The 208,660-nt window shown below is 47.6% G+C and overlaps 1 protein-coding gene across 11 annotated transcripts; it reads left to right on the forward strand.

The window, feature by feature from the left end:
• Positions 1-3,865: 3,865 nt before the first annotated feature.
• Positions 3,866-199,495, forward strand: PPP1R12B (protein phosphatase 1 regulatory subunit 12B). Of its 11 annotated transcripts, XM_068541907.1 has the most exons (25): positions 3,866-4,252; positions 53,571-53,701; positions 58,564-58,682; positions 64,732-64,891; positions 66,061-66,205; positions 67,581-67,655; positions 69,387-69,466; positions 70,135-70,328; positions 74,960-75,072; positions 78,011-78,211; positions 79,194-79,276; positions 80,261-80,386; positions 86,122-86,304; positions 109,770-109,860; positions 119,004-119,207; positions 121,984-122,173; positions 122,260-122,372; positions 123,369-123,410; positions 181,115-181,131; positions 184,890-185,019; positions 185,884-185,988; positions 187,304-187,406; positions 189,146-189,196; positions 189,836-189,886; positions 197,817-199,495. In XM_068541907.1, the coding sequence occupies exons 1-25, from the start codon at positions 3,962-3,964 to the stop codon at positions 198,251-198,253; spliced, it is 3,435 nt and encodes a 1,144-aa protein (XP_068398008.1). In that variant the 5' UTR covers positions 3,866-3,961; the 3' UTR covers positions 198,254-199,495. The 11 variants fall into 11 exon arrangements, with proteins under 11 accessions (XP_068398008.1, XP_068398009.1, XP_068398010.1 ...); XM_068541908.1 differs by lacking the exon at positions 187,304-187,406 and having other exon boundaries at positions 189,143-189,196; positions 197,817-197,990; XM_068541909.1 differs by lacking the exon at positions 187,304-187,406 and having other exon boundaries at positions 197,817-197,990.
• The last annotated feature ends 9,165 nt before the right edge of the window (positions 199,496-208,660 follow it).

Below are 208,660 nucleotides of genomic sequence, written 5' to 3' on the forward strand. Positions count from 1 at the left end.
GTCCGCGGCGCTCCCGGGGCCTCACGTCGGTTGTGGCAGTGAGCCACGCGGGGAGCTGCGAATCACACGGGAATCCTGTTACTGTCCAGTTAGCTGTCGGGTTCGCACCTACTGTTAGCATTTACTCATTGTGGGGAAGTGTTTTCTGTCTTAATTCTGGAGTTGGCTGCTTATTTTAGTACTGATATTTTCTATTTTAATCTCTTCAATGTCTTCTCTTATTTTCCACCCCAACTGTAACTGTGTCACAATTACAGTTCTGTCTTCCGAGCTGAAATTGATTACTTTCTTGGGTGGTTTTCGGAGAATCGAGTCTTTAAAATGTCTCTTATTAAAACCAGGCACTATGTTGAGTCTGGTGGAAAGGAGAGATAGTATGATAAAACAAGCAAAGACCTGTAGTTTTGGAAGCCAAACCGAAAGAATTGGATAAAAGAAAAAAGAAAAACAGAAAGAACTCCGTGGGCTAAATGTACAGTCTCTGTTTGTCCACCAGAGGGAGGTATGTTAACTGGTGGGAACAGAGGCCACGCTGAAAGGTTTTCATAAACTGTACCGGTGTCATTGCTTTAAAAAATGGAGTATTCTAATTTGTAGTTCATGTTTTAAGTGTATGGGAAATTATTATTTAATAAAAGTTTCCTCACTTTATACAACAGTGTATGTGCATCACAGCTGGTGCACTTAGTACATTTAAAAGTTCAAAAATTGTGGTGATGGTTTTGTAATGTGTAAAAATACCAAATCACTGTGTTGTGCACCAGGAACTGACATAGTTTATAGGTTAATTATACTTCAACAAACAAAAAAATCTTATAGAAAAAGAGAACAGATTTGTGGTTTACCGCAGGCAGGGGAATTGGATGGAGGTGGTCACAAGGTACAAATTCCAGTTATAAGATAAATAAGTACTAGGGATATAATGTCCAATGTGATAAATATAATTAACACTGCTGTATGTTATATATGACGGTTAAGAGAGTAAATCCTAGGAGTTCTCATCACAAAATATAGCTTTTTCTTTTTCTTTTCTTTTGTTATCTATATGAGATGATGGCTATTCACCAAGCTTACCGTGGTCATCATCTCATGATGTATGTAAGTCAGATCATCATGCCGCACACCTTAAACTTATACAGTGCTGTATGTCAATTATATCTCAGTAAAACTGGAAGAAAAAAGTACAAAAATTATGTTTTACCTATACACAGGATTATTTGTCAGGATTTATTCACTTGTATATAAAATATTTTTTTCTTTAGAATATTTAGGAAATCTAAACTCTCATGTTTGTTTAATGGTAGTAAACAATTGTATAAGTTTATTGTTTAAGTTTACTCTCAGAGAGCCCTGCTTGGGAGAAGACGTTTCAGAAAAAAACTTAGATGATTTTAATTTTGAAAAGCTTTTCAAATCATTATACACAGATTGATTTGTTTTTTTTTTTTTTTTTGGTGGCATAACGTTTTTTTGGCTGAGCTAGTTAAATTAATTAGATTATAATAATTATCACTGCATTCCGTAATCACATAGCTGGAAGATTCATCTCCTTCCAGGTAGGTTTGCACTTAAATTATGTAAGGAACTTAACTACTTATATTTTTCTTTAAAATCTCCAAAGAGGGTATCATTTTCTTACTACCTCAGGAAAAAAGCAAGTAAAATAGATACAGTAAGGAAGTACTACCTGGAACTTCCTAGTATTGAGACTGAATTCTTCCTATTGAAATTTAAGTTCATACCTCTTGGGAAAGTATGGATTTAACTTGGACTTGGCCAATTTTAGCTTATTTTTACAACTGGAACCAGATGTTTCTTCTTTCCTGATTCTGAATGCGAAAAGAATACAGCCAGAAGAAATATAACATTATCGAGCCATGAAAATTTTACCCTAGTTTAAAAATCCTTATTAGAAAACCAGTATGTAAAATATATGGTCCAATTATACATACTTTTTTTGAGCCGATATTGTGTACCAGGATCGTAATATTAAAATGGTGCACGTGGATTGCTGTCAGAGATCTGTTTCCTGAGATTTCAGCGATTTGCTGAAAACTTGCCCTTCTCTTACTTTTTTGTTTCCTTGCCAGACTAGCAGAGTTCAGCTAATAATGGTTTCTTGAAGAGGGTTAGGTTCCTAGCTGAGTATTATTTCCTATCTTGTTTAATATCAATATTTCTTTTATTCTATAGGGACGGTTCTATTTGAGAGCTTGTGAGCAATTTTAATTATTAGCAAGAGGCTGAGTTGGAATAAGAAGAGGTTCCATGCTGACAAGTTATAAAGTAAACCTCATACAGAATTTTTAATTCCAATAGATGATGAGGCATGAGAAGTTCTATGGTGACTAAATTAATGCAAGGAAAATATGGCTATATAAAGTATACAGTATTACATCTTTTATTTTTATGCATATTGTTCTTCACAGTTCTCAAAGATGTATGACTTAATTAGTATTTATAAAGAATTCAAGGATACCTAATTAAAGCATATATGGATAGACGTAGTATTATTAGACATAATAATTTACATTTATATGTCCCTTTTCATTTGATTCTTGGCTTGTCTCAGCGGAAATTGAGGCACATGATAGAACATAGTAAAGTTTCCCTTTACAACGACCTAATCATTTTTGCAACATTTTTTTAAATGAAAAACTTCAACCATACAGGAAAGTTCAAAGAACCTAATAATTGTATATGTTCTCTTTCATAATGGAAAACACAGTTATGTTTTCTCCAGGGCTAAAGCCCTGGGGAGTTAAAGTTACTAAATCAACCTGACAGGTTTTAATAATCAAGTTCACTGTGAATATGAAAATGGCCTGCGTGCTGCCTTAGGAATTTAGGACGCTCATGGTATTTTTTTTTAACTGAACTATAGTTGACTTACAATATTGTGTTTGCACCATAGTATTTTTTTGTAGCTTTGGGAAAAAAATCATGGAAGACGGGACATATGTCCCACATATGCCTCCCAAGAACTTAAGATCCATGAAAAGAGTAGAAGAGGAGAGAGAAGGGAAATCAATATTTATTGTGAACTGGTATACGCACAGAGATAGTACTAGATATCCTTGCATGTATTATCTTATCCGCTCCACACGACCACCCTGTGAGATTTTTTTTTTTTTTTTTAATTTTTTGGCCGCGCCGGGTCTTGTGGGATCTTAGTTCCCGAGCAGGGATTGAACCGGCGCACCCGGCCGTGAAAGCGCCGAGTCCTAACCTCTGGACCTCCAGGGAATTCCCTAAGGTATTATTATTCCCATCTTACAAATCAGGCTCGGAGAAGTCAAGTAACATGTTGGGAGGAGAACTGAACTTGAATGCGCTTCCCACTGTACCTGCGAGCATCATTCCCAGGACCTCTTCAGGGCCATGTGTTAATGCGTTCTAAATTACAACTTTAATAAAGCTCTGGATTTACAACCAGGACACTGTTCTGAGAGTTTCGGGTACTTTCCGTCCAGTTTTTCCGCAATAGAAAGTAGGGATAATTGCCGACCCCTTTTCCACTTCAAAAGACTGACGTGATAATTAGGGAGCCAAGATTAGCTGGAAGTCAGAGCAAGAATAAACTACGACTCCCAACAAGCCCGCGGAGGTGACTCGGGCGGAGGACAGCTCCCGCTTCGGGGCAGAGGTGACCCCGCGCGTCCGTGGCCAAGCAGGGACCCCCCCCCCCCCACCCGGGCCGCGCCTCTTTCCCGATGCATCCAGGGACTTGTAGTTCCCGTCGGGCGCCGGTGCGCCCGGGGGATGGGGAGCGCGCGGATCTTCTACTACAGGTCCCGTGATGCCTCCGGGGCGCCGCCGCGCCTGCGTGCTGAGGCCACGGGGGAGTGCGGGCGGTGCGGGCAGCGGAGCAGTAAAGATGGCTGCGCGCGGGTCTCCGCCCTCCGCTCCCGGCTGAGGCGCCTGGCGGCGGCTGCGGCGGCGGCCCGCAGCAGCGGCGGCGATGGCGGAGATGGAGCACCTGGGCGGGAAGCGGGCCGAGTCGGCGCGGGCACGGCGGGCCGAGCAGCTGCGGCGCTGGCGGGGCTCGCTGACAGAGCAGGAGCCCGCCGACCGGCCGGGCGCGGGGCTGCCGCCGCAGGCTCAGCGCGGGGGCCCGCGGGTCCGCTTCGAGGACGGCGCCGTGTTCCTGGCCGCCTGCTCTAGCGCGGACACCGACGAGGTGAGGCGGCTTCTGGCCCGGGGCGCCGACGTGGACACGGCCAACGTGGACGGCCTGACCGCCCTGCACCAGGTGAGCGCGCGGGGCCGGTGGCTGAGCCGCCTCCCGCCCCCCCCTGCGGCAGGGGTCCCCGCCGCTCGGCAGTGTCCGCATCCCGCCGCCCCCGGTCGGCGCGGTGTCCCCCGGTGCGCGCCCGCGCCGCCTGCCCGGTGCCCTCTCGGAAGCCGGCTTTCCGTTCTCCCGGGAGCGAGTCCGGGGTCGGGCCGGGGCTGGCGGGTCTGGGTCCGTTCCGCGTCCTCTGGTTTGCGATGGTTCGAAGGCAGCTTCCGTGTCCCGCGGGCCCAGCTCGCGAGTCCCCGACCTCACGCTCTCCCCGCCAGCGTTACCCCCGCCGGCGGAGAACCAACCTGCGGAATCATCTGGTTTGCTTGATGCTCGTGGAATAGCCTTTCTTTCTTTCTTTTCCCCTAAAGCCCCCTGTGGAAATGACACGCCCCGGATCGGGCTGTAATCTGTGGACTGTGGGTAACTTGACAGTTAGTTCTGTGCTTGGTGCGAACACCTTCACTTTCCCCCTCTTATGCAACCATGTTGTGTGTGGCTGTCATGACTAACTCCACCCTCCCTCTCCACGTGGAACTCCATCAGTTATTTCGGTGAGCCGGGAGCTGGACACCCACTCTTAATCTCTCTTGTTTTCCTTCTTCTGCTGTCTGTGCGAAGTGGATGTGTTGGCATGAGAATCCACTTCTAAATAATAATTCAAGTTCGCGTCATGCCACTTCCCTGAACATACTAGCCAGTACCTTAAAAGTCGTCCTCACCACGTTTGCAGTCCTTTTTTTTTTTCAGATAAAAGAACCTTCTTTTCACTCTGTTATATGCATTTCTTCATGCTCTTAACAGTGCCCCAGCTAAGGTAGCAACCAACATTTGTGTAGTCCTTTGCTGTTTAAAAAATTATTTTATATGTCTTACTGCATGTAATCTCAGCAGTGATCCTTTGAAGTAGGTGTGGCAGGTAGTGTTATAATAACCGTTTTACAGTTGAGGAATCTGAAGCTTAGAAAATTGTTGCTTGTGCGAGATTAGAGGCGGCTAGAAGTTGCCCTTAGGCATGGATTTTTCAGATTTAAGCTCCAGAGCTGTATATCTCACCTAATAAAGAGCTGAATATAAATAAGATGGACACAAAGAGTGTAACCGAAAGTGGGGTCCGGCCGCTCGCCGCTCAGAAGCCAATAAAGAGGCAAGTTTGGTGGAAAGGAAAGTTTGCTTTACTTTGGATGCCAGCAAGTGGAGGGGGGCGGGGCGGAGGGTGGACGCCTGCCTAAAGGCCGACTCCCCCCACCGACAGTCAGTGGGCAAGAGCTTTTACAGGCAGAGGGAGGGGGCTACATGCAGAGACAGCACAGTCAGCTCTGATGGTCATCTTGAAATTTGTCATTGGTGGTCTCATCAGCATCATCTTGATTGTTTTAAGTACAGTTAGGCTTCAGTTCCAGGGTTGGTTTGTTCCCATTTCTTGAGGCCGATTCTCAGAATTGTGGCAGCTTAGGTCATGGCTACAGCCTGGTCATCATGTAGTTAACTTCTTCCAGCTGGCCGGGGTTTCAGTATCTACAAAGTAAACAGCTCACAGGATATGGCTCAGAATATTATCTATAGCCCTTGAGGAGGGACTGAAGGTCCTTGACCATGCTTAAGGACTAAACTATTATTATTTGGTCTCCTTTGACTGTTTTCCTTTGTTTCTGCATTTTGTCACTTCTCTGATTAAACTTATTCTTTGACTAAAGTTATTCCACAGACAAAAGGCAGGCTGAGGACATGGGGGGCATAGACCATAGGGTCCTTCTGTGTTTCAGGAGGGCCACGTGCATTATTTTAAATTTCTGAGCTCTTTGAGAGGATGAATTTTTACTTTTCAGATGTATTTGGGATGTAGATTCTGAAAGAAAACACTTGAAGGAATCCTAGAGGCTAGAGGAGTAGAAACCTGTTTCTAGTCCACGTGTTCTTTATTGAAGCACAGTTTTCTGAGTATAACTCAGTAGCCCTGTTTCTTTTAAGGTGACTCTGCTAGCTGAGTCTGGCCCTTACCACACACATTTTAACAATGCCCTGAGAAAAGCACCTACTTTGAGGTTACTCCTGGTAGGTCTCCTTCCCACATCAGGAAGGCAGTTTTCTGACCCCTTTTCCTGAGACTGGTCCCCTTGGTGTCTTTCTTTCTCTCTTAATTACCACCCTAGATTGTGAAGTGCAACTTCTCTCAGTTAATATTCTTTCACGTTCCGTAATCTCCTGAAATAGGAGAGGAAGGAGATGACAGCTGTGGAATTTTTTGAAACACCTGCCAGTGCACTATGGCATTCCTCCCTATTTACAGGGCTGGTGGTGAGTTGAGTTGACCAGGTATACTCAATACTAGAAAATTCAGCTAAAGATTAGGCTGCTTGAAGATGTGAGGTCAAACAAACCGTATGTTGAGAGACCGTCCCTTTGTTTGAATCAAGACAGGGGCGTTTATTGGCTCAGGAATCCTTTTACAAGTCAGTTTCTGCAGAGTTACAGTATGTTTCTCCCATGTCTGAAGAACTCTGAAGATACATACAAGATTATTTTCAAAATGTGAGGCTGGAGCCACCAGAGGCTGAACAGCCATCGAGTGAATGACTGCTTGTCCCGTGAAGCGGAGAGTGGTACACTTCCCTGAATTACTTAGTTAAAATACCCACCTGCTGTACAAGTGTGATGTGAACTATCAGGATGACTGCTTCCAATCTCTCTTGTTCTGGCCGCAGCCTCTTGACCAGCTGTGCACTATTACCTGAGCACATTGGAAGAAACTCCCAGAAGATGTTGGGGGGATGAGTTTTCTTCTCCCACAAGGTTATAGTAGATGTTTTGCACTTCAGGTTGTGGTGCCTTGATGCTACTTTTGACTTAGAGACCTTTCTTTCTTGGCAGCCTTTGCTTCTGCCACGAGGTGCTTGAGTCAAAGATAAGCTCCAGGGGGCCTATTAATAATGCTTGAAATAGATTGGGATAAGAAGTATCTCAAAGATTAGAACTACTCTGATGAAAGCCTTGGAAACTGATGCAGTCTAACCAAACTTGGGCAAATAAATTAAGATTTGGTGTGTATGTAGAGCTGTCAATGAAAAGGGCGTTAATCTGATTATATAACCTTGGAAGCACATGTTTGCTCACAGAGGAATACCCGTTTCATTTATGTGTATATATTACAGGGCATGAAGTGTGGGCTAATAATTCTGTGTGGGCTGGTACTTTTTAAATTTTCTTTTTATTTGTTTATTTATTTTGTAAGGTCGATTATTAGCACCTATCTTGTATCCTTAGCATTAAGATCTTGGGTACTGTAGGTCCAGATACAGGCTCTTAGAACTGTATCTACCAAATTATCAGGTTACTGAGGGGGCAAGTGCTTGCTTTTGGAAAGGAGGTTTTCTGGGATTTGTTAAAATGGATGCCTGCTCTTCCTTCAGAGTGTATTATATTGACACTTATGTTTACGCGGGTCTGGGGAGGACACCAGTGTCAGTACACGTGGATCTTAACACTAGGCCAGGCTGATCAGTCTTCATTTGGAGGGATACCTAGGAGACTAGAATGATACTGTGCTTGACTTAGAATTCAGGTTGGTTTTGTAACAGTCTCAGAGTCCACGTTTGGACCCTCAGGGTCACCCCAGACTGGAATTCAACTCCTAGTAGCCTCTGTCATTCTAGAGCTGTCTCAATCTGACCCTGTATCCTCAGGGAAATGAAAGTTATCTATTTCCCTGGAAGAGAGGTGGAGGTAGGGATAGATGAGGGAAGGAAGAAAGGCAGAGCAGTTTATATTCAGAGTGAGACAGAAGAACACTAAGATGATTACATGTTCAGTTCAATTTCAAATAGTATGTATGTGTGCCAACTTATAAAATAAAACTTGTATTCTTTTTTTAATTGGGGTGTAATTGACATTTAACATTATATTAGTTTCAGGTGCACAACATTTGCTTCAATATTTGTGTGCACTGTGGAATGATCACTGTAATAAATCTAGTCACCATGCAAAGTTAGTTTTTTTCCCTTGTGATGAGAACTTTTAAGATACACTTTCTTGGCGACTTTCAAATATGCACTACAATATTATTGACTGTGATCACCTTGCTGTACATTACATCCCCATGATTTATTTATTTATTTAACTTTTTATTTTGTATTGGAGCATAGTTGATTAACAGTGTTGTGATAGTTTCAGGTGTACAGCAGAGTGATTCAGTTATACATATACATGTATCCACTCCCTTTTCAAATTCTTTTCCCATTTAGCTTGTCACATAACATTGAGCAGAGTTCCCTGTGCTATTCAGTAAGTCCCTGTTGGTTATCCATTTTAAGTATAGCAGTGTGTACATGTCAATCCCAAACTCCCTAACTATCCCTTCCCCCCACCCTTCCTCCCTGGTAACCATAAGTTCATTCTTTAAGTCTGTGAGTCTGTTTCCGATGACTTGTTTATTTTATAACTAGAATAAAACTTGTATTCTTAACCTTTTCTCTTTTATTCCAAGTTCATTATTTATTCGTCTTATAGTTCCATGTGTGAAGGGACTTATCCTGTATATTGGTGAATTTTGCTTAGTGTTGGGGAGCAAGGTAATCTGGGATTAAGAAAATCCTGTTGGAGTCTTTCTTACTGTGGATCTAGAACAGTCATCCTGAGTCATTTTGGTAGTTTACCTCTTCACATTGGTTAATAGGAGGCATCAGAACATGTTGGCCACCTGGCCACTTGCCTTATGAGTATTTGTCTCAAGTTGCTGTGCCATAATGGAACTCAAAGCCAGATTTGGAAATTAGGCTTATTTTTATGGTGGTTATTTTTGGGGGGGGATGGGTTGGGGGAGTACAGATGCAAGTGACTTTTTTTTTTTTTAATTAATTTTATTTTATTTTATTTATTTTTGGCTGTGCTGGGTCTTCGTTGCTGCGCGCGGGCTTTCTCTAGTTGCAGCGAGCGGGGGCTACTCTTCGTTGCGGTGCGCCGGCTTGTCATTACGGTGGCTTCTCTTGTTGCGGAGCACGGGCTCTAGGTACGCAGGCTTCAGTGGTTGTGGCTCGCGGGCTCTAGAGTGCAGGCTCGGTAGTTGTGGCGCACAGGCTCTAGAGCACAGGCTCAGTAGTTGTGGCGCACGGGCTTAGTTGCTCCGCAGCACGTGGGATCTTCCTGGACCAGGGCTTGAACCCGTGTCCCCTGCATTGGCAGGCGGATTCCTAACCACTGCACCACCAGGGAAGCCCTGCAAGTGACTTTTATTTGTTCCCTGGCCAAATTTTTGTTCCCCGTTCTTAAAGTCCTGTAGAGTAGCTATATACTATCATTTGGGCTTTGGAATCTTCTCTGTATTTTCCAAGAGCCAAGCTGTAGTCGTGTGTAGATGACGCACAGTTCTGCTAAAGGTAGAGGGCTGGACAGGTCTTACTGGTAAATTAATTATTAAGTCCTTGCTTACTTTTATTTTTACATATTTTTAAATTAAAGTATACTTTACATACAGTAAAACTCACCTTTTAAAAATGTAGAGTTCTGTGCGTTCTGACAAGTGCACACAGTTGTTTGACCACCACAGTCATGATATGAACATGTTCGTCACCCCCAAGGTTTCCTTGTGCTCCTGGTAGCCAGCTCCCCCTCCCACCCCCAGCCCTTGGCAGCCCTTCCTCAGTTCCCTGTTCCTGTAACCACGATGCCATGTAGACGGATCGTACAGTATGGAGCCTTTTGAATCTGGCTGCTTTCGTTTGCTGTCATGTGTTGAGGTTCCTCCATGTTGTTGTGTGTGTCTGTAGCACATTGGTCTTTATTGCTGAGGGATGTTCCACGTATGGCTGTACCACAGTTTGTTTATCTGTTCGCCAGTTGAAGGACATTTAGGTTATTTACAGTTTTTGGCAATAATGAGTAAAGCCACCATAAACATTTACATACACATTTTTGTGTGAACATAATTTTTCATTTCTCTTGGTTATATTCCTAGGAGTGGGGCAACTGAGTCACGTGGTAATGAATCTTTAACTTTAAAAGAAACTGCCAAGCTGTTTTCCAAAATGGCCCCACCATTTTGCTTCCAAACAGCAGTGTCTGAGTTCTAGTTGCTTCCCGTCCTTACCAGTACTCTGTGTTATTTTTTTTAAGCCATATTAATAGTCACGTAGTGGTGACTCATTTCCAATGACAGTTATAATACTAGTAGTAATCGTAGTGGCAGCAGCAGTAGGTGGTAAAAGTACTGATCATAGCTCCCACTGTTTATGATGGTATTTACTCTGAGCCAGGGACTGTTCTGTGTTCTTCTGATATGTTAACTCGTGAGTAATACTCAGAAGAACTCACGAGATATGTACTTTATCGTTGTCTGGATTTTACAGAGATGGGGAAACTGAGACACTGCCCAGGGTCACACAGGTAATGAATGGCAGAGCTGGAATTTATTTAAGCTCAGGTCCCCAGTGGACACCTGAAACCGTGTGCAGTGTGGAACCCTGTATGTATGTACCCCGGGTGGGTTGGAGTGCTGACCCTGCAGGAGAAAGTCTGTGTGTGACTTTACAGCCGGTCCTGCATTGCCAGGGCTCCACATCTGTGGATCCAACCACCTGGGTATCGTCTAGTGCTGTAGTACATGTTTATTGAAAATATCTGCCTATAAGTGGACCTGCACAGTTCAAACCCCTGCTGTTCAAGGGTCCATGGTACTGTTATTTCCTTACTGACGGGTGGGCAGTGTACGCAGACTGGGTGTTCTGGACAGAACAGACTGGGGCGGAGCGGGTGGACGGGAGAGTTCATCAGCTGTTCTGAACGGCGGTCAATTTAAAACTTAGGAATTGCTTATTTCTGGAATTTTCCATTTGTTATTTTCCGATGACAGGTAACTGAGGAAAGTGAAACCAGGGGTAAGGGGGGGAACTACTGTATATGTCTGCCGATAGGCACAGTTTCTGCCGTCAAGGAACCCAGTCTGGTTTGGAGATAGATAAATAAAAAAAAATTCCTTTTAGAGGGGTACGTTCTATGATTCACTCCTAAGTGGAGGGACAGAGGAAGGCAGTTCAGGGTGAGAGGTAGGAATGGGTGTGGTGTGTAGGCATGGACGTGTCGGGAGGGGTGGGGATGGGGGCATGCAGTCCTTAGTAGAGAACGGTGGGTTTGAGCAGGAGAGGTAACCCAACCAAAGCAGGGTTTTAGGAATAGGAAGCTGCAACTGGATTTCAGAATGGATGGAGGGACAGAGATGAAAGAACCAGCTGAGAGAATAGAGGAGAGAAGAGAAAAGTGTAATACAGTTCTAGCCTGAGTCTGAGAGACTTGTGTTATTCAGACAGGAATAGGATTCAGTCCAGCATTGGACTGAGCTGCTCTGAAGACATCCACATAGAAATATCCTGTCGACATCTGTGTGATTCAAGGCCAGTCATCACCTCCCATCTAGGCTCCGGTTCTCTCACATTTAAAATGAGAGACTTGGATATTAGAGTAAAGGTGAGAGTTGAAGTGATGAGTGTGAAGAGGATGGGATAAAATGTGAAAGAGGGGAGCAAAAAGCACAATTCGGTGGCAGCAGAGGAGGCAGAAGTTCCGGTTGGAGCTGTAGGGTAGGTGGTAGGCTGAGTGATGCCCCTCAGAGCTGCCCCAGTCCTAATCCTCAGGACCTGTGGGTGTTACCTTACCTGGTAACAGGGGCTTTGCAGATGTGACTAAGTTTAGGGTCTTGCGCTGGGAAGATTTGCCTGGATTATCCAGGTGAGCCCAATGTAGTCTTAAGGGTCTTTGTGAAAGGGAGGCAGAACAGTCGGTAGTAGGAGATGTGATGGCAGAAATGAGACTGGAGCCGTGGAGGAAGGGGCCAAGAGCCAAGGCGGGCGGGCAGCCTCTCGCAGCTGAAAAGGGCACGGGATCAGAATCTTCCCTCAGAGCCTCCAGAAGGAGCTAGCCCCGCCAGAAACTTGATTTTGGCCGGTGAGACTGAGTTTAGACTTCTGACCTCCGGATCTGTGAGACGGTAAATATGTGTACTTTTAAGCCACTGAGTTTATTATCATTTGTTGCAGCAGCAAGAGGAAACTAATGCAGAGGAGCACCAAGAAAGCAAGTGATACTGAGGAGTTTCAGGAATGAATGGTCAATAATGTAAAAGGAAATGGAGGAAGAGGCCTGAAAAACACTTAGATTTGGTCATTTATAATTTTTGTAAGAGCAGTTTCAGTGGGAAGGTGTTTTGAGGACTATTCATGGAGATTATATCACATTTTTACTATTAAGGATAACTTAAGTTAGTCTTTCTGTTGACTTTTGGAAGGGGAAGAAAAAAAAGATCTACCATCAGTGTGATTACAACTGTAAATTAGGGCCCAAAATGTATGAGAAGACTCCTAAAAGGCTGGTTTCTGGTTAGTTCAAGAGGTTTCATTACTTATGAGTTAAGAATATTTTAGGATATTAAACCTGGCAGGAAGGTTGCATTCCTGTTACTGAAGGGCTGACTAGCTAGTTTAGGTTATTTTATTTCCCAGTTCTGCTTCGGCCCATTTCCCACTCATTAGCACTGTCGCTGGAAGGCAGCCTTAGCGGAGCCGTGACAGGGAGGTTAGTGCCAGCAAACTGTTTCATCTGCTGTTTATTCTTTCACATTCATTTACTGAATGAATAGATGTGCCCGGACTCTGTGCTTCTTGTTACATAGCAATTGATACATCTTAGAATCTAAATAGAATTTGGGGAATGCCCTCCAGAATAGCTGGTTACTATTATCATTTATAATAGGAAATTGGCAATGTAGTGATTTCCTTTCTTCCTTCCTTTCTCTTTCTTTCTCTCTCTCTCTCTCTTTCATTTTTGGCTGCATTGGGTCTTCATTGCTGCCCACGGGCTTTCTCTAGTTGGGGTGAGCGAGGGGTACTCTTCGTTGTGGTGTGCGGGCTTCTCATTTCAGTGACTTCTCTTGTTGCGGAGCATGGGCTGTAGGCACGGGCTTCAGTAGTTGTGGCACGTGGGCTCAGTAGTTGTGGCGCACGGGGCGTAGTTGCTCGGCTGCATGTGGGATCTTCCCGGACCAGGGCTCGAACCTGTGTCCCCTGAATTGGCAGGTGGATTCTCAACCACTGCGCCACCAGGGAAGTCCCATGTAGTGATTTTCTATTTTAGCATTCTGGCTTTTGGAGGTTGGAGTGGAATATTACATTCATCAGTATTTGCAACTGTTTTCATCTATACTTAAGGATGAAAATCATCCTATTTTCCTAAAGATGGTGGAAGAGGGAAGTTTGAGATCTTTAATTAATCTTTAGTGGTTCAATAAATCCAGGTAAACGATCTTGACCCAGAGTTTTATGTAAGGCAAGGAATTGAAAGCTCATTTGGGTTACTAATCGAAGGTCGCTCAAATTGTTGACTTTTTTTTTTTGGCTTTGAATTTATTTCTTCTTCTGCTTTTGAAGTATAATTTAAAAAATGTTTCTTAGATTTTAGATTGTAACCAGTTTGAGTAAATTTGGGGGGCTTGAAGTTTTATCAGGCACGCAGAGTTTGTATTTGTTTCATAAGTCAAGTTAATTGGAAAACTGAAGCCTTAGTTTTCAATATTGAAAATTGATCTGTATGTAGTTTCTGATGCAATGTTGTACTACATTGTACTTACGGAATGAGTTTATGTAAGAATTTATAAAAGATTTTGTTCTTAGTATACTTAAACATCATAATACTGTGGCGATCTGTTGGAATCATGTTCTAATGCAATTTTCGGAAAATATTTTACAGTGTCACGCTCTGAACATCCATGATATATCTGGCTTTTACATATGAATTTTTGGTCTAGTGACCCACTTTCTTTTTGTTTTTAAATTTTTAAATTATGGAATATTTCAAGATAAAAAAATAGAATAGTATAATGAATTCTCAAAAGTTGTCAACTCATGCCCAGTCTTGTTTCATTTTTAGATCCTTTGCTCCCCATCCCCAATATACTGGATTATTTTACAGCCAGTCCTAATTATCACATAATTTTATTTGTAAATATTTAATATGTATTTGTAAGAGATAGGAATTTAAATAAAAACAATTACAATTCATTAACACACCTGAAAATTGAACACTCATTCCCTAAAACCATAAGGTATTCAGTAGTGTTTAAATTTCCCTGGTGGTTCAGGTTCATGAATTTTTTTTTTTTTTTTTTTTACTGTTTGTTTATTCAAATAAGGTCTGCATTGGTTCATAGGTACCTTAAGACTCTCTTAATCTATAGTTTCCCCCTCGTTTTTTTCCTCTGCATTTTATTTGTTGAAAAACTGAATTGTTTGTACTGTAGAGTTTCCCACAATCTTGATTCTGCTGACTGCTTATAATGTTAACATGTTCCTTTGTCTCCTGTATTTTCTATAAACTGATGATCAGATCCAGAGATTTGATCTGATTCAGATTTGAATTTTTTGGCAAGAGTACATCATAGGTGGTGGTATATACTTCTATCAGGAGGTACCTAATACCAAGTTGTTATCTCTTTGTGGTTTAGTGGCCGTTGGTGGCCTAAACAGAATTCTGAAGTTTCAAGCCAGTCTTGACTAGACCTGAATTCAATTAGTCAATACATTCTTCTGATCATCATCACATCTCCCTGTGTTGACCTTCTACTTGGGATACCAAAGATCGGTTCAAAGCATGTTAAGTTGTGAACCTTGTGAATAAAGTGGCTCATACAGGTCAGTGTAGTGTATTGACTGTTGCACGGCTTGACGTGGGGCTCGGCAAATTTAGATCAGGGCCTTCGTGTGTAAAGATTTGTCAGTGACGATGACCGTGGGGTAAACTTCATCACCTTTTCAAATCTGTTTCATTAACTCTTAGCTGAAGTTCCCCCTATTTTGAAATATTGTTCAAAGTTCTAGTTCAGTACTGTGGTTTCTTGCCCCCCAAGGTCACCACCAGCCCTTGAGCTTCATCATAAAAGAAAACTTCGAAGGAAGGGATCCAAAGAAAACTAAAAATTAGAGTAAATTGGCTGTACGGGGAGAAGGGAGACTTTCTTCCCAGGGCCCTGCCTTATAAGGGGGGAGGCAGGAAGAGAGGAGTGTCCATGCTGGGTGTATCGGTCAGCTGTGGGCAGATGATGTGCTCATCTTTGAAAATGGAAGTGACATTTGGAACATTCAAATGGAGACTGGGTTGGTCGGCAAGGAGAGGTCTGCCCTTCTAGTTGAATGGGAATTTCACAGCAGGGTGTATTGTTTTACAAACTATGTTTTATTTATATGGGGCATTTCATGGGAAGCAGGTTTACTTTCTTTCTGCTTCTCTGCAGCATTTTTGCTAGGTGTCTTTTTTTAGTTAGTTATTTTTATTCTTTCATTCATTCATTTTAAAAGTCGGCTGGCCTAGCTATGAGATGTGGCTTTAAAGTGCCAAACACATTATGTTTGGGTCCTTTGGATGCAGCTTCACAGTTTTGTGATCATGACTCTTGTATTGAGGCATGTTTAGATTGTCCCCTTTTGATGGTAAATAGCATGAAAAATGAGGTCAGAAGAATGACTCACCTCACTGTAAATCACTAGGGGCGATGGAAATGGTTCTGAAGGGTCACCAAGCTGCTTTCCATCTGCTGAGAGCCTTCTTCCCTGCTGGAGAGCTCCTGCAGCACGGGGGCCAGGTGAAAAGGCCCATCCGTTCGCATCTCCCGACTGCCGCGCTGGGCTCTGGGCACTGGACTGGCGTCAGGAGAGTCTTCCTGCTGGGAAGTGCTCTCAGTGCTCAGTGGGTATTTATGGCAGGCACGGACTCATGGTCATGGTTGGCACCAGTTGTCAGGTGCAAGGAGACGCTGTGTGCCTTGCTTAAGCTCTTTCTTTGCTAAAGCCCGTCCATGACGGGATCACCAAGGCTCAAGGGTTTTGAATGGGAAATAACTTTGAAGCATAAGTCAGTATCTACATTATTGTTAAGAAGGCTATTACTGTATCTTCTTTTTCTTTTTTTTTTTTAAATATCAAAAGAATAGAAATTTCCTGTTCTGTCTCCATAACGCACTTCTGTGGTTTGGATCTTTAAAAATTTAAATGATCCTTTATTAAGTTTTTTTGGGTTTTTTTTTTGCCAGGTATTTATTGAGTACTTCTTAGATGCTAGATCCTATAGTAGCTGCTGGGATACAAAGATGGCATAGTCCCTGCCCTCAGGGATTGGGAAACTCACAGGTTTAAAGACATAGTCTAGTCCATATTGCTCCTGTTTAGCATTGAATCCGTTTCCTATTACCCTGTTCATAGTAAAAGTGGAGAAAGAGTATTGATCATTATCTACAATTTGCCTTTGTACATCTTTAGATAATCAGCCTTCTCTAATCCAGTCTTCTTTATTCTGATCTAATACCCATCCCTTTAATTTAAGATCAGTTTCCAAATCATTAATCATTTTGCTGTCTCTTCTGTGGATTTCCTAGCTCTGCAGCTCCCTTTGGCCTCACTGGCTCAGGGGTAAGAGTCAGTAATGGCTTCAGCTCTGGGGGCTACCACTAGGGGAAAAGACTTGTTAGAGGGGCACTTGAATGCAGAGTTGCAGGACTGGCCATATATATTGTTTTGTTATAGGATTATCAAGTTTTAGGACACCATAGCAGAAAGAACCTTAGAGGACAACATCTGATCCACCTCTTGTCATTTTTACAAATGAGCAATCTGAGGCCTAGAGAAGGAAGCTAAAAGAATACCATAAGCATGGAACAGAAATAAAATATAATGAAATGTTTTATTTATAAGACAAATCAAGTTTCTGCTTGATATTCTTTTCTGTCTCTGAAAATGTGGTTGTTTGCAAGATAACTTCAAGAAAAAGCAGAATATTCTCTAACTTCCTTTTGAACTTTTGAAGAAGGATGATACCATATGGTTGTATTTCTCTTTAAAAAACTTCAATATAATAGAAACATCATGGGATAATTATTCACATTTCAAGAAAATGAATCTAAGAGTTCTTTTAAGTATTGGTTTCCCATTTGATTTATTCATCTGTATATTTACTGCTAAGCAACATAACATTAAAACGAAATTATATGAAAGAAAAAACAATTCATTAGTACAAATACCACCTTAACACATTAACTGTTTTTATTTTTATTCTTTCCCAGGTCACGTTAATTTTTACAAATATTTTAACTTGATAGAACTCACGGTGTGTCATAACTATAATAAGTGCTCTTTACTGAGTGTACACTGTTGAACTGCATTTTGCTGTTTTTATTATCTTTGCCTCAACAGTTCCACCAAGTAGATGGTATTATTCCATTTAATATTGAGGAAGTAGAATCAGAGAAGACAATTTGCCCTAACCTAGATACCATAGGTCATGCCGGTGTTGGAACCTAGATCTGTCTGACTCAGAAGCTTCTGGTTTTCTACCTAGGATACACTGCTTTTCTGAAGTCCTGGTTCCCCTCTCCATCTAGACCTTCTGTTTACTTTCAAAAGACCTCTTAGGTACATACTATTTTGTAGGGGGAGGTTTCTTTTTGCATTCTTTCGCTGCTTTGATTCTTACATAATTCTGCCTTTGCTCAATGTGAGATAATGCCAAAAACATTGCTTCCAGGCCTCATTCATATCGTGGCATACACAGAAAATGACAATATTTGTATAGCACCCTTGGTAAAGTGGAGATTTGGGAGTCTGGTATAAAAATTCATTAAATTTCTTAATATAGGGGCTTCCCTGGTGGCGCAGTGGTTGAGAATCTGCCTGCCAATGCAGGGGACACGGGTTCGAGCCCTGGTCCGGGAAGATCCCACATGCCGCGGAGCGACTAGGCCCGTGTGTCACAACTACTGGGCCTGCGCTCTAGAGCCCGCAAGCCACAACTACTGAAAGCCGCGTGTCTAGAGCCCGTGCTCCGCAACAAGAGAAGCCACTGCAATGAGAAGCCCGCGCACCGCAATGAAGAGTAGCCCCCACTCGCTGCAACTAGAGAAAGCCCGCGTGCAGCAACGAAGACCCAACGCAGCCAAAAAAAAAAAAAAAAAAAGTGCCTCTTCCCCCCAGAAAAGTGCCAGTTATCAACTGTAGTTTAGCTGAGCCACTGAGGCTGCCGTGATTTAACATTTCCAGGAAGATCTGTTTTTCTCCTGAGCTTTGTAAGGGCCATCCACCTGCATTCTCATTGTCTGTCCTTGGATGGCTCACAGGTACGTCAAACCCAGCATACTTCACAGGTTCCTGTGTTTCCTCTCTCAGTAAATGGCACCTCCCTCTACCCAGCTGTTACGCGAAATCTGGGTAACATCTGTGGCTCCTTATTTTTCTTGATTCGTTTGTTCACAGTTACTGTGTGTTAGGTGCTTATTAGGCCTGAGGGTGTGCAGGGAACAAAACAGACATGGTCCTCTCATGAGCTTCCAGCCACCAGATCCTGCGGATTCATCTCCTAAATGTCTCTCGAGTCTGTCTGCTTTCATTTGGTCTCTTTTTCATTACTTTAGTCCAAGCCTTTATCTCTCACCTGGGTAATAGAAATAGTTTGCTGAGTGGTTTCCCTGCTTCTCCTCTTGTTTCCTCTATTTCCTATACTTCAGCCAAGAGTTGCTGAACATTCCATACTTCCCTTAAAACCCTTAAGTGGTTGTCATTGCCCTGTTCTCTAGTCTCCTTCTCACCATTCCCAACTTTGGATTCTGTGCTTCAGCTACATTGATTGTCTTTCATTCCCTCAGTTATGGTGTGTTCTCTTGTCTCCCCTTTCCCAACCTTATTGTCTCTCCTCTTTGCCTGCCCATCTTTCAGGTCTCAGGTTCAACATCATTGCTTCTAATCGCCCCCACCACCCCATGGCTTACCCGTACTCTGTTTTCCCATGTTAGGTGCTTCTCCTATGCTTTCCCTTGGTATCTTATAGCTTACCTGTCATGGCACTTGACATATGGTCTTATAGTTTCTCATTTAATTGTCTGTCTTCCCCTAACCAGACTGTAAGCTCTGAGAAGCCAGGGACTGTGCCTGAGTTATTCACCATTATGTTAGCTACATCCACCATAATATCTATTCAGTTTTAGACATTGGGAATAACTATTTATTCAGTGAATGAATTCATGAGAAGAAGCTGGTGGTGGCAAGGGAGGAGCAGTGAGTTGTTCCAGAGACTAATTTAATGAGAATAATCAGAATTGGAATTTGGGTTCCTATTTATAACTTTCTTTGCTGCAAAGTATATGATTTTCTTTCTTAATAATTGATTCTTGTTTTAGATTTTTTTTGTTTTGTTAAACTTTGCTTGGTTAGGTCTTAGAGATAATTAGGAATTGTATATCATGTTCTTATGACTTTTAAAGACCAGCAGAACAAGGAGGAGAGCATAAAGCAGGATTTTAGATGCTAAAAATATTGCAGAATTTAGAGCCTTGACCTACAAGCAGTATGTCAACATGAGAAGTACAGCTGTAGGAGTGTCTCTGATATAGAAAGTTTTTGCAAAGTTCAGACGATTTGCTGTAGTAGAAGTACTTCAGCTTTTATATCAACTTGAAGCAAACTCTAAATTGAATGAATTGATACAAATATGAGAGTTGTAATAAGAATAAAACAGATTTTTTTTTAGTACAGTTTGGGGATTGGAATGTAAATTCAGTCTTGTACGTAAAGATAAAAGACTTGCATCCTTTTAGAAATTATATGTGAATTAAGTAAAATTAGTCTTTATTTGATATAAAAATTACCCTGGAAGTTGTTGTATGTAGTAAAGTAATATGGAAAGAATCATTAAAGTGTTTTCAATATAACATAAACATCAAACACTAAAATAGGGTGATGGACCAAACCAGAACCCATCAAGGGCGATGTGTCTGCTCTCTTCCTGAGCGCTGGGCGCTGCTGGCCAGGAGCAGCAGGGCCGCTCTGTGCCCCGCGCGTGCCGCAGGTCCAGTGGGGAGAGCAAAAGAGACACCCTCCCCGCTCAAGAACTTGTGCGCCTTCGGGTGAGATGAGACGTTATTACGTGAGAGAATAAGGACTAGCTGTGTAAGACGGGGCAACTGGGATGAATAGATAATTAGTGTGGGTGTTCTGAGGAAACGGGTTGCTTTCAGTTGGAAAGGGCACAGTTTCTGGCAGTTTGGGCATCTCATAACTGCTTCTTGAATAAAGAGACTGAATATTTTGGAGCAGAAGAGTAATGTGAGAAGGATAGTATTTTAAATGATTAATTTGGTAAGATTATATTGGATTGAGGAGGGAGAAGCAAAAATTAAGATGCACAGTAGCTTATTAGAATAGCTTCTACAGCAATGGTGAAAAGGGGTTAAGAGAACAGTAAGGTATGAGTAGGCATGTAGGCAAAACACAGGATGTCGAGAATTACTGGATGTAGAAAGCAGGAGAAGCCAAAGTCAGAGACAATTTTAAGATTTGGAGAATAAACTGAAATTCAACAAATATTTATTAAGCATCCATTGTGTGCCAGATACTGAACTAGGTGCTGGGGAAAAATGGTGAGAAAGTCCTCTTTGGTGCAGCTTTTTCTCTACACTGTGCTGTGACAGACATGGGGAAGGCACGAGGAAGCTGATGTGGGGCAGAAGCAGAGCTTAGCTTCAGGCATTTACAGCTTGAGGTAGGATTGTGAGATGCCAGACCACTAAGGTGCATTGAACAGTTGGAATTCGGAGAAGAGTTTAGGGGCTGAGGTGTATTTTGAAGTCGGAATCTGCTGGACTGGTGGGAAGTCCACTGTCATTACAACCATCCTTTCATAAGTGACTCCAACTTCCTTTAGTGTGTGCTGTTCACAGCACTTATGCTGCCTCCTCCCAGTCCTGCTTTCCTAAGATTCTCAGAGCGCAAGATGAAGTTTATCCCATTTCCTCTTGGCTACATTACAGACATATGGATGTTGTATTGAAGAAGCAGCAGAGTAGTCAAGAGCAGGGCTCTGGGGCCAGACCGTGCGGATTTCAGTCCTGGTCCTGCCACTTTCGAGCTTAGGCAAGTCCCTTAAAGCCTTTGTGCCTGTTTCACCATAGGTAGAATGAGGATAATGAGCCTTTCAAACTCATAGAGCTATTATGAGGAATAATTGAGTTAATGTATGTGAAGTGCTCAGAACACTGCCTGCCACCAAGAGTGCTTATATATGTATTGGTTAAATGAAGTGAAATGCCCTCCTCTGGGCCTTCATTACCACCCGCCAGTGTTTTCATCATCCCCAGGGACTCCGCGTCTCATTTTCATGCTCCAGCCACATCTTCACTTTCTTTCCTAATAAGGATGGTGACCTAATCATCATTTACTCGGCAACAACAACAAAAAAGACATGTTCAGTGCTCCTGTCTGTCCCTCCAGACCCTCTCTGTTGTCATTCCTCCTTCCAGCCTCCTTTTAGAGGCTGATACCGCCCTCCCTGCCTCATCTGGAATGTTACTCAGTCCACCATCTCTTATCACGTGCCCCATGCTTCTCTCCCTTCCTTTCTCCTTCCTTTCTTTAAAACACCTCAAGTTGTCTCCATTCTTAAAATAAAAATGGCCTCCAAAAGAACTTTCTCTCTTTTTCAAGCCACTGATTCATATTTTTTTCCTTTGTCGTCAAATTCTCTTTAAGAAGTGGTGTATAACTGCTCTTCTAGTTTAATTCCTGCCATTCTACTGAAACTGCTTTCTTAAAGGTTACCACAGACTTCCTAAATGCCTCACCTTATCATTCTTCTTAGTTTTTTTCCTTTTGGACCATTTTATAATATTTTGTCCACATGATTCCTTTTATCAGTGAAAACTCTTGTCCTTTGGCTTCTGAAGCATTGCTTTCCCAGCCCTTCTCTAACCTCCTGAATCAGCCTCCTGCACTTCCTTTACTCTAACCCTCCACTGCCCACTCTCTTCCCAGATGTCCATTCTCAGCCCACTTTTCCGTCCATCATTTCTCCATTTGTAACCTTACCCACTCCCAGGGCCTCATCCGTAGCTTATGCATGAATGGTGTCCAGGTCTGTCCAACCCTGACCTCTGTATAGTTGATCTTTTTTCTGGACTCCAGATATATATTTCTAACTGTCCACTAGACATCATGATCTAGATGTGTTACTCAGGTTTATCTCAGTCTTGGTATTTCCAGAGCAAAACTGTTTTCATGCCAGTCACAAACTTGTTCCTCCTGTCTTGTCCTTGGGGGAGGAAATTATCATCTAAGACATCGGTTCCCAGTTGTCTGTCCCACGTTGCTGCCTGGCTGACCGCATGAGAATCATCAGGGGCACGTGTTGAAGACAGAAACTCCTGAGCCCAACCCTCCAAAGCCCTTCACTCGGTAGGTCTGGGGTAGGACCCAGGGACCCTTTATTCTGTGCTTATCCACATTGGGAGTCACTGATGGAAACCGGGATTTGCTCTCTCTCCGCCTTCCCCTGTGATCTGCTGAATCATCAGGACTTGCCAGTTCTGTCTTTTAAATGTCTCCGTTCACACTGTCGGGACCCTGTTCGGGCTGTCCTCTCTCCTGTGAACTGTAGGCACATGTTTTCTGAGTGCTTGTGGAATAAATGAGTGCATCATTACTGTAGTCTGCTGTAGGTCTGCCCTTTTCTAATTTTGCACATTTACAGTCCATTTTAGTAGTACCTTCAGACTTATCTTTAAAATACCAATCTAATAATGCAACTTTTATTTAAAACATTATCAGTGGTTGCTAAATCTAACTATATACCATAGTATTCATTAAAATACGGATGCCTGGGCCCTACCTTTGGAAATTCCAATTCAGTAGCTCTGGGGCACAGCCCAGTAATCTATATTTTTACCATGCATCCCAGGCAATTCTGATGCAGCTTTGTTTTGAAACCCTTGGAACGCAGGTAAAAAGGCTAACAACGTGGCATCTAAACTGTTTCCAACCTGTCTCACCAGTTTCTCTCCCTCTGCTCCCCAGCCACGCTCACAGACCTGCAAGGTTATCCCTCACCGTTGCCCGCCCACTCCTCCTGAACTTTTGCTCGTGCTTTTCTCTCTGCCTAGTTGCCCCCTCTGCCCTTCTACACCTGTAAAACCCTCTTAATCCTTCAGGGCTCTGCTCAGATGTCACTTCCTCTGTGACGTCAACCCTGTCAGAATTTATCCTTCCTTCTTGCTCTCATAGCATCTTGCTCTTGATGCTGGTTTAGCAGCCTCATGTGACAGTGTCTCCCACAGATTCATCCTTGCCTTGTCTCGTGCTAGGCCACGAGCCCCTGCCCACAGAGCATGTCTCAACCATCCTTTCTCCTTAGTGCCCAGCACACTGCTTGAAAAAAATGAATCAGTGCCTGGGAAGGTTCTGGAAAAAGATGGGCTCTCTCGGTGTCGGGGAGAGCAGAAGACCCGGGGCTACCCTTGGGGAATTTGCATATTGAGGAAAGGAAGAGGAAGAGCTGTCAGAGGGGAAGCCGGGAGCCAGTTGGTACATTGCGGAAGCTAAAGAAGGAGAGAGGTGTTGTTCAGTCGTTCATTCATCTAGGCATTTACTTAGATATATGTTTATTGAGCTTTTATTGCTTGTCGGGCACGGTTCTTGGTAACAAGGAACATCACGTGCTGCAGAGAACTTGGATGTGCATTTGCATTTAAAATAGAAAAACAGAAAAGTCAAAATCCTAAAAAACTTGATTTTCTGATGTGATTTTTGTTCTGTTTTGTTTTGTTTTGCTGTGCTGTGCGGCTTGCAGGATCTCTTAGTTCCCTGACCAGGGATCAAACCGGCCCCGGCAGTGAAAGCACCAAGTCCTAACCACTGGACTGCCAGGGAATTCCCTCTGATGAGGTTTAGAATTGAGTCTTCTTCCTATTATGTTCTGGTCAGTTATCTCCATCTCTCTGAGGAGATAAGACTAGTATGTAAGCATCACTATCCCCCCAAGTCCTTGGTCACTACAGGGCCTCAGGTCTGTATTTTTCCTTATTCCCTGAGGATGTAAAGCCCAGCTAGCTGTAGGTTAGATAAAGTTAGACCCCAGTTTTCTAAACTGAATTTTCAAAAAGGTTGTAGGACCTTCTCAGCTATTTGGAATAGATTGTTAAGCTGACCTGAAGGCAGAGAGACTCTGCAGTCTTAGAAATCATAATGTTTTTCTGATGGGATACTTGGGGAAGCAACTAAATCATGTGAGAAAAGTTTAGCTGGAGTGAGAACATCTTACCTACTTTCTCTGAACACATTCACCAGAGGGAATTGTCCCATTCCTTTCCTGTGGGGTCTCACTCACGAAGAGCAGGGTGATGGAATGCCACCTCCCTCCCAGACCCCCTGGGGGTCGTGTGCTTGGAAGCCTGACCACATCTTGATTGGAAGCCTTGACTGGATGTTGCATTTTCATGACTACTGTTGTTGGCCAAAGATGAGGAGGCCCATGTCTACCCTATCCTGCTTTTAATAGTTTCTGGTAGTGCCTTCAGAACATTCCTATTTTGCATCTGTTTAGCCCCATCTTAACACAATTTAATTAGGCATGAATGCCAACGATAACTTATTGCCTGGATTGTGGCTTTCTCAGATCTTATTTGTTACTGCTAAAATAAAAGATGTTTCGGGACTTCCCTGGTGGTCCAGCAGTTAAGAATCCATCTTTCAACGCAGGGGACGTGGGTTCAATCCCTGGTTGGGGAACTAAGATCCCACGTGCCTCAGGGCAACTAAGCCTGCATGCCACAGTGAGAGATCCCTCGTGCCCCACAACTAAGACCCGACACAGCCCCCCCCCAAAAAAGATAAATAAATAAAAATATAAGATGTTTCATTTTTTTAAAATAAATTTATTTATTTTTTATTTATTTATTTTTGGCTGCATTGGGTCTTCGTTGCTGCACACGGGGCTTTCTCTAGTTGCGGCAAGCGGGGGCTACTCTTCGTTGCAGTGCGCAAGCCTCTCATCGCGGTGGCCTCTCTTGTTGCAGAGCACGGGCTCTAGGCGCACGGACTTCAGTAGTTGTGGCTCTCGGGCTCAATAGTTGTGGCTCGCGGGCTCTAGAGCACAGGCTCAGTAGTTGTGGTGCATGGGCTTAGTTGCTCCGCGGCATGTGGGATCTTCCCAGAGCAGGGATCGAACCTGTGTCCCCTGCATTGGCAGGCGGATTCTTAACCACTGCGCCACCAGGGAAGTCCCAAGATGTTTCATTTTTAATTAATCAATTAATTTATTTATTTATTGGCTGCATGGCTTGCCGGATCTTAGTTCCCTGACCAGGGATTGAACCTGGGCCACCGCAGTGCAAGCGCCACGTCTTTACTACTGGAATGCCAGGGAATTCCCAAGATGCTTCGCTTTAAACAATGGGAAAAAAAATTAGCTTAGGACTTGACTCTAAGTCAGCATCCAAATGCATAAATTTAATTATTGTAAATTCTGCTCAACTACCAAACAATCAAGATTTGGAGACACAGAGCCTTTGAGCTTTGCAGGCTGGTCTGCCAAGTCGTTTGCAGAGTCACAGTGTGGCAGGTGGAAGGCTCAGGTGGGGGCGAAGTAGTTTCATTATTTACCTAGTGTTTCCAGCCTAGGGCTGCTGTGGCCCCAGTGGAGAGATGTATCAAGCGGTTTTGATGTGACCTGTAAATAAGGAGGAAAATGTGTTTCAAATAATTTCTATGAACATTATGGAATTTTGGATTACTGTACTTGTTTCTATCCACCTATAGAGTGGATACACCCACTTCTTCCCCTGACAGCAGAGCTCTGAAGCTTTATGCTCTCAAACCCTCCCTGTCCCTTGGTTCTGTCCTTCCTGGTCTTCTTTTCGTGGTGTCAGTAGAGGCATTCCCTCTGCTTTGCTGTAGCCTGCGTGGTTACTGACTTATTCCAAGATTTCTCCTGTCCTGATTATTTCTCTGAACTTGAGTGCATCCCTTTTAAGACCTCTTACTTCTCCAAAGAAATGATTATGTGTATTCCTTTTGAATATGAATTCTTCATATTTGAGTCACATTTGCTCTGTTCTAACACTTGAAGGCCTGAGGTCTGAAGTATCTATTATGTAGTCTTTGAAAGTCACTGTTTCATTTTTATCAGGGTCTCACATGGTCACTTAGGGTAATTGGATTGCACTGATAGCATTAGAATTTGTAAAGCAATTAGTTGCTTTACTAATGACTAGCCCTGTTCTTTATCTTATTCATAGATGCTATCTTTTATTGATGTATACATAGATTGTTTCTTTCTTTCTTTTTTTTTTTTTTTTTGAAGACCTATCCAGCATTTTTTTTGGCTGCGCCATGTGACTTGTACCATATTAGTTCCCTAACCAGGGGCTGAACCCAGGCCCACGACGGTGAAAGCGCTAAGTCCTAACCGCTGGACCGCCAGGGAACTCCCCATAAATTGTTTCTTAATAACATTCCTCTTATTCAGATTTTACCAATTTACATATATACGTACATGCATGCATTTCAGGTTATTAAAATCCCAAGGGGCCCTGAAGATATTTGCACTTATTCAGTGTAAAACAGTAATTGTTTCTTCTCTGAACTTCATTGGAGCAGAAGTCAGTACTGATAACCCATCTTATTCTTACAGAAAAGGGGGAAAATGCACCTTTTGGTTAAACCTAATTCAGGTTATCTGAGTCCAGTATTGTGTGTTAATGAGTGCTGGGGTGGCTTTGATGATCTTTATTTTGGTTGCGTGAGAGTGTGTGTGCCTCCCGTACCTCAGCCAAGACTCAGGGGGCAGTGCTTTCTGGCCAGGTTGCTGCTTATCTGGGCTTTCAGTGATGACTTGTGAATTTCCATTAGTGTTTTTCCTGAGCTAATGGAAAAACTTCATCTAGCTTAGCAGCGTATCCTTCTCTGTGCTTTTGGACCAGCTTCAAGACTCCTTCCAAGTAGGATAGTCAGTATTGCATTGTCCATGCTTCCTGGGAATAGCCTAAGAAAGGGAAATCTAATCATTCCAACCCTTCCTTTGTGGTATCTGTGAATAAGTAGCATATTAAAATTATTAGAATTTCACCTTTCTTCTTTCTCCTCACCCTCTCGTGGACAGTGAGTAGCTTAAAGGCCAGAATTATTAGGGTAGCAGCAAAATATGTATTTGTAGCGCTGATTCAGTTTGTTATACAGCAGAAATTAACACACCATTGTAAAGCAATTATACTCCAATAAAAAAGAATTATACTAGTCTCAAAACAAAAAAACAAAGGACTTGAGGAATCTGTAAACCAACAACTATGGGACTGAAAAATGTCTGGATAAAGGAGTCTCATGCAGAGCTCAGAGAGATGTAGGCAGATTATTTCTCAGTATCTAATGTCAGATCCCAAGAATTTTTTTTAAAATTTTTATTTTGAAATAATTGTAGATTCGTAGGAAGTTATACAGAGAGGTCCTGTATATCCTTCACCCAATTTTTTCCCACTGGTAACATCTTACATAACTATTTTCCATTATCAAAACCATGGAATGGACATGGTACAATTCATAGACCTTATTCAGATTTCACCAGTTTTATGTACACTGAGTGTGTGTGTGTGTGTGTATGTGTATAGTTACGTGCAATTTCATCACATGTGTAGATTTGTGTAAACACCAACACAATTAAGATACAGCAGGAATTATATTTTTAAATTTCCAAGCTGTGTTAAGCTTATTCTGTTAATTTAGGTGATGTGACTTTTTTTAAACAGTCCAATTTCCAACTTGGAATGACTCGAAAAACAAAGCATATTATGTTGGGGAAAATGAATTTCTTCGAGAACTTTAAAAAGGTTGATTGTGAAATGTGTACTTAAAATCCAAGAATATTTTATGTTATTTAATAGTGATATCAATAAAGTTTAAATCTTATTGATAACCTGAATTTTTTTTAGACTGATTTCCTTATGTAGAGATAGTTATACAACAAAATGAAATTCGTCATATTTTAAAAAACAAAATGAAATTGGTCATATTTTAAAAAGTATGTGGGATAACAGATTCTGTTAGGGTTTGGATAGGAGGAAACCCTGTTGCTTTTTAAGATTCTTTCTCATTAAACTGAGAAGTCTTAGGAGATATCATCTATGTTCAATTGTTTCCTGAGCTTTAACTTTGGTTGTGTATTTGCTAGCAGTATAAAGCATGCAGAAGGGCCAGATGTAATAGCCAGACTTTTCCTCTCATTGACTTACTATTTTTAATAAACCCTTTCAAACATTAGAGAAAATAATGTAACAGATACCCATGTAGCCACCAACCAGCTTAAGAAAGAAACTATAAACAATATAGTTAAATATGTCTTTATGTTTTTACCTCATATAAATGTATCCCCAAATAATTTATAATATTGTTTTACATATTTTTAAAGTTATATAAATGGCATCATATTCTACATATCCTTTTGCTATGTGCTTTTACAGTTTTGATATTACATTTGTAAGATTTGTCTGTGTTGATTCTCGTAGCACTAGTTCATTCATCTTCACATTGATAGTCACATGGTAGCCCAGCATATGATTATGCTAAAATGTATTTACTTTTCTTGTTGATGGACATGTAAGTTGTTTTCAAAATAATGTTTGTGTGTTTTTTGTTTTGTTTTGCTATTAAACATAATGTTGAAATGCAAATCAGAACCACAGAGATAGGGACTTCCGTGGCGGTCCAGTGGTTAAGACTTCGCCTTCCAATGCAGGGGGTGTGGGTTGGATCCCTGGTCGGGGACATAAGACCCCACGTGCCTCATGGCCAAAAAAACCAAAACATAAAACAGAAGCAATATTGTAACAAATTCAACAAAGACTTTAAAAATGGTCCACATCAAAAAAAAAAAAAAAAAACCCTACAGAGATATTACTTCACACCCACTTGGATGGTTTTAATAAAAAAGGTGGCCAATAACAAATATTGGTGAGGTTAGGAAGAAACTGAAGCCTCATGCTTTGCTGGTGGGATTGTAAAATGGTACAGCCACTTTGAAAAAAAGTCTGGTAGTTCCTCAAAGTGTTAAACATAGAGTTACAATATGACCCAGCAGTTCTGCTCCTAGGCATATATCCAAGGTAATTGAAAACACATGTCCAAATAAAAACTTGTACATGAATGTTCATAGCAGCATTATTCATAATAGCCAAAAAGTGAACCAAGTCAAATGTCCATCACTGATGAATGGATACACAAAGTATGGTGTATTTATACAATGGAGTATTATTTGGCCGTAAAGAGTAATGAAATCCTGATATGTGGTACATGTGGATGAATCACGAAAACATTATGTTAAGAAGTAGGAAACCAGATGCAAAAGGCCATGTATTGATTCCATTTGTATGAACTGTCCAGAATAGGCAAATCCACAGAGACAGAAAGTAGATTAGTATTTGCCAGGGGCTGGAGAGAGAGAGGAATGGTAAGTGACTGCTGAGGATGTGGGGTTTCTTGTTGGGGTGATGAAATGTTGAGAAATAGATGGGAATGTTGCACAGCTCTGTGAATATACTAAAAAGCACTGAATTGTAAGCTTTAAACAGGTGGATTTTATGGTCTGTGAATTAAATCTCAATGAAGTTGTTGTAAAAACGCAGTTTAAAAACTCATAATGCTATGTGAACTTTCTTGTACAAGGTTCTGTGTGTAAATGTGTTCAGGTTTTTCTGGGATTTATGTGAAAGATCAAATGTTTGTGCACCTTCGCTGGATAGCACTGTTCCAGGTTATTGGCTGCACCAATTTACACTGCTCCCAACTGCCTTTGAAAGTCTCTGTGGCTCCACGTTCTCATCTGCACCAGCTACTGTCAGGTTCTCTATATCACTGACTTCTCAGGCCAAGACTGACACGGTTCCCAGATCGATTACTTGGTGTTCTCAGACAATGTCAACAACGCTGCATAGAATTCTTAGTGACTAGTTGTAAAATATCAAAGCCCAGGTAGCATATTGCCTGATGTTTGGGGCTTGTGCGTGACTAACTTCACATAAGCTTTATGGAAGTCAAGAGGGGATTGGACACGTCTGTTGCAGAAAACCTTCCTAGCTTCGCACCAGACAACTGGGTCTCAACAATTCATGTTTGCGCGGCTCCGTTTGCATCTCATCTCAACCCTGTACATCTTCTCCCGCGGCCGTGCTCCCTCAGCAGGTATTTCATGCAGTAGCAGCTCTTCGTTCCCTGTGGCTTCTTCTTAGTGGAAGAAGTTTTATATGTTGTACTAGGTGTTTTTGTTTTTTAATTCTGACTGAACATCTGGGGAAAAACCCCCTTGGATCCTTTAAATGTATTTTCTATTTCAGTCATAATAATTGCCACTTTTTCCTCTGGTTAGTATTATGATGGTTTAAATGATTATTCCAAGAGCTGCTTTTTTTTTTTTTTTTTTTTTTTTTAGTAAGGAGAGACTATTCAAAACGATTTTTGCAAGGGAGGAAGGGACTGTAGTAATAGGGGGAGGGGGATTTTTGCAATAGGGAGAACTCTGTGGCTATGAGAGCTGTGAGTGTCTTAAGACCTGTTATTTACAGTATTATTCATGACTGATTTCAGAAATGTACCTGTAAATCTGAATACTTTAATGGGTTCCTGTGTATTTAGCATGTTCCATTGACTCTCTTTGTTGGCAAACTTAAGGCACTGAATAATTAAGAATTGGCTTAAGTGCTATTATATCAAACACCTTGACACTTTTTTTGTTTTTGTTTGTTTTTTAAGGGCGATATATTTGTCTTACTGCCATTTGCTTTTTATAATATACTGGTCTTCAAGAGGGCCATTTTCACAAGAACATTTCTAGGCATATCTTTGCCTAAGGCCTTTTCCAAACTGCAATTAGAAGAATAGAATTACACAACTTTTCATGGCATCCTTTTTTTTTTTTTAAATGAAAAGGCATGAAGAAGCGCAATAGGAGTCCAGGGAGAAGGATGTTTTAGGAGACATTCAAGGCCAGTTCAAACAGTCTGTTGACTGAGAAAGTGGAGCTGATGATGTCTGTGTTTGCACGCAGTTGTCAGTTTTCTGTCAGAAGCTTTTTGGTGCTTTTGCTCTGGTCTTTCCACTGCCCTCTTGGCTAACCGGGAAAAATGACTTTGCTCTTGGCCTTTACCATAGCCTTTGAAAACAAATACTTTAAATTCCTTTAAGACCTTGAATTGCCATTCAGCCTTAAGAACTGTCAACCATGTCAGTGTGGCATATTAACAAGTAAAATTAGCTGGTGCTCTGGGAAGTAGGGTGGGCTAGTACTATTTATGTAGGCTGTCTCATTGAGCTTTTTAAAAATGTTCAGAGCAAGAAAGGTGAAACTTGGTCTCAAAAAGATAAAGGGTTTCTTTCTGCTTAATTCTTAATTAAATAAAGACTTTGGCATGTCGTAATCAAAATTTCCATGAAAATTTGGCAAGATAATTCTGAAGTTTATCTGAAAGAGTCAATCAGAATGTCTTCAGAAATAGCCAGGAAAATTCCCCAAAGCCCAGTGAGGTGGGTCTTGCCCTACCAGATGCCAAAACATAGTACGTATAGTAAAGTAATTAAAATCCTATAGTACTGATACAGGAATAGATAAATATTATAGATCAGTGAAAGAAGTAGAGATTCCAGAAACAGACTTAAGTACAAATGGGAATTTAATTTTGATAAGGGTGGCATTTCAAATTAATAGGACAAAAATGGACTGATTTATCAATGGTGTTGGGACAGTTGGTTCTTTACTTGGGGGGAAAAATTAGAGCCCCTAATTCTCACCATCCACAAAAATAAATTCCAAAGAATCAAAGAACTGTGTGTGTGTGTGTGTGTGTGCACGCGCGCGCACGTGCATGCATGGCGCGCGTATATATAAAATTGTTTTTAAGAAGGAAATACAGGTGAATATTTTTATAACTAGGAAAGAAGGGGTGGGAGGGAAAGGGCTTCCTGAGCAAAATGAAACTCAGAACTTCCGTATGACAAAAGACATCATAAAAAAAGTTGAAAGACAGATGACAGATTAGGAAAAAGGTTTATGATCAAAGGATTAATATCAAGAGAAATGAATTCTTCATACAAGCAATTTTTTTATTTTTTAACTTTTATTTGTTTATTTAATTAAATTGATGTATAGTTGATTAACAGTGTTGTGTTAATTTCTGCTGTATAGCAAAGTGATTCAGTTATACATATATGTATATATTCTTTTCTTTTCCATTATGGTTTATCATAGTATATTTAATATCGTTAGTTCCCTGTGGTATGCAGTAGTACCTTGTTGTTTATCCATTCTGTATATAATAGCTTACATTTGCTAACCCCAATCTCCCATTCCATCCCTCCCCCAACTCCCTCCCCCTTGGCAACCACAAGTCTGTTCTCTGTGTCTGTGAGTCTGTTTCTGTTTCGTAGATAGGTTCATTTGTGTCATATTTCAGACTCCACATATTAGTGATACCATATGGTATTTGTCTTTCTCTTTCTGACTTACTTCACTTAGTATGATAATCTCTAGGTCCATTCATGTTGCTACAAATGGCATCATTTTGTTCTTTTTTATGGCTGAGTAATATTCCATTGTATATATGTACCACATCTTCTTTATCCATTCATCTGTTGATGGACATTTAGATTGTTTCCATGTCTTGGCTATTGTGAATAGTCCTGCTATGAACATGGCGATGCATGTATCTTTTTGAATTTGAGTTCATACAAGCAATTTTTAAGAATTTAACTATCCAAAAGAAAAATGAAGAAAGGCTGCAAATGGGCAACTATTTGTATGGTTAACAAATATATGACATAATATCCATATGGAATTACCAGGGACCCAGAATAGCCAGAACAATCTTGAAAAGAAAGTAGGAGGACTCACACTTTCTGATTTCAAAATTTACTACAAAGCAATGGTAATCAAGACAGTGTGATATGGGCACAAAGGTAGACATATAGGTCAGTGGAATAGAATTGAGAGTTCAGAAAGAAACCCATCCATCTATGATCAACTGATTTTTTTAAAAAATTAATTTATTTTTAGCTGCGTTAGGTCTTCGTTGCTGTGCACGGGCTTTCTCTAGTTGCGGGGAGCAGGGGCTACTCTTCACTGCAGTGTGCGGGCTTCTCATTGCAGTGGCTTCTCTTGTTGCGGAGCCCGGGCTCTAGGCACACGGGCTTCAGTAGTTGTGGCACGTAGGCTCAGTAGTCTACATATTGTATGATTCCATTCATATGAAAGCCCAGAATAGGAAAATCTATGGAGATAGAAAGTAGATTAGTGGTTACTTAGGGCTGAAGGGAAGGAAGCTCCGAGGTAGAGGGGTGACAACTAAAGGCTATGGACTTTCTTTTTGAGGTGACAGAAATTTTCTACAGTTGACCGTGGTGATGGATTCACTTATCTGTGACTATACTTAAAAAAACAAAATGCTGAAAAGTAAGCATACCATTGACTTGTGTACTTTAAGTGGGTGTGTTGTATGGTATGTGAATTGTGTCTCTGTAAAGCTGTTGAAAAAAAACGAGAAACTGCCCACTTTCATTATCAATCAGAAAAATGCAAATTGAAGCATTATTTTTGTTCAAAGCTTTAATAGGAATTTAAAAATTGGTTCTGTCAAATGTGGGTTCTGGTATGGAGTTGAGACACTGGGCACTCTTAAACACTGTCTTGTGAACGTTAAAGCCTCTTCAGAAGGCAGTTTGGCAGAACTTATAAAAATATATGCAAATTATTTGGCCCCCAAGTTTTCTTTCCTTACACTGGCACATGTGCTGAAAGATGTTTGTACAGAAATGTTCTTTGATTTGTTGTTTTAGTGAGAAAAAATTAGAACAAAACTAAATTTATATAAATAGGGGAATGGTTAAATAAATTATATATTCATAGCATGACAATCTTTTGCATTTGTGAACAAAAGAGGTAGACCTGCATAGACCTGTATTAACATGGAAGGTCTATAAAAATATTGTGAAAGAAAAGTGCACAGAAATACATATAATATGTCCCTATTTATGCTTTAAAAAATCCTAAAAGAGAAAAATCTGTCCGTATAGAAGTATATAACTGTTTAGACAACATTTTAGAAAGATATACACCAAACTGTAGATAGTTTTCATTTTTTCTTATTCTTACAATAAAAATATACTCTTATGTTACTGGATTACTTTAAAAAAAATGAGTTGGAAGAAAAAGGCTGTAGTATAAGCTGGTAGTGGACAGACCCTTGGGCTGGGAGTTAGGAACCCTGCTGACATACACTTAAGCCCCATCAAGTGGTTTTATTCTCATATCTCACCTAACTCAGGGTCAGGGAGGAGGATTGGTACCCATGTTCCTCCCCATTATCACTTCCTGAGCGTTACTTTCAGTACCTCTTATAACAATAAAATACTTTCTGCTCCTTTGATTTGCATGCCATTGAGCTGTGCCATCTTCTTACCCCTCATTCATCAAAGACAACTCATAACTTCCATCTAGTTACTAGCAGACCATCGGACACTCTGGCCTCTTATTTTCTTAACTTACTCGTTTTGGGTGACTTATCCCTCTGCATTGCTCTGTCACCCACTTCCAGTCACCCCCAACACGGTTCTCACCTAGACTGCTCTTCCTCTAAGCACCTGGCGTTTTTGTTTTTTTTTTTTTTAATTTTTATTTATTTATTTATTTATTTATTTTTGGCTGTGTTGGGTCTTCGTTTCTGTGCGAGGGCTTTCTCTAGTTGTGGCAAGCGGGGGCCACTCTTCATCGCGGTGCGCGGGCCTCTCACTATCGCGGCCTCTCCTGTTGCGGAGCACAGGCTCCAGACGCGCAGGCTCAGTAGTTGTGGCTCACGTGCCTAGTTGCTCCACGGCATGTAGGATCTTCCCAGACCAGGGCTCGAACCCGTGTCCCCTGCATTGGCAGGCAGATTCTCAACCACTGCGCCACCAGGGAAGCCCGCGCCTGGCTTTTTGACCATCACGGTAGTTGCTGACTCAGTCACTCCCATTATAACCTAGTTCTTATTGGGACTCTCAGTTCCTCCCCCATCTCTCCTCACATCACCTTCCCTTCTTATCTTGCTTAGATTCTGTGTGCACTCTGTAATGCTTTCCCTGAATCCTAAACTCCTTTATCTCTGAAATGTTTGAATTTATCTGGTAATGTCCTAACTCTGGATGAACCCAAGCCTCTGATTTCTCTTTGGTTCCACCGAAGCGGTGGAAAAATCACAAAATAATACAGATTTTTACCACTTTACATTTATGGTCACCAAGTTCAAACAGGTCCTTACCATGGTCTGGAAATGCTGTTACGTTTTCTCTGGTCAGCTCACCACCCCTTCCCTGAAAAGATCATTTCACACCTCTCTGCTTTCCTGCCCTTCTCACCACCGCGCTGCGTCCTCTCTCTTCCACAGCTGATGCCGCCTCCTACTGCTCTGCCTCCCAGCACAGAATCTCCCACCTGGCTTTTGTCTCCAGCACTGCCCCAAATAGAGCTCTTTAAAGAGCTTTGACGCGGGGCTGTGGGGGTGCTGGACTGAGAGCTGGTTCAGCGAGGAGGCTCAGGGGCAGGCTGATGGGGTTTGAATGCTGTCGTCTTAGTTTTTAGCCTGTGACCTTGGGCAAGTTGTTTAACCTTTAAGAAATGAGAATAATAATAATATCCTTCTTAAAAGCTTTCTAGGAGGATTAAATGAATTAACGTATGGGACAGTGCTTAACCCATAGTACTAAAAAGTTAACTGGTTAATATTGTTTGATATTACTATTTATTAGAATAATTACTATTCTGTTCATTATATAAAATATAATTATATAAACATCGAATCATTATATTAAATATTTAATTACTAGTACATTTTATAATATATTGACTAAATATATTAATTAAATAGATTAATATTTAATATGATAAACACCAGTATTATGATTACTCCCGCCACCACTTCCATTACTGTTATGGTTATTACTGCTGTTTCACAGATAAGATAGAAAACAGAGAAATTAGATGAGAATTGCCTTACCTTTTCACCTCCAAACCACTCTGCCTTTGTCTACAGCATTCTCTGTTCCTTCCCTCCTGTTGCAGTGGCAAAGGTGTTTCTTCCATCTAATTCTTCCATCTTTGTTTTAGAACCTTTCTCCACAACCAAACACTATTCAGTCTTTCTTCAACCTTTTCCTTTTATTTGGACCCTTCCAAATGACATTAACCGTGCTGGCCTCTTCCATTGTACAGTAACACCCCCCCAGCCTCTCCCCAGCCTCTAGTTGTCACCCTGTCTCTTCCCTCCCTTTCTTAGCTGTATTTTCCAAGGCTTAGCCGTGCTTTCCTTTCCACTCACTCTTCATTCCATTCCTGTCTCACGTCTGCCTCGTTACTGCGTCGAAGCACTTCGTGCTGAGGGCACCTGGGGCCTGTGGGTGGGCCTGATGCTGAGTTTCTGTTCTTTGTTTCACTCGATGCTCAGCAGCATCAGCCACTCTCTCCTTCCTTCTTGAAACCGTTTGATTCTGTGGCTTCCGTGATCCGTGTTTCTCTCTTTTCTTCTCTGGTTGCACCTTCCTTGCTTGCGTGTCCTTTTCTACATGGTTTTGTTTTGTTTTTTTTAATTAATTAATTAATTAATTAATTAATTAATTAATTAATTTATGGCTGTGTTGGGTCTTCGTTTCTGTGCGAGGGCTTTCTCCAGTCGTGGCAAGCGGGGGCCACTCTTCATCGCGGTGCACAGGCCTCTTACCATCGCGGCCTCTCTTGTTGGGGAGCACAGGCTCCAGACGCGCAGGCTCAGTAGTTGTGGCTCACGGGCCCAATTGCTCCGCGGCATGTGGGATCTTCCCAGACCAGGGCTCGAACCCGTGTCTTCTGCATTAGCAGGCAGATTCTCAACCACTGCGCCACCAGGGAAGCCCTCTACATGGTTTTTAAAGGCTAGAATGTCTCACCCAGCATGTCAGGATGGCCGAGTGGTCTAAGGCACCAGACTCAAGGTGTGCACCCTGGAATGTCTCAAAGCTTGGAGCTAGGTCTTCTTTTCACTCCATTCTCTTCCCGTCTCTTGTCCACATGCCCAGCTTCAAATAGTCCTCAAAAAATATTGGCTGCTGTCACCATTGTTAACATTATTTGCCAACCTTTCCCTTCCTTAGAGGACTGTTGAGAAGACCCATGGGAATATATTTAAATATTGAATATTTTGGTAAAATGAATGGCATTATATTATAATTTACTTATATCTTATTATTCCACTGAAATTAATCTGGCTCTAAAACACAGTAAAACCCAATCCTATTGATCAACTTTATTACAGTAATATATTATTGGAATAAAAAAGTTGTTGATTGATGTGTCTAGAATTACCTTGTTAAGAATTAGCAATCATCAGAGTGTCCAGATTGAGCAATGTTCAGACACTATACATGAAGCCGTTTCCAGGCACTGAAGAAAATGATATTGATAATAATAGTAATAACAATGACAATGACAAGAATTCAGCATAGTCCTAACAGAAATATCTTCTATATGTTGTTTTCTGTTCCTTAAATTCAGCAGATTTTCATAGGATATGATCTCATGGCCTAAAAGAAGGAAAGAGACCTCTGGAGAAACTGACAATTCTGAGTCGGTACATCACACCCACACCCACACCTACATATACATATACACGCATACACACACAGAGACACCCCCCTACATACACATTACACACACACACAGACCTAGACACAGAGACGCACATACACACACACACACCACATTCACACATACATACAAACACAGACACACACATACACACACCAGAAAAAGCAAAAACACTAAAACCAAGGACAAATTGTAATGTCATTTCCACAGCAACAAGCTGGGATTTTAGAAATGTGACGTTAACTTAGAAAATGAAAGGCTCCTACTCCGTGTGACATCATGTTAGTGTCACCTGGTATACGGTGATCTGGGTCTTCACTGGACTCTCTTCATAGTTGTTACAACATTTGACTGATTTTGATGACATTAAATTGGCTTTCAGGAAATGTTCATCATTTAGTTACTTTGAAGTCCCTCCCCCACCAACCTGTTCTTCCAAAACAGTTTTGACTTCTTTAAGAGACGGTGTGCCAGGCGCACTGGGCAGCCCAGCATTCCCGGGGACAAGGGTGCTTCCGTCAGAGGGAGTGTTGTGTCTGGTGCAGCACATAGCTTGCCTGGCAGAGGTCTGGGCAGAGGGGCAGATTCCCCAGGCCTGCTGGGCGTGGCGTGGTGGTGCTTGGGTTTCCCTTAGGATGCTGACTAGCTCAGAAAGCATCCCTCTCTCAGTGGCCTTGGTGACGCCTTTTGATCACTATTTCCTTACGAGTTTAAGAGTAGGATCAGAAAAGGGTTCCCCGTTTCCTTCTTGCTCTTTGCCATGTGCAATGCTACGCTGGTACCGTTTCAGAGTTCGTTGTTCAACCCACTCTCTCCCCTGGTACCAAACACAGATCACTTTGTGTAGACTGAGGTGGGAGATGAACTTCTGAATTACCTAAAGCTGGTATTGTGATCGTCACCGCGTGGACGCTGACACTTCTGCTCCCGGCTAGCGGTGCCAGGACACACTGTGTGCTCACCGGACGTGCCTGGGGGTGAAGGTTAACATGACTGACTGTATTAAAGTAGGATATTAGAAGTTGTTTTCGTATTTGGTTCAAGTCACACATTTGTCCTATAACCAGCAGATTTCTATCCTAGTTACACTTGATGTGTTAAGTTACATTCTAAATAGTTACTGGTACCATTAAGCAAATGTGTATTGAATGCTTTCTGTGTGTAGAGTGCTATTCTAAGGCCTGGGGATATACTTAGTAAGTCACAGTCTCCTTGGAAGGAGTTTAGCCTGGTGGGGAAGTTGACAGTCAGCGATAAGTACAATAAGATGCAAGGCGCTTGGAGACGTGGGTGTTGGTAACTGAGTCTGCTAGGATGGGAGGTACAGCAAGGCGGGCTTCATAGAGGAGGTGATGTGTGGACTAGGTCACTGAGACCACGTAGAAGCTCTAAGCAGGGAAGACATTCCAGGCAGAGGAAATGCGTGTGCAGATTTGTGTGGAAATGTGGCATGTTTGGAGACTTGTCATGGTAACGGCATATAATAGCTGGTAGCAACATGCGTGAGCGGGTACATTGACCAGTCCCGTTCCAACCTCTGTACACATATGAAGTCAGGCAGTCCTCATAACAACACTGTGAGAAAAATACTAGTGTTATTCATCTTTTAAAGATGAGCTAGCCCAGGCAGAGAGAAGGAACTTACCTAGGGCCTTAGAGCCATTAAATTTCACAGCTGGCATTTGAACTCAAGCTTTCTGGCCAATGCTCTAAATTGGGTGTCAGCAAACTAGAGCCCACAGGCCAGATCCAGCCCACTTCCTGGATTTGTACATCCTACAAGCTGAAAATGGATTTTGCATTTTTAATTGGTTGAAAAAAGAAGAAGAAGAAGAATATTTTGTGGTGTGAAATTTATATGGAATCTAAATTTCAGTATCCATAAAATTTTTGTGGAGCACAGCTACCCTCATTGGTATTGTCCATGGCTGTTTTCACACTGCAGGCAGAGTTGAGTGTTTGTGGAAGACTATGTGGCCTGCAAAGCCTAAAATACTTACTCTCGGGCTCTTTACAGAGAAAGTTTGCCATCCCCTGCTCTAAATCAATGGAGCCTCATAGTATATTTTGTTTTATAAAATCACACAAAGACCGTGTGTTAACAGCAGTACTTGGATTTATGTACTAACCTTTTTAAACACCTACTTTCGTATTTGTTATCTCTCATGTCCTCCCATCAACCCTGCGGTCAGAGGAGGGTCCAGTTTGGTGCTCGCTCTCTTACAGCTAGGAAACTTCACTGTGGAGAGATCGGGCTGGGCTCTGGCATTTGTGTTGGATCTTCTGCTTGTGTCGTACCTTGTGCTGCCCCCACTTCTGTTCTGAAATGTGCCCTCCACCTCTGTCCTGGATGTGCCCGTGCTCACGCCTGGGCTCGGCCCGTCCACGAATGAGTTGATGGAGACCTGTTGAAAGAGCCCACACTGCCCTTCACCTTCAACACGTCTGCAGCAGCGGCTGACCTGCCCGACCTTGGCGAGGGCTGCCTAATCCTGGGTGCACTGCCCGCCAAGTGCTTCAGGAGTCTGGGGTTTGATTACAGATAAGTAAGCACTTGCCATCAAAGGAGACAGGGACATTTCTCATTTTTATTTCCATAAAGGGACGCCATTGCATAGCTGGGCTATGTCTTCGACTTAAGTAAATTTTTAATCCTTTTTTCAGGTTTTCACTTGTGCATTATTCTACCTTTGGAACATGAGGTTTCTTTTTGCTATTCCTGATCTTTTCCTGGGCTTAGTAATGCCTTCTCTTAACCAGTAAATAACAGAAGCTCTCCTTGTTACCTTCGCAATACCACTAAGCTAGTCAGAGAGGATGGAGTCTAACTCTTCCGTGTGTGGCCTCAAGGGATGTTTGTGTTATTTATTGATTTGTACTATTCACTTCACTGCCTTACCTCCAGGACACAGCAGTCTGAGAGTTGGACTATAGGCCATGTTTCTTAAATTATTTAGATTGATGCTTTCAGGAAAAAAAAAGTTATTTAGATTTCTAAAGTCTTAACTGCTATTACCTTCTCTTGGAGCCCCAATAGTGAATTTATATTATCAGCAAAATTGATTATCCTTAAAAAACTAGAAATAGAGTTGCCATATGATCCAGCAGTCCCACTCCTGGGCATATATCTGGAGAAAACTCTTAATTCAAAAAGTTACATGTACGCCAATGTTCATAGCAGCAGTGTTTACAATAGCCAAGACATGGAAACAACCTAAATGTCCATCAACAAAGTGTGGTGTACACACACACACACACACACACACACACACGGGAATATTACTCAGCCATAAAAAAGAATGAAATAATGCCATTTGCAGCAACATGGATGGACCTAAAGATGATCATACTAAGTAAGCCAAAGACAAATGTATGATACCACTTATATGTGGAATCTAAAACAATGATACAGATGAACTTATTTACAAAACAGAAATAGACTCATAGACATAGAAAACAAACTTACGGTTACCAAAGGGGAGGGGGGAGGGATAAATTAGGAGTTTGGGATTAACATACACACACTAATATATATAATATAGATAAACAACAAGGTCCTACTGTATACCACAGGGAACTATATTCAATATCCTGTAATAAACCATAATGGAAAAGAATTTGAAAAATAATATATATATAAATATATATATGTATAACTGAGTCACTTGGCTGTAAACCAGGGAACTAACACAACAGTGTAAATCAGCTATACTTCAATTTATTTATGCATTTATTTATTTAGGCCCCGTTGTGCAGCTTGTGGAATCTCAGTTCCCCAACCAGGGATTGAACCTGGGTCACGACAGTGAAAGCACTAAGTGCTAACCACTAGAGCACCAGGGAACTCCCTACTGTACTTCAATTTGAAAAAATGCAATACTTCTAATAAACAAAACAACAACAACAAAAATTGATTATACCCAGATTTGGTCTGTTAAGGCCCAGCAGAAATAAGATGCTGCCTTAAGAAAGGTCAACTATGATTCTGCTCATAACCAGCATTTCCTTGGCCACAGGCAGTGCAGAGGTCAGAGCAAGTTGGAAAGCATTCCTCTGTGTCAGGGGCCAGATGCCTCAGGGATGCAGCTCAGACACCTACAGCGGTGGGCAGCACGAGTGCAGACGTTTGTCCAGCCCCAGTGAGTGAAGCACATAAGGTGTGTGCTTTCCCCGTGTGCAGAACCTACTTCAAAAGAAAATGAGGCTGTGCGCACGCATTGAGCGCTAGTTAATGATATGCAAGGAGAAGGGTTTCGGGGAGTTGTTACGAAGGTCTGAGTCGGTGAGGGGTGGGTGTGTGATACAGCAAGTCTAGCGCAGGGCTCGTGGTGGACTACAGGCCGGGGGGAAGTTGAAGTTCTTTGAACTTCTCTGTATGTTTGAATGTTTTCATGATACAGTATCTGGGGAAAGTGGCTAGGGCATGTAGCGGGCAGGGTAGAACCCAGTGGGGATGGTGGGGCGTCAGGAGCTCACGCTCTGCCCGGAGGCAGCAACTGCTGCTTGGCTCCAAACGCTCGTCACTTTGTGGGAATCTGGCCCCAGCATGGCCAGGTGTTCTTGTTTTTTAAAAGCCTCAAATTGGAATTTTTAATGTGAAAAATCTTTTTGTACAATGCCACATGGGCCCAACAAAATGCTTTTAATTTACCAACTCCTTTCCTATCCCAGAGATTTAAACTTCAGAGAAAAAATTGGAGGTGTTCTCTTGAGTTGTAGAGCCACCGCTGTTGTCACTAACACGTGACTTTAGAGAGATTTCAGCTGCAGCTGAGACCTGATCCGTAACCTCAGCTCCCCAGCTCTGTGGGCTGCTGTTCAGTAATGCTTTGCCAGGGCCGGGCCGCAGCACTCCTGACACTGACCCAGCCGGGGCTTAGCTGCGGGGCCGGGGAAGCTGCGAGGTCAGGCTGCTTGGCCTTGGTTTTCTTGGGCTCACTTGGGGGTGGTGTCAGAGGGGAAGGGCAGCAGGCAGTACCCGTTGCACATGGAAGTCACTGAGGCCTTGAGAGAAATCAGCGCTGCCTGGGAATCAGGCACAGAAAGACTTCTAAGACTTGCTTAGAATCCCTGTTTTGGCTCAGTGGTGCCACAGTCCACGCAGGGTCCTAAGCTCCTAAAAGCCTGTGTACCCCTTTTCACCTTTGGCGCTCTGACCAGCCACCCTGTGCCTTCCGCCTCGGGAGCGCTCCTCAAACCCATCCCTCCTCTGTCTCCACCGACAGGACGTTCCCGCAGGACCTCATCCTCTCTGGCCTCGGTTGTGGTTCCCAAGAGGCGTCTCCGTCGGGAGTTTCTCCTGCCGGCAGGTCAGGCCTCATGTTCCCACTGCAGTTCTCACTCTTGGACAGTTTTGATGGTCTCACCCCCTGGCTTCAAAACCTCAGGCCCTCCCTGGTGCCTTCAGGATAAGGTTAAAGTCTATAATTATAGGGGGATACGGGGCCTTCATTGCTGCCAATCTACCCTACCAGCCTCTCCTCCTTCCATGTCCCATTAGCCTGCAGGGTCAAGTTCAAACTCTTCAGTCTGGCAGATGGAAACCCTGTTCAGATTTTCATGTATGCCCTGCGCCCCACCCCCCCCCCCCCCGAGTACAAACATGCCAAACTTCTCACCATTCCAAAAAACTGTTTTTTTTCCTCTCCTCTGGACCTTTGTATGTCTGTTCCCTTTCTTCTGATTCTCTTTATCCCTGCATTTTCAGCTGGCGACGCCTCCTTTATGACGCGGCTGAATAATATCCATTTTGGGAGGTGCTCCCTGTCACCCCCAGACAAAGTTAGTGACGTCTTACTCTGAGCTCTAACACTGTACATGTCTCTTATTTTACATTAGAGTATGATTCCTCTTGCATGTATCATTTAAATGACTTTTTCTACCACTAAATGGTAAAGTCTTACTCATTTTTGATTCCTGCCTCTCTTCCTAAGGACTATGTCTGGCCTAGTATAGGCCTCAGTAAATGTTTGTTACATGAATAAATAAGAAGTGCTTCACACTCAAGGGACACATCACTAAGATGAAGTCTTAACCTGTTCTTTGGTTATGTGTCAGTGTCAGGTCTGCAACTTAAATCTGTCTTCTCAGATTTTCTGCCTGTGCTAGCAGTAGACGTGATGGGCCTCTACAGCAGTGACTCTGCTGTGTTTGTAAAGCCCGGGCTGCAGCCCCGGAGCCCCCTTGTGAGCTGTTCTTCCAGTCCTGGCTCACTGTCTCCCTGTCTCCCTGTCTTCCTCTCCTCTAGTCCCGCCTCTCATTTACTTCCTTCTCTTTCTTACTAACAGAACCCGACTTCTGTGGTCTGTTGGCACCTATTGGAACTTACGTAGAGTTTATACTATATTTGTGTTTATTTTAAATGAAGTATATAATTTTTGCCCTTTCTTGTGCTCTTAGAGACTAAACAAAAATAATAATATACTGATAATAGTCACAGTAGCAGCTAACACTTCCATAGCATCAAACTATATACTGGGCGCTAAGTGCTTTTGTGTACCTTAGCTCATCTGTGACCCATGACGTAGGTACTGTGATTGGTACGATAATTTTGCAGATGAGGGAACGGAAGCATGCAGAGATCACTTGTTTCAAGAACACGGAACTACTCATTGGTCGTCCCAGTGTTTGACCAGGCGGTCTTAATTCCATAGTCCGCACTGCAGACTACCGCACCGCAGACTACCGCACCGTACCCGGTAGGGTTGCGTGATCGCGTTCCCTGCTGCCTCTGCAGTGTAGGACTCTGCCCATGGGAAGACATGACAGTAAGTGATACGGACTAATATATTAGTAGCTTTGCCTATGCAAAACTCTGGATGAAAATTCTGGGAAAATAATAACTTCTTGTTTAATGTCTTCTTTTAGGAATAAAATTTGCTGTACTGATTTATACTTTGAGAGTCTGACCTTCCTGTAATTTCTTTGTGGCTTTTACTCCTTATCCAGCTCAGGTCCCAGAATTGCCTGCCTGCCTTTTTTGAGGCTTACTTGACAGCGTGGAACATTGCCCGTGCCCTTGCTTTCAGACCATACTCTTGTGGCTTGTGAAACACTTGTTTATGGGCACAGAGTGATCTGGAGTTAAATAGAAAAATCCCTCTCCATGGGACAGCAGTTTACATGCCAACTGGCAGCAGGGTGGACCTTGGGCTGCGGTTAGGACAGGTAGCCAAGCTATGAGGGAGGTTTCTAATCTAGACTCATGCTAATAAACAATGGTAACCCAGGCACTTTAAATGGGATCTTTGTGTTTTGCATTTAGTCTAGTCAGGAGTGACCAACTCACATCAACCAGTTGGCCACATTCCTCATATGAAATTATTGCAGAGCTAGACTAATGTCAGTTTACCCTGTATATGCTAAAGCAACGTCATTTTTAGGAAGATAGTGTCAGGTATTAAAAATGTTCCGTCACACACACACACACACACACACACACACACACAAAAGGGGCTTCCTTGTCAGTCCAGTGGTTAAGACTCCCCACACCCAATGCAGGGGGCACAGGTTCGATCCCTGGTTGGGGAGCTAAGATCCCGCATGCCACACAGCGCAGCCAGAAAAAAAAAAAAGTTCCATGGGCCAAGTGGTATCTTGAGCGTGGCCCATGAATGCTGTTTTGGGTGCCTCTAAATTGGTAGGTAGAAAACTTAGGTGGTTCCACAACTGAGTATGTGACCTTAAATAATTCATGTAACTTTTCTGGGCTAGTTTCTGCATCTGTAGAATGCGAAGTCATAATGCTGACTGCTTCAGCTGCCACATTCCTTCCTTCCTTCTACAGCTTTGTTATAGTCTACTTTTCCCAAGGAACCTCTTTTGATCTAGTCTGTTAAGGTGAATCATTTCATGACTTGGTATGCCTCAGCCTTTATGTGCACAATCTGTAAGAAGATAATCTCTCCAAGGGCTTTCTTATTGCTATACATGTGTCAGGCTGATTTAGCCATATAAACTCTTTTGATCTGAGAGAAACTCATTCTTGGGATTTACCACAATTATTAGGCCTCATTTATGGTTCCTCAATATTAGGATTATCAATGAGTGACAGGTAGAAGTTTGGAGACTGGAACTATAAAACTTCTGTTTGAGAATAATCATGGGCTTTGAGAAGATGCAGCTTTCATTTTCTGGGCCCTTTCTTCATCTTCTTTCTTCTTCTTGACTTTTCAAAAACCTGCCTTGATGACAAAAGTTAGGTCAGCTGTATATAGCCTTTATAGTACAGAAGGTGCCAAGGTGATACCTGTAAGACAACTTAATGGGCTTTTCTTCATTTAAATGCATGGGGAAGGTTGAGGGAAACATTATTTGAAGGGTTAGGGCTTGTGGCACTTTGAGGATGTCGTATTAGAACCCAGAATGAACATGTTTTTGAAATCTAAATACTGTCAACCCTTAGACAGTATAATACTTGTTCTTAACTGAAGGAAGGTGTTCTCTGGTCCCAAATTATGAACACTTACAGTCTGGGGATAATATGCCAGTTTATTGAGAACAAGAATCTTAGTGTGACACTCCATGGAAAATTCTTTCCTTCTGCTGTCTATGTTGGCTCTCTCTCCTGAAAGGCCTCAGATCTGTGTCCAGAGCCTGCCTGACCACTGAGTACATAATCAAATATAGTTCTCACCATCTGGGAGCCAAACTGTCCGTGCCAGTGGGGCTGTGAGTCTTTCACACAGAGCTGACAGTGGCTGGGTCACCTGTCTGTTGGAGCAGACTGCTGTTAATGGTTCTCACTTCAGTAGTGGTTACACTGTATCACGGTCGGAATGGAAGGTTTGACTCAAGCACTGGGTCAGGCGGTATGAACTACAGTAAGGTAAAGCCTTCTCGTGCTGATCTGCTGATGGTTGAGATTTCCAAATGTACTGACTTCTTTATCACCTTGAATCTGTTCGTCTGAATTCTTGTCACACGGCACGGCTGCCCTGCTGGAGCAAGGGGGCTTTGAGCTCAGACACGCTGGGTCCACAGCGGACTCACCATGAACGAGTGAGTCCGCTCACTCGCTGCCCCCCGAGCTTCAGCTCCAGTCCTCGGCCAGAGCACCTGCAGCAGCGTGCCTCACGCAAGCACTTGGTCCGCTCTTCCAGGGCAATTGCTCTTTGGGCTGAAAATTGATTGAAAAACCTTCTAAAACCTTCTGTTAAATGCAGCTGTATCTTAAGAAGCAGTATAATTAAGTTTTTGACCAGTTTTCATCTGGCAAAGAAGGGTGACCCGCTGCTGTGACTTTTGTTAGTACCAAGGGGTGAGGACGTGGCAGGCTCTCTAGGTTCTGACTTCCTATTCCGCGCCAGTTGTATTAGTTTCCTGCGGCTTCTGTAACAGATCACCAGGAACTTCGTGGCTTAAAACAACAGAAATCTGTTGTCTCACAGCTCTGGAGGCCAGAAGTCTGAAATCAAGGTGTTGATGGGACCACACTGCCTCTGGAGGCTCCAGGGCAGAAACCTGTTCTTTGCCTCTCCCAGCTCCTGGTGACGGTTGGCGTTCCTTGTGGCCGCATCACTCCAGTCTCTGTCCCCGTGGTCACACTGCCACTTCCTCTTCTGCCTTTGTCAGATCTCCCCCTGCCTGCCTGCCTGCCTGCCTGCCTACCTACCTCTTAGTTGGACACTTGTCATTGGATTTAGGGTCTCACCTCAAGACCTTAACCTCATTACACCTGCAAAGACCCCTTTTCCAAGTCAGGTCACACTCTCCAGTTCCAAGGATTAGGACATGGACGTATCTTTTTGGGGCCACTGTTCAACACACTGCATCAAAGGAACGGAGATCTGTGAACAGAACAAAACGTATGGGAGGCATCAACATACAGCGTCCTCAGTCTGGCCCCAGCCGGTACTTGGATATGCTGTATGATTTTGGTGGGATTAGTCTGGAGAGAAGTCTTTGGTGAATCCAGATAACCGAGAATCAACTGAATGTATAGAAAATGTGACTTTCTGTGCATTTGGGCATTCGTTCTTTTTATTCAACAAACATCTTTTGGTGGCCTCCTAGGTGCCCAGTGCTGTTCTAGGTATTTGGGATATATCAGTGAACAAATAGCCAAAGATTCCTGCCCTTGTGGGATTTACATTCTAGCTTTGCTAGCAATGACTTGAGAATTTCATATAGGTGATTCAGGGTGTTTGGCTGATAAATATTTTTGTGAACGAAATTAAGCTCTTTGCTGTTATCTCCAAGCATTTAGGGTTTTCAACATAAAGTTGAAATTATATAATTCTGGGAATTAGATAAATTTTGAGTTATATACACTATATGTAAATTATTATTATTGAATTATACAGGTTTGGGAGTATAACGGACAAAATAGTTAAAAGTATGGAATGGGAATGTATTACAAGCATCATCATCTCCCAGCACTTTTGTCAGCATGATTTGTTGAAATCAAGGCAAGCGTGGGCTGAAAAATCCAAACAAGTAGGCGTCCCGCTGCCCCAAGACCAGCGTCAGCATGTCCCCTGTGCTGGGGTGGATGGGACTTTGTTGGGGAGATGCCGTTCTGAGCCCGGACAGGTAGTCTGAGCAGTGTCCTGAGACACGGCAGCAAGGTCAGCGCTTGGACCAGTGGCGCTGGGTGGCGGTGACAGTTGCAGGCTATTTTGGGAACGGAGGAGGCTTTGTTTTGTAAGGCCGCCTCTGCTCTCCCAGATTAACTCTGGCACTGGTCAACCATCAGCCTTTGCTGTAGAGAGAGCAATACTAGGTACAGTAGAGGGACTGTGGTACTCTTTCCCATTTTACTGGTAAAATCAAGGATTTTTCCTTGAAGATAGCTTCTCATTGCCAGGGAAATGTGACATGCTGATTTTAGGAAGCTTTAAATTATTACCTGGCAATTTTTCTGATAGCTTTCTGGACTAATAATTAAATAATATCTCCTTTTCTCAAGGAGCTTAGAACAAGTTGTTACTTTAGTAATATTCTGCGTGTCTTTAGGGAAGGAAAACAGAAAGAAATGGACACAAGCCACAGCAGAAAGAATAGGGTTAAATGCAAAGAAGAATTTTCCCACTGATGTCAAAAGTAACATGAGAACGCTGTTTAGCCTTCTTTGCCTGTTCAAGAGAAGAAAAGAGCCGCGTGTGGGGAAGGCTCGCGCAGCCCTGTGTGGAGGCGTGCTGTTGGGGGCCGCGGCCCCGGACGCGGCTTTCGTAGCTGGCGAGTCTGCCTATCCTGCCCGCTTAGTCCCCGTGAGTCAGCAGCACAGCTGCAGACGGACTGGGCAGAGGGCGTCTAAATTTAGTCATCATTTAGTTGAGAAGGTTTTCAGGGACTGTTTGTCTCTCCCCCATGACTTTAGTCATATTCTTTCTTCTGGAGGGAAAAAAAAAACAACCAAAAACAAAGAACAGAGAACGGTCACTCCAAGATATGTCATGAGAGTGACTGTCCTACAAATTTGTTGACTGGTCTGCCCGATGACGATCCTCTTTAGTTAACTGTGGACGTACTGTTTGAGTCCTATGGCTCCTGACCTTAGGAACCCGCAGGATCCTGGGCCCTGGAGGGAATTTCCTGAAGTCAGATTAACAAACAGGCTCCCAAACCTTGCTTGTTCAAAGACATTTGCAGCCAAGCTGCCTTCCTCCCAAAGGGCGCTGGAGCTGGAGGGCAGTGGTAGGTGAGGAGTAAGTACGACTTCAGCTTTTTCCTGGGGAAGTTGTTGCTGCTTGTTAAAACCATGGCTTGAAAACAGCAGTGCCCCTCGCCCTGCCAAGGGCTCATCTCCTTACACCCTCACTAAGGCCTGCGGGGTGGGCGGCATTCCCGTGCTCCAGGTGAGCCGCTGGCGCTCAGGTTGTATTCTCGCTCAGGACTCCGCGCACTGGCAGGGCTGGGGCACGAGCCCAGGTCCGCCTGGCTCCAAAGCTGACGCTTCTCGCAATACACTGTCCTGCACTCTGTGGAGGGGGTTGGGAATCACCTCACAGTTGTCCTGCTTTATTTTCTCTGAAATGATTCTTTGGAGATTGATGCTTTGTCAGATTACATTGCAGATTAGGCCAGCTTTTTGTTGTCATTGTCTCGGACATCCTCACAGTGTCATTCTTATAAAATACTGTATCAGGGATTCAAGAGTCATAGACAGAAATTATGAAACTGAAAAGGAAGAGAACTAAAGTTATGATGGGTGAAGGAGATTAAGAAAAGGAAGGGAGATAAGTAAGAGGGGAGGAAAAAGAAAAGACAGGTTTTCTCCTGTTTGATACCTGGGCTAGCTGGGGTTATTTCAGCCTCTGGAATTTGGATGCCATCATCTGCAAAGGGTGAAGAATCATCTTGAAAACACTGGCTTCCAAAATTCTGCCGAGTATTGGTGTGGCCATTGGCTAAGTGTTCAGGCTGTTCTTTCAGAGCCAAATACATTTTGCAGCCAAGCAAGGAGCAGTTGACCCAGCTGCTTAACACAGGTCAAGATGGCACATTTGACCTTCCTGACACAGGAGTTTATGACTACATGGGCAGAGAGTGTCCTTAACCTCTAAAACACTTTCTTCTCTTGGACTTTAGCACCTTCTTGAAGAGTGCCCTCGGACTTCCCTGGTGGTGCAGTGGTTAAGAATCCACCTGGCAATGCAGGGGAAACGGGTTCAATCCCTGGTCCGGGAAGATCCCACATGCCGCGGAGCAACTAAGCCTGTGCACCACAACTACTGAGCCTGCGCTCTAGAGCCCGCGAGCCACGACTACTGAAGCCCGGGCACCTAGAGCCCGTGCTCCGCAACAAGAGAAGCCACCGCGATGAGAAGCCCACACACCACAACGAAGAGTAGCCCCCGCTCGACGCGACTAGAGAAAGTCCACGCACAGCAGCAAAGACCCAACACAACCAAAAATAAATTAATTAAAAAAATAATTTTTTTTAAGTGCCCTCTTCCATCCTCGCAGTTAAAGTATTAATAGTTTTTAGTGAGGTACTCTGCAAGGGGTTGGTTAACTCTTGCCCTGTGGGATTATAGACTGGCAGACATACAGTATATGAGAGATTTAGTGATAATCATAATTATGAAATAGTTTATAATGTTATGAATAGTTATGAAATATTTTACATGGTAAAGAAGTATAAATGGGGAAAGCTTGTAGAAGTTGATCAACCCAAGAAAACATCATAGAAGAAATGTAATTTTTGGAGCTGCTTGTTGAAAAAGAGACTGTCGTGAATACTGGCTATAAAAGTCGTCTGGCCTCAAAAGATCAGGTTGGAGGAATATATTACATGACATCAATCAAATCTAGGTTGAGATGTTTAGCTAATCTCACTAATTGTAAAAAGAGTATCAAATGGTTTGGGGGAAATGAATAAAGATGTCTTTTTGTAACCAAGGTTGCCTAATTAAATATCCTCTAGATTGAATCAACCGCTTTTCATCCATCCTTTGTTTCTAAGTGGGATTGACACGCTGTTTATCTGGAGGGGTTTCCTGAAGTCCTCTTGGTAGGATAGGTGCTTCTTAAGTGTAGTAGTTACCCTCTGAATTCTGGCTTGAATTCTTCCCACAGTAATCTTTTGCTGTTTAAACTGTTGCTCATTATCACCATAAAATATCCCTTGGTATATTTCACTGAAGACATCAATTCTCAAACTGTTTGATCTAAGGAATCCTGTACACTCTAAAAACTTATTCAGGACCCCAAAGAGCTTTCGTTCATAAGTATTATTATATATTACTGAAAAATCTTGAAAATATTATTATTATTAATTCATTTAAAATAGCAATAACCCATTATATGTTCATATAAATCACATATTTTAATTGAAAAGAGCTATATACTTTCAAAAACAAAAGCAAAGTAAGATAAGTCCATTGACATGGTGGCATGAGAAGAGTGGCATTGTTTTACATTTTTACAAATCTCTTAGTGTCTGCATTCAGTCTTGTGATACATTGTTTTGATTAAAGTATATAAAGAACATCTGGCTTCACATGGATGTCTATTTGGAAAAGGGAGGAGTATTTTAATAGTCTGTCCAGACAATTATGGGTATTCTTCTTGGCACTGTACTAAAACGCCACTAAGTATATAGTAGTTTCTTAAATATTAGTTGCAGTGTGGAATCTGAAACCATGTCAATGGACTTTTCTTACTCTGAGATATTAAAATCCAGTGGTCTAACTTGTATTTTGAATGAATCTTCTACCCATGTATGATTTTCTCACACCATGCATCTGATTATGTGGAAAATATGGGTTCATTGAATTATGCACATCTTCCAGATGTTAATACGCTTCAGTCTATAATATCAAAAACCCACATTTGTTGATAATCCCATTCACCGCATCAGAAAACTGAGTATTAGGAAGCTGTCAAGCTCATGGTAGTGGGTATGTTTCCCAAAATTCTGATTTTAATTGGATGGTCAAATTTTATCATTGGCAACAAATATTAGGTTTTTTTCTTTGAAGTGACAGGCTCACCTTGTTCGTGTTCAAGTCTTAATCATTGTAATTTACCTGTCGGTTGCTCTTGAGGAAAAGCAGCATCTGTGGAAAAGCTGCTCGTCCACCTCGCAACTCAAACAGATGCACAGGAGGTTTTTGCTGAGAGATGGCGCTGTGCTTTGTCACGTGGAGAAGGGCTTTATGTGTGCCTGCTGTTTTGTCACACAGAATATTAAGAACACTTACAGTTTAATAAAATTAATAATGTTTACTGCTCCATCAAGGTCATTCTTGAGTGAAACTGGCCTTTTTTGGGTTTTGTTTTGCTTGAGATCATGTGGCCAGGAAGAGTACAGTCAGCACCCGCACCCTCTGGTGCCTCCCTGGACTTGTGCAAAGGCTCCAGGAGTTCTCCCCACCATGGCTTTGCATTGTTAGTGCAAATGTCAACACAGCAGAAAAGGCAAATCATGTATTAATATCGTTATAAAAATCATTTTGATCCAGATAGTTGTTTCTCAGCTAAAGCTTTAACCTTTTTTTTTTTGTTGTTTGAAAAGGAGGGGGTTAAGAGACAAGTTTTAGAAAGAGGAATCTCATTTGTTTCCGGTCCTGAATTGTCTCAGCTGTTTTGGATCCGCCTAAGCCTTGATGATGATCACTTTTATCGGTGTGGGCTTTTTGCCTCCTTTTACTCTGTAGATAGCCCAGATGGCCTTTAGGTCTTGGCAGGCCTCATTGCTGTTTGTGACTGTTCCTTTTAGGCTTCTGGTAGGCCTGAAGCCTTTATTCAGAAAGCTTCTCTGCCTTCTCCTAATTGTTGCTGTGAGTTGGGCAGCTAAGGATGCCTAACCAACCACAACTGCAAACATACTTTGCCATATTGTCTGCAGCTATTCAGAAGATACATGAAAAGAAAATACATTTCTTCTGTTTGAAGGATCACTGCACCCTTTCTCTCCAAAGTGGGGATAGTTTAGCAACCCTAGAAGATAAACTGCAACTTCCCACTGAGAAAGTTGCATTTGATCCGATGTGACTATTTTCCTCTAAAATTCCTGGGCAAATTAGTGGTTCCTACCATTCCCTCTTTTCTTTATAATGATGAAAGAGCTCACCCACTTATAGTACTTTAGAAGTCGCTTTCCTCGTTTGACCCTAACAGCACTATAAATAAGATTAAATATCATTATACCTGTTTCACAGCTGAGATACTGAGGCATGGAAAGAATTCAGGGATTTGCATAAGATCACAAAGCTGAGAAGTCACACTCTGGACACTTGCATCAGGATGCAGGAAATGGAAATCAGTATTTCATCAGCGCTGCTGCATTGTCCGTGCCCAGAGCAGTGTCTGGCACGGTGTAGCACTCAGTAAGTGCTTGTTGAGTAAATGGATGGACTTTTCTTTCCAGGCTTGTATTGATGAAAATTTGGACATGGTGAAGTTTCTGGTGGAGAACGGAGCCAGTGTAAACCAGCAGGACAACGAGGGCTGGACACCCCTCCACGCAGCAGCGTCCTGTGGCTACCTCAACATAGCAGAGTGAGTCTCTGTACGGGTGGGGTGCTTGTAGGGGGTAGCCTTTGGTTCTCGTCCACTCTTAAGAATTTGAATTTCATAAATAGTAGTAATTTCTCTTTACTACAAACTATAAAAGCAGGTAATTGAATATGTTTTACATAGCTGCTAAATCTATATTTCTTTTAGTTGAAATTTTGTGTTTGCTTCTATTTTCAGGTAATTCATATTTGTTGGGATATGCAGAGGTGGCTTCTGTCTGTTGCACTGTCTGGGTTGACTTTTTGAGCGACTATAGCTGGACACATGTGGGCAGGCCTGGAGAATTTTTCTGGACGTTTTTGTAAACCTGTTTTATTGTTTTTTTTTTTAAAAAAGCAGTGCTTCATATAAATGAAGGTGGAGAATGCCTGGCTGCTGGTCACAGAATTCACGTAGGTAATAGCAGAAGAGTGAGAGCCAAGCATCCGAGCAAAGGAAGGGTAGGAGGGGCACGTGCCCCCCTGCCCGGCCCTCATTGAGACCAGCCTCCAGCACAGCCGGGGCCCCTCCCTGGGCAGAAGAATCCCAACCACATAGTGTCTGGGCTGGAAGGGGCGCTAAGTTGATGTCTGTTGAATGAAGGAGTGGTCAGGGAGGTTATTTTTAAATAGAAAGAGATGTTGGCACTTAAAACATCTTTAAAATGAGGCAACTGAGTGTATTCTAGATGAGAGTAAGTGTAGATTGCTAAGGTAAGTTCTCTAAATAAAATCATGATATGCTATGGTCCTTTGAAGATCCGGTTGCTTGTCTTAAGGCCCCTTTCAGTAGGATTAGAGCTCCGTTACATTTCTCCTGTTCAGCAAACAGCTCTGCAGAGGCCTGGGAATGGCCTCCCACAGAAACTGCTTTGCCCGGGTGTCCCGGGGGAGGGTGCCCAGTGGGGGAAGTCAGACAACGGCAGGGTCAGAGCCAGAGAAAGATCAGGCCGAAGCACTGGTGTTGACTGGGCTTCTTGTTCTGAAAAGCGGGCGGCTGGACTGGCCCCACCGCCAGCAGGAGTCAGCAGTGCGGTTTTCTCCTGTCTCCGTTCTGGTTCCGTGAATCAGTCGCCCCCTCTTGCCAGGCTGCCCCTTCCCAGGGCCTAACGGGAGGGCTCTGATTCTCAGCCTAGCCCACTCGCCGGTGTTCCAATGCCCAGGAGTGAAGGTGGCTGCCTCAGAGGTTTCCATTTTCACTTGAAAACTGTATCTAAGAAACATTTATAGGACATGTTAGTCCCTCATCACTGGTATTTGGTTATTTGTTCAGCTGGCTTGTTTGTGATTTTGAGCTACCAAATCTCATTACATTCAAGGATTTCACTTTTCTCCATTGGAAGGTAACAGGCAGAGCTCACGCTTGGAATTAGGGCCCCTCGTGTTGGCGTAATCCACGGAGGCTCTTTTTTCTTCCTTTTGCGAAGCTGAGTACAGAGGATGATTGTAAATGCTTTTTCACAGTGGTTTCTTTATCTCATCTTTATGGATGAACATAGTTCCTTTGGAAATAAGTTGACAATTTAAGTGTCTCTTGCCCAAATAAATATTACCTTGAGTGAAATGAATTGGTGAGAGTTACTGTTTCCTCATACAGGTGATTAGTAGTCAGACATGAAAGTCTGGCCAGGAAAGATGAGCTGGACCAGACCCCCTTGTGTGGTGGGGTGGTGGGAACGGCCCTCCTTACCTTCTGCTGTGCGTCACCCTTAGACGGTATCCACCTGACCGTCCTTACGTACTCATCTGTGCAGCAGCGTTTTCCGGACAACGAAAGAACCCCATTGCTTATGCTACTCATGTTGGTTGGCTCACCTCAGGGCCTCTGAACAGTGTTTCAGATACGATTAGCATTTGATCATTTTGTCATTTTTCTTTTTGTATCTTAAAGACCTTAAACTCTATATTCTTATTCCCGGAATCATTAGAAACTCTAAGTTTCGAGGGAGTGGAAACAAAGAAAAGGCAAACTGGCTTTCTAGGGAAGAATCTAAGAGCATTCTGTTCCATGTTCCGTGATGACCTTTTTTTGTCTTATATTTGAACTCAGTATGACATATTTTTTAAAAAGAGGTTTAGGGGCTCTTTATTCCTGATTTTGAGTTCAGGCTTATTGCTAGTTAATGGGATGTTTTCCATTTCTATTACCAGTAAGTGTTTAACTTAGAAGCAGATTATTGACCCAAGGGTACAGCATTTAGTTTGGCTTTATAGTTTATTGGGGTGCTAATTTATTCTGAGTTTTTGAACACGTTTCATTTTCTTTCTTCCCCCCTTAGAACAGTAGCAAAAAGACCTTATGTCAATGATGAGTTAAGAAGAATACAGAGGCTTTATTTTCTTTCTGTCTTTCTTGGCCACACCGCACGTGGCTTGTGGGATCTTAGTTCCCCGACCAGGGATTGAACCCGTATCCTCGGCAGTGAGTCCTAACCACTGGACCACCAGGGAATTCCCACAGAGGCTTTATTTTCTAAAGGGCATATTTACGGAGCTAATGGGTATTTCTGAAGCCTCAGGTTAACTATAAAGATTCTCAGGAATAAAGTAAATATTACTTTTTAGGGACTTCCCTGGCGGTCCAGTGGTTAAGACTCTGTGTTCCCAATGCAGGGGACCCAGGTTTGATCCCTGGTCAGGGAACTAAGATCCCCCATGCTGCATGGTGCGGCCAAAGATTAAAAAATAATAATAATAAATTAAAAAAATCTTACCTCATAGGTTGATATTGATTCTTGTTCAGGTAAAAGTGTGAAACTAGAGAGGTTTTTCCTGTTTCCTCCCCACCCTTAAAATGGTTTAGGAAGGTAGCCTTACTTAAGAAGAATCTCTTCTGAACCAGATTACTTTCTAGAAATGTGTCTTCTTGGTCATGGGTCTAAGAACTTGTCAGAAAAGGGAAAAGCAGGGGCCTGTATGCCCAAGTGACATTGTGCCTGATCCAGTAAAGAATGGAATAGATGTCAGAGCAGGGTGGCTAAGATGTTTTATTTATTTCACGTAATATTTGTGGATTGCCAAGAGGAAAAAGAGCACGTCAGACCTCATGACGGTGATAACCGTGAGGAAGGCACAGCTGTTGTCCTGAAGTAGCTTTCAGCCTGGTGGGGCAGTTGCATCAAGATCCGTGTATGTCATGACAGAAGCGCAGACTTAGTGCCGGGGAGGACGGAGTTCAAGGAAGGAGAGGGAAGGTGTGGTTGGTGAGAACAGGCAAAGGCATTTTCAATGGACCTTGAAAGATATGAGAAGTTTCTAGCAGGGAGAGGAGAAGGGGAGGGTGTTTCATCGGTTGGGAGAAACTACTCAAGCTGTGGGAGAGGCTGAGCGACAGTGGGGTGTGTCTGGGGACAGTGAGGCGTTGAGTTTGATTGGAGTAGAGGGTACAGTTCCATCCAGAAAGCATTCCTCGAGTGCTTACCGTGTATATTATTTGCATTTTGATTTTTCAGGGTTGGGGAGGTGTAGTTGAATGTCCTCTTTGTCCTGAAGGGGAGAAACCAAAAGAGAGGAGTTCTTGATTAGGGAAATGAGGGGCAACAGATGGACAGAGGACTGGGCCTCAGTACAATTAAGAAAACACATGGAGCAGGTTAGCCTTGGAGGAGAAAGAGTTTGTTTCCGTCTGAGTCTGTGAGGGGAAGATGGAGAAAGCCGAAAATGAGATGAGTTCATATATGTGGAATCAGTCTGTAAGTTAAAAACATTTATTGAAGCTCTATTTATACTAGGTACTAGGCAATGAGAAAGCAAAAACGTGGTCTTGATGTAATCTTTGTTGATTCTCCTCTGCCTCCTTGAATACAGTGGCCATGCGTTGATTATCCTCTTAAGATCTTCTACAGTGTCTAAAATGTAGTACCTTTAAACGCAGGAGGGGACCAGCACATGCTTACTGAATTGTTGATTCGTTGAAGTTTAATTTAAACAGTTTTTCTTTCTCCTTTAAATACTTATATTTGATAGAGCTCCCAGCATAATTGGGATTCTCACTGGCCCAAAAGTAACTTGATTTAGTGCCAAGGTGAACTAGACTTGAATTCAAAAGACTGGAGCATAACCTCTGCCATTTGCCCCCTAATAGTACCCACCTTGCCTACTTCATAAAATTGTTTAAGACCCATTATATAATTTTACGTGAAAGTACTTTGAAAATCAAAAAGGATCTATGTAAGGTATTAAAATTGTCAGACCTTTCTTCTTCAGGATCAAGTATTATATTTCAATATAGAATCTAATCATTTAGAATAGAACAATTTGTTTCTTCAGGAATTTAGTTTCTTCTTAGAGTGTAGATTTCATGTATATGGCTGGTTGAAGGGAGAGTTTTATGGAGGCGTAATTTAGGCAGATTCATGAAAATTTTAATTCTTCCTTTATTTTTCTGTTTTCATGCCCCAACACTACTTAATATACTCTTAATGTGACATTGGGAAAGTTTCTGTGAGAATTACTTCTTTACATGTCTTCTGGGAACTCTCATTCTCAATATTACAGGTGTAGTAAGTCCTTTTGGGAGCCTGTGTTTGGACCCCAGGGATGGTGGGTGAGCTTTAGGGCTGCATGTCTTCCATGTGATATTTAGAAAGTCTCTTGCTGTCCACTGGCAATGAGAGGGTGGGGTTAGGAACATGAGTGTGAAGGAAATCCCGCTTGTAGGCATTGTTCTTACCAAGAAATAGGGAAGCTTTTGATCCTAATTATTGAAGGCTAGTGGAGTTAGAAATTAACAGTGGAATACCTTATATGGGACCACATTAAAAACTCCAGAACAGAGGCCGTGCACTGCACTGAACCCCAGGGATAGGAGTGTAAGCTGATGTTAGACTGGGGAGAGAACCTTGATTCTGTATCTTGTCTGCACAGGTATTTCATTAACCATGGAGCCAGCGTGGGTGTTGTGAACAGTGAAGGAGAAGTCCCCTCTGACCTCGCAGAAGAGCCTGCCATGAAGGATCTTCTTCTGCAGCAAGTGAAGAAGCAAGGTAAGCTAAGGGGTTAGAGGGGCAGGTGAGGCTCTGCTGTGCAGGGCCGTGGGCTGTAGTGTGATAGGAAGATTGGATCTACCCACACAGTGTTAGTCATCATTACCCACATCACACACCCTCTTAATACTCACACAAGCATAGGCCAGATGCCAAAAGGAGGGCCAGTCCTTCCTTGTTTTTGCCGTTCTGGGGCTGTGTACCCATTGTGCAGTTAGGCGACCTGACTGTTCTTTGATGACGCAGGTTAGACTGAGGAGGGGCATGAGCGTGTCTTACTCTGTGTACACGGTGTGGACTTTGCTTCACACTGTGAAGTCTAAAGAAAGGACGAGATACAGTGTCCCTTTGAGTACTGGCCAAATTCTGTTTATGACTTTGCATCTTTTCTCTTGATGAGAGCTGAAAGTGGTGCTCGTTGAGGTATTTATTACAACCTCTGAAATGATCTTTAACCATACTAATCATGAAAATTATTCTGGTAGTTTGTCACGGTAAGGAAGCTAACTTAGAAGAATAAACTCTGAAAGAACTTATTTTATATTTTCAGAAGAATCCATTTCAGAGAATAGGTCAGGATTCTGCTACTGGAGGTCTTTGGGTTCTTCTAGTTAAAAAAGTTGCAAATAACACTTGTTAGCAGGGAGGACAGGTCTTAGGGCGTTTGCTAGAACCACCACAAAACTGTGTGGACGTGGTTTATAGTGATGTGTAGTCTTTCTGTTAAACCACTTTACCCACAATCTGCAGTTGAGTCCAAAAGATTTCTCTCCAGTGACCTTTTCTGACATGATGCTTTAGAACAGTCAGGGCCAGTCCTGGCCATATCCGTTTGCTCACATGTTATCCAAAGCTGCATTTGCACTCCTACAGCAGAGCTGAATAGCTGTGACAGGCCAAATGGCCTGCAACGCTGAAAACATTTAATATCTGGCCTTAAATAGAAAGTATGCTGACCCCTGCCTTAAAATAATGATGTTCTAGGGCAGAAAATACTTGTATGAATACTGTGTATAGTTTTTGTGTCCTATTGAATTGAAGAACTTTATGCCTAATTTACCATCAAGTCCCACTCAGCCTTATCTCCTCAGATTGGTGTTACAATTTACAAATGACTTTTTAAAAATAAACTGGATTTTTAATAGTAGTTTTGATTTTAATTTCTGACTCTTCCATTAAGGAGTATACTCTGTTGGAAGAGGTATTCATATGTATGCTTACCTTTGCAGCACTGTTAACTCTTTGTGTGTGGAATTCTGGTCTGTTCCAGATCAGTTACCCCTTTCAGTTCATCGAGAGGATATAATAATTGTGAATACAATACATGTGCACCCAGCGTCGGAACACCTAAATATATTAAGCAAATACTGACAGAGCTGAAGGGGGAAATAGACAATAATACAATGATAGTATCCTGCTTTCAACAATGGATAGATCATCCAGGCAGAAAATCAACAAAGAAACGCTGGACTTAAACTATCCTTTAGACCAAATGGACCGAGTAGACATACAGAACATTCCATCCAGTAGCAGAACAAACATCCTTGCCAAGTGCACACAGAACATTCTCCAGGATAGGTCATATGACAGGCCACAATACACGTCTTGGCAAATTTAAGAAGACTGAAATCATACCAAGTATATTTTCTGACCACAGTGGTATGAAAGTAGAAATCAATAGCAGGAGGAAAACTAGAAAATTCACAGACTGTGGAGATTAAACAACATGCTACTGAACAACCAGTGGGTCAAAGAAGAAATCAAAAGAAAAATCCAAAAATATCCTGAAACAAACGAAAATGAAACACAACATACCAAAACTTGTAGGAGGTAGCAAAAGCAGTTCTAAGAGGGAAGTTTATAGCGATAAATGCATGCCTTAGGAAAAAAGAAAGATCTCAAATAACCTAACTTTACACCTCTAGGAACTAGAAAAAGAAGGACAAGCTAAGCCCAAAGCTCACAGAAGGAAGAAAATAACAAAGATCAGAGCAGAAATAATGGAAATAAGAGACCAGAAAAACAATAGAAAGTATGAATGAAACTAAGAGCTTTTATGTTTTTTGAAAAAATAAACAAATTGACAAACCTTTAGCTAGACTAAGAAAAAGAAGACTCAAATAAATAAAATGAGAAATGAAGAAGACATTACAACAGATACCATAGAAATACACAGGATCATAAGAGACTACTGTGAACAATTGTGTGCAAACAAATTGGATAACCTAGAAGAAACGGGTAAATCCTCAGAAATATGCAACTTACCAAGACTGAATCAGGAAGAAATAGAAAATCTGAATGGATCAATAACAAGATAAGGAGATTGAATCAGTAATCAAACAGCAAGAAAAACCCAGGACCAGATGGTTTCCCTGGTGAACACTACCAAACATTTAAAGAAGAATTAATACCGGTCCTTCTCAAACTCTTCCCCAAAAATTGAAATGGAAGGAACACTTTCAAACTCTTTTTACAAAACCAGCATTACCCTGATAACAAAGCCAGATAGGTACACTACAAGAAAAGAAAACTCTAGGCCAATATTCCTGATGAATATAGATGCAAAGATTCTCAACACAATATTAGCAACCTGAATTTAGCAGCACAATAAAAGGATCACACACCATGATCAAATGGGATTTATCCCTGGGATGCAAGGATGGCTCAACATATGCAAATCAATAAAAGTGATATACCAGTTAGTAGAATGAAAGATAAAAATTATATGATCATCTCAACAGATGCAGGAAAAGCATTTGACAAAATACAACATCCTTTCGTGATAAAAATTCTCAACAAACTGATTGTAGGAGGAATGTCCCTCAACATAATAAAGGCCATATACAACAAGCCCACAGTTAACATTATCCTCAGTGGTGAAAGGTTGAAAGCTTTTCCTCTAAGATCAGGAATAAGACAAGGGTGCCCACTCTCACCACTCCTATCCAACATAGTCCTGGAAGTCATATCCAGGCAAGAAAAAGAAATAAAAGGCATCCAAATCAGAAAGGAAGAAGTAAGATTGTCTTTGTTTACAGATGATATGATCTCATGTATAGAAAATCCTAAAGACTCAAACAAAACACTGTTAGAATTAATCAACAAATTTGGTAAAGTTGTAGAATACAAAATCAGTATACAGAAATCAGTTGCGTTTCTATACAATAATGACAACCTATCTGAAAAAGAAGTAAAAAATACATTCCCATTTAAAATGGCATCAAAAACAATAAAATACTTAGGAATAAATTTAAGGAGGTGAAAGATCTGTACGCTGAAAACCGTAAGACTGATGAAAGAAACTGAAGAAGACACAAATAAATGGAAAGATATTCTATGTTCATGGATTGGAAGAATTAATATGGTTAAAACATTCATACAACCCAAAGCCATATATAGATTCAATGCAATTATCTATCAAAATTCCAATGGCATTTTTCGCAGAACTAGAAAAAACAATCCTAAAACTTGGTACCACAAAAGACCCTGAATAGCCAAAGAAAGAAGGCAAAGCTGGAGGCATCACATTTCCTGATGACAAACTATAGTAATCAAAACAGTATGGTACTGGCAGAAAAGTAGACACATAGACCAATGGAACAGACTGCAGAGCCCAGAAACGAACCCTCACATATACGGTCAACTAATATTTGAACAAGAGAGCCAGGAAGACTCAATGGGAAAAAGATAGTCTCTTCAATAAGTGGTGTTGAGAAAACTGGATAATCACATGCAGAAGAATGACATTGGACCCTTATTTTCATGCTCACAAAAATTAACTCAAAATGGAGTCAAGTAAGTCCTGAAACTATGAAACTCCTATGAGAAGACCTTCTCGATGTTGGTCTTGACAATGATTTTTTTGGATATTACACCAAAAGCACAAGGAACAAAAGCAAAAATAAATAAATGGTTCTACATCAAACTAAAAAACTTCTGCACAGCAAAACAAACAATCAACACAATGAAAAGGCAACCTACGGAATGGGAGAAAATATTTGCAAGTCACATATCTGATAAGAGGTCAATATCCAAAATATATAGGGAACTCATACAACTCAATAGCAAAAAACCAAACAATCCAATTAAAAAAGCAGAAGAGCTGAATAGAAATTTTTCCAAAGAAGACATACAAATGGACAACAGGCACATGAAAAGATGCTCAACATCACTAATCATCAGAGAAGTCCAACTCAAAACCCTATTGAGCCTCACACCTGTTAGAATGGCTATTATCAAAAAGACAAGAAATAACAAGTGTTGGTGAGGGTGTGGAGAAAAGGGAGCCCTCCCACACCGCTGGTGGGAATGTAAATTGGTGCAGCCACTGTGGAAAACTGTATGGAGGGTCCTTGAAAAATTAAAAATAGAACTGCCATATGATCCAGCAATTCTACTTCTGAGTGTATATCCAAAGGAAATGAAATCAGAATTTCAAAGAGATATCTGCACTCCCGTGTTCAATGCAGCATTATTCACAGTAGCCGAGATAGGAAACAACCTGAGTGTCAGTGTATGCATGAATGGATGAAGAAGACGCGGTATGTGTATATATATCTATTTATACTGTAGCTAGTAGAATAGTATTCAGCCACGAGAAAGAAGGAAGTTGTGCCATATACGATGACATGCATGGACCTTGAGGGCATCATGCTAAGTGCAATAAGTCAGACAGAGAAAGACAGATACTGTATGATATTGCTGGTATGTGGAACCTAAAAATGCAGAACTCGTAGAAACAGAGAGCAGAATGGTGGTTTGCAAGGGCTGGGGAGTGGGGGAGATGTTGGTCAAAGGGCACAAACTTCCAGTTATAAGATGAACAAGTTCTGGGGATCTAATGTACAGCAGGTGACCATAGTTAACAATACTGTATTATATACTGGAAAGTTGCTAAGAGATCTTAAATGTTCTCACCACAAAAAAGAAATGGTAATTATGTGAGGTGATGGAGGTATTTAATAACTGCTGTGGTAATCATGCAATGTATAGGTGTTGTACACCTTTAACTTATACAAAGTTATATGTCAATTAAATCTCAATAAAGCTGTAAAAAAAAAAAGAAGAAATAAAATAAATCAGTTACCTCTTCCCCCCATCCATCTCCTCAAATCAGACAGGTAATCCTCAGGTAGTTCCCAGGGTCTCGTTCAAGAATTGAGAGGGAGGGGAGCAGACCATGCACAGGTAAAGCCTACCAATGAGTGTGAGACTCCTTGGGCGGGTGTGTTTGTCCTAGGAACAGGTCATTGTCTTACGCAACAGGGAATACCCCACCCCAGCTCCTTTTCACTGACACGGAGGTTGGAGAGTTGTTGGCTAAAGGGAGGCACCCTGGGATTTCGTCCATAATGTTTTAAAGGGAAACAAAATCCACATTCCCTTGGAAGTTTCACTGTGCATCACCTACTCCTCGGCTCTAGGGCATATAGCTTCAGTCAGTGTATTTCCCTACACAGGGAGATGAACTTCAGAGGTAGTTAATTTTTTAAAGTATATTATACCTGAAACTAAGATTTTTGATACCAATCCTAAGGAGTAGTGAGTGGAAAAGAGGAGCAGACGGGGACCTAGGATATCAGCGTTCTGGTGACAGCTCTGATGTGTCCTGTGGCCTTGAGTGAGGCACCTGACCTTTGTATGTTTATTTCCTCATCTGTTAAGTGGGGATAGCAGTATCTATTATATTTACCTCAAAGGATTGTGGGGAAACTAAAATGGTATAACATGTAAAAGGACTTTGAAATGTGTACTTTGTACAAATGCTATAATATAAGATTATATCCCCTTTGGTTTTATGTTCTTAAAATTGAAAACACTGTTAAGTGTGGTCCCTTAGTGGATCTGCCATCAAGTACTATTTAACCTGGTGATTTTACCCTGATAAAACTACTGATAAGTCGGTAAATGTCATGGCTCTTCTAAATGAAGATAAATCTGAAGACTACCCCACTTGATGACTAAACTGCCATTAGTGGTTGTATTTAGGATGTGTCTTGAATCTAAGGGACCTTTGGTGATGCTGGCCGTCTGGATCTGGTCTCTGCAGGGGTCGATCTCGAACAGTCGAGGAAGGCAGAGGAACAGCAGATGCTGCAGGACGCCCGCCAGTGGCTCAACAGCGGGAAGATACAGGATGTGAGGCAGGCGCGCTCAGGGGCCACTGCCCTCCACGTGGCTGCCGCCAAGGGCTACTCTGAGGTCCTCAGGTAACGTCCACGCACATGGTCCGGGCTGCACTGACCGGGAGAAGAGGAGTTGGTTGGACGCGGGATGGATTAGGTCATCAGCTGTGCTGCGTTTCTTTGCTGCTTCCCTCCTGGGCCACGCAGTCTCTCCTTCTGTGTTTGCTGGTACTCTTCACCTCCCTCCTCCCGCCACACCGCCCTCTAGCTTCTCCTGACGGGTCTGACGTGAGGCAGAGTTGAGCTGGACTGGCCTGAAGGGGACCTTGCGTGACCGCTTCCAGCTCCACAGTTCGTCATTAGCATCCCTGGCACCTCCTCTCCTGGTGACATGCAGTACAGAGCAGACTCGCGATCCTTTTGGTCCTCTTTGACTCGTTACATTAATGACATAGGTCTCGAGTGTGCAGCATCCAGCTGGAGCAGGATGGTCCCACGTACACGAGGAATCTGGACTCTTCTCTGCCTGTTCCCCTTTCCCTTTACATCCTTCCCCGCTTTGTGTGGCCCTGCTCCTGGGCTTGCCCGGTACCTGGGCTGCTGGCGGCACCGCATGTGTCCTTGTCGCCAGATGCTCTCACTGCCTCGTGTTCCACCCGGTACGAGCTTCCTGGTCTGCGTGGTGAGTGTCGGTGCACCTTTCTGCCTGGCAGCGTGTTCACGTGCTCGTTTCTTGGACGGCGTCTGGAGGCCCACAACGTAGGCCGCCTGCGTCCGCCCGGTGCCGCCAGGGCCTCAGGAGTCACGCTGTCCTCCACGCACAGAGCTGGGCTGTAGCCTTAGCGTTAGCGAGCGGCCCCCCGCACGTACTCCCGTGGAGTCGGAGGTGCGAGCGTGGTGTCCGGGGAAGACCAGCCAGAGAGCTGGTGAGGGAGTGAGAGAATCAGGTGCCCGAAAGCCCCTGCCTGCGCTGCAAAGCTGACAGCACCCCCCCGACGGAGCTGAGCTAGGCGCTGGCCGGCCTCAGGTGCCTGCGTGGTATGACGCGGGTGTGCCAGGGAGCGCCGCGGCCTCTGGGACAGGGTGGTTGCAACTTATCCGTGGCGGCTCTCAGGCAGCAGCTGGCGCCGACTGTGCCGTAGAGGCCGGGGGGCGGCGCAGGGCAGGGCCTGAAGCGCCAGCTGGGTGGCCGCTGGTGTGGCCCGGAGCTCTGCCACCGAGCACGTAATGGCTGGTTTGGGGTTTCTCCTCAGACTTCTGACTCAGGCTGGCTATGAGCTCAATGTCCAGGACCGCGACGGCTGGACCCCGCTCCATGCCGCCGCACACTGGGGGGTGAAGGAGGCGTGCTCCATCCTGGCAGAAGCCCTCTGTGACATGGACGTCAGGAGCAAACTGGTTAGTGAGCGCCACCCTCTCACGGGGCTCGGGAACAAAAGGCTTCGGGTCCCTGCTAAGTGCCCAGGCTTGCTGGCCAGGCTTGGGCATCCCTGGTGGTCCCTGCTAAGTGCCCGGGCTTGCTGGCCAGGCTTGGGCATCCCTGGTGGTCCCTGCTAAGTGCCCAGGCTTGCTGGCCAGGCTTGGGCATCCCTGGTGGTCCCTGCTAAGTGCCCGGGCTTGCTGGCCAGGCTTGGGCATCCCTGGTGGTCCCTGCTAAGTGCCCGGGCTTGCTGGCCAGGCTTGGGCATCCCTGGTGGTCCCTGCTAAGTGCCCGGGCTTGCTGGCCAGGCTTGGGCATCCCTGGTGGTCCCTGCTAAGTGCCCGGGCTTGCTGGCCAGGCTTGGGCATCCCTGGTGGTCCCTGCTAAGTGCCCAGGCTTGCTGGCCAGGCTTGGGCATCCCTGGTGGCTGTAGTTCTGCTTCCCGCCCCGTTATCCACGCAGACATGTTGGCTTTGTGAAATAAAGCTCCACTGAGCCGGTCTGCTGATTCTGTTTATGCTGAAGCCCCTAAAACAAACAAACGGGGGAAAAAAAAGATATTTTTCCCCTTAGCAGAAATGAGCAGTGGGGAAGCCCAAGGCCACTATCTGTGGTGAACTATGAAATATTTTGGTTTTACTTTTAATTCAAAGACTTAATAGCTGAGCCCTAGTCACATCCAGTTGTTAAAAAAACGTTATAATGATGAGATCCTGCAGTTTGGCTGAAAGTAGTCTTATTCAGCCTCACTTCAAGCAATATAGAAGTCCTGCAGCTTCTATCCCTACATCTACTGACTTTCTAGGAATCCAGAGACATGGCTTTTTACTTAGTAGATGTTCTTATCTACCTCCCATCTCTCCTGACCCGGGGTTCATTCTCACATTATGGGTTAGGGTCCTTAACTGTGCTGTTTCCTGAGGTAACCCTTCTCTCACTTAAAGGGAGATGATTCCTGTGACTTAGTCTTTAGTGCATGCCCTGGACCTCCTTCTGAGGCTTCTAAGAGCCCTTTGTTGAATTTATCATAGCAATTAAGAGCATTTTAGAATAGGTACAAGTAGAGATTTCAATTGATCATTTGCCAAGAGGCAATAAACGTTAGAAATAATGTGGTGATTTCCTCCATACAGCTTTACAAAATATAAAGCCCTGTATTTTAGGGTTTGCTGTTTCTTGTTGTGCTTCCTCTGTGATAGATGAAGGTATTACCACGGTGTCGAGTAGACTAGTCAGTGAAGCAGCTGTCACTGGAGTCAGAGGCATACAGTGGACATCCCCTAGTTCTCTGATAAAGTCCCGTGATCGCTGCGTCTGCTTCCGATTGGTCATGGCGCCCCTTTTCTCTGCCAGGGCCAGACACCATTTGATGTGGCTGACGAGGGCCTCGTGGAGCACCTGGAGATGCTGCAGAAGAAGCAGAGCGTGGTGAGTCTGGGGGGACAGTCCTCACCACAGGCCACACCAGCTGTAGTTTGTCCGCTGAGAGTGGAGTTGGATGTCCCTGCATTCCAGCAATGGCAGTGGTTCCCTCCAGGAATATCCACAGTCTGTTAGAAGAAAATATCCCAGAAACTGTTGTTGCTAAAGTTCGCTTGTTATCTCCTCATTATCTTAGAGCCTTCAAGCAGCTGAAAGGCAAGCATCATGACAACGACGCCTCTAGTTACCCTTGAGCTCTAGGAAATGAGTGTGGTGTGTTCAAGTCAGAAGTTTTTGCAAATAGGGGTAGAGGACCCCTCATAACTTTTCCTTATTGACTGAAGGGACTTCTTTGTTGACAGAACATCGATTACAGGGAGGAATATATTTCTTAAAAAGCAAACAAACCCACAAAAACTAAAACATTTGGCATTGGACAGTGCTTGGTCAGTGATTCATATTTATTCCATTCATCAAATATCCAAAATTCAGTCCTTTTCTCCCTCTTCTAGATCTTTGATGGTTTCGTTGTCTGTGCCCCTCTGCTTAGTGCAGCACAGGAGGACCATGTAATAAGCATGGTACCCACGTCCAGACTGCAGGGTGGAAAACCCTGCCAATACTCGGGTGAACAGGGAGTGAGTCACACTCTGCCTGAAAGAGGGAGGAGTAATTAGGTGAGGAGGATAAAGTCAATCACATTAGGGGCTTGAGAATCTCCTGTTTAAGCAGAGTAGGACAGAAAAAAAATCACACTAGCTTTCCTTGTGTTTTCCTTTGCATGGGTTGTGGCTCAGGGCACATGAGCTCAAGGTCAGGAGAATGTGAGAAGCTGAGAGCAGTTCTGAGTGAAAGACCCGTGTGGTTCAGTGACGGGACAGATCAGCTGTCCTGCCCGCCCCTGTGCTCAGCACCGTCTGGAGTGGGAAGTGGAGATGCTCATTTCTTCAGGGCTGGCTGGGAAAGCTGCAGACCCAGAGCGCAGGCGCAGCTTGCGGTTCAGTTGTCTCCTCTGATGAGCAGCTGGAATCTGTTTCTGAGCAGCAGCAGCCTTCCTAATGTAAGATTATAATTTGCATGGTTAGGTGTTCGTTTGTTTCTCAAATTTTTTATTCTGAAATAATTTTTAAGCTTACAAAGACATTGTGGAAATAGTAGAGAGTTCTCGTGTATCCTTTACCCAGCGTGGTTCGGTCTTTGAACATGAGTAATATCCTCACTAAATAACATTTCTATGCTACTGGGAATGGTGCCTGCCTTTGCCCCCTGCATAACTTTGGGGTCCAGGGATTTAAGTACATTTTTTCTAGAGCATGTGTCTAAGCACCGGACAGTTTTTTCCAAGGGCTTATTTCCCATTTGGCACCTGCTTCTTCTTTAGAACCGTTGCCAACTTAATTCAGTATATGGATCATAAAGAGTTCTTTCAGAGGTACTTCTGGCGTTTTATCCTTTACACCTAGGTTTTTTGGGACGATTGGGTTTGGATATTTGATGGGGCAGTTTTCACTGAAGCTCTTAACGCTGTGGATTTCCTCTTCTCGTTGAATGAGGATCTTTCTCTGTCATTATCTTCCAAGGAGACACAGCACACAGCTGATGTGTTTCCCTTCTCCCCAGTTCTCTCCTCCCCTTTGGTGTTGGTCCAGTAACAGGGCCATTTTAGTTTTTCTCATGGCTGCTGATTTTTTACCAATAGTCAACGTCTTCCCTTTTTTCTGTTTTCTCAATTTCCAGCTTCGAAGTGAAAAAGAGACACGGAATAAGCTCATTGAGTCAGACCTGAACAGCAAGTTGCACGGCAGACTCTTTAAGAAGTAAGATATTTGGGTTTGAGAAATGTGATGAGCCCTGCTGAGTGTGACACGTTTCGCTTGAGAATTTATACAGTGAAGAGACCCCGTGTTTGTAGCCAAATGATCTTTAAACACGTGGGAATGTTTAAGGGGCAAGGAGGTGAGTGGCATTGACTTGTGGGGGGACACTGAGAGTGGGTGGACGTGTTTTAAATTTGTGAATTAACGGAGACTGTGTGCATTGCTTTTTTCCCAGCTTAAGGGTTCTTAGTCCCAACTGCTTCCCTAACTAGAAGGTCTGAGCTCAGGGGCCATGTCTGTTTTGCTTACACCATACTGTTGCCTAGCATGGTCCTGGCGTGTGAGAAACACTCAGTAAACATTTGTGAAATGATTTTTAAAAAATACTTACCTGCTCACTCATCATGAAGATGCATAGCCCTCCTTGTTCCTGTGTGTTAAACAGGCTGGCTCTTCTTCCATCACACTCTCAAATCACATACTAACCCTTAGTCAGCAGAAAACCCAGGATTCAGAAGAATCGGATGTAAAGGAGGATTTGAATATATTTCTGTTACTGCCTCCACACAGAGCTTCATAGACTTGTCCTTCTCATACCAGATCCCCAGTGAGCGTAGGGAATGGTGTGTCCTTTCTGAATTACGCTCAAATTGTCATCTTTAATTTAGCAAAGAGAAGATGCTCTATGAGGAGGAGACACCGAAGCCCCAAGAAACGGAGGATGAAAACAAAGAATCCAGCAGCTCCAGCTCAGACGAGGACGAAGGTGCAGATGAGGCTTCTGAGTCAGAAACCGAGAAGGAGGCGGGTGATGCCGAGACCCTCTGTCCCCAGAGCACGGCGGGTCGCTGCTTGTCACAAGGCAGGTGATGCCAGGGCCCTCAGGTGGAACCGATTCCCTAAACAGAACCTCCAAGTCTTTTTCTTTTTCCTTCCCATTATGTGAAGCTGCTTCAGTTCCTGATTTGGGGACTGAAGAAGGAACAAAATCATATTTACCTTTGTGACTCTTATTGATGATACACATCATATGGAGCTTTTTAAGTTTGTTATGTGGCGAGACAGGAACCCCAGCGGTGAGAGTTGGGTGCTGAGCACGGTCGGAGTGCCAGGCTATACATTAGCCTGGGGTTTTGATACACAGTGAGGCAAACACTTAGAAAAGAGACATGGGGGTTTTGCTGAGTAGAGGTTCATCTGCCACAGAGTAGTTCTCATGGATAATTGGGAGCTCGTGATAAACTAAGATTTCACCGTGCCCATGTCCTGCAGTCACCGGCATGTTATTTCTCCAGACTGGTGTCCGCGAGAAGATGCAGTGTTTTCCGTGAGAGGACCGAGTTAGAGGGAAGAGTCCACATTCAGTTTATATCAATAGTAAAGTCTGTGTTTCCCTCTGAACTCTGCCCTAGCCAGCTGCCCATCACGAAGATGTTCAGCCCTTTCTGTTTCCTGGGCCCCAGCTCCCGTAAAGTGGGTCTGCCTTTACTGACAGGGTTTCTCTCAGTTGCAAGAGAGCACTGCCTTTGTCCATGTCTCCGTCTCTCAGAGGAAGTTAGAGACCCTTGCTTCTGTAGAACAGACGGGCCCCAGCTAGGTTTGTAGTGTAGGAGACGACCTTTTGTTCACTGAGTCTTGAATTGCTATTCTTAAGCAGGCACAGCTTGCTCTGGAAATGCCAGTGTAGTATCTGTCAAAATCTATACATGTTCATCTTTTTAATATTTGTATTGTTTACTGGGTGCTTACACGTCTTAGGCTTCCAGCATTGTCTGGAATGAGCATCTAGACTTGCTCTGTGCCGGGTCACTGTGTTAGCTACCAAGGCGTTGGCGGAACGGGAGGGCACCGCCGGGGCTGCTGGAATTACCCACGATGTGTCCCCAGGCCTCAGGTCTCTTGTTCCCTGCAGCCCAGCTCCACGTTGCTATTGGGGTGAAACACCCCGCACCCCTTGATGATGCTGCACTCCTGTTCAGGAACCTTCCATGACCACCTTCCTGACTCTGCCTGCAGAGTAAGTCCCAAGCCCTGTGGCCCGGCCTTCAAGACCTCTCATAGTCTAGCTCCAGCTGACCTTTCCAGTGTTGTCTGTAAGTGCGGGTGTGTGCTATCCAAGCTGGATCGCCGGGGTTGCCAGACGAGCCTGAGTGCTCTACCCCTGAACAGTTATTCATGCTGTAGAATTTGTTCCTGGCCATCAGATGTTTATTGCATGATTTCTGGCAGAAGCTGTAGGGTCTGCCAGATTGAAGAGTCCTTCTTTAGGTTTCTCCTGTACGGGAACCTGCAGAGGAGGGACCCCCTCCCTGTGCGCTCACCCCCTGTGTGGACCCCAGCACTGCTCATTCCTCTCGGTTGCAGCGTCCTTGGGCTGGGAATTCCAAGTGTGTCACTCCCAGGTCTCAGCACCGCACCTGGCACGTGACAGGCAGCCACATCCACTGAACGTTTTGCTGAATGTATCTCGGGGACGTAGGGGGCTAGGAAGGCGTGCACATGAGTAAAGCCCATGTCACGTGAGAGAGGTAAACGCAGCCAATGGTGTTCACTAGTATGAAAGACTGCGTTGAGTTTGGGGGTTCATCGTGACACTTTAGGGTGGAGATCAAGGAGGCGGAATAGAAGGACACAGAGCTCACCTCCTCCCACGAATACATCAAAAATACATCTACACATGGGACAGTTCTCACAGAACATGGTAACACTTCACATTTATGTAGTGCTTATTTATTTATTTATTTGGTTGCGCCATGTCTTAGTTGTGGTGGGCGGGCTCCTTAGTTGCGGCACACGGGCTCCTTAGTTGTGGCATGTGAACTCTTAGTTGCAGCATGCGGGATCTAGTTCCCTGACCGGGGATTGAACCTGGACCCCCGCATTGGGAGTGCAGAGTCTTATCCACTGTGCCACCAGGGTAGTCCCTATATACGGCTTTTTAATTTGCGACACAAGTGACACATTTTTCTTTAATCCTTACACCCCCACTCCGAGGTGATGTATTATTGCCTCCACCTTTTAGAACGGGGAAGTGACACCGCAAGTGAGGTGACTTAGGTCTCACACCTGTGGGTGGTGTGCCCGAGCCCCCGACTTTGACCTGGACTCCTCGGAGTAGCAGGGGCAGAAAGCTAACGCTGGGGGCAAGGGCGAGATTTCCCCAGGGGAGGGGTTGTCACAGAAGAGCTACATACTGGGCCTGGGAGGTGAGATGGAGCCGGTGGAGGAGGGGTGGTCCCAGAGGATGTGTGTGTCTGCGTCAGGAAGGCCGGGCAGGAGTGAGGAGGAGACCGGAGGCGCCAGCGGGTCAGTCTCAGAAGCTGGCGACTGCAGTGAGCTTCCCTGCGCACTTCTGTCTGTGGACATTTTACTCCTGACTAGAGCCCGGCTCAAAGGAGCGTCCTTTGTGAAGCCCTGTCGTCACGGCTACAAGGTTTTCTCACCTCTTCTGACTCCTGTAGCTGTGGTCGGAGCCTTTGTGTTGCTTGGACTACTTAGCGTTAGCGTTACCTCGGTTCTCCTCTCGTCTGCTCTGCTCTCCCCCCACCAGCGAGCTGCGGGAGCACTGGGACACACCGTGTGTCCTGCTGACCTCCGCGTCCTTCCTGGTGCCCGACGCCGGGCCGTGTGCAGGGCAGGTGCTCAGCACACCCCGGCGGGGGCGTGGGGGGGCGGGTGGTGCCTGAACCTCCAGGTGCCGCCTGGCACCCGTGCGCACACTGAGCAGGCCCTTGTTGAGTGCATTCTCCTCTTTTTAAACCTCCACAGGTGCAGCCTCATAAAATGACAGTTTCCATGTGTGTTACATACAAACGTAGTTGTAAGGAATGTTAATTATATTTTGAGGTAAATGTAAGCAGTTTGATTTGGATTTCTGTTTTTCCCTTTCTTTTACTTATATGACGTATTACTTATCTACTGCTGCATAACAAGCCATCCCAAAACTTAGTGGCAGGTAACACAACTCTTTGTACGCACCCAGTGTTACAGGTTGGTAATTTGGGAAGGGCTCTGCCGGGGCGGCTTCTCTGTTGTCCGTGTGGCAGTGCCGGCACACTCACGAGTGTGATGAGTTGGTGCACGGCTGAGGGGTGGCCTTCTCCCTTCCTGGTGGGCTTGCCGGGACATTTGGGGCAAGTGGGCCGCTTGTCTCTTGCCATCAGGCAGGCCAGCCCCTGCTCCACATGGCAGCTGAATTCCAGCCTTCATCAGAGAGGGCGAGCTCCGCGCACACGCACTCTCCAGGCCTCTGCTTGTGTCCCGTTTGCTAATGTCCCAGGGGCCACAGAAAGTCACAGGGCCAAGCCCGGAGTCAGTATGAGGGGTACCGCACAGGGTGTGGACTCACCAGGAGTCAGCCTGTGACAGTGTCAGTGAGGTTTGGCAGTGAGGTCCATTTCCTGGGGGTAGAGATGTTCAGATTGTATTCAAAGACTGCTTGAGTATTCACAATAGCCACAAAGACAGTGATGTTAATAATAATAAACTGTTTTCTAGGGACTTAATATTGAGTTATGCTATTTAAAAACATTTTATCTCTAATCTGTACAGCAACTCACAAGACAAGAATTTGAGTCCCTGATTTATCAGTGAGAAAATAGAAGTTCAAATATGCTAAGTAACTTGCCCAGTGTCCCACATCTAGGATGTGGCTTAAAACTGTCCCGTAGTTCATGAGGGGGTTACCCTGGGGCTGTGTTTCTGGAGTCCAGGGACCAGAGGCCCAGCAGCCACTGGACGCAGGCAGACGGGTTTTCTGTCAGCGCCCCGTGAGGGACCCCTCCCGCTTATGTCACCACAGTGTCCTACACGACCCTCCTTCTGGCTTTATTTCCTGTTGTGACCCCAAGAGCCCTTGTTACTTGGTGGCTGCCTTTCCTGACCAGCGGACGCGGGTGTTGTGATTTCCCGGCCCTTCACCGTCCCTCCCGCCCTTCCCCCTGCTGCTGTGTGCCCTCCAGCTTCCTCCACAGCGTCTTCCCTACGTTCCCTCCCTCAGGGGATCTGCCTCTTCTCTGAACCCCCGGAGCGCTTGCTGATTTAAATCAACCAGTTCAGCACCGGACGTCTTTGACCTTGTGTTGTTACCATGGTTATTTTGCATCTTATGTCTCTTCTTTTTGTAACTGCCTAGAAAGCAAGGTCTATCTTATACCTTCTCTGGCTTTTCCTGCCCAACCCCCCAAACAGTAGATTCTTACCATGTACTTACTGATGAATTTTATATGTGACATATAGTGTGGAGAAGGTTGTCAGCTATACATGTGGGAATTAGAATTGGCGCCTGTCAAGACAGGAATTCCACTTGAGTCTGTTTTCTTATAAGAGACAGTGGTTGCCAGAGGTTTCATAGTAGTTTGAATCCAAGCATTACATGGCCCTAGTGATCTGTTTTGATAATGGGTAAACCCTTTCTGTTAGCTGAAAAGTACACATACACACAGATAAGGTTTTCATCCTTGTACTTGTTGCTTCTCTTGTCTTAAATAACAGATAAAAAGCTGGGAGCCATCATCAACCATTCCGACTCTGGAAGCAAGAGTAGTGCCGCAGAGCCGACACCAGCACCGGCGCAGAGCACCTCCTCCACCTCTTCAGCCAGGAGAGTGAGTATTTTGGAATTAATTTGGATATTTCCCACTATTGCAGTAACATACGGTTAGAAAGGCCTTAAAGGTACATTCATGCTTTTTTTTTTTTTTTTTTAAATTGAGTATAGTTGATTTATGATGTTGTGTTAGTTTCAGGTGTACAGCAAAGTGATTCGGTTATACATACATATATATCTTTTTCTTTTCAGATTTTTTTTCCTTTATAGGTTATTACAAAATACTTAGTAGAGTTCCCTGTGCTATACAGTAGGTCCATGTTGTTTATCTATTTTGTATATAGCAGTGTGTATATGTTAATCCCAAACTCCTAATTTATCCCTCCCCCCTTCCCCTTTGGTAACCATAAGTTTGTTTTCTATGTCTGTGAGTCTATTTCTGTTTTGTAAATAAGCTCATTTGTATCCTTTTTTTTAGATTCCACATATGAGTGATATCATATGATATTTATCTTTCTCTGTCTGACTTAACTTCACTTAGTATGATAATCTCTAGGTCCATCCATGTTGCTGCAAATGGCATGATTACACTCTTTTTTATGGCTGAGTAATACTCTATTGTATATATGTACCACATCTTTATATTCCTGCCTTAGTCAGCTCAGCTGCCATAACAAAATACCACAAACAGGGTGGCTTTAAATAGAAATTTATGTCTCACAGTCTGCAGGCTGGAAGTCCAAGATCAAGGTGCTGGCAGGTTCAGTTCATGGTGAGGGCTCTCTTCCTGGCTCTCAGACAACCACCTGGTCTCCGAGTACAATCACACTGGGGGTTAGGGCTTCAGTATATGGATTTGGAGGAGTGGACACAATGTTTGTGTCCATGACTTTGCCCACAGTATATTTAAAAAAAACTGTAGGGCTTCCCTGGTGGTGCAGTGGTTGAGAATCTGCCTGCCAATGCAGGGGACACGGGTTCGAGCCCTGGTCTGGGAAGATCCCACATGCCGCGGAGCAACTAGGCCCATGAGCCACAACTACTGAGACTGCGCATCTGGAGCCTGTGCTCCGCAACAAGAGAGTCCGCGATAGTGAGAGGCCCGCGCACTGCGATGAAGAGTGGCCCCCGCTTGGCGCAACTAGAGAAAGCCCTCCCACAGAAACGAAGACCCAATACAGCCAAAAATTAAAAAAAAAAAATTAATAAAAAAAGTAAAACTATAAAGCCATCACCAAACAAACTTGGCTACAGTGTGTTTAGATGACACAGGCCCTAGTAACCTGGGACCAAGGAAATGTTGTCAGTTGCCTATTTTCTTCGTATCTGAAGTTGAGGTGAGCGTATGTGAAGCTCAGATTGGGCTGGGAAGATAGCCAGCATCCAGCCCTGATTGTTCTGATGACTGCTCTTCTTTTTTTACTTCTCGTGTTACATTTTACTTTCCTGAGTTAAGTCTTTACAGTCGATGATGAGTAGAGAGCAGAGGTGGAAAGCACTTGTTGAAATACGCGAGTGCCCCCTGCCGCCTCCCCAGGCCGCTCAGAAGCTGCGGGCTCCTTGCCGGCGATGACGCCGTCCCACAGCGTGTGGGCTTGATGTTGGGGAGAATTGGCCCGAGCTCTTTGCAGTGCAGCTCTTGGAAAGCTCTGTGCTTCTGCACATGTTAACTTACTGATCTTCTTAGAGCCTCGTGAACGTGCAGGTGGGATTCTGGTGTCCTTGTGGAAACGAGGAAGCAGAGGCTCAGCTGCGCGTTGGTTTCTGGGAGCGTCCAGCCTCTTAGTCCTGCACACTCCCCCTGCTTCTGCGCGTGACTAAATCGCCTGCTTTTTTAAGAGGAAAAGTACTAAATTAAAAAAGATACAAACGCACACCCATACTTATTCCACTTTGCTAAAAGAATGCTGGGAAAGACATTTTTTCCCCTCAGAACCAGGGTGGCTTACAAAGAGCCGACAGGATTGATTCTCTGAAGCTGGAAGGAGTACGTAAATATATCCATTCAGATGATCGGGTAAAAGAGAAAAAATCTAAGCATGGTTTTACATTTCTATTGCGTTTTCACTATGCCAGGCGGTAGAGGTGGCCTGGTTCTGGAGAAAGACCGACGCTTCTAGCAGAGCCCCACACGGCCCAGGAAGAGGCCTACGGCTGATGGTCTGTAGACCAGATGTGCCCCAGCCTGGTCTTCAGGCTGACACTAGTCTGTGGTGTTTTCTGTGGTTTATAGCAAGATGAGATGGTTAAGGACAATGTAAGCTTTCCATGAAGCTTTCTTTTCTAATGTTAAAATTACTTCTCTCTTTTTTTTTTAAATGAAATGATGGTACCGGAAATTGTAATCCATTTCTGAAAGCTGTTCTCCTGGCAAAATTTAAAAACTGGCAACTCTGTGACTTGTACCATTTTTTTTCCTTTTTTAATTTTGTTGCTCGCTGAAATCTGAAATGCTTAGAACTGCTGCCCTCGATCAGATAAACCATTGTCTTGAAATAAGCAGTCAGAATTTGAGTGGAGCGGCCTTTAGCATCTGTGTGCGTGTTACCTTCCCACCAGCTTACCACAGTCCCATCACAGGACCTTGAAACACAGCGACACCTGGCCCGCCCTGTGTTTTCCAGTGTCCACGTGGTATAAGAGGGGTAAGCTCTTTGCCAGGGTTACAGATGGGCATGTTGAGGCCTGAAGAGGCGAGGTGTCCTGTCCCCAGGCACACAGCGGACAGGAGAGGGCGTGTCACCAGGCCTGGATCAGCACTCAGCCCGCTGTTGTATTCCTCAGAGCAGCTCTGTCGGGTGGGAGCCTCTTAGGCTGTCTCTGGCCCAGGAGAAAGGGAGCCCTGCCAGGGCCTGGCGGCTGCCAGGTGGGACAGGGCCGCGGCGCCTGGCCTGCCGCGTGCTTCTCCCTGCTCCGCCCCACATCGCCCCACGGAGCTCAGCTGGGGGTGGAAAGAACCATCAGGACCTTTCTTTCCTTGGCTTCGTCCCTCGTAGTTCTCCGGCCTTTTCAACAAGCCGGAAGAGCCCAGAGATGAGTCTCCGTCTTCGTGGAGGCTGAGCCTCAGGAAGACCGGCAGCCAGAACGTGCTGAGCGAGGCGGCCAGGTCCAGGGAGGCCCTGCGGGACCGGGGCGCGTCCATCCACCACTCGGCCTCCAGCCCCCGCATCTCCGCTGTGCTGGACGACAGAGAAAAGGTGCAGTTTCCTTCCGTGACGGTTCAACCTCGGGAACAAAGGAAAACATTTTTTAGTCCCTAATTTGATTCTGGAAGTACAGAGTCTTTAAAAGGAGACAGGCATGTTGATTAATCATGTAGCTGTTTGCTTGCTATTATTTGCTTGGCCAAGAAAGAAAGAAACCCCTTTTCCTTTTGGCATATACCCTCTGTTCCTTCTTCCTTACCCTCCTTACCTAGGGCAGAAAAGTGAGTCAGAAGCATGAAGATTTGGATACGGCCTAAAAGGTTCCTCTGAACCAATGACAGTAATTTATTCTTTTTATGTTTAGAAGCAGAGTTCCTTGGTTGGGCTTTCAATCCTAATGAGGCTCAGGCAGAGTAGCACTTAGAAAAAAAAATTTTAGTGTCTCATTTTTTCATTAATTGATGTATGATCCGGCTACCTTCTCATCTACTGTTCATCCAGAAGGAGCACGTTTCTGTGTCTTCACTCTGGTTCCAGAGTTCACAGGGCTCGCTTGGTGCACCTCTCTGGGGCTGGGTCTCCTGTGGTTAACCACAGACCCCTCGCTCGGTCCTGGGTTTCCGGAGACACTCGGGCCCGAGGTGTGTTGGCTGGATTAGCTCTGGGGCCCATTTGTACCTGAGGCTGCATTTCGAGGAAAAGAACTTCAGAGTGCAGGTGCTGTCTGTGGCTTTTCGAAAGCTCCCCTGTCTCTGTAGGGCTGCTGCTTGGTGTAATTTGTGCTGCTCTTTCCTGTTTCATGGTCCTGGCTTTTCCCATGAGAATTATTTCCCTACATATTGGTTTTTAATGGAGGAGAGTTGGGAATGAGCCTTTGAATGCTGACCTTTTTTAATACCACTCAAACTGGAATTGGCATTGAATCTGGAAATAAGATTATATAGGTATATTAAGTTCTGCTTTTTTACCCAAAATGTTTTACACTGTGTCAGTACTGTGCCTTCCCTGTGCGTTCCTTGTTTTGATTTTACAGGAGAGAGAAAACAGAAGCTATCTCAGTTCACTGGGGCCTCGGAGGCTCAGCAGCGCCGGCGACCTGGAGGAGAAGGAGAACAGGTACTCCGCACACGGGGGCCCTGCGGCCGCCCTCCCGCTCAGGACCCCTAGCCCTCAACCCGCGCTTTGCCGCTGCTTCGCCCTCCGGGTCGACCCTCCCGTGTGGGCTCGCTTTAGTCCACGGCTGGCTCTGTGCCTGTGGGGTCTGTGTCCACTGGAGTCTCAGGCGCTCCTCGTGCCCAGGACAGGGCCTGTCCCCTGGTGAACACTAAAAATGTGGTTATTTAATTGAATTGATCAACTGCTAATTTGTAAGTAAAGTCTTCCTCATCAGTTAAAATGGATATGGGAATGTTGAGGTGTCGCTGCGTCTCAGAGCAGAGCCTGGGCTAGAGCCTTGCTTCTCAGGGTGCGGTCCTCCACCCAGCAGCACTGGGGCCACTGGAAGCCCGTTAGAAATGCGGAGTCTCAGTCCCACCCAGACCGGCTGAAGTAGATGGGCACTTGCACAAATCCCCTCGGTGGCTGAAAGGCACGTGAAAGCTTGGGAAGGACTGCCCTGGGGGACCTCCCCGGGTTGCCAGCTGTGGTTAGGAAGAGGTGCCAGGGCCACTCCTGGGCGTCGCTCCGTGTAGGAAGCCGAGGAGGCGCCTTCACTTGCGGCGCACGTTCTCTCTGCCTCCCCCGCCCCTCCTCTGCGTGTTCTGAGCGACCCACACCGGGCTGACCTGCCAGGCTTTCTAACTGAGGAACAACGTGGCCTCTCCTTACGAAAGGGCTCTAGAGCCTCACCATGAGGACTTGGTACCTACTGAGATGGGTTGGCTTTGAAGTTGCTAAAAGGAAGCAGACAGGAAGCCTTAACCAGTCCCCCGTCTGTGCGGGGAGACAGGTGTATGAACACCTATATCTTGAAAAGGGTCCCGTTGCTGTCTCTGCAGCCACATGCGCTCCGCCTGCCCGGCCCCCCCCTCCCAGTTTATGCCGTGCCCTGGACAGAGGGCAGGGCCAGTGTTTTGTTTTGTGTCCGTCCTGCATCCACAGAGAGTCGGCTGCTCACCTGGTGCGGAGCGGCCCCCCTGCCCGCCAGCTGTGGAGGGACGCAGCGGAGGGGAGCGAATCTCTGCAGACGGCCGCTCCTTCCACCTACGTGACAACCTACCTGAAGAGGTACCAGGCTCCAGGGCTGGGCGGTGGTTTCCTTCACTCTGGCCATGGGCAGATGGGCAGTAACTTGCATGCCTGTTTACACTCAGTTAGCACCACGAAAACGAATCAAGAATGAATTGCTTTTACATTTCTTGGGAGTAACATCTTAAATAATTTTAAATCAAAGTTAATTTCTTTCCCTAACTGAATCAGAGTAAGCTAATTCCAAGTTCTCCCCACAGACGGATCTGAATATATACTCCATCCTTTCAGTCCTGTAAAATCTTCAACCCGATATGACTACGAGTAGACTCTGAGCAGGGCTGAATTTAAATCTCACCCTTGCCCGTTAGCCAGCTCTCCTTCCTCATCTCAAGTCATGCTTTGGGGGGAGGCAGGGAGGGACCTGTAGGGTGTAGCGGGGGCAGGATGGGGACAGATGTTAATTGCATTAAAAAAAATTTCATATTGAAGCCTGTTTATTTAGGGACTTGAGTTGTTTTTTTTTTTTTTATGACTTTAATGGCCCTCAGATCCATCAAGATATGAAACTCGCAAGTTTGGTGCAGAGAAGGTACCTGGGTTTCCTTCCCCTTTTCTCATCTGTATACCCCTTTCTGCAGTTATCTTCTTTGCCATGTACCAGCCAGCAAGCAAAGCACCTTTGCCAGAGCCATTAAGCTATAAGACACACTTAATTAATATTTCCATTTGAACTTTGCTGCTGATGTGGAGGAATCTGATTCTCATTGCTTCCTCTGAATTCTTTCTTCACTTGTACTCTCTTAACCAAACCCCTCCAACTGCCTTGTCATGCCACAGCCTTCATCAGTAGGTTTTTAGGTGATTCTTGGCTACCCTAGACACAGGCTTTGGCCACAGACTGTGTGTTTGGGATCAAAACCTATTTTCGCTTGATAGGAATAATCTCGTCAACCAGTTAATGTCGGAATGTGGGGACTGTGCCATAAATCAAACAGCCACTGTCACCTTTTAATGCCCTTCAGTTCTGCAGATACGTCCTGTAAGAGAGGGCTCAACTTTGAAAGTGAGCAAGTACAATTCATTGATGTCACTGAAGCTTTGTCCTGCAGCCTCAGTGTTTCTGGCTTTAATGAGGCTGTTGCCTGTTTGTCTTTGAGGGTGAGGCCTTAGTCTGAATAGATAACTTATTACTCCTTATAGCTGGATCCAAGACCAAGAAAACTTCTCTAAGAAAAGAATGTTCTAGAACTTAGGAAAGATGAAGGTGCCATCTTCATCTTCATCTTTAATGTTCAAGCCTGGTGTTATTTTGTGGTAGGGTTGGTGGCTTTCTGGATCCAAGTCATCAGCAGATGGATGGAGTGGGTAGTATTTGGTTTCATAGATGTCGTTTGGCATAATCATGGTGAACAGAGGAGAGGGGACACTTCTCTTTAGGGTGGGAAGCATGCTTAATTATGTGAGCATGTTTGAGAAAATATCTACAGCTTGCTCTATACCTTGGACTTCCAAAGCTTTTCTTCTGTAATCCTAAAGCACTTTTTTATTTTACAAATCTTATTTTATGATCTTTCACAAGGAAAGAATCATATACAATCACTGTTTCAGACAGAAAGTGTGAATAGACATTTGTCACTCTTGGACTATGCCAAACCTCAGAAACTTTCCATTTTCAGTTTCCTTCTTATTTTTTAGGCAGAAATTCCTTTTATAACAGCCCAGTAAAATGCATCTTTTGTCGAAGAACTCTTCCTGGCTTTTTTGGGTCACCCCTGCCTCAAGTGTTTCATTACTATTATAGTCAAGAAGTTTTTAAAAAAATTCTAATCCAAATAATTTTTTGCCGTAGTTGAGATGGTTCCTACCTGTCTTCAGCTGAGACAGGGGAAAGCTGTCCTCTGTTGCCTGTACAGTATTACTTGCCAGACCTAAACCTTTAAATCCTCCCAAGGCGTTTTGGCCTCTGTCCTCTTCTCTACTCTTTAATCCTGAGTCTCTGCTCCAAACCCTCTGCAGATTCTCGGGCTCACTTTAGCTTTGGCAGTGTTGCTTCTGTCTCAGGGAAGCAGCTGGGGTTGCATGACTTTGTCGGGGGTGTTGGAGTTCCTCTTTCTGGTACAAAGCCTCTGTCTCCCGTCTTTCCCCTCTCCCAGCCCCACTCCACGCGTGCACTCCGCTCCCTCCTGTTGCTCTTCATCTCTCCTCCTCCCCGCGCCTTCCCTCTGTGGGGTGATGGACGGAGGCCTGCTTGCTGCCGGGGCCCAGCTCGAGCCGGGCTGGGCCCCTCCACTTCCCAGCTGTCGTGCCCTCTCTCCATCCACCTTCCTTTAAGCGCGTAGTCTGGGTGGGGCGGTGGTGCTGGGCGGTCGGCGACCAGCGTGTCCTGAAGGAAGTGACCGTGTGCTGTTTTGCAGTGCGTCCTGTGGTGGACGTAGTGGCCCCTCAAGTCCCTACCTCTCAGCCAATCGCAACCCACCTCCTGCCGCCTCACTCATTACCATTGGTTCCTCCAGCTCTGGGGCGGCAGGTGGCAGCCCGCCGCCTGCGCCCCGCGCCACTCAGTGCAGACACTGCTGCATCTGTGCACCACGCAGGTAAGGCTGCTGGGAGCCGCTGGAGTCACGTCTGCAGGCTACAGCCAGGAGACTCCAGACTCCTGGAGCGTGTCCCCGAGTCAGTGAGGACGCTTTTGCCCTGACCTGTGTCGGCCAGGCCGCAGCTGCTCGTCAGGCAACCGTAGGGCGTGCTTAGGCCTTGCCTCCCAGTAGCTCTCCCAGCTGGGTTACGGCGTAAGGGCCTTGCTATCGTGCTAAATCGCGTGTTACAAACAGCCCACATGTCATTTATACTGATTTCCCAGGAAGTATCAGGAGGGATCTCTTCTGTTTACTCTATTTGGAAGATGGCATTCAACCCAAATCGAAAGGAACGCTAATTCTTGTCCCAAAAGCCTCCTACAGCCCCCTTCTGAGAGTTTCCAGCAGTGAGTGTTTTGCGGCACCCGCTGTGGGAAGCAGGAGATGTGTGTTTGTCTCCACTCTGTTGCCGGCTGATATCTTCTTGGTTTCTAGCTCATCCAACGGGCGGCACGGGCAGAGTGTCGTGTGAACCTGGAGCAGAACTTCAGCTGTGCTTGTAACTATGGCGTGAATGTGGTCAGAGACCTTTTCCTTTGGGTGCAGCATAGGGGCTCCTCCACTGGGTCTTGTTTCTACAGCTGACACAAAGAAAATGAAAAATGTCTTCGAGGCCAGTGTTGCAGCAAGGACACGACTGGTGGTGGTGTCTGACTGGTGCCAGACTGGTCGCTGGGTTTCTTTTCCTGACAGAAGTGGTGCTCATTTGTTTGGCCAGGTGGGGTGGCTTACGATGGACCACTTCTAATAATACTGTATGATTATTTATACATTTACTAGGCCCCATAACAATCCGTTTGCACAGGCATGGTAAACGTTATCCCCACAGATGGAGACACTGAAGCACGGAGGGGCTACTGATTAATTCAGAACGAGGCCTGGGGAAGAATGGTAATGGCCACCCTTTGTTGAACCCCAGCGTGTGCCAGGCATGGGGCTCGTACCGTACAGAATTACATCAGGACTTGCTTTACTCACACATAACAGCGTATCCAAATAATACTGACTAGGTTTATTTTAAAGGTTTATTTTTTTTCTCTCAGTTAAGACAGTCCAGAAATAGGCAGGGCTGGCACGTAGCTCCAGAGCCACCAAAGGGTCTGTGTTCCTTCTGTCTTTCTGCTTCACAGTGTTTAGATCGTGGCTTCCATTTCCATGGGTTGCCTAATGGTCCAAAATAGCTGCTAGAGTTCTAGCCATCATGGCTGTGTTCTAGGCAGGGAGGAGGAGGAAAGGGGGAAGTATGCGAAGAGGGAATGCCTCTGAACTGAGAATTTCCCCAAACGCACTGATCTTCTGCTCGTGTCTCCCTGGCCACCTCTAGCAGCCAGGGAGGCTTTGAAAAGTGTAGATTTTTAGCTAGGCACATTGATGCCCTGAATAGTAGGGTCCTGTTAGTAAGGAGGGAAAGGAACATGAACATGGGTGAGGCAGCTGGCTGCGTTACATATAGTCCTAAAGAGCCCTCCAGTGTATGGAACTTATCCTCATTTTATGGGTGAGGAAGCTGAGACCAAAAATGTAATGATCTGCCCGAGGTCACTCGACCAGGAAGGAACAGCCAAGGCAGGATTGGAGCCTAGATTTGTGCGTTTTGGGGCTCTTTTCTTTTTCACTATTTTCTTTCCACTGAGTTTATCTTTTATTGTGGGCACTATACTGAGTGTTCCACAGACATTATTTGATTTAATCATCACAAGATCCCTGCACTTCAAGGCAGCATTATCCCCATTTTACAGGGGAGAGATTGGAGAGGTTACACTCAGCCCCAGGTGGTTCCAGAGCCTCTGACCCCTGCTCTGGAGCTTTTTCTGTTCTGATCGTAACAACCTACTTGTAAAATTATGGATTTCAAAATAATAGTAAGAATCCTATTCTGTAATTTGACAAATAAAATCCTTGGCATTTCTCCAGCATAAGACATTGCAGAGACCGAAGCATGTTATTAAGCTAAAAAGAATTCCATGTAAGGTTTCGATAAGTGTAATTATTTTATAGCTTTGTTCCTGGCTGATTTCATTAGTGCTTCCTATAGGCTCATACATCTTGTAAGTCTGAGGAATTATTTGCCTTCATTTTTTAAATTAAAAAATAAATGTAAAATTTCACCTTTTTTCTGAGCTATTAATTGCTTCTGGAGAAGTGGCTTGTATTTTTTAGATGCCACTTCAAAACTGTTCTCATTTTATACTGGCATCTAGGTACCATATTTAGGTTTTTATGATCGGATTAATTCTTTCAAGCTTATTATAATAATGTGATTATTTGAAAATGAGCTTATAGCTACTTATAAGCATTCTGGTAATTGTAAGTAGGTGAAAAAAACAGATTTTTAGCATTCATTATTTTCATTTCTTTTCCCATCTCTGTGAGTATCAATTTTGGATCTCTGTTACCCCAGCAACAAGCTGTGACATCACAAATGATAGCTTTTTGGGTGGAAAGCCAATGGTTGATCTCAACTCTTTGTTAAGAAACAAAGGTCTTGTTTTCATGTAAATGAATGTAATTGTACAGCTTGCTGTTGGAAAATCTGTAGTTAAGGTTGCATGTAGAATCCTGTTAGTTTTGGTTTCAGTCTCTCCTGTCTGCAGTTATGAATGCGGACAATCAGGCATTTGGTTCCGTGGAAAGAGAGCAGTTGCTAAGCTAGGTGAGGTTGCAGAGTGTCTGTCGAGTGTGTCTGGGTGATCCAGGAAGACGGCCGTCCGCTGTGAGGCCACCGCAGGCACTCACTGCCCGGGACTGAAGGGCAGTGACGTGATCGTAAGTGACTTCGGTGTCTGTTGTGTGTGTGTGTGGAGACCAGATGGTGCTCAGGACTCATTCAGAGCTCTCTCGCATGTGTCACTATCTTGCCTTGTGCCATAGCTAATCAAAAAAAAATTTTTTTCTAATCTCAAGTAAAAAATATTTTCCGTAAAACATAACTGCTTGGGCAGAAGATATCAGACGGAAAGCGTAATCACTGTTCTAAGATTTAAGAGCTCAGAATTAAGAAGGCAGACCAACCACAGACAAATTCCGAGCGAGAAGATTCTCTGGGTAAACCCACCTCGAAGCTCTGTCTCTGCCACTGCGTTGTCGTGTGCGTGCCTGACCGCTCTCTTTCTGCTTGTGTCCTTTTGATTTCAGGCCTCCTCACAAATCCCAGGCTGACTCCACAGCGGAGAGAACAGTAGACAGTGTGTCTTGCGGCACCCCGCTCTGTGTGATCACGAATCGTGCCCCACCTAGCACTGCCAATGGGGTCACAGCTGCCGCTCTGCTCTCCACTCCTGGGACAGACTCCTCTGTGGAAGCCAGGGAGAGGAGGAGGTGGGTCACGACTGATGTCACTTGTGGGGCTCTGCTCTGAGGGAGTAGGTAGAGGGGTGGGCGGGAAGTGTTTTCCCCAATCGCACACACTTCTGTGAAAACGGGTCTTCATGTTACAGCTTGGGTTTTCTATTTTGCCTCTGGGAGATTTTTGGTGGAGATCTTAATTCTTTCTGATTATTTAACATAGGTACTTCTTCTGTTATGGATCTAGGCATTTCTTCTTTCTGTTTGTCTTAAGAGAGAGATCACTGTCAGGCACTGTTTCCCCCTTTTGTGATGGAGCACCTGAGCAGAGAGAAGCATCTTTGGTTTTGCTCTGGGTGGTCCACGATGACTTCTGGCAGCAAAGAAAAGCAGTGGTATGATAAAAGGCTCAGAGAAACAGAGCTAGGATGTACAGTTTTGATTAATTTGAGAAGAATACCAGAAAAGGAAGTGGATGGCACCTGATGATACTGTAGAGGGACGGTGGCCAACTGTTCTGCAGGCTCCTTGGAGGGATGGTGGGAGCAGCCGTGAGCTGACCTCAGAGAGATCTAAGGCAGAAGCTAAGAGAACCTTCTGAGCGTCAGGATTAAGAGACCATGGAAGGTGTGACCAAGGAGAACAGGCCATTTTCTTCCACTAGAAGAAGTGGTAAAAATAGAATGCATTCCATTTGGGAGTTTCAGATCTACATAAAGACTGAAGCCATAATTATCCCTTTTTTAAGACTAGAAAAAGAGGTCAAATCTTACCAAAATTTAGATTTCACTTTGACTTCATTTTATTTTGAATATCCAAAGGAAGGAGGTGTTATATTTCTGAGTGTGTCTATATGTGTAACAAGTCAGAGTGTCTTTTCATCTACAAGGTACAATGAGTTAAACTTTTTAGACGTTCGTTTATTATAAAGATAGCTCTAAGACATGCATTTTGAGAAGAAATAGAAGGAAGATGTTAAGTTGAAAAATAGTGTTTTTCTTCCTTTCCTCCCTTTCTTTTTTCATTTCTTTATGTAAAACTTGAAGAAATTCCATTTTCTGGGCTAACAGATTGCAGAGCTAACAGTCGTCATCTTTTAATAGGCTTCCAGCCAGGAAAGTTTTAATAAATCAATCTTTAATATTTAATGTCTATGTATTTCATAGCTCAGACGTTACTTAGATACTGTTAGTTTCGTCTAGAAACTAAATGCAAAAGCAGTCTTTCATTAGCTGGGGAAAAAACTCTCTTTAAAAACTCCTTCTGAGCTGAGACAAGTGAAATGAGTTAAATTCATCATTAAGATCATGGTCCCTGGAAGGATGCGTAAACCAGGTTCTTTATCAAACTGCATTATTAAATATTTAGTTGCATGAACCATTATTTAGAGAAATCTGGAGAAACGATTACCGTCTTCTGGGAATTTTATAACCTGTGTGATCAATAACCTGCTACAGATTGTGATTTTTGTTTTAGAAGTTCTATTCAAGCCACAAATATTTATTGAGTACCAGCCGTGTGCCACATGTTTTATAGAACTAGGATGTATTTCCTCAAGGAGCAGCAAATGTAAGAATAAAAGAATTAGGTCAAGATATTAATGACTTGTAATATGAATGTGGTATATCAAGATGAGTGCATTTTAGGGATGGCACAAAATAGGTATAGATATTTGTTAGATAAATAATTATTAGATAATAAAATAAATAAATAGCTGGCACAAGATAAATAGCTGGGAGAGTATTCGATAAAGAGCTGTTGGACTCAGTCACTCGATCTGTAGCAGCGTTTATTCCTCCCAGAGTTTGCTGAGCACCTGCTGCTGCCAAGCACCGTGACAAGCGCAGACCGAACAGCCGTGAGCTGACGAGTATGGTCTGAGCCCCTGCGAGGTGTATACGCTAGGGAAGAGGAACGACGGTAATTACACTTGTGATAGATGCTGTGCCTGGTGCCTTACAGAAGATCTGCCTACCGTAGACTCGCCTTCTCTGGGGGGATCAGAGAAAGTCACTCTCAGGGTGTGATGCCCGAGTGAGAACTGCAGGGCAAATAACAGCCAGGGGAGGGGGAGGGGCGGGTGTTCCAGGCAGAGCAGGCAGCCACCGCAGAGACACCAAGCGGAGGACGGTGCTCGATCCTTCGGAGAAGCTGGAAGGAGACGTGGCAGCTGGAGTGCAGAGAGTGAGGGACAGAGCCGTCTACGGTGAGGCCCGCGGCGCAGGCAGGGCTCCGTGATGCAGTCTCACCCCCAGCGAGGAGGTTGTGGGTTTATGTGCCGAGAACCATGGTGAGCCACCGGAAGAGTTTTTTGAACCGCTTTGCAGAGATGTGCTTCACACAGCGTGTAATTCACCAGTTCAACGCAGCCGTCACCACAGTCAACTTTAGAGCATTTTCATCACCTTAAAAAGAAATCCCGTACCCTTTAGCTGTCACCACCCCGTCTGCCCATTCCCCAGAGGCCTAAGCAACCACTCATCTACTTTCTGTTTCTGTCAAGTTGCCTGCTCTGGAGATTTCATCTAAATGGAATCAGAATGTGGTCTTCTGTGACTGGCTCCTTTCCCTTAGCGGCATGTTTTCAAGATTCATCTGTGTTGTAGCGTGCATCAGTACTTTATTCTTCTCATGGCCGGATACTGTTTCGTTACGTGGATATACTGCATTTTGTTTGCCATTCATAGGTTGGGGACATTTGGATTGTTTCCACCTTTCAGCTATTTGAAGAATGTTATTATAAACATTCATGTACAAGTTTTTGTGTGAACATATATTTTCATTTCTCTTGGGTGTGTACCTGGGAGTAGAATTTCTGGGTCATCTGTCAGTAGAAGATTTTAGACAAAAAAAAGTTGATGTGACTTACATTTTTAAAAATTCTGCCTTTTAAACTCTGGTTGCAGTATTGCATACAAAGTGGACAGGGGAAGAATGGACAGGAATGGATGTGAGATGACCAGTTAGGAGACCACTGCAGAGGAGCGAGCGTGAAGAAGAGCAGTAGCTGGCACTGAGGTAGTCGTTGGAAGAGATGGAAAAGAGTGAATGTGCTCAACGTTTATTTAGGGGGTGCTTCCAGCAGCATGGCAGGCAGGCCCACAAGGGCCCTGTTCCTATTATAAACAGACGAAAGGGTGGCTCAGTTCAGAAGAATGAAAAGGAACTCTCAGGACAAAAATGAAGAGGCCCCAAAAGCCAGAATGGTCTGAGTGGACCAGGGTGGTATGAGACCTAGAGTCTGGAGGCTCCGGTTTAGTGCCGTGTGTGGATGTAAGACACGTGGCTGTAGACCTGACTAGGCTTGGATCCATCACCAAGAACCTGTGTAGAGCTGGAATTCTCAAAGGGCTGCCCAGTTCTTTGCCCACGGTCCAAAGATGTGTCAAGAGTCTGGGCAGGTTTTTTTCTTAAGGATATATATAGGGACTTCCCTGGTGGCACGGTGGTTAAGAATCCGCCTGCCAATGCAGGGGACATGGGTTTGAGCCCTGGTCCAGGAAGATCCCACATGCCGCGGAGCAGCTGAGCCGGTGCACCACAACTACTGAGCCTGAGCTCTAGAGCCCGAGAGCCACAGCTTCTGAACCTGCACGCCACAGCTGCTGAAGCCCACGTGCCTAGAGCCCGTGCTCTGCAACAAGAGAAGCCACGGCAATGAGAAGCCTGCGCGCCGCAACGAAGAGTAGCCCCCGCTCGCCGCAACTAGAGAAAGCCCGCGTGCAGCAACAAAGACCGAATGCAACCCAAAAATCAATCAATCAATCCACTTCTCACCTAAAAAAAAAAAAAGACTTTATATATTTTTTAAAGAATATGTTTATATATTCTTTCTGAGATTCTTCTCCATTATAGGTTATTACAAGATACTGAATATAGTTTCCTGTGTTATACAGTAGTCTTTGTTGTCAGAAAAATCTTTTATGGGATATTTTTACTACTCATATAGTTTGGAAAGCCCAAGCCAAGAATTTAACATAGGAAGTAGGTCTGTACTCTTAAAATTTTGGGGCCATCATGGCACAAACAAATTCAAAACTACCTTGAAGATAAACACATCTTCAACCTGGGGTCCAAGGGATTTCTGTACAACAGTCCCCACCAGAGACAAACTCACACAGAACACTGTGAACACTGGAGAGGGAGAGGCACCGTGAGGGAGAGGTCCCGGGGCAGGGTCTAGATGTTCAGGATGCAGATGAGCGGCAGACAGAAACCTCAGACCGTGACTTCAGTCGGTGATGTTGACAAAGAGTAGTCAGTTGATCTAAGAAGTGGAGAATTTTATTTGAGCCGGATTTGAGGATTATAACCTGGAAGAACATCTCAGCAAGCTCCAAGAACTGTTCCACCCGTTAGAGGTCACGGCACAGTAGCATAAGTTTTTGAGACACAAGGCTGTACGCGAAATGACGTCTTATTGACAGGTCACACGAGCCATGTCTGAGCGTCATCGTGGCCCCATCAAGAAGGAAGGTTATCTTTAAGGCGCTGCTTGTTGTTGCTGGGAGAACGCTGCTCTTCGTGGCTGAGCAGGTGTTCCTGCCGATGGAGGTTTGGTCGATGTAAAATGCAGATACGCCCTGCACAGTAAGGGGGAGAGCGGGGGCCAGAGGGCAGAGCGGATGTGTTTATGTCTGAATTGTTCTGGTCTTGCCATAAAATATGAACTTTATTTCACAGTAACAATAATTAGAAGTGACCAGCTGTACTAAAGATAGAGCGAGCGATCTAGAGGAGCAGTGAGGTAAGTGTATCAGGAGTAGCTGTTGAGACAGAAGGTGTTGCACATGCACTGTTGTATCCAGTAGAGAGCTGCTACGGGAACCTGCGTGTGTAAGGCGTCTAACAGCCGTCTAGTGAGAGGCTGCCGTGTGCCCGGCGCAGGGGCGTTAAGGATCCAAGGTCAGGGAAAAGCTAGCCCGTGTCCGTGTGGAAGGCAGCTCAGAAGCTGCAGTACAGTGTCTGATGTGGGAACAGAGGGGGTCTGGAGTAGAGGGGCAGGGAAGGGGCCGCAGAGGAGGTGCCTGGGCTTGAGTTTTGAGAGGCTGGTCATAACAGGAGGGTGGTATTTTAGAGGGACATGAGAAATTCGGGGAACAAGTTCACTGTGCCTGGCACTGGGAGGAGGGCAAGGCCAGTGCAGCGTTTTCGCAGGTGTCTTGTGTGAAGTAGGTTTAGGTGCAGAAAAAAAGTGTTCTGTGGCCCGGCGAATTTGTGAAACGATGGCTTAAACACAGGTGAACGGTTGCTCCAAAACCTGGGGATCGCTCCTCTCCAGGGCGTGGGGCTGGTTAGAATTTGCAGCAGTTGCCAGATTTCTGTGTCCATCGAATAGTTTTGTTTTTTCACAGAAACCTGACTGGTATTCCATTGGGAATACTTTGGAAATTGTGGCGCTAGAGAGAGGCGGGCAGGAACCACATGGTGTAGTTTCTGTCTGTGCTGTGCTGAGAAACTTGAACTTCCGCTCTCAGAGCTGTGGACTGGAGTGCTTTCAGCCGGGGAATGGCTTGATCAAATAAAACGTCATTTAAGCCTTTACAGAATTACAGCCGTTCAGTTTCTCCTTCAGACAAACACACGCTGAAAGAAAATAGCACATGTTTTGAAAACAACTAAATGTTCCTTCTGAAAGAGCATGCTGGGTACTAATTCTTCTCTTGAAGCTGCAGCTTTCTCTGTAATCAGCTCCTTGTGGAAGCATTTTGGCTCTTGCTGAGAAATGGAGGCCTGGAGCCTGTGTTGACAGGTCCTGTTGGAAACAATTAGCATCAGGCAAATGGGTCTTCAAACTGGCCATAGCAAGACCTGCCCAGCAGAAAAGTCATCTCAGAAAGAATCTCTGTTTGCAGGGTAACTAGAGCTCGTGCATTGGGGTGTGGGTCTTCCCATGGAACCGGCACGCCTGACTTTCCCTTTCTGAGCCGGTTTTGTTCGAAGAGGGGGGAAGTGGGCGCGTGCAGTGCCTGGCCAGGGAGCGGGCGCCGCTCTCTCCAGGGGTGGGGGGGGGGGTGGCCCTTCGCTCAGCCTGTGAACTACAGATATGATTACAGATTCATCAGTAGACAGGGCTGGATGCAAGTGGTCATTATGATACCAAATCGTGATCAACACGGAAAGGTTAACACTAGATTTTTCTGAGGGATGATGGGTAATTTTTATTTTATTTTTATTTTTTCCTGTATTTTCCAAAGTTCCAGAGTGATGAAGAATTACCATTGTAATGGGGGTGGGGGGCAGGTGAGCTTGAAAAAAAATTAATTCTGTGGACAACAGTCTCTGTTATGATGTAAGTCTGTGAAGATGGCCACAGTCATTGAAGAGTAGACACAGTAGTCAAGCGAGTCAAGGTAATTTATGCAGGATTCTAGATAATTTGTGATTTTGTTACATAAGCTCAGGGCAGGACCTCTGAAAGTTTATTACTTTTGAGAAGGGCACAGTCTTGGATTTACAAAGTTCCTTTTTAAAATTTTCTTTCTTTTTCTTTGTTTTTTTTTTTTTCTGAAAAGCTCCCCTGTGACCAGTGTGGTCCTTTTACCTGATGGAAAGGAAAAGGAGTTATGCCCCTGTTTTGCAGATGGAAATGCCGAGGCCCTAAGAGCATGGAGTGGTTTGCCTGATATCACACCTTGAGTCAGGCACAGTGGAGACCATAACCCAAGCCTCTTTTTCCTCCCCATTGAACTCACTAACCATTTCTTCTTTTGGATTAAAAAAAAGTTTTGGTCCAGGGGCCAGTGCATCTCCATCAGTGGCCTGGAACGCGGCAGTCTCTGCCTTCATGGCACTCTGATCACTGCATCCCATTTTGGGGTTGCTCCTGAGGACGGTAGAAACCACCAGCGTCCTCCGATTGTGCAGGGGTTGACTGGGCTGGCGGACGGCAAGGTGGAGAGGGCACACGGCACAGCACGCAACTGGCAGAAGGCGGCAGGGTGTCAGGGCAGGCAGCTGCTGTCGCAGGGCGTGGCGGCTGCCTGCATTCCCAAAGCCCCAGGTTTTCCTTAGCAACAGTGTCAACAACTCCCGGGGCTAATGTTGGAGTCTGCGGGCTCCCGCCTTTGATCCTCTTGCCCCAGCCCTGAATTTTACACCTTCTTTTTTTATTGGTGCCCTTTCTTTTCTTGTAGAAATGGCCAAAGCAGTTTTTCTCTACAAGAAGCTAAAGTTATTTGTCTTTCCCAGATAGCTCACATGCGACTTGCTTTGTTTGGTCTGTTCACGGCCGAGTCATATATACCACACGTGTTGACCTTCTTGAATCCTTTGGGGTCTTTATAAGCTGGGTAGTTAGTTATTCCACTAAGTGAAGCTGTCAGCAGATTAATTTGGCATCGTCTTTGGAATGTCAGAAATTTAAAACAAGTAATTAAACACTGAGTCATGGTTTTTAAAAGTTGTTTGACTCATCTCCCTGTCTCCAAGCTAAAGTCAGGCAGTTGTCAATTCAAGGAGGTGTTCTAGAGAAGAGGTTCCCAAGCTCCTCCAGCCTCTCTCAGTTCTTGTTCTGAAATGAGTATTTTCTTTCCCTAAGAGACCGCAGCAGTGCTGAACTTACCAGGCTTTTCTCTGCTGGTATAAGTAGTTCTCTCTCTTCCTAACTAGGAACAGGAAGAGAGTGAAATGTATGCAGCAGTCAGTACATTCTCTTAAGTATTGCCGTGCTGGAGGTTTCTGGGTTGCTTGTATGATTAGTTATTATGTTAGCCCATTAGCTGTTAAAGATTACGCTTGCTTGACTCCTTTCTTGCCTTAGTTAGGAAGTCAGTTTCTGCTGTTTTGTCGCTGAGCACATGCCATGTCGTGCAGCGTTGGGTGTTGTTGATTCTGGGGGCCGCTTTTTTCATGTCTCACAAGCTCCGCCATCAGGACATGTCATCACTGCCAGTTGTCATCCCCACACGTGTGTGCATTTGGTCATCGGTGCTCACGTTACTTCTACTGGGTTATGTGCACTGCTGGTACTAAATATGTCTAAATAAGTCTGAAAGAGCCCTTTCAATAACTATTAAAGTAAGTAATTTTTAAATGGTGATAAAAGAGCATGTGTGATTGACACCTGATTGGCACCGCTTCCCTTCCTCGGTGGTAAAGTGCTGGTGCGTCCTGCAGTTGATGACGGGCCAGATCTGATGGCACTAGTTAGCCAGTGGGAAAGATGCTGTTGGTCTGTATTTAAAAACACCAAGTGGGAAGTGACTATAATGCATGTGGGGTTTCTTTTTGGGGTGATCAAAATGTTTTTAAATTGATTATGGTGATAATTGCGTAACTATGAATATACTGAAAGCTACTGAATGGTACACTTAAATGGGGATGTGAATTATATCTTAGTAAAGCTGTTTAAAAATAACACTCGGACCATTTCGCCCCACTCAGCAGTTCTGGGAAAGAAGACCTGGTTGGTGCCTGCTGAGACTTACTACAGTAAGATGGAAGGGCCTGGAATTTAGACGTCTTATTATCTTTTTTCTGTATTTCTGTTGCTAAACACAGCTGCTGAGACATGAACCCTCTTCATTTCCAGAGACAGTGGCGTTTGTCACACAGTTCCTCAGCACACCACCTAACAGTTCAGGAGTGGTGGCTTAAAAATGTCGTCGTCCCCCCCCCCCCCCTCCACAGGACACATGCATTCCAGAAGCGGCCAGGAAGCCGGCTGCCTGAAGCTGCAGAGCCTCTGGCGGCTCTGCCCCAGCTCCCAGCCACTTCAGAGTACAGCCAGCAGTCACCCGACACCTGCTGCACAAAGCTCTTATCAGCCGTGTGTTTACAGTTAATCTCCTTCTGATAAAGTGGTTCTTTTTTCAGAGCTGTGAGTGTTGGTGACATGTGGGAGGGACCAAAATTTTGTGCCCTCACTCAAGCCCCCCCTCATACCAGGTGATTTTCCCATGTTGGAAGAAGATGGTCGCTTGTGACAACCTCACAAAACGAGCTCTGGTGTTTACTAGGGAAGGACAGCCGGAGGAGTGGGCACTTTTTCAACAAATTGGGCTTCTGGGAAAGCTGCTGCACAGGTGTGTGGCGGGTGTGTGGCAGGTGTGTCTGAGGTGCTTGACCTCTCACCTGTGATGGTTTGATCTGGCAGTGGAGTCCTTGCCGTTCCCGGTTTTATGGAAATGGGAGGCGCAGGAGGTTGATCTTTGTGTTCTGGGTTTGCGGGCCGACTGGTGTGCCGAGCTGGGCACCCGTGAGCACTGGGCCTGGAGGGGCAGGAGCCGCAGGTGAGTGTCTGCTTGGCAGCTCTGATGGCCGAGAGCATCTTTCTGCTCTCCGTCCGCGTCTCTTCCTGGTGGTTCTTTGGGAAGCTGGCTGGTTGCACACACCATTTGGGCGCTATGGTTGGGGTGGGGGGATGGTAAGAATAAGATGCAGTGGTCGGAATAGCCAGTTGGCAACTATTCTGGTTTTTCTTCCTATTCCTAATTGATTTAAACATGTGCGCTGACTTAAGGATCCCATCCAAGAGATTAGAGTGGCAGAGGACGGTTAAGAATTTCAGGAAGTAGAAACAGGCATCTCTTTTTAAGAGGAAACTGGTATCAGTAATGTTATACTTAAGTTGGATAGTAGTACACAGGTGGTGGTTGTATTGTTTATATCCTTTATAGCTTAAGTATTACATAGTATATATTTTAAGTAAATAAGACGGGAAAAATGTCAGATATTTAGGGCAATTACAGAGAGAAGCTGGTTTAGGTATGTGAAGGCATAGATCGCTCCTTGAGTTGGCCTTTGAACAGGAAATTATAAAATGAAGAGACTAACTCATTGAGGTCTGGGTAAAAGCACTTTGCTTACTACAAACTGTACAGTCAGATTGAATCTTTTCTATTTCATTTTTTTCATACTTTATTTTTTATTTTATTTATTATTATTTTTGGCTGCATTGGGTCTTCGTTGCTGCGCACGGGCTTTCTCTAGTTGCGGTGAGCGGGGGCTACTCCTCGTTATGGTGCGCGGGCTTCTCATTGCGGTGGCTTCTCGTTGCGGAGCACGGGCTCTAGGCGAGGGCTTCAGTAGTTGTGGAACGGGTGCTCAGTAGTTGTGGCTTATGGGCTCTAGAGCTCAGGCTCAGTCGTTGTGGCGCACGGGCTTAGTTGCTCCGCGGCATGTGGGATCTTCCCGGACCAGGGCTCGAACCCGTGTCCCCTGCATTGGCAGGCGGATTCTCAACCACTGCGCCACCAGGGAAGTCCCAATCAGGTTGAATCTTAATGGTAATAAATGTTTTCCCATACGTGTAAGAAGTTTCCTCATTGATCTTGGTTGCTCAGAGGACCAGATTGTAGACAGTTCAAAATGGGGCTGAGTCAGGCATTTAGGCGCCCCTGCGGCTGGCCGTCATCGCAGCCCCATGGGGAGACTGCTCGTTGGACCGTCTGCCCAGCCTGCCAGAACTGGACTGTTCTCTCCCTGCTCCTCCTCTCCTTCCTGTATCGTGTATCTTTGGCGATCGTGCCGCTTTGTGTTCCCTGAACGTGTTTGATGTCCGCGCTGACCCTTCTTTCTGGGACAGCCTTCTGTCACCTTCTCTGCTGAGCAGAGTTCTGTTCGTACCCTAAGAGCCCCTGAGATTCACCCCCCTGCCGGCTTCCCGTTCCCCCAGCCCCGGGCTGAAGCCGGGGTCCTCTTGCCGGTGTTCTTCTGTGGCCCTGTCCTTAGGGCTGGTCCAGCTGACACCCCTGCATCGGGAGCTCCGGGAGGTGCTCTTTCTGCTGGGTTTTCTTCATACCGCAGAGCCCACTACTTAGCAAGGTGTCGGGTAAGTGGGTGGGGATGAACAAGCCGCTGTGTAGTGATCCTGGTGTCCAGAGGGGGGCAGCAGAGGCACGCCTGTTGATCCACTTCGCAGAAGGCTGGCTCCCCAAGACCCCGTCCTGTGTTTGGCTCGGTGTGCGGGTAAGCACACCAACCCCATTCCACTTCAGGTGTTTTAATGTAGGCAGAGAAGGTGTGTCCCGGCAGGTGGAGGTTCCTTCACGTGAGAGCAGCAGGCACAGGTGGCAGCCCCCCGGGCTGCCAGGCAAGAGCCCTGGTTTGCTCTCCAGCTGAGTGCACAGCTTATGCGTCGAGGTTGCCTTTTAGCTTCTGAATCGGTCCGTGTGGAGTTAGGAGGTGGCTGTCCTGCCGCTCGCGCGTTCAGTGCTGTGCGAGGAGGACTGCAGGTGCGACACGAGAGAGGCCTGCCTGCCTTGTGCCCTCGAGACTGAGGGCGCCGGGTACGCGCCTCGGAAACCACGAGGCCGCGTGGGGGGTGGACCCTCGAGGGCAGACTGTGTAGGTGGCGTACTGCGCGCTCGGAGGAGGAGGCGGGTCCTGTGAGACGGGAGGCCGTGGCGGCATCTCAGGTGGCCTCAGACATGCGAAAGGTGTAGACTGGGTTAGAGAATTAGCGTTCTGAATGCTTACCGTACGCCAGTACTCCCTAGATGCATTTAATCCTCATAGCTTTGTGAGACGAATAATACTATTTTCTTCAATACATATAAGAAAATTAAGGCTCAGATGACGGGCCCTGCCCACAGTCACAGAGCCAGTAAGTGGCAAAGCCAGGATTCAAAACCGGGTCTTTGGGACTTCACAGCCCACGTGCTCTGACCCCACCGGTCCGTGTCCGAGGAGCCGGTCTCCCCTGGGCCGTGCGATACCGTCAGCTGGCACTGTGGGCACAGGGGTTGGGCTCTCTTGATGTTTTGTTTTTTGAAGGAAGTGAGTATCTGTCTTGGGAGAAACCACTTCTGAAAGCAAAGTAAATTGAAAGCTTTCCGTCCTCTCTGGAATCTGAATGGGGAATCCGGGCTTTTGGAAACCAACTGAGGCATCGTCTTGTCGGCCATCAGGCTGGTCCAGCATTCTGTGCTGGGCGTAGGGAGTTTCCCTTGGGGAGGATCCCAGAGCCGGGGCGCACAGTGTTTCCCAGAAGGAGCACCAAGAGCTCACTGGTGACGGGGACGGAGGCGCACCTGCCCACGTGCCTGTCCTTTCCGGGCCGCCGCCTTACCCCACTCTCCCTGTCACTCTCGAGGGAGGTCTCTGACCCCACTCTGTCCCCCACCTCCTGCTCCCTCTCCAGCCTGCCGAATCGGAGCCCTGCCCCCTCGCCCGTCCGGCGCCTCCACCGCGGACTCTCCGTGCCCTTGGTCGTGGGCCACTGCCTTCTGGAACCTGTGTCTTCCACGGCCTCTGGTTCCAGTCTTCCCTGCCCCTCCGTCCTTCCCCGCCGCCCCTGCTCTGTGCTCTTCCAGCCCTTCCGCCTCGGCAGGCACCTGGGGCTCCCTGGGCTTCCTCCTCTTCTCCTCCCAGGATCCTCCTGAGCTGCTCTGCCGCCTCCTGCATCACTCGGGTCTCTGTTTCCCGCCTGGATCTCTCTGCGGAGCTTCCCGACACCACGTGTACAGCGGCGCCTGACTTCCGGCGGCCACCCAGAACTCTAGCCGTATCTGGCCATTCTTTTCCTTTCCCGCATATTTCTTCATCTGTTTAAAGTATTGCTGCAGGTATGCATTTCCTTTAGTTCCCAGGTCCTCTTCAGGACAAGGGTATAAACAAATAAACCAAACCACTCCCTTCCCTGTGACCCTAAAAGGCAAGAAAGAGCCTTTCTTGTTAGTTAATGGCTAAGCTGACACTAGAACCCAGGAACACCATTCCTAGTTAGAAACGGCGAGGAAAACCTGCACTAACGCCTGGCCGCCGTGGGGGCTGCGTCCTCTGCAGGAGAATTCAGTCCCTCTTGTCACCTGTCCCTTCCGGCTTGTCCGGGATGGCCGTACTGCATGTGAATGGCAACCTCTGGAGATACGAAAGCATCCTTTCCCCAGATGGAGTGTTGCCGATGGCAGACTTTTGGAAAATATCAGGGGACACTAAGAGAAGCCTAACATAAGACAGTACCCCCCTCCTGATGTTGCTAGATTTGGAAAAAGGAATGTCTTGCTGCGTGAATCCACACAGCTGGGGTGCCGTGGCGCTAGGTGAAGAGCCCGTTTTCGTGTGGTGCTGGGGCCAGGTGGCCGGTCCTGCTCCCTTTAGGTCTCACCTGCCAGCGCTGTGACCCTGGGTGGGTGCTTCAGTGTTTCCTTGGGCCTCGGTCAGCTCTTCCGTAAAACGGGAATGATTTTATCCTCTCTACCTGAAGTCTTGAAATTAGATCATGTGGCTCCTCGAACTCATAACATCTTTAGCCACAGGTCCATGCTCTGTTCTTCTCTGGCTCATCCCCTGCCCCGTAGCTGTCCCTGCATGCTTCCAGGTTGATCTTTAGGAAGTTCCTTCTCATCTCTCTGAAGTGTACGTGTGCCTGTGCAACCTCATTCACAGGATGTAGTCTGAGGAATGACAGGCCGTGGTAGAGGACCAGTAGGCATTCTGTAATTAATGACCGCAGCATCCCGAGTGCTGTAAAGACATAACACTCAACTTGGTTCCTGCCCCGTTTGAAGTTAACCGTTAAGTACCATTCTGTCTTCACAGATTTTAAATGTAGGACTCCCTAAAGCTATTCCAAACACCAGTTTCCTGTTAGTGGGCTCTGGATGAGAGATTATTCTCTCATCATTCTGGGGAAAACAGCTTTGTACTCTCCCTGGAAATCTTCTTGGTTATTTTCCTTTCATTCTTCTACTTAAAGTAGCTTTATTTTACTTAGCCCTTCAAACCTGCATGGAGAATATTTTCATGGGCATTAAGACCGCTTCCCAATGAATTATCCATTTCTGGGAAAAATAATTAAGGGGAGCTCTTTATTAGACCAGATGGGATGGATATTCTAGCACCTTTCTTTCTTTGCCAAATCGCCATGCGGAGCTATTAACGTGAGGATGGAAACAGTGCAGCAGGAGCGGTGGTGATGCGAGAGCAACAGTCAGGCCGTCCGGTCCTCACAGCAGCCCTGCTGATTTCTGCTCATACCTATTGCAGCTGCTGATACCTTTGCTGCGTAAGAAACTTGGGTTTAGAGTGCGTAAACGTTTTATCCGAGATCGCCTAGCAAGGAAGTTGAGGAGCCAGGGTTCAAACCCAGGCGGTCTGATTCCCATGTCAGGGTACTTTATCACCACACTGTACTTGTCAGAAGATAGTCGAGGTCTTTTATTATGATGATGATGGTTTTCTTGATGTTCATTGATGATTTGCTCTAGGCATTTTGCACAGCTTCTTAAGATAAAATTAGCCGTTGTGTAGTATGTAAAGGAGCACTGTGAACTTGAGAGGCAGAGAACAAATTATTTTTGTGTAGTCATGCTTAATTCTCTGCTAAGTGTTTGAATTCCACTGATCATGTAACCTCAGAGTCATAGCAAATAACAAAGAAAAATGCTTCCTGCCCTCTAGGAAACAGGAGTAGGAAACAGAGTAGACAGAAACAGCGTAGACGGGCGTGGTAATTAGAAGACTTCAGCATCGAATCCCTTCCTCTGTCACTGCATTGCGGATGTTAGCCTAGTTTTATCTGGAGGCCAGAGCAGGGATAGCTGTGAAGCCACGGCTGCCACTGTGCTTCCGTCGCAGGACCTTGTGGGCCGAGACCATCGTCTTTTCAGGGCGGTGAAGAGCCACGTGATGCACAGGTTCACGAGGCCCAGATGGTGTGCTGGGTGTGGGTGTGGTCTGGCACGGGCGTTGCCAAGTTTTGTCTGTAAACGGCCAGATAACATACATTTTAGGTTTTGCAGGCCATTTTGTCTCCATTGCAAATATTAAACTCTGCTGCTGTCGTTGGTAAAACTTGATTTACAGGATGTGGCAGCCAGGTTTGGCTCCAGGACTACAGTTTGCTCCCCTGTCTGGGTTTAGAAGGTACAAGGGCTCAGGCTCTACTGAAGACGCGGTGTGTCCCCCAGGAAACCGTATGTTAAGGTGCATCACTTCTGTGAATTTGGAATCCATACCTGGGTAAACGAAAGTGAATGAAAATGTTCCTTCCCTCCTCAAAAACCTTTAAAACTCAAGTACTGGGGTTTTCTGGGTTTGGTTTTTATAGATTTTTTTTCTTACAACTTAGTAAAAGTTTCATATATTGACACAGGTTACAAAGTAATATACATAATATTCATTAAAAATGGACTATAATATACTATATATAGGTATAGAATAGACATACATAGATAAAAATCTAGACATACGTGTAGTAGAATAAAAATGGGCTTATCTTCATGTGGTAGAATTCAGTTTATTTTTATTTTCACATGGTGATCTGTTTTCTAATTTTTTCCGGAAAAAGCATGTATGATTTCAAATATTTAAGACTCCAAGTGAGGCAAAAGGCCCTTGATTTCACCCCCAGACCTGTTTTTTACCAGCTCCATCTCTCTCATTCCGTAAAACTTGCCGGAGCAGGCAGTGCGATAAGCCGGTCAGAAGCTTGCGCCTTCACTGTGGCGTCTGTCTAGGACGCAGAGAAGAGACAGCAGTCAAGAAGTGGTGCAGTGGGGTGCTGTGTGTGTTTGCAGGTGGAGGTGGTGTGTGAGGACGCTGGCTGGTAACCCAGGCAGCATTTCCTGAGGGGTTCGTCCTCGGTGTGCTCACCGACTCCAGGGCTGGTCCACAGCTTTGCAAGTTTGGGGACTCAGGTTTTTCCACTTCACCCAGAGAAGAGGAATCTATTAAGGAAAGAGGCACACATACCGAGCTCACAGTGGATTGAGGCACGTATGGCAATTCCAGTTTACTAATCCACGTGGAGGAAAAAAATCTCTTAACATATAGCCTGGTTGAGAACTTCTGTTTCAGGCTATGGCATATCTTGTAATAGACAAACTCTCCTACTGAGAATAACCAGAAAAGATGGATAAACATAAGGAAAAAAAGTCTTTGACGGCACTGGAGAGATGGTAAGGAAGTGAGGACTTGAGGGACCCAGATCCCAGAGAGAAGGAAAGCATAGGAGGCGAGCCCAGCACCCGGCTGTGCTTGTCCCCCAAGGTGCTGGCTGACCAGTGAGGCAGTGGCTACAAGGCTGAGAAGCTGGGTGAGGTTTCCAGCCATCTCTCAGTGCTTAGGGAACAGAAATTAGAGTTCAGAAGCAGGGGCCCCAGTGGACACCCCAGCCTTCCCCTGGGACCATCGAAGGGCTGCCTTCTAGCAGGAGGGGCTTGCCAGACATGGCCAGCTCTGTAAAGACTGAAGCCCAGCTTCCAGGCGGCTCAGTCTCAAAGTGGGTGAAGGGGGTTTGCTTACCCCATGGTTTTCACAGTGTGGTCTCCACATCAGCAGCGTCACCTGAGAACTAATCAGAAATGCAGATTCCCAGACCCCCCTCCACACCTGCTAAATCAGGGCTTCTGAGGGGAGAGCCTCATGAGATTTGTATTTCACAAGCCTTCCAAGTGATTCTGATGCAATGAAAGTTTGAGAACCAGTTTCTTAGCCTAACTAAGCCAGAGAAAAGAATATCCTCTCTGGAGGATGACAACATCTTCCAGAGCTGCAAGTTATTACTACATTTTTTCATTAAAAATTCTGGCATTAATTCAAAAATTACCAGACATACTGCATAATAAGGCTGATTTACAAAAGACTAAGAGAAAATACAGACACTAGGAATAGACCCAGATATTGATTGTTATCAGATGTGGACTTTAAAATAATCATAGTAAATTACAGTTAATATGTTCAAGAAAATAGAAGACAAGATAGAGAATTTCAATAGAGAACTGCCCTCTCTTTGGAAAGATGGAAATGCTAGAACTGAAAAATAAAGTAACAAATTAAGAAATTCAATTGTAGTAAATCAGCTGAAGAGAGGATTTGTGAACTGATTAGATTGGACAGTGGAAAACACCCAGAATGAAACCCAGAGAGAGAGGAGAATAGAAAATACAGGAAAAGTGTAGTAAATAATAGGAGGGTGGCCAGCAAGTTGTAATAGAAGTGTACCTGTAGTTGGAGAAGGAGAGGTGAGGGGCTGGCTGCTTCTCCTGGGCACCACTTCTTCCTGAAAAGTGGCCGCTCAGACTGGTTATTCAGAGGTAAGAGTGTGGCCGGCATTCTCCTGAAAATGAACAAAGCGAACCTGTCATTCTGAGTGCTGGTTGCCAATTGTAACATTTAAAGCAGAAATTAAAACTTTGGAAAACTTGTACCTGTCACTGTGGGTGATACTGTTGACTGCTTCCCAATGTGGAAAGACTGTTCTGAGACCAAAGATAATATTAGAGAATGTGGGGGTTTTCTTAACTTTTATTATTTTTTATTGATATAATTGAAATAAAACAATCTTTTTTGGTATACAACGTAATGATTTGATAAGCATATTACAAAATGATCACCACAATAAATTTAGTTAACGTCTATCACCACACATATTTTCCTTGCGATGAGCACTTTTAAGATCTGCTCTCTTAGCAGCTTTCGAATACTTTAGTGTTGTTAACTGTAGTCACCTTGTGCATACGTTCCCAGGACTTATTTATCTTATAACTGGAAGTTTGTACCTTTTGACCACCTCCACCCACTTCGCCCACCCCCCCCACCTCTGGCAACCACCAGTCTGTTCTCTGTACCTATGAATTCAGTTTTTTAGATTCCACGTACAAATGAGATTGTACAGTATTTGTCTTTCTCTGTTTCTCTTAGCATAATGCCCTCAAGGCCCATCCATGTTGTTGCAAGTGGCAAGATTTCCTCTTTTTTATGACTGAATAATATTCCATTAGGTATGTACATGTGCGCACGCGCGTGGGTGTGTGTGTGTGTATACACACACACACATATATGTGCCGCATTTTCTTTATCCATTCATCTGTCAGTAGACACTTAGGTTGTTTCCGTATCTTGGCAATTGTGAATAGTCCTGCTGTGAACATTGGGGTACAGATATAGTACAGATCGAGATTGTGATTTGGTTTCCTTCAGATAAACACCCAGAAGTGGAACTGCTGGATCATATGGTAGTTCTATTTTTAATTTTTCAAGGAACCTCCATACTGTTTTCCAGAGTGACTGCACCAATTTACATTCCCACCAGCAGTGCATGAGGGCTCCCTTTTCTCCACACCCTCACCAGCACTTGTTATTTCTTATCTAATAGCCATTTTGACAGGTGTGAGGTGACATCTCACTGTGGTTCTGGTTTGCATTTCCCTGATGATTGGTGATCTTGAGCATCTTTTCATGTGCCTGTTGTCCATCTGTATACCTTCTTTGGAAAAAGTCTGTTCAGGTCCTCTGTCCATTTTTTAATCAGGTTGTTTGTTTTCTTTTGAGTTGTATGAGTTCTTTATCTAGTTTGGCTATTAACCCCTTATCAGATATATGACTTGCCAATATTTTCTCCCATTCAGTAGGTTGCCTTATTGTTTTGTTGCTGATTTTCTTTGCTGTGCAGAAGCAAAAAGTTTGATGAAGTCCCACTTGTTCATTTTTGTTTTTCGTGTCAAATCCAAAAAAATCATTGCCAAGACTGATGTTAAGGAGCTTTAAACCGTATGTTGAAGAATGTGATTTTTAAAATTACTGTTGCATAATGAAATGTGTCACCATTTGGGAGATTTTACCAAAGACACACCTGGGTAAGACATTCCATCCAAAGTACAAGATAGACCACTGGATTTCGGCATAGCAGAATATGAAAATTCTGTTAGCGTCATTTCAGATTCCACGTTGCGACTGCGACTAACCTTGAAGAAAGTACCACTTGTGTTTGACTATAGGATCAAAGAAGACTGTCCACAATTATCTGAAAAAGCTACTCTAATACTCCTTGCTTTTCCAACTACATATCTGTGCAGGACTGGATATTTTTTATATATTTTAACTAAAACAACATATTGCAGCATATCGAATGCAGAAATGTATCTGAGAATCGGGCTGTCTTCTATTAAGCCAACATTAAAGAAATTTACAAAAATGTAAAATAATGCCACTCTTACTAAATTTTTTTGTTTTAGAAAATTTAGTTATTTTTCATAAAAGATAAGTTATTGATGTTAACATGTAATAGGGCTATCATTTTCAGATGAATTAATAAACATGTTTAATTTCTCAACTTCACTGCCTAATAAGGTAAATATTAATAGATATACCCCACGTAAACAAAAGCTGTTTGGGGATCCTCAATAATTTTTTAAAATATAAAAGGGTCCTCAGACCAAACAGTTTGAGAATCGTTGCTATAGGTACAAGTAGACCTAATTTTATTGTGCTTCACGTTATCACTTCCAGATACTGCGTTGTTCACAAATTGAAGGTTGGTGGCAGCCTGTGTCGAACAAGTCTCTCGGCGCCATTTTTCCAACAGCATCTGGTCACTTCATGTCTCTGTGTCACATTTGGTTATTCTCACAATATTTCAAACTTTTTCATTATTATGATATCTGTGATCAGTGATATTTGATGTTACTATTGTAATTGTTTGGGGTGCCACACACCACACCCATATGAAACCACAAACTTAATCAACAAATGCTGTATTTTTACTGCTCTACCCAGCAGCAGTTCCCCTGTCCCTCTCCCTCTCCTTGGGCCTCCCTATTCCCTGAGACACAACGATACTGAAATTAGGCCAATTAATAACCCTACGAGGGTCTCTAAGTATTCAAGTGAAAGGAAGAGTTGCACATCTCTCACTTTAAATCAAAAACTAGAAATTATTACCCTTAGTGAGGAAGGCACGTGGAAAGCCAAGATAGGCCTAAAGCTGGGCCTCTTGCACCAAGCTGGGCCTCTTGCACCAGTTAGCCAAGCTGGAGATGCAAAAGAAAAGTTCTTGAAGGAAATTAAAAGTGCTACTTCAGTGAACACACAAATGATAAGAAAGCGAAACAGCCTTATCGCTGATACGGAGAAAGTCTGAGTGGTCTGGATAGAAAATCAAACCAGAAACAACAAAGCCTCATCCAGAGCAAGGCCCTAACTCTCTTCAGTTCCATGAAGGCTGAAAGTGGTGGGGAAGCTGCAGAAGAAAAACTTGAAGCTTAGCAGAGGTTGATTCATGAGGTTTAAGGAAAGATGCATTCTCAATAACATAAAAGTGCAAGGTGAAGAAGCAACAAGTGCTGATGTAGAAGCTGCAGCAAGTTATCCAGAAGATCCAGCTAAGATAATTCATGGAAGTGGCTGCACTAAACAACAGATTTTCTGTGTAGGTTAAACAGCCTTCTATTGGAAGAAGATGCCATCCAGGACTTCCATAGTTAGAGAGGGGACGTCAACGCCTGGCTTCAAAGGACAGGCTGACTCTCCTGTTAGGGGCTAATGCAGCTGGTGACTTTCAGTTGAAGCCAGTGCTCATTTACCATTCCGAAAATCCTAGGGCCCTTGAGAATTATGCTACATCTACTCTGCCTGTGCTCTGTAAATGGAACAACAAAGCCTGGATGACAGCACACCTGTTTACAACATGGTTTACTGAATATTTTAAGCCCACTGTTGAGACCTACTGCTCGGAAAAAAAAAGATTCAAAATATTACTGCTCATTGACAGTGCACCTGGTGTCACCCAAGAGCTCTGATAGAGATGGACAATGAGACTCATGTTGTTTTCATGCCTGCAAACACAACATCCGTCCTGCAGCCTGTGGATCAAGGAGTAACTTTCAAGCCTTATTGTTTAAGAAATACATTTCGGGGACTTCGCTAGTGGTGCAGTGGATAAGAATGCGCCTGCCAATGCAGGGGACACGGGTTCGAGCCCTGGTCCGGGAAGATCCCACATGCTGCGGAACAACTAAGCCCGTGTGCCACAACTACTGAGCCTGTGCTCTAGAGCCTGCGAGCCAAAACTACTGGGCCCTTTTGCCACAACTACTGAAGCCCACGCGCCTAGAGCCCGTGCTCTGCAACAAAGAGAAACCACCGCAATGAGAAGCCTGTGCTCCGCAGTGAAGAGTAGCCCCCGCTCACCGCGACTAGAGAAAAGCCCATGCGCAGCAATGAAGACCCAGTGCAGCCAAAAATAAATAAATAAATTTATGAAAAAAGAAAAAAAGAAATACGTTTCATCAGCCTATAGCTGCCATAGATGGTGACTCCTCTGATGGATCTGGGCAAAGTCAATTGAAAACCCTCTGGAAGGGAATCACCATTCTAGATGCCATTAAGAACATTTGTGATTCATGGGAAGAGATCAGAACATCCACCTTAACAGGAGTTTGGAAGAAGTAGATTCCAACCCTCATGGATGACTTCGAGGGGTTCAAGACTCCAGTGGAGGAGGTAACGGCAGATTTGGTGGAGAAAGCAAGAGAAATAGAATTAGAAATGGGGGCCTGAAGATGTGACTGAATTGCTGCAATCTCATGATACAACTTGAAGGATGAGGAGTTGCTTCTTATGGGTGACCAGAGAAAGTGGTTTCTTATTCATAGCATCACTAGTTACAGTAGTGAAGACATAGAAGCAACCTAAATGTCCATCGACAGATGAATGGATAAAGAGGATGTGGTACAGATAGACAATGGAATATTACTCAGCCATAAAAAAAAAGAATGAAATAATGCCATTCGCAGCAACATGGATGGACCTAGAGATTATCATACTAGGTGAAGTAAGCTAGACAAAGACAGATACCATATGATATCACTTGTATGTGGAATCTTAAAAAAAATAAATAAATAAAAGATACAAATGAACTTATATACAAACAGAAATAGACTCACAGACATAGAAAACAAACTTATGGTTACCGAAGGGGAAGGGTAGGAGTAAATTAGGAGTTTGGGATCAACATGTACACACTACTACACATAAAACATAAACAATAAGGAGTACTGTGTAGCACAGGAAACCCTACTCAATATTTGGTAATAACCTATAAGGGAAAAGAAGCTGAAAAAGAATAGATATATGTATATGTATAACTGAATGACTTTGCTATACACTTGAAACTAACACACGTTGTAAATCAACTGTACTCCAATTAAAAAAATAAAATTTAAAGAAAAAAAGAAAGTGGTTTTTTGCAATGGACTCTACTCCTGGTGAAGATACTGTGAAGGTTATTAAGATGACAACAAAGGATTTAGAATATCGCATAACTTAGTTAATAAAGCAGGGGCAGGATTTGAGAGGATTGACTCCGGTCTTGAAAGAAGTTCTACTGTGGGTAAAATGGTATCGGCCAGCATCGCAGGCTACAGAGAAATCGTTCATGAAGGGAAGAGTCAGTCAGTGAGGCAAACGTCACTGCTGTCTTCTTCCAAGACATCGCCACGGCCACCCCAGCCCTCAGCAACCGCCATCCTGACCAGCGAGCCGCCAGCAACATCAAGGCAAGACCCTCCACCAGCAAAAAGGTTACAGCTTGCTGAAGCCTCCGATGATGGCTAGCGTTTTTGACAATATTTTTTAATTAAAGTATGTACCTTGTTTGTTTAAGATATGCTGTTGCACACTTACCACAGTATAGCGTAAACATAATTTTTATATGTACTGGACAACCAAAAATTTCACATGACTGACTTTATTGCAAGATTCACTTTATTGTGGTGGTCTGGAACTGACCTTGCAGTATCTCTGCGATATGCGTGTATTACAGTAACAATCAAAATGTATTATTATATTAGGATATTATGAACCGTTTTGTGGTACTGAATATGAAAATATAGATAAGATTCCTTGAAAAACAAAAATTACCGAAACAGAAAATCTGAATAGGCCTAATTCTATTAAAGAAATTGAAACCCTTATTTAAAACCTTCCCATAAAGAACACTCTGAACCCAGATGGGTCTGTTGGTGAACCCTTCCAATTATTGAAGGAGGAAATGACCCCAGTCTTCCACAGATTCTCAAAGAAAGTAGACAAGGAGAAAACACTTCCCAACTTCCGTAACTTTAATTTCAAGACTGGCTGGGTCATTATAAGGGAAAATTACAGGCCAGTTTCTCGCGTGAACACAGATGGAGGAACCCTACAGTGAATAATACTGAATCTATATGAACAGTAGGTCTGTATGAATGGTGATACATCATGGTTAAGTTGAGCTCATCCCAAGCCTGTAGGGTGGTTTCGTCATTCAAAAACTGCTCAGTGTAATCCTCCATAGTAACAGCAGAAAGACATGATAATCTCGGCATACAGGGAAGGAAAGCCTGTAATGACGTTCGCACACTAATGATTAAAAGACGAAACAAGTCACAGCAAGCCCCTCCTAGCCCACTCCCGTGGGCGGGGAAGGAGTTGCCTTCACTTGAGGAGCAGTGTCTGCAGCGTCTTAGCCGGAAGCTGTCTCTCGGAAGGCAGGAGCAAAGCAGGGAAACGACTGTCATCACTGCTAGCCAGAGCGTGAAGGCAAGAAGCGAAACAAAAGGTCCAAGGATGGGAAAGAGGAAAGAAAATTCTCATTTTACGGTTACAGATGGTGTGATTCTGCACGAACACTAACACGTTTACAGATAACGTCCCGGCTTACGTAATGTTCACCGATAGGCTGTCGGGTTGAGTCGGCCTGACTTCATCTTAGCTCACAGAAGTCCCCTCGGTGTGCAGACGCACCTGCTGCCCCCCAGGGCCTTAACCTCTGGTGCGACTCTTCTTCCCCGCAGGTCATATCTGACTCCTGTACGGGATGAGGAAGCAGAGTCGTTGCGGAAAGCGCGCTCCAGACAAGCTCGGCAGACTCGAAGGTCTACCCAAGTGAGTGTGACCTCCGTGTTTTGTCCTGTTCTGTCTGCCTTTCCACTGGAAGTACAATTAAACGATGATAAAACGTGTGCCTTATTCCAGCCATTGTAGTGAAGGCTTTCCTGTTAAATCTTACACGACATAGAATCAGATGAATTCATAGCTACGTATACCCCCTCTCGCTTCTGTTCTTCAGGCGCAGGGCAGGTTTCTCTTCTTCCCTCCCTACGACTAGTCATTCCACGTGTGCTTAAGGCCCACACCTTAATTCCTGCAGGAGGACAGTCTGGCACAATCTCAGAGTGTTAACCACAGAGTTACCATGGGACCCAGCCATGCTGCTCCTGGGTGTGTACTCAAAAGAGAGATAAAGCAGGCTTCTACAGAAAAGCCCTACACAGATATTTATAACAGCGTTATTCACAGGAGCCAGAAACCCAAATTCAGTGTCATCTCTGGCCAGAGTTAACTTGCTGTATAGACCAAGATTACGTGTGGAGTGTGCAGGTTCGCTGGAGGGCTGAGCCCTGGGCTCCCGGCAGCGTCAAGGTCAGCGTTCTGGGACTGGTGGTGCCCCAGCGAGTGTTGGGCAGTGGGCCCAAGTGGGGCCATTGCACCGACCAAATAAACGAAGCAGCTAACAAAACTGGAAAAAACCCTCACAAATTTCCATTGATTTGGGAATAAGAAGAAATGAAGTCCTGATGCATGCTCACGCTACAATGTGGATGAACCTTAAGAAAAAGTTACGCTGCATGAAAGAAACCTGGCATGATTCCATTTGCATGAAAATGTCCAGAATAGGCAAATCCAGAGAAATAGAAAGTGGATTAGTATTTGCTGGGGGCTGGAGAGAGGGAGGAATGGGAAATGACCACTAAGGCTGTGGGGTTTCTTTCTTTCTGTGGTGATGACATGTCCTGAAATTAGATGGGGATTTTGCACAGTTCTGTGAATATACTAGAAAACAGCGAATTGTACTCTTCAAGAGGGTGGATTTTATGATATGTGGATTATGTTTCAATAATGATGTTATAAAAAGAAAAAAGGAGAGTCCCTCAGGGAAGCTTTGAAGTAAGGAAGATACGATCTACATTTTATTTTTTGCAAAAGTCGCCATGCAGAGAACTGCTGGGAGTGGTCTGTGAAGCCTGGAGGCCCGTGGGAAGCTGTTCCTTGGCTGAGCTGGAGATGACAGGCGTGTGGCAGCAACAGTTGAGGGAGGCTGTGATTGGCCATCAAGGAAGCAGAGGAGGATGAGCCGGGCAGCAGAGCTGAGGAGCAGCCAGAGGGCTGAGGGATCAACCAGGAGATGGTCCACGAGGGAGCGAAAGGCAGTCTCCAGGGAAGAGGGGAAGGCCCGCAGCTTCAGATGCTACAGACGCCAAGCAGGAGAGCTGAGGACCGAGAGAGGGACCTTACGCGTAGCCCCCGAAGTGCCCTTGTGTCGTTCCTGACCCTCCAGGGTCGGGCAGGTGCCGTCCTGTGCAGTCATTGCCACAGCTGTTACTGCTTGTGCTTGATGGTGGTTTGCTTCCCCAGAGGATGTAACCCCCACGAGGGCCAGACAAGCATTTGTTTGTTTGGGTTTGGTTTATTGTGGCAGACTATACGTAACATACAACTTAATATTTTAGCCGTTTTTAAGCATACGCTTCATCGGCATTAAGTGCGTTCACATTAGTGTGCAGTCATCGGCACCATCCACCTCCAGAAGAGCTTTCGTCTCCCCAGACTGAACCTCGCTACCCGTTAAACAGCTCCCTCTCTCCCCACAGCTTCTGGCAACCACCGTTCTACTTTGTATCTCTATGACCTTGACTCTAGGTAGCTCACGTGAGTGGAATCGCACAGTTTTTGTCTTTTTTGTGACTGGCTTGTTTCACTCAGTGTAATGTCTTCAAGGTTCATCCATGTGGTAGCTAGCACATGTCAGAATTTCCTTCCTTTGTAAGGCTGAATAACATTTTGTCGTATGTTTAGACCACATTTTGTTCATCCGTCATCCGTTGATGGACACTTAGGTTGCTTCCACCTTTTGGCTGCTGTGAACAGTCTTGCTGTGAATGTGGGTGTGCAAATTATCTCATCAGACCCTGCTTTTAGTTCTCTTGGGTATAGACCCAGAAGTAGAGTAGGCTGGATCATATGTTTCTGTCTTAATACTTACTTTCCATTATACTCATCTGTTTTCTTATGTCTTTTCCATTAGATTATGGTTCTTGAGTACAGGAATCGTTTGATTTGTCTTTGTAGTTCCAGTGCTTAAAACTTTTTATTAAGAGAATGAGTGAACAGATTAGCTAATAGTTACTTCCGGCTTTGGAACTTCCCTCTTCTGAGGACGTGAGCATGTGACTACTTGAGTTAGAATCAGCTCACTCTCTTCCTAACCCTTTTCCCCCTTCTCCTGCAGATGTCTCCTCATTATTTCCTTTTTTTCTGTACTACTGCTCCTATGAGCCTGGGGAAAATTTTAATTGGTAGAATGCCTCTGTGTGATTCCTACAGTTACAAAAGTATGTTAGAGAAAAGCTAGTTCAGGGCTTGCGGGGGTTTTTTTTTAAATTTTTTTAAATGGAGGTATAGTTGGTTTACAATATTGTTAGCTTCAGGTGTACATCATACTGAATAAAATTTTTAAGATTATATGCCTTTTATAGTTATAAAATATTGGCTGTACTCCCTGTGTTGTAAATATATCCTTGTAGCTTATTTTATGCATAATAAGTTGTACCTCTTAATCCCCTGCCCCAGTATTTCCCTCCCCCTTCCCTCTCCCTCTGGCAACCACTGGTTTTTTCTCTATATCTGTGAGTCTGTGTCTTTTTTGTTATATTCACTAGTTTATTTTATTTTTTAGATTCCACATAGAAGTGATACCATACAGTAGTTGTTCTCTGACTTTTTTCACTCAGCATGATACACTCCAGGTCCATCCATGTTGTTGCAAATGGCAAAATTTCATGCCAATGGCTAATACTCCACATATGTATGTATGCATATATGGAGTATGTGTATATGTGTGTGTGTGTGTGTGTGTGTGTGTGTGTCTCACGTCTTCTGTATCCATGCATCTGTTGATAGACAGCTAGATGGCTTCCATATCTTGGCAGTTGTAAATAATACTGCTGTGAATATTGGGGTGCATGTGTCTTTTCAAATTAGTGTTTTTGGTTTTTTCAGATATATGCCCAGGAGTGGAATTGCTGGATCATATGGGAGTTCTATTTTTAGTTTACTGAGGATCCTCTATACTGTTTTTCACAGTGGCTGCACCAGTGTACACTCCCATCAACCGTGTACTAGGGTTCCCTTTTCTCTGCAGCCTCACCAACATTTGTCATTTATGGTCTTTCTGATGACAGCCATTCTGACAGGTGTGAGGTGACATCTCCTTGTGGTTTTGATTTGCATTTCCCTGGTGATGAGTGATGTTGAGCATCTTTTCATGTACCTGTTGGCCATCTGTATGTCTTCTTTGGAAAAATGTCTATTCAGGTCTTCGGCCCATTTTTAAATTGGCTTGTTTGTTTTTTTGATATTGAGTTGTATGAGCTGTTTATATATTTTGGAGATTAACCCCTTATTGGTCATATCATTTGCAAATATTTTCTCCCATTCAGTCTTTCCCATCTGTCTTTTCGTTTTGTTGATGGTTTCATTTACTGTGCAAAAGCTTTTAAGTTTCATTAGGTCCCGTTTGCTTGTTTTTGTTTTTGTTTCCTTGCCGTAGGAGACAGATCCAAAAAAATATTGCTGTGATTTATGTCAAAGAGTGTTCTGCCTGTGTGTTCTCCTAGGAGAAATTCTGCTAACTTTGGGTTTTGTTTATTCTTCTTTTTCTAATTCCTTTAGGTTAAGGTGAGGTTGTTTATTTGAGATTTTTCTTGTTTCCTGAGAGGGCTGTATTGCTATAGACATCCCTCTTAGAATTGCTTTCCCGAAGATCTTGGAACACTGTGTTTTCATTTCATTTGTCTCCAGGTATATTTTGAATTCTTCTTTGATTTTTTTCAGTGATCCATTGATTGTTTAGTAGCATTTTGTTTAGGCCACACATATTTGTGTTTTCTGTGGTTTTTATTCTTGTAGTTGACTTCTAGTCTCATAACCTTGTGGTTGGAAGAGATGCTTGATATGATTGCAGCCTTCTTAAATGTACTGCGACTTGTTTCATGATATAGCACAGATGTATCCTGGAGAATATGCATTTGAAAAGAATGTGTATTCTGCTGCTTTTGGATGGAATATTCTCTCTCTCTGTCTATTAAGTGCATCTGGTCTAATGTGTCATTTAAGACCAGAGTTTCCTTACTGATTTTTTTGTGTGGATGATCTGTCCATTGATGTAAGTGGGGTGTTAAAGTCCCCCACTATTTTTGTGTTACTGTTGATTTCTCCCTTTATGTCTGTTAATATTTGTTTTATTCATTTAGGTGCTCCTATGTTGGGTGCAAATATATTTTCAATTGTTATATCTTCTTGGATTCATCCCTTGATTATTATGTACTGTCCTTCTTTGTCTCTTGTAACAGTCTTTATTTTATTTTTATTATTTATTTATTTATGTGTTTATGGCTGTGTTGGGTCTTCGTTGCTGTGCACAGGCTTTCTCTAGTTGCGGCGAGCGGGGGCTACTCTTCGTTGCAGTGCGTGGGCTTCTCATTGCGGTGGCTTTTCTTATTGTGGAGCACAGGCTCTAGGCGCATGGGCTTCAGTAGTTGCAACACGTGGGCTCAGTAGTTGTGGCACGCGGGCTCTAGAGCACAGGCTCGGTAGTTGTGGCACACGGGCTTAGTTGCTCTGTGGCATGTGGGATCTTCCCGGACCAGGGCTCGAACACATGTCTCCCACACTGGCAGGTGGATTCTTAACCACTGTGCCACCAGGGAAGTCCCAACAGTCTCTATTTTAAAGTCTATTTTTCTGTTATAAGTATTGCTACCCAGCTTTCTTTTCATTTCCATTTGAATGGAATACTTTTTTCCATTCCCTCACTTTCAGTCTGTGTGTGTCTTTAGATCTGAAGTGTGTCTCTTGTAGGCAGCATATATTGGGTTGGCCAAAAAGTTCATTCAGGTTTTTCCATAACATCTTACAGAAAAACCGAACGAACTTTTTGGCCAACCCCGATATATGGGTCTTGTTTTTGTATCCTTTCAGCCACTCCATCTTTTGATTGCAGCATTTAATCCATTTCATATAAAGTAGTTATTGATAGGTATGTACTTATTGCCATTTTGTTACTGTTTCGGGATTTTTTTTTTTTTTTTTTTTTAATAAGTTTGTCCTGACCACTTTAACTAGGGTCTGGCTTTTTTTTTTTTTTTTTTTTTTTTAATTTATTTATTTATTTTTGGCTGTGTTGGGTCTTCGTTGCTGTGCGAGGGCTTTCTCTAGTTGCGGCAAGTGGGGGCCACTCTTCATCGCGGTGCGCGGGCCTCTCACTATCGTGGCCTCTCTTGTTGCGGAGCACGGGCTCCAGACGCGCAGGCTCAGTAGTTGTGGCTCACGGGCCTAGTTGCTCCGCGGCATGTGGGATCTTCCCAGATCGGGGCTCGAACCCGTGTCCCCTGCATTGGCAGGCAGATTCTCAACCACTGCGCCACCAGGGAAGCCCCGGGATTGTTTTTTTAGTCCTTTTTTTGTTCCTTTCCTCTTTTGTTCTCTTCCCTTGTGATTTGATGGCTCTCTTTAGTGTTATGTTTGGATTTCTTTCCCTTTTATGTGTACGTATCTGTAACAGATTTTTTGGTTTGTAATTACCATGAAGTTGGCATATAGCAATATATGTGTGTGTGTGTGTGTGTGTGTGTATATATATATATATACACACACACACACACACGATTATTTCAAGTCGCTGATCTCTTTAATTTCAAATAACATTTTAATAACCCTGCATTTTTCCTTCTCTCCCCCCATGATTACTGTTTTTGACATCATATTTTATATCCTTTCATTTTGTGTATCCCTTAACTACTTATTGTGGATATAGTTGATTTTACTACTTTGTCTTTTAACCTTTCTAGTAGCTTTGTACTTGGTTGATTTACTACCTTTACTGTATATTTGCCTTTACCAATGAGATTTTTCCTTTCATAATTTTCATGTTTCTAGTTGTGATCTTTTTTTGTTTTCTTTTCTTTTTCTTTTTCCTTTCTTTTGCTTAGAGAAATGCCTTTAACATTTCTTATAAAGCTGGTTTGTTGGTGCTGAACTCTTTTAGCTTTTGCTTGTGTGTAAAACTTTTGCTTTCTCCATCAACTCTGAATGAGAACCTTGCTGGGTAGGGCATTCTTGGTTGTAGGCTTTTCCTTTTCATCAGTCTAATTATATTGTGCCACTCCCTTCTGGCCTGCAGAGTTTCTGCTGAAAAGTCAGCCGATAGCTTTATGGGAGTTCCCTTGTATATAACATGCTGCTTTTCCCTTGCTGCTTTTAATATTCTGTCTTTAACTTTTGCCATTTTAATTCCAATATGTCTTGCTGTGGTCCTCTTTGGGTTGATCCTGTTTGGGACTCTGTGCTTCCTAGACCTGGATGTCTGTTTCCCTTCCCAGGTTAGGGAAGTTTTCAACTGTTATGTCTTCAAATACGTTCTGTGACCCTTTCTCTCTCTCTCTTCTCCTTTTGGGACCTGTATGATGTGACTGTTAGTGCATTTGATGTCATCTTAGAGGTCTCTTAAAGTGTCCTCATTTATTTATATATATATATATATATTTTTTTTTTCTGTTCGGTGGCAGTGATCTCCACTATTCTGTCTTACAGCTCACTGGTCTGTTCCTCTGTATCATTTAGTATACTGTTGATTCCTTCTAGTGCATCTTTCATTTCAGTTATTGTATTCTTCATCTCTGTTTGGTTGTTCTTTGTATTTTCCAACTCTTTGTTAAAAACTTAACAACTTCTCACTCTGTTCATTCTTTCTTAAGTTCTTTGATCATCTTTACGATCATAACCTTGAACTTTTTCTCAGGTAGATCGCCTATCTCCACTTCACTTAGTTGTTCTTCTGCGGTTTTATCTTGTTCTTTCATTTGGAACATGTTCTTCTGTCGCCTCATTTTGCCTAACTTGCTGTTTGTGTTTCCATGTATCTGGTAGGTTGGTTACCTTTCTTGACCTTGGGGAAGTGGCCTTCTGTAGGAGGCGTCCTATACATCCCAGCAGTGCACTCCTCTCTGGTCACCAGAGCTGTATGCTCTAGGGGTGCCCCCTCTGTGGGCTGCATGGGTCATTCTGTTGTGGTGGGCTATGTGGGTGGGCTGGTTGGTTGCCAGGCCCCGCCTTGTGTGGAGGCTGCTGGCTGCTGGTTGGCGTGGCCAGGTCATGAGGTGGCTGACTGTGGAACCCAGGGGGGCCCCAGGGCTAGTGCTGGCTCACTGGGAGTAGAGTCAGTGGGGCTGTGGCCCGCCCACTTCACTGGTGAGTGAAGCTAGGTCCTGGGGCTAGTGCTGGCCTGCTGGTGGGCAGAGCCGGGTCCTGAGGGTCTGGCTGCAGGGCCCCAGGGTCCAGAGCTGGTGTCAGACTGCTGATTGTTGGGGCTGGTTCGTGATACAGCTAGCTGTGGGGTCCAGGGTGTTCTGAAGCTTGTGTTGGCCTGCTGGTGGGCAGGGCTGGGGCCCAGCTGGGCCCTGGGCTGGTGCTGACCTGCTGGTGGATGGACTGAGTCCTCCCACGGCTGTGGGAGCTGTGATTGTCCTGGGGCTGGTGTCCACCCATTGGTGTGGTGTCCACCCATTGGCGTGTGAGGCTGGTCTGAAGGCTAGAGGAGGCTTACTGGTGGGCAGGGCCAGGGCCCAGGGGTTTCTGGGGCTGGTGTCTGCCCGCTGTTTGGAGGAGCTGGGTCCCAGTGTCTCTGGCTGTAGGTCCCTGGTGGTCCCGGGTCCAGTGCCTGTGCACTGGTGTGTGGGGCTGGGTCCTGGGCCCTCTGGTGGGCAGGGCTGTGTCCAGGGGGTCATAAGGCAGCCTGTCTGCTGGTAGGTGGGGCTGTGTCCCTGCCTAGTTAGTTGCTTGGCCTGAGGCCGTCCCATTCCTGGTGCCTGTGTCCTGTTGGCTATGAGCGGGCCTGGGTCCTGAGGGTAATAAGCTAGAGGGAGGATTCCACGATGGTGCCTGCCTGCACCAGTGTCCTTGCGGTTGAACCAGCTCCCCAGAGTGGCTGCTGCCAGCGTCTGTGTCCCCAGCATCACAGGCCTGCCTCTCCGGGAGACTCTCCAAGATAAGCATGTGGGTCTGACCCAGGCTCCTTTGAAATTACTGCTTCTGCCCTGGGTTGTGGAGCATGTGAGATTTTGTGTGTGCCCTGTAAGAGTGGGGTCTCCATCCCCACACAGCCCTCTGGGACTCCTGAAAGGAAGCACTGCTGGCCTTCAAAGCCTAGACGTTCTGGGGGCTTGTCTTCCCCAGCGCAGGACCCCCAGGCTGGGGCTCAGACCCCTCGCTCCTTGGGGAGAACCTCCACAGTTGTAAGTATTCTCCCATTTGCGGGTCGCCCCTCCTCCCCGTCTTGTTGTGGTTCTTTCGTTACGTCTTTAGTTGTAGCAGATCTCTTCTGGTCGCCCCTGGTCAATAGTTGCTCTGTGCATCGTTATCCTGGTGTGCCCTGGGAAGAGGTGAGCTCAGGGTCTTCCTGCTCTGGCATCTTGGCAGCTCCCTCAGGGGTGGTTTTTTGTTTGTTTGTGTGGGTTTGGTTTTTGGTTTTGGTAGTGGTTCTAGCCTGGCTCTGAATTTTCACCATTTTGAGCCTGGTTCTTCTTTCTGTGTGTAAACTTAAGTTTTCCTTGTATCTGCTGGACGGTCTCTGTTGGCGACTGCATGCTCTTGGGGGGTCGGGAGCGTCCAGGTGGAGATGTGAGAACCATGAGTGTGGAAGCAGCGGGCAGGCCTCAGTGCTGACCTGTTTCTGGAACTCAAGCAGGAAACGCTCAAGTATCGTGTTTGAAGTGTACCTGGGCTCAGGCCTGGGGCCTCTGCATACTGAGGTGTTTGTTTTCCGCGTGTATTGCTTGAAGCGGCCTCTCACATTTCGGGAGCTTCTTTTGGAATTTGGTACCATTAGATCTTTGCGGAGTTTCCCTGCTCGTTCACGGGGAGTTATTCCATGGTTAGGGTGAAGCCTCTCTGACCTTGTGGTATTTTCCCAGGGTGTAACCCTGACAGATCTCCAGGAAGCAGAAAGGACGTTCAGCCGGTCGAGGGCAGAGCGTCAGGCTCAGGAACAGCCCAGCCCGAAGCCCGTGGGCCCCAGAGGGCTTGAGGGCAGCGCCCAGAAGCATGAGCCCCTAGCAGCCCCTGCAGAGGAAGCTGGGGAGAGCCGCCAGCCCTGGGACCGGAGTCTGGAGGATCAGGTGAGCTCTCTGTGCTGATAGCAGGTGGCTGGGGGAGTCTCTTCCTCACTGATAATTCCAGAACTGTCCTACTCTGCAGGGGACGCCTCATAGAACACGCTATTTATGTCCATCTTTAGTTGGCAGTCCTGTGTAATTGAAAGAATTCAGAGAATGTTAGTCCTTACGTGATCCATTTTTTCCTCTGGGAGTTAACTAATGCGCTTTTTTCCAGTTTTATTGAGATGTAATGGACATGTAATGTTGCAACATGATTTGATGTGTGTACACGTTGTGAAATGATTACCACCATACGCTTGGTTAACTAAATGTGTCTTTCTATTCTGAAAAGAGAGATCTTGGTATAAAAAAAATGCAAATAGAAATATAAGCATTTATTATTTAGTTTATGCCAGGCACTATTTTAACAATTTCAAAATGTGTATTAAATTGTTTAATCCTCACAACAACCCTCTGAGGTAAGTATTATTATTCCTTCTTAAACTATGAGTCAGTGGAGTGACAGAGAGGTTAAGTAACTTGCCCAGCATTTTGCACGGCTAAGAAGACGTCAAGGACTTCCCTGGCGGTCCAGTGGTTAGGAATTGGCACCTTCACGGCTGGCCGCCCAGGTTCGATACCTCGTCGGGGAACTAAGATCCCACAAGCCACGCGACCAAAATAATAATAATATTGATTTGTGTGTGTGTCTGCCTGTCTGTGTATGTTCTGGTGTTAGACTGTTTGGGTTCAAACCGCAGTATCCTTACTAACTAGCTGTATGGCTTTGGGTAATTTATTTAGCCTTGTGTTACATAGTTTCCTAATTTGTAAAAACAGAGCTTCTAATAGAGGGCACTCCTTGTGAGGTAATACATGTATAGTGCTTGACACGTTAAGTGTTCACCAAATCTTAACTACTACGATGATGATGATGATGTACTTAAAAGCCTCCAAATTCCTCTTTTCTCTCTCCCTTTCCAACCGAATATATACGTATGTATAATAACCATTTAGGTAATTGGATGAACGCTTATTTTGAATTTTAATTTGATGGTACAGTATTATAAAATAAAAGATTTTACTGGGAAAAAAAAAAAAACAAAAGCAGAGGTGGAGCGAGGCGTTGGCTCCACAGCTTGCCCTCCTCACCACTAGTATGTTGTTCTACAAACTTCTGCAGACCCAAGCACTTACAGAGCACCCTTATTCTCAGCCACGAGCTGTCATTTTTGGGTAGGCGTTTTGACTTAACGTTCCATTTCTCAATTGCAGTTGGTAGTCAAGAGTTATAGGGTTATATTTAAGGTGATCGTAACTCCTGGTTTACCTAAGATTGTTCCAGTGACACCTTTTATCTCTGGGTAATTATCAATACCATTCCTTTTCACTCTCAGAAATGTCCCAGTTGGGATGATAAACTTTATGGTCACCATAATTACAGGAGAAAGACGTCTTCTTGCTCTAACTTTGAATGGCTAGGCTGCATAAACTAACTGAGGTTCTGTTGTTTATTTCATTTGTTTTATCGGCTATTTTTTGAGTACTTATTACATACTAGGGACCGTTCTAAGCACATAACATACATTCTCATTTAATCCTCACAGCCCTCTCTGAGGAAGATATTATTATCCCTGTTTTATACATGAGGAAGCAGAGATCAAAACTCAAGTCACTTACTTCAGGTCACACAGCTCATTCAAGCTGGAATTTGAGCCAAGTTCTACAGACTCCCAAGCTGACTATATTTTATTGCTTCTGTCTCTATAATTTATAAACAAAAATTTATACAATCTCTACATGTGGTAAGAATTTCTTTATCTCTGCATGTTCAACAAACCACATTAAGATTTTTTTTTTTAATTTTTTATTTTTATTTACCTTTGGCTGTGCTGGGTCCTCGTCTCTGTGCGAGGGCTTCCTCCAGTTGCGGCGAGCGGGGGCCACTCTTCATCGCGGTGCGCGGGCCTCTCACCATCGCAGCCTCTCCTGTTACGGAGCACAGGCTCCAGACGCGCAGGCTCAGTAGTTGTGGCTCAAGGGCCCAGTTGCTTTGCGGCATGTGGGATCTTCCCAGACCAGGGCTCGAACCTGTGTCCCCTGCATTGGCAGGCAGACTCTCAACCACTGCGCCACCAGGGAAGCCCCACATTAAGGTTTATTGTCAAGCTCCGTCTGTCCTAACTCTCAAGGGAAAAACAAGTTCAAAAGGGAAAGTGGGAATTTTTTTTTTTTTTTAATTTATTTTGGGGGTGAGGGTGTGGCATGTGGGATCTTAGTTCCCCAACTAGGGATCAAACCTGTGCCTGCTGCAGTAGAAGCACATGGTCTTAACCGCTGGACCGCCAGGGAAGTCTCAGAAAGTGGGAATTTTTCAGAAGTGTCAATAAGCCTAGTTACGGCAAGTTGGTAGAAAGCTCAGATTTGGTCTGTTTTCAGATAACTCCTACATTGTTTCTTCATATTCCTGAGCTTTTTCTTTTCCTACGTAAACCTTACCTTTCAGCGCGCCGTCTTAAAAAGGCCATCATCCTTCCTATTTGCCTTGCAAAATCAAAGGAATTTTTATTACCAAGGTTGGTGCCCCCTAGTGCCCTTTGATCAGTTTAGGAAGAACTTTCCTGGACTGCTATCAGCCTGTAGCATCTTCAGAGTAGGCGTCTAGAACTCTTTCCTGTCTGGCTAATTAACTACTTATAAGCCTCTTGATATAGAAAAGCCCATTTTTAATAAATGTGCTGTCCTTACCCTTTGGTTAGACTTGACCTCTGACATCTCATCATGTGGATTGTTCCAGCCTGTGTATCGTCGCCTGAGGTGTCCGGCTCAGCCAGACAAACCCACGACACCAGTGTCACCTCCTGCCCCGAGACCCTCCCTCTACACCAGTTCCTACCTGCTCCGGACGGGTAGGTCTTCAGCCCCTGATTCAGAGAGTTCAGAGCCCCCCGCCAGCCCTGCAGGGGCAAAGGAAATGGACAAAAACGGTAGGTTGAGCTTCAGAAACCGCACCCTCCTCCAGTGCGCCTGCCCCAGGTTCTTAAGATCCGTGCTTTGTTTTCTCTCTGACCAGAGGGCGAAGAGGCAGATTTGGGTGATCAGTCCTCTAACAGGCTGTCCATTCGTGAGAGGAGGCGGCCCAAGGAGCGACGAAGGGGCACAGGCATCAACTTCTGGACGAAAGATGTAAGTGGGCTGTCCGTGCTGGGACATCTCGCGTTACCCTGCGCTGCCCGGCGTCCTGTGTGTCGGGCTCAAGAGGAAGAGTTCCACACGGTGCCACGAATCGTGCAGATTGTCAGGAAGCATCACTGAGAAAAAGAGCAGAAGAAGAAAGACTCCACTAGTGTGGCACTCATTTGGAAGGTTCTGGGTGGGACGCCCAGGGCCTAGGACAGTGCCGAGCACACGCTAGGCAGGCAGCAAATAAGCGGTGAATTTACAGCAGCCGTGCAAACAAATACAACAAGTGCATAAGCCACTCAGACTTAGCAGCCCCCCAGCGGCCCCTGAGAGTCCCGTGGTGAGTCAGCAATACCTCAACATCGTGTGTGTGCAGGTGCTAACCAAGTATTTCAGGGGCACTGCCAGAATCTCGAGAATTTCAGAATTTCATCTGACTCAGGTTTACTCTTTTGGAGAAAAAAAGGAGCAAGTGCTATAAAACAGCTTGACTTTGGGTTTTAAATGAAGACAGGGGCTCCTGTGCCTCCTCATGATGAGCACACACTCAGTTCTTTCCTTCCCCTCTGGTCTGTTCCCTGCTCGCTCAGCCTTGTCACTGGCATTTAACAGTCAAGTGGCCAAGATCAGGTCCCTGGTCTCTAGTGACTCATTTGGAATTAGATGGACCATGCAGTGAGACAAGAAATGAGACAATGACGGTCGCCTGTTAGAAACTACTGGACGGAAGTGTTTGATTATTATAGGACCAAACGGGCTGACAGCTTCTGACAGAGCCCAAGTGAGGTCCGTCTGTCTTAAAGATTCTCCTTTCCCGCCAGGTTCATTTGACTCTTTGATTGCAGGTGGTGCTCCTGAGGTGCTGCTAAAGCAGCAGTGACAGTGCCCTTGGCCGTCAGCCCTCACTGCCCAGGGGCATAATTGATGGGGCTGACCTTGTTGCCTCCAGGGATGCCTGTGACCGTGATCCTCATGTCTTTCTTCTTTCTCCCTTTCCAGGAAGATGAAACTGATGTCTCGGAAGAGGTGAAAGCAGCGTGGGTAAGCAACCAGCAGGGAGGCTGCCCCCGTAGGGCTCAGCGTCCCCGTAGGTCTCATCCCGGCTCGCGTGCACACAGTTAACGGAAGGAAGAGCGGGCTCTGTGCAGACTTGGGTCCAGGGAGAGTTTGGAGGCAGACGCTCCTCTGCGAGATGGGACGGGTGCTCGCTGGTGTACTGTTTCCTTTTCTTTTTTTTAAAATTTATTTATTTTATTTCTTTTATTTTTGGCTGCGTTGAGTCTTCGTTGCTGTGCGCGGGCTTTCTCTAGTTGCCGTGAGCGGGGGCTACTCTTCATCGCGGTGCGCAGGCTTCTCGTTGCGGTGGCTTCTCGTTGCGGAGCGCGGGCTCTAGGTGCACGGGCTTCAGTAGTTGTGGCACGCAGGCTCAGTAGTTGTGGCTCGCGGGCTCTAGAGCGCAGGCTCAGTAGTTGTGGTGCATGGGCTCAGTTGCCCCGTGGCATGTGGGATCTTCCTGGACCGGGGATCGAACCCATGTCCCCTGCGTTGGCAGGCAGATTCTTAACCACTGCGCCACCAGGGAAGTCCCCAGTTTTCTTAAATGGTGTAACAATGCCCATGTTCTTGAACGAGTTTCCTGCATTTTTCGGTGCCTCCTGCCAGGTTCTAACACAGTTACGGGCTCTTTTTCTCTATTGTGCTATTGGATCGTATAAAGTACTTTGAAATCTTGGGAAGAAAAGTGAAGAGTGATACTGTTTCTTATGCGTCTACATCCTCTCCACGCTAACAGAGAGGAACACAAGAGTGAATAGTGTAAACGGTCCAGAAATCACTTACATTTGACTTTGAAATAAGGTTTAGCTCCTTGGCTCTTGTGTGACCAGATCCCTTAAGGCCTGGCACCCAGCTCTTCTCTGCTGTGGGCACCGCGGGTCAGCTCTCCTGAAGCTCCAGGTTCCTGTATGCCACTCACATGTGATAGAAACTTAATGCTTTTCTAGTACCATTAGTACCATTTTTCTTTGGTTTTTGTTTTGTTTTGTTTCGTTTTTGTTTGTTTGTTTATTTGGCCGCACCACACGGGTTGCAGGATCTTAGTTCCCTGACCAGGGATCGAACCGGGCCACGGCGGTGAAAGCACTGAGTTGTAACCACTGGACCACCAGGGAAGTCCCTAGTACCATTTTTCAAGAAGGAAGGGATTTGATTTTGACTAAATGAATTGAGACTCCATGTACATTTCTATTGGGAATTATGTAAGAAGATGGCCTTTTTTCTACCCTACGGTTATGTGACAGTATGTTCTCAGAATATGTTTACTAACTCATACTGAAAATGAACAACTGATTTGTTTTTAGCAGAGGAAGTAGAAGTGCTGTATTATGTCATTGACCTGCCTATATTTTGGTCGAGATCCTAAAGAGTCAGCAGGGGCTTCCAGAAAGCAGTGCCCGTGGTGGCGTGGTGAGAGCTGCCTGCGTGCATCTGCAGCCGGGGCTGCCTCATGGTGGGGAGTGGGCGTCAGGTGCAGATGCCGCGTGGAGGCTCCCCGGGGCAGGGGGTGTGTGCACACGACAGCGACGTCATTCCGCAGGGGCTTGGGGAGGCTTCAGGGGATGAAGAGTGAATGCAGGAGAGCTTCTGTGGGGAACTATATTAGAAAACCCCTAACGAGAGATCCCGGGTGCTGACTACAGAGCACTGAAGTGGCCCGTCACCCGTAGAGGGTCGTAGAGGCCGGTGAGCTCCACGGAGGGAGTTACACAGGAGAGCTTGGTGTTGGCCAGCGTCTCTGTCAGTGAAAATCTTTGCCTGCACGTTTCTAAGCTACTTGGTGTGAAAAGTCCTTGCCTGGTGCACCAGGCAAGGGCCACGAAGATGCCTCTGATGCCATGCTTCCCAGAGAAGTTCACTGAACGACCACTGACTTAAAATTACAGAAAAGATTTTCTGATTGGTGAGATTGGACATAGAGTCATTTGTCAGTTTGAAAAACGGTCCACTCATCCCATTGCTCGAGGCATCCGCCAGTGTTCACCGCGGGTCCAGCAGACGCCAGTGTGGGTCTTCAGAGAGGGATGAAGGGCCGGTCCCCTCTCTACTGGCAACTGAGTGTGTGCAGGTGGCCAGCGCTCACAGCACGCCTGGCATGTCTCCTGCCCGCCACGGTGCCCGGGGCGGCAGCACCCTGACCCCGGCCTGCGTTAGCGCAGCTCTGACTGGTTCTCTCCCGAGCGCTCGTCCAGCCCTGGCAGGCGTGATGCCGGGATCCATACGGCCCACAGAACAACAGGCCCCTCACTGTGAATTGTGGAAATCTAACCTCAAGATGGTCAGGACTGTGTCACGATCGCTCTCCCACTCCAGGAATCTACTGTTTTTTAAGTTAACTCTTCCCAAGACTCTGACATCTGTTATTTTAAATTGGGATAGATTTACAATCAGTGAACTGCACAGACCTAAAGTGTACTGTTGGATGAGTTTTGACAGTTGTAATCAGTGGTGTAACCACCACTCAAGTCAAGATGTAGAACTCTTCCGTCACCTTGAAAAGTTCCCTCATCCCCCATCCCCTGTCCTGAGAGGCAGCCTCTCTTCTGATTGCCGCCACCGTAGAGTAGTGTTGCCTGTTCTTGAGCTTCGCGTACGTGGAATCATTCGGTGATAATACTTTACTTTAAGGGTAGAAAGGAAACTCTATCTCCAGTCCGAGTTGGACCTAAAATGATTCCAAATGTGTACAGATGCTCTCCTCTTCTCGAAGATTCTTCAGCCTCTCGCCCATATATCAGTAACAAGAGCATGGCTAAGAAAACCTTTCTGTTGTTTAACCTTAATCTCTGTAGACATCATGGAAATTTATTTCTTTTTGTGGACCTAAGCTAGAAAAATGTAACCGACATTTGTATACAGGTAAGGTTGATGGCCAGGAATGGCCCTGGTGTTTGTCGTGCAGTCTGGGAGGGAGGAAGGCCAGTCGTGCATTTCTGTGGTGGTGACACAAGGGACGCTGAGAAGGCTGAGGGCTTGGTCGGGGCCCCGCACAGTGCGCGATTTTAATCAAAACCATCCCCACCGGAAAACCGACAGTGGGCACAGGGCTTCACGTCTTAGCACCCCCTTAGCCGACGTGCTTAGAGCAGACGTGCGTGGTTGTCCGCGTTAGACGGGGACCGTCTCCAGAAGTCCTAGTATATCCTGTATCTTGCTAAGTGAAGAAGAAACTGAGTCCGGATTTACCGTGAGGAAGGAGGCTACTGCAGTCAGAAGTGCTGCCCTCCTCCGCTGGTCGAGAGGGGCAGGCTGCAGGAGCAGTCGCGGGCACACTGCAGACGCTGCTGGCCCTTGGGCTCTTTGCATCCTTTTTTCACCTGCGTCTTTGGCCTGCCTTCATTTTGCTTAACACTGAGTTTTCTCTACGCATTCTTGTCCTCTGAAGCAGACTGTTTCCCAGGCCAGTTCTGATGTATAATTGAATTTATCACTAGAGGGCACAAGTCGTCAAAAGAAAAGATGGTGAACAAGCAGAATGGTGTCTAAGGAAGCTGAACAGGAGACGGATTGCTTTTGTTTTAAAGGAATTGTTGAACAGTCCAGTTCAATGCAGTGAAGTTACCTGCCTCCCAGATTTGGGCATCTTAGAATTGGGAAGGAATTTAGAGAAAACTTGGGTTAGGAACCTCATTTTACAGTTAAGAGAACTGAGGCCCAGGGCAGTTAGGAAGTACTTGGGGACGTGAAAGCTCTAGGTGAGTGCCCCACGCCCCGTGTCAGGGAGCCCTTATGGGACTGTGGTGGGGCCGACTTCACATCGCCCTCCATTCCCCATCCTTTTTTTTTAAGGGATACAGGTGAACAGTCAGATGAAGAGGTCCATCAGGTGAGGTGTGGATGTGTCCCAAGGTCAGAAGCTTTGTCCCCATGGAGGTGGTTGTACCACCCGCCCGGCAAGTGGATATTACACCAACCCAGAAGTTCTCCAGACCTCATAGTTTAGGGATTTTTATGGAGGCTTCAACATGGGCATAATTCATTATTAACTCAATCTCCACCCCCTTTACCTTCCCCCCAGAAGATGGGGGGTGAGTCTAAAAGTTACAAGTTTTTTTTTTTTTATTAAAGTATAGTTAACATACAGTATTCTGTAAGTTACAGGTGTACAATATAGTGATTCACAATTTTTAAAGGTTATACTCCATTTATAGTTATTATAGAATATTGGCTATATTCCCCATGTTATGCAATGTGTCCTTGTCGCTTATTTTTTACCCAGTAGATTGTACCCCCCCTGCCCCCTGCCCCCATTCTTCATTTGTTTTTTACTGAGCAGGTTACATGTTTGAATTGAGTTGCTAGTGGCATCTCGCCTCCTTAATAAGTAAAGTAAGGTCTTCTTGAAGGACACCTCGAAAGCCTCCTGAGAGTTTCAGGTTCAGTGGTAGAGGATCAGCCTTCTGCCAGGTGGGAGGGTACTTATGTAGGGAGGGTACATAAGTAGGTGGGTACTTACGTCTGTCCATCCTTCAAACAGGAAAATGCTTCTCCCTCTAGAATCCCTATTGCTTTTAGGCAAATCCGGTGGCATCAGCCTGAACACAATCACGACACTTTACCTTCAAAGTCAGCAGTGTAGCGTCCAGTCCAGAGTGGAGCCCGTGGTCTGGTGGCTAACCCTGCAAGAGGCCTTGGTTATAGGAGACACTGTTAAGGAAGCACTGACCAGTAGGTGTTCAGATACCGGCCGTAGATAACCGGTAGCAGCTAGTCGGGAGAGACCTTGGTCAAGTGTGCAGAAGATAGAAGCGATTAAACGTAAGACTTTCAAACTAAATCAAAGAGAGGCTCAAAGTGAAATTTGCCAGCAAAGCTTGGTTTTAAACTAAGCTTTAACAGAAAATAAAACTTGCTTTGGGAGCCATTTGGCCCCAGAAATATCTCTAATACCAAAAGCCACTAAATGCATTTGCCATTTTGTCCTGCCTTCTCTTTTATAAGCTTCTCGTGTATTCACTGAACAAGTACTTCCACGTGCCTGTGGGCAGGGGTGCAGCAGAGAACAAAAAGCCCTGCTCTTGTAGAGTCTCCATTCTGGTGAAGCAGGCGGGCAGTGAGTAAAATGAACGTGCCAAGCAAACAGTGTGTGGAAGGTGAAAAGCCGTGTGGAGTGGCTCCAGGACTGAGGAGTGGGGAATGCGGGGCGGGGGCGCTGAGCATCTAAGGGGTCGGTGTTGGCCTTGCCGCGAAGGCAGCACTGGAGCCCAGCGTGAAGGGAGCGAGTGGGGAGCCCCGTGGACGTGCGCAGGCGGAGGGAACAGGGCTCGGGGGGCCGTGAGGCAGGAGGACAGGCAGGACCTGTGAGGAGACGGCGTGGGCGTGAGAGCCCGCGGCAGAGCCGGGCGGTCGGTGCCAGGGCGTGCGAGCCCGTGTAGAGCTCTGCGCAGCAGAGGGGCAGGAGTCACATTCTGGGGGCACTCCACCTGCTGTTTGGAGAAGACCCTCTATGTCACCCTAACCCAGCGGGACTGACGAGGGGTTTGGGCCAGGTGATCGCGGGTGGTGAAGGTGCTGAGAAGTTTTCATACGCACGGCGTATTTCAAAGTTAGAATCAGCAAGACTTCTGTTGGATTGGGTATACGGTGGGAAAAACAGAGGGGGGTCAAGGTTGACACCAAAGCTTTTGGCTCAAGTGCCTGAGAGGGTGGAGTTTTCATGAACTGAGATGGAGAGGACTGTGGAAGGGCAGGCCTTTGGGTTTGGCTCTAGAAGCCCTGGTATTTGATGTGTCTGACCGCCGTCCACAGGGAAATGTCAGGGACGGAGTTGGAGGTACAGACAGGATGCAAACGTGCAGGTTGTGTCGGGAGCCGTGACACTGGCGCAGCTCACCAGGAGTGCGCGTGTAGACACAGAAGACGCCCAGGCAACGGGCGAGCCCGTTCCCCCTTTTCCAGAACCAAGTCAGCCAAACAAAGCGCACTCGCACAGAACAGGAGGGAGTCTGCTAATTTTTTCACCAGTTTTTCTCAGCCGGTGCAGGGGTGTTCCCCATGAAAGCTGCCCGGCCTGTTTATGGAAGAGCCGTGTAGTCGGGGAGGAGAGCCGGTTCCTGGAGCTCCCCTGACAGCTTCTGGAATAGAAATTACTGCCTCTCTGCAGACCTTGTCTGGAGGTCTCTGAAGGCCGGGAATGTCATAAGACTTTTTGTTACATGAGAGGAATTCTACTGATTAACCGTATCTGCAAATGATCTTTTAAGCTGACTCAGCTTTTGGTTCCCTTTGCCTTACCTGACTTTCCTCAGTTTTATTACATCTTTGAATAACTTGCACTCCATTTCACTTAAGGAGAGGCTTTCTTTGAAAAACTTATTTCTAGGTGCTCTTCTATATCAAACTCTGATTTATCCCTGTGATGGCTAGAATGACAGTCGTAGACTTGGAATTTTAGAACCGAAAGCAGCTTTAAACTTCTTCCCTGCCCTGCCCTGCCCTGCCCTGCCCTGCCCTCCCCTGCCCTCCCCTGCCCTCCCCTCCCCTCCCCTCCCCTCCCCTTCCCTCCCTCCCTTCCTTCCTTCCTTCCTTCCTTCCTTTCCCACATCGCGTACCTTGCAGGATCTCAGTTCCCCGACCAGGGATTGAACCCAGGCCACGGCAGTGAGAGCACCAAGTCCTAACCACTGGACCACCAGGGAACTCCCTAAACTTCTCATTTTAGAGATCACAGCTGAGGAGGCCCAGAGAGAGGGAGCACAGCCGTGTCCGGGGCTTTGCACCGCGTTCTCCTGAGTCTGTATCTGTCGTGTATGTTGGGTGATGTCCTGTCACAACAGGCTAGGAGTGCAGACCCAGGAGCTGGGCTCCCGGGGCAACCCCACCTTGACCGCTGAACTGCTTTGGACGAGATGCTTCAGTTTCCTCATCTGTCAAGTGGGGATAGTAATAGTGTCTACCTCTTAGAGTTGTAAAATGCAAATGAGTTAATGCATTTAAATACTTAGAGATGAGTAAGATCCACTCAAATTATTTTCCAAATCTGTAGGTTCCTAAATCTGGATGAGAGAGAGGCTTTTGGAATACTCTCGTTGACCTTAGAATCCTGTGATTTTGAAGTGAAGTTATTAATTTATCCATGAAGAATGGATTCTTTGGAGAGTCAGAGAAGTAGCTCAGGCTCCAGCGTGTGCTAGTGCTCTGAAAATGAACCTGATGAGTTCTGAGAAATAAATCTTAAAAGGAATTGCCGAGGTAGGGACAGAAATGAGTAGAGAAGGAAGGACCGAGAACTCAGTGTTTGCTCTTTTGCTTGGAGCCCTTTGAAGACCTGACGAGACCACGTCCCTGCACGTTTCTGTGTCCTCAAGCAGGCTTTCATCCTTCTGCCTAAACTGCCCCTCCCGTTTCTGTTTTTCTGCTCGTGTTCCCACAGATCTTTACCACTTCCCCCCACTCTCTTTCTTCGAGTAAATAATAGCCCTTTTTCCTACTTGCTCTAATTTTTCACAATTTTGCTTCTGGCTGTTTGCTGGATCTTCTCCCCTCTGTCAGGCAGGATTTTGAATCTTGTTACTTAATCTTGTGAAGCCCCTTTATCTGCTGGAGGGCGTCCAGCGATTTTCTGTCCGCTCTCCACCGCTGGGCAGTGTCTTTGCCATTCTCCTTTTAGGTAAAAGCCTAGGACTGTTTTGCTTTCCCTTCTCTCTGGGGCCTGATTGCCTAATATGGTAAAGTATGTCCCAGACAAGCCTGTGCTGTTGAGATAGAACAACAGTCTTAAGTTTAAAGACACGGTAGGTAAGCTCTCGGGTGGAGTTGCTTATTTCTGTAGTAAAGTAGTATTTTTCACAGTGTACCGTAAAACCACCATAATCTTTTTTTTTAAAGCAAGCCACTCTTCCTTTTAATCGAGTGAAAAGATAGTAAAATATAGATTTTCCTCCCTCAGCTTCTTTATCTTCAGCCAGATAAGAAGAAGAGGCGAAAAGGGTGGTTAGCTTGTCCCTAGAATGAGAGGGCTTGAGAAGCCCGAGAAATTTGATGATAATGCTCATAGGAGTAGATTTAATGAGCAGGGCCGTCATGAACAGCCCCCAGGGGTTGGCAGACTCTCCACGCAGGCCGTCGGGGTCCCAGCAGTGACGGCGGGGGGCCGGGGGTGCGGGTGGAGAGACTGGGAAGCGCCTTCTGTCCAGGCTGCGTGAGGGCGCTTCTCCAGCTGTGACTCCACGCTCACTGGACGGCCTCTCCTTTCACTGCACACTTGCTCTTGCTTTGCAACTGTCGTTCTTAAAATACTACAGCTGCTGGGATTTGCTATATATGGGTCATACTTGTGCCTTGCTCTAGCCAAGCTGTATAAACCATCTTAAGAACAAAGTTTCTTTTGGCATCTTCCTTCCTTTTAAGGACTCTATTAATTTTGGGTCATGCCATTGCCAAGCAAATCTCAGTAATCAAACTGCACATGTATTCCTTTCAGACCCTGTAATTTTTGGACCCACTGTCCCATCTCATCAGTGAATTCTGCTTCAGTCAGATATCTTTTTTAAGATAGAATAAATTGACCTTCAGGGTATCTGTTTGAGCTTTGCTCAAATGTCTTATACAAAGATGTGGAAGTTTATCAACTGCTGAGGGAAGGACAGTTAACCTCTTGACCTTTCCTTTTATTCCAGTCTCTTCTTCCATGACTGCCTTCAAGGTATCAGTTTTTGTTAGTGACCTGTGACCTTATGTCTCTTTGTTGGAGGGACACCAGTGAGCTTGAAACTCTGCTGGAACTTGTCTTTTATGATTACAAAGGCAATGCATTTCATTATAGAAAATATGTGAAGTACCGAAAAGTGTAGAGAGTATTTCTAGAGGAGGCTGTACTCTTAGGGGTCACCGTAATGGGTGATGTTGTGCATGCGTTTCGTGGGCAGGGGCCAGGGAAGCCAGACACCCTTGTGTGTCCCGTAAAACAGACAGTTGTCCCGCAGCTGGGCTTCTCACCGTCTCCCTGGACAGTCAGAGGTAAAAGCCTTTCTGTTATCTGAGTTCAAAACCCAAGTGGATTTTATGTATGAACTCACATTTTTTGGCAGAGGGAGGTTCTAAATATTCAACCACCGTGTCGGCTGAGGAGAAACCGCACCTTGGTTTTGCTCGTCCCTGACAGCAGTGCCTCTTGTACGATGACGTCATCATACAGCACACCCCTTCGGGACAGTCCTGTGGTGGGTCCACGCCTCCGGCTGCTCCATGACACCTGCTAGTATTATTGGTGCCCAGATTTACACATTGAAATCTGTGTTTCATTATAAATGATTTTCCCTTTGTTTCTTCTTCATGTTTAGTCATTGATTTTTGTGATTTTAGCTGAGTTTTACATCTAAGAATTTCATTTCAGGATAGTCAAGGTCGGGGCAGGGCGGGTAGAAGATATTTGTTATAAAAGGAGATTCATACCACTATAAAGAATAAGAAAATGTTGTCTAAGTCATTCACTCAAAAGAGATTATTATTGTTTGACATTACAGTGAATTTCCTGCCGGTATTTTTCCTAAGAGTTTTTTTTCCCAAGATCAACTAATGACATTCTTGAGAGGAGGATCATTTTCAACCTGAGCATTCCTGGGACCCCATCATTACCATGATGACAATTTCGTGTGAGGTTGTCTTCAAAGCACTTGGATTCGGCTCTTTTATGGAAGCAGTCAGTCTGTGCTGGCTTTGATCGTGGAGAGCCTCCAGGGATAATTGCTCCCCTTTCAGTGCAGTCTGGGGGTTACCTTAGTTACAGGAGTCTTCATTTCTTCTGTTGATGGTGTGGCTGGAGAGCTTTAACCACGGCTTAGGCTTAGCTAATGTCAGCGTTCTAGCCCCATGATTGAGGTAAAAAGCTTAGTTGTGGGATTTGCAGCTCTTTCTCAGCAAATGAAGTGTTTATAGATCTGCCCCAGCAGGAATGTTGAGCTTGAGGCACTGACAGATGTTGCCTTTCCCAGTGTTGTTGTGGGAGGACCGGAGGGGTAGGGTGGTGGGGTGAATGGTCACAGTTTACCAGTCTTCATTTTCTCCAGCTCCGTCTTCAGTAAGGCAAGCTCAAGAATTGGAGAGCAGGCATTTAGGTACATGAATTTCTTTCATGGAAAACCATAACATTCTATCCAAACATAATCCTGTAAGGTACACAAATGTTCTCACAGGTGTGCCTTAGCAGCGCATGCTTTCCTGTGCTTTAACAGTTTTTGTCTTCTTACAACCTGAACTCTTACACTGTGAATTATGCCAAGGTTATTGGCTACTGAGAAGAAAGAAGGGACTTTTAAAAAGCCCTTTAGCAAATTAATAGCTCAAACTAAAATGCTTAGTATGGTCTTGGAGCTTATAACTCCGGTTATATTCCTGAAATTGTTTTCAGGTTATAGAAGCATTTTAAGAGGAAAATAACGTGTTTGGATATTGTTTAGCCAAGTGAAACAGATCATGCGTCAAGGTGGGGTTTTGCCTGGAGCTGAGGGACTTCCAGAAGTGCTTCACCAAGGTGGCGGTCACGGGGCTGTCATCACCGCGTGCCGCGGTCTCCCTTGCCCCGAGTGCCCGGCTGCTGTGGAGGGCCCGCACTCTGCGCCCTGGGGGGAGGCGGCGGGCAGGTGCTCGGGCCTGTTCCCCAGCAGTGGGCGCGGAGGGGCGGCCAGCCTAGTCCTGCTCTCGGCACCTAACACTCTAGGTCGGGGTTCAGCAGACTTGTTATGTGAAGGGCCTGACTGTCAGCGTTTTCTCCTTTGCCGGCTACATGGTCTGCCGCGGCTGCTCGGCTCTGCTGTCCCAGTGGGAAAGCAGCCATGGACGGTGTGTCATGAATGGGCGTGGCTGTGTTCCAATAAAACTTTATGCACAAGCAGGCTGGTGGGCTGGACTCGGCCTCCGGGCCAGGCCCCAGTTTGGCAGCCTCTGCTCTAGGTTCCCGGCTCAGAAGGAGTTGCTGACCTCAGCGTGGCTCCAAGGGCCCACTCTCCCCCACCCAAGCGCTCCTTTGGTAATGCCGCATCTTGCTGCCTCTGGAGCACCACTGACAGCTCGTGGGCAGGGGAGTCACCTGTTGGGAGGCGTCCGTGTTGTCTGCCCTCAGCCGGAAAGGCACTGGTGGATTTTGGTCCCGCTGCAGGAAGCGTGGCAAAGCTTCCTGAAGGAGGAGCCCGGGAGGGAGAGTGTCTTCTGTGTCGTCCACACGGAGTTTCTCTGCTCTGTTTGCAGTTCTTCACCTTCTGAGGAGAAAGTCTGAGATGGTGGGTTCCCGGTCTGTCCCTTATCGGCTTTTCTCATCTGAGCCGTCCCTTCCTGCCTCCCAGGGACCTGGACACAGGCAGTCGCTTGCCTCGTGAGAAGTTCAGCTCTTTGTAGGCTCTGACCACACCCTGAGGCTCACAGGCTTTTAGGAGGGTGCCTGCCAGAAGGCTGTTGGTTGCTGTCACTCACGCTAATGGCTGGTTATCATTTGAATTCCTCAGGAGTAGATTCTGGAATTTATTGTCTTTTTGCCTTGTTAACTTTCAGTCTGCAGAATATATGCAGGAAGGATTGCGGGCGGGGGGCGGATTTGTGGGGGGGGGGGGTGACATAAATCTTAAAAGCTTTGACCCTGCTTTTACTTGAAATGATACTGAAAACGAGTGGATTTTTAGAAAGAAGCTCATAAAATTTTGATCCTTCAACAATTTTAGGGAAAAAAGTGATGAAAGCTGACAGTAATCTGTCACAGTAAAGACTCCTATCAGACGTGGGAACTGATAATAGGTTAGCACAATTAATTTTGTGCCAAGTAAGCAAAACCAGACCTTCTCTTGAGAATACGGGTCTACCTAACGTGTGCCTGTTGTCCGAGAAGTCTCTTGGGTCACCGGTGACCTTTGGTGCTCAGGAATAAAACAATGAAATACCGTTTGGGCAACTTCGAGATCATTTCTGGTGTGCTTGACTCAGAGCTCCGGGCAGGCTTGGATACTGACGCCCAGCCAGCTGCGCAGTTCTCAGTGATGACGGGTGAAGGTAACAGGTAGAGCTTCTGCCGTCGTCTTCCTCAAACTGGTCAGGAAGAATCGCTGCGGTCATTTGTTTAGGACATGGGTTTTCGAGCCTCTCCCCACGCGATTCCGAATTGGTGGAGGGTGGAAAGCCTGGGAGCCTGCGTCATACAAGTCTCCAGGGGAATCCCAACGGGCAGGTTTCACAGACACTGTTCTCGAGGTACGTGAACGTTTAGGGGTTGCTAGCATCCCGGGGAGGCCGTCATGAAGCCTAGGACTCCCTGGGGCACAGCTCAGAGCCAGCCTCCACTCCCTCCCTCCCTGCAGAAGGCACACGCTGATTGGGTACCCGCCACGTGTCGGGCGGCGCGCCTTAGGGATGCGGGAGTGTGACGGCAGGCGTGCTCACATCCTGAGGGGCAGGAGCCAGTCCTGTTAGACGCCCCCTATCGAGACACCTAATAATAGGCCGTTGAACCTAGGAATCTGGTGGTTGTGGAAGACGTGTGACGGATCTGGAGTCACTGCCTTAGGACGGGGATTTAGTGCCCGAGGGCTGGGTGAGACTGCTCAGGAAAAGGGCACAGTGAGCACAAAAGGGCCTGTGGCCACGTTCCCGATTATTCCAGGGCTGGCCCTGGACAAGACCCAGAGGATTTCTCCGATTGTAATGGAAGAACATGTACAGAGAAGTTGGTGGGTCCCATGATGGGAAAACGAAGTAGCTCTGATCTGACTTTTTGTCACACGCACACTTTATATGTACAGAGCAATCAGAGCCTGTTAGAGTCCAGCTGAAAGATAACGAACTAGGTCTCTAGTGCTTCGCGTGGACTGAACGGGAGAAGTCGAGGAAGCGTGAGAAGTCGGCAGGACTCACTGTCTTCCTGGCTGTGGAACAGGAGCGTAGCGGGAGTGTGGGGTGGCTGGGAAGATGCAGGGTCGGTAGAGACGGTGCTGGCTTTGGAGCCAGAGACCTACATTCAGAGCCAGTTCCACCTCTTATTAGCTGTATGGCCTTGGAAAAGTCGTTTAACCTCTCGGAACTCTGACAGTGCTTTAATCTGCAAAATGAGATTACTGTTCCTATCGTGCAGGCTTAATGTAAGGAACAGCAGTACAAATGTCTTTAACTTTAGATAGTGCCTGGCTTTGGTAAGCTTTTAATAAAGGAAAGCTACTAGTATAATGGTCCTGCACCCGTCCCTCTTCCCCCCATCTTTGAGCTGCTTTATTCCCATTCCTTGGAATGCTCTTCTTCTCGCTTTACTGCCTCTTTCTCCTCCTCCTCCTCCTCCTCCTCCTCCCTTTTTAATGCACATTCATGTTTTAGGTTAAGCCCCACCTCCTCCAAGAAGCCTTCCTTTGACCCCTCCTCCGGCCAGACTAGATTCTTCTCAGTATCTTGAATTTACCTTTAATACACGGTGATCATCATTATGAGCTTGTATTTGCGAATTAAATTAAAAGCCTTAAAGGCGTGGTCCGTTTCTTCTTCATTATTTTACCCTCAGGATCTAGTGTGTAGGCATGTAGGCATGTTTTCTCTGAAGACTTATAGAAGAGCTCAGTTGGTGTCGTTCACGTTTCTGATTTGGTGACTGTGTGTGTCGCGTGCCGAGTGAGGCCGGGAATTCAGGAGGAAGAGCGTGTTTGGGGTGCAGGTGAGCATTTTGCGTTTGGTCGCGCTGAGCTGGAAGGGAGGCGCCCCACACGCGACCGGACGCGTGGGCTGCGTGTGGGGAAGCGCGGGGCTGGCGGAAGCGAGGGCGCCGTCACGTAGGCCGTCTCTTCAGACGCGCTGCCGCCTGTGGAGCCGCCTGCGAGTGCTGGGTGACCGCAGCCAGCGCGGTGAGCGTGGTGGCTGTGGCCGTGGCGCCGCCGCGGCTGCGCTGGTGGCAGGGGCGGGTCCGGGGACGGGCCGCTGCGCGGAACAGCTTCCCCACGGGAGGTGGGAGCTCCGCTGCCAGAGGAAGGGGAGGGGAGCAAGTGCCCCCACGCCTGCCTCGGCCACGTCGCAGGACTCTGCTGCCCACAGAGGGTGTGCGCGCGGAGGCCCCGGGGCTGGGTGATTGGCAGGCGTTGCTGGCTCGGGAGGGCAGTTTGGGGGCGGGGGACAGGCCCTGGGGCAGCGGCATCTACTCTGTGACTGACTGCGTGCAGGGCGTGTGATGAGCTTTCTGGGGTTAACGGTGTCTGGTTCGCAACCATTTGCTCTGTGGGCAAAGCTCCGAAACGGTTTGCTGATGACAAGAATCTTCTACACGCACCCCAGTGTTCACAGCAGCACTCTTCACAATAGCCGGGACACGGAAACAGCCCAAATGTCCAACAACAGAGGAATGGATGGGGAAGATGTGATGCATAGGTACAATGGAATATTACTCAGCCACGAAAAGGCTTGAAATGATGCCATTTGTAGCAACATGGATGGACCTAGAGATGATCCTACTAAGTGAAGTTAGTCAGACGGAGAAAGACAAGTACCATATGATATCGCTTATCTGTGGAATCTAAAATACGACACAAATGAACTTATCTGCGAAACAGAAACAGACTCACGGACATAGAGAACAGATTTGTGGCTGCCAAGGGGGAGGGGTTGGTGAGGGAAGGATTGGGAGTTTGGGGTTAGCAGATGCAAACTATTATGTATAACATGGATAAGCAACAAGGTCCTACTTTATAGCACAGGGATGTATATTCAATATCCTGTGATAAAACATAACGGAAAAGAATGAAAAAGAATATATGTGTAACTGAATCACTTTGTTGTACACCTGAAACTAACACAACATTGTGAATCAATTCTACTTCAATTAAAAAAAAAAAAAATCTTCCTAAAGGCTGGAAGAGTTCAAATAGATCTAATCTTCCTATCATTTGGCCGATTGTGATGACAGCCTGATTTTATGCTTCACCCTGACTGCTCCCCCCAGCACTCCTTACTCTGCATTTCTGCTCTCCCCTGGCCGCCCGCTCCCGCTCCCGCTCCCGCTCCCGCTCCCGCTCCCGCTCCCGCAAGGATGTTCTGAGGGAATGAAAAGCAGAGCGTCTCTGCCTCAGAGGAGCTCTTTCCACAGTTGACGCCAACTGTTAGGCGGGGGTCGGTTATTGATCCGTCGGCGGGGGGTGACTGTCTGGCACCGTCAGGCTCTCAGCTTGTCTTCTCTGACGTGCTTCTGCCTTTTTTTGTGTTGAGCTTACTCGTTTACAGGACGCTTTCAGAGAGAAAGCCTAATCCAGGATTGAGAGAGTTCTGCTTACGCCACACCGAGAAGCTTTTATAGAGCGCAGCTGTGGAGAACAGCCCTAAGAGGTTCTGGTTCATCTAGAGGGTTTCCTCAAAGCAGAAAGCTTCCTCCCAGCCCCCGCTTCTCCCCGTCCTCAGTTGCGTCATCTCCCCAGAAAGGTGCCACCGGTAAAGCAGAGCCCCTGACGGTGCGCCTTGGGGAGGGTCAGGAGCTGGGGTCTGCCCCCAGCCTCTCTGCCTCTGGCCCGCAGCAGCGCATCGCTCTGAGGACCTGCCCCTGCGGTGTGTTCCTTGGCCCTTTAAAGAACGCGCCCGCTGCCTGACAGCGATGTTGATGTTGTTCTGCTGCAGCCTACAGCTGACCTTAAAGGGGTAGATTTGATTTGGGTAGTAATGACTATTAGAAAACCATTTCAGCGTAGACTAGCTAACAGATACAAGGAGGAGCACGTAACCTCACCAGTACTCAAGACTGTAAGTGAGCATAATGAAGCAGGGTTTTGTCTTTCACCGAGCAAAACAGGGAAAGATGCTGAAAAGATAATGGCCAGTTTAGGTGGGAGGGGAGTGAGATGGGTCTCCTCGTAGTTCATGTTGGGAATGCTAATTAATACTTCCTTTTTGGAAAGCAAATTGCCAAGCTATCAGAGGCCCCCTGAGGTGATGCAGAATTTTAATTTTTGGAAATCTATCTCTAGGAAATAGTCCTGAATATGAAAAAGGAAAAAAAAAAAAGCTTTATGTACAGAGATTTGAAGCACAGGGTATATTATATATATATATATATGTGGCTCTATAAACATTTGTCCATTCAGTAAATACTCAAGTGCCTGTTATATGGGAGGCATTTGTTTGGTGCTGTTGAACAAAACGAGTCCACTTAGCGATTTATAATAGTGGAAAAAACGGAAGCAACCTAAATGTCCAGTATTCTGGCAGCAGTTAAGTAAATGATGATTCGCCCACACAGTGGATGCTGTGAATCACAGCTTGCTTTCCATCCCCTGACGGCCGGCCCTTTAGGGTGTTTCCTTGGAACAGACTGGAGTAGGAGGCGGCCGTTTGGAAATGAGTTGCAAAGGCAGTGTCACGCCCTGGATAAATGCTCGTGATGAAGTGTCATCGAATGAGCTGGACCCACAGGTATATCTGTTACATGAGCACACGTGTGAGGGTCAGAGACCGAGGACGGCCACCATGTGTTGGCGGTGGCTGTGTTCCTGTGGTGGGACAGAGCATGACCGACTCTTTTCTACTCATCTTTATTTTCTGAATCTTCTTTGATGAGCCCCTGTTGCTTGTGTAATTTTTTTCCTAAATGCTTTGGCAGCACAAACTTTCAGAAAGTAGAGGCTTGAAAGTGAAGCAAGGTGGAGTGTAGGCTTCTGTCATGAGCTGTATCCCGCTCTCCGACTGTCGCCTGTTTCCGCTGCGTGGAGTACCGCGGGGGGATCGGGGCGCAGACAGCCAGGGGCCTCTCAGGGCCTGTGTGTTTGGGAAGCCCTCTGGGGTGTTATCTGAGCACTGCCTGGGACTGGGGGGCTGAGGGCCACCCCTGTAACGTCAGGATCAGCGTGGTTTCCGGCGCCGTGTGCTGAAATTGAGCAGCTCACGTACAGTCACAGTTCTGAGGAGCTGTGAAATGTACCCCTGAGCTTTTGTGCGCCTGAACCCGGTTTCACTCCTACCCCCGTCTCCCCCGCCTCGCTCCGTCTCTCCACGGCTGCTCGTCTGCTCGCGGGCCGTCCCTCCCAGAGCTGACTCCACGGTGCTCGGGGCCCGCGTGCTCACCTCCCGGGTACAGCCGCGTCGTCCTGCCTGCTTGTGTTCCTCTCGCACTTGGAGCTGGTCAGCTTGAGATTTATTTTTGTTGTCTTCTCAGCTCTCAGGGACAGACGTGTCTGGGGCTTGGGCGGAGGGGATTCTGTTTTGTCTGGGCTGGCTTGCTGTGTTCTGTTGGAAGCTTAGATTGCGTCTACACCCAGCACCAGGCACCAGCAGGTGTGCTTTGCAGAGTGGTGGTCAGACAGACAGATCCCTGCGTCTGGTGAGGCTCATTCCAGGAGTGCTTGGCCTTCTCCCTTCACCTGGCAACCTATTGACTCAGCATACTTATACGCCACCAAACTGTGGAGGTCTCAGAAAGCTATTTCTGGAAGGCACTTTACAAACTGTTCTAGCCCAGCTCCCTTATTTTATAGATTAAAAACCTGGGCCCCCAAGGGGGCATGGCTTCACCTGAGCTGTGCAAGGACTGGGTGTCAGAGAGTGCGAGCCCTGAGCCCCCAGACCCGCTGTCCTCCTGCGGGGCTGGGGGCGCCCCCCGGCACAGGGGCTGGGTGCCCTGGCTCCCGGGTGGGGAGAGCGCCCTCTTCTTGTGCCCGTTGACTCAAGTATGGGACATAGAGGTAGAGTTTATACACGAGCTTTACAGCAGAGGCTGCTGCTGCTGCCCCCAGCTTATTACCTTTTTAAAGCCACCTTCCCTCCGTACATCACTTTCCAGTATATCCGTTATTTCTTTCAATCCACACAGCTTCCAAATAGCAGCAATATTCCTCCACTACAGTTGATTTTGAGTTTGAACTTTGGATATATTTGCTAATGTTTACAGACTGGTGAGGTTAGGGGAACTGAACTGCTATTATTTCAAAAGTAAAAGCCATTAATGATAAGGGTAATTCACAAACGAATGGTAGTCAAACTGGCAATGGTAGATAGCAGAAAACAGGGTAGTATCTTCAAAGTGCTGTGGGAAAACAATTATGAACCTACAATTCTATGCAGTGATTTATTTACACAGCAAGTATAAAATAAAGGCGCTTTCAGATACACAGGGGCTAGCTTCTCAACCCACAAACCCTAACTGATGAAAGAACTAAGGAATGTTTTTCAGCAAAAAGAAAAATAAATGCAGAAAGAAATGAAATACAAGAGACAAAGCATTGAATATGATAATAAAGCTATTTTTTTTAATGTTTAAAACACTGGATCTAGAATTCTAGAAATAATGTGGTGTTAAAGGTGTAAAAATGTCCTGTGGTTCTTGTTTTCAGCAGAAAAGATACTGATTAACTTTACACACTTTTAAAGAAAAAAATGTACTTAAATAAGTGTTAAACTACTGTGTAGGAATAACCACTAAAGTCATACAGAATTAGAAGGTACAGCTCCTAAATCAGTAGAGGAAAACAGGTAAGTTTAAGATTCATTCACTCCATCCAATGGAAGATAGGAAAGGGGATGAAAAGAAGCAAAGGGGAAAATAGTAAACAGGAAATACAAAATAAAATGTGTAAGTAGTCATGATGAACGTGAATTTACCTATAAAGCCAGAGAGGCACTCAGGTTGGATTATTCTACTATATGCTGTCTTCAAAGTTGTACTTAGCGGTAAAAGGTAAAAGTATTGGGCGGGTGGGGGGAATATATGCAAATACTCACCAAGAGGAAGCTGATCTGGCAACATTAATAGCCATCAAAGATAATTTTAAGCAAAAGGCATCAAATGACAGGAAGATATTTCTTGATTGTGAAAAAGGAACAATCCACAAAGAAGTTATAAAATAATGGACTGTAGGCACTGAAAATATAGTCTCAAGATTTATAAAACAAAAGCTGTCAGAATAACACAAAGAAATAGTATATCCACAATCAGAGTTGCAGATTTTAACACACCTGTCTTAGAAACTATGTCAAACAGACAAAAATAGTTAAAGGACATAAAGGATTTGAACGCCGTAATTAACCAACTTGATCCAATAAATACAGAGCACACATGGCATGAGTATCATGAGGACCACACTAAATTAAAACTCAGCATTCTCTCATTCATTCATCAAATATTTCTTGAGTGCCCAGTGTTTGCCATACGTCGTTCTAGGCATGTGGAATGCATTAGTCAACAAAACAGACAAGAGCCTGGACTTGTGGCACTTGTCTTCTCCCGGGAGCGGAAGAGCAGGCAAGCAGTGGACGGTAACCACAAGGAGGTGTGCGATACATTAGGCACAGTTTGGGGGAAATAACAGTTGGATCAAGAGGATTGGCTGGACAGAGGACAGCTTGTCTTATCACATAGCGTGTCTCAGTAAATCTCATTGGCAGGCTGAGATTGGGACAAAGAATTGAAGAAGCTGAGTGAGTTAGCCATAAAGATATCTGGAGGACGAGTATTCCAGGCAGAGGCATCAGCTAGAGCAAAGGCCATGGAAGAAGCTGGGGAGGAGAGTAATAGGAACGAGAATCAGATCATGTGGGTGTAGGGTGTTGTAGGCCTTTTTCATTTACTCTGCATGAACTGAAGAGCCATTGCAGGCATTTGAGTAGAGGAATGGCATGGTCTGACTTACGTTTTAAGATAATCCCTCTAGCTGCTGTATTGAGATCAGACTTGAGACAAGAGCAGAAGCTGCAGGACCGTTACAGTAATTCAGGCAGGAAATGATGGGGGCTTGGACCACATGGTAGCAGGATAGGAGCTGAGAGTTGATAAGATTGTGGACGTGAGGAAAATATGACAATCCAAAATCCAATGCAGTAAAAACAGTTCTAAGAGGAAAGTTTATAGCAATGCAAGCCTGCCTCAGGAAACAAATATCTCAAATAAGCAACCCTAACCTAAAGGAGCTAGAAAAAGAACAAACAAAGCCCAAAGTCAGTAGAAGGAAAGAAATCATGAAGATCAGAGCAGAAATAAAATGAAATCGAGACCAAAAAAAAAAGGAAGAAAAAGAAAAGACCAATGAAATTAAGAATTGATTCTTTGAAAAGATAAACAAAATTTATAAACCTTTAGCCAGACTCATGAAGAAAAAAACAGGGCCTAAATCAATAAAATCAGAAATGAAAAAGGAGAAGTTACAGCTGACACCACAGAAATACAAAGGATCGTAAGAGACCGCTACGAACAACTATATGCCAATAAAATAGACAACCTGGAAGAAATGGACAAATTCCTAGAAATGTTCAAACTCCTAAGACTGAATTAAGAAGAAGTAGAAAATATGAACAGACCAATTACCAGTAATGAAATTGAATCAGTTATTTTATTTTTTTTTATCGGGGTATAATTGCTTTACAATGTCGTGTTCATTTCTGCTGTACGGTGAAGTGAATCAGCTCTATGTATACATATATCCCCTCCCTCTTGGACCTCCCCCCACCCATCCCACCCACCTAGGTCATCACAGAGCACCAAGCTGAGCTCCCTGTGCTATACAGCAGGTTCCCACTAGCTATCTGTCTTACACATGGTAGTGTATTTATGTCAAAACTAATCTTCCAATTCATCCCACCCTCCCCTTCCCCCTCTGTGTCCACACGTCTTTTCTCTACGTCCTTGTTTCTATTCCTCCCCTGCAGATATGTTCATCTGTACCATTTTCCTACATTCCACATATATGTGTTAATATACGATATTTGTTTTTCTCTTTCTGACTTACTTCACTCTGTATGACAGACTGTAGGTCCATCCACGTCTCTACAGATGACCCAAATTCATTTCTTTTTATGGCTGAGTAATACTCCATTATATATATGTACCACATCTTCTTTGTCCGTTCATCTGTTGATGGACATTTAGGTTGTTTCCATGTCCTGGCTATTGTGAACAGTGCTGCAGTGAACATTGGGGTACATGTGTCTTTTTGAATTATGGTTTTCTCAGGGTATATGCCCAGTAGTGGGATTGCTGGATCATATGGTAGTTCTATTTTTAGTTTTTAAAGGAACCTCCATACTGTTCTCCATAGTGGCTGTATCAGTTTACATTCCCACCAACAGTCCAAGAGGGTTCCCTTTTCTCCACACCCTCTCTAGCATTTATTGTTTGTAGATTTTTTGATGATGGCCATTCTGGCCAGTGTGAGGTGATACGTCATTGTAGTTTTGATTTGCATTTCTCTAATAGTTAGTGATGTTGAGCGTCTTTTCATGTGCCTCTTGGCCATCTGTGTGTCTTCCTTGGTGAAATGTCTGTTTAGGTCTCCCGCCTATAGTTTGATTGGGTTGTTTGGTTTTTTTTGATATTGAGCTGCATGAGCTTTTTGTATATTTTGATTAATCCTTTGTCCGTTGCTTCGTTAGCAAATATTTCCTCCCATTCTGTGGGTTGCCTTTTCATCTTGTTCATGGTCTCCTTTGCTGTGCAAAAGCTTTTAAGTTTAGTTAGGTCCCATTTACTTATTCTTTTTTAATTTTCATTACTCTAGGAGGTGGGTCATAAAAGATCTTGCTGTGATTTATGTCAAAGAGTGTTTTTCTTATGTTTTTCTCTATGAGTTTTATAGTGTCCGGTCTTACATTTAGGTCTTTAATCCATTTTGAGTTCATTTTTGTGTATGGTGTCAGGTAGTGTTCTAATTTCATTCTTTTACATGTAGTTGTCCAGTTTTCCCAGCACCATTTACTGAAGAGGCTGTCTTTTCTCCATTGTATATTCTTGCCCCCTTTGTCATAGATTAGGTGACCATAGGTGTGTGGGTTTACCTCTGGGCTTTCTATCCTGTTCCATTGATCTGTATTTCAGTTTTTGTGCCAGTACCATATTGTCTTGATTACTGTAGCTTTGTAGTATAGTCTGAAGTCAGAGAATGTGATTCCTCCAGCTCCATTTTTCTTTCTCAAGATTGCTTTGGCTTTTCGGGATCTATTGTATCTCCATACAAATTGTCAAATTTTTTGTTCTAATTCTGTGAAAAATGCCATTGGTAATTTGACAGGGATTGCATTGAACCTGTAGATTGTTTTGGGTAGTATAGTCATTTGCACATTATTGATTCTTCCAATCCAGGAGCATGGTATCTCTCTCCATCTGTTTGTGTCATCTTTGATTTCTTTCATCAGTGTTCTGTAGTTTTCTGTGTACAGGTCTTTTGCATCCTTAGGTAAGTTTATTCCTAAGTACTTTATTCTTTCTGTTGCCATGGTAAATGGTATTGTTTCCTTAATTTCTCTTTCTGGTATTTTGTTGTTAGTGTAGAGGAATGCAAGAGATTTCTGTGCATTAGTTTTGTATCCTGCAACCTTACCAAATTCATTGATTAGTTCTGGTAGTTTTCTGGTTGCATCTTTGGGATTTTCTATATATATTATCATGTCATCTGCGAACAGTGACGGTTTTACTTCTTCTTTTCCAATGTGTATTCCTTTTATTTCTTTTTTCTTCTCTGATTGCTGTGGCTAGGACTTCCAATACTATGTTGAATAATAGTGGTGAGAGTGGACATCCTTGTCTTCTTCCTGATCTTAGAGGAAATGCTTTCAGTTTTTCACCATTGAGAAATGATGTTTGCTGTGGGTTTGTCATATATGGCCCTTATTATGTTGAGGTAGGTTCCCTCTATGCCCACTTTCTGGTGAGTTTTTACCATAAATGGGTGCTGAATTTTGTCAAAAGCTTTTTCTGCATCTATTGAGATGATCATATGGTTTTTATTCTTCAATTTGTTAATATGGTGTATCACATTGATTGATTTGCGTATATTGAAGAATCCTTGCATCCCTGGGGTAAATCCCACTTGATCATGTTGTATGGTCTTTTTAACGTGCTGTTGGATTCTGCTTGCTAGTATTTTGCTGAGGATTTTTGCGTCTATGTTCATCAGTGATATGGGTCTGTAGTTTTCTTTTTTTGTAGTATCTTTGTCTGGTTTTGGTATCAGGGTGGTGGTGGCCTCATAGAACAAGTTTGGAGTGTTCCCTCCTCTGTAGTTGTTTGGAAGAGTTTGAGAAGGTTAGGTGTTAGTTCTTCTCTAAATGTTTGATAGAATTCGCCTGTGAAGCCATCTGGTCCTGGACTTTTGTTTGTTGGAAGATTTTTAATCACAGTTTCAATTTCATTCCTTGTGATTGATCTGTTCATATTTTCTATTTCTTCCTGGTTCAGTCTTGGATGGTTGTACTTTTCTAAGAATTTGTCCATTTCTTCCGGGTTGTCCATCTTATTGGCATATGGTTGCTTGTAGAAGTCTCTTCCGGTCCTTTGTATTTCTGCAGTATCAGTTGTGATTTTTCCTTTTTAATTTCTAATTTTATTGATTTGACTCCTCTCCCTTTTTTTCTTGATGAGTCTGGCTAAAGGCTTATCAATTTTGTTTATCTTCTCAAAGAACCAACTTTTAATTTTATTGATCTTTGCTATTGTTTTCTTTTCTATTTCATTTATTTCTGCTCTGATCTTTATGGTTTCTTTCCTTCTACTAACTTCAGGTTTTCTTTGTTCTTCTTTTTCTAGTTGCTTTAGGTGTAAGGTTAGGTTGTTTATTTGAGATTTTTCTTGTTTCTTGAGGTGAGCTTGGATTGCTATAAACTTCCGTCTTAGAACTGCTTTTGCTGCGTCCCATAGGTTTTGGATCGTCGTGTTTTCATTGTCATTTGTCTCTAGGTATTTTTTTAGTTCCTCTTTGATTTCTTCAGTGATCTCTCAGTTATTTAGCAGCACACTGCTTAGCGTCCATGTGTTTGTGTTTTTTTACAGTTTTTTTCCTGTAATTGATTTCTAATCTCATAACGTTGTGGTCAGAAAAGATGCTTGATACGATTTCAGTTTTCTTAAATTTTCCAAGGTTTGATTTGTGACCCAAGATGTGATCTATCCTGGAGAATGTTCTGTGTGCAGTTGAGAAGAAAGTGTATTCTTCTGCTTTCGGGTGGAATGTCCTATAAATATCAATTAAGTCTGTCTGGTCTGTTGTGTCATTTAAAGCTTGTGTTTCCTTATTTATTTTCTGTCTGGATGATCTGTCCATTGGTGTAAGTGGGGTGTTGAAGTCTCCCACTATTATTGTGTTACTGTTGATTTCCCCTTTTATGGCTGTTAGCATTTGCCTTATGTATGGAGGTGCTCCTGTGTTGGGTGCATAAATACTTCAATTGTTATGTTTTCTTCTTGGATTGATCCCTTGATCATTATGTAATGTCCTTCCTTATCTCTTGTAACAGTCTTTATTTTAAAGTCTGTTTTATCTGATATGGGTATTGCTACTCCAGCTTTCTTGTGATTTCCTTTTGATAGAATATCTTTTTCCATCCCCTCACTTTCAGTCTATGTGTCCCTAGGTCTGAAGTGGGTCTCTTGCAGACAGCATATATAGGGGTCTTGTTTTTGTATCCATTCAGCCAGTCTGTGTCTTTTGATTGGAGCATTTAATCCATTTACCTTCAAGGTGATTGTCAATATGTATGTTCCTATTACCATTTTCTCAATTGATTTGGGTTTGTTTTTGTGGGTCTTTTTCTTCTCTTGTGTTTCTTGCCTAGAAAGGTTCCTTTAGCATTTGTTGTAAAGCTGGTTTGGTGGTGCTGAATTCTCTTAACTTTTGCTTGTCTGTAAAAGTTTTAATTTCTCCATCGAATCTGAATGAGATCCTTGCTGGGTAGAGTAATCTTGGTTGTTGTAGGTTTTTCCCTTTCATCACTTTAAATATATCCTGCCACTCCCTTCTGGCCTGCAGAGTTTCTGCTGAAAAATCAGCTGATAACCTTATGGGGATTCCCTTGTATGTTATTTGTTGCTTTTCCCTTGCTTCTTTTAATATTTTTCTTTGAATTTAATATTTGTTAGTTCGATCAGTATGTGTCTTGGTGTGTTTCTCCTAGGGTGTATCCTGTATGGGACTCTTCTGTGCTTCCTGGACTTGGGTGGCTATTTCCTTTCCCATGTTAGGGAAGTTTTCGACTATAATCTCTTCAAATATTTTCTCAGACCCTTTCTCTTTCTCTTCTTCTTCTGGGACCCCTATAATTCGAATGTTGGTGTGTTTAATGTTGTCCCAGAGGTCTCTGAGACTGTCCTCAATTCTTTTCATTCTTTTTTCTTTATTCTGCTCCTCGGCAGTTACTTCCACCATTCCATCTTCCAGCTCAATTATTCGTTCTTCTGCCTCAGGTATTGTGCTATTGATTCCTCCTAGTGTATTTTTCATGTCAGTTATTGCGTTGTTCATCACTGTTTGTTTGTTCTTTAGTTCGTCTGGATCCTTGTTAAGCACTTCTTGTATTTTCCTGATCCGTGCCTCCATTCTATTTCCGAGGTTTTGGATCGTCTTTACTATCATTACTCTGAATTCTTATTCAGGTAGGTTGCATGTTTCCTATTCATTTATTTGGTCTTGTAGGTTTTTACCTTACTCCTTCATCTGTAACATGTTTTTTTGTCATCTCATTTTTTTTTTTGATGGGTGGGGCTGTATTCCTTTCTTACTGGTTATTTGGCCTGAGACGTCCCACCCACACTGGAGTTTGCAGGCAGTTGGGCAGAGCTGGGCCTTGGTGCTGAGATGAGGACCTCCAGGAGACCTCACTCCAATTAATATTCCCTGGGGTCTGAGCTTCTCTGTTAGTCCAGCGGTTTGGACTCAGCGCTCCCACCACAGGAGCTCGGGCCCAAGTCCCGGCCTGGGAACCAAGATCCTGCTAGCCGGGCAGCATGGCAAAAGAAAAGAGAGAGGAAAAAAAAAGAGCAGTACAGTAACAAAAAATAAGAAATAAAATAAAATTAGAAAAATAAAAAATATATTAGGAAAAATAATAAGTGAAACAATTACAACAAGGTGAAACAGAACCACAACAGAAAAAAGAAAAGAAAAAAAGGAGCAGAACAATAACAAAGTATAAAGAATAAAATAAAATTAGAAAGATAAACTATTTATTAGAAAAAAGAAAAATATAAAAGAATCAACAACAAAGTGAAACGGAGCCACAATCTATAAAAAAAAAAAAAAAAAAAAGGCCGGAAAAGGCCTTGGCTTTGGGGGGGCAGAGCTTAGGCAGAAGCGGGGTTTAGGGTGGGGGTGGGCCTTAGGCGGGAGCAACATTTAAGCGTGGGGCGGGGCCTAGGCTTAGGACCTGCATGGTGGGGAAAGGCAGCACAGCCTGAAGGGGGCCTCTGATTGCCTTGGAGTGTGTGCGGAGGTCGGGAGTTTAGAGGTGGGCCCTGGGTTGGGGGTGTGTGGGTGAAGTTTAGGCCCAGCGTGGTTGGAGGGGGTCTGGGAGTGTGGTGTGTAGAGGTAGGGCCCTGGGCAAGGGTTTGGGGCAGGGCTTCGGCTCAGCATGGCCAGAGGGAGCCCCGAGGGCGGAGGATTAGGCCTGGGATTTCAGCAGGCTCCCCGGGGCCCAAGTGGGCAGGGGAACCGCTGGCCACGCTCCCTTACATTCCTCCACTCTCCCAAGGGTCTCCCCTGTCCCCATTGATCCCCTAACTGTGGGTGGGCCCCACCAGGTGTGGGAACCCCTCCCCTCTCTGAGCCACCCCTCAGGGGCGCCGGTCCTGTCCATCTGGCCTTTACTTTTCCTTCCCCCTCCCTCCCACTCCCTCAGGACCCATGTGGCTGGAGGGGGCCTCGGTGGGCAGAGCATCAGGCCCAGGACCTCAGCAGGCTCCCCAGGGCCCAAGTGGGCAGGGGGAATGCTGGCTGTGTTCCCTTCTGATCCTCCGCCCTCTGGTCTGTCTCTCCTGTTACCCCTCTGGGCATGGGAGCCCCTGCCCTCCCCCAGCCGCCCTTCAGGGGCGCTGGTCCCATCCCACCTCCACTTCTCCTCCCCCCTCACTCCCCCCTGCATCCTACCTGGTTGCTCAGGGGTTCCTCCCATCCACGTACATGTCTCTGGTCCCCTCCAGTGCCTGTTTGGTGCCCTAGTTGTATGGAGACACGAACTCCCCATCTTCCTAGTCTGCCATCTTGACTCCGCCCCTCTGAATCAGTTATTTTAAAAACTCCTAACAAACAAAAGTCCAGGACCAGATGGCTTCACGGGTGAATTCTACCACACATTTACTATCCTTCTGAAACTATCCCAAAAAGTTGCAGAGGAAGGAGCACTTCCAAACTCAGTCTGTGAGGCCAGCATCACCCTGATACCAAAACCAGACAAAGATATCACCAGAAAAAAAAAATTTACAGGCCAATATCACTGATGAACGTAGTTGCAAAAACTCTCAATTAAATATTAGCAAACTGAATCCAACAATACACTAAAAGGATCATACACCATGATCAAGTGGGACTCATTCCAGGCATGCAAGGATGGTTCAGTATCTGCAAATGAATCAATGTGATACACCGCACTAACAAACTGAAGAATAAAAACCATATGATCATCTCAGTAGATGCCCAAAAAGCTTTTGACAAAATTCAACATCCATTTATGATAAAAAAAAAAAAAAAAAACTCTCCAGAAAGTAGGGATAAAGGAAACATACCTCAACATAATAAAGGCCATACATGACAAGCCCACTGCTGACATCATACTCAGTGGTGAAAAGCTGAAAGCATTTCCTCTAAGATCAGGAACAAGTCAAGGATGTCCACTCTTGCCACTTTTATTCAACATAGTATTGGAAGTCCTAGCTATAGCAATCAGAGAAGAACAAGAAATAAAAGGAATCCAAATTGGAAAGGAAGTAAAACTGTCACTCTTTGCAGATGACGTGTTACCCTACGTAGAAAATCCTAAAGACACAACCAGAAAACTACCAGAACCAGTCGATGAATTTGGTAAGGTTGCAGGACACAAAATTAATGCACAGAAGTCCATTGCATTACTCTACACTAACAACAAAATACCAGAAAGAGAAATTAAGGAAACAATCCCATTTACCATCACATCAAAAAGAATAAACCTACCTAAGGAGGCAAAAGACCTGCACTCTGAAAACTGTAAGATGCTTGTGAAAGAAACTGAAGATGACACAAACAGGTGGAAAGATATACCGTGTTTATGAATTGGAAGAATATTGTTAAAATGACCATACTACCCAAGGCAATCTAGAGATTTGATATAATCCCTATCAAAATACCAATGACATTTTTCACAGAACTAGAGCAAGTAATTTTTAAAGTTGTATGGAAACACAAAAGACCCCAAATAGCCAAAATAATCTTGAGAAAGAACAGAGCTGGAGTAATCACGCTCCCTCACTTCAGAGTTTACTACAAAGCTACAATAATCAAAACAGTCTGGTACTGGCACAAAAACAGACATGGAGATCAATGGAACAGAATAGAAAGCCCAGAAATAAACCCACACACTTGTGGACAGTTTATCTATGACAAAGGAAGCAAGAATATACAACAGAGAATAGACAGTCTCTTCGATAAGTGGTGCTGGGAAAACTTCATGGCTACATGTAAAACAATGAAGTTAGAACATTTTCTCACACCATATGCAGAAATAAACTCAAAATGGATCAAAGACCTAAATGTAAGACTGGGAACCATAAAATTCTCAGGAGAACACATAGGTGGAACACTGTTTGACATAAACCATAACAATATTTCTTTCTGTCTCCTAAGGCAAAGGAAACAAAAGCCAAAATAAACAAATGGGACCTAATTAAACTTAAAAGCTTTTGCACAGCAAACGAAACTCTTGACAAAAGACACCCTACTGAATGGGAGAAAATACTTGGCAAGTGATATGACTGATAAGGGGTTAATATCCAAAATACATAAAGAGCTCATACAACTCAGCATCATAAAAACAAACAACCCAATTAAAAAACCTGAAGACCTGAATAGGCATCTTTCCAAAGAAGGCATACAAGTGACCAACAGGTACATGAAAAGATGCTCAACATCATTAATGATCAGGAAAAGGCAAACTAAAACCACAATGAGCTATCACCTCACACCTGTCACAATGGCTGTCATCGAAAAGAACACAAATAACGTTGGTGAGGATCTGGAGAAAAGGGAACCCCCCTACACTGTTCATGGGAACGTAAATTGGTGCAGCCACTGTGGAAAACAGTATGGAGGTTCCTCAAAATACTAAGAATAGAACTACCATATGACCCAGCAACTTTGCTCCTGGGTATACATCCAAAGAAAACAAAAACACGAATTTGAAAAGATAATGCACCCCAGTTTTCATAACAGCATTATTTACAATTGGCAACATATGGAAGCCACATCAGTGTCTGTGAACAGGTGAGGGGATAAAGAAGATGTGGTGCATATATGCAATGGAATAGTACTCAGCCACAGAGAAGGAAATTTTGCTCTTTACAACAACCTAGATGGACTGGAAGGCATTATGCTAAGCGAAGTAAGTCAGACAAAGAAAAGCACCATGTGGTATCACTTATGTGTGGAGTCTAAAAAATAAAGCTAGTGGGTATAACAAAAAAGAAACAGTCTCATAGATACAGAGAACAAACTAGTGGTTACCAGTGGGGTGAGGGAAGGGGGAGGGGAATATTGGGGTAGGGGATGATTAAGAGGTACAAACTACAATGTATAAAATAAGTAAGGTACAAGGGTATATTGTACAGCACAGGGAATATAGCCAATATTTTATTATAACTGTAAATGGAATGTAACCTCTAAAAATTGTAAATCACTATGTTGTACACTGGAAACTTACATTGTACATGAACTATACCTCAGAGGGAAAGAAAATATTCTGGATGTACGGTATGTCAGGGAAAGAGCAGTCTTGGCTGACCCCAAGGTCTTTGGCCTGAGCAATTGGAAGGATAGAGTTGCCGTCAGCTGACATGGGAAGTCTGCAGCTGAAGCAGGTTGGGGAGGAAAAGCAGGAATTCAGGGTGGGATCTGTTGAGTTTGAGGTCTCTACAGACGTCTGGCTGGAAGATGGGGCAGTCAGATATGTGGCGTCTGTGGAGCGTTTGGATGATATTTAAAGCCATGAGACTATGAGGTGATGGAAAGGCAGTTTAGACAGGAGAGGGCCAAGGACTGAGCCTGGCCCGCTCCCCACTCAGGGGGAACCGGGGGTACCAGCCAGTGGGCAGGAGGAGACCCAGGAAGTGGCGGTGTCCTTTCCAGTGTCAATGAAAAGAACGTACGGAGAAGGAAGCGGTTACCATGGTATTAAGTGTTCCTGATGGGTCGAGCTGATGAAGACGAAGGACTGACCAGTGAGTCTGTCAACGTGGAGGTCAGCGGGGACCTTGGTAAGACTAGTTCTGGTGGCATTGTGGGACAGAAAGGCCGATCGCAGGGGTTTTCAGACGCAGTGGGGGGAGAGAAGTTAGAAACATTGAGAAGAGTCATTTTTTTAAAAACAAGTTTTTCAGCAGAGGGGGCAGAGACATGGAGTGACAGCTCCAGGGGAGACAGGGTCCAGAGAAGGGTGCTCTGGCACAGCTCCAGGGGAGACGGGGGAAGTAGCTGCGTGCTGGCTGATGGGAATGGGCGGGGAGAGGGCAAACCAGGACAGAACAGAATGGTGACCTGGGCGGAAGGAAGCACAGTGTCCCGGTGGAGTGCTGTCCGCGAGGGGCGGGGTCCGAGCTGCGAGGTCGACTCCAGACCAGCACGCCAAGCCCGTGGGCAGGTGCAGCAGGGGAGGGCCCGGTGACTGCGGGTAAACGTGGCCTGGGGGGGTTCTTGTCTGAGTGAAATCGAAAGTGGACCAGCAGCCCGAGAAGAATACGCCGAAGTGGGTGAGATTGCTGCCCAGGAAGGCGCGTGGCCCGGGGGTGCCTGTGCGCCTGGCAGCGTGCGGTCCACCCAGGTTCACGGGAGTGAATTTAAAATGAGGCCGATGAGCGTGGCTGTGTATTTTTCTCCCGGCCACTTGCAGTGGCGTAGTTACAGTGGCAGCGTAGGCAGAAAGTCTAATTTAAATGAGGTCGTGGTTTTGCTGCGTGCAGTGCAGGGAGAGCGGGGGAACAGTAGCGTAACAGTGGACCTTTGCACTCACACTAGGTGAGGAGGGAGTGGAGGACTTGGAGGGCCTGAGACAGTGGACAGTCCCTCACAGTGAGGGACAGCTCAGGGTCACTCCCGAGAGAGCAGGAGAGACAGGCGTGGGGGGCAAAATCGAGATCGCAGCAGGGTTACAGGGTTTTGTAACAACAATGAAGAGATAGTGGGACAAGAAAAGAGTATTTTGGAAACAAAAACTCCCTTCTAAATACTACCTGGGTTAAGGAGATAATTATAATGAGAATTAGAAGATATTTAGAATGAGATTACTTCACATTGGATCTTGTAGGAGTAGTTAAGAGAGAGAAAGCTATATCCTGAAATGCAGAGATATGGTTGAAAATATTTGAAAATAAGAAAGAATGAAAACAAATGAGCCAAGCTTTCAAACTCAAGATGCTGGGAAGAGAACGGAGTACGCCCAAATAAAGTAGAAAGGATGAAATAAAATAAAGAGCAGAAATGAATGAACCAAAAACAAAATAGCAGTAGAGATGATTGGTAAAACCAAAAGCTGATTCTTTGAAAAAACTTATAAAAGAAACCTTTGACCAGCTGATGGGGGGCAGGCGGTGGGGTGGGCAGTAGGTATGAACAGTATCAGGAAAGGAAAGGGGGACAGGATTAGAAAACAGTTTAATCATAAGACGTGCTTTTTTTAAAAATTAATTTATTTATTTATGGCTGTGTTGGGTCTTCGTTTCTGTGCGAGGGCTTTCTCTAGTTGCGGCGAGCGGGGGCCACTCTTCATCGCGGTGCGCGGGCCTCTCACTGTCGCGGCCTCTCGTTGCGGAGCACAGGCTCCAGACGCGCAGGCTCAGTAGTTGTGGCTCACGGGCCTAGTTGCTCCGCGGCATGTGGGATCTTCCCAGGCCAGGGCTCGAACCCGTGTCCCCTGCATTGGCAGGCAGATTCTCAACCACTGCGCCACCAGGGGAGTCCAAGACATGCTTTTGAACAGCATTATGACAGTAAGCATGAAAACTTAAGTTTAAGCAGATACTTTTCTGGGAAAATATAAAATATCAAAATTACTCAAGAAGAAATAGGAAAACAGAAAAGCCCAATAACCATTAACGGAAATTGTATAATACTTTAACCACCACACTCCAACCTTGGGCCAAAGGCACCAGGCCCGAACTAATTTGAGGGGAGATTTTACCAAACCTTCAAGGAACACGCATAAAGGAGATTTGTCCTTTATCAACCGTTTCAGAGAATAAAAAGGAAACCAGAATCCACACGAAATCATCTTGCCTCCAAGCTGTTCAGGGACAACGAGGGCTGCTGAGGCCTGGGGCGGGACCACAGGCCAGAGTCCGCGCGTCCCGAGGCCAGGCAGCACCGGACAACGAAGGCGCCTGGCCAGTCACGCCTGGTGGCCCAAGGGTCCCCCTGTGGACGTCGGCCTCGTGACCCCTTGAGGAGTCGAGCAGGCTCGCTTTGCCCTCGGAACTGTGATCCCAGGTTTAGTGATGGGTTGTGTATACTGTCACTCTGTCTGTGTTAGGACCGAGCGCGCGTTTGTGAGACAGCGGGGTCACCAGTGGTCTGGGCGTGGAGAGGGTGGGGCGTTTCAGTTTGTGTAAACATGTGCTACCAGCACGTACAGAGATTGACTCCAGGACCACAGTTATCAGCATCCCGCTTGACCAGCCCCCGTGTCACATCACACGCATCACGCCGAGGGCCGAGGACAGCGCCCGGGACACCCACACGTCCGCTCTGTGCCCCTGGACGCCGCGTGTGCTCCGTCAGCACGGAGCGTGGTTCTCTCCTGCGTCCTGCGCTGCACTGCAGGCACCCACGGCCATGTCAGTTTGGTCCGCACACTGTCCCGCTGGCCGCACGCACGGCTGTGTTTCTTGGGGGGACGCGCGTGCAGCGCCACACCTTGCAGCGCTGTCTGCCTCTGAGGGGTGTGTCTGGGTGGGATGCGTGGGCCTTGCCATGGGGGGACAGAGAGGACAGGCCCCGCGAGTTGTTCCCGCCTCCCGCTCTCCCCGACGGCAGAGCACCAGCTGTGCTACCAGGTGACATCACGGTAGGGAGTGAAGTGCACTTCCTACTACGTAGGACGCAGACTGTTCCTTACCTGCCATTGGCAGACGTAATCTGGACAAAAATAGTGCTCTATGAAAGGCTTTTTCTTTCAACTTTTTCTCTCTAATGATTCACTTTTGGGGGGTATCTCCAGTGTCTTAGGCACAGGGAGAAACTTTTATGTCATTTTCTGAGTCATGGCTGTATTTTTTAGCCAGAACCAAAGCTTAAACCTTCCCTGCAGAACCCTAGTGAAGGAGCAAACTGTTGTCCAGTGGAAATGAGAAAGAGAAAAAGGAAAGTGGGATATTTGGAGGATTCATTTGCCACAGAAGAAAATAATTTGAGCATAAGAGAAATGAGAGGATTAGAAACTAACCCTAATGGTGCAATGGCATCTTTCATCTTCAGCTGTTTTAAAGCACTTTTAACTGAGAGCATGGACGTAAAGCACATATAGACGCCCCAAACAACTCACAAAGCATTTGGACAGGCATTCACACCGTAGGCATCAGCGGCATCTGAGGCAGGAAGCCTGCATGCGGTTCGCTGGGGCCGGGCAGGTCCTTGTGCTGCTCCAGGATCTGCGCTGTTAGAGGAAAAAGAGGTGTTGAGTTTCTATACATTTTTAACGCTAAGGAGGGAGTCTTCTCAGTAAACCCAGATGAATGGAGCAGGCTTAGTTCTGGACCAACAATAAGCCGACAACTGTGAGGACCGGTTGAAACATTCACGTTTCTCCACGAACCGGATGCGTAAATCATTTTTCTTAGGAAGGACCTTTTCCCTTAAAACTCTGCCATTACTAATAATGAGAAATAAGTGTTTTTCCTTACCCCCTGATGGAGCATTCAGCCAAAATTACAGGCTTTAAAGAAAATGACCAAAGTATTTAAAACATAAATCCAGTTGATGACAGAAAACTTGAACTTAAAATAGAATTTCTGGGCGTTCGTTTTTAAAGTTGATTTGTGTAGGCTGCTGATCCTCGATAGCTCATTGTGGTTCTCTGATTTTATAACTTTTAAGCTGTAGGTTTCGTCTTCATCCAAACACTTGAGCCTAAATTTTAGGTACACTGCCACTCGCTGGTAGTATGTTTTGCCTGACATACTGATTATAAGCACAACCTAAATATCACAAATTAAACACACGTTAAACGGGTTTCTTTTAAACGTTACTCTAAAATGTAATTAAATATTATATGGTACTATGAAAATGTATTATTCAGCATCTTTCTCCTTGACTTTTTTTTTTTTATAAATTTATTTATCATTTTTATTTATTTTTGGCTGTGTTGGGTCTTCGTTCCTGTGCGAGGGCTTTCTCTAGTTGCGGCGAGCGGGGGCCACTCTTCATCGCGGTGCGCGGGCCTCTCACTGTCGCGGCCTCTCTTGTTGCGGAGCACGGGCTCCAGACGCGCAGGCTCAGCAGTTGTGGCTCACGGGCCTAGTTGCTCCGCGGCATGTGGGATCTTCCCAGGCCAGGGCTCGAACCCGTGTCCCCTGCATTGGCAGGCAGATTCTCAACCACTGCGCCACCAGGGAAGCCTCTCCTTGACTTTTTAAAACAACTTATTGAGATAAACAACTTTATGGAATAACTCTTAACTTTACCGAAGAGTTACAGCTTTAACAGAAGTTTCGGATAAGTCATACTCTTTTTCTCTACTCATCCAGTGCTTAAGCAGCCATATAACCTCTATAGAGAGCCCTCTTGGCTACTTTTTAAGCTAAAGATTTTAATTTGCCCTGATAGTGTTTCTGATCAGTTCAAGCGTTTCTTTCTCGTCAAGGCACCGTGAGCATTCTGGCAGAGTGCTTCTTTATTGTGCCGGCCTGTCTGGAACATAGTCTGACATCGGCATTCCCGACCCTGCCCTACTGGGTGCCGACCGCACGCCCCAGTCGTCCTGGGCACCGTGTCCCCACGTACTTCCAGGGGACCCTGTGGAGGTCTTGCCTCCACTCCCACCTCCACCCTTGAGAGCCTCTGCTGAGGTTCTGCGCCGCCCCTTCTGACTCTCCTGCTGTTCTGTCCTGTGTGGCCGAAGAAAAGTGGCAGTGGGGAAAAGCTGCTGTGAGTTACTCACATGAAGAGGGGGTAGCTTTCCACTTCTGTTTTGCCTTTTTTAGCTGTTGCTAAATTTAAATTTAATTGCAAAACTAAACCCATAAACCAGTTCTAGGACAGGCTTGCAGAAAGATTTTCTTAAGAGGCCTGTGTAATCCCTTACCCTGAAGTGGGTTTCTGGGATTTAAACGTTGATGACACTGGGACGTGACTGTTCAAGTGTGCGAGAGCGAGAGTGGGAGCACCTGCTGAAAGGTCGGCTCCTGCCAGGCAGCACGCAGGTCCTCCCCTGCTCCTGCCTCGGCCTCAGGGCTCTCGCGTCCTTGTAGCGGATGCACTTTGTCGCTCTGATTTTTAGCTTTTGTTGCTTTTTCATAAAGGGCACATGTCCAAAGCCCTTCATCTAGTGGAAAGAACTGCATGGCTTCTTGGCTCTGCGTGTCCTTATGTGTGGAATGAAGACTGACTTTTCTCCCGGGAAGGATTCGTTTCAAAGGAGCAGTTGAGGGTAGGAGGTTAGTTTTGTGGTGAGACCCCTGATACGTCCTCCTCACTCAGGAGCGTCTGTGCAAGAGTCGCTGGAGGTGAGTTGTCACCACTGTCCCCCCACCCCCGGAGGAGGGGAGAACTTCACCTCACGCAAATTAAGGCTGAGGATTAAGATGGGGAAGTGGGAAGAGAAGGGGACAAGTGGCAGAGAACTTGCTGCTTCCTTCAGAGCTCCTCCCTCATCCCTTCCCCCCAACGGTGCTCGTGCCCCTCTAGGTGCCCAGGAATGAAAACAGCAGGATAAACCCATGGAGCTTCTCCTGACTGGGCCGTGTGCTGCCGACGGTCTCCTTTAAATGAAAAGAGCTTGTTTGTTTAGTAAGTTTGTTGAGTTAGCACTCAGTAGTGTCTGATGGGTTGAAGGAAGCAAAGGGTCAGTTGACGGTTAAAAATAAAAATATTTTATTTGGCCCTCATGTTCATACATAGGCCTGAAAATGATTGTTCTGTTGCAAACTCCTAGTTCCAAAAGGAGGAACAGGGATCTTGAACTGTTTATAGTTCTTAATTGTTAATACTTGACTCATTACCTTCTTCCCTAAATCTGAACTAAAATATTGTGTACTGTGTCTTCTCAGAAGTTTATAACCTAGTTACCCCCAAAAAATTGATTTGCAGGAAGCAGCAGCAAAATTTTTGAAATACTAGGTAATGTCTGCCAAACTTTTGACAGACTCCCTTGGGGCCTTGAAGACCTTGTTGGAAGCCGTGCTCACCTTCCAGAAGGAACTTTCCTGCCCTTCTGTATCTGAAGAAATGGGCAATGATAACGCATTCTGTTGGCTTTGTGCCCAAAAAACAACAACAACAACAAAAAAAACTTGAAAGATTGCAGTTCTAGATGATAGGGTTTCAGGTTAGGCACCTTCAGAAAAATCTAGGCCTTACACTTCTGGCTAAAGTCTTACAACATTTGTTTATTGACTTAAATGTCTCATACTTAGGCTCAGCTGCAACGCTCACAAGTGCTAACAGAGAGGCTCTTTTCTGACCCCCTTGGCCAGAGCACTCCGGAACTTTATTCTGCAGTCCTGTGTTCTTTTCTGTAACAAAAGAACTTGAAAGATGTAGATGGGGACCATGTGAGATTGTGAAGCTAGTTTCAGATAACTTTAATTTTGAAAGTAACCAATTCTGAGAGGTTATATGTAGCACGATAAAATGAAGTCTGTTTGGGTTTTACAATCTAATTATGAGGATTATTTTTAGCAGTTGTTCGTATTTGATACACAGTTTTGCCGGTATCCCCACCCTCTTCCTATGCACACACATTTATATTTGTATATTCTACCCTCAGGAATTAAAAAATTAGTTTGGCCATGAACCAAAGAGTAAATAGTCTTTCTAACCTGTCTGCTGTTTCACCTGTGCCTTCAACTTCTCTCCTCCCTTAAATACTCTTCCGTCTTTGTCTTATTCAAAATCTTTACTAGATGAAGGTTTTTAAATAAATATATATATATTTAAGCACTTTGATCTAGTCTGGGTAAACATCAGGACCCCTTCTGCAGGCTAGTGGTCTCTGTTGAGTGGCAAATACAGCGAGCAGCATAACTAAGATGTTTTTCTGTGAGTGTAATAATCCTGTCACGTACGATGCCCCAAATGTCATCTGCTCACAGATTCTGAAGACAGAGGCAGCTGCCGTCTGCTCTTCCTCTGGTGATGAACACAGTCGATCTGGAATTGTCAGCTCACTGGGGAAGGCGGGGAATCACGTTCTTCTTTTAGGAAAGAGTGAGTTGGAATCCCAGATGTTCCTTTCTCAAGACGCTGGAAGGGCTGTGCTGGTTCCCTCTGGCTGAAGCCCTTCCGGGACACGCAAGGAGTCTCCATTCATGCCCCCGGCCACAGGGCACGTGCGGGGTCCGCGTGGATGTCCTGAGTGTTTGTGTGGTGAAATGCTGACCGTCTGATGCAGTGGCGATTCTGGGAATTGTAGCCACCATGATAAAAAAGCTTCCTCTCCTGACTTGTGATGGTATTTGTCTGCCAAACCCCAAATTTTGTTTAAAGAGTGGTGGCTTCCGTAGTGTTTGCAGATTCTCCTGATCCAGCAGCGTGACACTGGGAGGACTCTGGTTCAGAGCACGCTTCCTTCGCCAGTTTGGTAACTCGGGGAGTAGGGACCGCTGCGCCCTTCTCACTGGGAAAGGACTTGCACTGGCTGCAGTCTTGTCTTTCAAGCTGTTTGACTGCGAGCCGGGACGCACGGAAGGAGTCGTGTGCCGGGAGCGCCCCTCCGCTCCGGAGCGCACGCGGAGCTGCTCTGCTTGTGAGACGACACCTGCGTCCACTCACAAGCCCGGTTCTCTGCCGAGCCTGTGGCCGAATCCCTCTGTGACGAGACCCGCTCTCCGAAGTCCTCTGGGGTTAAAAGAAGTTACCTCATTCACACCGCTCATACCCTAGTATGATGAGAGAAGTGGGTCGTTTTAACTTTTTACTTTGAAACAGTTTCACATCTGTAGCAGTATTTCAAGAATAGTACAAAGAACTGTAAACCCTTCACCCAGAGACCACATTAAAACATCACCAGTTGTCCCAGTAAGGCCCTTCGTGGCAGAAGGATCCAGTCTGACCTTCCTCTCTCCTTGGTTCTCACGACCTTGGCATTTAGAAGGCGAGAGGCCTGCGTGTACCCCTGGGTGTGGGCTGCTTTGCCTCAGAAGCAGGCCTGTTTCTGCATGTTTTACACAACGTCTCAGAAGTGACACTTGGCTCTTCTCTTGCTGCGCTGACGGTCTGTCCACTCCTGGGGGCACTGACCCCGAGTCCCTTGGTTAGGACGGTGTCGCCACAGGGAAGTCCCATTTTCTTCCTTAGTGATTAGCATTTTATGAGGTGATACTTTGAGATTACGCAAAATCCAGCTTCTCATCCTGCTTTTACCCACTAGTTTTGGCATCCGTTAATGTTTCTTTCTTGAACTGATTTTCCAGTGACATTTCCCAAATGGGGATTTTTATCTAATTTGATTACTCCTTTTACATTCATTGGTAGGCATTCTAGTGTAAGGAAGAGCTTTCTCTCCTCCTCTGTTTTGTCATTCCTTTATTTGTATTAGAGTGTGCTTATGAATTCCTGTTTCCCTCAGTGGGTTTTTACTTGTTACTCTTATTTATTTTGATGGTCTGACTGTCCCAGGTTTGGCTTTTTAAGCAGGTCTGTGTGTCCTTCTGTCACGCCCCCATCCTCGTCTGAGTGCTTTTCTTCTTCCTGACACAAGAGACCCAGGCTCATTTGCTTTCCTCCCCCAACTCTGGAATCAACAGCCATTTCTCCAGGGAACCCCCTTGCCACTAGCGGAGAGTGGCATTTAGAAACAGTGGCCTGGGCACTGATTGTGCAAAGGCTCCTCCACCAGTGAGGAGCCTATTGCTTCCTAACCCCGAAACCTAACCCTAACCCCTAACCTAACCCCCAACCCTAACCCCTAACCCCCTCTGTCTTCAGGCCCCCGACTAGGCCGGGCTCCTGCCTCACGGCTGCACCTGCCCTTACACTAGGGCATTGCCTTCCAAGAAAGAGGACTGGGAAGGAGGGAACAAGGTAGGTTCTTCCCTAAAGCATTTGGAAAGGAGATTCTGTCTTCATTCAGTCGCTGTTTACTAACCATCATCTGAGCTCTTTGCTTCAGATTTTCATTTAGATCCTTGCGTGTGTTTTCTAGATGCGTGTGCGTGTGCGTGTTGATCAGCACTTTGGTGATAAATCCCCTGTATTGAGCACATCCATATGCTCGGCACTGCATAGACATTAGGCCTAAATTATAGAATAACTCTGCAAGACAGGCATTATTTTACCGCTTTTGAAGTGAGCCAAATAAGATTCAGTGAGGATAAAGCATTTTGATCACATCGGACAGTTAAGTAGGCGTTGGATTTCAGTGCAGGCTACCTGACCTCAAAGCCCACACCCTTCCCAAACCACAGGGCGGTGTGCTGGTGTGCTGATGCTTTGGGGGTCCTCACTGGGGGGCATTTTACCAAGTATCATCACTCTTAAACCATAACATTTAACTTTCTTGATTTAAAATATAAGAGGAAAAGTGAGAAATTACTCAACTGGCTCATTAATTTCTATACTAAGAAGACCCCACTGGAGGAGACTTTGGGAGAACCCCTGTATCTGCTGGTTCTTACGTTTACTGGAGATTCTGTTGAGCTGTCTGCCCGGGACTCTTCATTCAGTTACAGCAAAGAACCTCCTAAAGTTTAGGAACTTTTTTCTCTACCTTACCTGGAAGAAATAAAACATGAACCCAACATTCTCTCCTGCCTGTCGGAAATAGATTATTTTCCAAACAGATGGCTGTTTGCGTAGCTCTCACTCCGGAGAGTTCGTTTACCAGGCTCCTTGGTTACTAGACCTTAACTTTAGAAAGAATATACCGGACCCTCAGTTGGGGAAGAAAAGAAGAGAGCGGTTCTTTGTTATTCTGTGCTCTTCCTCCATGCTGCTTGTCTGATAAGCAGCCTGCTCGGCTGTCATGTGTGTGCCCGGGTCAGAATGTTACGCTCTGCGCCAGGCCAGTGTGGAGGGAAATGCAGATTGTTTTCATCTCTGGCTCCCTGACGTGGGAACGGTACTGGAAACGTGGTACTACCTGAAAGCTAGATTGTGATATAACCAGAAGGCACAAGACTGTGACCACGAACACTTCCACCCACGTTTACCTTCACTGGGACGTGAAGGCTACTTTGATGTTCTCAGGGGAGTTAATGTCTCTTCAGTAAGAAAGGAAACAACAAGTGCCTGTTGGAGAAAAAAGCTAAATATATATAAAAGAACAAGTGAACAAAAGAAAGAGCTTGGGTGAAACTTTCTGGAGAATTTTTCTCTGTTCCTCAGTTTCTGACGTGTTCCTGTGAGTGTCTCAACTAGGCAGCACCTCCCTGGAGGATTTGAACTGGCCGGTCTTTTCAGACCCTTCGAGGGGCCGTTGTGTTTTGCGCCCGCTTACTGGCTGTGTGTCTTCTGCCCAGGCTCGCGGCCCCTGAGAGCTTGTCCCCTCGCCTGTAAGATGATAGTGCTTTTCAGCACAGGTGAGAGCACCAGGTGAGACCGTGCACGCTAAAGCACTCTGTACAACTTGAAGGGCTTCGCCGTTGTCAGTGCCGCCGAGAAGCAGACGTAAGAGGTGAAGAGAAACAGAGCAGTACTAAACAGGCTGTTACCTTCCTTCCCCCATCGCCCACGGGGATGGAAGCACTGCGCGTGCCTCACAGAGGCAGCCCGGAAACTGTGCTCGTCAGAATCGTTCCTGCCATCTGGTTGAGGGGTCTGGGTCGTGAACAAGGTTCTCGTCCTTCTCACCCCAGCCTTCCCGGAGCCAGTCTTGCTGTGGGAATGTTACATCAGTATTTCTTTTCTAAGTGAAGGGGTCTAATAGAGTAAAACTCACTCTTACAGATGGGAGTAGCTACAAAGTAGGGTTTTTATTGTATGTTTTTTAATTCGGCCACACCACGCAGCAAGCAGGGTCTTAGTTCCCCGACCAGGGATCGAACCCGGGCCCTCGGCAGCAAATGCACCAAGTCCTATCCACTGGACCACCAGGGAATGCCCCATAAGTAGGATTTAGAACATAAGATTCATAGATCTGAACCCCCAAGATAGCTGGCCTTTTAGACACAGTACAATTGTGGTTTGTGGTAGAATTCTTCAGTCCTCCTAAGGAGTTTTTTAGGTTACAAGTGAATCAGGACCCCTTTATAAACTTTTCAACCTGTGTTCTTCAGACCAACCCCATTTCCCTTGATTCAGTTTCACAAATTGGTCATAAGAATAAAGAAGATATCAAGACAGTTGGAGGGAAAAGAGGGGCTTGCTGGGAAGATATGAAGGAAAAAGTATCAATTTCATGTGGGGAAAGGAGGGCATGATAGAGTTTCCAAGATCCCAGAGAGAAGTGAGTTGTTACTTTGGGGATAAACCCATCTGCTTAGAAAGCATTTGGCCTAGAAGTGTTGGATAGGGTAGTGATGACACAGAGTGCAAAAGATTAAACTTGAGATGTTTCAAGGCCAAATCCAAAATCCTTCGACACCAAGCAAATAAATTCCTTTCTTTTTAACTCTTGACGTTCTCTGCGGTCGTGCAGTCAGTTCCCCTGTCTCTGTTCTCTCCTTATTTCTGACCCTCCTCTCTCTCCCCTCGCCTGGCCCCCCGCCCCATCTCAATCCTCCCGATTATGGCATTTTGTAAAACTCTGCTAAGCACTGTACTCAGAGGCTCTGCCGTCCAGGTCTCTCGTGCACGGAGAGTTTCCTCTGCCGTGGCCGGAGTTTCAACTTGCGGCTTCCTCGTGGGGCGGCAGGAATGACGTGTCGTTAAACTTGGACATAAAAGGGCTGAAGGTGCTTTGACTGATGTGTCTGTCTGGGCTTTGTTACTTAGGGACCCAGATGTGGAAAAGTCCCCGCTCTCCCACGTGGAGAAGCGTCTGAGAAGCCGGCCGAGGGGGTGGGTGCCAGGGGCGGTGGCTTTGTCCCTGAGCCCCCAGGGGGCCCCCCTGAATTCCCAGAGCCCGGCGGGCTTTCCTTTCCTCCTGCAAGTGGCAACCCGAATTCTGAGTGGAAAGTGCATCTTTGCCCTTGGCCCGTGTCCAGCATTCCTCGCTGAGCGAATAGGATTTGGAATGTCAGAGTCGGAGGGCGGGAGCGTGTGGGGCTGCGTGTTTATATGTGCAAGCGGCCTCCTCTGGCTTCCTGAGACTGCTTCCTTCTCCTGAACTCTTAGTGCCTTATTTACGTGTTGGTCTTTGGTTTTTGTTTCTAAGTCGTTTAAGCTGTATTTCTCACGGCGGTCGGTCACGGGGCACTTCCAGACCCCGTTCAGCCCTGGAGCCCGGCCCCGGGGAGGCAGCGTGGTGTCCAGAGGATTTGCGTGTCTTCCCTCCGGATGAAGAGACGGGAGCTGTTCGCAGGCTCGTCCTCCGGGGGATCTGAGGTCGTCCCCTCCGCGGGGTGACCTGCTGTCCCGGAGCCTGGACCCAGGTTCCGTGGGGCACAGGCCTCCGTGAGCGGCGCCCCTCGGGAAGATTGGGGCCGGGCTGGGTCAGCGGCGGGGCCCAGCCCAGCGCCGGTGCTGGAGCCGGACTGAGACACGCCTCGGCCCCCGTGTGACTGTGGACTCATTGACGGGCTGGCTTCTACCCTCGATTCAGTTCGGCTTGAAGGCGAGATCCGGGGGTGCCCGACCGGCCCTGCCCCCGAGGGGCCATGTCCTCCCTGCACGGCCGAGGCAAGGACCTCGCTCGGAGCAGGACGGCTCAGTCGCACTCGCCCCCGGGCTCGCCCTCCCCGACGGCCAAGACGCTCCGAGTAAGCGGCCCTCCTTCCGCCCGCGGTCTGTCGGGGGCGGGCTGTGAGGCCGGGCCCTGGGGGCCGGTCAGGACAGGGGGGATTCAGGGCGTGTGGAACCAGCCAGGGGGAGACGGCAGCCCCGCCGGGAGCTGTTCTGCAGGAGGTTCCTGTCCCTGACTCTTAATGGCATCTTCGGTGAAAGCGGGCTTGAATGCGTGACACGGCTGCTGTCTTTCAGCTTTTCAGCGTCAGTTGTGAAACGCTTGACAGGAAGAGTGTAGAGGCCTCCTTACCGTGCCTTACGGGCTTTCTCTGATTTACGCGGCTGTGTTTAGTCTGTCACTTTCCTGTGTTTTATGGGTCAATACGGTGTTTCAGGAGAAGCAGCTGCCAGTGGCTGCGGAACCACGTTCAGTGACCTCAGGCACGTGTAGGCTCTGCGTGTGCAGGTTCTGCACGTGCATTTGTGCAGGCGTGTACATGCGCAAGGGGCGTCCTTGCGATCCTGTGTGTCTGTGAGTGATAGAGAGAGAACAGGATGGGCAGGCGTTCCGGACACTGGGACCCTACTCCTCCGTGACCGTCAGGAAACTTTGCACTTAAAAAGCCAAAGAAGTACCTCCCGGCTGTAGACAGCCAGCTCTGGCGGTGTTTGCAACGCCCCAGGCAGGTCCAGTCTCTCTAGTGCGTGCTTCTGTGGACGTGGGTTGCACGTGGATTCAGGTGTCCCCTGTGGGAGGCCGGCAGAAGCCAGCCGTGCTGCCAGGGGCCCTGCTGGGTGGGGGGGTGAGGTGGCAGCCCCTCCTTAGGGGGCGAGAGCGTCTGTGCTGGGGAGCAGGCTGGTCACAGCTTCCTTATTTGGAGAGGAAGCCTGAAGAAGTCCTGGGCTCTTCTGAGTGACTTGATACCACGTTCAGCGTCTGTCTCCCAGTGTAAGTGACCACGGGGTCTCTCCTGTGTGCGTATCGCCGTCGCGGGTGTGGCAGCCTCTTTGCACGTGGCCTGGGCTGCTCTCTCCGGGGCAGCGCGCCCCCGCCGCGCGCACAGCTGCCAGGCTGGGCCCCCAGGACGGAGCGTGCCCTGGTTCCCTTCCCTCTCGGCGGCACCGGGGGTGCCTCGTGGTGTGAGGAGCCCTTGTCAGCCTCGCCCAGCCCTGTAGCCCCGGCTCCTGGAGCAGGGACGCCCCCTTTTCCCTTCCTGGGTGAACCCGTGTCCTCCCTAGAGGGGCGGCTGCTTTCCCCTTGTCCCAGTCCTCATGCCACCGTTCCCCCTACCCCCGACTTTTTAGACAGAGGCCGCAGTGGGAGAGGACTTGAGGATTTGGCTTATAGGAACTGAAAGGTGGTGGCTTGCGTGACGGGCTGCTTCCCAGGTTCAGTGCCCGTGGCCGCGGGTTCCCCCGTCACCTCAGCTCCGTCTGTAGCTCCCGGAGTCCAGACAGCCTGGGCCTGTGCTGCAGAGACCGCTCACTGTAGTGTTGGGCAGAGTGGCAGACACACGGACTCATGCGGGGGCTGCTGACCCTTGGAGTGGGTTAGAAAGCCAAGATGTACCTCCTAGGAGTCCAGTCTCGTCTCGTCTCGTCTCGTCTCGTCTCGTCTCGTGTGCTGGCGGGCTCGCGTGCTCCCTGAGAGCTGGTCTGGGCGTCGGGTGGTGGTGGTGTCTTACCTGCCTCCTGATGCTGCTTCCGGACAGATGCGGGGTTACACCTGCACCATGTGATACAGATGTCACTGCAGGACAGGCTGGGGCAGACTTCTGAGCATCTGATGCCAATAAAAACACAAGCATTCTATCCAAAATACCGAACACATTCCAGGCCTGGGACTATCACCGCCTCGAGTAATCCCCAGGCCCCTACAAGGCGGGTGTTGCCGTCCCCGTGTCACAGGTGAGGACACTGAGGGACGCAGAGGAGTGGTTCCTTCCCCAGCGTCCTCACCAGCGAGGGCAGAATCCGGTCCCACCCTCCTCATCAGCAGCACCGGAGCACACATCAAATACATTTGGAGGTTAAGGACACGCCAGGGTCAAAGCGGACAGCTAAGAGCTTGGGCAGCTCTGGACGTGGTGGGGACGCAGGAAGCTGAAATGGGGGGGCTGCGTCTACAGACGGGGAGCCACACCACAGGGGCCTGGGAGCCCCCTTAGGGGCAGAAACGCCTGGGCCTCTCGCAGCACAGGTGCTGGGGTGCGTCTGCTGGGAACAGCTCTCTCCGTCCTCACAGAACCTGGGGGACCCCTGCTCGCGCCGGTCCTGTTAGAGGTCACGCATGGCTGAGGACCTGTAGCTGCAGGAGCCGGTTCTGTAATTCAGAGGGTCGAAGCACACACCAAGAGAAATAGTGCTGTCAAAAGGGCCAAACAGTAAATGGTTCCGTGTAAGGAAAACGTCCTCAAAGGGAATTTTAAAATAATGGCTGTTGGACACCTTGCTCTTAGGTGTTCAGGAAGCAGAAAGGGCAGCCTGTAAACTGCAGCTCATACGGGTTATTTCTAACTTGAGAAAACAAGTGGTAGGATGAGTTTTCGGTAATTGGAAAACCGGAACTGTCTTATCATGCCTTTAAACTCCCAGCAGCATCTGATACTTTTAATATTATGTAATTCAGTGTTTCTGTACTTGGTAAAACCATGACCCTTTTTAAATAATGTGATAACCTAATGTTTGCCGAGAGATTGTGCAACTAATATCCTCCCTAATGAAATAATCACTTACATGAGAAAGACAGTGTGTGTCCTCACCAGCCAAGGATTTTGTTTACTTTCTCTAGTTTGTAGTTTAAAAATAATAAACATTTGTCATTCTCTGAACACAAGATTATACTATTAAACCTCGTTTTTAAATCCACCCCTCCCTCTGTAAGGAAGACGTCCACCACCCAGCCCTCATAACCCACTAAAGCTGTCCTGGTCTCTGCTGACCCTGAGAGTGAAATACTTTTTTTAAACAGTTCTTTTGACTTTCACAATGGGTTCACACTAGTCCAACGTCTCTTTGTCTCTAAAAATTGGGGGGCAGGGGGAGGGGGTGCTCCCTGAGTGACAGACCTGCTCGTCTCTGATTTCTCTCTCAGGGAAAGCGGAACAGCTTGCAGAGTCACCCTCGTGACTGATGGGCGCCATGCAGGTATTTACTGGTGAGACTTTGAAGGCTCAGCCTCTCCTCACACTGTGAGCCACTCCACGAGGTGCCAAGCTCACACGTTTGTATAAAAGCTTCCTTTTGATGTAATTTTCCAACATAAAAAAAAGAATAATTCTGAACTACAAACATATTAGACACCTCTAGCTCTTTCTTGCTCCTTAATCACTGTGAATATTATTGGGTCTCAAGTTTATAAATTCTGTTAACTTAAAAACTAGTCAATTTAGATGGTTTAGCATTTTAAAATCATCTTGAAAGCAAGAGCCAGGTAATCACTGGTCAGTATTCTCAAAGTATTATTTGCTAATTTAACAAAATATTCTTCAATACAGGGCATATCGAAAGATAACAGACTACTTTTGAGAATGTCCAACTTGTAGTGCTTAGTTGATATTTGTTGTACTGAATAGTTTTGAAGTAAGTGGGACATCAGCTGAACCCTGGGAATCTTTTAAAGAGACAGATTTTCTTTGAATTGGTTGGTATTTATGATAACAGGGTTTGGCCCGCATCTATCAACCAAGATCAGTAGCATTTTTCCCATGTAACCTGGATTGTTATTCCTTTAGGACTTAACATCTCAAGAGAAAATACACAGATTTTACATAATATTTTTCACCCCAGCTGTTAGTGTGGATAAAGGGGAAATTTTACCAGCTTGCTTTGTTTTATAACCAGCGCTACAAGCTAATGAGGGTACATTTGGTAGAAAGTCGGGGGGCAGAGGATCGCTGCTCTTGAGAGCTCACCCACGAGGCGCTCTTCCCTTCCAGGCGCTGGTGTGGGGTCCGCGTCTTTGCCTCCTCTGTGCTCTCCTGTGGCCGACACCGAACAGCTTTTAGGCTGTTCCTTTATCCTTTGTTCCTCTCATCCTGCTCTCGCGCTTCCAATCTGGAATCCATTTTTTACTCCTTTATAATCCGTTGTCAGGGGATGAGAAGCATTTGTCTGGGTGAATAATACCAACTAAGGGTGTAAGCTGTTAACCATTTTTTTTTCTCTCTCTAATTAAAACCACTAGTGTATTGGGTTGGGTTGGGTTGGGTTGGGTTGGGTTTTTTAAATTCCACTCAAGAAAAGTCAGTAAGCAGTAACTCTTTCACAAGGAATCTTCCTAAGCAATGTAGTAGAACCTGTAGGAATGAAAGCAGTTCCCCACCGGGAACAGTTCCATGAATCCTAGGTGGACGCTGGGCTGGGTCAGCCGTGGAGGAGAGGCTTGTTCACCAGAGACTGGTTCCATGGCAAATGGACACCAAGGCCACCTACCCTGTTCTGAATCCTCCCACTATTAACGTTCCATGAGCGTCTGCTCCGTAAGTAGGCCTGTACTAGGTCTGGAATCGAGAGATGAAAGACACAGTCCCTGCCCTCAGGGAGCCAACAGTCTAACTGGGGAGACGAGAAGGGAACTCCAGGATTATAACAAAGGGAAGTGAATCTTCCAATAAAGGTATGTGGGCCCAGGTGCTTTGTTTTAGGAGACCAGTCAAGCGGGAGATGCATTAGGCTGTTGAACGGACAGTAAAAGCAAGCAGTGCATTACCAAGGTGGAGAAAAGACGAGAGGAAGTAGAGTACTACTCTGAGAGCTGCAGATCGGTGTGGCTGGGACACAAGGTATAATTAGGAGGGTGAACGAGGAGTGTAATCGGAAGTTCAGCTGGAGACGCACAGGGGCCGGTTCGTGTTGGGCTTGGCATGTCTTTCCAAGGATTTGGAGAGCTGGCCTGTGGGTGAAGGACTGAAAAGCTGGGGTCGAGTTGCTGTGATCAGAGCTGTTTGCCTGTTAGAGAAATCGCTCCGGCAGCTGAAGGCTGGACTGTCGGCGGGCCTGGGGGTAAGGTCGGTCCTCCGGTGAGAAGTGAGGGCCTGGACGGAGGCGCTGTCCGGTGGTCGGAGGACCGTCCAGCTGTTTAGAAGTGGACTGGGGCGGGGTGAGCCCGTGAGCGGGCAGGGGCCAGGGCGACTCTCAGGCCTCTGGTTTGGGCCGCTCGGTAGAAACCAGCAGGACACGGCTCAGCGGGCAGGGCAGGAAGCGGAGGGAGCCGAGTGCGGAGGCGCCTCACGCTGGGATGTGCTGAGTTAGAGGGACTTCGGGAGTTTCGGTACTGACACCAGAAAGTAGTTGGTCCGAAGCTCAGAAGAAAATAATGGGCTGAAAATACTGATATTTATGATTAAAACCAAGGAGTAGATGTCACGTAAGGAACGAGCTGGGAGTAAAGCCTTGGGGAGTAACAGCAAGAGGTTAGAAGGCTCTTCCCGTGCGTGGCCTTTTCCTCCCCAGTCACCACGGGGTCACGTGAGGGACGACAGAAGGCCTTGAGTCTTGTCTGTCTGTCTGCAGGTATTGTGGTCAACTTGATGTTCCAGTGATGAGCTTCAGCCCCAAAGAATCCGGAAATGGAGGGTCAGTCGGGTCAAGAGGTTGGGGTTCTCGTGTTCAATACAGCCAGCGGGGCCCCCGGGGAGAGCGGGGCCCCCGGGGAGAGCGTCTCCCACTTGAGCAGCTCCCAGATTATGCAGCATTGCGTCTCCCTTTTCCGCAGCCTCGTCATGTGTGGGGGAGCTGGCGATGAGAGTCAGGAGGTGGAGGGGAACGGCTCGAGCTGGCTTCCCGCTGCCTTTTGCTCCTTTCGTTTCTGGTCCTGACTGTGTCACTCAGGGGGCGGCAGCTGTCCACAGCTGGGGTCAGTGCTCTTCCCAGCCCAGAGCCCAGCCTCCTCCTTGGGTCACAGTGCAGGAGCCCTCCCGGTGAGCTGACGGGGTAAAGACATGGAAGCGTGTCTAGACTTTGACCTCCGCCTGCTTCCTTGTGAAAGCAGCGTCTTGGTGTCAGAGCGTCACAGCTCCTGTGGACTTCCAAAATCGACCTCCCGTGGTTGGTTATCTGGGAGAGAGTGTAACTATGCGGACAGTAAAATAATAACCTTAAATGCCTGCGGGTAGAAGGGTAAGTGGGAATTAGCCTGGATAATCAAAATCTACAAACAATCAAAACCCTTGACTTGAGTGGAAGCGTTTGCTTGAGCTTATTCCTCTGGCAGCCAGCAGGCCCCGGCAGAGAGGAGTGGGCAGTGGAAACTGGTATTTATAGAGCGTCACCTGTGCCGGGTGCTGTGCCAGGCACGCGACTCTCACTTCATCCTGCTGATGACCTTACGCACCGGGTACCATTCCCCCGCCTTTACCCATGAGGACGCTGAGGCAGAGGGCAGTTAGTAGTTGTCTGAGCCCATGTACCAGCAGATGCTGGAGCCGGCAGCGCTACGCTGTGTAGCGGTCCAGGGAACCACTGCGTCTCCGTGAGATACCTCCTGAGTTACTGCTAATATCCCTGACCATTCAATCTGTTTTGAAAAGAGAGATGGCGGTAATAAACCTATTGTAAAGAAGGAAAAAGTTCACAGAATAATTTAGAAAGAGACAAATCAATTTAGATAAAGTCAGAACTTTGCAACATTTAAAAGTAGGTATAGTTTTGTTACTTCTAAGTATCTACATTAGAACTGTTGCTAAGGAGAAAAGATCTGCTCTACCCTTGAAGGTTGTCACCTAAAATCATTTTTAGCGAGTGTAGTAGTAAATAGTTCTCTAAAGCCATTTTTATAAGTGCTCAAAAACAGATCCGTTAGGTAAGGTCATTTATCTTATCTTTTTACGCTATTCATTTACTTATAAAATAATTTTTAAGCAGATGGTACAAAGGTATGCTTCAATTCAGGACCTGTTACATTATAACAAGTTCTGAATTAGAAGAGCCTGAATTTCTGAGGTTTCTCTTATGTAAGGGATCTTTCACCTGCCAAAAATCAAACACCCTGCACGTGTGTCTCCTCTCCCTAAGGCCTATACTGTAAAACACCAGTTTTGCTCTGGGAGTACAGTTTAGCCCCCTAAATCCAAAGAACCTTGTGCATCGGAAGACTCAACATCCATAGGGGGTATAAAAGGTCAAATTTAGTGGCAGAATCAAAGAAAGCTTCAGTTCTTTACCTTTCAGAGCTGCCAGTAGCACTTGGGCTACTGACGAGGTCCCAGCTAGTGCCCGATTTCTCACAGGACAGGTCATGCAGAACAGCGTCATTCTTCACGACCACCCTGTTTCTAACTCCAGGCTGATGCTTTTCATAGAGTCGTCCTTCCACGAAGCCTTAGCAGAAACCTCCAGGTAGCGTCTGTCTTTCTTTTCTGGCAGCCCTTTTTATCTGCTGTGTGTACCAGACAGCCTAGTGTCTGACTGCACTCAGGTGATGACTGTCATTGTTTTGTGGGTGTGCTCAACTTTCCCCCACCAGAGAAGGGATCTGAGCCCAGAGGACCCTGTCTGAGGCCCCCTCACTCACAGGGAAAGGATGCACTGCCCGACCCTGGTCTGGTCTCTACTCCTGGCCTGTGCGGCCCCCTGGAGGGGGTCGGCCGTGCGCTGTGAAATCCTGTTTCTGTAGTGAGGGCTAATAGCCACAGGTGTCCTCGAGGCTCTTCAGATCCCTGCTTGTTGCAGTTTGCTAGTGTGTCGACGGCTCTAAAATATGTGAGTTAATATTTTGGTTTCTGTGGGAACGGAGAGAGAAAGCTAAGAACAAAGGAAGTCCCTAACCTTTTGTGGAACTTACTTAGCAGAAAAAGTTTTTCCTTAGGCTACTTAGGTCCCTAGTGTCTGTTTCCTCTTAAGAGGTGAGGTCTGGAGAGCCTCGGCAAGGGTTTTGATTCACAACCTAGTCTGAATAAAATTAAAATAACTGCTACCCAAATAGGCTGCTGGACAGTGATGTTTCCCAGGTAAAAATCCACCTCTTCCCAGGCTGTGGGCCGGGAAAGCTTAATGCTGAGGAGGCATGATGATGGCCCTCACGGGGTGGCGGGACCCACTACCCTGCAGAGCCTCACAGCCCTGGGGGCCATGCCCAGGCCGCACTTGGAATCGTCTGCGCGATGTCAGGGGCTACTGCAACTTCGTGCACCGTGCACGCCAGTGCAGACCTGAGACTAAGTGAAAGTGTGTGTTAAATGTGAGTGACGTGACCCCTGGCTAGAGCCACACGCGCTAGAGCAGCTCGTTGTCCTTGGTCACCGTCACCTGCCGTGTGCAATCTGCCTGGAGAAGACGCCGCAGTCTGCAAGTGTGTTTACGGATCATAGGGGTTTACAGATGACCTTTAAACACAAAGAGCTTGCCTTGGATATTTCAGGGAAACTTCAGTACGTTCAGTTATTTCCTTCTACAATAAGTACATTTTGTGAGTTCCCAAAAAAATCTAGAAATTCTTCAGAAGCTGGGAATATCCATAAAGAAAAGGTACAGGCCTGCATAGAAAATAAGAGCTGTAGAATTCCAGTAATGTTTGGGCAGTGTGATCTATAGATATAGCAAAAGATGGGTCTCTTTCTACCATTTGAAGTAGAATGAGATGGACCAGAATACGTGCAGTAACATTCAATCATCTTGTTTCTACGTCCAGTATTAAATTGGTAGGGTCGTCACAATCTGGCAGTGAGGTTTTTCAGAAATATTTACAGTGTAAACGGGACCAGAAGTACTGTATTTCTTGACTTTCCTGGGTTTTTTTTTTCCCCATATGTATAAAGTACTTGGTAAAGACAAATCAAGGGGTAAACTAAGATGAAGTTAGGTGTAACCTAATACCTTTAATACTGTTAGAATTTGGCCTGGAAGCATCCTCCGGCACACGCAGCTGCTCGGTGGGTGCACGCTTCCCCAGCGTCAGTCGTGCTTTCAGCATTGTTCTGATTCAGAATGTCTGTAATCACCCAACTGCAGCCGACTGGCCGTGTACTGTGGATATTTCTTACTCTGAGGATGTTATAGGTAAACTAGACCATGTCTTTTTAAAGCGGGACTTTCTAAAGTGGCTCGTTTAGATGTCCTGGCCTGGGCTCCAGGGCCCGTATATGTGGTGAGGTGGTTCTCCCTCGACCGTGTCATGGGCATCACCGACCGTATGAGAGGTGGGCCTGATCCAGTCACCAGCCCTAAACACAGAGGGCTTTCTTGGCTGATGGCAGAGGAGTGTGGAAAGGAGCCCCCGTGTCACTGTGTGAAGGGGGGAAGGACACGGGGGCCCCCAGGAGCAGGGGCAGCCCCGGCGGCCACAGGCAGGCAGGGGTTCTCCCCCGAGCCTCCAGGTGAGAGCCCAGCCAGCAGACACCCGGTTCTGCCCGTGAGAGCCTGAGCAGGGCGCAGCCAAGCCGATGGTGGGCAGCAGCAAGAGAAAATGAATACAGTTGGAAGTCTGATGATATTAAGGGAATACTCATGTCTTAGGTACAGGGAAAAGCACCTAATGCAGGCCTCAGCATCACGGTCCCCTACTGTCACATCTCTGCGTACATCGTGAAAGTCTTTATTCCCCCCACCCCCACTCCTGCCCCCACGTGTATCTCCAAATTGTTCAGGATCCCCAGGTACATTACTGGAACAATACAGACTCAGAAAGATCCTTTTCAGAGCTGGAGCCTACTAGGCTGCCCTTCCAAGTTTCCCGAGAGCCCCGATCGTTTGGGTTATGAGGGTGCCCTTCCCTGCAGGCAGAAGGCTAGGAAGCCCGAGTCTGTCTGAGACGGGTACAGGGAAGGATTCTCAAACTCAAAACGTCGTAGAATGATTGTCCCCCGAGCTCAGGTAGCGGCCAGGTCTGCGGCGGGTCCTCGCTGCAGCCACACCCACGCTCCTCAGAGCTCGGGCACCCCGGGGCAGCGCCGACGGCCCCTGCTCGGGCCTCTCCAGGGAACGCGGAAGTGAAGTAGGAGGTTTACCAGGAGGCTTTCCCATCGCTGCGGGGTCAGGCCCATTTTGGTCTTGGTGTGGACACGTGACGCGGTTCGTTCCTTTCCCTTGGGCCCAGCTTCCAGAGCTAAGATTTTATTTTAAACTTGGTCAGAAGAGTTTGGTTTTAATTATCTGCCTTCCTGAACTCCCGATAACTTCACGTTAAAAGCTTTCGTGGGGGGTTTCCTAGCCAGTCTCTGGTGTTCTGAGAACTCTCCACATTTCACAAATCAAAACCAGCCCTGTTCCCGTCCCTTCCCAGGATTTCCATCTGAATTCATGGTGCTCTTCGCTCTGTTCTTTTATTAGAAACAGGCCCCAACCAATGAGATTGTTATGGGAGAATTCAGGAGGTATGAAAGGAAGGAGCCTGCTTCTTGGTTTTGGAGCATTTTTTAAATTATGGTGCGTCTGGCTCGTCTTTCTTTTTACTTTCTGTTTTCTGTGTTCGCCTTGGTTTCTAAAGTCTCTGCTGCTGCAGGCCCCATTCACAATGTCTACGGCCCCCAGTTGGGCCATAAAAGCTGTGAAAGTAATTCCTTCTCTGAGCCGTTTGCCTCTAGCTTAGACACACCAGAGAGCCCGGCCTCAGCGGCCATCAGGCGTTTGTGTTCAGTGGCAGCAGAGCAGCAGTCTTCACGCGGAAGTTCCTCCTGAGACGTCCTGGCTAGAGCACATGCCACGGGACGGGACGTTGGTCTTATCCTGTAGGCTGCGTAGAAGGCTCGGGCCTCTCCTGACATAACGGTGTCACCATGGGCAGATGAGCCGTCAGACCCGGCTCGAGAGTGGAGTGAGAGCCGCTGCTCCACGTCCACGGGGGGAGCTTGCAGGGAGAGAGGGGCCGTTCCCAGAACACAGGCGAGGGGAACCCCGCTCCTGGCCTCCATAGGGCGCAGATTGGCTGGGGCCCCGGGCCCTGTGTTCCGGGGCTTCTCCTCAGTCGCTGCCGACGGGGCTGACTCTCAGGCTCCCTCTGGAGGGTCTTCGATGTCCTTCCGCAGCCTCTGACGCTGTCCTTTACTGCCCCCCGCCCCGGCGAGACCACGTAGGCAAGCCCGCACTGCCCCGCCCCTGCTCTCCGGACCCACTCCGTGCTTGCCCTGCGGGGACGGGGTCAGCTCTTTAGACTGAGACACAGTGTCCGGGTGACGGTGAACTGTGCCCAGTCTGAGTGACGGGAGGAGGAAGTTAAGTCTCCACCAGTGCAGCCACTCGGCTCCTTTTACCCAAGAAACCCAAACTTCCTCTCCCTAAATCTAACCAGTGTTTGTTCGTCAAACACCAGATTATCTAGGATATCAAGAAACCAAGCAAAACAATAGTTTCTGGAAGTATGATCTAAATACCAAAGCCATTTTATCAGAAGCTGGGGCTTGAGTCCCAGGTCCCGTACACTTTTAACCCACTTGCCCTCTGGCCTCTAAGAGCTGTCTTCTGAGAAGGCTAATTTCTGTTACGATGAGAACACCATCTCCTCCAGAAATCCCAGGTGTCTTCCTTCTTTGAAATGATCTTGTTTGCTTTATGGCAACCATGCTACCTCTATGACCCCAAATCTTGTTTTCTGAGACTCCCACTCTTCTCTGAGGAGTTAGGTCACCTTCTCGGGACGTGGCTAAGGCGAGTCTTTGAAGGCAATGATAAAAAGCCCGAGGGTTCCAGAGGGCTCCAAGAGTTGGGGGGAGGGGGGGCGGGGGGGGGGGAGTGCTAGAAGGATGGGGGGGCGGGCTTGGAGGGAGCCCTGTTTCCTCTGACACCCGGATCAGGTGACAGTCTACTCGTCACCACACCTGATGAAAGTTCATCCCAAAGAACTTGATAACACGCATCTTACATGCCTGAAAAGTACAACAAACAACAGACTGTGCTATTTGCTTTCAGTTACCCCTGGCAGGTAGAAATAGGAGTGCCGCTCTTGGGCAGCCCCCGTAGGACACACCGCCCTCCAGGCTGGCCTCCGGGGAGGGCGTGCCTGGGACTGCCGGGACCCCGTGGGCTTCTTCTGATTGCTGCGTGGCAGTGCTAACCTATTTTCTGTGTCTTTAAGTTTTTGCCTGTATGTATCTTGCATCAGCTTCCTCAGTGGAGGCCACTCAGTGTCACCGCATGCGACGGCTGCCCTGTGTCTGAGAACTTGGGCTGGTGCGACGACAGGGCGTCAGCGGCTCCGCAGTACTTCCAGGCCATCCCGAGTGGGAAGGGTTAGTTACCCGGCGCTCTGACAGGAGTCGGTCAGTGGAGATGAGTCGCATGCTTTGATACTACAAAATGGCTCAGACTGAGGCCTGGGAGAAGCCGAATTTCCCTGCCTTATTGAAAGGAGGAACTTTCTTCACTAGAGAGGCAACTGCCAGCGTCTGCACAGCAGACTGAAAGCTGGAGATGTAGTAAAATCTCACCCCACAAATCACGTTCTTAACAGGGAGGATGTTACAACACCCTCAAGTGAGATCCCACAGTTTGGGCACCACCGAGTCGGTAAACAGACGCGTCTGTCGGTCACGTGGTCAGGCCCCCGTCTGCGCGCTGGGCACAGGTGTGCTTGGGATTCTGTGGGAGAAGACGACCAAGGCGTGGGGCAAGCTGGCGAGGTTGTAAAGGGGTCGTTCGCCGTGCCTGGGGGAGGGCGTGGCTCACAGAGGCTCTCCCATGAGGGCGATGGAGCGTGAGAAAGGCCATTCTGCCCAGAAGCCGCGAGAGAGTGGACGGTCGGCGCCTGTGAGCTCAGTCCCCCAGGCCCGCCCTGCCCCGGTCTCCCAGGTCCTGAGTTAACTTGCTGCTCTAACCAGCAGCAGCCGGTGTGGTGCGTTTACAGCTGCGAAGTGAGGGGGAGCTGGCAGGGCGTTGAGTCGTCACGGGTCTAGATGTCAGAACAGAGACCGGTGCCCAGGCCCAGCCGATGCTGAGGCCGGCAGGCCCCTTCCCGAAGCCTGAGCTGTTGGCTGGGTGTTTGGTGAGCAGTGCAGGCCCTGAGGGCGTCACTGGGAGTGAGCCGGTGGCCAGGCCGCAGGGAGACCTTGAACGTGTGTGTGTGTGCGCGCGTTTCCCGGGCATCATCTTCTCGTCCACTTCTGTCGGGAAGCGGCCCCCGGACTCGGCACTGTTCTCTGTCGCCCCTCCTCCCCGTCTGCCCCGCGCTGCTCTCACACAGCTTCTGGCGCACAGCTTCTCTGCTGCCCCTCCTCGGGGCCTCCCCTACGGGCCCTGCTCTCAGCGGGCCTTCAGTTCGGTAGGGCCCCTGGCGTTGCCTGGGACGGAGTTCGGCCTCAGTTACTCACGTGTCTGGGGCGTGTCCCATTGGGCAGTCCCCCTGGGCTGTGAATGCCCCCCGCGTCCCCCGGGCACCACCAAGGCCAGCTCTCAGCACAGAGCTGGCAGGTGGGCATGGCCACCGGGGAAACCTCAGCGCCACTGAGCACACTGGAAGCGTTTTATATATTAAGTAATTCTTGAGACGTGGCTAAAGTTTAGTTTCTTTTTTGACACAGGTCTTCAAGTCAGAGAAAAACAACCCTTAGTTAATGTTGGTAAAAGCAGTGGTTGATAGTATGGGATATTATAAATGTGAGACAGGAGAATTCCTGAATCCCAGACTCACACGTTTTAGGGTGCCCGACTCCAGTGTAGGAGAACGTTACAGATACAGCGCACGGTCTCTTACCGATTCCTCCACCTCAGGTGGGACACGTCTTCACCTTAAAAAGCCCATGGTTAAGTGGTGCTTAACCTGGGCTGCATGATGGGTCACCTGGGGGACTTTTTACAATTTGTGGAAGAAGGCCCAGCTCTAGGCCTATGGAGAGAGAACCTCCCAGACGGAGGTTAGGCTGAGGACGTTTTGGAAAAGCCCACGAGAGAATTGATGCATGGAAGCCCCGGTTCGAGACAGAAGTCCACGGGGAAAAGCCACCTTGCAGTGAGGTTGCCTGGTCGGTCCCTCCAGCCAGCAGTGCTGGTGCTCTGCCCCCCTGGACGGCTTCAGGGCGCGGTATGTGGGGCCGTCACATGGTGTGACCTTCCGCAGAGCAGTGTCCCCAGGCGACGCCCAGACGAGCAGGGGTTCGCTGCTCCTGCTTAGATAATCGGGCCTGGTTTCTCGTCTTCCTTCTTTTGTCTGCCCTTGAGGATTTTGTTATGCTTTAACACCTCAAAGGAGGAAAAAAAAATACATTTAAATCAATTGAGGTTTTTTTTTGGCCTCAGTTCTTTTTATAAAAAAGTGGAGATAGCGGGTAAAGGTCATCTGTGATTAAAAATAAATGTAAAACAGGCATAATCATTGTTGTTTGCAGCAGCTGTAGGTAACCATAGGTAACCGAGCTCAGAGGTCAAATCTGTAAACTCCTTTCTTCTGAGATCTCAGTACTTTGTCACTCTTTTCGTTTTTTTTACCACCATCCTAGGGACGGGGGTGGGCCTTTCCCCCCGCCCCCGCTCTCCTCTCCCTTCACTAGGGACCTGGGAGGAAGTGGGGACCGTCCTGACCTTCACAGCCATGGATACCGTGTTCACACGGGCAGGGCCCGAGGGTGTGAGTGGAGGGAGATGGGTAGAATGGACGCTGAGACCCAGAGAGGCAGCCTGTCACACAGGCCCAGGCAGTCCTGGGACACAGGACGGCTTGGTAGGTGGCAGGGCGGGTGATCATTTCACACGTTGCTGGACTCCAGTTTAATGAGATGTGCTCCCAAAGCCTCAAGTCTCGCAAGTTGTGGGCACAGGCGTGGGCGCTTAGCCGAGGAGCCTTTTCTTACACTGTGAGGCTGCACCCCTGTCTTCAGCCGTGAAGCTGAGACGTCTGATTTGAAGAGAACATTTGTAAACGGAAATAATAAATGTCAGTCCCTTGCTAATGCTGATTTTTTTGTTTGTCTCTTCTTTCTCCAGCATGAACGACTTTCTAGGTAAGACCTTGCCTGCCTCACACTCGTGAGTAGACGCATGTGTGGTTGCACGCGGCTTTGCCTAGTCTAACAGCCTCTCTCCATCCTCCCGTCTCGTTTCCACTGCCCCACAGTCACAAGTGGCTCCCTTCGGCCCCCGCACAGGCCCCTCTGTCCAGTCACGCTGCATCCCACCTCCATGTTGGTTCCCCAAGCACCGTGCCCGCTCCCCCCAGCCAGGGCTAGGGAGACATTAGTGTCCTCACCTTCGAGTAGCGTACAGATGACTGGACAGACAGTCTCAAGGCCAGGATGGAAGTACAGAAGGGCACTCAGGGCAGAGGAGAGGCCAACCTGACCGGCTGGTTCAGGGAACCTGACACTGTTCCCTGTACCCACGTGGGGCCCAGGAATAGTTTATCCAGTGAACCAAAGACCTGTTTTGCAATTGCTGAAAAGTTAAGCATATCAGAGTTTGGGGAATGATCCTCTGTAATTTTTCACCTAGTACCTAAGGGTACAAAATTGGTCTTCCTGAAGAATACAATAAAATAATAGAGACTGGGACTTCCGTGGTGGCGCAGTGGTTAAGAATCCTCCTGCCAATGCAGGGGACACAGGTTCAAGCCCTGGTCTGGGAAGATCGCACATGCTGCGGAGCAACTAAGCCCGTGCGCCACAACTACTGAGCCTGCGCTCTAGAGCCCACGAGCCACAACTACTGAGCTCGTGTGCCACAACTACTGAGCCTGCCTTCTAGAGCCCGTGAGCCACAACTACTGAGCCTGCCTTCTAGAGCCCGTGAGCCACAGCTACTGAGCCCGTGCTCTAGAGCCCGCGTGCCACAACTACTGAGCCTGCACTCTAGAGCCCGTGAGCCACAGCTACTGAGCCTGCGCGCCTAGAGCCCGTGAGCCACAGCTACTGAGCCTGCCTTCTAGAGCCCGTGAGCCACAGCTACTGAGCCCGCGCTCTAGAGCCCGCGTGCCACAACTACTGAGCCTGCACTCTAGAGCCCGTGAGCCACAACTACTGCAGCGAAGAGTAGCCCCTGCTCGCTGCAACTAGGGAAAAGCTCGGGTTCAGCAACAAAGACCCAAGGCAGCAAAAAAATTAATTAAATTAATTAATTAAAATAATAGAGAATGTGGAGCCAGAGTTTGAATCTCTCATTTTCCACTGTTCCTCTGACGACGAAATTAAGAAGAGATTGGGAAGATGTCGTTACAGGATACCATAGGGCAAATGAGTTTCATAATTTGTTTAATAATTGAGTTGGTTCTACCTTATTAATGTATTTTAAAATTTACAAACTTGCGTGTATTCTTCCTTTGCTTGCCCTCTCACCAAGCACCAGCTTAGAATAAATGTAATTTCCAACTAACCCAGCAGAAAATTCGTTTTGCAAAATCGGTGCAGAGTGGCATTTTGCTATAGTTAATTTCTTGTAAACTCTGTTACATTATAATGGCCATTTGTGAAAATAAATTTCCCTGCAGACTTCAAAATATGCTATAAAACTGTAGCAATTAAAACAGTGTGAGATTCTAGAACACAGTCGACAGCCCCCAAAAGTCATGTATGACTTTCCAACGCAGTGGGGAAAGAATCATTCTAATAACATAAAATTTAAAATCTCTGCTATTAAAAGAGACAAAAAGTAAAGTGGGGCAAAACATTTTTTGCAACCTACGTTAGATAGTTTTAAAAGCCCCAGTATATGTAGGATGCCCCTGCAATATAATGAGGCAAAGATTAACAAAGGCTATGAATAGGCCCTTCAAAAACTAAGGTAAATAATCAAAGATATTGAACCTCCGTAATGATTTTAAAGCATTAAAATTAACAACAATAAGATATTTCTCCTATTGGATTGAGAAGCTTTAAACCTCTGTAGAGGGCAGTATGGTAACATATATATCTGCATTTAAAATATTATTTACCTCTTGACCATACAGTTCCACTGCTAAGATTTTATCCTAAGAAAATAACAAATACACTAAGATTTACAGGCAAGTCTCATTGTAGCATTATTTATGGTAGCTAAAAAATTTAAAACAATATGTGTCTATCAATAGAGGATTAAACTCTCATACAGCCATACAGTGGAAGGCTACGCAGTCTTTTTTTTTTTTAATGAGGCAGTTGTGTTTTTCCTTACATGGTGAGATGCCTGCAGTCGTGAGTGCGTAGGTGTAGGGGAGAGGAGGGGGAGTCGGACCACAGAAGGTATTCTCTGGTTTTATTTACAGAAATATTTATTTTGACATCCATGTTTAACATCCTGCAAGGATATGAACTGAACTGTTGGTAGAGATTGTTCCTTGGGCAGGACCGTGGGGTGACTTTCGCTTTCTATTTTAGACACTTTAGTTCCAGTGCTTAAACTGTTCAACACGCATGTATTGCTTTTGCAATCAGGAAAGTCAATTAAGAGATTTCTATTTACAAAAGATTTTTTGTTTTGTTTTTATTTTATTTTATTTATTTATTTATTTATTTATTTATTTATTTATTTATTTATTTATTTTTGGCTGTGCTGGGTCTTCGTTTCTGTGCGAGGGCTTCCTCTAGTTGCGGCAAGCGGGGGCCACTCTTCATCGCGGTGCGCGGGCCTCTCACTGTCACGGCCTCTCTTGTTCCGGGGCACAGGCTCCAGACGCGCAGGCTCAGCAGTTGTGGCTCACGGGCCTAGTTGCTCCGTGGCATGTGGGATCCTCCCAGACCAGGGCTCGAACCCGTGTCCCCTGCATTGGCAGGCAGATTCTCAACCAGTGTGCCACCAGGGAAGCCCTACAAAAGATTTTTTAACTATAAGAAGGAGAAGAATGTGGTAGAAAATGTTGTAGGACTGAGCATCTCTGTGAGGAAAAGGCAGCCCTTGGTGTCATCAGCAGCTTTGCCCCCCACCCCTGCTCTGCCTCTTCTGGTACCTAGTCCACCCACCCCCACCCCCACCCCCACCCCCGTGTGGCCCCCGCAGGACAGGAACGTGGGCGGAAGCTCCACAGCCGGGACTCTTCACACCGCCCCGGTTCAGGGGTAGAGCCCTGGAGGACTGGTCTGCACGTGGCCCTTCCGTGGGCCGCCTTTTAGCTTGGGAAGAGCAAAGTCCCAGAAAAATAGGAACCAGTGTGAAGGATCAGGGTGAGAGTCGTCCGTCCACTTAAGCAGGAGGTCAGCTGAGAGGCCCTTCCACTCATGGACCAGTCAGTACTGGAACAAAGCCACCGTCCGCCCCAAAAGTGCAGTTGCTACGAGACATGAAGTCCTGTCACAGGCGTGGCGTCCAGAGGAGAGGGTGGAACGCGAGCTGTCCCGGCACCGGGAGGCGCCTCCCGACACCTCTGGGGGTCCAGCCGGCCTGCTGAGCCCCGGTTGCCATCCTCACCCACCCCTGCTTGCAGCTCCAGGCCCATGTGTTTCTGGCTCGTTGGCACTTCGTTGGAATCATTTTCTAAGAGCCACTGAGATCCCAGAAACTTCTGCGTTTAAAAGCACGCTCTTGAGGGAAGCTGTTCGGCCCTAAGCTAACTTGAGAAGCTCTGCGATTGCCGTCGGCACACAGCCACACCACCGACCTCCCGAGTCAGCTCCGTCCTGGCTGGGTGCTGGCCTCCTTCCCCGAGCAGTGCCCTCGGCAGGCGGGGAGGCCGGGGCCTGTTCTGGCCAGAGCCCTCAAGCGCCTCTTAGGAGAGGTGCCCACTGCCCTTAAGCATCACCTCCCGCCACCTTTTCCTTCTCGGAAGCCACTTGTACCTTTCCTGTGTCTCCCACAGGTTGGAACTGGGAGGCAGTGACGCCAGCAGCGAGCGGGCCTCGGCCAGAGCCCGCCGGGAGGCCCGCGAGGCCCGCCTGGCCACCCTGAGCAGCCGCGCGGGGGAGGACAGCAGCAGGGACTACAGAAAGGTGGGGGCTCCCGGGTCCCCCCCACTCGACCCTCCCGCCTCTTCCTTGCTGAGAGGCGGGAGGGAAGGTGCTGCAGCGACAGATGCTAACGGCCAGCACGTTTACCCCTCTCAACCAGCTGAATGAAGACCCCCTTCACGTATTGCTTTCAGTGCAGTAAAAATGCACCTGAATCAGATATTTAGAGGTGTAGGAAAAAGTACGGGTTAAGAATTGTGGAAAGGGAAATAAGAGTAATGCTGGTTGCCTGGGCCCAGAGAATCACTTGATGGACTCTGATATTTTTAACAAACACGTGCTTTTAATGAGGGCCTGTGAACATCAACCAGATACTTCTTGGCAATGGTAAATAATAACAGTCTGGTTTTGGGGGGTTTCCGTCATTTTGCGGTTCGTTTCCTTTGGTTCTTGAGGGAGAGAACCCAGCTCCAGGGGCCGGCTCAAAAACCTTCCCTTTCAAGTGCTTGAGATGCCAGGAAAAAACTTTTTTCGTTAAGAAAATGTTTGTTTGGTTGAACAGAACTTGGCTAAAACGGATACACAGGAGGGCGGCTCCAAAAGGAAGCCTCCTTTGTGTGGGAACCGCGTCTTTAAGCCACGTGACTGCCCTCCCTGCTGGAGGTAGTGGACGGACTTCCCCGCCCCACCCCTACCTCCTGGGGGTTAACACCCCCACCCCTACCTCCTGGGGGTTGACACTGTTGACAGTGGAGCATTATTCTTTGTGTTCAGCACCTAGGACCTCACGGTTCCAGCAGCAGGAGAGCCAGAGCCCTTGGCTGAACATCCTGTGTCCCTGGGCCCTTCTGTCTTCCTGCTCCGCCCACAGGGTGGGGACCTGACTCCCTCTTCTCCCTCCCCCAGCTCTACGAGAGCGCCCTGACCGAAAACCAGAAACTGAAGACAAAACTTCGGGAGGCCCAGCTCGAGCTGGCAGACGTGAAATCCAAGCTTGAGAAGATGGCCCAGGTGAGGAGGGGGAGGGGGGAGGGGGCGAGGTAGTCAGGTCAGCCCTCCTCAGAGATTTCGTTTGGGTGGGGTTCAAACCACATTGAAATTAAAATTGGAAATTGATGGTCCAGTGGACCATTCCTGGCGCCCGAGTGCTAGTAATTTACTCTTACGGGTTATCTGCTCATTTCTTAGCGGAGAGTGTGGACCAGCGTCAGGGCTTGGTCTTGGGCAGTGTGTGCCTCCTGCCTTGTCGGTCGTGGTTTGGTCACAGCAAACCCAGGATGAAGGTGTCGTTGGGACGTTGGGTTCTGTCCTGCAGCACCTGTGACAGAACAAGGAGCCAGATAAAGCTCTTCCTCTCGCTGCCAGGCCTGGTTTAATTAGTGACACATAGCGGGTGGTGCATCCATCACCAGGGAGATAGACCCTCACTGAAGGCTGGCGCGAGCCCTGTCTTGGGTTATTGCTGGGTCAGCAGGAAGCCGCCTGGAGGCCTGGGGATGAGAATTTGGACTGTTGCTGGGAAGCTCAGATGAAGACCAGAGCTGGCTGTCGATTCTGCCCCAGGGTGGGATCCAAAAGCAGAGACGAAAACGCTGGGATCGACGACAGTGAGCATGTGGGGCTCGGGGCAGTGCCCTCCCAACACCCCCGGGCAGGCAGGGGTGCTGGCACTCGAGGGGCCGCGCTTTCCTGAAGGGCTCGGCCAGCGCAGAGCGGGCCTGTCCTGGGAGCTGCCCGTCATTGTCATCGTGGAAGGGCCCCGCGTGGTTGCCGGCAGCCGGGGCCAACTTAGTCCTGAACCGGCACGGGCTGACTGTGCTGGTCTCGGCGGCGGGGCATCCTGCAAGCAGCCACGGCCCCGCCCACCCCCGCTCCCTCCTCTGCAGAAGCCCCAACAGTGCATCCTTTGAGCTTTGGGGTCTCGGCTTTGGAGTCGTGAGCCAGGGACACTGATTGCACAGAGGGCGTTGAAAATAAACTCAGCCTTTTAGTCGCTGGGGAAGAGCATTGACTTTCTAGCCAACTGCTCTGCTGGGTGTGTTGGAATTGGAATATACTGAGTTTTGCCAAATACAAGTTACTGAAATTCCGAAGAAACGGTGGTGCTACAAACCAAGCCTCTGCTCTTTACCAATATTGGACTGTTGGCAGGACAGTGGAGGGGAGGCCTGTCGACCCCACACATCCGTGTGCAAACAGGTACCACGTGCACACACGGCGTGTTCCCATGAGAGGTCCACCCTAACTCTGAGGGGTTAGGGTTAAAACAGAGCAAAACAAAATTAGTTCTTTGTCGAAGTGAACTAGTTGAGTTCTCTTTGTGTAGGTGAACCAAGTAGTGAAATCGGCACAGCTTCTACGCTGCTCAGGCTTAGGGAAGAGAGGCCTGTGGTGCAGACAGGCCGCGGCTGTGACCTTCAGAGCAGACGGTGAGAGCCCAGGACAGGAGCCAGAAATCCCAATTTACTGCCAGTTCTGGCTAGTCCTTAATTTTTTGAAAAGGAAACCTCCTCGGTAAGACCAGCGTAATTTCTGTACTTATTAAATGTTTCCATGCCTGGTACTAGGCATAAAAGTAGTCACTCTGTCGTCATTAACTGTCTATTGACTGTAAGAAATTCTGCCCAAAAGGGACTCAGGGGTCATTTCCCTGCCCTGTTTAAGAGTCATTCCCTAAAGCCGTTTTCTACTTTGTAGCTGTGGCGGCTAAATGTTTTCAGCCCCGCTGCAAAAATTATCTTAAAAGTAGACGATGATCCAGAATCAAGTTCTAATCTTAGCTGGAAGCCCAGTGTATAAAACAGTAGAAGTTCTGTTCAAAGCAGGGCAGATCCCATGAATGGACCCCTGAGAGGCTCTGGCAGCCCGTCCTCCTTGAAAATCACAGCCTCGGTCGGCCCCCAAAACAGAAGGAGCAGAGTGGGAAGGGGTCGCTCAGAAGAGCGCCTGGCGCTCAGGCTCATACAGGAGAAAAGGCACTTTCATTTCCTCTGGGCCTGAGATTCCAGAAAGAGGGGAGGGGCGGTGAGCTGGGAGAAGATGGTTGGCCTTGACGTGTGTGTGTGTGTGTGTGTGTGTGTGTGTGTGTGTGTGTTTATATATGTGTATGTATGTATTGTGTGGTCTGTGTGTATGGTGTATGTGTATATGTATTGTGAGGGGTGTGTATGGATGTGGGTGTGGGTGTATATATATGTAGTGTGTGTGTGGTGTGTGTGTATGTGGTGAATGTATATGTGTATAAATATGTATTGTGTGTGTGTGGTGTGTATATATATAGTATGTATATGTGGTGTGTGTATTTGTGTTTGTATGTGTTGTGTGTGTATGTATTGTGTGTGTGTTGTGTATGTGTGTGTATGTGTGTGTGGTGTGTATATGTATTGTGTGTCTGTGTGTATATGTTGTGTGTGAAGGGTGTGTATGTGGTGTGTATATATATGTTTTGTGTGTGTGTGGTGTGTATATGTATTGTGTGTGTGTATATATATTATGTGTGTATGTGTGGTGTGTATGTGTGTGTGGTGTGTGTATATATATTATGTGTGTATGTGTGGTGTGTATATAATGTGTGTATGTGTGGTGTGTGTGTGTGGTGTGTATATATGTGTGTGTGTGTGTGGTGTGTATATGTATTTGTGTGTGTGTGGTGTATATATATATTATATGTGTATGTGTGGTGTGTATATGTGTGTATGTGTGTGTGTGTGGTGTGTATGTGTATTGTGTGTATGTGTTGTGTATATATATGTTTTGTGTGTGTGTGGTGTATATGTATTGTGTCTGTGTGTGTGTATATGTTGTGTGTGAAGGGGGTGTGTGTATATGTATTGTGCGTGTATGTGGTGTGTGTATATATATTATGTGTGTATGTGTGGTGTGTATGTGTGTGTGTGTGGTGTGTATATATGTTGTGTGTGTATGTGGGGGGTGGTGTGTCTGGTAACGCCTTTGCACTTGTGACCATGTTACACTTCTGGGAGCCCTGCTGCCGCCTCCACGCCCGGCGGGGGTTCTGTGAACTCGGAAGGGCGGCGACTTCGTCTCTGTGACATCAGGACCCGTGGGTTGGGCCACATGTCTGGGCGTCCGGTGGGGCTGGACTAGACGGGCTCTCTGGCCCTGAGACGCTCCAGTAACAATGTGTTCCTTCCGTTTGCACCAGCAGAAACAAGACAAGACGGCCGACCGGTCGTCGGTGCTGGAGATGGAGAAGCGGGTGCGTGTGCGTGGGGGGGAGGACACCGTCAGAAGGAGGCGGGAGCCTGCACGTCCCATCCCAGGGGGCGCCTTGTTCTCTCTGCCTGACTGGACAGCAGTTTGGTCGCTGGTGCTTCGACCTCCTCAGAGCTCAGGGCGGGAGGGTCCTCAGGGGGCCGTCCGCGTCGCCCTGGGAAAGCGGAACCGCACAGGCTCGCCTGCCACGGCGTGTAGCCCAGGCCTCTGGACCCTTCCCGTCCCTTTGGACAGAAGGGGAGCTTCAGCAGGACCCTCTGCCCCAGGTTGAGGTCTTAGGACTCCAACCCTAAGAGCAGACAGTCTGCTGGCTCTGACCGAGGTGGGGCGGCTCTGGGTCAGCTGCTGACCCCTCCTGACCACACTCAGAGTATCTTTCTGGGGGCTGACATTCTCGGGTTGGGAAAACTCAGATTTATTGATGAACCCTAGCTTTGACTCGACTCTGGGCGTATAATGGGCTCCCATCTCCCCTGATTGTGTTTAATTTGGAAAGCAGCTGAGTTTTAAGTTTTATTCCCATGGCTCTGGGGTCCGGATAAGTCGGGGGTGGGGTGGGGGGCAGGGTTTTGACTCCTTTCCAAATCTGTCCGACGTTCAGCAGTTTCGTTGTGTTGAACAGGAGAGGCGAGCCTTGGAGCGGAAGATGTCGGAGATGGAGGAGGAGATGAAGGTATGGAGAGGCGCGCTTGCCGTGTGCCTGCACCCAGGCCTGCGGGGCGGGTCACGGGCCGCTCGTGAGGGATGCGGGCGTGGAGAGGACGAGGTGAGCCTGTGCGCGGCCCCTACCCTGGCTCTCGGCTCACCCGGCGCCCCTGGGGCCCCTCACAGCCTCTCTGGGGACAGACATGGCCTTCGGTGTAAGGGGATGTCGTCCAGCAGGCTGGAGGCAGACCTGAGCGGAACGCGTAAGGTTTTCTCAGCAGCAGCTTCAGCCCGAGGGAGGGACGGGTGACGCCGGGTTCCCAGCTCCTGGCCCCGGGGGAGAGCCTGGGAAGTGGGAGCCGGGAAGGCACGCAGGTGGAGCCGCTCCTCCGTGGAGGGCAGGCTGATTCTCCTGTTGGTCTCCTGCCCCGCCCCTGCCCCTGGAATATTCAGCCACGTCGCCCTCCCCGGGACCTGTGGCCACCACGCCCTCCGTCAGCCCTCGGTGGACGGTCACCATCGGGGCAGCGAGTCCTGGGAGCCGCACTCGCGCTGCCCAGGGGAGGGGGAGACGGAAGGAGCTGTGGGAGTGCGTGGGACCCGGGCCTTGGGGCTGCAGCGCGTGGGGCCGCGCCACGGTGCCCGGGTGCCGCTTGGCTGCTTTCCTCTCTTGGTGGATCTTCACCCGTGAAACACGTGCCTCTGGCTCCCGGGAGTGTGAGCAGAGCCCTCAGGCCAGAAGCCCTCTGGGAGAGACGTTTATTGCTCCCATGGCCTGAGAAGGTTGGTTCTTTACTGAAAAAAGTTGCTCAGGGCTCAACAAGGTCAAACGCCCGGAATCCTGTTGGTCTGCGTGGCTGCTGCACGAGGGAGGGGCAAGCCCTGTGCGCGCTCCACGCGCGCCATCCCGGACGCGCCGGGACGCCCGCACGCAGTGCCACGCAGTGCCGCCTGCGTCTCGAGAACAGCCAGGAGCAAAAATAGCTGCTGGTTGCTTCTCCAGCTGCTGGTTTCTCCAGACCCACCTCACCTGCCGCTCAGAGCACATTCGCAGGCTCAGCAGGTCTGAATGGCAGGTCCACGGCTCACGGTCGTTCAGGGGCTTCTCCATTTTTGAAGCCCTTGCGTTATACTATCTGTTGGCAGCTAACAGGATGCTCATTAAGAAATGGCCCAGACGCTGATCAGGAGCGTAGATAAGGCCCGAGCCGTTGCCTTGTAGGGTCCTTGAGGGCCCAGGCCGCCTCGTACCCTCCAGCCGGGAGGCACTTTCTTTCTCATCCATTCAGCCCCACACGAGGGCCGGATCGCAAGCCGAAGGAGAGCAGCTGGGTTCCCCCCCCCACCCCCGATTTCCGCTTTGAGTACAGACGCGCCAGGCACCCTTGGGGCCATGGGCTGGGGCAGGTGCGTCTTTCTCTCTGTCTCATCAGCCTCTCGGGCTGAGATTTCATGAACGAGGTCGTGAGTCCTTTTCTTTCCTCGATGGAGATGAGGTACACGGAAGCTCATGCCCCGCTCAGCCCTGGGTCGTGTGCCGGCCCACCTCAAATTCAGGCGGAGCCTGGCCATGACCATCTAGGCCCCAGACCAGTAGGTATACTGATTGAAAGCCAATCTTCTTTCAGTTAAAAAATTTCTTCATGAGTCAGCTGCCCTTGCTCTGCAGTGCCAGTCGCAGACCCCTGGGGGAGAAGCTCCTGCCGGCTCAGCCCTGAGCACGTTCGCTCAGCTCGCAGCCCGGCCAAGTGAGCAGGCAGCCCCGCTCCACCCAGGGACTGGGGGGGACGTGCCAGCCGCCCGCCAGCCGACCTTAGGGTGTTTGCGCCTGGGCCCTCTTTGGGGACAGAGACTTCAGACGTACAGACTCAAGCATCGTCAAATTGGTGTCCTGGCCTGCAGGGGGCTCAGGGGATGCTTGGTCAGCTTTCAGGCTCTTCACGCGGACAGCAGTCTGTGGGGACATGCGTGTACGCTCGGTAGCCAGCCAGCAGTACAGGAAACTGGTCACACCCGGGGCCCAGTTGAGCTGAGGGCGAGTGGACCCTGTTCAGTTTATACAGATGCTCAGATCCTCCGGTCGTGGTCCACAGGGAGCAGGGGGTGACCTCCAGTGAACGCTGAGGAGTCCGGGGGAGCTCAGGGACAGAAAGGGACTCAGGCCTGTTCGCCGACTCTGGGAACCGTGAGATGGGCTCGCCCGCGGGGTGTGCGGCTCCGTGGTGGCGACGCAGGCTGCGCCTTTCTGGTCTTTACTTGGGAAGGTAGGCGTTTATGGACTCTCCCCAGGAGAAGCGCACGCGGGCTGGGCTGGAGCGGGGTTGCGTGCCAGCCTCTCCGGGTGTGCAGGTCAGCATGCCTGCGTCAGGCCAGAGAGCTTTCCCATGGCGGCCTCCTCCCCTTCCCCCAGGCCCTCGCATGGGAGGAGCCTGGCAGCCAATCCGCCATGAGATTGCTCTTGGATTCTTCGTTTTCCTTGCCCTGGCAGCCTCCCCGGCCACCCTGCTCTGTGCCCTCCCACCGCCTCCCCACCATGCCTTGTTCTCAGCCTCGCGCCTACGGCAGCTTCCTGCCTTTATGGCCACATTCTTCCCCCTCAACCTGCCTGTGCTCACAGGTTCACAGGAATCGTCCTCATAGTTTATCGTTATCCCCCAGGAGGCAAGGACCACTTCATGTAAGGACCATGACTGCATTCAAAGCTTTGGTCCCGCGTCAACCCCAAAGAAGGGTGAGAGCCAGGGACTCTCCGTTGGTTCTTAAATTGGGTCCCGCAGGCTGCACCGGGGCCCCCTCTGTCCTCTCCCGGCCGCTCCAGGCTGCTCAGAACTGTGTGGCTGACCTCCTTTTCCCAAGGTGGCGATTCTCCCTCTGTGGGGAGAGAGATGCAGCCGTTTGTCTCTGCTTGTTTTTCCTTTTCACTGTTTTCATCTTCATGCTGCCTTGCATTTTCTTGCTTCTTTCACTCCCAAACAGCTATACCTCCTCCCGTCTTTCATTTCTGTCCTTCTGTCCACGTGGGCAGGAGAGACTTCCTCTGGTGCCCGGCGACCTGTCTGTAGTCACCGCAGCCCACAGGATTGTCATCTCCGTCTGTGAAGCCCCGTTCGCATGACAAAACCGCGTTCTCTCTCCCAGAGCTGGTGGCCTCAGGGCCAGGGTCAGGGAACTCTTAGGAAGGACTAGTGACAGGAAGCAGGCCTGGATAGGACTCCGTTTATTGCCGGCTTTAGATCCTTCGTGGGACACAGGGATCGGGAAGAATGGCTTTGGGCGGGTTGTTCTGTTCCATGTGCAACACGGACACATGCTAACAGCTGGACTGGCAAGGGTATCGGTCACCGGTCCATTTTCGTTGGGCACGACGCCCTCCACCTTTGTGCAGAGCTGTGATTCCACGGCGGAGGCTGTCTGTGGCAGCTTTAAGTAGCTCCCAGCCTCTTTGTGACCCGGGCAGAGACAGTATAGTCTGCCATGGGTTCGCTGGTGCATACCCTCCCGGAGCAGGTGGGGGCAGGCGGGCAGTTCTTGATCCTGGAACAGGCGTCCGGGCAGCAGAGGAGGCCTGGTGATGGTGCTTCCAGGAAAGGTAGAGGGCCTTCTGTAGGTGCGCCTCCCACAGAAAACACTTCAACAACGGGCCCTCTCTTCTTTGCCTCGTTCCATTGTTTAAAATGAAAAATAAATGAGGTAATAGAAAGACGCAGAAAGAAAACAAGTGGGAGTAGGGGGCCAAGCGTGGGGGGAGGAGAAGAGGAGGGGAGAGCAGGGCAGCAGCTGGACTTGGGAGAAGCTCCGGGCGCCCTGGGCCGGCCCCGCCTCCGCACAGCCAGGCCTCGGCCCCGCCCCCCGCCCCCCGCCCCCCCCCCACCCCCCCACACACCATTCCTCTGGCCTCTCTCCTTTCTTGCATGCGAACTAAAAACAGATACAGAACGTCAACGTGATTTCTTTGTCCCACTTTTCTCTCCTCTGGTCCGTCTTGTCTCTGTCTGCCTGTCTGTCCCTCGTGTCTCACTCTGCAGAACCTCCACCAGCTAAAACAGATTCAGACCTTGAAGCAGATGAACGAGCAGCTGCAGGCTGAGAACAGGGCCCTGACCCGGGTTGTGGCCAGACTCTCGGAGGCCATCGAGGGCTCGGACCCCCAGGGGCTCTAGTCCTGCCCCCTCCTCCCCTCCTCCACTCCAGGCACGTTCCCTCTTGTTGTTGGTCCCGGGCTCTGCGCTCGCCCACCAGAGCCTGCACGCAGGTTCCTGTGAAGGGTGGTGGTCTGCAGACGCGGCATGGGCCGTGACGACCCAGGGCCGGGGCCTGGCCTGGGCTGCCGTCGGTTTGGTGAGACTCTTCCCCTTGAGACGGAGCGCGGGTCACTCAGCCAGACGGGTCCACGCCTACCTGTGCGTGGACACGCACACGTTTCTGGGGGGAGGTCAGGGTCTCGGTCAACAGCAATCCACGTGCAACCTGGTCCCTGGAGCAGTCGGGCTGCGCCTGGGGTGACGGTGACCAAGGGCAGGGGCCACACGTTCCAGACACCTGGGGGCTTGAACACATTTGTGCCAGGCGCCCCTCAGAGGCAAAGTCCTGGGTGTCTGTTCAGAGCTCCCCTGCTGGTTCTGTTGCGCAGCTGGGCTGAGAACCGCGGCCCCAGGGCCTGACCAGAACCAGCGCTTGGGGGGGCACTGACCCAGCCCCGCTCCGCCCACCCCCTGCTGGGTCTTTGCATCCTCCCTTCTTGGTGGGTGTTACCCTCCTCCCTGTCACGGATCTGGGCCTGGGGATGTGCCCTCCCACGGCCAAACCCCCAGCCCCACTGCCAGCGGGGGGCTTGCAGAGGAGGCGGCAGGTGAGCGGGGGCTCGTCTTCCCCTGAGAACCAGGAAATGCATCTTCTGAACTTGACGCCTCTCCCTGGTTGTGGGTCTGAAGACAGGCTCGCAGATGGCTCACTTTCCCACCGTGGCAGCGTGCGGGGTCCTCACTGCTGAGCGGTTTCACTCTCTGAAATGAGATTTTAATTTCCAGCAACAATCGAATGAGTCCTGACCCAGGCCTGTTCTTTCTGCCTGTTTGCTGTGTCTTCGGGGTCAGTAGCTGGCAACTAGTACCCACTAGATCTGAAGCACCCGAATTACTGTCGGGCGGAGCTGATACCCTGCTGGAGACGCTGGGACACAGAAGCTTGAGAGGGAGGTGGCCCGCGGCCCCGAGCAGCCTGCCAGCCCCCCTCGTGAAAGCGCATCAGGGCCAAGCGCAACGCCAGGAGATGAGCCAGCTTTGACCTGGGGCGAACGGGGGGCCCCCAAAAGATGGCCCAGTCTTCTCGGTTTCCCTCCTGGTGCGGGCGAGCATGGGGTCAGGAGGGGCTGGTGACCCTGGAGATGGCTGTCGCCTGTGAAGGCCTGTACTGAGCACTGTACTCGCTCTTTCTCATTTATTCCCCGTAACAGTCCCTTTTCTTACGGAAAAAACCGAGTCACAGAAGAAGTAACTCGCCCGAGGTCACTCGGAGGGTACGGGGCGGGCAGACCAAGGACGTCAGGCTCCGGGCCAGCCGCGCACCCACCGCCTGGCGGCCCTGGTGTCGGGGGAGGGGGCAGCCCGCGGCCCCTCAGTGCCGACTCCCCAGCAGGGCCACGCAGAGAGGCCCGCCCGGGTCACGGGGAAACCAACAAGACGCGTGGGGATTCCGTGGGGTCAGGTTCCAGCATCCACGAGCGCCGTCTTCCTGGAGCCGGGCCGTTGTGTGCACATCGCCGTGTCTGCGGGCCCTTGAGAGGCGGGCGTCGCTCAGAGACCACGCGGCTTCAGACCCGGGCCTTCGCCACCCAGCCCTTTCCAGAAGGAGCCTGCCGTCCCCGCCGACGGGCGCTCGGGAGGGCCGGCCTGCCCCCGGTTTGGGGGTCTCGCGGGGCTGCTGCAGCGTCGGGACCCCCCGCCCGCATGCTCCTCACCCAGGGTTGGAAGAGGTGACGCTGGAGAAGAGGCGCTTTGTTTTATTTGTCTTTCACGTCAAACTGAGGCAGACCGGGCACTTAGAAACGAGGAAGCCGTGCAAGCTCCCCGTGCGCGGCGCTTCCACGGGCGTCCTGCGTAGTCGTCCCGTGCCTCACGTGTGGCTCCAAGAAGCCCCTCTGCTTCCTCCTCTCCCTCCTGAGCCCGGCTTCCCCACGGTTCCTCCGCGCCCCTCTCTTCCTTCCTGACGCTCCCTGGAGCTGGCCGCAGGAGCTCAGGCAGCTGGGAAAGTGCCTTGGCCAAGTTTTTCCCAAAGAATTGAGTCTCAATGTGGAGAGAAGTCTCCAAGGCTTGAGGACGCGTTTGTACGTGTTTTTAAAGGGGAGTGGTTCAGATCCGACCTGACGAGCTGCCAGCGGTGACACACGGCCTGTCCCCACATAGAGCTTCTTCCCACCCGGGGCTCCCGTCGTGGGAACACGGCCTGAGAGTCTCGCTGGCGCCCAGGCTGCCGGCCCCCGGGGTGCCCTGGGAGGGCACATGGCAGGGGAAGCGGAGGGAGGCCACGCCGGCGGGCTGCTGCGAGCCTCTTGGCTTGAGTGTCTGGGCAATTGAGGCCAAGGGGTGGAGGCAGAAGAGGGAGGCCAGCCAGGCTCCGCGACGGTGTCAGGTCGGAGGTCAGAGGACAGGCCTGCTCTGGTATTTCCTGGATTAACGCCCTCTAACACTGCATGCGGTCCCAGCTGTGGCCCCCATGGAGCCCCTGCTTTGTGAGGGACGAGGGCGGGGATGGGCTTCTTTAGATACAAAATGGAAAGCCAGAGAGGAGAGCGGTGTGCCTCAAGCGGCACAGCTCACGGATGACGAGTTCCGGCTTCTGGACCCGCGACCACGTCTGCAGGGAAGTGAGCTCTGGAGTCAGTGTCTGCCTCCCGTGAGGAGCAGCGCCGTGCTGCACTGGTGCTGTTGGCCTCGGGCCCTCGTTTGTGGACCTGGGGATGGCTGCATCACAGACCCTGAGGCCGCCCTGACGCTCCGAATGTTCTCTGTTCCCTCGATACCAGTGCCTCGCGCGTCTGTGGTCCGTGCCCACGAGGTTAAGTCTCCCTCTGCAACTTAACCTGCATCTTCCATAAGAGGCTGAGGGAGCAGTTCCATTCTTCATGGGGATCTGACTGACCCCTGAGTGCTAACAGCAGAGCCAGAACTGGAATTAGCCCTGGGAACGCGGGGGGCCTGGAGGTTTGAATGACCAACCCGAGGACACTCGCCCTGGACAGATGTGGGTGTGGATTTTTGTCGCCTTCATGGTGAAGAAGTGCTTTCCCTCTGACCTGACTCTCCTGCCGCCGGCAAGGCTCACACACCAGCCATGCCCTCACTGGGACCCGTCGGGGCTGTCAGACGCCCCGCACTTGCCCAGCCTGGGCTCGGGGCCGCTGCTCCCTCGCTTCACGAGTTGTGTGACACAGTGTGATGGTCCGGGGAGGCCAGGCTGGGAGAACAGACGTCTCCACCCCCACCTCCCACAGCAGAGCCCCAGCCCCCTTTGGGCACTCACGGGCTCCTGGGGGTTGGGGGTTGACTGTGGACATGTGCTGCGGCCAACGGGGACCTCAGTGGGTTGCGTCACACGGCACCAGAAGCAAGACCCTAAGTTGTCTTGGGGGTGTGACGGGAAAGTCGAGCTGTGCCCCCCACCACGCGTTCCCGCCTTCCTTCCCTTCACCCTATCACCTCTTCTGACCCTTCCCTGTGTCCCCAGCACACATGGCGCTGCCCTGGTTTCTCTGGACCAGAGGTGAGTTCCGGGGAGGAAACCCTGGAACAGTTACTCGTTCAGGAGAAGGAGAGGGTGGCGCACGGGGAAGGGGCTGTTTCTGCCGTGTGCGCGGAGGGGCTGTGGCCCCGAGCGGTACCGTCACCAGCCCGTGAGCAGGAAGATGGGCGTTTGGTCGCCGTCACCGGCCGGACTGACTCGCCTTTCCCTTCCGCCCGCAGGTCCTGACGGAACTGAAATCCGACAACCAGAGGCTGAAGGACGAGAACGGCGCCCTCATCAGGGTCATCAGCAAGCTGTCCAAGTAGACCAGGCGCTGGCTACCCGGGAAGGCGCCGGGCCCCGCCTCTCCCCCGCCGGCGCCCGCCAGCCAAGAGGAGCCAGAAGGACCTTTCTCTGGCCGTCGTCCAGTTGCCGCCTCCGCACCCTCAGTGTCCCCTCCTCCGGCCCCTGCCCCTGGGTTTCAGACAGTTCTCATCCGATCCCTCAACCGACAGAGCCGCCTGGTGGAGGTCTCGGGGTCACCAGGCCAGCCGTGGACCTGGCTGCCGGGCCGCTGGTCCACGTAGCGCTTGGTCCGGGCCCCAGCCCTGCTGCCACCGCCATGCGCTCTGGCGTGGGACACACAAGGGGAGGCCTCTGGAGCTGCCGCCACTAGATCCAAGTTGACAGTGACTCCACGTCGGGGTGCCTGCTTGTCCTTGCCTCTCAGGAACTGACTTTTCTCTAACTCCCGCCGGTGGCGGTGGAATTTTTTCTACCAGCAACCCAGTGGCACCCTGACTGGTCTTAACGCCCGTTCCCTCCGTGTCTGGCCCTCTCCCCAGGGCTCGGGTGACCTGGCTTGCCCTTTCCCTTTCTGCCCTTTTACTTTCCTTCCTCCATCCACCCCGGGGCACGTGCCCTGGGGGGTAGGCGCTGGGACAGAGCACCGACCCCAGCGGTGTGCCCGGGCAGCGGTACCGCCAGCCTCTCCCTGGCCAAGCCGGGCCGGGCTCAGCTCCCCCTCGTCCTCCCCACGCAGCGTTTCTCTGCTAGAACCCCCGCCTGCCCCACCTCCCTTTGACCTCGTCTCCTCTCCTGAAGAGAAGTGGCGCCGCTGTGAGGAGGCGTGGGGGGCGTCTGAGGCCCCCACCCCTCACGCCTTGTGCTGTGAGCGTGGTGGGCTTGATGGCGTCGGGGGCGTGTTCAGGGGAGAGACGATGGTTTGCTCAGAAGCCAGCAGGAGGAGTGAGTCTGGACTCGGAGTGGCGAGACCCGGTGGCCAAGGCTGTGTCCCAGGGACCCCACCCCGCGGTCAGGGAGCCTCTGGCGGCTGTGCCTTGATCGCTCGAAAGCCGGGCAGCTTGGATGAGAGTTGAGGTCTTCCTGAGGGTCCCCCTGTAACATGACAGCCCTGCCGCACCTGCGGTTGGGGACCCCCAAGGTGCTGATGCTCCCCTGGGCCTGGAAGTCGGTCCCCACGTGCCCTGCTTTTCCCACCTGCCCCGTCTTGGCTATCCTTCTCCGGACGAAAACCTGGACAGGTGGCTCCCTTGGTCCAGCACAGAATTAGGTCATGAGTTCTTGATGATGCCCAGTATCAACACTTAAGTGTTTGCTTTTCGTAGGCGCTTTATCCCTCGGCTGGTTTGAGCGTGCAGGTCACTTTGGGGTTGCCGGAGACATTCAGTGTGTAGCGGTCCGTTCTCAACATACGCTACCTCTGCCTGGTTTCGCTTTCTTTCCAGCCCCTTCCATGGCCCTCAGAAATGTCACACACTCTTTAACCCAGAGCCATGATCAAGGTCCCAGTTCAGGATAGAAGATACGTCTCCCGGGACAAAACGCCTTTCTCAGAGTTTGCAAACTCTTCCATGTCCAGCCATTTCCTGCGAGGAGCGACGCCTGTGGGGGGGATTTGTGTCGTCGGGGCTGGAGGGGGGGGCGGGGGGGATGCTGAGTCAGAGTGAAGCTTCATATCTTCCGCTGTAGCGTTTCCTTTGTTCTGGGGGAGGGGACCGGGCACGAGGCCTTGGCCCTGACCCTGACCCTGACTCTCCGGCACACCCGGGGTGCTGGGCCAGGGCTGGCGTCAGCTGCCACCTCTTTCTCAGGAAAAGGGAACTGAATTATTAGGACGTCACCTGGACTCTCTTGCGTCAGGCAGAGGGGCCGCAGCACGCCCTCCGCTCCGTCTGTGCCTTTCGGGGGCGCGGGCGGCTCTCGGAGCCCGGTCGGGCTGTGTCCCGCACCTCCCTCCAGCCCTTCGGCGTCAGGCCTCTCCACTCAGGAAGCCAGGCTCTGTGGCTGGAGCCTGTGGTGTGGACCATCCTGTGATCTCAGGCGCGCTCTCTTACGCAACTAACTCTGTGAGACAGACTCTGAATCTGGTCTCTTTCCAGGCTGTGCTGGTCCGTGAGGTGATGGCCAGGGGCCTCCTCGCTGCCTCTGGGGTTCCGCCCTGTCACCGTGGTGCCTGAATGGGTGGTCAGCGCTGGGGGGAGGGCCTCGTCGTCCTTGGCCAGCGGTTTTCTGGACAGGCTGCACGTCTGGGAGTGACAACCAGCCTCTGAGAGTCTGGGTCTCTGGCTGAAGCCTCACTGCTTCGCCCCCTCGTGCCTGAGGCCCCAGGCCTGGCCTTGGAAGGGTCTGAAGGAAGGGTGAGGCCTGGCCTGTCTCCTCGACCCACTTGCAGGGCGTTAGCTTCTCTGCTTCCCTGCCCTGAGCAAATCATGTGCATGTTAGCGCCACTCGGGATGAAAGGCGGCTGGAATCCCACTTCTAAGCCTGTGGACCCCACCAAGGTGTGTGTGAACTGCCAGTGTGGAGAGGAGCAGCTCGCTTCCGTCTCCAGGTTTCTGGCCCTGGAGCAGGCCTCTCCCACCCAGACGGACACAGACAGAGGCCGGGGTGGCGGTGGGCGGGGTGGGCGCTGCTCCGGGGTGGGCATGAGGCAGCAGGAGCGGCGCAGAGGGGCTTCCCAGATTCCAGGCCACTGTGTGCCTCCAAAGGGAAAACCTCGGGGACTCAGCAGTTGAGCCAGTAGGGAGGGGGCCCCTGGTTCCATCCACTGGGTGAGCGCTGGCGTCCTGGCCTCCAACACCACCCCTGACTCTGGACACGGCGGCCAGTGGTCATAGGTGGTCCTGGCCCCGTCGGGGCCCAGTTATAAGTACAGAGCATGGTCCCCATTACTGAGTTTTAAGGCAGGTTTCAGCACCTCGGAGGGAGTCTGCTGACCTTGTAGGAAGGCAGCTGTGGCGGCAGAACGAGGCCGCTGAAAGGACCAGGCGTCGGGGCCCGGGGCCAGCTCCTGTCCTGACCAGCCATGCAGCCGTCTGTGAAAGGGGGCTGGGCCGGTGGTCCTCAGGACCCGTTCTTGGCTTGAGAGTCTGTGATTTGTTGATTCCTAGGGAGACCAGAACATTTCTCAGTCAGAGTTTCTGCTCTAACTTCAAAAATTCTTTTCTTCTCATTTAAATTGTTTAAGTGTGTGTCAAGGTGGGAAAGTGAATTCAGTATGGAGGGTAGTGGCCGTCCTTCCTGATGGCCTGGTGAGAATATGCAAACCCGCGGGGGTGGAAACACGGCCTCTGGATGAGTGGTTCTCACGGGAGGGGCCCGGCTCCTGGCGTCCAGATAGCAGGCACGCTCTTTCTCCCCGCCGGCCACTCAGTCTCAGCTCTGCCTTAAGCACCAGAGGGCCTTCCTCGAGGAAACCCCAGCCTTTAGTTTTGTGGGGCCATCAGATCTGGACCTGGGCTGTCGCGAGCCGAGGTCCCTCCCCTGAGCAGGGCTGCAGGGAGTTTACACCAAAGGCTGCAGGACCGAGCAGCCCCCGGGGAGGAGGGGCAGGGCCAGGGTCTGGGGCCCGCGTCCCTCAGCCTCCAGCCAAGCCGAAGCTTTGCTCAGCCTCCCGGATGGGTATGTAGACTCTATCAAGGATGGCCACGGATCGCTTGTGCTCTGATTAGATTGGGCAGTAGATCAGCTTCATTGCGGCCCCGGGAACCGTCATTGTCACGGCTGCTTGGGAGTGAGGTGGGCTCGGGGGCCGAGAAGAACCAAATAGAGAATCTGGACTGGCTGGTGGTTGCGTAGCAGGCGATGCAGCCCCTCGCGTGAGGGTCGTGGTCGGGCATCGGGTTGAGGAGGGGTCCTGGGAGCCTCTCCTGGGGAAGTACGTCTAGAGACAGACACTGCTGAGGGTTGCTCTGGTCCTACCTCAGGAGGTTTCGAGCTTTGGGGATCACTCTTGCTTTTAGTCTGTGTGCACACGTGTGTTTGCTACATGGAGATTTCAAAATGCAATCTCATCACCCAGTTTCATCCAAATGTGTTATTCTGTTAACTCATATCTTTTGCTTCCCCCCTCCATTCCCCAGAGGGCTTCTCTCTGAGCTTCTCCAGTTAATCTGCTTCTCATTTTGGACTGGGAATCTGCCAGTTACCTTTTCTGTTACTTCTCCAGATTTTCCCCTAATGCTCCCAGTAAACTTTTCCTGGGTGGCCCTTTAAGGTGACCTCAGGATGCTTCTGTCCTTGCAAAATGAACACACCTTTCGTCCTCCCACCTACTCTCATCTTCCTCCACATTAATTTTTTGCTTTTCTCACTTGGAGCTGATGGTGCTTTAGAGGAGAGATTGTCGACGAATCAGCCCTGACTCTTCCGGTTGCAAAGCTGACTGGCTGTGCCACTTCCCCCTCGGAGGTGAGGTTTGGCCCTAGCCTGGGCGGGGCCCATGGGCAGCCTGGCCTCGTCTGCGCAGCTAGAGACTGAGTGAGTCCTCAGGAGGGCAGCAGGCAGTGTTGGTGCGTCTGGGACGGTGGCTCATCTGCTGTTGCCTTGCAGGAGCGGGTTCAGGGAAGGCAGGGCCCCGGGGGCCTTGTGAAGCCTCGATGGTCTCACAGAAGCAGGACTCGGGGTGTGGGCAGGTTCTGGACGTGGGGTGCTAGGCTGGCCTCTGAGCCTGACCTGCGTCTTCCCTCCACACCGCGCTCTTCTGGGGAGGGGGCTCGGAGGGAAAGACGAGGGGCTCAAGCCAAGACAGCAGGAGGTGGGCCGCAGGGGTGGGGGTCCCCTTGCACCCCTGAAAGGCTGGGGCTGCCGTCAGGCTGGCACCCAGGTGGGGGAGGGCGAGACTGTGTCCCCATGTCCCGCCATGGGGGACTCTGACTCAGGCTGCAGCGCCGTGGTCCCCCCTCATCCCCCTCCGTTCCCTCTGCCTCGGTCTTGATCAGTCAGTGGAAAGAGCTGTGAGACCCTCCCTGGGGTCTCCACACCCCCATTCCAGGGGTAGCATTTTGTCTCTGATCACCTTACCCCCACCTGACTTCCCCTCCAAGAAAGCACCAGATGGACCGTTTTAACTTGGCTCCGTTGTAAATACACGTGGTGGGGATGGGGGTTTAGGGAGGGACCCAGATGCGCTTTGTGAGCTGAATGTATTTTTATGCAATTTTGAGTGGCCTTTCAACTCTGAGATGAATGATTTTGTTTTACTGGTTGTTATTATATAGTGTTATTAAGTATTCTGTGTTTGAAAGTTTGGGAATAATAATATTCACATCTACATGATGCCTGTAAACACAACAGTATTTATAAATAAGTAAATTAAATTGTGTTTTAACTTTGCGACTGTCTCCACAGTTTAGGAAATGGGGTTTATAGAACCTTACATCTGGGCCAGCCTGTGGTAGTTTCGTGTCACCATCCTTGCCACTGGGGGCCGCTGTCCCAGGGACGGCCACAAGGCCCAGGAGGAGCCCGGCGGGGGCTCCCGGCGTCCGGGAACGGGCACTGGTGCTCTCACCCGGGGCGGCTGGGGCCCTGAGAAGGTGGCTTCCTTGGGTTCCCGGGGTCTCTGCCCTCTGCTCTCTGCAGCACTGTCTCTGCAGGGCCACCGTTCGGTTCAGGGGAGCCGGAACCACTCCATGGCTCCAAACTCTAAAGGCAGCTGGCGGGGGTCACTGGAGGTTACGGTGCTCAGCTGCTGGCAGGGGGGCCAGGGTCGGGCCCTCCGTCTGTCCTAGTGCACCCCATCTGGTTTGCTCAGCCCCCGTTCACACCCAGCGGAGGCCCTGTCACCGAGCTGGAGGTCAGGGAGGTGAGGGAGGGAGGTGTCTTCTCCCCCGCGGCCACCCAGCTGCTGTCCTGCGGCCCAAATCGGAGGCAAAGGAGCAGGTCTGTAGCGAGGGCTCCTCTGGGTGCCCGCTGGGCCCGGGCAGTTAGCGGAGACTGGGCATCACCTGGAGGCGGTGAGGCCCGGCCCTTCCCTCCTGAAGCCTCGAGGCCCAGCCCTCGCGCTGGGCTGGCCTTGCCCCTGCCTCGATCCCAGCCTGCCAGGCCAGCCGGACGGGCTCTGCCTTCTTGTCCCTGGAGCTTGGCCCTGAGCCGGACGCCCCCCTCCACCTGCTGCAGAGGGGCTGCGGGGGCCTCCCTGAGGAGACGGCCCCCAGGTCGCGGTGAGTACGGGTCACCCTTCCAGGTCTGGGGGCGGTGCTGCCCTACCATCTCTTTCCAGAAAATCCTGAAGCCCCGTCCTCGGCCTCAGGAGTCACAGACGTCTGAAGGAGTCGGCTGCGGTGAGCTAACCGAGGGCTTGTAGGAACCGTCCGTCCTCCGACCCTGCCCCAGGGCCAGACCGTGGCCGCGCCCCGAGCCCGGCTCTGCTGGCGTGGGGGGGCCGAGGGTCTAGTCCACCCCGGCCCCGGGGAGGCCTTGCCCCAGCAGCTGCCCTGAGGGCCCACGTGCCCACCGCCCACCCGGACCTGGTCTGGCCTTCTGGCCTCTCCGGCCCCTGAGGGAAGAACCGCGTCCCCAGCCTCACCCCGCGCTGACCCCGGGGGCGGCTCCTGCCCCCAGCCCAGCAGGAACCATCAGAGGCCCCCCCCCAGCGTGCTTTCAGCTCATCCCTTTAATAAGGAGACGCTGCTTGTTACAAAAGAGCATGTTGACAAGAGATGAGATAAGAACAGAGCCCACTGTGGGGTGGGGAGGGACTGCCAAGCGGGGGCGGGGGCTACACACGGGTCCTTCCTGGGACGACTTAAGGCAGGGGTCCTGGTGGGGCTGCGCGTGCCAGGGGGCCTGGGGCCTGCCCGCCGTGGTCGTGCCGTCTTCAGACCCCAGGGTTTCAGAAGCAGCCGATCCCGTCCTCAGAGGGGAGGCGCCAGGGCAGAACGTCTGGCTTCTCGGAAGGGGTCCTGGGGTCCCGATGGCTGAGGGGGGCCCTGTGCACCCCCGCCTCCACGCCCCCCAGCACAAGGGTTCCGGCTTGTAGCGCACAGGGCCCACCTGCCCACCTGCGGCCTTGTCAGCACTCCTGTCAGACCCCCGCACCTCCCCGTCCTCCCATCAGGGCTGGCCGGAGGGGTCGCTCCCGTGCGTGCCGTTCCTCTGCACCGGGGCCTGCGGCTACTGTCCCTCCTGGTTCAGCGTGATGGCTCGGGACCTGGGGCCCCCCGTCCCCCTTCCACCTCCCACCCTCCCACGGGACACCTGGCCGGGGCCGGGCTGGGGCGCTGGCGAGGGTCCCTCGTAGCCAGACCCGCTCGGCCACAGGAGAGAGCATGCGGGCGGGGGAGCTTGGCCCACCGTGCTCTCCAGCCCCCGGGGTCCCTCCCCACTGCCACCCTCGGCCCCCCAAGCCCCCAGTGTCACGTGGGCAGGGCTGGTCCACCCAGGCGGCATCGGGGACCTGACCACAGACCCAGCCACCGACAGCTCCTGAGAACCCTCATCGCCTGCAGGGGGTGCCCCCACTGCCCGTCACCACCCACGTGGAGTCGGACCGCGACACCAGGTGAGCGAGCCGGGCCAGTGGGGACATCTGCTGGGGCCCCACTGGGAGCCCTGGACACCATCCGTCCTCGCAACCTGGGGCTGAGCGCAGAGGTGACGACGGGCGAGCCCTTCACAAGTGTCCTGAGGGGAGCCCGTCAGCGGGGCACGGGAGCTCTGGGAGGATGGCCCCACAGGGGCCCCTGTATGGCTTTTCAGTGAATTCGAACAGTGGGAGGAGGGGGCACACCACACAGGACACAGGGCTGGACGCAGGGCGCCGAGGGTCAGCTCTGCCCACGGTCCCCTGGTCAGACCAGGGCCAGAGGCCGACTCCCCCCCGGCGCATGGCAGGGCGGGGGCCGGCGGGGAAGGGACTCTACACACACAGTCGAAGGAGCAGCTCAAGTTGTGTAAAACGGGGCTGGGGGCACTCAGCATTGCCGTGCGGTTATTTACACAGAGTTGAGACGTGCATCTTGGCGGGACGAGACCGGGGTCGTGTTCACAGGTGACCACCCTCTCCATGAGGCTCAGATGGCTTCAGAAGGTTCTTGTTTTGTTGGCGCTTAAAAAATATATTCTTGCGTCTTCAAGTCACAGTGTCCCCCTTCCCAATATTGCAGCTCAAAGAACGGGTAGAATCCTGGTGACCTGTCCCTGGCCCCCTGAGACTAGGGGTGAGGGCGAGGCAGAAGTGGTCACAGCACGGACGGCGGGGCAGCCTGAGTTTCGGGTGAGTCCCAAAGAGCGCCTAGGAGGGACTGACTTACACTTTGAAAGTATTGGTTATCTGAAATTCAAATTTAACTTGGTGCCCTGCATTTTTATTTGCCAAATCTGGCAACCACGTTGGGGGGCTGAGGGTCACCACGATCAGGCCTGGGGACCCTCCCGTCTGCCACCACCCAGGGCTCTGAGGTGGGAAGGGGGATGGAGCGGAGGGACACCCAGGGACAGCCTCTCTGTGGGGCTGGGGGAAACAGAAGCCAGACACGCGGGGGACGGGACGCCCTCCCTCCCCAACCCCAGGGGCGGCCCCCCCCGGTTCGCTCACCCACCACCTCCCACTGCAGGGTTGGCGGGGGAGCTGCAGCGACCCCCCGCCCCCCTCTCTCTCGCTGAAGCCCTGGGCCAGCAAGGTCATCCCAAACCGACTCTAGAAGCACAAGCTACACATGGTTCCTGGGAAGTAAAAAGACCAGGCCTGAGGCTGCGTGAATCCCTGCTGTCCCTTCCCCCAGCCGAGTGCCCCGGAACGTCACTTCCCATCCGGCCCGGCACCCGTCACTCATCATCTGGGGCTTCCCCCAGCTTCCCCCAGCCCTCAGCTTCCGGGGCCAAAGTCCGAAAACATGCCCAGAGCCCTGGCAGAGTTGGTTCCACTCTGGAATGATTATTCAAGGAGAAAGGAGGAAACAGAGCTTTCTGGCCTCACCTCCAGTTTCTGGGTGGCACTGGGTTTCGTTTTTCATGGTTTCAGTCCCTTTGTAAAAATCGCTTCTACTTTCCTCTCTGCAATAGACTTCGGGAGTGCAAACACGCAGCCTGGAGGCCTCCGGAACCCCTCGTAGCCGACCTTAATTCTGTCCCACTTAGGGCAGGACCCCGACACCCCAGAAACAAGCCTGGTGGCAGTGAAGGTGCTCTGTGGACAGGGTGAGAACCCTCAGGTGCAGGACACTTAGGACCGTCCGTGTGTTTCCCTACCTAGTTTGTGGGCCCGGTAGATGCCGTCTGCTCAGACGGCTCCTCTGAGGCAGGGGCCCAGCCAGGACCGGCCAGAACCCAGGAGAGCACTGCTCCCCGCCCGGGTCCCCTCGGCTCCGCACTGGTGCCTGCACTCAGTCTCCCAGCCCCTGAGGCTGCCCACTCGGGGTGGGCCCAGAGCCGTAATCCAGCCGCGTCTCCGGGCCCAGGACCCCCAGAGCAGCAGACGTGCTGCGGGATCCTCTCTCGCTCCCGCCGGGAGACAGGCGAGTCCCGGGCTCGGGAGGGTGGACGACAATCCCAGGTGGTGGAAGGTGGTCGGGAAGGGGCGGGAGAGTGAAGGTGGAGGGTGAGAAGTCAGCTCTGTGGGCCCGGGGGAGGCTGGGGGGGAGGGGGCCCTGAGGAAGCACCAAATCCCATAGCTCTGCAGGGGGGGCATCCAGGCCGGGACGGCCCGCTGTGGTCCCCCCGGTCCTGAAGCCTCACTCTTGTCCTACAGCCCGGGCCCTAGGACCAGCCCCCAGTCTTCGTCAGGTCCCACCTTCTCGGCATCAAGTGAAGAGTGACTTCCCGAGGACCAAGGGCCACGAGCAAGGCTGGGCCCCACTTCCCAGCTGCTCCCGGAGGAGGCGGCAGCTTCTCAGCACCTGCCCGGCCGGCCGGGAAACGCAGCCCGGCAGGAACACAGCGCCTGCTCCCTTCTGACGGTAAAAGAGACGTCCCTCTGCCTCAGGTGCCCGCAGACGCCAGGGTGGCCGGATGGGGCGGGAGGTGCCGCCACGTGCGCTGGGAAAGAGGCGCAGCTCCGGGTCTGGGAAGCCGTGAGTGTTGTGCGCCGAGGAGACGGCCAGGGCCTGCGGCTGCAGAGACGACGGTGGCCGAGGGGGGCCGGGGGCAGGGGGCCAGCCTCTGGCCACAGGGGCCGGACGCTCTCGCCCAGGCTGCAGGTTTGGAAGGAGACTCGGTGCAAACTGGACTAACGTATATATGGCTTTTTATCAATGCTGGGGACACGAGGTGAGCAGGGAATGAGCACAAGTGACCGCGGGGCAGAACCCGGCCCATGTCCTCCACCACTGTTCGGAATGGCCACCCTGCCCCTCGGGATTCAGAGGCAGTCCCTCAGGAATGCTAGGAGGGGCCTCCCCGCAGGGCCCCTGGGACAGATCGGCCAGCTGTCCACTGCCCTCCCCTTCTTACCTGGACCTCAGGGGAACTAAGGAACTGTAAACCTTCCTTTTCAAGCCCTCTGGCTCTGGACAGATACCGTGTCTTCAGACAGCGCTGCTCTACTTTGATTAAGGGAGAGGCACAGGCGGGAGGGGAAGAGATGCCAGTGACTGCTGGCTCCCGTCCTAGAAAGGGAGCCGGCCTCTGGGTCTCCCACCGCAAGGGCGAAGGTCCGGCAGTTTCATTTTGGCCTTTCGGGGAGATGGGTCTTCTGTTTCTTTGCGGTTTGACCTCACCCGTCAGCAAGGTGAGGTCGCGGGACTGACAGTCCCCGTTCGAGTCCAGCCAACCTAGCCTGTAGCTCAGGTCTGTGGTGTCCCAGGAAGCCCCCGGCAGCAGGAGGAGGTCCACACCGGCA

This window comes from Eschrichtius robustus, chromosome 3 (assembly GCF_028021215.1).
Source record: "Eschrichtius robustus isolate mEscRob2 chromosome 3, mEscRob2.pri, whole genome shotgun sequence".
Taxonomy (NCBI): Eukaryota; Metazoa; Chordata; class Mammalia; order Artiodactyla; family Eschrichtiidae; genus Eschrichtius; species Eschrichtius robustus.

Bases quoted from the DNA above. Each gene is read 5' to 3' on its own strand.
- PPP1R12B (XM_068541907.1), top strand. From the start codon at position 3,962: ATGGCGGAGATGGAGCACCTGGGCGGGAAGCGGGCCGAGTCGGCGCGG. The intron at 75,073-78,010 runs GTGAGTATTTTG...CGTCCCTCGTAG, and splicing joins CCACCTCTTCAGCCAGGAGA to TTCTCCGGCCTTTTCAACAA. The intron at 122,373-123,368 runs GTAAGTGGGCTG...CTCCCTTTCCAG, and splicing joins TCAACTTCTGGACGAAAGAT to GAAGATGAAACTGATGTCTC.